The 288358-nt window shown below is 43.2% G+C and overlaps 1 protein-coding gene across 2 annotated transcripts; it reads right to left on the minus strand.

Moving 5' to 3' along the window:
• Window positions 1–72347: 72347 nt before the first annotated feature.
• On the minus strand, window positions 72348–198525 carry TNFSF10 (TNF superfamily member 10). 2 transcript variants are annotated; one of them, XR_013602559.1, is made up of 6 exons: window positions 198263–198525; window positions 149728–149886; window positions 134310–134355; window positions 118815–118934; window positions 74567–75400; window positions 72442–74211 (listed from the first exon to the last, which is right to left on the minus strand). XR_013602559.1 is itself a non-coding variant. In XM_078667463.1 (5 exons), the coding sequence occupies exons 1-5, from the start codon at window positions 198383–198385 to the stop codon at window positions 74964–74966; spliced, it is 885 nt and encodes a 294-aa protein (XP_078523589.1). In that variant the 5' UTR covers window positions 198386–198456; the 3' UTR covers window positions 72348–74963. The 2 variants fall into 2 exon arrangements, 1 of the variants encoding a protein (XP_078523589.1); XM_078667463.1 differs by having other exon boundaries at window positions 72348–75400; window positions 198263–198456.
• Between the last annotated feature and the right edge of the window lie 89833 nt (window positions 198526–288358).

The raw sequence follows: 288358 nt of genomic DNA on the forward strand, positions 1-288358 counted from the left end.
TCTTCAGTCAACTTCACAGCCAATCCTATACCGGGTGGGGTAGCATGGGACAATACTGACTACGAAATTTATGGTCCGGTTGAGATCCTGAAATATCCACACCAAATTAAGATCTTGTTGAGTGACTTTGTAAAAACAAGCTCATTTGCTGATGATTGGGACTTTGAAAGTATAAATAATATGATGTCTGACTTAGTGATGTCTGCTAAATTTACCAAACATGATTATTTGCAGGGTTCGACTAATTATGATAGTATGTACTGTTACAACCACTATGGTAACCATTTTCTACATAAATCTGCACAACCTAGAAATGTTTTAAATTATAATCAATGGGAACATTGTGCAACCCCTCCAAAAGGAAGCTCAAGAACCTTTTACGACAAATATTCATACTTTTCAGGGTTCAACACAAGTAATGCTGAAACATTTTATTTCAAATTGTCAAATAAGACAGGGACAAAGACCATGCTAACAAACACGAAATTGATATATTCAGACTCATTTTTTGAAGAAATGAATACTTTTGGTTTTGATTATTGGGACAAAAATGTTGAAGTTAAAAGTGTTTGGGGTACAAAAGAATGGCAAGTACAAGGTATAGAATCATTGTTTAGAGCCTGCATGACCCCAGAACAAATTATATTTTTAAATTACACTGTTCAACAAACCACCTGTCTTGGCTTAGCCAAAATCAAAGACTTAAATAAACCGTCTATTCCAAAGCCAACAATGGACAGCAATAGCTCTACAGATGAAGAGATAGACGTAAACTATATATTAAACCAAAACAGAACACATCCTGATTGGAAACAGTGGTTGATCTGGCCCACAGATACTAATAACTGTCAAGACAGATTCCTGAACAAAAAACAGGGGTTCAAATTGACCAGGCCAGACCCTAGATATTCCCAAAGACAACACCCAGGGATAATAACCACCTACAGTGTGGGCAAATTATGCCTTCAATGGCTACAAACTTCCACACTGACAGAAATTAAGCAACACCTAACTTTACTTACTGATGGTGCTGACTTGCGTGATTTCATTATTTGACCGCGCAAACAGCGTCAAAAACGCTTCATAGCAGCCTCTATATATGCAGCTTACAATGAGGCCTGGAAGGTAACTCAAATTGAAACAGCAGAAAGTATACGGGAAATTGACCGTATTAATTTGGAAAAATCACTTTCTGTAGTGGACAATGGGTTAATGACTCTGTCCTCCAGAATTTTTTCTTTGGACAGCATTGTGTCTTCAGCAATCGACATAATATCGCAAGACTTACTGTTGTTACAACACGGTCAGTCTCAATTGCGTTCTATTGTACAGCTTGGCTGGACGTTACAAAATCTGCGTTCAGGCTATGTGCCTTGGCGTTTAATCAACACAACGTCACTATTCAATATCTTTAACCTTACTGATAAACAAATCAGTATGGCACAGAAGGGGGCTGATTATACAATCCTGAGCATTGAGAAACTCGAGAGATTACCAGTGACAATGTCAGAACGACCTGTCAGTGAATGGATAATACATGGGATAATTAATATTCCAATATCAACCTTCAGGTTTCAATACTGCCAAAAATATATACAGGCTGGCATGTACGAAAAATTGGGAAAAGGGTACATTAAGACAACATGGAACTTGCCCTATTCACATGCATGTGTCAGTAATAAAGGACAGAAAGTGTTTCTTAGTGGCAATAATTGTGCGATGTCACTAAGCGGTACACTTCTGTGTAATGGAATTAGTTTGCATGGAGCCTGTGAAGGGAACTCAAATAACCTTTCATGTCACCAGCTAGGCGCACCTGCAACAGAGATAGAACCATTCCTTAAAAGACTCTATAACGGGAGTTACATTCTAATTGTGGATCGCAGATGTTGTAGTCTTATGCCCGGGACTCCTTATCTCGTAACTACGACTGCGAAGGTCATGTGCTGTGGACACTCATTGTTCCCCAGCTCCTTTCCAGACAGGGAGGCAAGGGCATGGCCTAACTTGAAAATTACTTCTATTTGAATAGATACTTTAAGCAGAATGAAAACAGTGCTTCTTCAGACGCCGACCAGACTCACGTCATCAAAAGAAACGTATGATCTCCTAGTCGCAAGGACGACTGCAGAGATTCACTCATTGTTATCAACTAATTCCCCCATACATTTCGCAGAAATCCTGAATGAAATCTTAAATATTTCTGATACCAGTGGAGTCTCAAAAGTATTTAAGACAGTATTTTCGATGGCATTAACACCATTCAAAGCCATACTGGGTATTTTTCCAGATTTCGTCCATTCGATTTTTGGCGGACTTCCCCTCATTTTAGGACTAATTGCAGGAATCCTATTCTTGGTCCTGATATTTCGTTATGGCAAACCATGTCACAGACAAAACACCTGCGACAAGGGAAGAAACAATCCGAGCCATTGGATACCGGGACCGGATATCAAAAATCCTGGGACTATCCCGGCTTAGAGACCTGAACATGACTTGGTTTCTTTCATTTCGACCAATGTGGCATCGATGTGTTTTACCTGTATTAAGGTGCCTGCTGTGCGGAGAAGAATGCGTGTTGGACACCTGTCTGACGCTACAATCAGATGCGCCAATGGATGCAGAAACATTGTTGAGTCCAATAAAGGCTCATGCTTTGTGCTGCCCTCAACGGCTGCCAATCCTGATGACGGCATTCGTGGAAACTTCACCACTACGATTAAGGGGTTGTGGAGTTCAAGATGAAAGCAGCATCGATCAGGTACGACCTTCTGTCAGCAATACTAATCAAAACGTCAATGGAGACAATCATGCGCACGAATGCATGGTTACACCTTTTTCCGAGTTAGTGGAACTCTCCCAGGAAGCTGTTGACAGCTTTTTCGACAGTCTAAATGATATGATGTTCTCACCAGAGCAGAAATAGAGACTTTTGAGCAAGCTAGCACACGGCGTTCCAAACACCCTGAATTTGGCCTTCAACTTTAATAGCAAAATTACATGAACAATTTTCCCTCCAGTTCACGGACAGCGATTTTTTCAGCAGCCCCAAAATATTTTTTACGATTTTTCGGGACACTTATCTTCTGCTTAAAGTAAGAACTATTCTTAGAGAACTAAAATTTCTATTTTTAAAAACTTTATAGACATTAGCTGCCCGCTGGTATGTTCATAATTATTTTTATTCTGTGATGAAATGGTCTCGAAACTTTTTCTTCTGTATTAAGAGCCATTTCATGTGTAAATTCTCATATACCAATTAGCAATAATGTATACATATGCGTGATTACTTTAGCATTATTCTACAGCTTGAGTGCATATAGTACATGTGAATATTTTTTTTTCCGTATATTACATTATTCGAAATGCATTATATGTATTTTGGGGTGGTAAGGTATACACGATACTCTACAGTATGTTTTACTATGCCTAGATTCGTAAACATGGCCATAGTTAGCGTGGAGTGGGTGTGATGTATTCCTATAGGTTCTGTATCGATCCCCCTATTCCTGACCCTGTTCTGGTTAACAAGTTAACTAGCAGCCATCCCATGATGCAGAAACCGTTATCTGATTAAGCCACACTACGGCACAGGAACGTGTTATCTGATTAGGTCATAACGCTTGCCATCTAATTAGACAAGCGATATTCCTCCAGCCCCTGATAAGGCATACGGAGTTCTCAAAACAAATCAAACCTATGACAACCTGGGAAAAACCCTGCGGCCATTGTTTTGATTTCATCGAGAACTTCAGCAAAAGAATGTGCTAACGACCAAGTCGTATGACATCCTTATTGACGTATCTATGTCCATCCTTACGTCAATCTCGGCACCTTACAGGTATAAATATTACCGGTATTGCCTTAAGCAAACACACGCGGTGGTGACGAGATCGGAGCAGCCAGACTTGCCGAAGCCCAGAGCAGAGCAGACCCCGCTGGCGCAGCCCCGCCTTCCTGACGCGCTGAGAACGAGACGCTGCTTTCTCCTGCCGAGAAATCCAGCTCCGGCGCTTCCGGGTAGCCCTCGCAGGCAGCCTGGAATATCGAGACCAGAGACGAGAGATACCATCCCTCATTCATCCTAGATTCCAGGTACAGAACTGAATAACCCCTTGCAGAGAATTCTTGAGTCAGTCACTTGGCAAAACAAACTTAACTTAAACTGCTACTTTCTATTCCCGCCCACGTATTAGGCTTAGGTCAGGTACACCGGGGTAGGCGTAGTTAGAAACACCAGTTGAGTACGATTAGTCAAATGTATATGTGTATGTATCTATTTTATCCATTTTAAACCACCTTATGGCTTAGAAACCATATAAATGTTTTTACAGTATTATTTTATACTTCTGCTTTTATTGTATGCACTTTACTTAACCATAAGTATTGTGATAATATCGATCCATTTCTCTTGTATGAGAAAAGAGACTGATCAATAAATAACATCTTTTATTGAACACGCCCGTCTCTTCCTTTTCTCTACAATCTGGTGAGACTAAGAATGCACGTACTGACTGACTGAGTAAAATAAGTTGTCTTTTGTTTTCACACGACTCTAGAGATACACTCTTGATTAGGGGAGAGCAAAGTTGTCATGTTCTATGGTTGTCAGAAACTAAATCCCTTCTTGTCTATCCAGGGAGGTTCAACTCCTCCTTGCCTATTCGAGAAAGTTTCTAGTGAACTCTGAGCTAGCTGGCAAACCCAAAACTTTAAGTCTAATATCGACAATAGAATACCTAGTTAACGTCTGGTCTAGGCCTATACTATTGAAGGTATTATTCCAATGCGCAGAGCCTATTGGGATAATAGGAACTACACTACAATCCTCCTCTGGGGTTGAATGGAAAGCAGCATGAACCTCTGCCCAGGCTCTCAACGCATTTTGCAGCTCCATCTTCCGGGTGGAGCTTTTTGCAGGAAGCTAAATTCCCCTGTAGAAATCCTTGAGCTGCACCGCAGTGTAACTCTCCAGATTGGCCAGCTCAAAGTCCATTTTTGCAGATGCAGTCGCAGATGTAGAATCTCCAGTCAGAGGCATGATTTTAAAAAAAAATCTAAAATGCCAACTAGGGAGATTTGAAAAGAGTTTGAATTGGTATTTGTGATGGATTGGTAGTGTCCACGCAGTTACTGTATGGCACTGCACAAACACAAGTCCTATCCCATTGCTACCACCAATGTTCAAAATTGGTTTTCTGGTTGGAATAGGTATGTAAGTTAGTGTATATGCAACCACCACCGCCGAGATTGTGAAAACCCGTTGTCCCGCCGCCGGAAGTTTGGAGCCCTGTTATATCTTGTTGGACAGGGAGTTATTTTAAAAACTACATCTTTGCCATAACCGAAGTACAATATACAAGTGCAAAGGAAAGTCTCCTCGAAAAAGATCCCCATATCAGGTGGATTTCTATCGTTTTCATGTCTGGTCAAGATATCTCTAGTTGACCTTAATAATCTAAAGGTTCCGGACGGCGGGATTAACCTCATAATCTTTCGTTTTATCAGTATAAACTTTCAAAATAAAGGATATCAACGCTCGCTCTGTTTCAACCCAAGCCATTGGTCTACACATCGCAAAAACTTTATCATAATCATTCGTGGCTGCTCCAGAAGAAGGCGCTGGTCGCCGAAACGCGCGTAGAGTACCAACTTGCCACTTATTCCCCTTCACCTTGTTTTTTTTAACATAAAGAATGTTTTAATATGCAAAATGTCTTCATTATTATGTCAATTCTCCAATTGTAGAATTTTTTAACTTGGAATTTTTTATGTCTTGAAATATGATTTTCTGTTTAATTATCAATAAAATACTGGAACTTTATTATACTGTTGTAGCTTAATTTCCTTGATATTAATATTCCTGACATTGATCGGTTTTTTATGATTGCCTAGATTGTTACATATCAATCATGGAATAGGTATGTACCCTGAACAAGTAGGAACCACAATCCTATCAGGGTAAGTCAGATACACACCCATAATTAACCTGTACTCCCCCTCCTGTAGCTTGGCACAGAGCAGCCAGACTTAACTTAAGAGGCAATATGTAAAGCATTTGTACAACACTTCAAACAGTGAAACAGTGGAAACACTACACAAAAAGATACCACCTGGTTAGACAGATAGTGCTTGATTTAATGAACAAAATCATACCAAAACAACAATAATCCAATATGTAGAACTGGAGTTATGAATTTTTGAAGCACAAACTGAAATGTAATTCTTAAAAGTTCCAACCAGGGCTATGGGGTTGCACTAGACTGGGTCAAATCCAAAAGTTCAGGTCGACCGCCACGGAGCGCAGGTTGGATACAGGGACCAGCCTTGGCCTGCTGAAACTTGGTTCATGGTTGCATCGACATCAAGGATGAGTTGTGAGGAGCACTGGAGGCAATGTGTTTGTCCCGATCCTTGGGATGGAGAAAATGCATCAGCTCTGAGCCACGCAGAGTCAAAGATGTGTTAGCCATGTCACTGATCCTCACAGCAGTGGTGATCATTGCTGTTGAAGGAGATTTGCCAGTTATGAGCAGTGCAACAGTGTTGATGCTTGGATTTCTGCTGGAGTAGCATTGTATATCCACTTCCAAGGGTCCACGACTTGATTGGCACCACTTGCAGGGCAGGACTCACAGATGACAGAGTCCAAGTGCTGTAGCAGGGTGATTGGAAATCTTTAATGTCCCTGAGACTTCAGAACAGGGGACAAGCAGACATGTCCTTTGAGTCACTTTGGTTCTGGGTTAGAGAGATGCATGTCCAGGCCTTCTCATTTCCAGGCAAGAGGGCAAAAGGCAGCAGGTGAGCACAGCCAAGCAGGAGTCCAGCAGAGTGGCAATCCTTGTAACAGCACAACAGTCCTTCTTCCTGGCAGAGTATTCACAGGTTCAGAAGTGTACTGAAATGGTGGTGTCTGAGGTCCAGTACATATACCCAGTTGTGCCTTTGAAGTGAGGGAGACTTCAAGGACAGGACATTGAAGTGCACAGAGTCTCTGCTCTTCTTGCCATGGCTCCAGACTCACTAAAGGGAGGTAAGCAGCCCTTGGTGTGGGGACAGGAGGCAGCCTAATCAGGTTTATGTGTCAGCTCCTTCTTCCCGTCCTGTACAGGAGAGCTCATCAGATTGTGAATGACCTATCAGTCATATCAAAGCTCTCTTTGTGTGTGGCTCTCTAGAGGGAATGCATAAAGCCCAGCTGTTACCTACTCCAGACGTGACAGGCAATGTATATATTAGGAGACAGGCAGAAGGCACCAAATAGTTACATTTTCAGAAATACAATTGAAAATCTAATTCACCATCAGTTGGGATTTTAAAGTGTGATTCTAGAGACATCATTTTCGTGGGCCCAGCTCTTCCCAATTGGAAATTACACATACAAAATGTATTAAGGTAATCTCAATGTGAAATCATAGGAGAGATAGATTTTTGCAGTGATGGAAATGAATGTAAGAGTTTTTAACTACAAGGGCATGCAAAGTACATGTCCTACTTTTTAAATACGCTGCACCCTTCCCTTGGACTCTCCAGGGCCTACCTTAGGAGTAACTTACATGTATTAACAAGCATTTACAATGCAATGGTTTCGCCTTTGGAAAAGTTAGAGCTATTTGCATTGTAAATGACAAAATTTGTATTTATGTGTTGGTTTTGAAAACAGATAAATAAATGGCATTGTCATTTACATTGCCATTAGCTTTTGTACTGTTCGGTGAATATATCGTCGCCACAACATTTATTACATGCTTGAACATAGAGCCCCAATTGTATATGCTGCAGCTGCCAACCGGAAAACAAAGCGCTGTAAAAGCTGAGCAGTGTCCAGTGGCACCTAAACAATCTGAAAAATATACGCTTGTCTCTGTGCCTCAAAAAGGTAAACCTACTGCAGAACAAAGCACTGTGAAAGCGCAGCAGTATTAGATGCGATGCAAGCGCTTTACAAACGTTTATTACAAAGGTGACATATAGAAATGTAAACAAGCAGCAGTACAGAATATAAAGGTGTTGTGCTATCCAGCGCTTTACATATTAGCACAAGAGTTGGCGTGGAAACCACAGTCAGGAAAGGGGTGCAGTGGTGGAGACGTATGGCATTCTGAACTGCATTCATACGGGGAGCTTTAGGGCAGTGCTCTGTGTTGCTTCAAGAAGGGCAATGAAGTTCTGTGCTCACTGCAGGGCAGTACGAGGCTGCCCTGCATTTCTGGTAAAACACGTTCTCTCGGCTCAAAGAAGCAAGGCTTGTTTTGCCGTCTGCAGAGCTCCCTCCCAGTGCTTAATTTGTAAAATATTACGTCCAGTCTGCAGAGCTCCCTCCCAGTGCTTAATTTGTAAAATATTACGTCCAGGTGCTCAAATTTTTGTAGGAGGCCACACCCACTCCTCTGGCTCCGCCCACTTCATCTGCGGGCTCCACCCATTTCTTCCACTGGCTCCACCCACCTATTTCCCTGAATCCAAAGTGGTATTGGCTAACAATTAAAGACTGGTAGAGGAAGCAGTTGCACAAGACACTCCCAGTTGGCAGCTCACACCTTCCAAAACCACTCCCCGACACTCAGTTAAGCACACCAATGGATGCGAGCCTGCTATGAAGGAAGGTGAAACTCCAGTGACGACTGCCTGTGTAGTCTATGTTGCAGCATTATGGTACGGCTAGGTTGCTGGGCTGTTCTGAATAACGGCCAATGGATCCATAAAGCCAGCAGCAGTGGAGGAATAACTGCATCCGTGGGACCACGCTATAAAAAGTAATTTAATATATTGAGCCATTTCTATGCATTGCAGACAAATATAACACTGAACACTAGTACACAGTTGATGGTAAAAAAAACTAGAAAACCAAGTCTACCTGAACGTGCCAGTGTTCAATGTTATATCTGTCTATAAAGCATTCAAAAGGCTTAGTATGCCAAGTAATATTTTATAGTGTGTAGGGCTCACAGCTGCAGTTCTTCCGCCACTGCTACCTGCTTTTCACTTGAAAAAAAAAGATGTCTTTCGCCACAAAAGTTAAAAGCCAGCAACAGTGGAGGAAGAGCTGCAGCCGTGAGCACCACATACTATAAAAGGTTTTTTAGAATAGTCAGCCACTTGAATGCTTTGTAGACAAATATAACACTGAACACTGGCACACAGCTGATTAGAGAAAAACAAGATTACCTGAACATGCCACTCAAGGCAATTTTTTGCCGCCAGTACTCAGGGCTCACACCAACACCGATGCACACCAAGAAGACAGGACCTATAGCGACGGAAATCTCGCTTCAGAGCAGAGTCAAGAGCACTTGCCTAACATCGAGCACCAGCCTGGAAAAGGTAAACTGTTCTCTCAGGTGCTGCTCCTGCAACTCAGGGGTAGAGTTATTTGTTAAAATGGGAGTGTCTTCTCCATTGTATCGTAGAGTGCGTGCTTGGCAGCTTGAGACTTAGGGGCAGATTTATGAGGCCCTTGCGCCACGTTTACGCCGCTGTTGCGTCACACAAGGCGGCGTAAACGTGGCGCATCCCTACGACCGATTTACAACGTGACGCATCTAGGCAGATGCGTCACGTTGTAAAGCCCTGCGCCGCTTGTGGGCGTTTCGGCGCAGGGTGGCCGTTCCGGGGCAGGTGCGCCTCGCAAAAGTGGCTGAGTGAAATCTATAAGATTTCACTCAGTCACTTTCAGGCCAATGCTGCGTCAAAACCCTGCGCCTGCTTGAAGCAGGCGTAGGTCTTGACGCAGCATTGCAAAGATGGGGCACCACCCGAGCCTTGCTGGAGCTGCGTCGCGCTTGCGATGCAACTCCTGCAATGCGCCACCTTAACGGCACAGATGCGTCACGCATCTGTGTCGTTTTTGCCCCATGGTGCGCCGCATTGTAAATGCGGCGCACCATGGGTGGCGGAGCAGCGGCGCAAGATAACTGGCGCATCCCTGGGGATGCGCCAGTTATCATAAATCTGCCCCTTTGTGAGCAGAGCGGCTCCTCTAGATCAGCAATGAGGTGCTTGGTAAGAGCCCGAGGGTTACTGAGAGGCCCTTGGTTAGAAGTCCAGCCCAACTGCATTTTTATTATCATTTTTTTTAACGAATGAAATACTTCCTTTCTGTAGGGACTTTGAAAAAGCTGTGGGGGAGCATCCAGAGCAAGGATCAGGCAGGCAGTGGAGACACAGCACAGACATGGCAGGCATATTACAAGCAGAGTGGGCCTGGACAGGCACCACTGGTATAGCACGGCCAAAGCAGGCACAGCAGCAGCAGTAACACCCGCACAGAGGAGTCCGGACAGTTGTAGTGTAAGTGGGGCAAACTGTGTGAGCAGGCATAGTGCAGGTGTAGGGCAGATCCAGGTGGCAGGCAGGGCACATGGAGGCAACCTGCAAAATCTATTGGTGTGGATTGTTTTTTCCTCCGGTAGTGGTTTGAAAAACAGATGCATTCAATGAGAACAGTGAAATAATCAGTCCTTTAACAGGGAAAGACAAATCCAACGTCCAGAGTTTGCCCAAAAGGTGATAAAAAATCTCCCCAAATTTTACCCTGTAATATAAAGTACTCGTGCTGGTGTTTCTAGGGTATGCAAAGTCACCTCACTTTGAGGGTGGGCTCGTATTTACTAAGGTTTTGCACAGGCAGTCACGGTGCGAAAAGCAATGCAAACTGTGTTGATATACTTATAATTAAAAAGCACGCAAGAGCAGCGCAAAATTGTGCAGCGCTCACAAGTACCAGCGATACCCATAGTAAATATAAGCCTTCTGGTCCTGTGTTTGCGTAAAATATGGCCAGTGGTCCTGAATATTTGACTATAACAAAAACCACAAAATCATTGTGCCCGTGTAACCAAACAAACGCTAATTATACAAATTAAGCACTGGACATAGTGCAGGTGTAGGGCAGATCGAGAGGGCAGGCAGGGCACACGAAGGCAACGTGCAGCTAGGAGATGAAGAGAGCAGACAGGGCATATGCCCAGAGCATGCAGGGCAGGCGCAGGCCTGCCCCCAGAGGCACTGTCTAGACAGAGCAGGCACAACCTTGGCAGAAAAAGTGCAGTGCAGGCAGAACGATATGACACCACAGACAGAGCTGGCACAGCGCCTAGACAGAAGGCAGAGTGCAGGCTAGATAGACACGGGCCGCACAGCACAAAAAGAGTAAGCATGGCTCGGGCACCACTTAATCAGGACAGCACAGGCAGGACAGTGACAGCACAGGCAGGAACAGCGCACAGCTGCTTTAAGGTGAGAGGCAGTTCCGGGCTCACTGTTAACTCCGACCCTCCTCTTGCCCCCAGGCCTGCTGCTCCTCTTCAGAAACCGCTGGCATCACATGGAGGCACCGGATGGGCTGCCTGCCCACGCCAATGTGTCTACAAAGCATTCACATTGCTTATCTTGCAAAATAACATTTTATTGTGTGGGGCCCACCGTTGCTCTTCTTCCGCCACTGCAGCTGGCTTTAACTTAAAAAAAAAAAAGACTTCGCTGCAGAAGTTAAAAGCCAGCAGCAGTGGAGGAAGTGTTGTAGCCACGGGGCCCACACCATAAAACGTGTTTTAGCATAATGATACATTTCAAGATAACATTGCAGTCAAATAGCACGGTGGTAACAGGCATTACTTACTGGCACTGTGGGATGGCCTTTTTCCTTTTAATTAATCTGCGAGGAAGGAGGCCTGCTGCTGATTGCCTCTGACGCCGGATATTGATTAAGTCGGCAGCTGCATGCTGGGCGCCCATGGGTAAAAACACTTCTAATTGGTCCGATTCGGCGCACAAACTTGATGATTCGACAAGGAGGGACAGGGCCAGCCTACTACCATGTTTTGCAATTTTTTATTGGTAGTGCGCTATGCTAGCGCGAGCGGCGCTCTGCAGAGCTGGGCACACCTCTCTGAAGCAGTCGAGCCGTGCCACATGAGGCGACAGTGTGCCAGGCAAACACCGCCCGCATCAGTTCAAGGGGCTGCCTTAATACGAAAGGACGAGCCCATACCCCTGACGGCCCCGGGCGCCTGCTGAACAGAGCCTGGTGGCGATGGCGAAGTGGCCGGCCCAACTTGCTTCCTTGGGAAATGGATCCAAAAACAAAACAAGTGGGGCCGGGGCCGGAGACACGGACAGCGGGAGGGGGGTGGGGCGGGAACGGGCATTAGGACAGCGGGAGGGGGAGCGGGAGGGGGAGCGGGAACGGGAACGGGCACACGGACAGCGGGAGGGGAGCACTCACCAGGTCTTCTTCCGGTGGCTGTCGGCCGCGGAACGAGCAAATGAAACCTCGACGACCCAAAAAACCCCGCCCACCGCCGCACTGACGTCCTAAAAGGGGCTGGATGAGAAAAACATCCCAGGAACGCCCACAAATCGCCTCGGTGAATGACGGACGCCTCTGTCTTCCAATGGCTAGCCTCCATTTATGGAGCTAGCCAATGGAAGACAGAGGCGGGAATAAGCCACATATTATTCTCAAAAGTTTTCGCCTTGCGAAAGTCTGCTACGCAGCTTTCGGCGAGGCGAAACCTAAAAAGGAAGGTTTGGGCCTGGCAAGAGGGTTAACTTGCCAGGTCGACATGGCAGTTTCAAACTGCACACATAGGCTCAGCAATGGCAGGCCTGAGACATGTTTAAAGGGCTGCTGCTGAAGTGGGTGGCACAATCAGTGCTGCAGGCCCACTAGTAGCATGTAATGTACAGGCCCTGGGTGTTTGAAGTGCACTTTACTAGGGACTTCTAAGTAAACTAAATATGACAGCTGTGGATAAGCTAATGTTACCATGTTTAAAGCAGAGAACACATGGACTTTAGCGTTGTTTAGCAGTGGGAAAGGATGAGTCCTAAAAGCAGCAAAAACGAAGTCACCAAAATAGGAAACCACACCAAGGATGCCAGGTCTAACACTAACATGCTGAAATCGGATTTTAAATTACAATATTTAAAATGCCACTTTTAGAGAGTTGCCATTTTCCTGCCCTTTTGTGCTCATAGCCTGTGTTGACTGGGTGTAAATTACAGTTAGACTTTATGAATTCCTCCCAGATAGTCACCCAATAGAGGGATTAGGTGTGCCTTGATGGGACATCTGCTGTCAAAATGGGGGGTGGTACTGACAACAGCCACAATTACAACTGAATAGCCTATGATCTGCCTTCACAGAAGGAGCCATTGACCCTGCATTGTTACTGCAACCAGCGTGGAGCCAGAGCAGAGGATCCGATGCACTTCGAAGCCACTCTCTAGAACGTTCTACCGCCTTCCAGGACCAGAGCACCAGGGTTTAAAAAAATATGGCCTGTACACAAACTCCACATTAGACTTCTGTACCTGTGGATACTCTGCCAGGGAGAAGGAATGCTGTGTTTCTACAAGTACTGTCTCTCTGCTGAACTGCTGCTCCAAAGGAACGTCTGCCCTGCTGTGCTGCCTGCTGCCCTCTTCCCCGGGGAAGAAGAACTGGACCTGCAACTTCATTTTGAACCCAGGGCTCCAGAGGGACTCCAAAGGCTAGTCTGCTGGCCCCCTGAACTGAACCTCAAGGACATGAAAGGCTCCGCAACCAGCTCCTGGACCTAGCTGCAGTGAGTTCCTGACACCAAAGTGGTACCTCTCAGGCCCTGGACCCTTTGTGTTGGTCACGGGCTCTTTACACCAAGTTTTTGGGCTCTTCATGACCACAAAAGAGCCTGTTCGCACCAAGACTACGCTGATGGCACTAAACATTTGCGCGAGCCACCACCATCCTGTCTCTTTGCACAGCAAGCATTAATCGTTGCAAGGGACCAACAATGCAAAGCACTAGTCCGTCTGTCACAATACCTGGCCTGTTCTTTGAGCCATGCTAGCCACCACCCATGATGCTCTCCTTGCTCCACACAGCCCTTTCCAATGCAAACTGGACTCCTGGTACCAAACTTGGGAAGGTAAACCTTCCACAGGATTAACCTAGGAATGTATCCGACCGCGCTCCATAACAGTCGCCCTGAACTTTTGACTTTGAACCTGTCCAGCGCAACTAGATATTCCTAGTTGGAGCTTTATAATCTTTGGTGCTATTTTTTACTTTATTCTTTAAAAATTCATAACTCTGCTTCTACTAATTGGATTTTCATAGTATTGGTCTTGTTTTATATCTAAGAGTTTTTATGAGTTATAAAACTCAGCTCTATTTTTCTAACATGTTGTGACATATTTTGTTTGGTATGTTCACTGTTTTACTAGTTGAAGTGTTGCACAAATACTTTACACATTGCCTCTAAGTTAAGCCTGGCTGCTCACTGCCCAAGTTACCAAAGGGTTAAGAACAGGTTAATATAGGGTTTCTTGTGTCTTATCCTGATAGACTGTGGTTGCTACTTGACCAGGGCTAACACCCCATTCAACCAGTAACCCAATTTCTAACACTGCCCCACCCCATTCTCCATGTACATGCCCCTACTTTCTGCTGGCACAAGGGGAGATAATAGGTATTTATATGGGCCTGTTCTCCTCAATATTTGTGTGAATACAGGAGCAGTCCACCCAGGCCGGACCCTGAAATAAAGAGTAGCTGTAAATAGGGTCTTGAAATTCAAATAATAAGAGGTAAGTAATTATGTTTTTTTTCCCAATATATACATACATATGCTAACATGCACTTATAGTATTAGAGTGAGGGGTCCCTTTTGCCCAGAGGAATGCCCTTGACCAGTTTGGCTTGAAGAGTGGGCAGAAACATATCAGCCCTTTCAAAGGATAATGGGGCCATGGTACCTCAAAACATTCAGTAATTAGTTTAGTCACATAATCATACCTGAGGTGCCACATAATATAGGAAATGCCTGTGGTGTACCTCAAGGTATTTTTAATATAAACTAATCCCTGTACTATCCAGGAAAATATTATATCTTAAGAACTCCCTTTTAATTGGGGTTGTGTCGATCCTTGTAGTACAATCACAGGGTGGGATGAGGTGGCCAATGATGAAGCATGCCACATTACGATAGTGAGACCACCTCAACCACATTTTGTTTGTACCCATTAGGGAGCCTATCATCTGGTGACAAGGAGTTAGGAATAGGAATTACCCGATCTGCTTGTAGAATGACCACACTTGTCGTGATTTATTCAAGGAGGTGCAGACAGCCCAAGAACTGGTGACTTTCTGCAACCTGGCCCAAAATCAGTCATTTTCTTTAGTTCGCCAACCAAACTAATTTTCCCTGTTTTTTTAAATCGTATTTTGCTCAACAGGTGCATTAAAAATAAATTCTTGTGCTCCACAAGTTTCACTTTTCACTGAAACTTTCTACCACCATAAAGGAGTACTTGTGGAAAAACATTTAAGTGATAAAGACCACACTGCTTACTTACACACCTAACAGCCCTGTGTGAAATTTGTATATGTCCTGTAGAGGCATTGTAATGTATACAAGTATACACTATATATATGAAGACATATAACAAATCAAAAGAAAATCTGAAGAAAGAACTCCTCAAGTGGAAAAATGATGGTTTAATTACCACAGAGGAATATACTTTTATGCACAATGTGAACCCTGAGATGCCCTTTATATATCTGCTACCAAAAATACATAAGGGGGTGATGCCGATCCCAGGGCGTCCCATCATATCAGCCATCAACAGTGTGACAGAGAGGGTCGGCAGATACATTGACTTCTACCTTCAAGATCTGGTAAGAACTCTGCCATCATACATAAAGGACACTGGGGACTTTCTCAGATGAATTGATGATTTTAAATGGTGTAACGACTTAACATTAGTGACTCTAGATATCGAGTCGCTATACACAAGCATTAATCATAACTGTGGATTACAAGGGGTGGCACATTTTTTGAATGCGAGATCTGCAGACTATGCAATGCACAATAGAATGTTAATGTCATTGACCGCTTGGTGTTTGGAAAATAAATTTTTCTCCTATGATAAGGACGTGTACAGACAGAAACAAGGCGTGGCCATGGGGGCCTGCTTTTCCCCGAGCTATGTGTGTTTGCACGCGGGGCTTTGGGAGAAGCAGGTCCTCATGGACAAGTACAGGGAGATTTTTGAGCACAGAGTTATTGTTTGGTTACGTTTTATTGATGATGTGTTTATGATTTGGAAAGGTGACAGTATGAGTGCCCTAAATTTTATTGACCAAATCAATGTTAATGAATGTAATTTACATTTCACATCACATTGCAGTCAGACCACCATAGACTTTCTGGACGTGCGTATTCAGATAGTGGATGGGAAGCTAGTTACTAGTGCTTTTAGAAAGCCAACTGCGGGAAATGCATTATTGCATGCTACTAGCGCCCACCCTAGACATCTGATTGCCAGCATTCCCTTTGGTGAACTGCTACGGTTAAAACGTATATGCAACACACAGGAAGAGTATAATAAAAGCAAAGAAGAAACACTAGATCGCTTCAGAAGAAGGGGTTATACTGAGACTATACTGAACAGAGCAGTGCAGAAAGCAAACGATAGATCTAGAGAATCGCTACTCCCTACTAATTTGTCAGATGCAACTGAAGACATCAATGAGAGTGACACACCCAGACTTATAACCACCTACAGTATGCAGGAGCGTAAGATCAAGGCCATTTTAACTAAAAATTGGCCCATATTATTAACAGATGGTGTCTTAAAATATAGATTACCTGAAAGACCTACAGTAACCTTTCGCAGGAGTAAAACCATGGAAGGGCATTTATCTAAACCTATGATGGAAAGGACCTCAACCAAGAATTGGTTACCGGCAAAACAGGGGTTTTTTAAATGTGCAACCTGCCGGGCCTGCAACTTTGGGGTGAATACCTCGAAATACAGCACTCCATTCAGGGAAAATGAAATAGCTATCAGGGGTAACTTCGATTGCCGCACTGAGTATGCTGTGTATGTTCTTACGTGTACTTGTGGGCTCAGATATGTGGGCAGCACTAAGAAACAGGTGCACGTGAGAATACTACAGCATATAAGAGCAATCATCAACTGTGATCCAAATTACCTGGTAGCACGGCATTTTAAATCCGTGCACAACAAGGATATTAACTGCTTAAGGTATTTTGTGATTGATCATGTTCCTATACCTAAAAAAGGAGGGAATAGGGAAACTATGTTAAGACAGTTAGAGACCAAATACATTCTGAATCTCAATTGTAAGTTTCCCCAAGGTCTTAACAACACGGAAGATCTACATACATTTCTTTAGATCTACCTGAATATGTCTATTGCTTCCCTCCCTTTATATATATATCTCTTTACATATTGTTCCATTTTTCCTCTTGTTAGAAACTTTTATAGGAGATGACTAGATGGGAACAACAATCTGTAGAAACAGATGCACAGCAAATCAATGCCCCATAATTTGGATGTATGAACTTTACAATTCTGTGCACATGGAGGACTAATACAGGAAGATGACATTATCCACATTAAGACAAGGGGTACAGAAGAGAGACATATTCCCTGGAAGAGAAAGAATGTAGCTGATCCATATATAAGATTGTCTTATACCGTTTAATTGATAGATCATCATTATCATTTATATAGATAACAACAACTCTGCATTTAGCTTCACTGTAAATATCATCACATGATTTTTTGTATTTGCTCATTTTTTTATATAGCACTTAGCACTTTATTTGTATATAAAATCTGGAGTGAGCTCTTTTGACAACTGGGCTCAGTTGTCATAGGTATAATATGAATTTATTCAGCAAATTTTCTTGCACTTGGAGAAAATAATACCAAATCAATTTTGCATAATAGGTTTAATGGAACTCAAGCATTTATGCTGTTATAATTTGTATTTCAATTTCTAGCAATTTTTTATGTGTATATAGATATTACAAATAATAGATGATGGTTCTCTGTATATATGTATATATATATTTTTTTACATTTATATCAGGTGTAAATAATGATTAAATTACTGTATAATATATGTAATTATGGGAATTGTATATAATGGAAATATACAGGCCCCATCAATTTAATTTTGCGAATTTGCACAAATTCAGTCCATGTTTACCGCATATGCATTTATGCAGTTATATCGTATGCTAACATCTAATGCATCTTTGAATATAAATCTTATTTATCCATATGTGCTGATTAGACAAAAAGGAAAGAGCCACTCGATTTGTATGTTTAAGTATATCTTCACTTTTTATTAATCACGTGGTGTGCTTCGCAAAGATGATGAAAAAAATGAGTACTTAAAGGTCTCTGTAAACAATGTATCGTTATGTGATCAAGGGTAGTCCTTACCCGAAACGCGTCATGCCAGCGGGAGAATCAAGGGGATAATAAACTGACCTGGTGTACCTGATAAGCTGTGTGGCGGTCTTTGTGTCCTGCATGCCGTACCTGGAGAAGCAGGAAGGAGTGAAATATATATATATACATATATATATATATATATATATATATATATATATATATATATATATATATATATATATATATATATATATATATAAATATATATATATATATATATATATATATATATATCTATATCTACTTGATCCTCTCGCTCAACGAAGGGACGACAAGCCACACCAGCCAGGTACGATCAAATTTTCTTTATTGGGCACAAAAACAGACGCGTTTCGAGCTCACGGGCTCTTGGTCACATGACCACCATGGACATTTTACAATTGATATAGATAACAAAGGATAACAAAGGAAGAGAGACTCTGTGTTCAATTTCACACATGGTTCCCAAATGTGCCGTTTCGTTGAAAAATAGAAAATAGTATTTGATTTTAATTGTAAGGCACATTTCCAAGGTGTATGGTGTATTTTAGCAGAAAGGTATATGATGAATCTACATTCTATTTAAAAAAATAATGGGTATAGTACCCGATTTCATATTCAGTTCTGAGAACTCAAGATATGCAAACAGGAGGACAGAATACTATTAAGGAAGAGAGAAAACATAGGTGATAGGCGGCAAAGGTGAAATGAAGGCTCAGGAGAGAAATCTTTGAGAAGGGAAAGGAAAATGAAGAATGAAGGAAAGCAGGTCAATTTAGGTATAGTACCATTGTGAATCAATCTTTTATCCAAACTAATTAACAATTCGTCCCATATCCCTCTATATCCTATGTATTCTCCTCAATCCACCAATTATCTGAGTATATTAATACTAACTCAGAGATTGTAGAGACTAGTAATCAAAAACTATAAGAGATTCGGTGTATAAGAAAATCACATTTCTACGGAAATGCACCCCTTCTACTAATTACTGAAAGTTCCAGAAATAAATAAAATATCTATATAAGTGTCAATATAATACCCGTGCTCTTATCGCTAATGTATACATTTTTGTGGAGTTGTTGTGCTCGTAACCATATCTTCTATCCGTGATGCACATTATCACTCCATGAACAGCACAGTTTCTAGAAAAGGTAAAAGTAAAAGGGTTATGATTAGTTTCATAAATAACCATAGTGGCTGAACATATATAGATAGTACAATCTCATCTCAATATATCAATCTTCAATATTAGTTTAGGTCCTCCAAGTCATCAATTTGCTAACAATACACCGAAAACACCCAATTGATTGTACAGTAAAATAAATGATAAATTTAAAATCAGATTATCATGGAATCTGAGTATCCAGAAGCGGGCAGAGGAAGGTCTCGGTCAGAAAAATTTCCTAAATGTACATACATTTCCTCATCAATATTCATCCCCATAGGAGCGATACTGCCTGCCTGAAGGATGAACTTGGACTCTGCTCTATGTAGTGCTGTCACTCTGTCTCCTCCTCTCACATGTTTGGGAATTGAGTCAAGGGCAAAGAATTTTGCCTTGGTCCAGTCCCCATCATGATGGGTATGGAAGTGCTTGGCTGTGCTGTAGGAAAAAGCCTTGTTGGTAATTGCACGCCAATGTTCCAGGATTCTCTTTTTGACTGAAAATGTTGTTGACCCAATGTACCATTTGCCACAGGGGCATGTTACTACATAGACTACAAAGTCTGTGGTACAAAGGATTTTCTTGTTGATCTTCCATTTCTTGTTCACCCTGCTGAGTACGACCTCCCTTACATTAGTACTGTGTCTGCAAGCCTTGCATTTTCCACATCTGTGGAATCCTCCCTTCGCCTCCAGCCATGACTTTTTCTTTTCCATATGGCTCTGTACTATTAAGTCTTTAATAGATTTGCCCTTCCTGTAGGTTATCGATGGGTGTTGACCTAATCTCTCTTTCAGGGTTTTTTCCAGTAAAAGGATATCCCATCTCTTCCTTACAATCTTGCTGAACTCGGGGGATTGAGTATTGTATGTCGTTATAAGTCTTATGGGGGCATTGGATGTATTTTGCATACTCTTGGGTGTTCTGAATAAAGCATCTTTCCAGTCAATTTGAGAAACACTCACCTCACCCTTCTTGAGCATATTAGGATGATAGCCCCTCACAGTAAACCTCTCATGCATTGCTTTCTTATGCCTTTCAAAGGATTCTTGGGAACTACAGTTCCTCTTGGCGCGTAAGAACTCGCCAAAGGGTATTGCCCATCTAAAGCTGGGGGGGGTGACAGCTTGTCGAGTGGAGTACCGAGTTCCCAGCTGTTTCCTTCCTGAAGATTTCAGTCTCAATCCGATTCTCAACAATCCCTAGTTTTATGTCTAGGAAGTCAATGGTACTCTGACTGTGTTTCATTGTGAACTTTAAATTTAAACAGTTCAAATTAAGTACATTTACAAATGTGAGTAGTTCCTTTTCACTACCCTCCCAAACAAAGAAAATGTCGTCAATAAAACGAAACCAGATGTTCACCTTACTTGTCCACTGTTCTAGGGCGTCGTTCCTGAGCACCTGCTCCTCCCACCAGCCTACCAATAGGTTGGCATAGCTGGGGGCAAAGCAGGTGCCCATCGACGTGCCCTGTATCTGTTTGTACAAAGTACCATCAAATAGAAACACATTCTCTTCAAGACAGAGCTCTATCATTTGTAGCAGCATTCTAGAGGGGGTTCCAAATGTCTACTTCTTGCCTGTAAAAAGTACTCACATGCCTTCAAACCATCCCTGTGTCTTATTGATGTATAAAGACTCTCTACATCTAGGGACACTAACCAGAATTGAGGCTACCAATTAATGTTTTCTACTTTCTGGAGAAAGTCTTTAGTGTCCTCTATGTGAGATGTAAGTTCTTTTACATAGTCTTTAAGAAAATAATCTACATAGTGAGATACATTCTCCAATAGGCTGTTAATAGAGGACACAATGGGCCTTCCTGGGGGTTCTGTTTGGTTCTTGTGTACCTTAGGAAGTAGGTAAAGTGTGGGCGTGGTAGGAATTTCATTAATTAGGAACTTGGTTTTGTCCCAATTTAACAGTTTGTCATTATTTCCCTCACGAATGTGTTGGTGTACTCTATTCTGCGGTTTGGCTAGATAGGTGTGATCAACTTTAACATAACATGCAACATCTGACAATTGTCTCATCGCCTCTTTAACATACATTTTCTTGTCCCATAAAACTACGTTACCGCCCTTGTCTCAGGGCTTAATTATGATTGAGTCATCATTCTTCAAGTTTATTAGGGCTTTTCTCATTTCTAGTGTTATGTTCTGCTTCGCTGGAGGTTTTGTGTAAAAGTTTGAGCATGTCGTTAGCGTCCAGGTCATGGAATAGATCAATGTTGTCCCTTGGCAGTTGCGGCCTATATCTGGACCTAGGTTTGAAAGGGGTCACTATAGTGCTGGATTGGGTCTCAGTTATGGAGGTTAAGGTATTTTCCTGGGTGCTAGGTGTTTGCGTCTGTGTTTGTGTTAGATCTACTACACCCTCTTCATGAAGACTCTCTAGGACATTCTGCAACTCATTCCCTGATTCGGATGACACTTCAACCGTATCCTGTATGTGAGATGTAAGTTCTTTTACATAGTCTTTAAGAAAATAATCTACATAGTGAGATACATTCTCCAATAGGCTGTTAATAGAGGACACAATGGGCCTTCCTGGGGGTTCTGTTTGGTTCTTGTGTACCTTAGGAAGTAGGTAAAGTGTGGGCGTGGTAGGATTTTCATTAATTAGGAACTTGGTTTCGTCCCAATTTAACCGTTTGTCATTATTCCACTCACGAATGTGTTGGTGTACCCTATTCTGCAGTTTGGCTAGATAGGTGTGATCAACTTTAACATAACATGCAACATCTGACAATTGTCTCATCGCCTCTTTAACATACATTTTCTTGTCCCATAAAACTACGTTACCGCCCTTGTCTGAGGGCTTGATTATGATTGAGTCATCATTCTTCAAGTTTGTTAGGGTTTTTCACATTTCTGGTGTTATGTTCTGCTTCGCTGGAGGTTTGTGTAAAAGTTTGAGCATGTCGTTAGCGACCAGGTCATGGAATAGATCAATGTTGTCCCTTGGCAGTTGCAGCCTATATCTGGACCTAGGTTTGAAAGGGGTCACTAGAGTGCTGGATTGGGTCTCAGTTATGGAGGTTAAGGTATTTTCCTGGGTGCTAGGTGTTTGCGTCTGTGTTTGTGTTAGATCTACTACACCCTCTTCATGAAGACTCTCTAGGACATTCTGCAACTCATTCCCTGATTCGGATGACACTTCAACCGTGTCCTGTATCTGGTGAATGGGCTTCCTATTAGAGTGTATTTTATGTAGTTTCAGTTTTCTGACGAACATGTACATGTCTATAAGTGTCTGTGTATAGTCAAACTGTAAGTCTGGGCAAAATGTCAATCCTAGTCGCAAGACTTTTTCTTCATCTACAGATAACTGTCTATTAGATAAATTCATTACCGTTAACTCCTTATTTTGTGCATCCATTACTTGTTCTTCCGCATCTGGTTTTTGTTTCCCACTCCAGAATTGCTTTGTTTTCCATTGCCGCTCTCTTTGCCTTTTGCTTTTCCACTTCCTCCTCGGCCTTGATATCGTGTTCTCCCTCTGATGGATTGCTCGTTGGCCTCTATCATGAGGCGCATTTCGTCGGAAAAAAACGTTATATCCGATCCTAGTTGCACACTCCCATCCAGTGAGCTTGCGTCAGAACTCAAACTAGTTCCTGATTGCCGCCTGTTTTTTTCGGCCATTCCCAATGCCTTATCTCTCAATAGTGAGGAACGTGGTTTATCAAACTTTTTTGCAAAAGTTAAGATCCTTCCTGACATATAGTCGCGCTCGTCACGCTCGAACTTTCGCTGTTTTCTGGCTATTAGGTCCTTTTCAAATCTTTTTATTTTATCATCCACCATAGATAAAGTCTTTGTCACCTCAGTCTGGTCAGTATCTTTTGCCAGGTCGTCAAGAAGCAATTGTATCTCCTTTAATAGTTCATTATGTTCCTCCCATGCATTCTTGACTAGGATCTGCATCATTGTTTTAGAGCAGGCATTGGTGTTCTCGCGCCATGCTTTCAGGACCTCTGGTTTAGGTTTGTTCAACGTTGGGACGAAAAAGATTCTTAAGCCTCTGGGTACGCGATCCATCTCAATGTAGTTTGTCAGATATGTCGCCTCCCACCACCGGCTAAGTTCCTTTTTTCGCAATCTCTCCAGCTGATTTCCTTTTTGTTTCAACGATGTTACACCCGCCGGGGCTGTGTCTCCAGATCCACTCCTGTCAGTTCCATCGGGCGCTTTCTTTTTCTTGAATACGTTTTCCGCCGAGGCCTCCCGCCCCTTCAGGAACTCCATTGCCCAGAATGCAACACGGCCACCTGACCGTACTCGTACCTGGTCGCGCTACCGGCAGCAGTTGCCGTGCGAGCCCTGGCTGCTGATTCCGCCGCTGGCCTCCTCTCACCCCGCCTGTCAGCTCTCAGCGCTGGCGTAGAGTAGCTCGACCCCGGGCCTGATCGCGCTGGGGGAGATCTTCACGGGCAAAGCCTTTCGGCAGCCGGCGGGCGGAGATTTCCTGACTCCACGTCAATTTCAAAACACGGCGCAGCTCTCCATCCTTCCAAGCGGGCCGGGGCTTGTCTCTTGAGCGGGCGCCACCGCTCAGTTAAATCCACTTGATCCTCTCGCTCAACGAAGGGACGACAAGCCACACCAGCCAGGTACAATCAAATTTTCTTTATTGGGCACAAAAACAGACGCGTTTCGAGCTCACGGGCTCTTGGTCACATGACCACCACAGACATTTTACAATGTATATAGATAACAAAGGATAACAAAGGAAGAGAGACTCTGTGTTCAATTTCACAAAGGGTTCCCAAATGTGGCGTTTCATTAAAAATAGAAAAAAGCATTTGATTTTAATTGTAAGGCACATTTCCAAGGTGTATGGTGTATTTTAGCAGAAAGGTATATGATGAATCTACATTCTATTTACAATATATATATATATATATATATATATATATATATATATATATATATATATATATATATATATATATATATATATATGTATTACCTACTGGCAGTCGCCAGTAGGTAGTTATAGTTAGGACCTAGCTACCATAGGAAATCCGCAACATTCTATTGGGAATAACTTTGGCGCCGGTTGAGGAATTTGCGTGTAATTTTCCACAATTTCGGCCAGCTCCGCTCTGCTCCTTCCCTGAAAATTTCGGGGGATTCGTGAAGTCGGGGCTAGAAAAAAGGGGGGTCCCAAAACGTGTTTTCCCCATGTTAATTTCCATAGGACGGTCTAACAAGTCTACAGCCCGAACCGCAGATGTGCCTTTTCTATATTTGGTGAAAATTGCTCCAGTGTTTTTAAAAAAAATTAACTTCAAAAACACATATATATCTATAGGCGCGCTCCGAGCGCTCACCGGTACGCGTACCGGGGAGCGCACCCGGCGCGCTACGGGAGTGCGCGAGTGGAAAGCTGATTGGCTGTCGGGTGTCTGTCAACATTCTAAACAGTCCGGAGAGTCCGCCATCTTGTGTCTCGGTAGAATCGAGACACAAGAGGTGAAAAAAAAGGGGGTAATAATTAAAAGGGGGCAGGGTAGACACCCCTTGACCCCCTAGGTTTTTTGAGGGGGCCTAGAAGGACCCTGAAGGGCAAAAAAACAAATAAAAAAAAAACATTTGCGGGTTAAGCGCTGGGTGCGTTCTCAGGTGCGCTCTCCGGTACGCGCACCCTGAGTGCACCACGGGGAAAAATAGTGCAAGAAAATAGAGTAAAAAAATAATTTAGAGTGCTTACAAGTAGGGTAGCTCTGAAAAGAGCTGTTGTGTTATGTGGGTGTTTTATGTACCTACAAGTAGGTCCCAATGCACTCACTCCCCTTTCTTTACTCCCCTTTCTGCCTTTAGTTTTCGTAATGCATATTCCTTTAGGATCTTACTCACCTTCAGTTTATTCCTCTCTCCTGCTCTTGTTCACTGTCACTGAATGTATCTATGTCATTATCCTTTTAGCAATTTGCTCTCTCTCTATTTCTTTTTAACTCTCTCTGACCTTCACCATTCCTTTGTTTTTCTTTCTGAGTCCTTCACTTCTACTTTATCTCTTACTAACCTTTTATGACTTTTAATCTCCTACTTTGTCTCTTCTATTGTAAAATATATATTATAAATATTCTAACTTTTTTTTGTCTTTCACAGATATAAATTTTAATGAAATTATGAAATTAAGTTTACATTACTTCTAAGGTAAGTTTGATGTACAAAATTTACTTTCCCTATACTCTTTTCCTTAACCTCACTACTCTTCTCTGATGCTCCCACACCTCTGTTCCCTTATTGCGCTTGCCTCACTTATTCTGAATCCCCACGTTTACTCCCCTTTTCCTCACTCCTCTCTTACACTCACCTTCTTTCAGACCTTCTCCTTTACTTTCTTTCCTCTCTCTTCTCTTACTTCATTGCTTTACTCTTTTCCCTTCCCTTACTCTCCTTACTCTGCTTCACTAACTCCTTCTCTTTCTTCCTCTGTCCTCTTAGTTCTACACTCCCCTTCCCTCAATCTCTTTCTGTTAGCCTCATTCTCTCTGTCCCCTTAGTCTCTCACTCCTCTTCTGTCACGCTCACACCCTATAACTCAGCCACACTCCCACACTCACCTTCTTTCATACCTTCTCCTTTATTTTCCTTCCTCTCTCTTCCCTTCCTTCAATCCTTCACTGTTTTCCCTTCCCTTACTCTCCTTACTCCACTTCACTAATTCCTTCTCTTACTCCCTCTGTACTCTTACTTCTACACTCCCGTTCCCTCATTCTCTCTCTGTTACCCTCATTCTCTCCGTCCCTTTAGTCTCTCACTCCTCTTCTGTCACGCTCACTGCCTATAACTCAGCCATACTCCCACATTCACCTTCTTTCAGACCTTCTCCTTTACTTTACTTCCTCTCTCTTTCCTTCCTTCGCTCCTTTACTCTTTTCCCTTCCCTTACTTTCCTTACTCCACTTCACTAACTCATTCTCTTACTCCCTCTGTCCTCTTAGTTCTACACTCCCCTTCTCTCATTCTCTCTCTGTTACCCTCATTCTCTCCGTCCCCTTAGTCTCTCACTCCACTTCTGTCACGCACACTCCCTATAACTCAGCCATACTCCCACACTCACCTTCTTTCAGACCTTCTCCTTTACTTTCCTTACTCTCTCTTCCCATCCTTCGCTCCTTCACTCTTTTCCCTTCCCTTACTCCCCTTACTCCACTTCAGTAACTCCTTCTCTCAATCCCTCTGTCCTCTAACTTACTCACTCCCCTTATCTCACTCTCTCTCTGTTACCCCCATTCTCTCTGTCCTCTTAGTCTCTCACTCCTCTTCTATCATGCTCGCTCCCTATAACTGAGCCATACTCCCACACTCACCTTCTTTCAGACCTTCTCCTTTACTTTCCTTCCTCTCTCTTCCCTTCCTTCACTCCTCCACTGTTTTCCCTTCCCTTACTCTCCTTACTCCACTTCACTAATTCCTTCTCTTACTCCCTCTGTCCTCTTACTTGTACACTCCCCTTCCCTCATTCTCTCTCTGTTAGCCTCATTCTCTCCGTCCCTTTAGTCTCTCACTCCTCTTCTGTCACGCTCACTCCCTATAACTCAGCCATACTCTCACAGTCACCTTCTTTCAAACCTTCTCCTTTACTTCCCTTCCTCTCTCTTCCCTTCCTTCGCTCCTTCACTCTTTTCCCTTCCCTTACTTTCCTTACTCCACTTCACTAACTCATCTCTTACTCCCACTGTCCTCTTAGTTCTACACTCCCCTTCCCTCATTCTCTATCTGTTAGCCTCATTCTCTCCATCCCATAAGTCTCTCACTCCTCTTCTGTCACGCTCACACCCTATAATTCAGCCATACTCCCACACTCACCTTCTTTCAAACCTTCTCCTTACTTTCCATCCTGTCTCTTCCCTTCTTTTGCTCCTTCACTCTTTTCCCTTTCCTTACTCTCCTAACTCCATTTCACTTACTTCTTTTCTTTCTCCCTCTGTCCTCTTAGTTCTACACTCCCCTTCCGTCATTCTCTTTCTGTTAGCCTCATTCTCTCCGTCCCCTTAGTCTCTCACTCCTCTTCTGTCACACTCACTCCCTATAACTCAGCTACACTCCCACACTCACCTTCTTTCAAACCTTCTCCTTTACTTTCCTTCCTGTCTCTTCCCTTCTTTCGCTCCTTCACTCTTTTCCCTTTCCTTACTCTCCTAACTCCATTTCACTAACTTCTTTTCTTTCTCCATCTGTCCTCTTAGTTCTACACTCCCCTTCCCTCATTCTCTCTCTGTTAGTCTCATTCTCTCCGTCCCCTTAGTCTCTCACTTCTCTTCTGTCACGCTCACACCCTATAACTCAGCCATACTCCCACACTCACCTTCTTTCAATACCCCTACTTCACGTCCCTTCCCCTCTCGTCCCTTTTTTTGCTCCCTCACTCATTTTCCTTTCCTTTCTCACTGCACTCCACTTCACTCACTCCTTTTGTATTTGTTTAGAATACAGCTCTTTTTGGAGAATTGGAGGTAGTTCTAAAAAATAACTGTTTTTTTTCTTCTTTTTAGGTGTTCTTAGTGAACAAAAACAGGGAATGTCAAACTGCTCAACAGGAGCAAAAAAAAGAGTCAAAATTAGGGCTGGGGACGACAGCAGTGGTTTTCCCTTGTTCGGACAATGTTCATAATACTTTGTTCACCATAAAAAAGGAGTTCATCACAGTCTTTACATTTTATAATGATGCCACCAAAAACAGGCTGAATATTAGGAATCAGCTGTTCAGGTCTCCCCCTCACCGATGATGCAGTTGGTCCTCCAGTCGAAGTTGAAGCACCATCCCTTGGGGCATTTCGTGCCAGAGCCCTGACATTCTCCCGGGCATAGTTCTGGGGTGCCTCCTCTGAACGTGCCGAATCATGGTCAAATTGCCAAAACTGTATTTCCTTGTAGGGTCACCCCGTGAAAGGACAGTTTGGCAAATTCTGCACTCCACCTTTGGAGCATTCACCTTTTTTTTTACCTGCTGGTATGGTCAAATCAAATCAAATAAGCTTTATTCGATTTTTAAATTAAAATCATGAAAGCATCGACAATACAGAAATAATAACAAAAAAACCATAAACATTTCATTTCATAGACACAGTAAAAAACCATCATTCAACAATTATTGTGCAAGATTCAGTTACCATTAAAAAACTTAAGAGTTTGTCCTATGTAATGTGAGGGGAGCTCGGGTAAAAATCATACAGATCCCAAATGCGAATTGTTCCTTGTCTATCATTGGGGGTACAAACTCGTAAAAAGGGGGCAACATTGGTGTTTTTAAATTTAATTAGTACCAGATCCCCAGCAATGCATTTGGGCAGCGTCCCTAACCATCCCACCCTCCTGACACTCAAGATACCCCCGTCTAACCCCGGCGGCAACGGTCTATTCTTTTTTAGCCAATAGGTGGCCTTATTTAGCAAATCCTGCTGGGTTTCGCGTGTTCCCTGGGTGAGGGCAGGGACCCCAGATAGGACAGACACATACGGGGCGGCCTCAGGGGGCAGGTTGATATGTGGCATTCTTGCCAAGGCGGATCTAGCCACTATATGGGTTTTTGGTGCAGGTTTGACAAATACTTTGGGGCCTATTTGAGTAGGTGTGCGTGATGGCTGTATTTGGGTGGCCCCATTGCCAGATTTATACATTTCGGGGGCGGTGGTAGGGTTAGGACAGACGCATGTGGCCATAATAGTAGCTGGAAGCGGGTGCTTTCTTATTACTGACTCAATATTGGTCAGCCTTTCCCCTAAATCATTCATTTTTGTGACCAAGGGAGAGATGGTAGCAACCAGCAGTTGCTCAATTTTGGCCAATAAAGTCGTATTGAGAGACAAAAGAGGGTCCTCTGGTTTGTCCGCGGCCGGGTCCTCGATAAATGCTATTGGATTAGCAAGTGATGGTATAACATTGGTGCACAGTATTTGTGTACTTGTATTGTTCCCAAAGTTAGTTTCGATGTCATGCTTCCATCTATTGTAGGAACCCAGGGGCGCGGCATTTACTTGGTTATGAGCTTTATCAGCGGGGCCATTTGCTTTAAGACAAAAAGAATCCACAGTTGGGGAGGTTATAGGATCAGGGGCGTACTTTGTACCGCACAGGGCGTTGAGTTCCTCCCATATGGACATCGTGTTTGTAATAGTTTAGAGAAATGCCAAACAAAAAAAATAAATAAAAAATAATATTGAAGCACGATACCTCCCTCTGTGATGGAACAAAGTGGGGTGGCCCGTCCCGGCCTCCTCAGGCCTCGGAGGGCCCGCCCTTTGCCCGTGCTTAGCCCCGGGCGCTGACCCGCGCGCGATCCCGCGACGCGGGGGCTCGCGCTGGCCTTATGCGCACCTCCGGGGGCGGGACATGATGCGCGCCCTCCTTGGCGCAGGTAATGCTGGGGGATGTAGTCCCCGAAAGTCCGCCTCGCCGCGATGGCCGGGAGGCGGCTGGCAAACGGAGGCAGCAGGAAACAAAAGAACCCGGTGAGTGTCAGTGGCCCAAGCAATGGCCTCCCAGACCTCCCAGGTCGGCGATTATGGCAAGTCCCCCCGCTCCCCCGGGGCTCGCGCTGGCCTTATGCGCACCTCCGGGGGCGGGACAGGATGCGCGCCCTCCTTGGCGCAGGTAATGCTGGGGGATGTAGTCCCCGAAAGTCCGCCTCGCCGCGATGGCCGGGAGGCGGCTGGCAAACGGAGGCAGCAGGAAACAAAAGAACCCGGTGATGTCATTTGAGATGTCATCAGTGATGTCATCAGTGATGTCATTTGAGATGTCATCAGTGATGTCATCAGTGATGTCACTGACCATGTCATGAATGATGTAATATGTGACATCATCAGCAGTGGATTGCGGGCACGCGAGTTATAGTGAGTCCAACTAACTATAACGTGGGAATTTCAATGGTTTTGTATGAGTAACATGTTCATCTAACTATAACTGGTGTGAAACCTATGGTTTTTCAGTGAATTTCAAAGGTTTTTTAAATGCTAATTCCTAACTATAACAAATGTGAAACCTATGGTTTTTTCAGTGAATATATATATATATATATATATATATATGCATGTCACGGGTAGTGTTCAAAGTCTCATATTCAAGGCATTAACATTGGAAACCCTTCAGTTTCTGGAAAAACCATCTGAAGCTCCCTGTGGGACTTTGGACTACATGCAGCAGAAATTTCGGGAGCGTAAATAAGAAGTAGGAAGGGGAAGATGACAGGTCTACTCCTAATGCACTTCAAGGACCTAGACTCGCAAACTGACAAGCTGCCTCCATCATTCCCATCCAGAATCTCCCAACAATGAAGAATAACCTCTTCACAGTCCCCTTATCTGTACATCCTTTTCAGATATTTCTAGAATTACCTATGTACCTTGTATGCTATGTTCATTATTGAATACTAACTTGAGCCTACCTACTATAGAGTCCTTCATAGTGCTACCCATCATCAGCCACTTTCATCCCAGGCCTCTTATTATAATCAAATTGTCAATCTTACTTTTACATCTTTTACATGCAAAAACCTCTAAATATTAATTACGATTGTGCAATATTTGCTGAAGCTTGTTTGTAATTCTTAGTTATTTACTCATGTTTTAAGTACACATTATTTATAAATATTATTTATATTAGTAACCCAAGGTGTTCCTACAAGTGAAATACAGAAAAAACCTGTGAGAAATCATTCCATTCCACCAAGTGCCAAGATGTAAGGCTGAAATTCAAAATAATAACTATTCCCATTTGTTGCCATGAGAGAAATAAAAAGAAAATAGAAGCTGATACATTTTGTGTTAAGGTTTCTGTAGACGGATGGCTGAGCCATACCAAGAAACGAGAATAAACATGATATAGTTCCTTTCAGGTTATTTTAGCAGGCTGTGTAGTTTGGGTCATATTCACAAGAGTATGTAAAAAGAGTACTCCTTTGTACTCATAAATGCTTTTTTGAATCAGTCCCTTTATAATTAACACACCGTAAACTGAAGTCACTCTAGGCACTGGATAGAATTTTGTAAGGTAAATTGTTGCAAGAATTTTCGAATATCCAGCTTTAATAAACTTCAAAGCATCTGCAGAAACTAAGAAATATTATACCTACAACTGATATAAGGGGTGTAGTTACTTGAGGTTTCTCATATAGACAACTCAATTCCTGTACTGAAGATATATTGCTTTACCATTGTGTTTTTTCATTCTGTGTCTTGTAGAGCACATACAAGGTACAGAACTCTACATTATTTGGAAAGGCACTGAGGAACTATGGGCAAAGGGAGCACTGGCAGCAGTTAGTTCACTAAGGTGCTGACCACAGTGAATTCTTTATATTAGTGAATTGCAATACTTTTTTTGTTTTATAGAGCGCGAACGTGACCTGAAGGTATCAGAGCCCTTTACACGAGCACTAGTTGCATTACAGACGCACACATTCATTTTAGGCAGGGGGAAATAAGGGATTTGCCCAGAATCACAGGATCATTCTTAAGCCATCCGCCAGACTCGAAAAACCGGTACCCCATCTTCAAAGTCAGTCGCTTCAGCCGTCAAGCCACATCCTCTCCCCTTTATTAGGCCTGGCTTAACAGCAGAGCTGACTGCCACCTATATTACAACCAGTTCTTTCAAATATAACTACAGTGCGCTTTGGCTGTATCCAAAAGAGTATTACCATCTCACCTCATGCTTTTGGCCATTTGGGGTATCCTTTCGCCATCCAGGAAGTGCTTCCTATGGAATGAATGAAGGACCATTTTACATCTCAAAAGTACGGTCAATGCTCAAACAGTTTTTCACATTTTGTTCTTCATCTCTTTTATGCATTCCTTCCATACAGTATCCTTTTTAGAAATGGTTCCCATAGCCGGCAAATCCACTAGGGCAGGAATTTATTGAACAAACAGCATTTGTGCATGCAACTCATGTAAACAACATTTGTTAATGGCTGTGTTTACATGCATTGGCAGATTAAAGCCAGACCCATCGACTTTTGAGAATTCTTACCACTTTTACTTCTGCATCCTTCACGTCAAGATAATAGGCAGTGTGAATCTGCTAAAGAATTGAGTAGCACCTTGCTGAGAGAGCAGAATTCTACATCAGCAGTATCCTGTTGAAGCAGGACCATATCAAACAGGCACTCTTAAAAACTGTCAATCAACTGAGCCTTGGAATAAGGCGCCAAAGGGCTCAGTTTTAATTGGAATCGTGCCTCTTTCCAAGTGTTATCTTTCTATTTGAAATAAGTGTGATTTGTTTATCCCAGCTGGCTTGGGCACTGAGGTACTGACATTTTTACATCAAGTTAGAACTTTATTCAGTAAGCGTGCTTTTTGTTACTTGGTGTGAATCCGGTCAGCTGATTTGTGAAATTCTCTTTTAAGGAGATGCTTAGGGTGTCATGAAGGGTTTAACATTAGGGTATATCTAGACGGTCAAACAGAAGTTACGCGGCTGTAATTTTAAACAAGCATTTGCAATGCAATAGGTGTCGCAGCATTCAAGTTTGAGTTATTGGCATTGTATATGACAATGTGTTGCATGAATTCTTTTCCAAACTCTGTATTGGCTGGTGGTGTTTGTGCCCGGTGAAAGCGTGCACTGACGGATGGTGGTGTTTGTGCCCGGTGAAAGCGTGCACGAACAACTTATGGCGTCTGTGCCTGGTGAAAGTGTGCACTGACGGCTGGTGGTGTTTGTGCCTGGTGAAAGGGTGCACTGGTGGCTGGTGGTGTTTGTGCCCGGTGAAAGCGTGCACTGACGGCTGTTGGTGTTTGTGCCTGGTGAAAGGGTGCACTGGCGGCTGTTGGTGTTTGTGCCCGGTGAAAGCGTGCACTGACGGCTGGTGGTGTTTGTGCCTGGTGAAAGCGTGCACTGATGACTTATGGTGTCTGTGCCTGTTGAAAGTGTGTACTGACGGCCGGTGGTGGGTATGCCTGATGAAACCATGTACTGATGGCTAGTGGTGTGTGTGTGCCTGTTGAAAGTGTGCACTGATGGCTGATGGTGTGTGTGCATGGTGGAAAAGCGTGCACTGACATGTTTAGAAGTAAAGTGCGCCATACTGCGATTGCTACAATAGTTAATTGTGGATGTGCTAACCATTGATGCGTGCACTGATGGCTGGTGGTGTGTGTGTGCTTGTAGAAAATGTGCACTGATGGCTAATGGTGTGTGTGCCTGGTGGAAGTGTGCACTGCCAGCTAGTGGCGTGTGTGCCCGGTGAAAGCGTGCATTGACGGCTGATGGGGTGTGCCTGGTGAAAGTGTGCACTGACGGTTGGTGGTGTGTGTGTGCGCCTGGTGAAAGCGTGCACCGACGTCTGGTTCTGTGTGCGTGTGGTGGAAGCGTGCATTGATCGCTGGTGTTGTTTAAATAGCAACATACTTGGGTCCAGCATAAAGAGCACTCTTTTTAAACAGGCATTAAGAGTGAGACAGCACACAATGATCCAATGGTAATTACTAGTTGAAGGCAAATCGCATATAGAACATTAGGAACACTGCAATTCTTTACATTGATTCAGACGGTCCTTGCTGCATTCAGGACATTATCAAAAATCAGTGTGTTTCGTGAGAAGTAATACCTTACATCCTAAACAGCTGTTTTAACAGAATGTTCCCGACTTTAAAAAGAGAGATGACTAAAACATTGGCAGGGAGGCAGCATCCTGAATTTAGGTTGTATGAATGTTACTTTATTGTTTGACTGAAAGAAAAAAGCTCAACTATAATAAACTCCTAGCCAACGCTGCAACACCATTCTGCCAGCTAAGCAAGCCGAGTAAGAAGGGATGTGCGGACTTCACCCGAAGGTGTCAGAGCGAATTCACAATAGAAACAGAACTGATACATGAGAACATTACTAGTGAACAAAATACAAAGGCAAACGTTACATTACATGAGGCAAAAGTGACAATGATAACAAACCGTGCCTTACACAGTGTGTAAGGCACTTTTTGTTATCTTAGTCTAAGCCCGCCTGATTCTATGAAATGGCGGCGGGACGCGGGACAGGCCTTTATCCTTTTCTTTCACTTTCCGTTCCGCACTTCCGCCGCCGCGTATGCGCGTGCCGCGTGCGTGGGGGGCGTGGGCAGCAGGGCTGGCTGCTGCTGAGTGGTGGTGAGCAATGCCAGGCAGCCCCAGGGCACGCACAACATCATGCGGGCCAATAAGCAGTAAGCCCCTGTGCGTGGCATATGGGGCGCGGCAGGCGGCGCGCATAGCCAAAGAAGAAGACAAGAGAAGAACAACGAAAACTACGAACTTAACTGCCTTCCAAGTCCAAGACAAAGCAGCCAGGCGGCCAGGCCCGCCCACGCTGAGCTGCCCTGTCCGATTTCCGAATCCGAGTCCGAAGACCAAAGTAAGTCACTCAGAGTCTGTCACTCCGTCTCCGTCACCGACCGGCGGGGCAGGGCTGCTGCTGGCTGCCTGCCTCCAGGCCTGCTGCGTGCACTAATTAGTTGCTTTCCTGTCGCGCATTTGCCTGCTTCTTATTTATGTCCCAACTTGTCACTCGTGTTTGTCCCTCCTATAGAACATGCTTTCTCGCTTCTGTACTTCTTTGCTCCCGGGGCCGCACTCAGTGTTGCTCTCTGTTCTTGCCTGTGTGCCGCTTCCCTCCATATTGGGTTCGCCCTTGCACTCAACCAGCCCCCCAACCCCTGTTGCTTCCTCGCCTGCTCCATTTGCCCTCGGCTGCTGCTGAAGCAAGCAAGCAGGCAAGCCTATATTATAATAGTTACAGTGCGCAACGCACGCCAGGGACGGATGGTAACGGGCCCCGGCCTATAAACATTAATTATGGTGCCGTGGTGCGCACGCCCTACCGGCCTGGCCTGAGCCTTTTTAAAATTAATTAAATAGTTGGTAGTGGTACGCACTGGAGCCGGGCCGGGTCTTCATAATTAAAATGGTGCACGGGAGTGGCGGCGCGCAGAGTAGTGCTATTTTTATTTTGTATAGTGGTCATTTTCCTGCAGTTTTGCTCTTTTAGACTACTGTAAATAAAATGCGCTTTTATCAGCCAACGTAACGGTGTTCAATGCATTGGTCTTGTTAAGATGAATAGCTAAAATACTAGATTGTTATTCCATCATGTTTTTAAATGTTCAGCATCACATGCTTACTTTCGTGAGCTTTCTATGTACTTATGACATATGCATCATCGTTATAGTTGCTTCAGTCAAGGAAAAAATGCGTGTCTCTGCATCAGATGTTTGGTGATTAGCAGCTGTCCTAAGCAGGTGTTACAAAAGGAACCTTACATTATTAATCTAGTATGTTTGCACTCCGGAATTTTTCAAGCTAGCTCAGTTGGTTGATGCACCTGTTACAATGATGCAACTGCAACCTAATGGCCACTAGTTTGGAATCAAAGCAAGTTCGGCTCAGCATTTCATCCTTCTCATGCTGAGAAGATGAGCACCATGCCTCGAAATTGTTTGAACACCTTCTGGGGCCTAATCCATTTTTAAAATAAAACGTGTTCTAGCATCACTTCGTAATGGACATACACAGGTGATATTCACGTGGCTCCTTGCTCGTAGTGGGGAGTAGAATCAGGCCAAGCCCCTCTCCTGTGATAACAAAAACAACACTCGCAGGCAACAAAATACACATAAATGAGAGAGCTGGACCAAAAGCAGCAGAGTGCGGATCATCCTTCTCTTGCTCTGTCAGGGTAAGCTGCTGTCTGCTGAGCTACAAATGGGATCACATCTGAAAAGAACCCACCCGAGAGAGGAAGTGTAAACAAACACAGCGCGGTGTAATTTAGATTGATTATTGCAGTGGATTCTCGTGGATCGAAGCGCTCTCTTGTAGTGGGCTCAGGTGCACCAATTATCCCTAGACACCTGCGACTGACCTCTGTCTTTTGGGGTCATGAGACGATGAGAGAGAGGCAATGTGACCTGTCATCACTCAAAGATCTCTAAGCAGTTGCAAGACCTGGCATCCTTGACGTGTTTTCCTCTGTCTTTTTGCTCTACCACCTGTATTTTTGATGTTATGCTGGACTTCTTTTTTGCTGTTTTATGTACTCCGTACACTTTACCACTGCTAATCAGTGCTCAAGTGCAAATGCTACCTCTGTCATTTTTAATTCTGCTGGGTTCTCCATAATTTGCATATTTGATTTACTGGTAAGTCCCTAGTAAAGTGCACTGTGTGTGCCCAAGGCCTGTAAATCAAATGCATCTAGTGCGCCTGCAGCAGTGATTGTGCCAACCATATAAGCACCCCTGTAAACGTGTCTCCAGCCTACCATTGCAGTGCCTTTGAGTACAGTTTTAAACTGCCAAGTCGACCTGGCAAGTGCAGTCTCTTGCCAGGCCCTAAGCCTCCCTTTTACTACATGTTGGACACCCCTAAGGTAGGCCCAAGACACTCCCAGGGGCAGGGTGCAGTGTATGTTAAAGGTGGGACATGTGTAGGTATGTATTACATGTCATGATAGTGAAATACTGCTAATTTCGTTCTTCACTATTGTCAGGACTAGCTCGCCAATAGGATATTATTGGAGCTGCCTTGTATGTTTGCTGACTGGGAACACATTTTAAACCTAGATTGAGGACAGATTCCTCATCCCTTGTCAATACTTTCGTGGATAAATTGACTACTGTCGATGGTGGGATTTCTATTATTTGTAAAAGTTTCTGCGCGCGGGGCGCTGTAGAGTGCGGGGCGCTGTAGAGTGCGGGGCGCTGCGTTGCACTGTAGAGTGCGGGACGCTGCGGTGCGCTGTAGAGTGCGGGGCGCTGTAGAGTGCGGGGCACTGCGGGGCGCTGTAGAGTGCGGGGCGCTGTAGAGTGCAGGGCGCTGTAGAGTGCGCTGTAGAGTGCGGGGCGCTGTAGAGTGCGGGGCGCTGTAGAGTGCGGGGCGCTGTAGAGTGCGTGGCGCTGTAGAGTGCGGGGCGCTGCGGGGCGCTGTAGAGCGCGGGGCGCTGTAGAGTGCATGGCGCTGCGGGGCGCTGAGAGCGTGGTGCGCTGTAGAGTGTGTGCGCTGTAGAGCGCAGGGCGCTGTAGAGTGCGGGGCGCTGTAGAGTATGGGGCGCTGCGGTGCGCTGTAGAGTGCGGTGAGCTGCGGGGCGCTGTAGAGTGCGGGGCGCTGTAGAGTGCGGGGCGCTGTAGAGTGCGGGGCGCTGTAGAGTGCGGGGCGCTGTAGAGTGCAGGGCGCTGCGGGGCGCTGTAGAGTGCAGGGCGCTGCGGGGCGCTGTAGAGTGCAGGGCGCTGCGTGGCGCTGTGGAGTGCGTGGCGCTGTAGAATGCGGGGCGCTGTAGAGTGCGGGCGCTGTAGAGTGCGGGGCGCTGTAGAGTGCGGGGCGCAGTGCGTGGCGCTGTGGAGTGCGTGGCGCTGTAGAGTGCGGGGCGCTGTAGAGTGCGGGGCGCTGTAGAGTGCGTGGCGCTGTAGAGTGCGGGGCGCTGTAGAGTGCGGGCGCTGTAGAGTGCGGGGCGCTGTAGAGTGCGGGGCGCTGTAGAGTGCGGGGCGCTGTAGAGTGCGGGGCGCTGTAGAGTGTGGGGCGCTGTAGAGTGTGGGGCGCTGTAGAGTGCGGGGCGCTGTAGAGTGCGGGGCGCTGTAGAGTGCGGGGCGCTGTAGAGTGCGCTGTAGAGTGCGGTGCGCTGTAGAGTGCGCTGTAGAGTGCGGTGCGCTGTAGAGTGCGGTGCGCTGTAGAGTGCGGGGCGCTGTAGAGTGCGGGCGCTGTGGGGCGCTGTAGAGTGCAGGGCGCTGCAGAGCGTGGGGCGCTGTAGAGTGCGGGGCGCTGTAGAGTGCTGTAGAGTGCATTGCGCTGTAGAGCGCGTTGCGCTGTAGAGCGCGTTGCGCTGTAGAGTGCGGGGCGCTGTAGAGTATGGGGCGCTGCGGTGCGCTGTAGAGTGCGCTGCGGTGCGCTGCGGGCGCTGTAGAGTGCAGTGCGCTGTAGAGCACGGTGTAGAGTGCGGAGCGCTGTAGAGTGTGGAGCGCTGTAGAGTGCGGGGTGCTGTAGAGTGCGGGGCGCTGTAGAGTGCGGGGCGCTGTAGAGTGCGGGGCGCTGTAGAGCGCTGTCGAGTGCGGGGCGCTGTAGAATGCGGGGCGCTGTCGAGTGCGAGGCGCTGTAGAGTGCGGGGCGCTGTAGAGTGCGGGGCGCTGTAGAGTGCGGGGCGCTGTAGAGTGCGGGGCGCTGTAGAGTGCGGGGCGCTGCGGGGCGCTGTAGAGTGCGGGGCGCTGTCGAGCCCGGGGCGCTGTAGAGTGCAGGGCGCTGCGGGGCGCTGTAGAGTGCGGGGCGCTGTAGAGTGCGGGGCGCTGTAGAGTGCGGTGCGCTGTAGAGTGCGGGGCGCTGTAGAGTGCGGGGCGCTGTAGAGTGCGGGGCGCTGTAGAATGCGGGGCGCTGCAGGGCGCTGTAGAGTGCAGGGCGATGTAGAGTGCGGGGCGCTGTAGAGTGCTGTAGAGTGCGTTGCGCTGTAGAGTGTGTTGCGCTGTAGAGCGCGTTGCCCTGTAGAGTGCGGGGCGCTGTAGAGTATGGGGCGCTGTGGTGCGCTGTAGGCTGCGGTGCGGGCGCTGTAGAGTGCAGTGCGCTGTAGAGCGCGGTGTAGAGTGCGGAGCGCTGTAGAGTGCGGGGCGCTGTAGAGTGCGGGGCGCTGTAGAGTGCGGGGCGCTGTAGAGTGCGGGGCGCTGTAGAGCGCTGTCGAGTGCGGGGCGCTGTAGAATGCGGGGCGCTGTAGAATGCGGGGCGCTGTAGAGTGCGGGGCGCTGTAGAGTGCGGGGCGCTGTAGAGTGCGGGGCGCTGTAGAGTGTGGGGCGCTGTAGAGCACGGGGCGTTGTAGAGCGCGGGGCGCTGTCGAGCCCGGGGCGCTGTAGAGTGCAGGGCGCTGCGGGGCGCTGTAGTGCGTGGGGCGCTGTAGAGCGCGGGGCGCTGTAGAGTGCGGGGTGCTGTAGAGTGCTCCACTCTGCACTCTGAAGCTCCACTCTGAAGCTCAGCTCCACTCCGAAGCTCCACTCCGAATCTGCACTCTGAATCTGCACTCTGAATCTGCACTCTGAATCTCCACTCTGAAGCTCCACTCTGAAGCTCCACTCTGAAGCTCCACTCTGAAGCTCCACTCTGAAGCTCCACTCTGAAGCTCCACTCTGAAGCTCCACTCTCCACTCTGAATCTCCACTCTGAATCTCCACTCTCCACTCTGAAGCTCCACTCTGAAGCTCCACTCTGAAGCTCCACTCCACTCTGAAGCTCCACTCCGAATCTGCACTCTGCACTCCGAAGCTCCACTCTGAAGCTCCACTCTGAAGCTCCACTCTGAAGCTCCACTCTGAAGCTCCACTCTGAAGCTCCACTCTGAAGCTCCACTCTGAAGCTCCACTCTGCACTCCGAAGCTCCACTCTGAAGCTCCACTCTGAAGCTCCACTCTGAAGCTCCACTCTGAAGCTCCACTCTGAAGCTCCACTCTGCACTCTGAAGCTCCACTCTGAAGCTCCACTCTGCACTCTGAAGCTCCACTCTGAAGCTCCACTCTGCACTCTGAAGCTCCACTCTGAAGCTCCACTCTGCACTCTGAAGCTCCACTCTGAAGCTCCACTCTGAAGCTCCACTCTGAAGCTCCACTCTGAAGCTCCACTCTGCACTCTGAAGCTCCACTCTGAAGCTCCACTCTGAAGCTCCACTCTGAAGCTCCACTCTGAAGCTCCACTCTGCACTCTGAAGCTCCACTCTGAAGCTCCACTCTGCACTCTGAAGCTCCACTCTGAAGCTCCACTCTGCACTCTGAAGCTCCACTCTGAAGCTCCACTCCACTCTGAAGCTCCACTCCGAAGCTCCACTCCGAAGCTCCACTCTGAAGCTCCACTCTGAATCTGCACTCTGAAGCTCCACTCTGAAGCTCCACTCTGAAGCTCCACTCTGAAGCTCCACTCTGAAGCTCCACTCTGAAGCTCCACTCTGAAGCTCCACTCTGAAGCTCCACTCTGCACTCTGAAGCTCCGCTCTGAAGCTCCACTCTGAAGCTCCACTCTGAAGCTCCACTCTGAAGCTCCACTCTGAAGCTCCACTCTGAAGCTCCACTCTGCACTCTGAAGCTCCACTCTGAAGCTCCACTCTGCACTCTGAAGCTCCACTCTGAAGCTCCACTCTGCACTCTGAAGCTCCACTCTGAAGCTCCACTCTGCACTCTGAAGCTCCACTCTGAAGCTCAGCTCCACTCCGAAGCTCCACTCCGAATCTGCACTCTGAATCTGCACTCTGAATCTGCACTCTGAATCTGCACTCTGAATCTCCACTCTGAAGCTCCACTCTGAAGCTCCACTCTGAAGCTCCACTCTGAAGCTCCACTCTGAAGCTCCACTCTGAAGCTCCACTCTGAAGCTCCACTCTGAAGCTCCACTCTGAAGCTCCACTCTGAAGCTCCACTCTCCACTCTGAATCTCCACTCTGAATCTCCACTCTCCACTCTGAAGCTCCACTCTGAAGCTCCACTCTGAAGCTCCACTCCACTCTGAAGCTCCACTCCGAATCTGCACTCTGCACTCCGAAGCTCCACTCTGAAGCTCCACTCTGAAGCTCCACTCTGAAGCTCCACTCTGAAGCTCCACTCTGAAGCTCCACTCTGCACTCCGAAACTCCACTCTGAAGCTCCACTCTGAAGCTCCACTCTGAAGCTCCACTCTGAAGCTCCACTCTGAAGCTCCACTCTGCACTCTGAAGCTCCACTCTGAAGCTCCACTCTGCACTCTGAAGCTCCACTCTGAAGCTCCACTCTGCACTCTGAAGCTCCACTCTGAAGCTCCACTCTGCACTCTGAAGCTCCACTCTGAAGCTCCACTCTGAAGCTCCACTCTGAAGCTCCACTCTGAAGCTCCACTCTGAAGCTCCACTCTGCACTCTGAAGCTCCACTCTGAAGCTCCACTCTGAAGCTCCACTCTGAAGCTCCACTCTGAAGCTCCACTCTGAAGCTCCACTCTGAAGCTCCACTCTGAAGCTCCACTCTGAAGCTCCACTCTGCACTCTGAAGCTCCACTCTGAAGCTCCACTCTGAAGCTCCACTCTGAAGCTCCACTCTGAAGCTCCACTCTGAAGCTCCACTCTGAAGCTCCACTCTGAAGCTCCACTCTGAAGCTCCACTCTGAAGCTCCACTCTGCACTCTGAAGCTCCACTCTGCACTCTGAAGCTCCACTCTGAAGCTCCACTCTGAAGCTCCACTCTGAAGCTCCACTCTGAAGCTCCACTCTGCACTCTGAAGCTCCACTCTGCACTCTGAAGCTCCACTCTGAAGCTCCACTCTGAAGCTCCACTCTGAAGCTCCACTCTGAAGCTCCACTCTGCACTCTGAAGCTCCACTCTGAAGCTCCACTCTGAAGCTCCACTCTGAAGCTCCACTCTGAAGCTCCACTCTGAAGCTCCACTCTGCACTCTGAAGCTCCACTCTGAAGCTCCACTCTGAAGCTCCACTCTGCACTCTGAAGCTCCACTCTGAAGCTCCACTCTGCACTCTGAAGCTCCACTCTGAAGCTCCACTCTGAAGCTCCACTCGGAAGCTCCACTCGGAAGCTCCACTCGGAAGCTCCACTCGGAAGGGGCAAAGATCGGAGCATCACGGAACTAAAACAAATATAAACAAGGGCTGTGAGTTACTCTGCGCATGCGCGGGGGCAAGCCTGTTCATTCCAAGCCAGCCTCAGCCAGCCTCGGGAAAAACGAAAGTAATAAAAAAGCGAAACTGACACTGCCACTGCAGACAATGCTGCGCGCTCCCGAGGTGAAATCCGGCACTGAAAACGCTCGTAACACTTTGGTGTCCACTCTCCTAAAAACGGATCACATTAGTTGTCGAGCTGACAGCATTCATGCTTCGCATGAATGCTAACGTCAGCTCGACCTAAAAATGGGGCTTTCTGATTGGTCCATGGAACTTTTTCGATTGGCCCATTTTGGTATGGTGGGACCAGGACAGGACCCACAGAAGCAAATGACCTAATTGGCTGCCACAACCCTACGCAGAATGTTGTGGCAGCCATTGCAGTCCTAAATGTTGTTTTCAAACATAACATAATTAGACAAAGTGGGCACTTCCTGACTACCCAGGGCCACGTGGAGGTCACAAAAGGTCGTCAGCCCTTCTGTCGGTTTAAAAAGGCAAACACATTTAGAGGAGGAGAGTACCACAGCTCCAAACAGTGAGTAGCATGGTACCGAGTGCTGTCAGATCTCATTATCTGGCGTGGGTAGTAGGGGGGATTGCCTTTCCCTAAGGTGCAGCAGTACCTAGCCACATGCCTCTCAAAACAATGGACAGATCAATTTTTAAGAAAAACCTCTATAGATGGTGAGTCAGTGAAATTGTCAAAAGATTCCATAAACAATGATTGCATTTATTGGCCTTTAGAGCCCTTTGCTTTGCAGCCTTTTCACATGTTGTGTTTGAGCTATTTGGAATGCCTGAAAAGAAGACCGAAGAGGACATCTGCATTATGCAATTTGAAATTAATCTAGGTTTCCACCATTAAATGATGGTGAACATGATTGACATAGTGAAGCACACTTTCTAGCTGTTGTAGGTAAACCAAAAACTACTGATCCAAGTGACAAAACTCAGTTTGAATTTCCAAACAATTTCCAGACTATGTGCTTTTTCACTAGAAGGTGATACATCCTTACCATTTGGTGGGTGAAGGAATATTTGCAGCAGAATGCAATCACTTGTAAGGGCCAGGTAAGAGGCTCCATGTTTTTGTGCAATTTACTTTTAGTCCTCAATGCCTCATCAACAAGGCCAGCTCTTTCAACCTCTCAGACATTTTGGTGAAGCCATCTATACACCACTGAGGAGCAAATAATTTAGAGTCATCTCCTTGGGAATGAAATTGAACTTTGTGTGCTCTAGGCACATTGAATTAAGATTTAATGAAGAAGTTAAAGACTTTGGGCAGTGGGGAACCTTACGCGACCCCGCACTCAACAACAAAAATCTGGAGGTAAAGAACCCCAATTTAACATATAGCTTTGTGCCAATCAGAATAATAGTAATCAGTATCAGATCAGATTCCACGGTGTTGAGTACTGCCGGCGGATCGCATAACATATGGTGGTATAATTTCCCGTTGTCAGACGTAGCAGGGACTCGGGGCTCGATTCACAAATCTAACTTAAGACAAAATCCCAAACTTACTACCATTTTGGTATTCACAGAAGATACTTACTCATTTTGGTATTCACAGAAGGCACTTACTCATTTTGGTATTCACAGAAGTTAGGAGTCCCAACCTTACTACTCCTAGACTGAGAAAAATCCTAACTTTAAGACTTTCAGTATTCACAGAAGGTATTTAGGAGTCCTAAAGTTACTACTCATAAACTGAGAAAAATCCTAACTTAAAGACTTTCGGTATTCAAAGAAGGCATTTAGGAGTCCTAAAGTTAGGACTCCTAACTTCTGTGAATGCCGAAATGAGTAAGTGCCTTCTGTGAATACCAAAAAGATAGCAAGTTTAGGATTTTGTCTTAAGTTACTTCTGTGAATCGGGCCCCTTGTCTGGCATGGAAACCAGAGTTGCTGTCTCCATTTGGTCTTGGAGCTGAAAACTTGCCCGATATCCACCAAGGAAGCTGTGAAGTTCTACAATGTTCATCAGGGTTTACACCCTGACCGGGGCCAATACATTATCGTTAGCCATACCGGTCCAGAGATTGGATTATGGTTGTTTTAATTTATTGAGATATACGGTTAGCTTCTTGATCATTCAGAGGAGCATTGGACTGTAAACATTTTTGTATCCCTTAATTCTGTCATGGAGGCTTTATCCTTTCAAAAAACAGCTTTAACAACTATACTCTATGTAGACATTATGGCTTTTTAGGATCAAAAATATAAAATGTGGGAGCAAAATCATCATGTAGCTCTCTAGAATGACCTTTTCAGGCACATGCAATTATGTGAAATTGTTCTTGAAAGACCCTTCTCCTCTCCATTCTAATGAAGCTCAATGTTATGCCCCTTGAGACCCTATTTGCTAGCCTGCCATCCACTTTGCTTGTACCGCAACTTCAGTGTGTACCGCAACCGTAAACATTAAGGCACAACGCCATCCCATTTTGAGGTAATGTCCCTGGCTCACCCCTTTCTAAATAAAATTGGCTGCCATTATCTGCATTATTAACAAGGGAAACCAAAAGCTGAGGGTGCTTCATAGCCCCCCTTCAAGGGGCAGAGTAGGTTAGCATTCAGAGCTGGAACATTACAGAAAAGTAATGTAGAGATGTTATTCATTTGCAACATCAGGGATAAAGTGCCTCTTTGATGCACCTGCATTATGTTTGGACAAAAAACTATATTTCAATTACTAAAAAAGAGAAAGTTGCGCTTCAAAATGTGCAAAATGCAAGTACATGACATATTCTTCTCCTTATGTGTTCCATTGTAAGTTATGTGGACATTTCTCCTCTGATTCTACTGTATAAGAAGGTGGATTTCTATTTGGTGTCTTATAATATTTCCATGACAACCCTTTTCATGTCAGGATTCAAGAAGAAAACACACACAGAGAACAGAAACAATGAACTATTTTGGTTTTGCTTCTGTTAAATTAGGGCCATTGAGAGCATCTTTTGTTGTGGTGAGGGAGAGGTAATCAAGCACAGCAGGCATTGTGGATAAACAGGCTCAATTAAAAAAAATCTAGTTTATTTATAATTACTTTTGACACAGATTGTGCTGCTGGTAGGTAAGTCCTGGCAGGATAAAAGCCATTTCTGCTGTCAAAGACCAGAGCATCCTTGCATTTTCCTGAGCAGTGACGGCTCCTCAGCTAAGGCAGAGGAGTGTCGCCCCACTGCTTTTAAGCAGTGTAACAAAGGAAAAATAAAATGAGAAAAAATGAATGTTATTATCATTTTATTTGTTACTGCAGCTGGGGTGGGTGGGGCTGTTCCGTAGACAGCGCAGAGGAGAAGTGGATTGCCCATCCTAAGTGTGCATGACTGTTTGTCCTGTCCTTTCGGCCGGCCAAACAGTCATGGGCACTTTCCCTTTTCTCCACGCAGGCTGCATTACAGCCTGCATGGAGAACATGCCCAGGCTCCCTGTTCCTGGCTGAGCATTGAACTACGATGCTCAGACCAATCACAATGCCGCATTCCAGCGTTGTGATTGGTCTGGGGAGCCTGGGTGTTTCCTGGTTCCCGAGTCCTGACAGAGGAGAAACTCGGCAGGGATAAGGTAAGTTTTTTCCCATATTTTTTAACATCTCCCTGCCCGACCACCGCTGATCCGTGCCGGTCTCCACTGTCCACGAGTCACAAAACCAGCAGAAAACTCTGCAAGAGTAGATTAGTATTGTTTGCTCTTATTCTTGTCTGCTCCTCAACACATAGCTATTTACAGATGTAAGTATCCTTTGTATGAAAATTAAACCAATTGTGATATTCCCAAAAGTTGGTTTTGCACAATGTTTTCTTAAGGATTTTTAGGCAACATGAACTGTGGGGACCCTGTTTATAACAACCTTCAATGTCATTACCCACGTTGTGCTAAATGTAGCCTGCATGATGACAAACAAACGTTTGGAAAAGGGTTTTACACAAAAACAGCTGAAATATGCCTTTTCGAGGACCTATACAATCAGTAAGATGACACTGGGCAAAGAGAGACACACAGGTAGAGGGAGGAAGACAGATGAAGAGAGGTTCAGATATAGAACTGGATAGAGGTGATCTAGAGAGAGATACAATTTGCATTCCCAGGGGGCCTCTTTGGTAGGTGGGGTCCCTGGGAAGTTGCCTATTTTTGACCATGCCTTAAAAGTTGTCTGAGTCACTCATGAACAGATTTAATCACATAAAGGGTGCCATATGAACAGATTTACTCCAAAGGCTGGAGAGCGGATACCACAAATGTACTTCTTTGGTGGTCTGCACAAACTTTTTTTCTGACCCATTCCCACTCTGATTAAAAGTTGGAGGTGTACAGAGATTTAACTCCTCTCAAAACAAGAGTTAATGACTTGCCCATCTAGAAATGGTTTCTAGGAACACACTAAAATTATGGGAAGTATAGTATCAGGAGCTTTTACATAGGAAAATAAAATGTTTGTCAGTGGCGAACAAAAAGGGAAAAAACGTGATTCAGTGCATTCTAATGAGTTTATTTATTTTATTTTGAAGCTTATAAAGCGCACGGCTATCCCCAGCGGGGGTGTCCCGGCGCTGCAGAGAACAAGCAACAAGAGGAATTAAACGCAGCTAGAGATTGGAAAACAGACAAGTTTTCAATTTCCTCCGGAACAGAGGTTCCGATGTAATGAGCCGAAGGTCCAGTGGGAGGCTGTTCCAGAGTTTTGCAGTCACCACAGCAAAAGCTCTACCCCCCATTCTAGAACGGCGAAAGCACGGGATAGAGAGAAGGCGGAGATGATTGGATCTGAGAACTCTGTGAGTTCTTGCATGGATAGTTGTCCCCTATGTACAATTGTGCCTGCTGAAGAGGTTTGCATGAACTCAAGTAGGGATGCAAAAAATGTTCCAGCAGCATTACTGGAACACTTGGGCAACTGCAGGTTTCCAGGAGCAGCTCTTTAAAACCTCTCCGAATTCCTAAAATTCAGAAATCTGCAACAGTGAAAGGTGTAAACCTACAAGTGCAGACTGCATATGTTTTTTAAGAATCACGCTCAATGGGTGCTGGCGTCATAACTGAAAATCTATGTATTGCCGTTAGCCCTAAAGTTACATTCGGCTGGACAATCTGCTGCTTTAGGGCAGGGTTCTCCAAAGTCAGTCCTGGAGGGTAAATGGGGTTATGCAAAAAAATAGGCATGGATCCAGCCCTTCAGGACTGAGTTTGGAACAGCCTGCTTTAGGGGTACAATTTGTTTTTTAAACAGTTGTTTAATACCACAGGGAAAATATTTTTCCGAGTGGAGAAACGCAGGGCCTCCTTTGTGAGGTTTTTCCTTAGGGCAGTGCCACAGGCCTTCCTGCTGCACTACCCTATCGTAAAAGAAATGGGCAGGAATGCGCTTTATCTATCAGATACGGTGCATTCCAGTCCTTTTCCCCTGCGCTGGCGCACAATGGGCTGCTGTGCTGTTGTACATGTCATTTTGAGCCAAAATGACATGGTCATACATCTGGCCCTCAGCCCCTTGATTTCACTGTTGCTGAGTAAATCATACAATTTTCTCTAAAGACAGTTCCTTTGTAGGTTTCGTATGTGGACCAATTGCACAGGTTCGGCCCCGGTGGAGAACTTACCCTCATTGACATTGCATGTGCCTGAACATGCCATAGGCTGCATGTAGGCAAACATATATGTAAGGGTGGGTTGGTGGAGTTTCCATTTTGATGGCTAATGTGCATCATGCATCTACAGTGTTGGCACACATGGCATTGTGGCATGCATGGCATTTCAGACTTACGAATAGAACCCCTGCATGCTTCTCATATTCTCCTCATGTAAGAGCCTTCTTTGATCTCTCATGATCTCTGACTCTATCCCTCCATCTCTAGCAGCCATCTTGTGATACATCCAACCTCTTATGGAATGTTTTGTATGTTGTACTCTGAGCCTTCCACCTGACTTCAGGGCTGCTATGTGCATACCACTGTGGCTTCCAGTTCCAAAGTTAATCATTCTGCATGTAAATTAACACTAAATAGTCGCTAATGCAATGTGTCTATGGTATTACAAAAACAAGACTGTTTAGATTGGCATGGGTTAAAACAAAGTAGCCATTAGATGTAGGACAAATATTAAATCTTCCATGTGTCTATAATTTACCAGCTAGTTTTGACATGCTGCTGTCTTTGTCAGACCACTGTGACGGCACAATTACTCTGTTTATTAAAAAAACAGCATTTTTTGGATAAGCTTTTTCTTCCCATTTTTTTAGGGAGGAGACTTCATACTGGTCTGTTTATTACTCTGTACTTCGAATGACTTTCAGGTTCTCTCCTACTTTACTGAGCAGACCTTATGGTAAATGCTCCTTGATTCTCATTTGCCTAGCTCTAGACCGTGATGGTTTTTGGCCACCGGTTAGGTCAGGGCTCTAATTTTGCTGACAATTATATTCTGCATTTCTCATGATTTGATTTTGAACAAATAACCAGTGCGTTTTACCTTCTGTATTGAAACCTAATGGTTTGTTCTATAAATTCTGTCTTATTTGGATTTTCCTGAGTGGATTCTTTTTTGTCCTTTAGGTAAATATTTGTTAACTGTACGGTTCAGGTCTGAAGTAGATACACATACAGCCCTGATCCATCAATCAATCCTTTTGATGGCCAGCACTTCCAATGCCTATCAGGCATCTTAGTTCTCTCTACGGGTCCTCTCCGCTATGATCCTGGAGCAGTATTTGTTTAGAGAACTATAGGAGGTTAACAATAGCCCTTAAATACCATGTTAAAAATGTGTAATGGAGCAAATCTTGGGTTGTCCAAAGCATCTTCAGATGGAAGTTGAGCAAAGCAAAGCTCAGAGGATTGCCTTTGGCAGGCTGGAAGAAGTATCTGATCCCACAAAGAGAATCTCAAAACCCACAAGACTTGATCATCATAGACAACTGTGACTGCTATCGATGGCCATTGCTGTGCAATCTTCAATACATTCATCAAGAGATAATCAATCACAAGAAGAAATCAACAACACCTGGAAACCCTACATCCTCAACTGGCTGCTGAAAGACTCGTTCTCCCACATGCAGCAAAGATTTCTCTTTTCATAAAGGCTCTTTGTATCTTAGCGGTAGATGTGGAAGCTTGTACAGACAGGATCCACATCCAACTAGAGAGAGTTTTGCCCCATACTGAAGGTTAAATATTTGTAAAGCCCTGTTTAGTAGATCAGTTTGAAGGACTCGCAGTTCCAGCTGAAAGTCCATCATCAAGACATTTCCCCTGTAAGAGCATTGATCCCATTGATATGTGTTTACAAAGTTGTCTCTGATAACTGTTAATAGGAATGCTTTGAGTTAAAGTCTAATGTTTGACATATATTTTGAAAATTGTGGTTGCTGTGTAGTACATGTACACTATTTTAGAAACCATTGATTGGGGCACTTGCATTCTTAATATATTGACTGTAGTGTTTAAAGCGCTGTAGCCTTGCACCCACTCATATCTGTGACCTAATAAAACTTTGTATTCATCCAAAATATCATTTTCTTCTGTCTGGTCCCACTTACTGGACAGTAATCTCTCCCTAATAGGTTGCTATGTGTTTTTTTGTTATGATGTTTGTGTATTTCACATTCTTAGCTTTTAATTCCTCTTTGGTATGTGGACTATCACAGGTTAGGATGGGCAGTGTTTTCTCTAAATGTCTTTATGTAAATTATATGTTACCGTGTATGTTGGAAATAAATCATTTATATATTTAGAGTATATTTAAAATATTTCCAGGGATGTATAATTAAGATACATTTTCTGTATTACGGGTTGTGGGGTTCATTATGGGAGAGGGTAGGTAGGATGTGGGTTTTGGAGGGTTCGTATGTAACTATAGTATTTATAATATTTTTGTGGGCAGTGTTTCATTTATACATTTTCAGTAACTCTTTTGAAACATTATGTTATTTTCCAAGGTGACTTATCCTGGTGGTCACTTCTCAGAATCTACCACCTTCATAGTACCTCAGCTAGACATCAGAGCATCACACCAAGAGAAGCTTGCATAGTTTGTGGAATTTTCCACACTCTGCATTACACGGAGCTTGCGGAGTTCCAAAAAACTCCGCTCCACTTAGCGGAGTGGTTTGTTTTCCTCGGTCACGTTTGTTAATTTCAAGTTGGGCAGCTTGAGTGAGGAAAATCTACCTCCCGGCGAGATATTTCCTCGTTTGCGATCGTTAACATCAAGTCGGTGAGCGCAAGCGTGGAAAATCAGCCTCCTAGAGAGATTTCTCAACGCGGGCGGTCAGATTTTTCTTTGCGAGTGGTCGCAATTGCTCACGACCGTTCGCGTTGAGAAACCATCCATTTGCGTTGAAATAGCTGCAGTTTGAGTAAAAAATGTAATCGGGCGGCAGAAAGGAAAAAGCACCCGCTTACGCTGTGCATGGTGCCATTCGTGATGATTGCACAGTGCGAACAAGCACCTGGTACTGAAAATCATCGAGAACGGCATTTATGTAAAGCACTCCACAGCTTGTGTAGCTCCCCGTAGCGCAGCAGAGTTTTTTTTGCACTCCGCCCAGGCTTACTTATGACAAACAAAGCAAACACTGCTTTTCCAAACAAACAAGATACCAAATGTGCCGAACAGAGCCAGCCTTTCAATATACACAAATACAAAAATGCAATGGCCATGAAGTGAGAACATAAATAATGGGACAATGCTTATAAATGAGGGGTGATGGTGGAAGCAGAGTTTCACAATCCTAGCAGCTGGCGGCCATCTTGATCTCTGAGAAGTGTATGTTTCATCCTTTTGTATGTGATCCAGACAAGATTGAAAAAAGTGTTAGCTTCCGGCAGGTGGATTTTTAAGTCTAACTATCATCAATGTATAGGTAGAAGGAGATACATTGGGGCAGATTTATGATGACTGGCGCATCCCCAGGGATGCGCCAGTCATCCTGCGCCGCTGCTCCGCCACCCATGGTGCGCCGCATTTACAATGCGGCGCACCATGGGGCAAAAACGGCACAGATGCGTGACGCATCTGTGCCGTAAAGGTGGCGCATTGCTGGAGCTGCGTCGCAAGCGCGACGCAGCTCCAGCAAGGCTCGGGGGTGGCCCATCTCCACAATGCTGCGTCAAGACCTACGCCTGCTTCAAGCAGGCGCAGGGTTTTGGCGCAGCATTGTCCTGAATGTGACTGAGTGAAATCTTATAGATTTCACTCAGCCACTTTTAGGAGGCGTTCCTGCGCAGGAACGCCTCCTATGGCGCAGGGCTTTACAACGTGACGCATCTCCTAGATGCGTCACGTTGTAAATAGGGCGCATTGTTTGCGCCGCCGTTGCGTCAAATAAAGTGACGCACCGGCGGCGCAAGGCCGTCATAAATCTGCCCCAAAGTTCTTCCAAAAATTCTCCAATATTTTCAAGATGAAGTTTGAAAAGAATAAGTGCCATATAGAGGAACAAGCAAAAAGGCATAGGTATGAGGACAGGAAAGGGTTCCTCAATTATCATGATTAAGAACAATTGGATTGTCATGAGTTGAACCATTAAGTACAGACCTATCAATATGCTTCCTACTGTGAAAGATGTCACCGCAAGTTGAAATATACACTACTGGAAACTGTAGTAACATCTAGGAAAATAGAGAGGTGTAAGTTTTTATTGTAATTTTATAGGATGTCCTCAGAGGTCATTAGTGAGGTGATTGGCCAATACTGAAACCTCATTGGAGGTTTCAAATAAGGTTGATTTCTGGAATGTGATTCTGAAGCTTGGATACTACGTATTTTTCTATGATTTTGCCTACAGAAGGTAGATCGCAAAATGTAACATCTTTATAACTCAAGCATTTGTAAACATGTTGAATGTTACAACAATGATTTTGATTTATTATTTTCACAAATTTTCCTATTTCTGTTCCATATATATATATATATATATATATATATATATTTTGCTCTGCTTCTTCCGCACATCAACGCCCGTGGTAGTTGGTGTGCAGATGCCGGCGGAGCCCACAGGATTTAGTTCAATTCAATATTCACCAAGTAAGCGCTCACTCAGGGGATCAGTACCGAGCTTTAGATTTTTTTTAAAGTAACACGTTTCGGAGAGCAAAGTCTACATATCAAGGCCGAACGAAATGGACCAGCGCTATTTATTTTCTACCATTGATGGAATTCACAACTAATTTTGTAAATTTATAAATAATGAGTGAGAGATTAATCGGTTCAGATTGGCATTGCCCATCTAGGGCTTAATGTTGGATAATTAATTGAAGGCAGATACTGCAGCAATGATGTGTCTCATTGCAAAGGTTGCTCAATTCTGGCTAATTGATTATTTCAGCTTGTGATTGAGCCATCGAGGGATGAATTCTTGATGTGTAGTTAGCCTATCTAGGGCTTAATTCTATTTTCACCACGCTGTAAGCAATATGAGAGCAATTACGGCAATGCTAATCCAATAAATTGTGGATTGCATCAATGACAGAAAATAGATAATTTATACAAATCATGAATGTTATGTTCTTAGAGAGTGAATTTGAATAATGTGAAAGCCGCAGTAATAATACATTTTGCCGGAAGGTCTCACCACTCCAAGATGGCGTAACCATAACTGCGTGACGTGTAATGAAAAGAGATGATGTATTGTTAATAAATGAGGAGTGAACCCCGCGGCACCCAACACTGAGGAAGGCGAACCACTGATACACTATTGTGATAAGTGCAAATAAATCCGGATGAGGATTTAACCCCCTGATGAGTGCTAGTCCATTTCTTTGGCCCTTGACTTTAAACGCAAGACTGCCCGCGTGTGACTGTGCAGGAATATGGGCAGACTTTGGAGAGAATTTTTTTTTATATATTATTATATATATATATATATATATATATATTCACTGAAAAAACCATAGGTTATACACCATATATAGTTAGGAATTAGCATTTAAAAAACCTTATTTTACTCACACAAAACCATTGAAATTCCATATATAGTTAGTTGCACTAACTATATATCGCGCACCCGCAATCCACTGCTGATCATGTCACATATTACATCATTCATGACATGGTCAGTGACATCACTGATGACATCTCAAATGACATCACTGATGAGATCACTGATGACATCATCCAGTGACTGTGTGTTTCTGTAAAGTTTAAATATGTTTTACATATTGAAGAATGAGTAGATGTATAAGTGTCTGGACGAAGGATTTAGTAGGTGCATGACTGAATGTATGAGTGAGTGATTAAATGTGTCTCACTGAGTGCATGGGTTAGTGACTAAACTGTCTTAATTTGTGCATCATTATGTCTGTTGTTCTGTAAACTGCTGCATGTGTTGATCAGTAGCTATATGATTAACTATATGGGTTATTGATTGATTGTCCAAGTATTTGTATAGGAGACTGAGTGTGTGTGTGGCTGGCTGGGAGGTGTGTGACTCTGTGCAGATCAATGTGTACTTGTATCAATGATTGTATAAGAAAGTAAGTATGTGTTAGTATATGTTTGAAAATGTAAGGTGCTCTATGTTTAACTGTATAGACAAGAAAATGGAAGTGTGATTGATTCTTTACAGGACTGACTAGGTGTGTGAGTAACTCCATGGATGAGTGGCAGAGTGTAAGTGTCTGTATAGGTGTATGAGTGCATATGATAGTGTTGTAAAGATGAGTGATTGTATGTATGAATGATTGTATGGGTGAATGAGTGAATGTGTGTGTAGACGTAGGAATCAGTGAGTACGTATGTAGTAACTAGTATTGGTGTGTCAATGGTTTCAAAAATTATACTCTGTATTTAACACTGGGTGAAACAGAGGTTATATTAAAACGTGAGGAGATGCATTGTATTGTCACATGAATGATATCATCAGTGATGTGGTCATTGATGTCAAATGAGATGTCATCAGTGATCTCATCAGTGATGTCATTTGAGATGTCATCAGTGATGTCACTGACCATGTCATGAATGATGTAATATGTGACATGATCAGCAGTGGATTGCGGGTGCGCGATATATAGTTAGTGCAACTAACTATATATGGAATTTCAATGGTTTTGTGTGAGTAAAATAAGGTTTTTTAAATGCTAATTCCTAACTATATATGGTGTATAACCTATGGTTTTATCAGTGAATTTTCAAGGTTTTGTAAATGCTAATTCCTAACTATACATGGTCTATAACCTATGGTTTTTTCAGTGAATTTCAATGGTTTTTTAATAGCAAATATCATAAGCTGTCGAATGTCAAGTACGTGGTAAGTAAAAACATTTTCGTGTTTATGCACACTGATCTGCTTTGAATGCTGCCCCCCACCCCTCATTTCTATTAGGAGTACTCTCTCTTTGCAGATAGTGAAGGGTAGTTAACGCAGCCCTTTGCCCCCTTTGTAATCCGTCGTGCCTGCTTCTCTCTCCATTTGATTGATTGTTCTCTTTGGTTCATTCTCTATTTACAAACAAGCACAGAGTCGCAATACTCTGTTTAGTCTTTGCAGATAGCGAAAAATCGTGTAAAAAAACAAAAGGAATCGAGCAAAATCAGTAGGCCACTAATGGGATCTCTTTTTGACCTCGCTAAAATAGAAACATTAGGAACAACCTGTTGAAAATAGCAATGCGTATGTACATAAGCGGCGTTCATTTGTGTTCACAGTACCCCTTGTTGATTGTTTGAATCGAGCATTGAATTGTTCGAAGTTAATTCTCTTAAGGATCTTCTCTGCCTGCAAACGAGGAAGAATAGGAATATTCTCTCTCCCTTTGCAGATAGTGAAGGGTAGGTAACGCAAGCCTTTAACACGTCGTACCTATTTCATTCCTCATTGATTGATTGATTGTCCTAACATTGACTGTTTGGGAATTAGTTCTTTTTGGAGGTATTCCCTGTTTGCAAATAAACGTAGGAAAATCTTTGCAAGTAGTGAAAGGGTACGTAATGCGGACCTTTCTCCCCCGTTGTAATCTGTCATGCCTATCTACTCCCCACTGATTGATGCACCTGTTTCACCCGGACCATTTACTAGAGATACGTCATCTGGCCCGACCAGAGAGCACCCCTAGTGAAAAGGACATATGCAATAATAACGAAGTGATCACTGTATCCTGTTAACAGAAACTTTAGCATGAAACAACCTGGAAAGAAAAGAATAGGAAAACGAAAATCAGTAGGCCACTGATAACCATGAACTTTTATTAAACAACGAACAAAGAAACGATAACATAACGTAATGATAAAACCTATTAATGTCCTAGAAACAAGAAAACGTTAAAATATGCCAGTGGTGAGAGACCAGAAAAACAGTAAGAGAAACCAAATCACCCCTCACTGTCCCACCGCCTGCCACGCCAAAAAAATCGATAGACTAGGGAAAATGCAAGTCAGTAGAACATCCGCCCCCACTCTGGAAACTTCCAAGGTGGGGCAGGGTTCCGACTACGCCCAGCCGGGAGCAGCCCATATAAGGCAGGTCCTGCTGCCACGCCTCGGCCAGGAGATCCTAACGTAGGGTGTAGCCGGAGGAGAGGCCGAGGCCAGCGGGACCCGGCCAGGGGATTGCCTTTACAACGCTGAACAGTTGCAGGGGGGGGGAATGTCTCCTCGACCCTCCCCTCTCTCTCCCAGTCCGGCCGCGGTGGCCCTTGAGAGTTGCAGGTAGTCCCGCCACATGCTCTTCCGGTCCGGCCACCAACGGTCGGGGGGCCGAGGCCGACGGGATCCGGCTGCAGCCGATAAACCAAGAAACCCGTTCATGGGGCCAGAGCCAGGGGCGTCCGGCCGACATCTACCGGAAGCCCGGCCCGAAGACGGACGGGACACTTCTTCTTTCTTGAATAATGGCTGCGACAACACTGGGGGGGGATGTCTTGCACATGCCTCCGACCCCCCCCCCCTCGTCCTCATCGCCTGGTCCGGCCATAACAAATCTCAAGCGAGACGCCGTGGGGTGCACTGGGAGGGAGAGACGGTGCGAACAGGCCTCTCCCGCCTCCCCAGGTGGAGGCTTCCCAGCTGCACCCTCAGCGCTCCAGGCGCCCGGAAAAGGGTTCTTCCACTGTGGCCATGCTGCAACGTCTCGCCCAGCAGGGTGGAGCCCGTCCGCTCATGTGACCCCGCGATCGCCGGTAGCTGCCGAACTCTCAAAATGGCGGTCGACCTGGCAAGAGCGGGCCCAGCATAAAGAAATGGCCCGGTCACTGGTTGACTCCACCACCGTAGTCCTCCACGACCTTGAAGATTCTAGAGGAGCCGCGGGAGTCTCCGACCCCCGATGGGGAATGACTGCCATGATCGCCCGTGGAGTGACGAAACTGTATCCGCGGGACGTCGGCGCTCCCATGCTGGCGCCAGCCTCACTTTGAATTACTAGAATCCTGCAGACCTCACTTCCGGTGAAAGCACAGTGTGACCCGGTAGGAAAAATTATTGCACCCCCTCCCCTTTTTGACTGATAGTTAAAACCACCGATCCTTTCCTTTGCCCTTTTAACGGAACTTTGGACTGCCTCCCCCTTTTTCTAGAGAAAACAAAACATTAACCACTACATTAGCATAGCAGTTGACACCAGAACTGTTTTCAAATTGAAAACCAACAACATCTTCAACAGAATCCTTTTTGTTTCTGCTGTGACCCTGCTACAGCACAGGCATTGTCCCCAGCAGTAATTCTGCAATGCCGGTAAGAATAGCTGTGGTGCCTACTGGACTCACTCACCCCTGCGGTGCCCCACGCCGTTATTTGCTGGGCGGCAACTTACTAGACATCACCTTCGTGCCATCTAGATTTCAGCGCGTTCTGCTGCCTTGGAACTATTCGCACAACAGACCGCTACTGACAAGAATATTTCATTATTGGTGCTGTCAATTTCAATAAATCTATTGGATAATTCAAAAGAAATTGCCACGGTCTCTTCGTTGTTTAAATGTTTTTACTGTTTTTGTTTTGTTGTATATATTTATATGTTATTAAAGTTTTATATTCCTACTACTTTGTTGGAGTGCTATATATTTTTAATGTGACACATAATTGTAAAAACTTTGATGTACAAAGAGTCATTCCTGGAATCTTCCGCTTCAGGCTCGGTCCCCTCCCTAATCACAATACAGGATGGTTTTCAGATAGTAGGAACACGTGTGGTGTGACGGATCTCATCGGGTGTGGGCCTTGATCTACTATAACTCCTTTGAAGAGGGGTGATTCTTTACAGCTGGGGCCATAAACTACATCTGCAGGGCTAGCTGATAGCCTGGACAATCGGACACAGAGGAAGAGGAGTGTCAGAGGGTGCGGTAGTGAATAGGGCGAAAGGGAGGTGTCGGGCGGGCACAGAGTGTGATTCTCAGGGAAGAGCAGCGCAGATGGGGGGAGGTTTATTGCCCATGCATAAGACAGAGAGCGGTGGTGACCAGTGCCTGGGGAAGATGCTTGCGTGGGTGAGGAGCCATGCTACGAATCGACAGCGTGCAGAGAGTGGGTCTGGTCAAGACATCTAAAATGGCTGCCGTGCACGACAAAAGTGTGGCATTTCAAAAAAGGCAAGATGGCGCAGACAATGTTTTTCAACACTTCCTCATTTCCTTCGAATCGAACGTTAACAGACGTTGGGGCATATTACCAAAGTTAAGCGATATTTATCGCTAACGATGCTTACCAACGAATTTTTTACCACTAAGCATCGTCAGAAATTATCGAAGATAAACCTTGCTATTATCAAGGTTTATCGCAAATGCGATAATAAACGGCCGCAATGCATGAATATCGCTAAAAACTCAGCGATATTCATGCATTACCGAGCTAATGCTCTTAGCCATGTTATCCACCTCCCATTGGATAACATGGCTAAGAACTGCTCAGGGCAGGTGTTACTTTTTGGCTTAGCGCGAATATCTCCAAAAGTTGGTAATAGGAGATAGATATCTTGCATGTTGTAATGCAAGTTATTGTGGTATATGGAACTCATACCATAATCTCTCAGGAAAGCAGAAACTGATCCTTTTGGGACCGCCTAAAAAGGCCTAGGGGGTGAGGAGTACTCTACTTTGCCCCCTTTTCACGTTCCGAACTATTTTATTTTACTCTCTTCTGTAATTACACAAAATAGCAGCGATAAGATGCATCGGAGACACACAGTGAGAGAAAGTAGGCCGGAGATGAAGAAGAGATGTCAAATACACATTGGAGATAATATAGTGGCAGAAGGGAAGTAAATATGAGTAAACTTACCATGTAACATAAAAATGTTGCACTCTATACTATAAGTCTCATTTTATACTACAATCACTTCGCTACAACCTCATAAATTAAAAATAAAAATGAATAATGTCTCAAACAATTTTTGATTTCTAAATATAAATTTATTCTTCAGAATCTTCTAAATTTGAAAGAACTAGTAACATGTCCTCATCAGCAATGTCCTCATGAAAAGTCTCCAATGATGATTCTTGTAACTCTATGGTCTCCAAACACTCGATAAATTCGCCATCAAGAGATTGATCAAAAAAATCATTCAAGTCATCTCCTCCTTGTGACAATATTTCATTATTGGTGCTGTCAATTTCAATCAATGTAGTGGAATCATTCAAGTCATCTCCTCGTGACAATATTTCATTATTGGTGCTCTCAATTTCAATCAATGTACTGGAATCATTCAAGTCATCTCCTCCTTGTGACAATATTTCATTATTGGTGCTGTCCATTTCAATCAATCTAATGGAATCATACAAGTCATCTCCTCCTTGTGACAATATTTCATTATTGGTGCTCTCAATTTCAATCAATGTAGTGGAATCATTCAAGTCATCTCCTTGTGACAATATTTCATTCTTGGTGCTGTCCATTTCAATCAATCTAATGGAATCATACAAGTCATGTCCTCCTTGTGACAATATTTCATTATTGGTGCTCTCAATTTCAATCAATGTAGTGGACAATTCAAAAGAAATTGCCACGGTCTCTTCATTGTGAGCCATTTTATTTTGAAATTGCTTGCTGTAAATTGCAGAAAAAAATAATCACTTTCATTTATCGTTTTTAGTAATACATAATATAAAACTAACTTTATCAAGTATTTAGTATAACAGAAGGACTGCAAATAAATAACAGAAAACATTTTTCAAATTATCTTCAAGTGTACAACATAGTTCCCCTTACAAATTAACAACTCACCTTTTTAAAAGTAGGAGAAGTGTTAGTACTGTGTAAATCAAACACCAGAAATTCACCACCAAAAATTCCTCACAAATGTACCTCAGACAGTAGTATCACAAAATGGCTGTGGTTTCCTCTCATTTGAAATATATACATAACCAATTAACTTTCATCACACACAAATACAAAACCAAAGTAACATTTTAATTGGTTCTAACTTTCAACACTTTCAAATGTGTTTTCCCCATGCAATTTTCCATAGGACATTTACATACGTCTACAGCCTGAATGGCTGAACGGAATTACACCAAACTTGGCAAAATGGTACATCAAACCTAAGAGGTCAGGAAGGATCTACTATGCCCCCTTATGGTCATTTCCCCCTTCGCTTTGGCCTCCTCTTGTCTCTCAATCCTACCGAGAGACAAGATGGCGGCCGCTACGGACTGTTTGGAATGTTGACAGACGCCGGAGAACCAATCAGCTTCGCAATTCTCCGTAACGCAAAAAGTACGCGAAGCGGAGCGCTGTTACAGATATATATCTTTTTTTGAACGTTAATTTCTCAAAATCCACTGGAGCACATATATTGAGACCTAGCAAAGGCACATCGGGCTACCAGTCCCTAATATTTTGCCAAGTTTCGTGCAAATCCATTCAACCGTTCGATTATTATTATTATTTTTCCCCGCGGGGCCCTTTTAAAACCTCCACATCAAACGTAGGGGGTCAGCGAGGATCTACTATTCCCCCTTATGGTCATTTGCCCCTTCGCTTTGGCCTCCTCTTGTCTCTCGATCCTACCGAGAGACAAGATGGCGGCCGCTACGGACTGTTTGGAATGTTGACAGACGCCGGAGAACCAATCAGCTTCGCTTCACAAAGCTCCGTTGCGCGAAAAGTACGCGTCCTGGAGCGCTGCCCGGTCCGCTGTTACAGATATATATCTTTTTTTAAACGTTAATTTCTCACAATCCACTGGAGCACATATATTGAGACCTACAAAAGGCACATCGGGCTACCAGTCCCTACAATTTTGCCAAGTTTCGTGCAAATCCATTCAGCCGTTCGGGCTAAAAGTGAGGCCAACCGCCCTATGGAAAACTCAATGTTAAAAACACGTTTTGGGACCCCCCTTTTTTCTCAGCCCCCCCTTGACGAACCCCCCCCCCAAATTTTCAAGGGCTGCTCAGAAACAAAATGTGCCATTTTCCTGAAAATTTCAGCCAATTCCGTCCACAAACGCCAAAGTTATTAGACATAGAATTTTCAAAAAACCCATAGAGAAAAAATCCTAACTATATATACCTACTGGCGACCGCCAGTAGGTAATATATATATATATATATATATATATATATATATATATATATATATATATATATATATATATATACATATATATACACATACACTGAAAAAACAAAGGTTACAGGGACGTTATAGTTAAGCTCAGATTTCACTCTACAAAATCATTGAAATTCAGCAGTTACAGTTACATGAGCTAACTAACTTACCCCCTGCAGTGCATTGCTTATGACCTCACATATTACATTACTCATGACATGTTCAATAACATCACTGATGACATCACTGACATCTTAAATTACATCACATCATCCAGTGAGTATGAGTATTTTCAAAAACGTTAGTGTTAAACTCAAATACTAAGCTACTACAAAAGTTTAATTAGTGTTCTAGATGTACTACTAAGGAGTGATACTACTTCTAACATATATTATGTGTGTGGATGTGTGTTTCTGTTTGTAAGTGGGTGTTTAAATGGCTGTACGGGAGTGTGAGTCGGTGTGTGAGTGGCTGTATGGGTGTATAAGTGAGTTTGTGAGTAGCTGTGTGAGTGAGTGGCTGTATTGGTGAGTGAGTGGGTGTCTCAGTGGCTGCATGAGTGAGTGAGTGGCTGTGTGAGTGGCAGTATGGGTGGGTGAGTGAGTTTGTGAGTGACTATATAGGTGAGTGAATGGGTGTCTGAATGGCTACAGGAGTAAGTGGCTGTATGGGGGTATGAGTGGCTGTTTGGTTAAGCGAGTTGCTGTGTGATTGGCTGTATTGGAGAGTAAGTGTCTGTGTGAATGTGTGGGTGAGTGAGCAGATGTGTGAGTGCTTGTATGGATGTGTGAATGTGTATGTAAATGGTTGTATGAATGAGTGAGTGTATGGGTGTGTAGCTGTGTTGAGGGGCTGCATGGGCGAGTGACTAGTTGTATGAGTAGTTGTATGGGTGAGTGAGTGGTTCTGTGAGTGGCTGTATGAGTGAGTGAGTGGGCGTGTGAGTGGCTCAATGAATGAGTGAGTGGTTGTGTAAGTACTTGTATGGGTCTGTGAATGGGTATGTGAGTGGTTGTGTGGTTGAGCAAGTGGGTGTATTAGAGGTTTATCCGTTATGAGTGGGTGTGTGATTGGTTCTGTGGATGATGTAATCAGTGATGTCATTTGAGATATCTTCAATGATGTCATGAGTGATGTCACTGACCATGTCATCAGTGATGTAATATGTGAGATCAAAAGCAGTGTATTTTGAGGGCATAGGTTATAGTTAAATCAGGTAATACATTTCTATGGTTCTGTATGAGTGAAATCTGATCCTAACTATAATGTCTCTGTAACATTTGATTTTTTCAGTGAATTTCTAAGGCTTTTCTAAATCTTTTTCCTAACTATAACGTCCCTGTAACCTCTGTTTTTTCAGTGAATTTCTAAGGTTTTTTAAATTCTAATTCCTAACTATAACATCCTTGTAACCTTAGTTTTTTGCCGTGAATTTCTACGTTTTTTATGTTATTTCCTAACTGTAACCAGTAATCTTTGAGAGTGCATGTATGAGTGAGTGCGTGCTTCAAACACGTTGTAAACACAACGTGATAACTATACAACGCAGTCATTCCAACGACCGCATTGTTACCACGTATGCCATTACAACACCAGTTGTATCAATGACTTGCTGTAGGGGGCGTGCAACACCAGGGAATGTGTTGGATTTTAAATCCAACATCTTCCTTGCCTTTGCGCAAACTGGAGTAGGAATAGTAATTAATACTATTCCTAAGTCCAACGCGCCCCCTACAGCAAGTCGTTGAAATGACTTGCGATGTAATGGCACGTGTGGTAACAACACGGTCATTGTAACGACCGCATTGTAAAGCCACGCATAGTGAATGTATGTGATGTAACATCATACATTCGTGAGTGCATGAGTGTCTCAGTGGGTGTGTGAGTGGGTGTCTGAGTGAGTCTGTGAGTGTGTCTGAGTGGTTGCATAAGTGTCTGAGTGAGTGTGTGTCTGAGTGGGTCTGTGAGTGGGTGTGAGTGTCTGAGTGGGTTTGCAAGTGCCTCCATGAGTGGGTCAGTCAGTCTGTGAGTGAGTGAGTGCAGAAGTGTCTGAATAGTTCTGTGAGTGGGTGTGTGAGTCTCTGGGTAGATCTCTGAGTGGGTGTCAGAGTCTCTGATTGGGTCTGTGCGTAGGAGCATGGGCCTCTGAGTAGGTCTGTGAGTGGGTGAGAGAGAGTATGAGTGATTCTATAAGTGGGTGCATAAGTGTCTGACTGGGTCTGTAAGTGGGTGTGCATGTCTGAGTTCATCTGTGAGTGGGTGCACTGGTATCTGAATGGGTCTGTGAGTGGCTGTGAGAGTGTCTGAGTTGTTCTGTGAGTGGGTGCATGAGTGCCTGAGTGGATTCTGCTCATTCTCTGCTTATTCTCTGCCTTTTGTTCTGCACACATCTGGCCTATATTTTGCCTTTTTCTACACATTGCTGACCTTTGTTGTGCTTCTTTCTGCTTGTTTCTGACCTCTAGTTTGCCTCTTTCTGCTCCTTGCTGGAATTTATTTAGCCTCTTCCTGCAGATCTTTTTTTTGCTTCTTTCTGTTCATTTCTGATCTTTATTTTCCCTCTTTCTGCATTCTGCTAATCTCTAGTTTGCCTCTTTCTGCTCATTTCACACCTTTATTCTGCTTCTTTCTGCTCATTTCACAACTTTATTTTGCCTCCTTCTGCTCATTTCTCACTTTGATTCTGCCTCTTTCTGCTTATTTCTGACCGTTATCTGGCAAATTTCTGCTTGTTTCTGACCTTTATTCTGCCTCTTTCCAATAATTTCTGACCTTTATTTTGAATCTTACTGCTCTTTTACCCTGGGACTGTGGGAGGAGCCTCATGGCCTCCACAGTATCACCCAGCTCTCCGCCTCTTGCGGGAGCCGTTATTGCTCTTGCACAAAGGGAGCTGCTGGCGATGCTGCTCCCTGCATGCAAAAGCAATCCGTTTCATCTTTTGAAAGGAAACCTCTGCTCCCAGAGGGTGGGACCACTTTGACAGCTCCTGCCTACTAGAACTGGAGTGTTTACTTTGGCTTTGCGGGAACTTTTGAAGCCCCCACAACCTCCCATCAAGCAAAAGCAAACAGCAATTTCCCAGGGTGTTGAGCATGCCAGGACATAGCAGTAGATAGTCCTGGGGGATGCCGGACCCCAGGTTTATGTATGGCTCCAAGAGGGGGGTCCCCTCCTTTACTTTTCATGGGCCGGCCCTGGAGAGGTGGTGGTCCCCGGGGCTTTATATTGCTCAGGAGGGGGGTCACGCAGCTCCCCATTACTTTAAAATTTGCCCCGGGGTAGTGGGAGGCCCACGCACCCCTGTCTATTTTTGTCATTACTGTAGCCCCTGGGAGGTAGAGGTCCCCAGGACCCGGGGGGGGGGGGGTCCGCAAGATCCCCCGTTATAATGTTCATAAGTCCCGGGAGGGAGAGGTCCCAGGGTAAATAAGCCCTTGGAGGGAGGGCCCCATGTTCCCACTCCATTTGTTATAAAATCGCCCCATGCCGGTGGGGGCCTGGCCCACCCGGGGACACTTTTCAAAACAAGCACGGGAACTCACAATTTTTTTTGCAGCAAGTTTGTGAATTTTGCAAACTCGCAGCAATTTAAAAGAAAATTACAATTTTGTCCAGCCGGGATCCCTCTGGGACTCCAGGAGCAAGGCTAGGGGGATTAGGGTATTCGAAGCCGAGTCCCACAAGGGCTGCCAACACTTCCTGGTTGAAGCGTTGGCTGCCAATCATAGCTCTGCATTTCCCTGCACAAGCTTGTTGTTGTTCTTTTTTTTGTGAGTTTTATATAGCGCGAACTAGACCCGACGATATCAGGTATCAGAGCGCTCTACATGAACACCAGTTTCGTTACAGATGGACACATTCATTTTTATGAGGCACCAGGAGATTAAGTGATTTGCCCAGAATCACAGGATGTTAAGCATCATTGCCGAGACACGAAACCATTTCCCCAGTTTCAAGGTCGACCGCTCTAGTCGTAAGGCTACATCCTCTCTATTATTTACAAACTATCTGCGATTTCAGATATCCTAATTTGGATTTCCTTAAATTTCTCAACAACTACAGAACTGATTTACACCGGATAGCTGAAAGTGTGATCTGTGAACCAAAATCTACCTTCCTACTAAAATTTGGTGTAATTCCGTCCAGTGGTTCAGGCTGCAGTTGTGACTAAATCTCTTATGGGAATTAACATGGGAAACACTCTTTATATATATATATATATATATATATATATATATATATATATATATATATATATATATATATATATAGATATATATAGAGAGAGAGAGAGAGAGATGTCAAAGATATAGGCAATTCAATAAAAGCCTTTTCTGCGGAAACATGGTCCTAACTATACCTACTGGTGACCACCAGTGGATAATTTTTATATATATAATAATATATAAAACCTCCTTCGTGTGCTATTGATTTGCCACCTTCTTTCCTAGTGAAAGGATTGTTTGGAATTATCATGGATCTTTGCCACCACGGCTGGCAACGGTAGTTAGAGGCAGGCGTACGGCATTGGGCACAACCTTTGGAGATATATATATATATAATATTTATTTATATATATATATATATATATATATATATATATAGAGAGAGAGAGAGAGAGAGAGAGAGAGAGAGAGAGAGAGAGAGAGAGAGAGAGAGAGAGAAAGAGAGAGAGGGAGAGACAAGTAAGTAGCCATTTTCATTGTGAAAGATGCACCTGGTGCTTCAAATAGCCGGTGCACTTTTTACTAATGTGTTGCCCCAGGACAGACACAAATTTGCTGTTGTGCTGTTTTCTGTGCATGGAGACAGATTCACTAAGAAATCAAGCAAAACAGTAAGGCAGCTAGAGTTGCTGCACAGTGTTGTATGAAATGGAGAGAGCAGAATATTGCCACATCTACTAAGATGTGGTGCTGTTCTCTCTGCCTGCTCTGGCTCACTTTCAAAAGCCATGCCCCAACGCAGACACCCTTGTTGCACAGTGCATGGATGTATGGATTCTTTAAAGGATAGGTTTTGTACTGTAAGTGGCCCTTTCCTGTACAAAAACTATACTTCAAGAATTATCCCACTTGGTATGTGTACTGTACAATGCAGCATACATGCAAATATGGGTAAATGAGAAGAAATAAAACATTTATTTGCATTGCGCTAGCCTTGAGAAGGCATAGGACTTTGGTGCAAATCCCTGTCTATGATTCTTTGTATATAGTGAACTGCACCAAAGCCCATGAGTGGTTGCATGAGAACGCCCACACACCATCCATGGAACACCACCTTAATGCTAAGTAATGCAGGGCAACACATTGCTCAACTTTGAATTTCTTTGGAATACTATCCAACACAAATCCATATTTGTGTTGGATAGTAAATCTCACCTTAACACATTGCATTGCGTTTGCCTCGTTGCATTACCTTGAAATAGACCCTTCATTTACACAGTAGACATGATATTTTCATAATCAATTGTCCACAAAACTCAGTTTATACAAGCATACCTGAGGGTATGGAGAGAATAAGTACAAGAGGGAAAATTAGAAAATAAAACACTCAGGAACATATAAAAAGTAGAATATGAAAAGAGAACTTGGATTGTCACTTAATGGCTGGTGAGGTGGTCAAATTGTCGTCCAGTTCATTATTATTGTCAGAAGCCTTAGGTTTTGGTTTCTAAAAACTTCCTGACCATTTGTATGTTGGATTTCCATTCTTATGCAAGCATAATACATTTTAATTTAAAACTTATTCAAACACTCAATCAACTTTATTCAGAAATAAATCCAATAAATTGCACCATATTATGTACAAAGACACAATTGCAAAATACAGTCTTAAAAAACAAAGATTAAATCAGGTAAAAAGCCATAAAAAATATATTTTCAGTATATACATACAATTAATTTTTATGGGGTGAAAAATCAAAGTGCAAAAAGTGTCATACTCTCAATTGAGATTTCTTTGAACATTGGGCCACTGCAAGAAAATAAAGAAACCGGTATGTTTATTTTGATCATGAGGTGCTTAGACCTTTTGTTTCTTCCACAACTTGTGAAACCCCTGCAAACCCTTAAAACATATTAACTGGGGATTGTTGACCCATTAAAAAGGAAACTCCAGTCAGGTGTTCAGGAAACGACTCATGAATATGGAAAAGTTCTATAGACTGAATTTCAAAGTAGTATACTTGCATTTGTTTTGATCTTTCTGAAATCTTAACTGCTATTTACTATTTACTGGGTCGACAAGCGTGACTCTATTTAATTTAACAAGAAACAAGAGAAAACGTCGTGACGATTAGAAATAGGAGTTCTGTAGGGATTTTACTGATCCTACTGCCTGGCAGACCAGTCATGTCTCTGTTTGAAATATATTGCGAAGTTCCCACTCTGTTCCGTGGTAAGGTGGTGGCATATATGTGTTTAGTGCAGTTCTAATGAGAAGCATGTGATGTATGACGTCCAATATGTTGTGCAGGACCCCAGACCACACAAATAGCAGTATGCTGACAATAATAGTCTGGGTGGTCGTCTCGCAAACTGTTAACAGACAAAGAGCAGTACATGGGGAGGTTCGAAGCTGCATTACTCTTACAACACCATGTGTATGTTGGTGATGTCTACATGTTCTTAATGTAATGGATAAGGCATAGAAAGCTGCACAGTATAAGGGTATTGCAAGTCACTGCTGGGTCATATGACCACATAGAAGTGCAAATCTGCAGGCACAGTGCTTTAAAAATGTCAAGGGTGTCTTAGATATAGTAACTAGCCATATGAAGAAATAGAGCGATTTGGTGATTCTATCCTTCATATTAAAACTTGCCTCCCCTCCACAATATATGTTATACAGTGTTCGACACGTATGAGTGTGATCTGGTGTCCTGCTACAAATCTTAAACTCTTTATTCAAATGCAAAGGAATAAAAGGGTAACCAGGCTAGGGGCCCAATGTACAAAGGGTCACAAATTGTGGACTGATGTTTTTCAGCCTTTCTCTGATTTTGGCATGAGACCTATGTACAAATAGGTGGTGTCACAAAATATCCAGAAGCCAGACACAATGGTTGGCAAAATGACCTACTTAATGAATGTTAAGTTTCAGGGAGCTATGTATGACCCTCTGTGATTGGCTACAAGGAAATTCAGACCACAAAGATCTGGGACCTGCTGCATGACTATGCCCTTCACGTACTATTTCTCACGCAAACATGGCTGAGCCCTGCCTTTGGCACCTGACTATGCCACATTCATCCACCCTGGCTACAAGATTGCCAAGCAAGACAGACTTTACAAGCACAGGGGTGGAATCACCATCATCCACAAGAACACCATCAGCTGCACCACATCCATGGACACGTCATCCACCAACAAGGAACACCAGCCATTTAAGCTCAACATCAAAGCGAACTTCACCCTAAGCGGTGCTCTCATTTACAGACCACAGGGACTGTGCAGCAACTTCCTTGACACCACCAAGGAATTTGACATACCATTTGAAACAAAAAAAGCACAGGTTCACCACTCAATACGTAATTCAAATAGGACCAAAACAGTTCAGATCCAATAGTTATCAAGAGCAAAATTCTTCAATTTCATTTCTTTATTCCATTTTCTTGTTACGCAGAAATAAACAGTACAGCCGACGCGTTTCGTCCTAAGATAGGACTTCTTCAGGGCACTGATTAGACTATTCAGAGATCCTCCAAGGGTAAAGGAGGGTGCACGGCAATGATCGCTCAATGTTATGTCTCATCCGATGTCAAATATATGTGAATAACGATTTCAAGACTGTCCAAGTCTAAGGCCCAGCTATTCAGAGAAGGTAGGATACTCGAAGAGAGGAGAACCAAAAGTATCACCGTATATAAGCCGAATGTCATCAAAATTCAATCTTCAGGAGGATTATAGGTAAATGCAGGCCTCGGTTCAGTCATTTATTTGATGGAGCGATCATGGGAAAAGTCAATAAAATTGACGAATCTAATTTCAAGTCAAAACGAAGGGTCCCTCCGGCAGCTGCCGGAGGGAGTCCCGTTGCTGCGACGGTTGCTGAGATCCTACTAATCCTACTGATCGCGTTATCATACTGCGATCTTCCCTTTTACGCCTTATCTGGTTGTTCGTGGTAAAGCCACTTGCTGATTCAAGGGACCCTTCGTTTTGACTTGAAATTAGAGTTGACAATTTTATTGACTTTTCCCATGATCGCTCCATCAAATAAATGACTGAACCGAGGCCAGCATTTACCTATAATCCTCCTGAAGATTGAATTTTGATGGCATTCGGCATATAGACGGTAGTACTTTTGGATCCCCTCTCTTCGAGTATCCTACCTTCTCTGAATAGCTGGGCCTTAGACTTGGACAGTCTTGAAATCGTTATGCACATATATTTGACGTCGGGTGAGACATAACATTGAGAAATCATTGCCATGCACCCTCTTTTACACTTGGAGGATCTCTGAATATTCTAATCAGTGCCCTGAAGAAGTCCTATCTTAGGACAAAACGCGTAGGCTGTACTGTTTATTTCTATGTAACAAGAAAATGGAATAAAGAAATCAAATTGAAGAATTTTGCTCGTTATCTATTGGATCTGAACTTTTTTGGTCCTATTTGAATTACGTGTTGAGTGGTGCACCTGTGCTTTTTTGTTTCAAATTGTTGAGTTCCTGAGGGAATATGCACTGTGACGGTGGGTGCTGTTCGGTGTGCACACTGGCCCCTACAAGGATATAAGGGGCATTACTTTGGGAGCAATAGCAGGTTAGGTGCTGGCGGTGAGAAGGTTTCACTGTCTTCCAAAGGTCTGCTTGAATTTGTCATACCACTCAAACTCAATGCTAGCAATTACAACTGGATGACCACTCTGACACCAACATAAGAGCAATCATTGAAGACATTGGAATCCTGGGCCTCACCCAATGAGAAAAGTGACCTACCCACATTGCTAGACACCTCCTGGACCCTATTTTCACCAACTTTAGCAACATCGGAGTCGGCAAACGCACACCAGTTCCCTGGACAGACCTAGCTCTAGTCAAGTTCAGCATCCCCATCCAAGTTTAAAGTACACACACAATCCCCAGACAGGTCGATAAAACTGGAAAAGCAACACCGCTCTCAACACCCACCGACCGGAACACAGCAACAGCCTCCGAAAAACAATCAAGAATTTTAACAACTGAATTGCCTCCTGCTCCGACTCCCTGACCCTCCTGAAGCACAACAATACAACAAGATCCATATCCCAGGCCAATTGGTACATGGAGGAACTCAGACTGATGAAACACCACTGCAAACAACTGGAGCGTAAATGGAAAAGGAGTTAGGACAAAGCAGACATGAGCATGTTCAAATCTACCTTTGACGGTACCACCAGAATATTCCGGACCACCAAATGTGCTGCTCTTGTGGACCGCATTGATGCCAGCACCAATGGAAGCAAAGAAATATTTGCCTTTGTGAAAGATTTAACCTCAACATCGGCCTCCTCCAACTCGATCACTCCCTACCAATTCTTTTGCAACAATCTCTCTCAATTCTTCAGCAACAAAATCACAACTGTTTACAGCAAACTCAGCGCACAACTAGACCAGAAAGACTGTGCCAAATGCCTCCCAATCTTATCCAAAGAGCCAATGCTAACTACATGGCCTGTTATCACCCCAGAAGAAACCACTGCCACCATGAAGTCCATCCTCTCAGAGTCCCCATCGGACCATTGTCTGCATTACGTCTACTCAGTAGGACTGCAACCCATCAAAGCCATGCTTTCACCCATTCTGAATGCCTCCAACTATTCTGTGACCTTCCCAAATGCTGGATACATGCAACTGTCCTCCCATTGCTGAAGTTACCCTCTGCGGACCTTACAAAGCTAGCAAACTACAGACCGATCTCCCTGCTACCATTCCCGGTCAAAGTCTTAGAGAAAATAATCAAAGGTGCTTATTGAATACCTGCCTAACATTTTGAATTTCTAAGTGTTTGATATCCAGGAGTTGGTATTTGAAGGTCTCCTAAAAACCAAAGCGAGAGCATGATATTTGCAGTTTCAAGCATATATTTACAACACGATTCACAGCTGTTATCTTACATGCACTTTCTGTGACTCTCCAGTATCAGACTGTCTGGTTGCGTTAGCCTTGTTTCAAGTTGTTTTTTGTCATCATTTACAACAAAGAAATTTGAAACAACTAAATGCAAATGGGCACTGAGTGCTTAGTGCAACCCATGGCAAATTCTGTTAAAAGCTATTACCTCCTTGTTCATCGTTCCAGACTCGGTCCTCACCCAGTGAGGGGTTGTACTCTGGCAAAGACATGATTTACCAGAACACAACCAAAACATCCATCCTTCGAACAGTCTCGCCCATGTAACTTCTCCCCTCCTGATCACATGCAAATCCATGCCCTACGGTTCTATATCCTATTTGTTCTTCTGTCTGATGTCGACAATAATTGCTTGTAATCCCAGCCACTGGCAATTACTTGAGGCTGCAAAATAACAATGGAATGGGATGCAGCCAGAGTAGTTACCAGTGGATGAGATCCAATCAAGCATTCCATAGATCACTATTTTGTATATTTTATTGTGTCACCCTAAGCGGTCCTGTGCACATTGTCCCACTGGAGCCAAGCTATACTTGGTGGCTGAGCTCCAATAAGAGTGAAACTGGTACTGGGTTGCTTGTTTTCTGGTCCAGGGAGAACCTGGCCTGGCAGTTCAGGCTGAACTATTCCCATTAGAGCAGGTTTAAGACCGGTTTACAAATTTATACAAAGAGAAATGATGGCGTTGGATTTGAGCAGTAGCCAGCACCTCTGTTGTGTTTGCACATAAGTTTACTCTTGATATTTACAATGTCTCGTGGCGTGCTCAATGCCTTCGCACTGTGCCATCCACAGTGCTCAATACTATATAAAGATGACCTCTATATATGTAGACAATACAATAAATGACAGACCACAGCACAGTGTAGTATGTAACTGACTAATCCCAGTCAGGTCCATAAATTGTAATGCAAAAAACAAATGTAGGAAAGTCACACTTAATCAGCATACAGATCTTCACCACTGTTGCTATGTTGTTACAGCAATGGCACAGCCGACACGTGTTTCGTCGCTATTGCGACTTTTTCAAGGCTTAAATATATGTAATAGTTCGTCTTTAAAATTAAGACCTTACTATTTGTTCCACAGGAGCACAGAATATGGATAAGATTGTTCAGGTACCTGTTAAGACGTCAATTGCAGACCGACCTACAACGCAATGATATTTCCGTCTCAGGTGTATATATGCGGTAGCTCAAACGGACAGACGCCTAGCCGGAGTCTGTCCGTTTGAGCAATTGACGTCTTAACATGGATCTGGACAATCTTATCCATATTCTGTGCTCCTTTGGAACAAATACAAAGGTCTTAATTTTAAAGACGAACTATTACACATATTAAAGCCTTGAAAAAGTCGCAATAGCGACGAAACACGTGTCGGCTGTGCCATTGCTGTAACAACATAGCAACAGTTGTGAAGATCTGTATGCTGATTAAGTGTGACATTCCTACATTTGTTTTTTGCATTAAAATGTATGAACCTGACTGGGATTAGTCAGTTACATACTATACTGTGCTGTGCTCTGTCATTTATTGTAACGGTTTACAAATGGCTGATTCCAAACTGAGGTGGCATGGTGTGCAAAGTAATGATGGACTGGGATATAGCCCCGAGTTATTACCAGTGGCTGAGACTAATTCAAGCATACCATCCATCACTGTTCTCGTATACTTTAAAGTTATGAATTAGGCACACATGTTTTAAGCACAGTGTAAGCCAGCTGAGGTTTTTTGAAAGCGATATCTGTTTTGGCTCTATGGTGTAGATACTTCTGCCACGTTTCATTAATGTTTGTGATAATGAGATGCAACTACCAAATGTTTTATCACAGTAATTATCATTTATATGGATTGATAACCACATAGTTTAACATTATACTATTGGCAAAGAACACATACACTTTAAGCATTAAGAGAATTTTTTTAATATATTTAATACATGTTATGGATCAATATCATTGTAGAAAATAGATTAGCAGATTAATTGAAATTCAGTTGTTTTTTTCCATGGACATGTGCTTCGCCCTATTGATGGCACGGCTGGGACTTTTTCAAAGCTCTAGAGGGAATACACCCCATTTTTTGAGCTACCTTTGAAATGCTTGTATAAAAAATAAGGGATTCATTCCACCAACAGCCTTGAAACCCCAAATCCTGCACGCCGTCACAGGGCTAAACTGAAAAAAACAACAGAACTTCAAATAATTTGCTTATCTATTTTCGACAACGACGTTTATCCATAACATGTAATAAATTTACAACAACTTTCTCTTAATTCTCACAGTGTATGTGTTCTTTCCCAAAAGTATAATGTCAATCTAACTGATGTATCTATACATTTGGTAGATGCATCTCATTATCACAAATATATTAAATCAGTAGACTTAGTAGTAGATGCACCCAAAGGGGCATATTTATTAAAAAATCATGCAGCGCAGCACGCCACCTCGTGCACTGTGTGACAGGGAAAGGGCAGGAATGCACTATATTTAACATAATACAACTAAGTGCTGTCTTTTCCCAGCGTTGGCTTACAATGTGCTGCCTAGCGCCAATGCAGGCACAATTGCACCAGGGTGGGTGCAAGGGTTCCTGCATTATAAGGATTGTTTTTGTGCATGAAGGAGCACAAAAACAACCCCAAGACATTTTTCTCTATGTGTGCTGCAAAATGCAGCACACATAGAAAGTGGAAAAAAAGAGGAGAAATAAAGATATTTTTTCTCATTACACCTCCCCTGGGGATGCATAGCAATGCATGGTTAATCTGGGAATGTTCCAAAATCCATGGGTGTTGCGTGGGAAAACACCCACGATCCTGGGCAGCATAATGCAATCCAGCGGTTTGCGCTGCATTGGGTTGCTCTAGATTTATGAAGCCACTCAAGGCTCTGCAAGGTTGCGTTGCATGGCTTGATAAACCTAACTTAAGAGTTGCTTTGCTCTTGCGCCCCATTGCCTGGCACAAGGGTGACGCAACCATTTGATAAATATGCCCCAAAGTATGATACCAACAATATTAGTACTAGAACAAATACAGCTAATATTTGGTCAAGCAGGGGTTGTAGGCTCTAAACCTATGTACATTTATATTTCGCATTACTAGTCCAGTCGCACTGTTTGGCAAACTATTCTTTGTTGAGTCCCTTTATAGTGAGTTTGAAGTATTCACATGGTTTCTTCAGACACTTGAGTTTGAAAGTTTATTCACACTATTTTGATGGAAGTTGGGCTTGTTTTGATCTTGGTGATTTTATTCCTTGAAGGACATGTGCTTCTTGATCTCTTAGCCTATTCCATCCTTTGTGCTGTTCAGAGCAAGAAAAGTTGCTCTTTAACATGCTAGCTGGCTTGGAAACTCTAGCTTTGATAGGAACTGGACCTTTCAGACACAGAACTGGCAAGTAATTGAAAAACCTGTCCTCAATAAAAAACACTGCCTGAAGTAAGTTATTGCCAGACAGTAACTATGTTATTTTCTTTGGGCCAGATTCACAGAAATACCTTAAAACAAAATCCTAAACTTACTACTTTTGGTATTCACAGAATGCACTTACTACTTTTGGTATTCACAGAATGGATTTACGACTACTAACTTAATGTCCGCACTCGGGCCAAGGTGGAGATTCCGGCCCGTAGGTGGGACTTCCTGCCCGTAGGTGGGACTTCTGGCCCGTAGGTGGGACTTCTGGCCCGTAGGTGGGGATTCAGGCCGGTGGCAGAGATTTAGCCGTGGCCGAAATCTCCACCTCCGGCCGTAATCTCCGCCTCTGGGCCCGAATCTCCGGCCCGAGTGCGGACGTAACGTTAGTAGTCGTAAATCTATTCTGTGAATACCAAAAGTAGTGAGTGCATTCTGTGAATACCAAAAGTAGTAAGTGCATTTTGTGAATACCAAAAGTAGTAAGTTTAGGATTTTGTCTTAAGTTAGTTCTGTGAATCGGGCCCCTAATGTTGAATATTTGTTGTGAATCAACTAGCCTGCTTTAAGGTACTTCTGTGCCACTAGACTCCAGTGCCATTCTTGCGAGTAATTGTAGTTTACAACAGAATATCTGTAAAAAAAAATGTTATAGACCTCCCAAATGGCCCATAGATACAAAGATACATCCATATATGAACCTATCTGCAAAAAAGGGCAAATATCCTTATTTCAGCAGTCCCAAAAGACACTAGTCGAACTGTCTCAGTCCTGTACACACATTTTTGATTTGTTCATGAAACGCCGCCACCAGTGGCCTGCGACATCAGTAGGGTCTTGCACAACACTCTATCCTTCAGGATACATTGAGCAATAGAAGGAATGTGTCACAAGTTCAACAAAAGTTGAGTTTCCAATTTCTTCAGCCAATCAAAAACGCTCCAAAAAAGCTTGCTTCTTTATCCATATCTATGAGGTTTCTATCACTCACAGAAACGAAAATTCTATCCCTCTGTTTTAGTTCGAAAACTCCTCCCTGATGAATGGAATGGAGTCCAAATTCTGCAGTTTTGGACCAGCAAGTTGTTTTTGCACTTTTCATCAGCAGTATTGGCTCTGGATAACTTGTCACTTTGTATATGTACTGGACCATTTGCTTCACCCTTTTGGTTCCAAATGAATGGGCCGATGGTTCTGGTTCTTGGTACCGGAAGTAAGTTTGGGAGTATATATAATAAAACCCCGTTTTCTGAATGATCAGCTCCCCATTTTGGAGGTCAACATTGTTCAAAAATGATTGTCCTCTTTCAGACTCCCAGGTTTGCAATTTATGGCCCAAAGCATTTCTTGGTACAGATTCTGTTGGCAGAGGAAAAAAAAATATGTTATTAAAAGAGTGCATTATAATGATCTCTGGGTCTGTTGTCTAATAGGGTTGACTGGTTAGTAGATCAGCAAAGTCACTGACTGAGACATACCTCTGTGTAAACTGGAAAAACATTAACAGGACACATTTACAATTATTTCATGCAACACAGGGCAGCAAGGGAACTTGCTGTGTTGTGTTTCCTGAAAGATACAGTGCAGAAATGCTCCATATTTATAAAGTTATTGAGCATTTTTGCTCTCTCCCTGCATGTGCACCCGCATTATGGGCAAGATTTTTCTTTTGCAGGAAAACAACACAAAGAGTATTTTTCCTTTTTCTGCATCACATAGAGAAAGAGGAAATAGTGAGGAGAAACCCATATTTTTCTCTTCATTACTCCATCCTCTGGAAGGCATGCAGATTTGACCCAATCCCAGGTTTACAAACCCTTTGTCTTAAATCCATGGGAAGATGCACAAAACGCTCATTTGCCGCCCATGGAACCTCTCCCAGCTTGAAATGTAACATAACAGAGAGCAATCAGCTGCATTGTGTTACAAATATGAATGAAGGAGTTGTGCTGCCTTGTGTCACTATGTGTCACCTTAGACAGCATAATAACTCTGGCCCTACAGGTTTTTTTGACAGGAGAGAACAAATATATAGTGTAGGTTGTTGTAAAATTATATCATAAATTATCAGTGCAGAAGCAATCAAAAACTTATCACTACATAAATGGTAAAATCTATGGGACAGATTTACAAGCCCCCTGAGCCACCAGTATGTCACTTTTCGTGACGTACTTGTGGTGCAGGGGGCTCCTCCATATTTACAAGGAGAGTAAAAGCCACTCTGCGTCACTTTTCCTCTCCTTGTAAATACGGCCCTTTCACACGCAGTACTTTGCATTGAAGGGGCGTTCCATGGGTGTTGCTGTGGGTGTTCACACGCAACACCAATGGAACAAGACACATGTCGAGATTTACGAGAAATCGTAAATCTAGAGATGCGTCTGAATGCTACGCCACCCTAGAGGTGAACTCTCACACAAACAAACACACTTAATGTGCGCAGACATACATTGAACTTATGGAGGCACCCTATAGACCAATGATTCTTAACCTTTTTCCTTCTTTGGACCCCACTTATTCATTACTGGAGCTCAGGGACCCCCACTGAATCATTAGTGGAATCTGGGGACTCCCACTAAGTAATTAGGAACGTCAAGGACCCAGGCCTAAGCATTTTCAATCATTTGAACCGCAAAACAATACATAAAAAATACAGAAACAACCATTTATCAAACAAATATACAAAGAATGAAATATTGCACTACTTTCACAAACAAATAGATAAATAATCTAAATTTTTATTTTAATGGGAAGACTGAGCTTAAATAAATGTATAAAGGCCACTCATCAACCATACTATATTGTGTTTGACGCACTTGCGTTGCTTCCCTGATTCAATCAGCAGATACTAACTTAATTCCTTCACATTTACAAAATGTTTAAACATTTTTAATAGTACATTTTGCTTCTTTATTATATACACTGTACTCATGTGTTCATATTATTTCATTTTCTGAGCTGTTGTGGACCCCCCGAGTAGGCTTTCGAGGACTCGCAGGCAAAGAACCACTGATTTAGACTATAAACATACAATCACTAAGTAGAACAAATGCTACATTTAGTATCATAAGTTAGTTTCCAGTGTACACTTTCTTTTCATCAGTGTGGGAGTGTTAATTTATGAGCTCTTGTATCATCTGCACATGGTGTAAAGCATAGTTATATCACAGTAAAAATGAGCTTTACAATGTGAAACTGCATTTTCCAAGCAAACCCCCTCACATAGTGGCATATACATTCTTTACACAGGCATGCCACAAAAGTGCATAAACCTACCTCACTTTCCAGCTCTTTCTTCTACATTATTATGTTAAATCGCGGGTGCTGCCTATCTGGCTTTCATGACAAGTGGTTAAAAGTACTATTTTGTGCCGGGCATTGAAAAATAAGCAAAACTAAATGACATTTCATACCAACCTGAAAATCAACATTTTGCTAAATTAACATTTTCTTTTTACTGTCAAAATGGTCTTTCAGACTTTCAACGGCTATGCCAAGATACAACTGGGAGAGACGGGCAGCCCGCTGTATCCACCTGTATATAAAGAAATTCACTGTACTAATGTTTTAATGGGGCTTCATGGCAGAAACATTTGGATCAGAAACTATTGCAAGGCTTTTAGGAGAAATGTGAAATGTCAGGTTATCATTCACAAAGGGATTTTCTAAGAAAGGTTAATATGCGGGGAAATTGTATGGACTTTTCCACCAGCATGAGCATCGCTCTTGCCCAGGTTGTGTGACATTTTGTGTTTTATCGAAAATGTCAAGATGTCACAGAACATTAAATGGAGATGGTAACAAATTGCATTAATACCAGTATCCATAAAGATTAAATTAGGCGTGTGGGCCTGTTGCAATAATAACATCACAGATAAATTCACAGGAAACCAACTATACCGTACTTTTTGTATTTAGAACATTACAATAAGTGGGGGCCATTACCCTATCTACACAGGAGGGCTCCTGGACCTTTGCAAAAGGGGGTGTTAGAATGGGAGGAGAGAGACGCATTTGCAGTGTTGATTCTTGAGCCTGAATGTCTGCTGGGGCTGCCTGGAGGGTGGACACAGCATTGCCTTTCAGCTTTGAGACTTTTGAGATGCTTTACAAATAGCGGCGGCTCCTCCACAATGGCGGAGGGGCATCACCCCACTACCCGCAGATGCAAACGAAAAAATAAGATGATCTAAATGGAGATCATTTTATTTTTTGTCCTGTGGCTGAGTCTTGGGGGACGGTTCACAGCATTGCACCAGGGGGAGGAGGAGTGGTGGGCGCTGCTGTCAGTGCGCAAGACGGTTTGACCGGCCTTCTCAGGATGGTAAAACCGTCATGCGCACTGACATCTCTCCAACCCAGCTGTGTTGCTGGGTGGAGAGACCAGCAGGCACAGGCTCACAACTCCTGATGGAGCTCAAACAAGCCTGCTCTGCCCAATCGCGACACTGCTCTCATGGGTATGAGCGCAGCGTCTTGATTGGCCATAAGGGAGGCTGGGAGTCTCAGTCTGTACCCTGAAGAAGCAGAAGACTGGCAAGCAGAGAAGCGAGCAGAAGACCAGCAGGTACTTTTTAAAATGTTGTATTGTTTTGTTTATTGCAGCCCCCGCACTGTCCACCACATTTTCCTGACACCAGCTGCTACTGTATACAGGTGATATGTTCTGAAGTCCGTTTGAAAGAGGAATTATCTGAATAGGTCTATCTTGAATTATTCTCGGAAATGAGAGAGATGCATGATGGATGTAGGGTCTGTTTTCAAGATGGTCCTTTGTACTATTCTCTCTCTCCTCCTCCCTGCAAATTTCATGGCCATTCCCCGCTTTGCACCTATCATTGTCTCTCACCTCCCGACATCACTACCTCTCACCCTGCCCCACCAGGATCTCCTCTCTTCTGTTGCAGATATTCTACCTAGTCTTCATACCTTTCTTCTCCATGTCAACATGTGTGTGGCTAAGAACACAGTAAAAAGAGCAGAACTGATACCACAATTGTCTACCCCTGCTGCCTGTCTTGAAGGCTCTTTGAAGGCTCTTTACCTCGCAGTACAGCGGCCGGGCTTGGCTCCGCCAGAAAACTCACAGAAACCGACCGGCCGGGCTTGGCTCCGCCGGCCGGACTACAGCCCCCAGCATCCCTAGGGGGGAAGCGACGACGCCAGCAACCAGCGCGCCAGGAGGCGCATAAAGCACCGGCAGGGGCCGAGTGCCCCGTCTTTGTTTGTCTACCCCTGCTGCCTGTCTTGAAGGCTCTTTGAAGGCTCTTTACCTCGCAGTACAGCGGCCGGGCTTGGCTCCGCCAGAAAAGTCACAGAAACCGACCGGCCGGGCTTGGCTCCGCTGGCCGGACTACAGCCCCCAGCATCCCTAGGGGGGCAGCGACGATGCCAGCAACCAGCGCGCCAGGAGGCGCATAAAGCACCGGCAGGGGCCGAGTGCCCCGTCTTTGTTTGTCTACCCCTGCTGCCTGTCTTGAAGGCTCTTTGAAGGCTCTTTACCTCGCAGTACAGTGGCCGGGCTTGGCTCCGCCAGAAAACTCACAGAAACCGACCGGCCGGGCTTGGCTCCGCCGGCCGGACTACAGCCCTCAGCATCCCTAGGGGGGCAGCGACGACGCCAGCAACCAGCGCGCCAGGAGGCGCATAAAGCACCGGCAGGTCCCTCGTCCCGCGAGGACGCGCGTGGGACGCGCCGGACGAAGCCCGGACTAAGGGCGGACAGTCTAACACAGTCCAAGACTGGCCACGACTGAACTGGACTAGGAATCTTGCCAATTTCTATCGCGAGGTATTTTTACATTGCTGAAACATTCTTAGACTTTGTTATTGCCTGTTTAGTGTGAAAGCGAGATTGTACTGCAACTGGAAGTGGGTCATTTGTATCGCATATATTTCCCTACTGTATGTAGCTCCTGAACATGTCTAAGCAAAAACCCGTTATTGCTCCCCCTAACACCATGGACAATTATTTAGTCCAGGTGGTGGCTAAAATAAACAACGACCGAAGGTCTTCTTTGGGACTCAGCTCCACACCAATAGCCACCCAAATGGAGACCTCAGCTGTGAATCTATTGGATCTGGATCCAACGAGTGAAGCTGTAGTACTTTCTCAACCCGACACTGATAGGCCTCTGCTAAATGTTTCTACCAACTCAAACCTAGATATAATAGTGGAGGATGACCTAGATGACCTGCACCAAGATCTAGAACTAGTTGAGGAAGATTTCTCCCCACCGGCGCCTGTACTAGCGCCGAGAAAACCCAGAGGGGCCACCAAGTCACAACCAAAAAGGGGAGGACTGCGCTCTAGCAGGAAAAGAACAGCATCTCCTGTGAGTAAAAGCGTCATAGAAGACGCAGGGAGAGAAGATAATGGTAGTATGGTATGGGATGAGGCCAATATCAAAAAACTCATGGGTATGTTGGACTCAAAATTAAGTCGGATTATTAAACCTTTGTTATCTAAGATTGACCACCTCACTGATAAAGTTAACAAACTCGAGAGCCTCCTGAAAAGCACCAATGATAACGTGGGGGATATACCAAATTTGGTTGTAAGCAAGATTGAGCAAAAACAAACTATGAGAAATCCACCAGGGGAGGGAGTAGAGTCATTAGCTTCAATTCATCCCTCCACACCAAAATTAGGACTATGTACAAACACCCCTCTAGTCGATGGTCCCACAGCAAGACCAGTGAGGATTGAAGAATCTGGTCTAGGATTAGAGGCAGGCCCGGTTGAACTAATTGTAGAAGCCTCTCCTCTGATCCTGGTTCTTGCCAATGTTCCACCCCTGAAAATAGGCGAGACTGAATTTCCCCAATCTTTATTAAATAAAGCATTGCTCTGGTTGAGTAACAACATGCACATCTCTCCTAGGGGCAAACAAAAGCTATCAGAGGATCTGTCATCAGCGAGAAGAGTGAAGTGGATAGGGAGTAGCCCCAAGAAATTTGTGGGCGACTGTGTGGTACTGAACCTCAAAGGTCCTGAAGTACTACCTGAAATCCTATCTAACCTATTCCCCCCCCAACGTAGAACAGCAGAACTAATTCCACTCACACTGGACTTCTTCTATAGTAGAAGAGGCCTTGTAGCAAACCCAAGTGTATTAAGGACCAAGTGGTCAGTTGTGGGTAGCAGAAGGGCGAAGAGCGGGCCAACTAGTGACTGGGGGTTGAGTTTGGAAAATAGATATTCTGCTTTATCAAATTTAAATGAGTGTGATTGACTCGTAGGGTCAAAAAATGTGTTAGGTAACATACAGGGGACGTCAACAGACTTAACTGCTGTCAATATAGTGTGCACACAAAGTAACACACAGGTAATAAGATGCTGGGAATCCCTAGTTTTTAATGTAAGGGGGTGGATAATGTCTTACATGATAGAGACAGAAATCATGAACAAGTAAGAAGCGATGGTCGGTTGACTGAACAGGATCTATCAGACCCAACAGATACTTCCGTAGCAACTCTGGAGACTGGAATAACCCCAATAGCCGAGCCTGCAGAAAATGATACAGGGTTGGGCCAGGTAGGGACAAATTTGGGTAAACCCAATCTGACCTTTATGTCATGGAATATCGCGGGTATAGCGAACAAAATCGCAACCCCAGAATGGTGCGATTTTATCGATCTCTATGATATCATTCTTTTACAAGAAACTTGGTCTTTAAGTCCAGTTTTTCGGCAGGGGTATATAAACTTTTATATTCCAGCAACAAAAAATCGAAAAGGTCGCCCTTCAGGAGGCCTGCTGATCTGGTTGCGCCAGTCGTTGAACTGTACAATACGACAAAGATCACTACCAACTAATGATATCCTAGCACTAAATATTAGATGGGAAAACGGCCAAGAGGTTGCTCTTTTTAACATATATGCCAGGGGGTTGGGGGTGGGAAATCCTCAGAAGTAGTATCGGCCCTAGAACAGGAGTTAGAGCTGATACCCCTGGAATTACATATCATCGTAGGGGGTGACATTAATTCTACCTTTGAACCCTTGGGTGAGGAGGATAGGATTCTGTCTGAGGAGGAGGATAGTAAGTGGGGAATACCCCAGCTCAAGGTGCCTGTCATTAAAAAATGGAGTGCTGTGGCCATCCAAGTGAAGAGTCTCTGCCTGGCAAAAGGTTTAAGAGCGGCTAATGGGCGCACGCCCTCTGACCGCAATGGGAACAGCACATTTGATAACGGTCGGGCGTTCAGTAGAATAGACTATTTTTAGTCGATGTGAGGGACTGGAGTAAACTGATAGACATGGCCGTCGAAATAAGAATGGAAAGTGATCACAACCCCTTGTGCATGGCTTTTCATCCATATCAGGGGGTTGTGGGGCATAGTACCAAGGTGGAGCGGGTGACACAGGACGTAGTCTGCTCAAACAACCAGCGTCACCTGAAATGGAGAAGGCTGATAGAAGATGTAGGGAAGTTAGATGACCTCAAGAGAGTAGTGGTAGAGGAAATAAACAATATTAAACTTCATATTGGGAAGCCAAATTTCCAAGACCACATGATAGAGGCCCACACAAAAATTTTCCGCAGACTGCAAGGTTTCTTCCAAAAAACGGTAGACCAAAGCAAGGGTAAAAAATACCCACCAAAACAGGGATGGTACGACAAAAGCTGCAGATTGGCACGACAAAATTTGAGTAGTGAGCTAAAGAGGGACAATCCTCATGCAGTTCGGAAGGCGAGGGATATATACAGACTAACCCAAAAACAAGCCAAGAGAAGGTGGGACGAGGAATGTTGGTGAGAGCTGAAACATGCTTGTGCAGCTAAAGATTCCAAGCTATTTTGGTCCACGGTAAAATGGGATAGGGGAGGAATAGCTGCCAAACCACAAAATCATGTTGCCAAAAGCAAATGGATTGAGTTTTTCAAGCCACAATATGCCCGTAGCCCAACGCAAGTCATTGATATTCCCCCACCAATAGTTCACTTTAAACACAATGTATTTAATGCAAATGATGTAAACATTGCTCTGGACTGTGTAACGGGGGGAAGAGCTCCGGGTATGGACGGCATCCCGGCAGATCTGTTCCTAAGTGACCGGAACCCACGGTGCATGTATTTTTCATGGCTGGCTAATGCAGTGGCTATGGGAGGGGAAGTGCCTCCCTCTTGGAAGGGAGCTGAAATCATTCCTATATTCAAAAAAGGCGATAAATCCCTTCCCAACAACTACAGACCCATCAGCCTCATAGACACAGCACAGTACTGATGGGCCGATTAGTACAGAACAAGCTGCAAACATGGATAGAGGAAAACAACATCTTGTCGCCATACCAAGCGGGGTTCCGCCCCTTGACTAGTTCCATGGACCAGGTCTTCTACTTCATTGCCATTTATTGGAGAAACGTAATATTGAAAAATGGCACCCTCTACGCCGTCTTTGTGGACTTAAAAGCAGCCTTCGACCTAGTCCCAAGAGAAAAGCTGTGGAGGACTTTGGCTGAAGCAGGTATAAGTCCAGATCTCCTCACTCTTCTTGTGCGCCTGCATGAAAACAATTATGCCAAAATCAGGTGGGGGGCGCAGGGAGAAGTGACTGAGCCATTTCCTGTGGAGCGGGGGGTGCGACAAGGGTGCGTCCTGGCTCAACACTAGTCTCCATATATATTAATGGCATTGTGGACTATTTGAAAAAATCTCCAAGTGATGCTCCAATTATAGCAGGCTCACGTGTTCCCGTCCTCATGTTTGCGGATGATACGCTTATACTTTCACGCACACCGAGCGGTCTCCAAAAGGCTGTCAATGCATTTGGCGAATTCTGTGATACCCGGGGCCTTGAGCTGAACACAACTAAGACAAAATGTATGTGTTTGAACCGACAATCCACATTTAAAGGTGTAATTACGTATAAGGGCACTCCCCTTGAGAAAGTAGAGGCTTTTTCCTATTTAGGAATAATTTTGCAGGGCAATATGAAATGGAAATCACATATAAATACGGCAGTATTAAAGTTTAATCAGCTTGCAGGCGCAGTTGCACTTAAACATAGAGCCTCGCTGACTAAACCAATAAACTGCGCCCTTGAAATATATAATATGAAAGTCTTGAGCGCCTGCTTGTACGGTTCTGAACTGTGGGGTTTTTCAAATTTAGCAGATCTGGGTCTAGCGGAAAATAGATTTTTGCGAGGGCTGGAAATGGCCCCGCAAAGCACACCTATAATCCCATTGAAACTGGACCTTGGTAGGAAAAGCATTGAGGATATAGCTCGTCTGCGGCCATTGTTGTATTGGAGGCGCTTGATGGTAACCCCAGAGCTAGCCCATTATGCTGCAGCATTGTCAGATGTTGTTAAGTTTGATTCCTTTCACTGCATTGTATGGCTGAAAGATCTGAGGGGTCTATTGACAAAGTTAAAATTGGACCATCTTTGGGGCAACAGGGATGTGTCTTGCTTCCCGACAAAAGCAAAATTGAAAGAAATATACTGGGAGATGGTGTATTCCACAACCTATTGTGCTGGGCCAATAGCCAATTTGTCAGCCCGCTTTCTGGACATTAAAATGGTTCCATCCTGCGAAGCCTATTGGGACTTAATTGAAAGCCCGCATGACAGGAAGTTATATTTTCAATTTCAAGTCAAGTCAAGTCAAGTCAGAATTTATATAGCGCACTACATACCCAGAGGGTCTCAAGGCGCTTGAGGAAGGGGGGAGGTTTACTTATCGAATATCCAGGTTTTAAGCTGTTTTCTGAAGGCTAGGTGGTTTTGAGTAAGGCGGAGGTGGATGGGAAGGGAATTCCAGGTCTTGGCCGCTAAGTAGGAGAAGGATCTTCCCCCCATGGTGGTTCTGTGGATGCGCGGAACCGCGGCGAGGGCTTGGTTGGACGAACGCAGCTGGCGGGTGGGGGTGTAAAAGGAAAGGCGCGTGTTGAGACAATCAGGTCCAAGTTCGTATAGGGCTTTGTGTGCGTGGGTGAGGAGACGGAACGTTATTCTCTTGTTGACGGGGAGCCAGTGAAGGTCTTTCAGGTGAACGGAAATGTGGTCTGTGCGGGGGATGTCTAGTATGAGTCTGGCTGAAGCATTTTGGATGCGTTGGAGTTGTATCTGCAGTTTTGCGGTGGTACCGGCGTAAAGGGTGTTTCCGTAGTCCAGACGGCTTGTAACCAGTGCGTGGGTGACCGTTTTTCTTGTTTCGGTGGGGATCCAGCGAAATGTTTTTTGAGCATGCGTAGGATGTTGAAGCATGATGATGAGACGGCGTTGATTTGTCTAGTCATCGAGAGTGAGGAGTCCAGGATGATGCCCAGGTTCCGTGCGTGGTTCGTCGGTATGGGGGTTTTTCCTAGGGCCGTTGGCCACCAAGAGTCGTCCCAGGCGGAAGGGGATGAACCTAAGATGAGGACTTCCGTTTTGTCCGAGTTCAGTTTCAGACGGCTGTGCTTCATCCACTCGGCTACTTCTTTCATCCCTTCATGTAGGTTGTTTTGGCGGTGGTTGGGTCTTTGGTGAGTGAGAGGATCAGCTGAGTGTCATCAGCGTAGGAGATGATGTTGAGGTTGTGTTGACGTGCGATGGTTGCGAGGGGGCTCATGTAGACGTTGAAGAGGGTGGGGCTGAGTGATGATCCTTGCGGGACGCCGCAGATGACTTCGGTGGCCTCTGACTTAAAAGGGGGGAGGCAGACTCTCTGAGTTCTTCCAGCGAGGAACGAGATGATCCAGTCCAATGCTTTTCCTTGAATTCCGATGTTTCTGAGGCGTTGTATCAGTGTGCTATGGCAGACTGTGTCGAAGGCTGCGGAGAGGTCAAGGAGGATGAGGGCGACTGTGTCTCCGTTGTCCAGTAATGTTCGAATGTCGTCTGTTGCTGCGATGAGGGCGGTCTCGGTGCTGTGTTTGGCTCCGAAGCCAGACTGTGAGGAGTCGAGTGATTTGTTGGTTTCGAGGAAGGCGGCGAGCTGATTGTTGATGGCTTTCTCAATGACTTTGGCAGGGAATGGGAGGAGCGAGATGGGGCGGTAGTTTTTGAGTTCGGTGGGGTCAGCTGTGGGTTTCTTCAGAAGGGCGCTGAGTTCGGCGTGTTTCCAGCTTTCTGGGAATGTGGTTAGAGTTGAGGGAGCAGTTGATGACGTCTCGGAGATGGGGTGCGATAATGGAGTCTGCTTTGTTGAAGATGTGATGGGGCATGGGTCAGTAGGGGATCCTGAGTGGATGGAGTTCATCAGGTGAATGGTGTCTTCTGTGGTGATTGGGTTCCAGTCGAAAAGGTTATTCGGAGGAGGTACAGGTTCTGAGGTGAGTGGGGTGGACTGGTTTATGGGTTGGTTGTCAAAGCTGTTATGAATGTCGGCGATTTTGTCATGGAAGAATGAGGCGAGGGATTCGCAGAGGACTTGAGAGGGGGTGATGTCGTTAGAGCTGGCGGTGGGGTTGGTGAATTCTTTGATGATGTTGAAAAGTTCCTTGCTGTTGTGGGCGTTGTTGTCTAGTCGGTCTTTGAGTGCTGATTTCTTGGCTGTCCGGATTAGTTGGTGGTGTTTGCGGGTGGCGTTTTTGAAGGCGGCTTGGGTGATAGTGTTTGGGTCTTTTTTCCAAGTTTTCTCAAGGGAACGACAGAGCTTCTTGGATTTCTTAAGGTCATCGTTGAACCAGGGGGCGTGCTTGCTTCCTTGCTTGATTTGATGTTTTTTCAGGGGTGCTAGTTTGTCGGCGGTTTGGGTTAACCATTGTGTGAGGTTGATGGCGGCTTGGTTAGGGTTCGTTGAATAGGCAGGGGGTTTTTGAAGAAGCGATGTGGAGATCTGGTTGATGGTGATTTTGTTCCAATTTCTTCGCAGAGTTGGTTGAGGGTGGTTGTGGATCTTGGTCTTATTGTAAATGAAGTGGATGCAACTGTGGTCCGTCCAGTGGAGGGGTGTGGTGTGAGTGAAGGAGATATGCTTGCTGGAAGTGAAGATAGGGTTGAGTGTGTGTCCTGCATAGTGTGTGGGGGTGTTAACAAGTTGTTTGAGTCCGAGATTGGCGAGATTGTCCAGAAGGGTGGTAGTGTTACTGTTGTTGCTCTTTTCCAGATGGAAATTGAGGTCTCCCAGTAGAATGTATTCTTCCGAGGGGAGGACGTGTGGGGTGATGAAGTCAGTGATGTCTTCGCTGAATTTTGTACGGGGTCCTGGTGGCCTGTAGAGGAGGGTGCCTCTGAGTGTGGTCTTGGGGTCGGTGTGGATCTGGAAGTGAAGGTGTTCGGCGATAGCGAGATTGTCTTCTGAGCTGGTTGAGACGCGGATGGTGTTCTCGTGGACGATGGCGATGCCTCCTCCTGTTTGAATGGTGCGGTCCTTACGGATGATCTTGTAGCCGTCCGGGATGGCTATGGTGATGTCTGGAGCTGAAGAGGCATTCATCTAGGTTTCTGTTAGGAAGGCGAAGTCCGGAGAAATGGTGTCGAGTAGATTCCAAAGGTCGATGGCGTGTTTGTGAACTGAGCGGGTGTTGAGAAGGATGCATTTAAGGTGGTTGGTGTTGGATCTCTGTTTGGTGTTTGTTGGTTTGATGTGGGTCTTGATGCAGGTGAATTTTCAGGAGTGGCAGCTGAAGGGTCCATGGGTGTGTCCTGGTGCTGCTTGGGCGCAGTTAGGGAGTCGGCTGGGGTTAAGTGCTAAGAGGGTGGAGGCGTTGTATGTAATGCGGGAGGGATGGGCGACGCGGGGACTAGGGGGTCTGGCGCTGGTCGCGGTCCAGGCGCGGACGGGCGTAGACGGGCTTACCTTTGGCGCGCCTTCGGCGCGCATGGGGCGCGACCGCTGCGCGTGGACGCTGCGCTTAGATGCATCTGTCATAAATGGAGGGAGGGGGGGCGGAGCGTTGGAGGGGCAGCAGGGAGGCGGTAGCGTGGGGGGAGGGACGGGCTGGAGGCACAACAAAATGGCAGCAACAAAAACAACAACAAACACGACGATATTGGGGTAAATAATGTCAAATACTGCCGTGGGCACAGTCAGGCAGCCTCAGGGGACAATGCAGGCAATGCGAGCGGTGGAGCGCCAGGAGCACACACAGGCACGGACAATTAATACAGTAATGCGAGGCGCAGGTAAGCACAAATTAAATCCAGGCACAGATTAAAGGCACAGGCAGCGCTACGATACCACGAGATGCGAGGACAGGCACAGGCACAGATTCGTTATGGCAGCAGTGAGGGGAGAGCAGCGTTACGATGCCAGAGGAAGCCAGGAGCCAGGGGGGAGCGACCGCTTCTGTCGAGGACAGGCTGGTCACAGTGATGTGCCGGACGGGACGTTCCTGAAAGCCAGTGGTGGGAGGGGCAGCAGGGAGGCGGTAGCGTGGGGGGAGGGACGGGCTGGAGGCACAACAAAATGGCAGCAACAAAAACAACAACAAACACGACGATATTGGGGTAAATAATGTCAAATACTGCCGTGGGCACAGTCAGGCAGCCTCAGGGGACAATGCAGGCAATGCGAGCGGTGGAGCGCCAGGAGCACACACAGGCACGGACAATTAATACAGTAATGCGAGGCGCAGGTAAGCACAAATTAAATCCAGGCACAGATTAAAGGCACAGGCAGCGCTACGATACCACGAGATGCGAGGACAGGCACAGGCACAGATTCGTTATGGCAGCAGTGAGGGGAGAGCAGCGTTACGATGCCAGAGGAAGCCAGGAGCCAGGGGGGAGCGACCGCTTCTGTCGAGGACAGGCTGGTCACATTTCGAGTTGGAACACTCCCAGTAAATGCTTTTAAGAGACATTGGTTCCCACCGAGGGATGAGCACTGTTATCATTGTAAAGAACAAACAGAGCATGTCTCCCATTTGTTATTTTGTTGCCCCTTATATACCAGTCCACGGCGGAAATGGCTACGACCAGTCTGTCTAAATATTGGCACTCGCAGTCAATCGACTGCTCTCAGGATACTAGAATCAGACTGTTCTCCACTGTTCGCGATAGCTGTAGCTAAATTTCTTGGCTGGGCTTGGGTGATCCGCACTCGCACTTTACTGGCTAATGCATCATAAGGAAATACGGTTACCATGGTTATATTGTTTTTTAATAATTTTTTTTAATTAATCATGTATTTTTATCTGTGTAGTGTATTCGACAGTCAACTGTTTAATATGTATTTTAATGTGATTGTTTTAGAGGTAGTATTTATTTGTATAGTGTTAGGGTGGAAATGCTTTTATGACAAATGTCGAATAAAGCTTTAAAATTAAAAGATACCACAATACTGATGATGAGTTTCACCTTTAGATGGGATTTCAATGAGGATGGCAGTAGTTTAGACTGTCTTTAGATAATCTTGCCAGCATTTTCCAACAACCTGTCCTATTTACTATCCAAACATATGCACTCTACATCCTAAGCCCTCAAGAGCTGAGCCAGTGACTAGGCAGGGTAGCCATGAATGAATTCACTCACTGAGCCCAGAAACCTGTTCCATTGGATAAGACCCAATATCTCTAGATCCGTGAGATGCTACCACATGACCAGGCAATAGATGCGGGACGCATCCTATATATCCCTGAAGACCAATCTCAGGATACGGAAGTAGACTCTTGTTTTTATAGGCCTACATTGAGGAATTCTAGAGTTGAACCTTCCCTAATACATATGTGAATCTGCAATGCCCATCTACTCCATGGCAATTTCCTGGCATTTTTTGGGTGTCCCGGTGCCTACTTGGGATACCCACATCTTCAATTTATGTTAAAGCTGTGGAGGGACCCCAGGGCCCCCGCGGCCCCGCTGGCTCCCTGCAAGCAGCCCTATAGGGCTCACATGATCCAGCAACAGGTTTTGAACTTTTTTTTAAATAATTGGGATGGCCCAGAAAGCCTACACAGGGCACCCACAGCATTTTTTATGTTGCTGGCTGAGGGGGATTATCAAGGCCACTGCGGGCCCTGCAAGCACCCCAGGCAGGAGTTGGCCTCTTTAATTTTTGGAGGGTGCCCTAATACCCACCCAGGCCACCTACAATGAGTCCATCATTTGGAGCTGCAGGAGAGCCCTAAGGCCACGTAGCCCCAGCTAGCCCCCAGGTCATCACTATAATGGGTGCTGGCGGGCACACTGCTCCCGCACCAGAGGGCACAAAGCTCTGTTTCCTGCTGTGAGAATGCAGGCTGGGTTTGCAACATATCGGGCCCTCTGAGATGGTGTTCTTAGGACCGATCACCAGGTGTGGAATTGCACGCCCCCTTTCCGTAATATTTATGTTTGACCCCAGAGGATGTGGTCCCCAGGACCTCTTCGAGGCTTGGAGAGGGGGACCGTCCCTTATTCATTATGAAATTACCAGCCCTGGGATGAGGTCCATGGGCCCCATGAAGGCTCAGTGAGGGGGTCGCAATGCCCCTACGCAAAAATAAAAATTGTCCTTCCAACCTGGGCCTCGGCCCACCCTGGTGTGTTTACAAAAAAGGTGGAATACAGACATTTTTTTTGTTTAAGGAGCTCCATTGATCTGCGGTGCCGATTAAAAAGAAACGCAGGTAGGGGTTTCCTCAGAGACTCCATCCACCAGGTCTAGGGGTCAGGGTATTCCTCCCCTACACCCCTATATGTTTTTTTTACTTTTTGTATAACAGCGGATTGAGTGCCTCAGTCCTAAAATGGTGATCCTCATCTTTTCTGAGTGCTGGCAGCCAATCAGTTCTTATTTCAAAACCTGTTGGCTCTGTTTAACCTTAATTTTTCAAAAACTACTGATCGGATTTATGTCACATATTACATCACTCATGACATGGTCAGTGACATCACTGATGAGTTCATCCACATAATCTCTGATGCGCCTACACACCCCAATATAACCTTTCATACACCCTCTCCAAATTTCAGACTACCATTTTTGAAACTATGAATAAAACACAAATACCAGTGCGTACATACCCATTCACTGATTCATAAGTCTACACATCCACTCACTATCCCATACAGCCACTCATACATCCAGTCACTCACCAATACACCCATACAGACACTCACACACTGTCAGACACCCATAAAGCTAGTCATACACCTAGTCACTCACCCAAAGAGTCAATCACACTGCCACTTACTCACCAATACATGTATACACACACCACCTCACTTTTTCCATACAGCTAATAACACATACTTGCTCTCCTATACAGTCACTGACACAAGCACCCACTAAGCCATACAGCCACTCTCACAATCACTCACTCATACATACAGTCACTTATATACTCCAACACTCACATATACTGCCTTTCCCATATGCAGTTACTAACCTATATATCACCGAGACATCCATTCACTCACCGACACAGCCATACCCACACCCACTCACCCATACAGCCCCTCGATGATACACTCATGAACCCATACACCCAGGGATTCACTCACTCACACATCCATGCAGGGAGTCACACACACACCCTTTCCCACCCACACAGATACTCAGGCACCCATACAGTGCAACTAATCAATAACCCTTATACACATTCATGTACCTACTCACCAACCCATGTAACCACTTACTAACTGACAGACTGATACAGACATTCACAGGGATTCGTCACTCACCCATACATTCACTAAGACCTGTATAATCACTCACTTATATAGTAAGTCATGCACACACCCACTAAATCAACCTTACAGACACTCATACACCCGCTGATTCATCAATACACATTGGTATATATATATATATATATATATATATAAATATATATATATATATATATATATACATATATATATATATATATATATCACTCCTAAACTTTAAAAAAATACTCACAGTGATGTCATTTGAGATGTCATCAGTGATGTCATTGACCATGTCATGAGTGATATAATATGTGACGTCATCAGCAGTGCATTGCGGTTGCGCGAGTTATAGTTAGCTATTAAGGCTGAATTTCTCTGGTATTGTATGAGTAAAATCTGACCCTAAATATAACGTCTATGTAACCTTTGTTTTTTTTTGTGAATTTCTAAGGTTTTTTAAATTCTATTTGCTAACTATAACGTCATTGTAACCTCTTATTTTTTTTGTGAATTTCTAAGGTTTTCAAATATATCTGCTAACTATAACGTCATTCTAGCCTTTGTTTTTTAGTGAACTTCCTAGGTTTTTTAATTTGCTATGCTAACTAAAACGTCCCTGTCATCTTAGTTTTTTGTGTGAATTATCCCTCAACTAGTAGTGCAACGGGAGGCACATTTGCAGAGTGGTGGAGAAAGGGGCGTGGCCTTTGACAACTTCTCATCAATGGATGAAGTCCCCTTGCCTCTTGAGGGCCCCCAACTAGCCCTCCTGTTACTTCCAGGAAGCCCCACAGCTGGATTGCTGAGAGGTGGTCAGAGGCCATGCCCTCTTTCTCCACCACTCTGAAAACGCACCTCCTGGTGCACTGCTGCTTGGAGGATGAAGTCCGCTTTAGTCCTGAGGTCCTCAGGACACAAGAAGACCTCATCGCCCCACCAACAGTGCACCTAGTGGCACGTGTACAGAGTGGTGTAAAAAGGGGCATGGCCTGACCACCCTTATTAGAGGTAACAATTGGGCTAGGTTCCCTCAGCATCAAAGGGGACATCACCCCACAACCAAGAGCACGATAGGAGATGCGTTCGCAGAGTAGTGGAGAAAGGGGGCAGGGCCTCCGGCGAGTTGTCGGCTTTGTTTTTTGGAGGGATTTTAGGAAGGGAGGCTGTGTGGCCCCCCCATCTCTTTCACCCGAGGTCCCGAGGACTCCATCCCCTAGGGCTTGACCCATTTATTTTACTTTTATTGAATTAAAAAGGGTGGGGTTCCAAGCGCCCCCCCCTGCCCCCTCCAGAGGCCGATTTCGGCTAAGGGAACTCCATCTCCTGCGGCCCGGACAATTTTTTTTAACAAATTATTTTTTAAAGGTAGGGAGGCCGAGCAGCCCCCCTCGCCCAGCTTGTTTTCAGCCCCGGGGAACCCATACCCTGGGGCTCAGACATTTTTTTTTTATTTCACTTAATTTTAAGGGAGGGGGATTTCAAGATTTTGGCTTACAGTATAAAAAACTAGATAAATCACAGAAAAAACTTGAAGGTTAAAGTGACAATATAGTTAGGTGTTAAACTATTACAAAAAAAATCACTGAAATGCACCATTCATAGTTTAGTGAGTTACCTATGACTTGCGCTGCGCCATGCACTTCTTATGACATCACTCATGATGTTTAGTGACATAATTATGGCATCTCAAATTACGTTGTTGACTCTTACTCACACCCATAATTGTTGCCAGGACAACAAGATCTATTAACATATGGAAGAAGTTTGTTCCATTCACGTGCTGAGGGGAAAACTGGCATCTGGAAGCAGCACACTGTTGGTGTCTTCTTGTGTTCTTTTGTTCCCTCTTTATAACAGCCAGCACCACCTGCTCTCTGGGATCCATAATTTTGAGGGTACTGAATGTGTGATACACAAAGTTATTAGCACTAGTTTGAAAATAGACCATTTATTGCAAACTGAAAAATAGTATTTTTATCCAGCTGTTTATTCAAAATCTGGAAAAATATTCCTATCCAAATTAGGCATTATTGCCTTTTTCTGTGTATTAGAATCCGCACCACTGCTGATATTGTGAACGACTCTTTACTGAACTATCTACAGGCGATGGTTCATAATGAAGAGAAAGGGCAATTATTAGTTCTTAATGCCCGATACCATTTGGGTAATAAGTCTCGAAGCACCCGCCATCTTCAGATCGAATCAAGAACAGATATAGATAAATGCATCCACTTCCACACCTGCTTCTTGTTCCTATTTTACACACGTATTAAATCTAAACTGTGGGCACTCAACAGTAGCTAATGCCCACATCCTAAACATTTTGCTCATTAGAGTTATTCTCATCATTTCCTACATGATGCTCATGCTGAACGTTTGTTCAAGGATGAAGAAGGAAACGCACTAAAATATTGCATCATCTCAGAATATGTCTATCTCTCGACTAGAAATGAAGAAAGGACAGGTACTTCTTTGCTCACATTCTGAAAGGTGCAGTGATGGAGTAGACACTTCAAGAATGGTCCAGCATTTCTGAAGTCCAGCAGGGCTAGGCACAGTGAATTCTGCTAGTCATTCAAAATATTTCACTATTTCTTTACATTATTCTTACTTTCATTGTGTGAAATACCTATTTGCATTAAATCAGATGCTCAGTCTTCCTCAAAATGCAGAAGTTGGCCCCACGTCGGAAAAAGAAACCCAACACTGTATTGCAAAGCCCACCTTTTCTTTGAAAAAGTTATCAGGTTCACGAACAGTGATAGCAAAATACGGCATATTTCATGTAATTAACGTGTATTTCCTCTGGGAGTTTTCCTTCCGACTCTCTCACTATAGATTAAGCATCAGTGTGAAATCTAACGTGAAAGAAAGCTATGTGCCCTTGGCTGGTATCTAATTCAGAATCAATTTCAGTATATTGAAGATTTTTAATGGTTTGTCGTTTGCCAAGGGCGCATGTCAAAATTTGCGAAAAGAATTATTAGAAAAGATACAAAGAGTTTGAAAGTGTGTACAATTTACTAATAACACAAAAGCTTTTAAAGTGACAGGCATAGATATTGAAATTGATTTTTGGCATTTGTATAGCAATATTTTTTATGTTAAACATTAATATTAATTTAGTTTAGATATAGAACAATATGAAAAAGGTACAGCATTAATAACTTTGTTTAAAATTAAACAGGTGTTGGACTTGGCCCTTTTTGCAGGGTCATCCCTAAACTTATTGCCTTCACACTCATGGGTTCTGAACCCGTTTTTGTTGGCTTTTAGGGCCCTGTGCACTTTGCCACTGCTAACTGTTTGTGCTCTCTCCTTAAAACATGGTAATATTGGCTTACTCACAATTGGCACATTTATTTACTTGTAATTCCCTTGCAAATGTAAATGTAAATGTGCTGGACTTGTAAAGCGCACAGCTGCCCGTAAGCGTCCCGGAGCTTGCTTAGGGAACCCGTCCTGGTATTCCCCTGTGAGAAACCCCGGCAGGGTGTCCACAAGGTGAAAGCCAGGCATCCCGCCGCGAGGGGCCGTAGTGGAGATTAAGCAAGCTATTGCCCAGAGTTGCAGAGTGTGACCCCGTGAGTTGAGTAGGCACCAGAGCGAGAATTGTCGAGTCCGTGGAATTTTTGAGCCCGAGACCCGCTGAGGCGGGGAAACGAACCCTGGTCCACGGTCAATCTCAGCTTCCGGGTCTGCCGCCTCTAACCACTGAGCCACGCTTCTCCACTCCACTCCTTCTCCACTGTAAAATGGTACTGATCTTTACACATGGCCTGTAAGTTAAATGCTGCTAGGGGGCCTGCAGCACTGTTTGTGCCACCCACTTAAGTAGCCTCTGAGAACATGTTTCAGGCCTGCTATTGCAGCCTGAGTGTACAGTTTGAAACTGCCATTTGTTGAATAAATATTTTGACAGGCCTAAACCTTCCTTATAAATACATATAAGTCACCTGTAGGTTAGGCCCTGAATGCACAGAGGGCAAAGTGGTGTGGATTTAAAATGTAGGATTTGTAAGTTGCAGCCAGGAGGGTGGAGTGCTTTGTATTTAAAATATTGGACATGTAAGTGTTGCGTGTGCTGGTAGTGAAAGACTCCTTAAGTCATTTTTCACTACTTCAAAGCATACCTCTCCTATAGGATACCATAGGAGTTGCATTATTACATTTAATAAGCTGTAACTTCCAAATAGGAGCAGGCAGACGAGTCAAGTTTGGTGTCTAAAGAATTGAAATAAATAGCCCTCTTTAATTGTGAAATCGGATTTTTAATCACAATTCTGAAAATGCAGCATTTTGAAAGTTGGCGTTTTCTTGTCCGAACCATCTGGTGCCTGCAGCCTGATCCTGGGTAACATGAATAGATATAGCCAACAGTTGATCTTTGTGTATTGCTCCCAGAAAAGGTGAGACAAAGGGACAATAGGTGTTGGCAAGTTTGGCCACTCTGAGTTAACGATGGGGACCAGCTGCCACCTGCCACCTGCCAATGTTTCACATTAAAAAGACTCTTCCTGAGCAATCTCTCAAAGGGTTTGGTGCTGGTCTATTGTGACCTAGAAAAGCTGGGGGCAGGACAGGGAGGAAAGGGATGCCTGAAACCTGAGAGGGGTGGAAACCTCTAAAAGCTTCCTCCACCAGGTATAAATGCTGGACCTCAGACCTCAACTCATCAATACACTTCTGGACCTGTGGACTCTGTAAGGAAGAAGGACTGATGTGCTGCTGCAAGAACTGCCACTCTACTGAACTGCTGTTTGAAGGACTGCAGCCCTGCTGTGCTTAACTTCGACCTGCTGCCCTCCTGCCTGGGTGAGAATGACTAGACCCGCATCTGGACCCCAGAGCGACCCCTAGGGCTAGTTGGCTGACCTCCTGACTAGAGCCTCAGGGACTGAAGGCTCCAACAACCTTGAACACAGCACCTGGACTCTGTCATCTGTGAGTCCTACCCTGCCAAGTGGTGCCACTCCAGTCCTAGTCCCTTGGAAGGGGGCCTGAAGGTGCTCTATCTGCCCATCTGTGGATCCAGCAGAACCGGCGCATCTCCTTTGATGCGCAGTACAACCCCGAGCAGAACAGAGGCATCGCCTCTGCTGTGTGGGCTTTCCCAACACAAGGACTTTGCATCACTTTTGCTCCTTGCAGACCCCTTGGAACCACCACTGCGCAACACATCCCTGAACATAGGCTCTTGCATCGCAAGATTTTCATCGATTGGAGACTCAGCGACGATGCAGAACTCTGCATCGCAACCCCCACAGCTTCTTCAGAACCAGCTGGTGCACTATGCATCCAACAGGACTTCGCATCACAAGCCCCTCGTCGACTGCCTTCTCGACAATGATGCGTGACTTCGCATTACATCTTCATAACTCTTCGGAACTGACGCTGTGCGACACATCTCTGACCCAGACCTGATTTGCTTCGCTGCACCAACATATCCTCTATGCGGGACCCTGCAACTCTTCACAACCAGGATTAAGTCCTTCTGGGTCTCTGTAGCCGCCCCACACTTCATTGTGCTCAGCCTGAACTTGTGACTTTTTCCTGGTCTAGAGCAACCAGATATCCACTGTGGGCACATTTTGCTTTTTGGTGCTATTTTACTCAAATCTTTAAAATTGCATACCTCCAGTGCTGATTAGACTTTTGCCATTGTGGTCTTGTTTTATTCAGTAAAATTACTTTTTTTGGTGTTGTGTTTTTACTTTATTACTGTTTGAAGTGTGGCATAAATATTTTGCACATTGTCTCTAAGTTAAGTCTGACTGCTCTGTGCCAAGCCACCAGAGGGCTGAGCACAGGTTAATTTGGGGTTTGCTTGTGCCTCACTCTCACAATGGTCCCTGCTGCACCTCACCTCAACCAGTAACCCAATTTCTTACAACACCCAATTACTTTTAATATGCAAAATTGAGAACATATATTTTTCTGTAGTTGAAATTAAAACAAATTACCACCTTAAGCAAAAACATGTTTTTTTATTATGTATTAAAATGATTAAAAGTAATGTAAAACATAATGAATATATTTTAACAGTATTTCATATGGGGTTTTATTTTAAGTCCCTACCTCCATTATTGTGTATGGCAGTATTTTGCACTACTGTTGGCCATGTATAGGGCTGGACTTACTCCAACTTTGAGATGGAATACATTTTCTACCGTTTTGGGTACTTTTTTGCAGTAGTCACTATAGACGGGTAGTTTAGAAATGGCAATGGGATTACTATTTTGTGGGTGAGTGCATCTCCCTAATCCTTCTTATACTCCTCTCTACTCCTCCCTTGATCCCTCCTGTTTAGAAGAAAGCATTCCTCATTTTCCAGTCACTTCCCACTGTCACTCCCACATTTAGTACTAAAATGTAAGCATCCAAGTGTTACCCTTGTTCCACTCTGGAAGGGACAATCGGAGCTGCATATAAGCTCCACCAATGAGGGCTGATGTCAGTTTGTTTGGTAAGCTTGTCTGCACCCTCAGACGTGGAGCTCATCAGTGAATTGGAAGAACAACTGAACAGATTTCTAAACATTTTAGGGGGAAGGGAGACCATCCCACAGAACAGGTAAATGGTAAAGTGATGAGGAATCTTTGGTGAGATAGAGTATGCACCAGAGAGAGCATTTCTAAAGGTAAGCAACTAATTCTTCTGTTGGATACTTCTAACCACAGATTCCTCGCCTTGTGAATAGATACCAAGCAGCACTTCCACGATGGTAGGCTTGCAAAATGGATCATACTAAAAGAGTTGCAAGACCTATGGAGGCTGCTTCCTATCCAATGCTATCCATTGTGAGAAGGTCTGCTTCTGTACTGCCTAGCCTTTATTTGACAGAGAACTCCAGAAAGAACTGATTGTTCAGCCGATGTTCTTTGGCACATTCAATGTTAAAGATTAGCACTGTTATGGGGTCCAAAGGATGGAGCCTCTCTTTCTCTTTCGAGGGGTGAGGCAGAGCAAAGAAGGTTGGAAGAGTAATGGCTTATATGACATGAAAAGGCTCACCATCTCCAATAGGAAGATTGCTCGATCCTTAACATCAATTTTGTCAGGAAAAAGATGCTATAAGGGGCTGGACCTAAAGAACCTGAAGCTCGCTCATATGGCATGCTGATGTTATCACAACCACAAAGACAGTTATTAAGGTGAGGAAGCACAATTCACATATGTGAATTGGTGCAAAAGGGGTACACATGAGGAAAGTGAGAACGAAGTTTAAGTTCCACTGTGGCATCACAGAAATTTGTTTGCAATGGCCCGACAAGGCTTAAACCCTGTATTCTTAGGGGTGACATGTTCCCTTACACACTGGAAAGATTTAGAGGAAGAATTCCATTCACAGAGTGAAGAAAAAGAGCAGAGGACATCCTGGTCCACATCTGGAGGTTTGGAAAGAAAGGAACTGACGTCAGCACACTTGTGTCCCTTATATGCCGCTACGATCGTTACTTCCTGAGGGAAAGAAGGTTGCAGTGGAGTCTCACTGTGCCACCTACCAGCGTGCAGAAGAACTGCTTTTTGAGTTTCGGGAGACAGACTGGTGACTGGGGATATTCACTAGGTGAGAAATCTGCTGTTAGATGTGTCCATCAGAAAGTAAACGTTTACCATTATACCTAACGGATGGAGAAAAAGGTGCTGGTGAAAGCTTAATTTTCCTGGGATTGGAAATGAGAATGAAGGCCTTAAGAAAATCACATCACACAAACGTCCTCATGTTCAGAAATACCAGTTTTATGGTAATTATCACACAGTCACTGTGTTTGCCTGGTTGATTCCAACCAGTCAAGCCTCCAGAAATGTATCAGGGAGATGGCATGAAAATAAGGCAAAACATTCCAAATTCTTTCTTTTAAACACCAATTCTGCATGTTGAATCTCATTCTGATGTTTAAAAATCAAAATAGGAGGTATTTACCACTTGTGGTAATCTCAAAACTTGTAATGCTGGCCAAACTTGTAATGCTTCAACTACTCAAACAAAAACACTTCTGGATGAAGCGTTCACTGCTGAGGTGCCACAGAACTGAAAGAACAAAATAAGGGAAAATGCTAGAGCACATGATCCTAAAGCACTAGGAAACATTACTTGTACAAGTACTTGCTACTGGCCCCCTATGACTGAGAAGGCACTCACTGAGGAGGATGGCACTATGTGGCATCCTACTGCACTGAGGAAGCAGTATTAGTGCACTGAAGTGTACTCTAGCTCGGAGAAGGCACTTCTGACAGAGGCGAATACTGCTAGCGCCCTTCAGTTGTGAGAAGGAAACCCTGGAGCTATATTCAAGTAAGGGTTCACTGACCTTGTGGTGCACATTTAACTTTGTGTGTTGGGCGCAAACAAGGGCAGTGTATCCTATTACAAATAATGGCTTACCCTGGGGTCAGCCACAAACTCGCACTACCCTGGGGGTAGCACATGAGTGAAAGCGGCTGATTGAAGCCCAACTGTCACAATGCCGGTGCCACATGGTCTCCACTTTCAAGTGGGACAGAGATACGCCTGAAGATGGGTACAGTCAGTGACTGCCCCCGCTTGAATGGACATATCTGGTGGGGACCTTGGGATCCTTCTTTACGCCCTCCAGAGGATTGCCTTGAGGAGGCGCACTGACTGCGGGCTGCCTCTTTGTGGCACACAGTTAGTGAGCCTCCTGATGGTGCCTTTGCATCTGTGCATGCATCCATAATATGGTGCACAGACAATGGGGGTGATTAGGATTCCAGGCGGACTTAAGTCCGCCCGCCACCCTAGCGGTAACGGGACTGCCCGCCTGCCATGCGGTGGTCATGCTGCCCCGATTATGATGGGACCGGCACCGCGGCGGTTGCATCAGGCATTTTAACATTGTGACGGGTGCTGCTCGCTGCAGCACCCGCCGCAATGGTAAAATGCCTTGTTGTGCATTGTCATGCACAACGTGGCAGTCACTGCACGGTGCATGCGACCTTGTGCATGGCAATGTAGGTGGGGTAGCCTGTGTGGTTCCTGACAATCAAGACTTACTCCTGCCTCGCACTCCTTTCAATTTTCCTTAAGTAATAAATCCATGTTAGTTTGTTTGCTTCATGAAATTTTATTTTCAGGTATTTTCAGTATTTTCAATAGTCATACTTTCTGTATCTTGTATTGTTTTCATACAATTTTGCATGCATGAAAAATTGTATGAAAACAATACAAGATACAGAAAGTATGACTATTGAAAATACTGAAAATACCTGAAAATAAAATTTCATGAAGCAAACAAACTAACGTGGATTTATTACTTAAGGAAAATTGAAAGGAGTGCGAGGCAGGAGTGATTCTTGATTGTCAGGAACCACACAGGCTACACATATCGGACGTACCCTAACAGCTCAGTAGGGTAACCTACCTACGCACCACTGACCTACAAGAAAGTTTTATGTACATTACTGACACCTAATTCAATAAAGAAGTGCGGAATCACGTTCCAATTGGATTCTCAATGTAGGTGGGGTACCATAGGTACCCCCAGGTGCAGCCCCCCCCCCAACCCCCTCTGGGGGCCCACAATGGTCCCTCAAGGCAAATTCTCACCAGTCTTTCTATGGCGGCATTGCCGCCATGGAAAGGCCTTAAATGCCACACATCATAATATGAAAGGCAGTGCCTGCTAGGCACCGCCACCATATATGTGCCCAAGCTCCGCCTAGCCGGCAATAGTAACGATAGCCGACCAGCGGAAAATCGGCGGATAGACTTTCTGTCTGCCGCGTTATCCACTGTTATTGTAATCTGGCGGTGTGTAAATCAGGTTAGATGGCGGGCGGATTGCCACCGCCGGGCCGGCGGTTGCGATCCGCCCGCCATCGTAATCAGCCTCAAAGTGTTTCTCTCATTTGCACGGGAACCACGCATGATGTCAATGAGAGAATGCCCTCTTAAGTTAGCACCAGCACTACATGCACATCAGCGCTATCATTATTACAGAAAGGACTGTACACGCACCTGTGGCCCTTTCTACAGTACAACAGTGCCCTGGGGGTGCAGACATCAGGGGCACATGCCCTTTTTGGCCTTGGGGCACTGTCTGTGATGCTGTAGTGAAAGTATTTCACAGGTTAGAGACCCTCTGACACTGAGAAGCCACTGCTGGAGTAAGCAGACATTATCTGGGTTCTTTAATCACAAAGAAAGCCTTACTGTAGAGTGCAGAACTAAATATGTCCTGTAGCAATGAGGAGACACTGGAGTAACCTAGCTCTGCCCAGTCTACTAGTACTGAGGTGGCACAGATGTGGCAATCTAGTGAGTTTTGTGCAAAGAAGGCTGGGGGAACTTGATACATCTGGAATCACACCAGCTCTGTAGAATTTGTACCTTGCAAAGTAATGCCTCTAGAAATGTATTTTGTAGGGAAAACCTGCCTTCTATGCAGTGAGTCCCGATGTAGTCCCTGTTAGTAGTGCTTAATTTGTAAAACAAAAAGTGCCAGGGCCCTCATCAGGAGACTACCACAGCTCACACTACCCATTGCCCCTGCCAGTGCTGCCAACGACAGTACCAACACCACTACTAACCATCACACTCCCACTAGTGTGACATTTCAGACTATTCCAGACCCCAAAGGTATAAGAATGGCTTGTGCAGCAGTTATTAGTCGTTCCTAATGTATTTTGAATTAATAAGCAACTGTTCTTGTGCTGCTCACTAAGGGCCCGATGTAGGTCCCCAAATACGGGTCGGAAACGGCCGATTTCGGCCGTTACCGACCGGTATTTGAAGTATGAGATGTAGGGGCATGTTAAGATACAGAATCGGTAATTTTACCGATTCTGTAAAATACCGAATCGGTAAAATTACCGATTCTGTATTTTGACATGTAGGTAGCACTGCAATCAGGGCTACAGGGGTCTAAGAATTCGTTATTTACCACCAACTAGAAGTTGGTGGTAAATAATGAAAACCCTCCAAAAAGCATTTTCTTTGTTTTTTAAACAGTGCCATGTTGCAGACATACATGCCCTAAGGGCATGTATGTCTGCAACATGTGCACCCATGCACAATTGAGGGGTGCAACAGGGTGTCAAAGTGACACCCTGCCACCCTTCAATGTTTCCCCCAATTACCGAATCGGTATTTACCGATTTGGTAATTGCCATTCATTCCTATGGGCCAGGCCCATAGGAATGAATGTCAATTACCGAATCGGTAAATACCGATTCGGTAATTACCGAATCCTACTGATTCTGTAATGAATTCGGTAAAATTACCTACATCCCGATTGCCAGTTCTTAAATACCGAATCAGTATGATTCGGTATTTAAGAATCGGTAATCTGGGATTACCTACATCGGGCCCTAAATCAGACAAACAGTGCCACCCTGTGGCAGGCTGCCATAAGTCCCGGTGTTGACAATTGAGTGCTGGTGCCAGGCACCGGAAACCACCGGCATAAATTAAGCACTACTGCGAAGTAGTGGCTCGCAAAGTTTTGAAGTTGAGGTAGCGAGGAGGGGGCACCGAACACCAACCAAGTACAAAATTCTTCGAAATTACATTTAATTTAATAAGCCCTTTTAAATCAAATCTAGAATGAAGTCATAATTTTTCAGACTCTTGCACTTGAACATCCCTATTCCTTCTAGGAGGGCCAGTGAGTTCTTTTGTATCCGTACTGGTGTATTTAAAAGCACAACAAAAACGCTGTTAATCTACAGCGTCGGGCACATTTCTCACAAACACTTGTAGAGACGTCCTTGATCCACATAAAGGACTTATTTGTCCAGCTTATGATTAACTTTGCATGCCATTTCTTGATTTCTGCAGCTATTTCTGTTGAGTTAAACAGCTAGATTTTCTTCTTGTAAACATAGTTATTTTGCCCACACAATAATAATCTAGTTATGTTCTCAGAGGTACTTAAGGAACACAATTGCACACCGAGGAAGGGAGAGACCGAAAGCCTGAATCGTGGAGAGTGAAGTTAGCTGGAAAACAGGAAGCTGTTTTTTAAGTAGGAAATCAGAGGAAATTAATGTTAGGGCAGGAGGCCAACTGAGCTATAAAGTTGAACCATGAAGGAAAAGGATTTCCCGCTGAAGATGATTCCTTGAAGTCTTGCAAGTTTTATTATGAACCCTTCATATTTACCAACAGGGGCTGCACGACTTCTCTTTGCATCAGGAAAAAAAATCACAATGGTACTTTCAACTTCTCAGTGTGGGTAAAATGACCACCTATACAAATTCTTACCTAGAGAATAATCGTTTGGCATTTCCTACCTTTATCCACGTTGTTTTTATGCAGACACATTTACACCATTTACATTAGATCTGCAGAACAGATTTTGCACGCTCATCATGCGACTGAAGGGATCTTTAAACCCAATGCTCTGTAAATCTATTTCTGGGATGTTCTACAGAAGCTTAAAGAAGGCTGCTTGTTTCAATAGTGTTAGGTAATAATGGGGTTAACCCTTACCTCATCGACCTGGGTCAGTACAATGTTATATGCAAAAGGGTGGTCGATTACAAAACTGTTGGACATCTCATTATAAATGCAGAAAGGTACATCAATTGACTAGATTTCATTTATATTGCCTTTAATCAAGCCGTTAACAGTGGTCTACTGCATTTATGCATGTATTATATTACACATTCATACAATACATGAAATTTCAATTAGTTCATTAATTCGTGCTCCGTGATCGTCAGGTAAAGAAAGGGATTCTAAGAGGGGTAGGTTGTGTGTGGAAAAGAATAGGGGACAAAGAAAAAGTAATGTCCTTTGAACACTTCATTCATATTCACCGAAACTTTTCAAATCATGTGGTAAAATACAATTTGATGCCACAATATACACTATACACATTATTTAAACATGGTTCATTTCCCAGATAAGTGTGTATGTGTAGGTCATAATGTCGACGTTTCGACCCCCAAAATCCAGGGTAAGTAGATCCTCAGTTCGGGGTCTTCCTCAGGACAGTTAAAAACAATGACAGTGAGCACATGCACAGGCGATCGAGTGGTGGCCCGTCTGAGTTGGGACTCGTGCCTGGGACGTTATTCGTCAGTTCACCCCCGCAGTGGAAGGCGATACTGGTATCGGTCTGACTGTGGGCGAGGCAAGCGTCCTTCTATCAGCAAGCGGTCCAGTCGGACGTGTAGATTAGTTACACCGTCTGCAGGAGCCGCTGCCGTGTGAACCACAGTGACAGCTCGCACCGCGCGTCTGACTATAGATGTAGCAGACGTATCCAAGGCGCGTCTCTAAGGGGCGTGGCCAAGCACCTCGCGGTGCCGCCGCTGGCTGCTGCTCAGCTTGCAGGAGGGTGAGGCGCGCATGCGCTGACCGCGGGCTGCTATCCCTGACTCAGAGAGATCTGACAGAGTGAATGAGGCTACGTGCATCGGATCGTATTCTTGGATACACGGGGAACAACAGGAGTATTAAGCAGAAAGGGCAAGAGAACGTGGTGGTCTATTGCCTCTAGGTGTGCGCATGTGGTGTATCATGAAGACTAAATTGCACACGGTCTGTAAAGATGCATAACATATCTCGTAGCATAAAAATCCAATCAACATTAGTATGCAAGGGTACCGTTTAAAGAGGGTAACCCTGTACCGGGTGTCACACATATTATTTCATAACATATGCATTGATGCCAGTGTGCAATCCAACTACATATACCCATACCAGATAGTCACCCCACATGATGTAACAGCTTACTGGTCAGGAACCAGTCCCGCCAATTGGGAGTAGGTGGCATCAAGTTCATTCAGGCCATTGTCCACAGTGTCCAGGGTATACATCCATTTGCACTCCCTTGTATTTAGCAGTGAATTAAGGTTCCCTCCCCTGGGACCCACAGAGATTTTCTCTATCACCAACCATTTGAAGGATTCAGGGGTGTGTGATTTGGACATAAAGTGTTCAACCAGAGGGGAACCCGCTGTTTGACACCTAATTCTGCTACTGTGTTGCAGAATGCGTTTCTTCACATGCTGTTTAGTCTGTCCGATGTACACCAAATCACAGGGGCAAATGATGGCGTAAATGACGTCACTTGTATTGCAGTTTGTCATAGTTTTCAAGGTAACTGTTTTGTTGCGATACTGCCAGACCTGTGTTTCCACTGCCTGGGGGCACGCTTTACACTTCGTGCACTTGAAATGGCCGACCACTTGGGGGAGGTTCCACATGCTCTGCAGAGTGGGAGGAGTCGGGGTTCCAAGATAGGATGAGACCACTTTGTCCCTGATGTTTTTGGCTCTCTTGAAAGCATGCATCGGCGGTTGATTCTGATTGATCACATCTGATACCATCGGCCAATGTCTGTTCACCGTCTTCTTGATCTGGTTGCTCTTCGTGCAAAAGGTCGTCACGCAGATAATCCTATCGGAGTCAGTCGCACGTTCTCTAGGTTTCAAAAGTTCCTCCCTCGGGCTGTACCAGGCTCTTTTTCTTGCTCTCGTCACCAGTCGTCTTGGGTAGCCCCTTTCCATTAGTCTCCTGATTAGAAGATCGGATTCTTGAAAATAGTCTTCTTTGAGAGAGCAGTTTCTCCTTATCCGGAGGAACTGCCCGAATGGTAGGTTATCCCGTAGATTTCTGGTATGGTGACTTGTGTACCTTAGTAGACTGTTCCGTTCAGTGGGTTTCCGGAAAAGAGTGGTATGGATGCGGCCATTAAGGGCCTTGATACTGATGTCTAGGAAATCCACTGAGGTCCTGCTCATGTTCATGGTGAACTGGATGTCCTTAGACCGGTTGTTCAGCCAACTGAAGAATCCATTAAGGTCTTCTGCACTCCCATTCCATAGCATCAGCACATCGTCAATGTACCTCCGCCACATCCAGATCTTTGATTCGAATGGATTCGTCCCTGTGAGGATGTGTTCACCTTCCAATTCTGCCATATACAATATGGCTAGGTCCGGCGCAAATGCCGCCCCCATCGCCACTCCCTTGCTCTGGAAAAAGAATTCATCCTGAAAGACGAAGAAATTCTTCTTCATGGCCACCTCCAGGAGTAGAACGATAAAGTCAGTAGGCACCTGGGTGGGTTGGGTTCTCTTGTCCAATGCCCTTCTCATGGCTTCTAGAGCCGGGTCCTGGGGGATGCTCGTATAAAGCGAGACAATGTCTAATGTGACCATTATTTGTCTCTCTGGATCAAAGGCAACTTCATCCACTTGGTTGATGATCTGCATGGTGTCTCTGACATAGGTGGCAGTCCCAGTTGCTAGGGGTTTCAGAAATGTATCTATGTATTTGCATAGAGGTTCAAGAAGAGAACCGCAGCCCGATACAATGGGGCGTCCCGGCGGTTTAGTCATGTCCTTATGTATCTTAGGGAGCGTGTAGATCGTCGGTGTTCTGGGTTGTGCGACGTTCAGATACTCATGTTCTTTCTGAGTTAGGAATCCATCTTCCAGGCCTTTGTCCGTGATCTCTCGGATCAGTCTCCTAATCTCTTTAGTTGGGTCGGCGTTGGTCATCGTGTAGCTCACTCCATCCCGAAGCTGTGTGTAGATCTCTTCTTTGTAATTTTGGACGTCTTGGAGGACTATTGCCCCTCCCTTGTCCGCCGGTTTGATTACCAGTTGTTTGTTGCTGCTAAGATTGTCCAGTGCTTGTCTCTCACCCTGAGTGATGTTATGTTTAGTGTAAGTGCGTGTTGTGCACAAGTCCATCACTTCTCGCATCACCATGTTCTCATACGCAAGAATCCGGTGTGGTGTTTGGTGAGTCCTCGGGGTGAAAGTTGACGGTGGACGTAGTCCAGTTACTGAGTTGGTAGTTGGACTGGGAGAGTGAAGGAAAAAATGCTTCAGCCTGATTTTACGAAAGAAGCGAGTCAGTTCCGATCTTATGTTGAATTGGTTCGGGTGAGATGTTGGTACAAAGGATAGTCCTTTACTCAACACACTTGTTTCTTCCGGAGTGAGAACCAGTATCGCCTTCCACTGCGGGGGTGAACTGACGAATAACGTCCCAGGCACGAGTCCCAACTCAGACGGGCCACCACTCGATCGCCTGTGCATGTGCTCACTGTCATTGTTTTTAACTGTCCTGAGGAAGACCCCGAACTGAGGATCTACTTACCCTGGATTTTGGGGGTCGAAACGTCGACATTATGACCTACACATACACACTTATCTGGGAAATGAACCATGTTTAAATAATGTGTATAGTGTATATTGTGGCATCAAATTGTATTTTACCACATGATTTGAAAAGTTTCGGTGAATATGAATGAAGTGTTCAAAGGACATTACTTTTTCTTTGTCCCCTATTCTTTTCCACACACAACCTACCCCTCTTAGAATCCCTTTCTTTACCTGACGATCACGGAGCACGAATTAATGAACTAATTGAAATTTCATGTATTGTATGAATGTGTAATATAATACATGCATAAATGCAGTAGACCACTGTTAACGGCTTGATTAAAGGCAATATAAATGAAATCTAGTCAATTGATGTACCTTTCTGCATTTATAATGAGATGTCCAACAGTTTTGTAATCGACCACCCGCTTGTTTCAATAGGACACTTGAGACTGAAACATCAACAATATTTCTAATGTACCTATTACTACTTCCACAGTACATGCTACTAGAAAATAGATACAAATATTAAACATTAGGCTTGGGCGAGATTTAAATTAAACCAGCGTAATTCTCCTAATTTGGGGATTTTTGCATTATTCTATTTACATAAAATTTCCTGAAATTATGCCATTTTGTGTAATTAATCGCCATTCGCTGTAGAAAGTTACCACTTAACGCAGGTGGTTGTTTTTTTTTCTACGCTTTGCATAGATGTATCCTCAAGCCACAATTCACACAAGGATACAGTTCACACTAAAATATAGAGCAATACAACAGATTTACATTTCATGTAATTGCATATAAGTGCACATAATTTTGCTGAAATTGCATGTATTTATGCATAAGCAAATTACACAGATTTTGCACCCTTTAAGAAACATATGCCTCATTTACGGTTTGGCGTACTTAGTTGTTGTGATAGGGTGGCTGAGGACATTAACTCTACCTCACTGATGGATTTCTGTCCACCAAATTAAGAAGTGATCGTCGTCCCAGAGGTACGGCTATCACCGTGGTTCCATTCCAAATACAAAGATTTTGGTTGACAGCTGCGGTCAGTTTTGGCAGCCATTCACCAAACTTTTCCAAAGCTTAGATGTTTCAGAAACAAATACTCAAAGAAGGAGTATGTTTCTGAAAAACAAAAACCTAATGATCCTCCACACCCTATGATTTTTCGCAGAGGGTGTTCGGGTCATTATTTGTCTTCTGTCCATTACCACTTGGTTTTGCTCAGCAGTGAAAACAAAAAAAGGACACTATGCAGTCCACCTTAAATAGGGGAGGAGATATAATTCCCTTCCTCTGATGGCCCCATTCCAATTGGGTATTCAGGGGAAGCTTACTGTTGATAGAGCCAATAAGGGGCTTCATTGACAGAAAACTGAGGGCCCATCTACCCTTTCAATGAGGCTATCAAATCAATGGTTTGTCAGACATGGTACCCTGTTGCCTTTGTGATGGAGTACCCTGTCTGCCAAACCTAAATCAGGCAACAATTTAGGGGAACTATATATCCATGTAGCTAAGAAAGGATCCAGTCTTAAACTTAACTGGTAGGGGGATTTTCTAGACTTTAGTGATGTACAAGACGTACAACTATTTATTTCACAGTGGATAGGTCCATAAAAATGACCAAAGGGAGTAATGAGTAGGGGTTAACTTGAAAATTGAGTAAATAGTAGGGCTACATCCACTAAAGAAGTGAGAGGGATGTGGCCAACTACTGGGTAGGCAAGCCCTTAGAGTGTGGGGATAAGGAAGAAAGGGTGAAGAGGGCATCGGATAAAGAGGAAAGGAAGCAAAAGGGGAAAAATAGTCAGATACGTACAGAAATAGTATGTGAAGAGGACCAGTAAAGCGAAGAGGTGTTGGCCTACGGCTAGTGCGATCGACCTCAAATCTGGGGAACTGGGTTAGAGTCTTGGCAATGACGCTGAACATCCTGTAATTCTGGGCAAATTACTTAATCTTCCCGTGCCTAACAAAAAAGAATGTGTCCTCATGTAATGCAACTGGTGCTATGTAAAGCGCTCTGATACCTGATTCGGGTCAAGTTCCCGCTATATAAAACTCTGTAACCCCCCCCAAAAAGAAGCAGTCACTTTTTAGGATAGTGGCCTTAAATGTCAAGGAGCTAGAATTCAGGGCCGAACACTAAAGAATCAAGCAAGAACCAAAAAGTTTAAACCTAATTTAACCTGCTTACAGGAGACAAGAATAGCTAGGAAGATTGATCACTTTATATTGGGAGTGAAGACATTTTTTGATAGCTCCTCAGAGGATGCCATTAAAGGGACAGCGATATTAATGTATAACACCAATTACAAAATTTCCTATAATAAGGCATGCAATGGGTAATATAAGGAGTATCAATAATACTCAGCCTTATATATGATTGCAGTATGTGTGGCCCTAATGAAGATGGTCCAACAATCTATGGATAAATCAAAAAGCTTTTCAAGTCACTAAATGGATATTAGCAGTAGAATTGACTATTTCTTGGTGAGTCCATTTTTAGTGCAGGGCTCTAGTGCTAATTTTCACCACATTTGTGTTTCGAATCATGTACCCCTCTCATTAATTTTAGAAATTGCAGTCATTCTGCCGTGAAATTATAACTAATGTTTCCCAAAAATGTGCTGCAGGGAAAATATTTTATGGCAGGAATTAAGATATTTGTTTAGGAATTCACTAGCAATAACTGTGGTCCAGATAGTATCGGTATAGTGTGTGGCATGCTCAAGGCCACCATAAGAGGATATCAAGTCACTACTAAGGTAGAGATAGATGCTGAATTCCTAAAATATTATAGCCACCCATATGCTTCACCTCTGGGAGTTTATAATCCAGATGAGGGCTGCACTATTGATAGATTTTTAAGACAAAGAACATTTCCCAAAACTTACCCTTGATAAGATAAAGTTCCTCAACCTATCTCATTATAGGACTATATCAATAATATTAAGAAGTCTCCCCTATGGGAAAGTTAGCTGTATGTATTTCCTACCTGGTGAAATATACAAAGGGTCCATCACTGACTTTACACCACCTTTTCTACAATTGATCAGAGAAATCACGGGCCGGGGCTCCTTACCTAAGTCTTGAAAAGATTAATGTTTTACAGCCTTCTGTAAAAATTATAAAACCACATTATGTATAGAATCTTATAGATTCTTATATGTTTTATGAGCAGGTTAGAAAATGTATATAAGAGTGTTAGCACCCAATATCATCCTTGTAATCAATTTTATGATTCCTCCATCACCACATGGATTCATCCCTGGTAGAGACAACACAGAACATCCTAACCTTGGTGCAATAATAATAGTTTGGGCAAGACCAATACAATATCTCCAGTTAATTGCTTTAGCTGCACAGAATACAATTGACCAGGTGGGATGAGTATTGCTTTGAAAGGATATGCAGAAATTTGGGGTTGCTAAGGTAGTCATCAAAATGATTCAGGGCATCTATTGAAACCCAGCTGGGGTGGCAACCATCAACAGTGTTCCCTGCAATAAATTTCCAACCCTAAAGAGGTACAATACAAGAATGTCAATTGTCACCTAGTTTATTGTGTTAAATACCTGTATAATGTGCGAGGTCAGTCAAGGTCCTCTTGGCACACAATAAAGAACACTAGCAACTTATTTTTTGCTTTTTATATAAAAGATAGTTATAGTTGCACAGACAGTTTGTTCCAGAGCTGAGGTGCACAGACTGAGAAAGAAGAGACTCATTTCCAAGCTTCAGGGAATTTGGTAACTGTTTAAAAATGTCCTCTGTAGGACGTAAGGGCCAGATGTAGGTAATCCCCGATTACCGATTCTTAAATACCGAATCATACCGATTCGGTATTTAAGAACTGGCAATCGGGATGTTGGTAGATTTACCGAATTAATTACCCAATCGGTATGATTCGGTAAATAATGAATCGGTATTTACAGATTCTGTAATTGCCATTGATTCCTATGGGCCTTGAGGCCCATAGGAATCAATTGCAATTACCGAATCGGTAAATACCGATTCGGTAATTGGGGGAAACATTGAAGGGTGACAGGGTGTCACTTTGACACCCTGTTGCACCCCTCAATTGTGCATGGGTGCACATATTGCAGACATACATGCCCTTAGGGCATGTATGTCTGCAACATGGCACTATTTAAAAAGCAGAAGAAATGCTTTTTAAATAGTTTTCTTAATTTACCACCAACTACTAGTTGGTGGTAAATTAAGAATTCTTAAACCCTTGTAGCACTGAAAACAGTGCTACCTACATCTGAAATTACAGATTCTGTAATTTTTCCAATTCGGTATTTTACCGAATCGGTAAAATTACTGATTCTGTAATTTTAGATGCCCCTACATCTCAATATCCACATGCCGGTCGGAAACGGCCGAAAATCGGTATTTTCGGCCGTTTCCAACCGGTATTTGCCTACCTACATCGGGCCCTAAATGTCTTGCTGGTAGGCACCTAATAATTTGCTTGGAAATTAAATCTGGGGTAGTTCGGTACAGATCATAATGTATGATGCAAATAACTCTAAATGTAGCAGTTTATTGGAGTGAAAAGTCACTGAAGGTCTTTTTTTGAATAGAAGCAATTTGACTAAACCTTGAAGTACCCAACACCAGTCTAGGAGGATGATTTTCATGATTTTGTATGGACTGCAGACAATGGGGAAGATATGTTTATATGTTACGGTACGGGTTATTGCAATATTCTAATCCTGATCCCTGGATAGTGAACATATCCATCGTTCTTCTGTCGGCTGTAAGATAAAGCAGAATGGAGCAAAGTTGGTAGAGATGGATGGTGCAGGCTGATACTACATGTAGCAGTCAATATGCAAAGCTGCAACACTTTTAACTACCAGACTCTTCACTACTTTAGAAGATGGAGGACAAATGTCCTACATGGCTGGCCAGTAAGTAGGCTGCCATGCCATGTTGTTAGCACCAGACACAGTATCTCGGTTTTGCCCATTTTGCTCATGAGCCAGTCCTGGCTCATCCAGCCATGGGGAGCGGTAAGGCAATTCTGAACATGAAAGCAGTCCTTGGCACTAGAACTAAAGGGTATATTTACAAGGCCCCTGTGCCACCGTATAATCACTTTTTTTGACTCTCTGGTGGCGCACAATGCTGAGCCATATTTACAAGGCCACGCAAAGTCCCCTTGCTTGGCTTTTAATGGCTTTGTAAATATTGCCCCCGTTCATGCATTCAGCAGCACACATAGAAGGAGGAAAAGCCATCAATGATACATTTTATGCAGGAAGGTGTCTCTTACTGCACAAAAACAATCATCCCTGCAATGCAGGCACCCTTGCACAATGGTGCAAGGTTGCATGTGTTAGCGCTAGGCGGCCAATTGTGCGCCAGCGCAGAGGAAAGCAGAGGGACGTGTCATTTTGCTGTAAATATTATACATCTCTACACTTTCCTAATGACACAACTCGGCCCAGCAAGATGGCTTCCAGTGCCATGCCATTTTCTAGTAAATATGTCCCTACGTTTGAATAGAAGTTGAGTATCCAGCTATATAATTATAAAGAATAAGGTGTCAGGACTGGACTATGGAAGCTAGAGGCAGCATGTCGATGTTAAACAGATGCAGTGATATAGTGGAACCCATAGGATAGATGTTTCAAAGATAGGCATTGGTCAGAAAACGCCTGTTGGATTCAGCCTTTGAGAAAAGATGAGAACCAGTGGTGTATGGATCCACCAATACATATTGACTGAAGTTGTTTTATCAGAAAGGCATGGTAGATAGTGTCAAATGCAGTGGAGAGATCTAGAAGGATTAGAACAGTTGGTGTGATCTCATATGCTGCCAGAAGAAGGTCACCGACCATAACTAAAATAGTACGTTCTGTGCTTTGAAAGGGTGAAAACCTACCAGAAATCTATCAAGAATGCTATTAAATTCCAAAAACTGGCTTTATTGTTTAGTTACCTGTGACTCCAATACTTTTGTAGCAGAAGGGAGCAGATTGCCATGGTGAAAGAGGGTGAGTGAGGATCCAGATTTCATCATTTAGAATACTAGAATTACAATGCCTTTTTAAGGCGTCCGTTTCAAAACCAGGTGTTTAGGACTCATTAACAATATCCTGAAGAGTTGTAGGAACAAAAACATCTATAGATACATGTTTCACCAGATTTAGGTGTACAGTGGTTTAATGAGCACAATATGTCCAATGAATTGTAGGCACAAATTCAGTCGATTTAACTTCCTGTGAGATAGAAGTAGTTGATTTCCAAACTTGGATAGTAGACAATGTGGATGTCTCATTGTGAGTAGAGATTGAAGAATTAAGCAAGCCTCTGATTTGTTTTTAATGTTGCAGATAAAACATAAGCTCTTCACCAAATATTCAAGATTAACAGTTGTGAGAGGAGATACTAAATGATTCTTTTAAAATAGAAAAGGACTCCCTTTGGTAGCCAGGGTCTTAGCAATTCCGTTAGAAAAGCAGTCTTTCTTAGCAGCTTTGATTTCATTGTTATAGGTGCTACATTTTTCTTTGCATTGTTTTAAACTAATGGGATCATAAGATTTCCTACAAACTCTCTGACTTTTCTGTAAGGATATCTTCATTGAAGGTAGCTCATTGTGAAACCAAGGCGTAAACATGTTTTAGACCACTTACGGGTAGATTTTAATGGGGTAGATTATCAAGGGCATTACTAATTGCACAGTGGTAAAAGGTATGTTTCTCAAAAGGATTATGTATATTTTCCAACGTTTATGTCAGACATTAGTAAGTAAGCTGAAGATTTGAATGTAGGTGTGACCAACTTCATGTCAGTTGAAACGAATGCAATGGTGGTGTACAAATTGCTATAGTTTCAAATTTTCCTATTAATAGGTAAAGATCTAACTGTGTCTCCAAGATGGTCTGGAAGTTGGCAATACATACTTCAGAGTCAGTCATCAGGTAAACCTATGGCCTGCAATGTCTATAGTTCCTTCAACATGTGGTTGCATTGAGCATAAGGTAAGCAAAAAATTCAGCAGCAGCGGATCAGGGTCACCCAATTCATCCTTATAAAAATTAAAGTAGTCTACATTCTCAGGTTAATAGTGAGCAGTAGTGTATTCATTTAGGTCAGTGAATTTATACGGAAAATCCTACATTGGATCAGGAGTTCAAGAACTACACATCAGTGCTACAGTAGTATTTGATTTAGAATGTAGTTTAATAAAAAAAAATGTAAATCTTGAAGGCAGAGTTAGGAGAAAATAAAGAAAGCCAATTTATTTGAGACACACGTAGCTATCCCAGAACCTCGTATCACCTTCTCTGTCAATATCAACATTACATAATGATGTAAGGGTGGGGTGGCCTCTTTTATTTATGCTTCCAAGTGAGGATCCAGCAGGCATGTGTGCCAAACAGCATGTCTAAACCTTAATCATTAATCAAATGTATGTTTAGGGATGCTATTAATGAGTCCAATATTAGGAGTAGTTAGGTGGGTCTGGCTGGAGTAGCAAAAGAAGAAAATACCTAATAGCCATAAAAAATGCACATGGAATAACTCATACCAGAATTATATTGTAGTGCAATAGACTTTTTTAGTTTAGTTTTTGAGTATTTGATTATATTAGTAGCAAAAGTATTTGTGATCTGATTGATTCTGCAGGTGTCATGTATTTTTCTGAAAACTAATAGATTATAAAATATTTTCATCTGATAAACTCATTTGAGCAGGAGGGGCCTGATTATCTACTGCTCGTGTTAAAGCATTATAGGCCTTAATAATGCCTTTGTTTGGGGAATACATTTAGACAGGGGATTATGCAACAATATGAGGGTGTAAATGATATTGTCATTACTGCAGTTAAGAAAATGGTTTTGGTACTTATTTCATAGAAATAAATTAGTATCCTAGATCAGATTAAGCAGATCTAAATTGAGACCAGAAGCAACTCCGGACATGTACTGGCATGGACGGGCAGGGGCAGGTGCAAACAGACATGCCTTTGACTTTAAAGGCGTCTTCATTTCTGGACATGCTTAGTGGGGTTGATTAGGGCGAAACTGGTCTTGGGTTGCTTCTGTTCCAGTTCAGAGAGGACCTGGCTTGGGGGTTCTGGCTGGACTGTTCCTAATGGAGCAGAATCAAGGATGATTTGCATATGGTTTGACCTAATCTGAAGTGGCATAGTGGCCAAAAAAAGAAGGACTGGGATACATCCTTAAGTAATTACTGGTGGCTGAGATTAAGTCAAGCATCCCACTCATCACTTCTTTATACCTCAGGGGTCAACTAAATGAAAGCTCAGAGTGACAACACCATGCAGCATCCAACTCAATATTATAATGCGGGAAACAGGGATTGAGGTTAAGGCCAAATGTAGCTGTGTTGCCGCTAAAGTGCCAGTGCAAAAGAAAATATGAGTAAAAAGTTCAAATCATGATCATGCAAAAAAGGCACTCTAGTTAAAAGAGAAATTGATAAAAAAGAACCGAAAAATGCCTGATATATTGGACTGTTCCTGAAAATAAAAATTAACTCAATGGTATGATGACCTATGCAGATGATGTGTTCATTATGAAATGAAATGAAACAGACATTTGTATAGCGCATGGCTACCCGAAGGCATCCCAGCGCTAGAAACAGCTAACAAAAGAGATGAAACAGCCAGACTAAAGAAATAGCTCAGGGCCAGATGTAGGAGCCTAAATACCGGTCGGTAACGGCCGATTTCGGCCGTTACCGACCGGTATTTAAGAATTGGCATGTAGGGGCATGTATTTTACAGAATCGGTAAATTTACCGAATCGGTAAATTTACTGATTCTGTAAAATACCGAATCGGTAATTTTACCGATCCGGTAAATCCAAATGTAGGTGGGACTCTTCTGAGTCCCAAAGGCAATACAGATTCGGTATTTTACCACCCAATTCAATTGGGTAGTAAAATACCGAATCCAGGTGTGCATGCACATGTGTGCATGCACACCTATGCCATGTGACAGACAGACATGCCCTTAGGGCATGTCTGTGTGCCACATGGCACACATGCCTGTATTTGGGGTGCTAGAGGGTGTCAAAGTGACACCCCTGCACCCTTGCAGGAATCGTTATTTACCGATTCGGTAATTACCAAATCGGTATTTCCCATTGATTCCTATGGCCTTCACAGCCCATAGGAATCAATAGGAAATACCGATTCGGTATATACCGAATACCGAATCGGTAAATACCGAATTTTAAAGAATCGGTAATTCAATTACCGATTCTTCCTAAATCTCCCTCCTTCATATTTACCGATTCATAAATACCGAATCGGTAAAATTCGGTATTTATGAATCGGTAAATACGTATTTCCTACATCTGGCCCCAAGTCTTTAAGAGTTTACAGAAGGCAAGATGATTGGTTTCCTTACGAAGATACTAAACCTAGCACAGAACTACCCGCAATTGAGGAGGCAGCTGGACAATTTGGAACTGTATCCAGATATAAGTTAAATCAAGATGATAAGTTAGATATTGAATATAAGAACATATAGGACCCAGATCTGCATGCAGTCAGCATTCTCACCTATTTGGGTATTAGACGTACACCTAATTATTGAGCCTTAAGTGATGCAAATTTTCTGAGAATTTTTTGAGAAACCTCCCTGCTACTGAGCAAATGGGAGGGACTGCCCTATATCGATTTTGGGAAAAGATAATTGAATTTAACCCAATTACTTACCCAAATTAATGAGTCATTTAAGGCAGGGCCTATTGATTTCCAGCTCTCCTTCTTCAAGCACATTGATGCTGTGATTTCTTCTTTAAATGGGGACATCAAAACCCCAGATGACCTCTGAGATTGTTACAACTGGCAGTGGCTAAGAGAGGGTCCCGAACATCACTTTATTGTTAGGCTGCATTATGTAAGAGACTCGCAACATTGATTAATGAGCAGGATAATTCCCCAGTGTTTATTGAAACAATGTCGGACAATCCACTCTAGTTAGTTCTTTTACACTACTCTTACCCCAAAGACCGCTTCAATCATATTAAATATAATAGTATCTCTGATCTTAATAATGTATGGATAGATACAGAAATATTTTCGAGTACTTAAATATCATGGCTGTCTTCTCATTTGAGATTATTTCTTTACTAATATTCACATGCTAATATTTAATTATTATACCAGTTATATTCAAAAGGAATATTTACATCATCTCAGCAGATTACAGAAGAGTTTGATGGCCCCAAACCCACTTTTTAAGATATTTGAAGATATGGACCATCTTAATCCAAAGAGGTAATGAAATAGCACCTGAATGGTCACTGGGTATTTGTGTGTGTGTGTGTTTGTGTGTGCCTGTTAGACAAAGACCCCCCCGCCCCCAACAACTTCTGCCCATTACAATATCTTTATGGAGGTAGAAGAGCTGCCTGTACGGGCAGAATGGTTGTCGGGCTGGAAGATATAGGGATAACCCCAAAGATGTTTGCACAATCAATAGAAAAAAACACTCAGTGACCAGAATGCTGAAATATTGTATTCAGAATCACCGAAATGTATTCCATTTTTATTTTTCACTAGCCAAGATCACAAACTTTTCTACTAACAAACTAACCCTCTGGCCCAGATGGTCTGCCTCTGGTCAAGAGGCAGACCAGGTATATGTTTACCACATGCCCGGAAATGTGGCCTCTATGTCATGCGGTGTTTAATAAAATGCCATTTACAGTGGGCTTTTCAATTGGTTTTGATGATGCATTGATTATGAATGGATTCAATAAGGGTATCAAAAGTAACTTCAATTTTCTGGTTATTCTGATTGCACCCTTATATTTAGGTTTGCCATGGAAGACTATTCTGCAACCAGATACTAGTATGTGGGAGGCAGGAGAGTTAGATATCTATACTTTTGAGAAACAGGTAGATGAACCTGAAGTATGAAGTAGAGGCCATAGAAAACCACAGAACGTAAGTAAGTTTATAAATATCAAGTATATTTAGCAAGAGTGTAAAGATTGTAACGAACCACATCTTGTGTTCTATGCTGAATTAGTTATCAGTGACATGTAACCAGCTTTTGAAGAGTGTATTTGTATTTACTAATCAATAGTATAAATTGAGACATGCTTTTTTACGTGCTGTTTCCTACTGTGAAATACTTGTCCATTTCTTACTGTTTTCTGATGAGAAAGCATTCCCATTATTTCCAGTCACGTGTGCAGCTGTTCTGAGCACTGGAAAATTGGAGCCATATTTTTCATCAATTAAACGTGGAAGCCGCTGGGAGATTTCACCTGTGAAGTTTAGTAAGAAGATTAATTTAGGGTACAGAGAGAGAGAAACTAATTTTCCTTTGTTGAATTTTTTTTGGGTCAAACATATTGAAACAATCGTCATATTTCCTATGCAACCAACATTGGATCATGACATTTACATGGGCACCTACAGGTCCCAGAGGATCCCTATGATACGTAGATTCCACATAGGCTCCATCTTGTCCTCCATCATCTTCAACCTTATAAGGAACCCATTTTGCTCACTTACCGATGATCACATTATAATTCACCAATATGCTGATGATACACAACTCTACATTATAGTCTCTTCTGCTCCAGACATTCAACGCCTCATACAATGCCGTCCCTGCATCCCCCAGACATGGATGTTCAGGACATACTAGTAACTCATCCCCACCACACAGTATTCCAGTCAACTAGTCCAAACTTGTCTAAATGACTTCATGTATGAAGGCTTCGAATCCCAACTTTCACTTGGATTTACCCCGGTTACAAATAACACCCACAAGGAAAATGATGTAGACAAAACAAATACAGCCTGGTACCAGCTCTCTTTACTCAATAAAGTGAAACCATTCCTCCCCGAAAGTAACTTCAGAACTGTGGTTTAAGCCCTGCATTTGTATGATAGCAATGAATCTATCTCTTTATCCCGCAGACTTTTTCCCCGCTGGGAATCACAACGTGGTCATTACAACGACCGCATTGTGATTCCGCATATCATTACTCCGCAAGTGGGAACAACGACTTGCGGAGGGGGGCGCTGGATGTTGGAATAGTATAATTTACTATTCCAACTCCAGTCTGTGCAGACACTAGGGAAGGTGTTGGATTTTAAATCCAACACCTCCCCCCCCTGCGCAAGTCGTTGTTCCAACTTGCGGAGTAATGGTATGCGGAATCACAATGCAGTCGTTGTAACGACCGCGTTGGGATTCCCTGCGGGGAAAAAGTTTTATGGTAAACGTTGTTTACCGATAGAAATGCCTTGCTACATGCGGTGCTTAATATGTAAAAAAAAAAAATGTGCCATGGTGATGGAGCGAGATAGAAAACAAAATTTTGTTTAAACTCGCGAAGTCACATTTCCATAACATGAATAATAATATTAATGATTTGTGATATGTCGTGCTAATACAACTTAGATTAAACTTTACACGTGGGGGGACTAACATGTGTGCTCATAAACGTGCATAAATGTTGCATCTTTTTGTTCGTGCAAAATAATAAAATAATTTATTGTTTTCGTTTTTGTCATTACTAACTGCTGCAAACTTAAAATAAGCATGTGCTTGTTTTGCTTTTCCTTGTCTGTGTGATGTCATTTCTACTATTCTAGGTGCATATGGGTCTCATGGAATAACGGAGACTGGTAGATATAAACGCTGCTTTATTTGTTTGCAATGGCTAGGTAACATTTTGATTAATCGGGTGGGTTAATTAATTAGTGAACCAAAGGGTGGATACAGAATCTACATTATTTCATATATTAATACTTTTCTTGTGTTTGTTTTATATTAGAAATCATAAGTTGCCTGCTTTTGGGCCTATTCACTTGAGCCGCAGAAAAGAGCTGACTTATAATTCTGCAGAAAGTCATGAGACGCCCATTCTGAATTAAAGCGTTTGTCAAAAGCTGCGTTCACAAAGCAAAAAACTAATGCTGTCATCATTCTGTCGGACATGGCCAAGGTCGAAAGTGAACATTTTGTCAATCCTTAACTTGGCATCCGCGGAAGTATAATGAAAGTCAATGGACGCTGTGAGAATGACTTAATACATTTGTTGCAATATGAGGAAGCTTCTGGCTTCACGTGGAAGGAACAATGGTCTCTATGAAATATGATTTAGTGGAACTTTTTGAAAACTGGGTGATATGTCACTTGTCACTCTCAGCCAATGGGACGTCGAAGATTTCTGAAAACTTTCCTTTGCTTAGTTCAGTTAGCGTAGAAAGGTATAAAAAGTCATGCCCTTAGGGATGGGCTGGCTGCTGCTTTCTGACTTTCCGATGAGGGTGATGTGCTGTTGGACTTTGTGTGGAGCACGTAAGAATCCTCAAAGAACTTTATTTTAATTTCTATCTATTTAGCTCAGTTAGGGAATTAGATTTTAGAAATGCTAAACTTTATATCTTCACTTTAATTTTGATTCACTTGCTTAAATTGTATTTTTCTCATATTTCTTTACAATCATGCTTGCTTTATTGCAAATAAAATTCATTTATAAAACTATCAACTTATATACCATAATTTAGTAAATAAAATCTTACTTTTGACAAATAAGCTGGTCTTGGTTATTCAGAAGTGTAGGTTACTATTAGCTAGATCACGTCGCCAATGGTGGTCATTTAAATGATATAGTTTTATTATAATGACAATATTCTTTCCGCAGATTTATAAATATGTATATAGTTTGTAGATAATGTGTATATAGATTTAATTTGACCACCTGATTCAGTAGGCCCAAAATATGTCAGGTTTATAAATGGGTCCATATTTAGTATAGAATTTTGTTTATAGGTTATGAAGTTGGGTAGCGTAGTTTATGATATATTTTCTATAGGCCGCTGGATCAATTCTCTGGTAGCAGAAATTGATGGTTGCTAAGGGTAACCAAGGTAATATGTTGGTTGCTAAGGGTTACGTTATGGTATGGAAATAGGATCGATGTTTTAACACATGTTGAGTTCGTTTTTCGTGCTATCTGTAAGCTATACCGGTATAGATTGTGTGGCGAGAAATTAGTCACGCAAGCCATCTGTTCTGTTTGTAGTGATATCGCCGAGTATCACAAGAGGTATCGCCGTGTACCATAGTGTTGTCGCCGAGCAGCACAGTTTTAGGGCTAGGTCTGAATCTTGTATAGTGAGGATTTTCTAAGAAATTAGAGCAGCATGAGAATAGGGACAAAGCGCCTTCCATAAAACTCACTGTGATAAAAGTATTAGTTATATCCGAGCTTGAGTGAAGGGTAAATTAACGTCGGTACATGATTATCTATAAACAGGTTAGAGTCCTGTACGGGTACATGTTTCATATCTATAAACAGGTGAGAGTCCTGTACGGATAACGTCGTTATTTTGCTAACGGTGCATGATTTCTATAAACAGGTGAGAGTCCTGTACGGATTTCATGTGTGCTTGAAATTAGGGAAATTTCAGTGTGAAAGTGCGAGTTTGAATTGTATTTTATGTTCAAGTGGAACTCTTAGAACTTTCACTTCGCGGTGGGTTCAGAGCAAAGCGAGTTCATAATTATACGTGTTAGAAGGGTGGGGTAAGGTTACTCTACTGACAATTGAATATTATCCTTAGTGTGAATAGCGCCGTCTATTCCGAAGTGTGGATACTTGAATGTATGTAAACTATCCTAAATAGTGAAACGAACAGATGTTGTCTTTATAGTCATTGTTAAGAATTAATTTACACTGAAAAGTGTTCTTAAAATGGCGCTGTGAAAAGATTTTGTGAAGGAGGGGTAAGCGCCAGGAGTGAGAAACGAGAAACCGCAGCTGCTGTGTACGTCACAGAGCCGCGCTGGGATTGGGTGACCTACGTCACAAGCTATATTCTGATTGGCTCTTGAGTCTCTGACGGCCAGTGAGCTGATTGGTCCTTCGGAAAATCTCCAAATTTATTGGTTGAGCAGAAAAGTGACGTAGCTCAACTGTCATTGGCTTGTTGGTGTGTTTCGCGCACGGATTGGTTGTTTTGCGGAACATCCCGGAAATATTTTACGAACGATTTTGTGAATTAGATTTAACTCTTAAAAATGAGTTATCATTTTAAACATGTTGAGAAAAAGACAACATTATTTCAGAAATTCAAGAATTTATTTTCACCTGACAAGAAAATCGAAACGCGAGGTGGTAAACTACTTCATAAGTATAAAACACCTGCAGCGTACATGGAAGGTGAATATGGATATCATACTGTCTTATGGTTCGACAGTTGGAAACGTTATACTAAAAATGACGGTGTTTTAACTTGGCCTGATGAAGGTTCATTTAATGTAAGAGTTTTAAGAAATTTACGAGAGAAAATGAATGCTCTTGTTCCAAAACCGAGACCAACTCAATTTGAAGCTTTAGTTGAGTGGGAAGACGAGATGTATCAGTTACAAAGAGAAGCTAGTGGAATTAAAAGACCTTCTAAAAATCCATCTTGGAAAAGAGAAACTCATGAAGATAGATTGAGAATGTGGAGACAGGGAAACATGAGTGAAGGATTGTATTTAATTCATGAAATGGTAATGGGTACTCCTACAGGGAAATCTATGGAAAGTGAATCTGAGGATGCAGTTATGGAAGAAATATATACAACTGCTAGAAAGAATCAGCCTAATCAGCCTTTGAGACCTCCTAGATCATGGTCTACTCCGGTGGTTTCTACTGAAACTTCACCGAGTGCACCTCCAATTAGTGAAGCTCCTAAACTTTATCCAAATAATTGTGAAATCAATGAAACTCCTAGAAGACCAGAATTCGAGAATGCTCGAAATGAAGGTAGACATTTTTCAATGACTCCAAGAGCAAGGGAACCTCCAAAAGATTATTCAAGAGAGGCAAGAAATGTTGAAGATGTTGATTATAATGAATATATAAGATCAAAGGAAGAACTAATAAAAAGAATGACAAAAGGCATGGAAGCTGTGACAGTTCCAGTAACAATTGGTCCTGTTCAGCCTGTATTTGACCAAAGGGAAACAAACAAAACTGGATTAACTATTCCTTTAAATACAGAAATTCAAAAAGCTGCTGAAAAATTTTATTCAGATTTATCTGAAATAAACACTTCTAAATCAAGAATGCCTGATTTAACCTTTAATGAGGATTTATCTCCAAAAACACCAATGGGTGCTATATCAGATATAGGGAGTCCTGAAGTCAGGGTAACCACACCAAAACTAGATGTGGCCAAATTAAAAGCAAATATCGAAGAATTAATAATTGGAACAATTGGTCCAGATAGTTTAAATTACTATCGGGATGATGAACTACTGTTCATTTGCAAAAGCATTCAGTGGAAAACGAAAAATAAATATGATCAACTAGAGGATCTAGCAGCAGAACTTGAAATCGATGTGAGTAAACAAAAGAATTTTGCAAAGCATTACAGATTAGACTTTTCAGAAAGCGACATTGAGAGTTTGAACTCAATGGGAAGAATAGTTCACATTAAAGATTTGATTGTCTATATCAAAAAGCTAGGAGAACTGAATAAATGGAGAGTAAAATGGACGAAAAAGAAGGAAGATGAAAGATTGGATAAATTGTCAAAACAATTTCCAATGAGAGAAGTTGCAGGTGGAGGATATGTTCATATCCCGTGGTCGAGACAGGACATTCTGTTATTTACAAATGACTTTCCAAAATTGAGGGAAAAACCAGTTGAGTGGTACAGGCAAGTTGATAGATTTATCAAAGTGTCAAAAGTTCTGTGGATTGATTTAGATGGATTTTTTGACATTGTTGTTCCATCTGATCTTTGGACAGAATGCAAAATATCGATTAGTTGGCCAAAAGCAGAACCTGAGCGAATTAAAGAAACAGGTGCTCCTAATCCACTTGTAATGGATTTTTATGAGAAAGTAATTGTTTGGATGAAAAACAAAATTCCACCCAAAGAAGTCGATTGGGTTAAAATAGAAAGAACAGAACAGGAAACAAAAGAATCAGTTCATTCTTTTTATGAAAGACTACTATTAATCTTTAAACAATACAGTGGTTATGAAAAATTAGATGAAAAAGACATGAGTCATTTTGTCTATAGATTTGTTTATGGACTAAAACCTGAAATTGGAGAAATGATCAGAACTAGTATTGTCGGATGGCAATCACTATCTGTAGATGATATTCTAAGAAAAGCAAAATATTGTAGCGATGAAATAGAAGTAAAACAGAAAAAGCTGAAGGAGAAAGCCATGTGGGCTCAGGTAAAGGTGGCTGAGCAACAGATTGCCAGCATGGGAAATAAGAACACTAATTTTGTTCAAACTGGAAATACAAACCAGATACAAGGAAAGTTTAAAGGTAATAATTTCCAAAAGAAATTTAGCCCAAAGATTGAGGAGCTGAAGCAAAGATTACCTTGTTTTAATTGTGGCGAAATTGGACATTGGAGGGACGAGTGTCCTCATCCTCCTAAAAACTTAAAGAATCCCTTATTGAATCCACAGATGCAGAATGGTGTTGACCTGCAGCGACAGCTACAGATGCAACAGGGGTTAAACGAATTTAATATTCAACGACAATTACAGCAACAGCAACAACAACAGGTGAATAATCGTCAAGACCAATTGCCACAACCACCTTTTCCGAATTGTGGGGGAGTTCAAAAATATAATCCAAACGTGGGATTTCAGGGAAGTGAACAGGTAATAAAACCACAAAAACAGCAAAAGCAACAAAGGGTTCAAATGCAAAATGCTTCACAACAATTCTTATTAGCAGAAAGTCAAGACAGTGATTCTGATGATTATTGCTGACGGTGCCCGAGAGAGGAGGAAGAGTGTGTTGTTGGAGCCACTCTTGAGGTTGACCAGTCTGGTCCTTTTGTAAACGGGAAAGTTAATGATGTAGACATCACTTTTCTAGTGGACACTGGTGCTACCCGTTCTACTGTTAGATCAGTGGAAATTGAAAACCTACCTCTCTCTGGGGATACCATCCAAGTTGTCGGAGTAAGTAATCAGCAAATTAAAACTGACTTAACTGATCCAGTACCAGTTGAAATTGGAAACTACAAAGATAAACACAGATTTGTGGTTTGTAATAGTAGTCCAGTGAATTTATTAGGTAGAGACATCCTATGTAAAATGAATTGTAGAATATATTGTTCTCCTGATGGAGTTGAGTTACAAACAATGGAGGAAGATGGTTTATACAGAATGACAATGATGATGATAGAAGCAGAAGAAACAAAATTGTTTCATGCATTTGAAGAAAAGGATCTACCTGAAGAACTCAAAGAAACAGTGAAATCTGAAATATGGGATTTTAGTGGAAATGAGATGGGTCTGATGAAAAACGTAGATCCAGTGAAAATTACATTGAAACAGGGAATAGAATTTCCAAATACTCCACAATATAAAATGAAAACAGAAACAATTGAAGGTATTACACCTATAATTGAAAAATTGATCAAACAAGGTGTATTAAAGGAAATGAAGAGTAGCTCTTGTAATTCACCAATCATGGGAGTTAAAAAGTCTAACGGAACATTTAGAATCGTACAAGATTTGAGAAAGGTTAATCAAATTGTTGTTCCATGTTGTCCTGTGGTCCCAAATCCAGCAGTAATTCTATTTCAGATTCCACATGATGCTGAATGGTATACAGTCATCGACCTTTGCAATGCATTCTTTACTGTTCCCTTACATCCAGACAGTTATGAAATATTTGCTTTCAGATTCCAAGGTAAGACCCTCGGATGGTCAAGAATTCCACAGGGCTATACAGAAAGTCCTTCAATCTTTAACGAACTGTTAAAAAGATCATTAGAAGATCTAGACTTACCTGGTAGGTCTACATTAGTGCAGTATATTGATGATTTGTTAATAGCTGCAAAGACAAGAGAAAATTGTGTAACAGACACAATAATTCTGTTAAATCGACTTGCAGAAGAAGGACATAAAGTGTCCCCAGCGAAACTACAGTTTTGCAAACAAGAAGTAAAATATCTTGGTCACAGAATTGCAAAGGGAAAAAGACAAGTAACAATAGAGAGAATAAAAATGATTCAAGCAATGTTACCACCAAGAACACAAAGACAGGTAAGAATGTTCTTGGGAATGGTAGGTTACTGTCGACAATGGATAAGTGGATTTTCAGTAATTGCAAAACCACTACAAAGACTGACAAAGTCAGATGTAAAAGATCCAATTATTCTCAATGATGCTGAGATGGAATCTTTTGAGAACCTGAAAAAGAGTTTATGCCAAGCTCCTGCTTTAGGTATGCCAAATTATGAGAAAGGATTTGAACTGTATTGCAGTGAGAGAGAAGGATGTGCATTATCTGTGTTAATTCAGAGACATGGAAATTTAAAGAAACCAATTGCATACTTCTCTGCAGTTCTTGATCCAATTGCAAAAGCATTACCAGGTTGTTTGAAGGCAGTTGCAGCTACAAGTATCAGCCTTGAACAAAGTGAAGGAATCATTATGGGATTTCCTGTGAAAGTTTTTGTGCCTCATTCAGTTGAAATATTACTGACAAGAGGTAAGACTCAACATTTGACAAGTAGCAGATTGACAAAGTATGAGAAAATCATACTAGGAGCAGATAATGTTTCGATTTCAAGATGTTTGAATCTGAATCCTTCTACATTACTGCCTGATTCTGAAATTGTTGATGACATTGAAACAGAACATGAATGTTTAGATGTCATGGAATTCTGCACAAAACCAAGAAAAGACATCAAAGACAGACCTTTGTCTGAATCGGATTTTGTCTACTTTGTAGATGGCTCATGCTTAAGATCCGAAGGAGGTGTCTTGAAAGCTTCATACTCAGTTTGTACAGTCGTAGATGTTGAAGAAGCATCATGTCTTGAAGGAGTTCGTTCAGCACAAGTGGCTGAATTGATTGCTTTAATTCGTGCATGCGAAATATCAAAGGATATAAGAGTTACCATTATTACTGATAGTCAGTATGGGTATGGAGTTGTGCATGATTATGGACAACTCTGGTCACAGAGAGGATACATGACATCAACAGGATCACCAATTAAAAATGCAGTTTTCATAAGAAGATTAATTGAAGCAATACAATTGCCAAAAGAAATTGCCATTGTTAAATGTGCAGCGCACACTAGAGGAACTGATTATATTTCCAAGGGAAATGCCTTCGCAGACGAAACAGCAAAGTACTGCGCAAGGAAAAATTATTCATACAATCGGGAGAGGAGTAAAGAAACTGATTCAAATTCATTAATGCTAACAACTGTTGTAGAAACATGGCATGAGATTAGAGATTTACAAAACGAAGCAGAAGATGATGAAAAAGACTTGTGGTTAAGATCAGATTGTAGACCACGTGAAGAAGATGGAGTGTGGGTTTACAAAGATGGCAGAGTAGTCTTACCAAATTGTTTGATTGCTGATATGGCCAGATTATATCATGGTCCAGCACATTTAGGAAGAGATTCTATGGTCAGACTTTTCAGAGAAACATGGTTCAATACCAAGTTTAGAACTATTGCTGAATCTTTTTGTCAAAGGTGTTTGTCATGCCAACAAATGAATCCAAACAGAAAATCAGTGGTGGGGACAGGAATAATTGGTCGAGAAGGTGGTCCCTTTACCAGGTTACAAATGGATTTCATTGAAATGCCCTTACACAATTGTTTGAAATATGTACTTGTAATTGTATGCTTATTTTCACGATGGGTAGAGGCTTTTCCTACACGACATTGTGATTCAATTACAGTAGCAAAACTAATGCTCAGAGAAATCATCCCAAGGTACGGTTTTCCAGTCACTATTGAGAGTGATGGAGGAAGCCATTTTGATAACAAATTGATGAAGTTAATTTGCGAAGCTTTGAGCATTGAGCAGAAAATACACTGTGCATACAGACCAGAGGCATCAGGAGTAGTTGAACAAATAAATGGAACAATCAAAAACAGAATTGGAAAAATGTGTCTTGAAACAGGTATTAAGTGGACTGATGCTCTTCCACTTGTTTTGATGTCATTAAGAAGTACACCAGATAAAAAGACAGGTCTGAGTCCTCATGAAATTTTAATGGGAAGAGTTATGAGGCAAGCTTTTGTACCTGTAGGTAAACTGTTGAGCATAAATGACAGTGCAATTTTGGATTACTGTAAAAGGTTATCTGATATGGTAACTTCTGTGTCTAATCAGGTGGGAACTGAAGCTCAATCAAATGAAAAAGTTTTGACTCATGATCTGAGACCTGGCGATTGGGTCAGAACGAAAGTACATCGGAGAAGGAATTGTCTAGCTCCTAGATGGCAGAAACCTAGACAGATAATCTTGATCACTACTAATGCTGTAAAGTGCAGAGGATTGAAACGTTGGATACATCCTAGTCATACTATTCCAGTACCAACTCCTGAGAGTTCTGATATTGAAAGTGATACCACAGATGATTCTGATTCTGAAGCAGAAGACAAAACAGAAGGTGAAGTAATTCCAGATTCTGAAGATCGACAAGAAAGTCGACATCTGGAAACTGTGCCAGTGAATGGAAATCTGACAAGAAAAGACTTGGAAATAATTGAAATAGATTCTGAAGGTGAAGAGAATCTGTTAAAAGGCAAGATAACTGAGGATTCGGTTGTCTCTATTGAAGACAAAGAAGCTGAACCAAAAGAAGTTTCAGACCAGGAGAGTATCGAAAGGCAGAGAACAAACTCTGAAGTAAGGAACAAAAATCCGAAATCTGGGAAGTTGGAGGTAATTGAGGAAGAGGAGGAGAACGAATTACCAAGTACCAGTGATGGAAGACAAAGTGAAGTTCCTGAAAGAGTGAAATTGCCGAATAGAGAAGTTCCTGAGTCAATTGAAATTTCAGACTACGAAACTGAGGAAAGTGACGTGGAAGGTGAAAGTGAAAACGGAAGGAAAAGGACTTGGAAGTCAGAATCAAATAATTCTGAACCAAAGAAGAAGTACGTGAGAAAAGCAGACTACTGGCCAGGTGGAAGATTGAGAGTCAGACTGATCAAAAAGCCAATAGAACAAGTTGAAGAAATCAGTAGTCAAAAGAGTCCTGGAAAAGAAGTTGGAGTTGGAAGGAAAATTGAAGTGATATCGAGAAAAGGGAAGAGAATAATAAGACCAAACCAAAAATACAAGTCTCCTGAGTGGACTTACTTAGTAATTCCACCTGTTATTGACATATATGATAGTAGTGAAGAAGAAAACGAAATCCAAGAAATTAGTGACAATGATTAAAGTACAGAATTATTAAATTGGCAAAAGGCTGAAGAAAAATTGTTAGTTGACACAAGGTCGAAGAAAAACTGTTTAGTTGAAGAAAACTTATGTATGACATAAGGTCGAAGAAATCTTGTTTAGGGTTATAAAAGAAAAATATATTTTAAAAGGGGGGTGTATATAAATTTTAAAATTTATTTTTATTTTTGAGGCTAAAACTAACCAAAAATGCCTTATGTTAAGGAGAGCACTTCAAAGTGTTCTGTTTTTAAAAGATGCTGTAAGATGACTCTGGTGTGTCTGCTCATTTTAGTTCTGCTCTGGTTGGTACTAGCTGTGATTATCCCTTTAGAAATGAATAGAGAATTACACAAAGTTAACATAACAAGCAAAACTCTGGTTAGCCAAACTAAACATAGTGCGTCTGCAAAAGTTATTGATCATCAGCCTAACATTCATCAAGATAAATCTATAGGTGATTTTTCAAGTAATACATTTACAAAACTATTGAGTGAATATGTTAAGGTAATGGATGCAAAAGACTGCTATGTCTGTGTTAAATTACCTGCTTCTGTTTCTGAGGGAGTAACATATAACATGCTTCCTCTCACTTATGCTGTAACATGTAGTGTATTAACTAGTTTATTTTATCAAACTGGACGTTTAGAATATTACTATTCAAATTATGATGAGATTTTTGCTAATATTAAGATTGATAACGCTTTAAATAAGCATAAGAAAGCAAAACAAATGAGAGAATTTTTCATTGTTACTAATGAACTCACATATGAGTATGCTTACAAGAATAATCTAACATGTAAATTAAGTGCTGAAGGAAAGAAATTTTTGAATATGGTTGAGGAGAGAAGAGCAATTTATAAAAGAAATGAATTAGTCAAGCAGACTAAGTCAGCCTTCTGGCAGAAAGAGGACGAGAGATTAAATGGCAAAATGCTTGAAAATATTGCAATTCACATAGACAAACCTGTTAGTGGAAAACTTTGCATTAGAAGAGATAATACACTTTTTGATAATTACTTTGTAGGTGCAAGTAACTGTGAAGATACTTATCAGATTTTGGGAGGTTGGGGATTTAAAGGTGGAAAAGATCCTATCTTTCCTGGGATTTATTTTGTTTGTGGTGACAAAGCCTACTACAACCTTCCAGACCATTGGTATGGAACTTGTTATGTGGGAATTGTTTTTCCTAAAGTGTTTCATGTTGACAGGGATTCAGAAGGATTGTTTAAAATTCATAATTATGTAAATAGAGCTAAAAGAGAAACTTTTACTGAAGTTCTGGGAGATATTTTTCAAGCTGTAATACCTTTTGTTGGTATAACCCTAAATGCAGGGAGAATCAGAAAATTGTCCACTATAGTTGATAGATTATCAACTGACACTGCTGATGGATTTCAATTAGTGAATGTTGAAGTTATTGCAATTAGATCTATGGTAATTCAAGACCGTCTTGCTTTAGACATACTCTTAGCAAAAGAGGGAGGAGTCTGTGGCATTTTACATGTCCAACATTGCTGTACATATATACCTGATGAAAGTAAAAATATTGAAATGTATATTAAGAATATTACACAAATGCATTCAGAGATAATTCCTTTAGAAGAAGAAGATTTTACAGGGAAACTTTCAAAAAGGTTTCAAGCAATTAAAAACTGGTTTCATAATATCGGAAGTTCAATTCTTGGCAAGATTCTGGCACCTTTGATTATAATAGTATTCATTTTTATTTTGACCAAATTAGGTTGTTTGTTACATAAGAGAAAGAAACAGTTGAAAGAAAAGAAAAGAATCTATAAACTCAGAAAAGAAGAAGAAAGGGAGATCGAATTACAGGAGTTACATAGAGAGCGTCATGTTAATTGCAAAGATTATGCAGAAACAGACTTTTAGGTTTACTGATACAAATGAATTTGAATCGATTTCTTATAAATTTAATTTACCAAATTTTTGAGTGCTGGTGTGGTGATTTGTTAATCACCAGATGAGGGAGTTGATGGAGCGAGATAGAAAACAAAATTTTGTTTAAACTCGCGAAGTCACATTTCCATAACATGAATAATAATATTAATGATTTGTGATATGTCGTGCTAATACAACTTAGATTAAACTTTACACGTGGGGGGACTAACATGTGTGCTCATAAACGTGCATAAATGTTGCATCTTTTTGTTCGTGCAAAATAATAAAATAATTTATTGTTTTCGTTTTTGTCATTACTAACTGCTGCAAACTTAAAATAAGCATGTGCTTGTTTTGCTTTTCCTTGTCTGTGTGATGTCATTTCTACTATTCTAGGTGCATATGGGTCTCATGGAATAACGGAGACTGGTAGATATAAACGCTGCTTTATTTGTTTGCAATGGCTAGGTAACATTTTGATTAATCGGGTGGGTTAATTAATTAGTGAACCAAAGGGTGGATACAGAATCTACATTATTTCATATATTAATACTTTTCTTGTGTTTGTTTTATATTAGAAATCATAAGTTGCCTGCTTTTGGGCCTATTCACTTGAGCCGCAGAAAAGAGCTGACTTATAATTCTGCAGAAAGTCACGAGACGCCCATTCTGAATTAAAGCGTTTGTCAAAAGCTGCGTTCACAAAGCAAAAAACTAATGCTGTCATCATTCTGTCGGACATGGCCAAGGTCGAAAGTGAACATTTTGTCAATCCTTAACTTGGCATCCGCGGAAGTATAATGAAAGTCAATGGACGCTGTGAGAATGACTTAATACATTTGTTGCAATATGAGGAAGCTTCTGGCTTCACGTGGAAGGAACAATGGTCTCTATGAAATATGATTTAGTGGAACTTTTTGAAAACTGGGTGATATGTCACTTGTCACTCTCAGCCAATGGGACGTCGAAGATTTCTGAAAACTTTCCTTTGCTTAGTTCAGTTAGCGTAGAAAGGTATAAAAAGTCATGCCCTTAGGGATGGGCTGGCTGCTGCTTTCTGACTTTCCGATGAGGGTGATGTGCTGTTGGACTTTGTGTGGAGCACGTAAGAATCCTCAAAGAACTTTATTTTAATTTCTATCTATTTAGCTCAGTTAGGGAATTAGATTTTAGAAATGCTAAACTTTATATCTTCACTTTAATTTTGATTCACTTGCTTAAATTGTATTTTTCTCATATTTCTTTACAATCATGCTTGCTTTATTGCAAATAAAATTCATTTATAAAACTATCAACTTATATACCATAATTTAGTAAATAAAATCTTACTTTTGACAAATAAGCTGGTCTTGGTTATTCAGAAGTGTAGGTTACTATTAGCTAGATCACGTCGCCAATGGTGGTCATTTAAATGATATAGTTTTATTATAATGACAATATTCTTTCCGCAGATTTATAAATATGTATATAGTTTGTAGATAATGTGTATATAGATTTAATTTGACCACCTGATTCAGTAGGCCCAAAATATGTCAGGTTTATAAATGGGTCCATATTTAGTATAGAATTTTGTTTATAGGTTATGAAGTTGGGTAGCGTAGTTTATGATATATTTTCTATAGGCCGCTGGATCAATGGCTGTTGTCAGGAGGCCACTGCAGCTTGCACCACACATTACCCCTGCCAACACCGCCAATAATAGTAACAACACAACTACTAGCCATAACACTCCGACAAGTGTGACAATTTGCACTATTCCACTCCACAGATATAAGAATGATTTGGACGGCAGGGAATAGTAATTTTTAATGTATATTGAATTAACATTTAAATGTTGTTGTGGTCATCTCTAAATTAGCCAGACCGCCTCACCTTGTGGCAGACTGTCACAAGCGCTGGTGTTGATTATTAAGTGGCGGTGCTGAGGTTCAGAACCACCGGCTCAAATTAAGCACTGGCTATATGCCTCCAAGGTTCTACACTGATTCCCCTGGTGAGCATCATAGACAGCGCTGCATGTTATGGTATATATTTGCTATCAATTTACACACTAGCACCAGGAATTTTAGGTCTAACGTTAACTAAGTCAATTGGGTGTGAAAAACTTTGGAAAATATTTGTCAGTTACCAAAAAGTTATACCTGTGGTCGCATTACCCACATTTTTAAAGGCCTCCCTCGTCTCCATGTCTGGCAATACCATGTTCACAACTTAAATGTATGTTAAAGCGAAAAATCGGGCGGCCTGGTTAATTTTCCCTGGTCATAAGTAAGATGTATGTTACGTTGTTGGAGTTGTGCGTCTACCTTGTCCCAATAAAAGCCTTTCCCGATGAGGCAACAGCAATTCTACTCCAAAAGTTACTCTAAATATTGATACCATGCTAAAATTGTTTCATTTTCAGACTTTAGCAGGTTTCTCTACATTCCTGCAGAGAAACTAAAAAGACAAGGCTTTATATATTCTAATGGCTGTGGATGCTATTTGCATTTTGTGAGATACATTCTGAATATACGCTCAAAGATAATGAAATAGATAACTGTACCTCTCACTGCAGAAGTTATGTCAGTCCGATAGTTCTTCAATAATATCTGTAAACATAACGGAAAGAGTACATCACTACCTGAATGGGAAATGCTATCAGGTATTACAGATATTGTTCAAATTCTGATTACTGCAATTTTCATTCTTGTTCTACAAAGCAATGACATTTTTTCTGGTGCTTTAGAATTGTGATTTCAGCTCACAACATATGTATGTAAATTACTCACGCACTGGTAACTAAAATGAATTTGCCACTTTACCACTTACTGTTGTGGATTCCCAGCCTTTTGCAGTAAACATTACAGATTGTTCAGTACAGCGGAGAAAGCCTTATGCAAGCAAACATAAAGAAAGGATTCAGGGACTTCATTACTGAATTACATGGAAGTGAGCTGACTCACTCACCCATTGCCTGCCTGTGTTCCCACAGATCATGTATTCTTGGCCATACCAATATTATCCAATTTAAATAAGCTCCTCAGTTTAATGTGCCCTTCCAACATTCTGTGAACCGACAATTCACTGGAATAGAAGATTAGAGAAAAGGACACTTCTACCGCATCACCGTCCACCATTATGCAGTAGAAAGTGAAAAGGTAAATTGACTACTTCCCACTCCAGTTCCATGAGATAAAATCATTTGTCAAAACACTTTTTGCTACAGTCGCTTTTCTAAAATACTGTTTACTCAAAAGTTGTTTTTCTTTGAGTCTATTAGTTTGAACAAAACATCTTTTTATAAATGATGACATACCTTCATTTTTTATTTATTTAGTTTTTTCAACATTAGTTTTTGTTATAAATGGGCTCCCTAGTTGTCAAGGGTTTGCACCCTGTCCAAGTAGGGACCCTCACCGTAGGCAAGGTAAGGGAGTCACACAGCTAAGATAACCCCGGCTCACACCCTTGGTAGCTTGGCAGGAGCAGCCAGGCTTATCTTAGAGGCAATGTGTACAGCATTTGTACATACACACACAATAACACAGTGAAGGCACTACAAAATGAGTCTACACCGGTTTAGAAAAATAGTAAATACTTATCTGAATCAAACAAGACCAAAACGACACCCAGCACAGAAGCAGCAAGCAGCAGGCAAGCGCAACAAAGCAACAGGCATATTGGCAGTCCTCCCTACAGCATCCAGCTCTTCTTCCTGGAAGAATGTCCTCAGTCCAGAAGTGTCCTAATTTGAGACTGTCAGAGGTGCAGCACTTATACCCCTTTCTACCCTAGAAGTAGGAAAACTTCAAAGAATGTCCTTGTAGCACACAGAACCCTGCCTTCCCCTGACACGGCTTCAGACACACTACAGGGGGGTCAGCTTTGTGGGAGGATGAGCACAGTCCTATTCAGGTGTCCGTGACAACTCCCTCCACCACTCTAGCTCAGGAAAGTCCATCTTTCTAAAAGTGGCATTTTCAAACACGAAACTTAAAAACCAACTTCACCAAAAGATGTACTTTTAAATTGTGAGTTCAGAAACACCAACACCAAATCTCTATCAGCTCCCAATGGGACATTATACGTAAAAGGTATTTCAAGGCAATCCCCATGGTACTCTTTAGGAGAGATAGTCCTTGCAATAGTGAAAATCGAAATTAGCAGTATTTCACTATCAGGACATGTAAAACATACAAGTGCATGTCCTACCTATTCAATGCATAGCACCGTGCCCATGGGGCAGCCTTGGGCCCAACTTAGGGGTGACATACATGTAGTAAAAGGGAAAATATGGGCCTACCAGGTTACCATGGCAATTTAAAACCTCACACACAGACACTGCAGTCACAGGTCTGAGACATGTTTGCAAGGCTACTCATGTGGGTGGTACAATTAATGCTGCAGGCCCAATAGTAGCGTTTGATTTACAGGCCCTGGGCACCTCTGGTGCACTTTATTAGGGACTTTCTAGTGAATCAAATATACCAATCATGGAGAAACCAATCACCAATACAATTTACACAAGGAGCAATTGCACTTTAGCATTGGTCTGCAGTGGTAAAGTGCCTAGAGTCCTAAAACCAGCAAAAACAGGTCAGAAAAATAGGAGATAGAAGGCCAAATGTTTGGGGTTAACCCTGCAAAAAGGGCCAGGTCCAACAGTTTTAATTAATTTTACTTTATATACACACGCACATTTACAACTACATACACAAACACGAACACACACTCAAAAACACAGATACACACAAAATTACTCACTGACAGTTTATATTTATATATATTAAAAAAAAACAAAGGTTAAAGTGACGTTATAATTAGGTGTTGAAATGGAATTAAAACTAACATTTAAAAAAACACTGAAATTCACCAGTTATAGTTTACTGAGCTAACTATAACTTGCAGTGCTTAAGCAACAAGCAGCAGCAGTCCAGCACAACAAAGCAACAGGCAGATTGGCAGTCCATCCTACAGCATCCAGCTCCTCTTCCTGGCAGAATGTCCTCAGTCCATATGAAATCACTTATGACATAGTGAAAGGTATAACTGATGACATCACTGGTGCCATCTCAAATAGCATCATTGATGACACCCCTGATAACACCATAGTCATATACAGCATAGTGTTACCATCTGTATACATGTGGGTTCATAGCATGGTTTTTATCAAAGATGTAATGTCAAATGTTGCAGTGATGTTATCAATGATGTCAAAGAACATGTCATCAGTGATGTAATACCTGAGGTATTTAGCAATTCATGGCGAGGGTGTGTGTTATACTTACTTTAGAGCATGAGGTAAAATTACTAGAGATAATTATAACTGGTAAATTTCAGTGGTTTTGTTTGTTTAAAATGGCATGTTTTAACTGACATTTTAATCTAAATATAACAACCCTTTATACTTTGCTTTTTTCAGTGAATTTATAAGCTTTTTTTAATGTAAAGTAAAATATTATTAACATTCCTAACTAAACGGGCACCCAACACCCGGTGAGCGTCCAAACCCCTATCGCTCATTTATTGTTACTTATTTTTCTATTTATTGATTTTGTTTTTTGGGTGTTCTGGTCCCACCTGGGACACCCACACCTTATACTTTGGGGCCAAGGAGGGACCAGTGAAAGGCGGCTGTTACTTTACTTTCTGCCCGGATGAGATCCTGTCCTCCTATCGGGATAGAGCACAGTTGCATTCCCTGCCTGGGAGAGTGAGGACAGGGAATAAAGGTTACATTCCCTGTACACACTTTCCTGGTCAGGAAACACAGCAGTTTTCTGGGGCATGCAGTCCTTGGTGCTAATCTACAGCATACACCCCTCTCCTCCAAAAATAAAATGGCCCGGTAGGATGAGGTCCCCAAGGCCTCTATCAGGCATGGGCAGGAGGGCAGCACTCCCCACCTTAATTATTGTTTCAGCCCCACAGCATGGGGGTGCCGGAGCCTTACACAAGCTCGGTGTGGGGGAGTCTATGGCCACCTCCACAAATCGTAATATCGGATGTGAGGGGATGAGCTCAGGGAGGTGAGCAGCAGACCCCCCTCTCCATAAAGTAACTTATTGGCCCGAGGCATGGGGTCACAGGGCCTCCAGGAGGCTAGGAGAGAGGGGCACCACGCCCCTTACCCAATAAGCAAGACCTAGGGGGCAGGGTATTCCTGCTTCTGTATATTGTTTTTACCTTTTTGCAGGAAAGGAGACTGAGTCCCTGATGTAATGGCAACTAACCACATCATATCTTTTGATCTGTTAGATCCATGAGTCCTCCACGGCATGATATATACATACATTTTACACTTAATTTCCTCAAAAACGACTGAACGTATTTACACCAAATCACATATTCTGGACCAAGATCTAGAATTCTGCAAAATTTGGTGTATTTCCGTTCAGCCATTTAGGCTGTAGCTATGTCTAATTTTTCGATGGAAAATTGCATGTGGATAATTAGTTTTGGGACCCTTCCCTTTTTTCTGGCTCCCGCTTGATGGATCACCTCGGAAACTTCATAGAAGCAGCTAAGGTGGATTACATTTTTCTCAGTTGCACAAACCAGTGTCAATTGTGTTCTGGAGAGGCCATCATACATCAGTTGGGAAAAGAGCTGTTTCAGCAATGCAGGGAGTGATTTAGTAGGTGGCTGTTGGGAAATGAATTCTGTAATCTGATGGTCACTTCTTTTTAAGTGTTTTCCAAAAGAATGGATGGGAAAATAATTTTTGGTCTTTGTGCAGGAGAAGAGTAATTTAGCCTAGTTTGAGTCTGTCGGGAAAGATGTTGCCCTGGACAAAGGGCTTACTTATAGATTTTATATTGTTGGAGGGCAGACTGACATACCAGTATGTAGTGGTCTTGAGTTAGATGACGAGAGGTTTGTGAAGGTGAGTGTTCTGAATAAAGTCCACTTAAGTATGTTCGACATGGGACAGTGAATGGTTGAAAGTTGCCATACTAATTGTTTGGTTTTGTTGATTTCAACAATGAAGAACATATTAATGGTTCTGCATTTCTCATTAATTATGATAGCAGGAGGCTATGCGAAACAGTTGAAGCAGTGGTTGGCAGCTTTCAATAGTGTGCTGCTTCTGTTGAAAGCATCTGTTATGTCCGTTTTGTAGTAGGTTGACTTGGCAGTAGAGACACGTTTTCTGCAGCATGAGTGGGGATATTTTAGAGAGGTTAAAATTATCTGGGAGTAGGGAGACTGATGATACCTTGATTGCCAAACTCTTCTGATAAGACATTGATGTAGCCTATAGTGTGCATTGCAGATGCATATTGAGCTCAGCTTCAGATGGCGGGCCAAGTGATCTTTTTTGTTTTCCCCATCCTACTGGAGACTGGTGCTGTGACTGTGTGCCCGTAAGGCCAGACATCAGTTCTGTAGATAGATAGATAGATAGATAGATAGATAGATAGATAGATAGATAGATAGATAGATAGATAGATAGATAGATAGATAGATAGAAGCGGGTAAGGGAGAGAGGAAGGTAGAAGAGTGGGAGAAAAAGAAAGAGTGAGAGAGGCAGGAAGAAAGAAAGGGGAAGGGAGGGATATCAAGAGAGGAAGGAAGGAAGAGTGCTAAGTGGCCTATAAATCCTTCTCTACAGCCCTTAGCCTAACTATAAATATCATGTACGCCAGACTGCGGGGGAGTGAAGCAGGTCTTGGACTCTCTAAGATCTATGTACCACTCGAGTCTTTATCACTATTTGACATGATATGATGTGTATGTAATAACTGGCCTATATCATAGGTGACTCCATATCCAGAGTATATGGTAATATTTGCATAGGGTTTAAAAAGTGTGTAGAAAGGCAAATTATCATCCAAGGCAATCAATATGGATTTTAATAGAACAAAGAAATTGCAAATTATTCCATCAGTCTTATGTTGATTATAGTCAGTCACATTCTAGGTAAACCATATCCAATGTACAAGGTATTTTTTCCATCCCAAAGGTACTTAATACTATTTGGTGGGTCAATATGTGAAAGAACCTGGCATGTATCAGTTAGGCTTTATTATACCAGATAAATTGCCTTTATATTGCAAATGTGGCAAGGATAGCATTTATGGAAAGATGTTTTAAACTGTGGTCAGTCCTACAAAGGCATGTGTGTCAATTTTTTTTTATTTGGTTTTAGTGTAGGTGATTTAAGACATACCTAACTCCAAAGAAAATCAGGATGTATTACAGAGAATTGTCCATTGATGTGCATTTGCTCCTGCATAATTCTGCTTATATGTAAATGCTATAGCTTATTTGATTTGATTCAATTTATAAACCTTTTCATCCAAAACATTAGTCCAAAAAATATAACTACAGAGAAACTGTAGGAAAATCAATTTGAACCTCACATACATGGATACTGCAGCATAAATTAAAGAAAATAGCTCACCATATACATTTATTTAACCAGGAAGGTTAAGACTTTATTTTCATTACAAAGAAAGTGAATGACAAACAACAGAATGCAACTAATTTCTAAGCTTCGTAATGTGCGATGAGTAGTACCTGAAGAAGGATGTATGGGATGACAAGAACAGCTGAAAAGGCTATAACCATTCAAGTGAAGCTCATGTACTGTGTCATGTGGAACAAGTACAGATAATTAGGGACGAGAGGCTTTGTGCATTGAAAATGATGCATAAGTAATTAAATTGAAAATGATTTGAGAAGGGGGAAAGGCATAAACCAAATAGGTAAGGCGTAATATGAGCTAAATGAAGACGAAGTTAATTGTGAAAGGAAGACTAAAGAACAAATTGAAGTGGAAGAAGAGGTTATCGTAGATGATAAGCATAAAAAGATCTGCAATTAATTAATATAATGAAAAAAGAAAATGATACCCACATATGACACCCAGCATATTATTTTCTACTTCAAACAAGTGGTATACTTTTAATGAGTATTCAATTAGGTAGGCGGATGATATAATTTATGAGTGCAATGTTAATTATTAGCTTGTGCAAAGAAATGTAAAATGGTACTCATTGGAAAACAAATCTGAAATGTGATACCAAAAATCTATAAGACATTCTCAAAACGTTTCTAAATTTGGACTTATAATTGTTACCTTTATTTACTAAGATTCTGAATTCAAATATAAATTGGAATTTTGCCTGCATGAAATGTCAAGAAACATATTAAAATGTTAAATCAAGTCAAAATAGATGCAAGTATTGACTTGGCTTTGTGATGTAATCCCTCATTTGAATATGGAGGAACAATTGCAGATATCAATTAAGTGTGAAATGAAATTGAGTCAGACAAAAAAAGGTAATGTTATCATGTTAGAAAAGATTCCGACTCAAACCATGAATCCCCCCAATGGAGGATCTGCCACTGCTGACATCTGTTTGAACCCATGTTGGAAAATGGCCCTCTCTGAAGGGTCACCCCAAATGTTTTGCCTTCCTCCTACTCTTTTTGCTGAATAATGTTTGTTGGCTTTAGGACTCTTAGCACTACATCACTTCTGACTAGTGCTAAAGTACATGGGCTTCTCCCCTAAACATGGTAACATTGGTGTATACCCAATTGACATATGTTGTTTACTTGTAAGTCCCTAGTAAAGTAGCATACCATATACTAAGGACCTGTAAGCTAAATTCTATTAGTGGGCTACCCACACAAGTAGCCTTTCAGACCTGTCTCAGGCCTGCAATTGAAGGGCCTGTGTGTGCAGTTTACTGCCATTTTGACTTGGTATTTAAAACTACTTACCAAGCATTAACTCCCATTTTATTACACATAGTTCACCCCTAAGGTAGGCACTAGGGGGCAGATTTATGATTACTGGCGCATCCCCAGGGATGCGCCAGTTATATTGCGCCGCTGCTCCGCCACCCATGGTGCGCCGCATTTACAATGCGGCGCACCATGGGGCAAAAACGGCACAGATGCATGACGCATCTGTGCCGTAAAGGTGGCGCATTGCTGGAGTTGCGTCGCAAGCGCGACGCAGCTCCAGCAAGGCTCGGGGTGCCCTATCTGACCAATGCTGCGTCAAGACCTACGCCTGCTTCAAGCAGGCGCAGGGTTTTGACACAGCATTGGCCTGAAAGTAACTGAGTGAAATCCTATAGATTTCACTCAGCCACTTTTGCGAGGCGCACCTGCCCCGGAACGCCCACAAGTGGCGCAGGGCTTTACAACGTGATGCATCTGCCTAGATGCGTCACGTTGTAAATGGGTCGTAGGGATGCGCCACGTTTACGCCGCAGTTGCGTGATGCAAACGTGGCTCATTACCAACATAAATCTACCCCTAGGTGTCTCTAAGGTCAGGTTGCTGTGTGCGTAAAAGGTAGAACATGTACTGTTAGGTTTAGCATAATCTGGTAGTGACAAACACCCACATTTGTTTTTCACTACTGTGAGGCCTACTCCTCTCAAAGGCTAGCTTGGGGAATTCCTTAAAACACTTTTAAACTGTAAGTCCTAATCAGAAAGGAGTATCTGCATCATGTTTTATATCTTTGGAATGGTAATGATAAATACTCCTTTCTGGTGAAAGTGGATTTTACATTCATGTTTTAGAAATGCCACTTTTTCGAAAGGGCACATTTCTCTGCACGTACCACTCTGTGTGCCTTACAGCCTGTCCAATACACGTCTGGGGTGGATGACAGCTACATTTTCTGCATTCCCTCTAGACAGCCGCAAACACAGGAAGGCTAGGTGTGTCTGAGTGCTCATCTACATACCTCTGCATTCTGATGGCCCTGCCCAGGCAGGATAGAAGGGCGGGGCTAACACTTAACTGAATAGGTAAAAAAGGGCTGATTTGTCCCCTATAAATAGTCTGGCAGACAGGACTGGATTGAAAAGATACTTGTGCACTTAAAAGAAAACACTTTAAAGTCACCCCCACTTCAAAGGCACTTTTTACTGTAAGTACTGGCTCTGACCCTCTAAAATCAGACACTACTGGACTTGTAACTGAAGCTCTTCCAGAGGAACTAATGTGCTGTTTAAAGGACTCAACTGGACTGTTGACCTGGAAGGCCTGTTTTTCTGTTTGTTGCCCTACTGCCTTTTGCTCTCTGACTTTGCTGAAGGAGAACTGGACTCTGCCTTTTCTTCAAGTGTGATCCAAGGGCGTGTTGGCTTGCCTTTTGTTACTTGATTCTCAGGGATAGCAAAGTATCTACGCCTGCTCCATTACCTGGTTCACTGGAAGTGGACCCAGATACTTGCAACATGGACGTCAACTCATCTCTTTTGTCAGTGTGTAGCAAATCCAGCACATCTACCCAGTTGAGGGAGTAAAATTGGCACTTTGCTGTTGGATCCAATGTAGCCCCTCGAGAGCCTGATGCATCGGAACTGATCATCCCCATTGAAGCAGCTTGGAGAGATCGATGCATCTCTCGACTACATGGAGAAACTCAGCGCATCAATCTACAGAAGCAACACATCTCAGCCCAGCATCTTGCCGTTGGAGCTGACGCAGCACCATCCCTACATTGTGAAGAATCAGCGTGTCCTCGGCCAGCGGGATCAACATCAAAGCATACCCCAAGGCATCTCATATTTGCGACCAGGAAAGGTATTTTGTTCACCAAGCCCTACATGGGTCCTGTAGCCAGCCAGCGCTCCATCACGGTAGGACCGAACTTTGACTCTGCCCCGGTCAAGCGCAACCTCAAGTAACCCCCAAAGCTCTATTTGCTTTAAGTGCTATTTTCCACGTATTCTTTTGAAATTCAATATCTCAACTTCTATGTAGTGGATTTTTGTGACTTTGGTCTGGTCTTGTTCAGGATAATCTATTTTTCTAAGCCTGCGTTGAGTCTTTTTATGGTGTATTCATTGTGTCACTGTGTGTGTGTGTGTGTGTGTGTGTTGTACAAATACTTTACACACTGCCTCTTTCGATAAGCCATACTGCTCTGTGCCAAGCTACCAGAGGGTGATCACAGGCTATCTTTTACCTTACCCATACTTAAGTGGTAGGTCCTGCCTGGCCTGGGTGCATACCTCAGTCAACTAGGAATCTTAGTTCTAACAGCCCAGTTAACAACCTACAGTTAACACTATAATTAAACTTACAAACCAGAGGTGAGAACTAGGGGACCCTTTTACAGGCCACCACTATAATTGTCCCTGTTAAGGCTCAGTTATCTCGATGGCATATGATGAATCAATGCACCCATGCACACCCTAAGCTTCATTGTACCCATGAAGGTTCCTCTGCTGCTGCATCATAAACAATTAAGTCTTCCTGTGCCTAAAAATCAAAAACACATTCTACCGGATTTTTTTTTATTAGTGTTCGATATGATCATATAATGTGTAGTTAACTTGACATACTATTGCCACTTTAGGAAACTAAACAAAACTCATGCATCTGCCTTTCATGTTGACATTTGTGTATGTAGATTAACGTTTCAGTCTGTCTTCTGCATCTGTGTTATTTGCAGCACTTATATGTCTAAAGATCATGCATAATTGGTTGAAAATATGTCTGAGCCACGGTTTCAATAATGCTTACGATACCTCTACTAATGACATCGGAATTTTCTCATGGAGTGTGGAAGATTTGACATCAATTATTGCTGAATTTTTACAAGACAAGAGACTCTGTTGTGTAGTCTCTTTTCTTTGTGTTTATTTAAATAGTATATTCAAAGCCCATACTCCTGCTTCCATGGGCAGGAAGCAAACAACATAGACAAAGAACTCCATATAGAATAAGTAGGTGTAGTCTTTTTTTCTTTTTTCTACATGAGTTAAGTATGTGTTTGGAATGTAAGCGTGTTTTTGATATGTGATGCATATTTAAGGGTAAGTGCTGTAGGCACCTTGCTGACCATTTTCATTGTAGTGAAGCCAGGCTGTCCTGGCAGGTTTTTTGCTCCTGAGGAGTGTTTGCAATCAATCACTATCAAGGGCTGTGTGGGAGCAAGCCAAACAGTTTTTTATTATTGATCTCTTTCTTCCTTCCCTGAAAGCGTTCCCTTAAACACTTTCAAGCAGGGGGCAGGGAGTGTGTTTACTTTGTTAACTACTCAATGCCTGGTTGTCCTGATTGAGGTTAAGCTTCACTGTTCACCTCAATTTATGTTTTTGGATTGGACTAGTGTTACACTGAATTGTAGTGCTGTAAGAAGTGCTTGGTTCATATTGCATTAGCTACTCTGATTGTTTATTTGAAGATCTTTTTAAAGCTGTGCACTTAAAGGACTGTTATAGATTTGTTGAAAAGATAATCTGAAATTCTCAGATTGTCTGTGGATTCAATTTACTAAATTATATTTATAAATGCTATCGTGCACTATGGATCAACTGGTTGAGATTTCTTGAGGGCCAATGATGCGCCATAAATTATTTGCTTCCAAAACAATAATTTAGATTTCAGATGCCAGATGTTTATGAGGGTGACCACGTATGCCAGTGCCAATTGAAGTGCTTCATTCTTAAAAGCTGAAGTGCAGCTCCCGAATTCTTTTCTTAGGAGGCTGCCGCATATCTAGCAAGCTCTTCCTCCCCTCCTCTGAAACCCCTCTAAGGCTCAGGTGTGTGCTGTGAGGACATTTACAAGACGTAAAGCCTCTCTGCTCTTTGCCACAGCTACTAGGGGGTTGAGCTCAGGTTAATTTAATGACTTTGGAGTTCACCCTGGAACGCTGGTGTTATAATTCCTTGAGGTGGATGGATTTGTTCATTGAGTCTTTTACTCATTCCAGGCACGTTGCAGTGGCAAAATATGTCAGCAGAAACCCCCCCAATGGCTTGTTATTACCCATTGTCTTGTAATACTGAATCAGGAAAACCTAGATACCTGTGAGGAAGGCATTGGTATTTTACGTGCATCCTAAAGGTCATAAATTGGTGATTTTAATTTCCCATAAAAGGGTGCCATATGTAATCACATTATAGGGTGTGGGTTTGGATGAAACAATGGCTGATGCGACATGAACATGCATAATCTATGGTTTATGAGTTGCTGCAAAAAGGACCTCCTTCGAAGTTCACTATTTGTATGTAACTAGAAGGCTAGTAATTATTACTGATCTTTTTCGTGGCTTCTTGCACAACACTAAGCAGCACTTCACGAAGCAAACAAAACCGCTTGAAATGTAGGGTCAATCCGCTTTTGGGCACTCGTATTTCTTAGTATCAGAATTTGCCACAAGTGAGGTATAAAGAATGCTTTGCACCGCTGAGTGCCAACAACCTGTTAATATATTACTAGGGAGTGTAACAGTGAAAGTAACAGAGCAAAAAGCCCTACATTTTGATACCAAGCAAAATATAATAAACTGGCATGGCCCAGCATGGTCTTAAATGAAACAAGTGCTAACAAGAGCAAGCAGAATATTGTGGGATATTACCCAGCGTAACCTATAATTTCCACAAAATCAAACACTTTGAGAATCTTATCCTTGGGCACTTGTCCTCCTGCTGAAATTTGTACTGTAGGGGTATCTTCAGTCGAAGTCTCATGCTAGTCACCGCTTGTGGCACTTGTGGCCTAGCACACTGCTGAGCCTCGCATCAAAAATACTTTTTGCAAAACCCATAACATCATTGGTATGTTACTCTAAGGGGCAGGCCTATCAACACCACAAAGTTGGGCAAATTGTTGCAAAGTGGGGCAAAGTGTTGATAACATAATTACTTTCCAACGCAAAACTTTTTTGTGCAAGACACACAAAAGTAAAACAAATAGTGCTTTGCACTACTTTGAACCATAGGTAACACATGGGTGTTCTTATGCTTCCACCAATTATTTTATGACACAAAGCCGCATCTACAAAAATTGTTTGCAAAGACTGTGCGCTAAAAAATGTCTTTCTCCTTGAGGCAGGTGCGAAGGAGTAGACATTGTTTAATTTCTCCAAAACATTAACACATTGCATGTTGCTGCAGTGTACAGCACACATGTAATCTGAGAAAAATGTCAAGGTCTGTCTAGGTTTAATATTTTGCACTGTAAGTGTATCCTTCCAATACAAAGTCTATGCTAGATATCATGCCCACACACTGGTGTAAAGGTGTGTGTGTGTGTGGTGCTAGGCAGCATATTTGTGCAGCAGCACTGCGGAAGAGAGCAGCAGTGCAATATATTAATATCTCCACCAAGCGCAGCACAGCAGCTTTGGTTGCTATGCTGTGTTGCACTACCGCTCCTCATCAGCAAGACTGGTGAAGGTACCGAGGTTTAGGAAAGTCAGGTCAGGTGGTAGATCTTATGGTGTGGCAGCGGCCAAACTTTGGAACGAACTCCCGTGGGAAATCAGACAAATTAGGAAGCTCCTCCCGTTTAGAAGGAGTTTGAAAACCTGGTTGTTCCCCAAGGCTTAGTTTCACCTGCCTATGCTTCCGACACACTCTTTTTCCTGTACTCTGAGTTGCTTAGCGCCAGAACGCCTGCAAGGTGATAGCGCGCCCTATAAGTTAAATAAATAAATAAATAAAATAAGTAAACATACCCCATAGTATTTCTGGCACTATGCAATTTTTTTAATATTCACTCAAAACAGGGCTACAAAATTTGGATCCAGGTGCAGTGGCATAACACATTTTGAGTGGGCCCGCTACAAAGTCTATGGACCCCCCCCCATCCCCCCCCCGCCACTCTCTGGACCCAATCATGAGCTCTCTGGCCAGGGACCTGCCTCCTGTGCACAGTGCTGCAGTAGGCTCCCTGGATCTAGCTCCCCTCTCCCGCCCCCACACTGCGGGGGCTGCAGGGACTAATGTTGCGTCACTGTCCAGGTGTGTCAAGGGTACTTTGTAGTTCAATGCTCTTTAACTTTGACAATCAATAGGTTACATACATTGCTCCATTTGTGGTACCTTTGTGAAGTACATAATTGCTTGTTCTAATCGAAGCACGTTGAACTGTTTTTAAGAAGCTTTCAAAGTGCACCACTATAGGTGAACTAATTATGGATTTCAGATCAGGCATAAATGTAAACAAATACAACACTTTTTAAATCATGACATAATAGATTTGCGCATTACGAAAAGATTACTTGGCGGTGCCGCTGTGATATTTTACCACACTCTCCCGCCCATCCCTGCAACCCTTCACTTCCGGTGGTGATAAGTTTGATTGGGTGTCTCTGACACTGTATGACATTGAAAATATGGACTGTCAGTGCTTTATTCCATACTCCACCAAGGTGTCTTTGCTGTCCCAGTAAGGGCACGTCTGCCCTGCGTAGTAAGGCTCTCACCGACACCGGAAGTACAAACCCACTTGTTGACATACTGTTCATAAGCCAAAGGAATTTCGTTCAGCTAGTGCCGTTTTTCAGCCAACACAACAAACAAGCTTAATGTTGTTGGGTAAAAAAAGACAACATTGCCTGCAGGTCATGCTCATAATATTGGATTGGACAAGCTGACAGCTATGATTTCGTAGAACAATTAAACACTCGGGGCATATTTTCAAGCCCCTATCAACACAGGAATGTCACTTTTCACAATGTTGTGGTGGCGATAGGGGCTTCGCCTTATTTACAAGGCAGCGTTAAGCCACTTAGAGTGACTTAACGAGCCTTGCAAAGAAGGTAGCCTTCCATAGGCGTGTGCAGTGGGTGTTGTGGTGGGCGTTCCACCGCATCACCCATTGATTTGGACGCGGCACCATATTTACAAGGGTAGCATGAATATGGGGCAGCTCCAAAATTAAGACCAGGGGAAACCTGGTCTTATCCTGTTGCAACGAAGATAAATGTATAATTTCTCCTAGTTTTTGCTGTTTTATGTGTGATGTGTTGTGAAGTACACATGGAAACAGCAAAAAGCCATTGATTGTTTAAGTGAGGGAAGGTGTCCTTTCCTGCACCTATATATATATTTTTTTTAAATACGTTTTGCAACTTCTATGTGTGCTGCATTCAGTAGCACACACAGAAGTTTTAAAACACTATTTAAAGATTATTTATGTGCAGTAAGGGACAACTTCCTGCAATAAACAATCTTCCCCTGCAACGCAGACACCCTTGCGCTATGGTGCAAGGGTGCCTGCGTTGGCGCCAGGCAGATAAGTTTAGTGCCAGTGCAGGGAGAAATGCAGGGCTGCACCATATTGTTGTAAATATGGTGCAGCCCTATGTTTCAGAAGTGGCGGAGTGCGGCGTTAAGCCAAGGAGACTAACACCACGCTCCGCTACTTCTATTGTAAATATCCCCCTATATTTTGTTTTTTGATAGGAGATCCAGTTTTGGGGGTAAGTGCCTCCATCAGGTGAACACGTTTGCATATGGCAGCTGATTAGAAGGAATTTAAACGTTTGAGACTCCGTAGACATAGAGAGGGGATTGGACAGCAGGGAATATGATCCTTATTGCTTCCGACTGGCCATATGTAAGACTTCAAGCCACTCATTTATTTTGGGCAGCATTGTGGTACTTGTAGCTTTATTTTTAATATTACAGCTCAGCATCAAAAACCCCAACCCGTCAACGTTTTACAGGTCACCTGGTGACTTTCTGCTGCAGTCGAGGTTTTTTCTTTGAATTCTGGGACTTGTCGACGTGTTTATTCCATTTTAGAACATTGGAATGTTGAGCGCTCCACTGAAGACAATGAAGGGTTCCAGGCTTCTAATTGCTAAAACGGGCCTTTAATGGCCCGTAGAGCCCACTACGTCGGGCTCTAAGGTTATAATAAAACCAGGAGACTCCACATTCCTCAATTCAGAGACAACATCTGGACTGGAGATGTTTACCGTGGATGGACTTGGGAATCTTGGCAGCTTTGCAGTAGTGTCGCTTTCTGAAAAGCCAGGATTAGCTTATGGTGTCACATATGGGGCACCGCCTGACAGCTATAGATCTATTTCAATGCCATTTCAGGAACACATCTGCACGTGAAAGACGATTAATTTATTGAGGCAACATAGCGCATAGAACCAGCTAGCACTTCTTCTAAAGGCATTAGTTATTTCACAAAAATAAATCTTGTTTCACGTTAAGATACAAAAATCGTTTGCAATCAGCTACAGATACCTTCTTGATTAATATAGGCAAGTGATGCTTGATTTGCCAGCAGGGGTCATGACCATCAGCCCTCTCTTTATCGTCCCTTGATTCAAGAGTTCTTGGAAACCCTCCGAGGTCCTCTCCCATCAGGCACGCCAAGTGGCTTTTCGAATATGCCTCTCGCAGCTGTGGGGAAAAATATGACGTCAAAGAAGCTCTTTTCATTTATGGTAATTTCTCTAGAATGGACAACATAACTCCGACTTTTTTTTCAAGGAAACATCATACGAGATATTCCAGGAAACCGGAAATAGTTATGATAATATATACTAGTAATGCATTATATTTTACAGATAAATTTTAACCAAATCACTTACAATGCAAATATGTAAATTTGTCGTTTAATAAAACATCTTGGTTTTAACATCAATAACATCAGTAGAGTTGTTTTTCACTTGGTTGGCAATAAACTAGCCACATGTGTCACTGTCTTCTCAGTATCAGTAGCTAATTTCTAAAAAATGCTCTTTCAGGGAATTTACAGTTTTATTTATTCCTCTGGCATTTTTCCAGGTTTTTTTTGTTTTATTTTTAGGACACATGTTTTACTGCAGGCTTATGAGCCGTCTCCTTCAGGGTTAGACAGTGTTTAATTTGTGCCGGTGATCCGCTGGTAGTCATTTTTGGTGATCAGACTTTGACCCAGAGCAAGACAGAGAAAACAACAAGGGGGAAAGAAGAAGGAAGAGAAAGATGGAAAACGGGTGACAAAAGGGGAAAGGAAGGACGAAAAAGAACCTGCAAGAGTGAGATAAAGGAGAGAAGTATTTAGAGGATGATGGAAGAGGTTTATGGTTAAATCCTGACTAGGTAGCCCTGGTACTTGGCGACTACGACATTTGAGACTGGCTGCGGGCTTCCGAGCAAACGTCTGGGCCTTGGCACTTATTCTTTCACAATTTAAGCACTGGGATTAGATACATTTTATTTTTTTTGCTCTTACACCTACTAAAAAGCTGTGATCTTTGCTTCCATGTGGTCACGTGCCATATGTAGGAACTTCAGCTGTCCTAGCTTTTTAGCAAAAAAGCAACTTGCATGCCGGGACTTTCAAGCCTATGATAACAATATTGAAAGGTAAACTACAAGTCCCAGAATGCAAAATGCTACTGAATAAAAAACAAGGATTATATGATAGTGTCACAAGCAGAAGATATGTATAGCTTTATCCTGGAGGTAGCCATCAATGAGTACCATGTTGTACTCACATTTTTCGTCATGTTCTGTGTCCCTACGTGTCATCCATCATATGTTATGTGTGCATGATTAAATATGCATATGCATTCCCTATGTTCAATTAATGACGCAATTACAGTTGTGTCCACCTCTAGTATGGCAGTTTCCAGTTCTCGTGAATACTACGAATATCAGGCCCATGTAAAGCTACGTTGCCACGTTTCTCAGTGTGCACGTTATTTCATTGTAAAGTCCCCGTTTCTAGGCCTCAAAAGGGCCCGGACACCAGATTCAGCTCTTGTCTCCTGTCTCCTGAAGCCTCGCTGAGGAGCGATACAGCCCCCACCTGTATCCTCGACCCTTCACTTACTTCCTGCCTCGCAGTGCCCGGTTCAGCCTGGCTCTGCCTCTGAGTCTGCCAAGAGTATGTTATGATTCCAGATTATCAGTTCAGTCCTCCTTCTCTGCATTCCTAAAGCTACTGAATCGCATCAATAGTTTCCGTCATTGTCTAGCCTTTACGTCTCCATGTAAGAGAAATACTGCATTTAATGGTCATTTAATATTCTTCATCACGCACTACATGTAGACTAATGCATGGTCCAGTCTTAGAGTCCGTTAGCCTCCCCCCTCCTGACTCTTAGTTCATATCAACATGTTCCCTAAACATCAGATACTAGATACTGCTTAGGTACATGTCGCCCTGACTCTCCAGACTTCAGTCTCTGCTCCTAGCACAGAGTTCATAGCCCCCAGTTTCTCCTAGTAACACGTCATTGCCAGTTTGCGCGCACCACCAGGTTAGAGGTCCCGGCTCCTCAGGTAGCCCCCTCCATGGTTTCCGCCCCATTCATGACATATTCTGTTACGTTTGCATCACATGTCTATGTATACGCCCTGTTACACCCATTTTCACCCTTATCTTTCGCGACTGCTACGCATCACGCCTATTGCTCCACCCACTGCTACGCCTATTGCAATGTAATGCTATGTGTTTGCGTTATGTATATATGATCGTGCACTGTTATTAAAGGGTCACCCCTCCTTGTCCCGATTCTGCCCCCGGCAGCGCTGCCATCCTATTCCTGTGCAGGTGGTCCTGTTCCTGTCCTTTATGCTGTAATAAACCTGCAAACTCCTACTACCTCGAATCTTGACTCTTATTTATTGAGCTATCTGTTATTCATTTATGCATTCAAAAATAGGGTATTATTTATTTATTTACCACATAATGGCGCCCGAATAGGGACTTGCCCTTTCCCCACGCGTCGGTGAAGCCACGCCGGCCCCCTGACCCTCTGCAGTCGTGACGGAACTCTTCTGCGCACCGGCAGATATTTCTGCTTCAAGTATCCCTCAGGCCCACGGAGGAGACGGAGGAGGCGGTCCAGCATCCAGACGAGACGGTGGAGGAACGCGGCGAGTCCCGACCAGAGCCCAAGCCGAGAGTCCAAGGTCCGAGGTATCCGGAGGTCCACCCGTAACTGAAGTCCGAAGTTCGTCGTCCGTCGTCGTAGCAGTCCAGTCCGATCCGAGGCCTTCCGTTCTTGCTGCCCGGTGAGTACCGTCGCTGGGGTAGTATCTAGACAGGATCAATCTAAATTGACTCTGGTCTGTGGGTTGGTGGTACACAGACCCACAAACGAAGTGTTCACCTAGGTGGATACGGGTCTTGATGCGTCCCTTTATGGGACCGGTATGTTCCGTACTGTTTCAGCAGTGCATCCAGTAACTCTAGTCTGTTCCGTTCTCGAGAAATTTTTGTGTTTCTGTTCTCAGTATTCCAGGTAATATTCTGTCCGAACTGTTATGTTATGATGTTGTTCAATGTATTTCCAATGTCGTGGTATGCCTGAATTGTTCTCCCAATTGTTATTGTTCCTCGTCTATTGTATTGTGTTCCGATTCAAGTTTACAATGTCTCTCTTTTCGAGATTACGTCAGTTAAAAACTAGAAAGGGTTTGTTAGAAGAAGCAGTTCCAGTTCCGCCTAGGGACAGTCCAGGTCATTTTATGTATCAGAAGCATGGCATAAGTGCCATATTATATCTAGATTTATGGGTAGATTATACCAAACAGTTAGAAGAAAAGTATAGATGGCCCGTATCGGGTACATGGGATGCCGAGTGTATCATGGGAGTAGAAGAAGCATTATGGAAAAAGAAAGCCAGACAGTCACAGAAAGATGCCATCGAGTTATGGCGCAAAGAAGCTCATAAAAGAACCGAAAAAGAAATCAGAAAGTCAGAATTAAGTAGAGAATCCTCAGAACGAGCACAAGAAAAAGAACTAATCGAGATAGGTGAACAAGTTAGAACTGAACAAATCGAGAGACAGAGGAATGCCCTTATTAAGGGTATGTATCCTCTCCTTGCCGAGGGCTTGCCAAAAGCGACCCCAGAGGCATCCAGTAATTTTCCGGTACCACTAGTTCCGACCAAGCTACGTCACAAACCGACCGCAGCTGATATTTTTATTTCGTCCTATTTGGACGACACAGTCCCAGAATATGCAAATCCTGTTCGCGCTCCGCCAGCCCCTATAAATCAGGCACTTCCCGTTCCTCCAGGCACCGGGGCACCCCTTGCAGTACCTGTTACGGTCCCCCCGGTCCAGCCCGCCATACCAGTTCAGCCTGCATCTCAATTTCCTGCCACACTAGTACGAAGAGGATCAGTAGACGACTCTAGTTTAGGGGCCGCAGGAGGAGGTCCTCCTCAAACCCCGCCGCCACACAAGCGTTTAACGACAGCCGAATTACATATGCAAGCTTCACAGCGTACGCCCAGGTATCAGTCTGTTGCAGAAATAAGAAAAGCCCTTAACGAATGTGGCTATGATCCAGTCCCAGGCGAGGATAGTATGGTTTTATATTCATTACGCGTAAGAAAGGTGACCGAGTATCTAGTCACCCTACCGAATATGAAAGAAGACCTAGACAGAATATATCGTTTCATCCGTACAGGGGATGATCCAGAAAGCATTGGCGAGGCCATGTCTCAAAGGAAAGCTGAGACCCAGCTCATGATATTAAAGTTTCTGATTAATTGTCTAATACGAGAACAAGATTACCCGTCCAAAGATCAAGCCGAAATGAGAACCCTGACAAAGTGGAGTGATAATATAGCCGAGGGTAAGCACAAGACTATCGGTGCTATAGAGAGTATGTATAAGAAGATTCGTAAAGAAATAATAAGGATACACGAACAACGTAAAACAGCACAAGTAAGCGAGAAAGAAAGTAACTCTGATACTGAAGAGGTAGACGACGAGAATCCCGACAGAATAGCGTATGTAGGAAAATCTAGATTTCCAGATCGCCATTTACGCCTAGAACACAAGTCTATTTTTCATCATCCAGCACCAGAACAAGGTTCTCTAGAACAAGTATTCCAAGCTACCGATCACATTCTGAAATCACGAATCGGTTAAAGCGAGTTAAGTACCATGCATGAACAAGAACTAGTCCGATCAGCAGTCCGATGGATTACTGATTCTACCACTTTTCCAGATGAAATAGTGGCACAAATGTTTCTGAAAATGCCCCCAGCCGAGCAACGACTGGCGGGTATGTATATGATCCAGCACCTCATTACATTGTATGAGGGTCAACATTCTGATCCAGGTCCGTTACACGATGTCCTGAACGAGTTACTCCAGTATAGATGGAAAGGTTTAGGTACCGATTTAATTAGTGTCATTCTAGAACAGCGTCACAAATATAGAACGTTTCTGAACCCGCATTTTGTTCATGTCTCACCCCCAGAAAGTAAACCATTTTACATGGAGAGACAGAATCCGTTACGAGAAGTCCACCCAGTTAGAGGAACGGGTGGCGAACTAGAACGAGTGTTTGTTTACACTCCGATTACAAAGATGGAACTCCTAGAGATGAAGAAATTAATTCCCTGTCATGATAAAGATCCAGCAGGGTTCCATAGAGAATTAAAGGACATGCTCCGTATGGGAGAATACACGTATCCAGATATAATTAAAATGTTAAAGGTTCTGCTGCCCGCAGGGGTGTATGAAAAGCTCAAGGAAAAAGAATGGGAGGTGGGAGAGAAAAAGATCGATTGGGCAGTTCTAGAAGCTGAAGATAAGGCACGAGTACCAGGTACCGGTCTTGGAGCGAAATGTAAAGAATTACCAGAATTATTAATACAAGTTTTACCCAGGTTGTTGACAACTAGAAAAGAAGACTGGGATGCAATCTCAGCCTGTAAACAGAAACAAGACGAAGACATTAGTGATTTTTATTCTAGATTTGAGAAATGTTTTAGCATCAACAGTGGTCTCAAGACAAGTAGTGAGTCATACCCTCATCTTTTTGTTACTAAATTAGTCGAGAATTCAAGTCCACAAATTAAAAATCGAGTTCTGAAAGTCGAAAGTACCTGGCAAGCTAATACCCCGTCCCAGATGTTACAGATGCTCCAATACCACCAGAATAGAATCAGAGAAGAGCAAGAACACGAGAGGAAGCGTATGAAAGACACGAAAATGAAAGTACTAGTTGCACAATCTGTTCCTCAAGACAGTCAGAAGAGGGGTCCGAATCAAGCCAGTCATCCTGCAGCTCCCGTTAAAGGGAACTGCAATTATTGTAAACAGCCAGGTCATTTTATAAATGAGTGTGCAGTTCTGAAACATAACATAGCTACCGGTAAGACTAAAGAAAGACCACGTCCGCCTAGACAAGAACAAGTTTCACAGACTCCTCAGCCACAGAATGCACCACAGACAGTTACAGCACCGCAGCCTATCGCTGCAACACAGCATGTTACACAGCAGATGTACCAGTATGCACAGTCTGAGTATCCAGAGTATCAGCCATATTCATGAAACAGCCTAGAGAGGGAGGTAGGCTTGCCTCTCATCGAGATACCTGTAGATCAAGAAGGTCCCTATGTTCACAGTCAAGTATTAGGGAAAGACAGAAAGTTTTTGATCGATACAGGGGCAAGTAGGACCACAATTAGCCACGCCGAAGTTCCAGGGGCTCCGCTCTCAGGCTCAAGAAATGTTTCCCTTGGATTTTCAGGAAAACCTATCGTAAATGAGATATCAAAGCCAGTTACTCTAGAAGTAGGTCCATTGTCCCGTACTACTGACCTGTTACTTACTAAGTCATGTCCAGAAAATCTGTTAGGCATTAAAACACTGAAAGAATTAGGTGCAGTTATATGCTGTTCCCCAGAGGGAATACGATTGTTCCTACGTGACTTCAAGGGTCACTATGTATTACGAGATTTTGATCCCAGATTGTCTAATGTTCCGCAGCATCTATGGGCGCAAGGTCCAACTGATGTAGGTTACATGCAAATCACACCCCATCGTGTGACTCTCAAGTCAGGTGTAGTGTTACCACGAATCAGACAGTACAGATTGCCACCTGAGGCTGTAGCAGCCTTATCCAAAATTGTTGACGAGCTCATCGCTCAAGGAGTAGTTGTAGAAACTGACTCCAATGTATGCAATTCTCCGATCATTCCAGTCATGAAACGTACTGATCCGAATGCACCTCCAGTATATCGATTAGTGATTGACCTACGAGAACTTAATAAATGTATTATTCCTCAGTATCCAGTTGTCCCAGATATCTCTTCCCTATTGACAGCCATTGATTCCGAAGCCATGTTCTTTACTGTAATCGACCTCAAGAACGCGTTTTTCAGTGTTCCCATTCATCCAGACAGCCAGTTCCTTTTCGGATTCTGTTTAAATGGAAGGAGCTATATGTTCACACGAGCTCCTCAAGGTTTCACAGAAAGTCCCAGTATTTACAGTCAAGCACTCAAGAGACAACTAGACAACATTCACATGCCAACTGACACTGCCCTGCTCCAGTATGTCGATGATCTACTGATCACAGCCCGTTCTGAATGTGCTTGCGAGCGAGCATCCCTTACAGTCTTGTATTTCCTAGCCGAGATGGGGCACAAGGTGTCCCCTTCTAAGCTTCAATTCTGTGTCCAGCACGTGGTCTACTTAGGACACTTACTGTCCAAGAGGGGTAGGCAGTTGACACCAGACCGTATCCAGTTAATAGCGAGTCTTCCTCAGCCCAAGACCCAGAAGGAGGTACGTGCCTTTATCGGCCTCACTTCTTACTGCAGACAATGGATTCCTCAGTATGCATTTCTAGCTAAGCCACTGATACAGTTAACGACACAGGAGGCAGCCGTATCGACTGTCCTCCCTTGGACATCTGAACATACACTCAGTTTCAATGAGTTAAAGAAAGCCCTATGTCAAGCTCCAGTTCTAGCTACACCAAACTACAGTAAGCCTTTTACACTTTTTGTCACAGAACGTGATAGTACTGCATTATCTGTTCTCACACAAGATCAAGCAGGACAATACAAGCCTTGTGCTTATTTTTCGAGCACATTAGATCCTGTAGCCCAGGCTCTGCCTGCGTGCCTCAAGTCAGTTGCAGCCACAGCACTAGCTATCAGACAAAGTGATTCCATAGTCCTAGGACACTCCCTGACAGTACAAGTTCCACACTCCGTGGAAGTTCTTTTAAACCGAACACAGACTCAGCACTTGACAATTGCACGTTTAACAGGTTATGAATTGACACTGTTCCAGCCACACATAGAAATCAGACGCTGCAACGTTTTAAATCCTGCTACATTGTTACCATCAGTTACTTCGAATTCTGCCACACATGACTGTGTGGAAGTAGTTAACATTACGACCAAGCCAAGACAAGATCTGACAGATATTCCGTTACCAGACCCCGACCTGACACTTTATGTGGATGGTTCATGTATGAGAACAAGTGCAGGAGAACTAGTCGCCGCGTATGCAGTGACTACTGACACTGAAGTTATTGAAACACACCGTATTGACACCCTGTCCGCTCAAGCAGCAGAGCTAGTTGCTCTGACACAAGCCTGCATACACGCCAAGAACTTGAAAGTTAACATTTACACAGATTCACGTTACGCATTTGGAGTTGTACACGACTTCGGAGTGCTCTGGCAAGAGAGAGGTTTCATGACTTCTCATGGAACCAAGATTCAGCATGGTCTCCTTATTCAAGCTCTGTTAGATGCAATACATTTACCGACATCCATTGCTATCATGAAATGCAAAGCACATACGAAAGTTACTGACATTATTTCCCAGGGTAATGATCTAGAAGATCGCACAGCCAAGCTTACAGCACAGACTCCAGACATTCCAGTTAATCCGACACAGACACACACTCCAGATCCGACTACATGTTTGACAGTTAAGGACCCTACACAAGATGTCATAGACATACAGTTACATGCTACTCCTGAAGAAATCAAGAAATGGTCCGAACAAGGAGGGGTCCAGACAGATCAAGGATGGTTAACGAAGGGTAGAGCCACATGGTTTCTCCCCGACTCTATGGTTCAAGTCATTATTAATACCGCACATAGTCCAGCACATTTAGGAGAAAAAGCTATGTTAGACAGTATCCAGAACATTTGGTTCAACAAGCATTTACGAGCTGCAGCCAAGCAGAAAGTCCGTACCTGTATGATATGTTGTCAGTTTAATCCAGGTAAAAGTGTCCCGGTGGAGCAAGGTGGATTCCAACCTCCTGACCACCCTTTTGAAGTCCTCCAGATGGATTATATTCAGATGGAGCGATGTCGAGGTTTCAAGTATGTCCTTGTAGTTGTATGCGCTTTGTCCAGGTGGACAGAAGCATATCCAGTCCCAGATTACACAGCCGCGACCACTGCCAAGCAGTTGGTTCGTGAGTTCTTCCCCCGTTATGGACTCCCTAGAGTCGTATATTCTGATAACGGCCAGCCATTCTCCTCAGAGTTAATGAAGCATGTTTCCCTTTTGTTAGGGTACCAGTGGAAGTTCCATTGTGTACGCCATCCTGAAGCAGCCGGTCTCGTAGAGAGACATAACCAGACTTTGAAAATCCGTATTGCAAAAGTATGTAAAGAGAAAGGTGTAGACTGGCTAGTAGCTCTGCCAGTCGCTTTGTTCTATATGCGCATGGTCGCACATTCCAGATCAGGTCTGTCCCCGTATGAGGTCGTATTCGGCCGCCCCCCTAACATGTGGGGTACTCCTAGACCCCGAAGTATTACCGATGTTTCAAGTAATATGCTGACAGATTACCTAGCTTCCTTGATGTCTGCCCTCAACTCTTGTCGTTCACAGGTTGCCGCCGCATTTCCAGACAATACCGAGGTGGCACCGCATGAAATCGTTCCAGGATCCATGGTTCTTGTCCGCAATTTTGACCGCTCAAGTCCGTTGGAGCCACGCTGGAAGGAGCCCCGACAGGTCCTCCTCGCCACCCGTACAGCCGTGAAGTTGGAGGGTCGCAAAGGCTGGGTGCACCTTTCACATATAAAGAAGTTTTATGGACTGAAACCAGTCTCAAAGAACATTTCCCAGGATTTGAAGGATTGCCAAAGTACTATTCTCAAGGACTGTCCCGCAAAGAACAATGATACTGCACCCTCCCCGTTAGAGAAAACTCTGCAACAGGAGTATAAGTTGAAACTCCGGTCTAGTAAAATAAGTCAGCCAGTTTGATTGTCTAAGTCCTCCCCTAGGTGAAACGGTTAGGCTGTTTCTGACATAAAATAGACCCCCATAGTGAGAGAGTTAGTCAAAACTCAATCCGATGTATCGTTTTCCTATGTTTCATATTATTTCTCAGTATTATGATTTCCTGCACCAGTTATGCATTTTACCTGTATTTTCCAGTTTCTCATGTAAATAAGTCTTCCAATGCTACGGTAGAGCACACGTTTAGTGATCTACCTCCTCATGAACTCTCTTACCGCCTCGCTATGCGAAATAATTCTTTCATCCGCATGTTACATTATTCACACCAGACCAGCAATGCCACTAATTGTTGGGTATGTGGTCGACTCCCCCCTTTCCAGACACCGAAGGGAGTTCTGCCACTCTTTCCTTATCCCTTTTCACATAATGGTTCGTGTGGAGCATGGTCCACGTTAACGTCATCCTCAACAGATATGTCTTTTCTTAACAGTACATGTTTTCCAGACAAGCAAGGTCTCCCCCACAGAACCGGGTTAGATCTAGAAAATGAAGTGTATAATTTAGGTAATTATTCTTCGAATTTCATGGTCCTGAATGTTCAATCTGATACTACTCCAGACTTACCTGCTATTTCAGTACTGCCAGTCAAAGGCGAATTATGTGTTAGAAATAATGGTTCCGTACATGTAGGATATAGCGATTGTACTACTATTGTCAAGTATAGTGACAGTGGGAAATCTATTTTCAAAGCTTCACGCCATTCTTATTTTATTTGTGGTCAAACTGCATATGTTCGTCTGCCCCTCGATTGGGAGGGAACCTGTTACATTGCCTTCCTACTGCCACCAGTTTTCCTGGCCCCATCTGATTATCATAGAAATACACATCTAGTACACATTAGACATAGAAGGGAGTCCCCCATTGTCGATTATACTGAAACTGCCCTAGAACAGTATACAGATTTCAACAGAGGTTTCTTTTTCTTTATAGGACCTATCCAGAATAGTAAGCTAATCCGTAGGTTAACCAGAACCCTTGAAGCTGTAGTCAATGAGACTGCCTCTGCTCTAGGTAACTTAACCGAAGAGCAATCTGCTATGAGATTTGTCGTTTTACAGAATCGTCTCGTCCTTGACGTCATACTGGCCGATAGGGGCGGGGCCTGTAGAGTCATCGGATCTAGTTGCTGCATTTTCATTCCAAATAACGCGCCGTCTGTTTATTCAGCTATAACCAGACTCCATAAAATTGACCATCTGTTACACCAAGATCCAGGCACCTGGACATGGTCTGGTTGGTTCTGGAATATAATTTCCGCCTGGGGATGGAAAGTCTTGTCCTTTCTAGGTATTGCAGTAGCGATCATATTCAGCTTCTGCCTCTGTATACAATGTGGCCCTGCGATTTGCGGCATTTGTGCTACATCATGTATTCCTAGTCCCAAGCCCCGTTCTAAATCCCGTTCCAGGATAATTCGAGACGAGCAAATGATACTGTATGAAATGATAGATGGTATCATGAATATTGATGTTTCCTGATGGAAACGTAGTGACAAGGAGGGAATGTGGAAAAGTAAATTTCGTCATGTTCTGTGTCCCTACGTGTCATCCATCATATGTTATGTGTGCATGATTAAATATGCATATGCATTCCCTATGTTCAATTAATGACGCAATTACAGTTGTGTCCACCTCTAGTATGGCAGTTTCCAGTTCTCGTGAATACTACGAATATCAGGCCCATGTAAAGCTACGTTGCCACGTTTCTCAGTGTGCACGTTATTTCATTGTAAAGTCCCCGTTTCTAGGCCTCAAAAGGGCCCGGACACCAGATTCAGCTCTTGTCTCCTGTCTCCTGAAGCCTCGCTGAGGAGCGATACAGCCCCCACCTGTATCCTCGACCCTTCACTTACTTCCTGCCTCGCAGTGCCCGGTTCAGCCTGGCTCTGCCTCTGAGTCTGCCAAGAGTATGTTATGATTCCAGATTATCAGTTCAGTCCTCCTTCTCTGCATTCCTAAAGCTACTGAATCGCATCAATAGTTTCCGTCATTGTCTAGCCTTTACGTCTCCATGTAAGAGAAATACTGCATTTAATGGTCATTTAATATTCTTCATCACGCACTACATGTAGACTAATGCATGGTCCAGTCTTAGAGTCCGTTAGCCTCCCCCCTCCTGACTCTTAGTTCATATCAACATGTTCCCTAAACATCAGATACTAGATACTGCTTAGGTACATGTCGCCCTGACTCTCCAGACTTCAGTCTCTGCTCCTAGCACAGAGTTCATAGCCCCCAGTTTCTCCTAGTAACACGTCATTGCCAGTTTGCGCGCACCACCAGGTTAGAGGTCCCGGCTCCTCAGGTAGCCCCCTCCATGGTTTCCGCCCCATTCATGACATATTCTGTTACGTTTGCATCACATGTCTATGTATACGCCCTGTTACACCCATTTTCACCCTTATCTTTCGCGACTGCTACGCATCACGCCTATTGCTCCACCCACTGCTACGCCTATTGCAATGTAATGCTATGTGTTTGCGTTATGTATATATGATCGTGCACTGTTATTAAAGGGTCACCCCTCCTTGTCCCGATTCTGCCCCCGGCAGCGCTGCCATCCTATTCCTGTGCAGGTGGTCCTGTTCCTGTCCTTTATGCTGTAATAAACCTGCAAACTCCTACTACCTCGAATCTTGACTCTTATTTATTGAGCTATCTGTTATTCATTTATGCATTCAAAAATAGGGTATTATTTATTTATTTACCACACTCTTAGGGAGTGAGGGTGGATTGAGTGATAGGAAAAGTAGGTTTGTAATTTCATAATATGGCTGGCTGGGAGCAGTTAGCAGTGTTTGATCCTTGGAATAGACTAAGGTTGGTGAATGAAACATTATACAAATCATAAAACTCAATATGTACATTTAATTGACAACTTCTTTATGGTTTGTTGTAAATTGTGAATGTAAATAGATAATATAATAAATTCAATATCATAGCTGTAGTGCATAATACAATCAGGCAGCTAATGCCTATACATTGATACAAAAATATACTTCATTCAGTATGGTTTTCAAACACTTCTTTATTCAAGATTATAAGAAGGAACACATAAATTAACCTTATTGTAAAATGAATAGGTCCCCAGGGTAATTGGTGATCTCAAAGTGAGGAAAGAAAGAGAAAATATATCACTTGCATATAATATTGTTTATTTCAAAGAGATGGCGCCCAAGAAAGTATTTGACATTGGGTTGTGAGAACAAGTTTGAAAATAAAACCTAAACTAGTTATAAAATCTCTAGAGTAAGTCACCAGAGTCGTCAATGGCATTTCGGCCCTTTTATAAATGTTGGGTCATCATCAGGACAAAGACAGGAGCACCACATTCAAGGACTCAATCTCGGGATGCGAAAAACAGACAACACATTAGCAATCAGGAATGATTGGGAAGCAGGATTTTTATTTTTATGAAATAGACCTGGACTGGAGTAGCTCATCATGCATGGACCTGGGAAACGTGGCAGCGATGAATGCCCAAGATCCATCTAGAAGTATGAATGACTTGAATGATTACTGAGAAGCACACTTCATGTACTAATTTCTGCTTGGTCTATTTACTTTTAGGGCCTCAATACCTGCTGGCCTCCATGTAGCATGGCATGAGTACATGCCCGTCAAGATCTGCAGTGGCCTGGGTGCTTGTAGATATATCCCTAAGCATCTCTTAGGGGTCCCCGCCTTGCTGAGCAAAGGCACAGCACCTGGTTGGTGTTCATGCTTGCCAGATATAGAAGCTGGACTGCACGCTAGCCATATCCAGAAGCTGGATTGAACGCTAGCCAGATCCAGAAGCTGGATTGCAAGCTAGCCAGATCCAGAAAGCTGGATTGCATGCTAGCCAGATCCAGAAGCTAGATTGCACTCTAGCCAGAAGCTGGATTGCACTCTGTTCAGATATAGAAGCTAGATTGCACTCTAGGCACATCTAGAAACCGGATTGCACGCTAGCCGATAGCATGATAGCCAGATCTAAAAACTTGATTGGACGCTAGCCAGATCGAGAAGCTGGATTGCACGCTAGCCAGCTCCAGAAAGTGAACTGCCTGCTAGCCAGATGCAAAAGCTGGATTGCATGCTAGGCAGATCCAGAAGCTGGACTGCACGATAGCCAGATCCCGAAGCTGTATTGCATGCCAGCCAGATCCAGAAGCTGGATTGCACGCTAGCCAGATCCAGAAGCTGGACTGAACGCTTGCCAGATCCAATAGCTGAATTACATATTAGCCAGATCCAGAAGCTGGATTGTATGCTAGCAAGATGCAGAAGCTGGATTGAACGCTAGCCAGATCTAGAAACTGTGTTGCACGCTAGTCAGATTCAGAAGCTGGGTTGCACGCTAGCCAGATCCAGAAGCTGGATTGAATGCTAGCGAGATCCAGAAGCTAGATTGCACGCTAGCCAGATCCAGAAGCTGGATTGCACGCTAGCCAGATCCAGAAGCTAGATTGCACTCTAGCCAGAAGCTGTATTGCACTTTGTTCAGATATAGAAGCTAGATTGCACTCTAGGCACATCTAGTAGCCGGATTGCACGCTAGTCGATAGCATGCTAGCCAGATCTAAAAACTTGATTGGACGCTAGCCAGATCGAGAAGCTGGATTGCACACTAGCCAGCTCCAGAAAGTTAATTGCTTGCTAGCCAGATGCAAAAGCTGGATTGCATGCTAGGCAGATCCAGAAGCTGGACTGCACGCTAGCCAGATCCCAAAGCTGGATTGCATGCCAGCCAGATCCAGAAGTTGGATTGTATGCTAGCAAGATGCAGAAGCTGGATTGAAGGGTAGCCAGATCCAGAAGCTGGGTTGCACGCTAGCCAGATCCAGAAGCTGAATTGCGTGCTAGCCAGATCCAGAAGCTGGATTGCACGCTAGCCAGATCTAGAAGCTGTGTTGCACGCTAGCCAGATTCAGAAGCTGGGTTGCACGCTAGCCAGATCCAGAAGCTGGATTGAACGCTAGCCAGATCCAGAAGCTGGATTGCATGCTAGCCAGATCCAGAAGCTGGATTGCACGCTAGCCAGATCCAGAAGCTAGATTGCACGCTAGCCAGAAGCTGGATTGCACTCTGTTCAGATATAGAAGCTAGATTGAACTCTAGGCACACCTAGAAGCCAGATTGCACGCTAGCCACTAGCATGCCAGCCAGTTCTAATAACTTGATTGGACGCTAGCCAGATCGAGAAGCTTGATTGCACACTAGCCAGCTACAGAAAGTGAATTGCCTGCTAGCTAGATGCAAAAGCTGGGTTGCATGCTAGGCAGATCCAGAAGCTGGACTGCACGCTAGCCAGATCCCAAAGCTGGATTACACGCCAGCCAGATCCAGAAGTTGGCTTGCACGCTAGCCAGATCCAGAAGCTGGACTGCACGCTTGCCAGATCCAATAGCTGAATTACATATTAGCCAGATCCAGAAGCTGGATTGTATGCTAGCAAGATGCAGAAGCTGGATTGCAAGGTAGCCAGATCCAGAAGCTGGGTTGCACGCTAGCCAGATGTAGAAGCTGTGTTGCACGCTAGCCAGATTCAGAAGCTGGGTTGCACGCTAGCCAGATCCAGAAGCTGGATTGAACGCTAGCCAGATCCAGAAGCTGGATTGCACGCTAGCTAGATCCAGAAGCTGGATTGAATGCTAGCCAGATCCAGAAGCTGAATTGCATGCTAGCCAGATCCAGAAGCTGGATTACACGCTAGCCAGATCCAGAAGCTAGATTGCACTCTAGCCAGAAGAAGGATTGCACTCTGTTCAGATATAGAAGCTAGATTGCACTCTAGGCACATCTAGAAGCCGGATTGCTTGCTAGCCGATAGCATGCTAGCCAGATCTAAAAACTTGATTGGACGCTAGCCAGATCGAGAAGCTGGATTGCACGCTAGCCAGTTCCAGAAAGTGAATTGCCTGCTAGCCAGATGCAAAAGCTGGATTGCATGCTAGGCAGATCCAGAAGCTGGACTGCACGCTAGCCAGATCCCGAAGCTGGATTGCACGCCAGCCAGATCCAGAAGCTGGATTGCACGCTAGCCAGATCCAGAAGCTGGACTGCACGCTTGCCAGATCCAGAAGCTGAATTACATATTAGCCAGATCCAGAAGCTGGATGGTATGCTAGCAAGACGCAGAAGCTGGATTGCAGGGTAGCCAGATCCAGAAGCTGGGTTGCACGCTAGCCAGATCCAGAAGCTGAATTGTGTGCTAGCCAGATCCAGAAGCTGGATTGCATGCTAGCCAGATCTAGAAGCTGTGTTGCACGCTCGCCAGATTCAGAAGCTGGGTTACAAGCTATCCAGATCCAGAAGCTGTGTTGCACGCTAGCCAGATCTAGAAGCTGTGTTGCACACTAGCCAGATTCAGAAGCTGGATTGCACACTAGCCAGGTCCAGAAGCTGGACTGCACGCTAGGCAGATCTATAAGCTGGATTGCATGCTAGCTAGATAAAGAAGCTGGAAAATCTATGCTTGGTCTTTGATCTGTCTCCCTGGAAATTGCACCATTGAACTAGGGTTACTAGCACTTCCTGTTCATGAGCTATTCAAGTACCAAACTAGCAATTAACAATATCCCTAAACCAGGAGATAAAAACTTTTTCTCCACCAATAACATTTCAAGGCAAACACTGAGATGCTGGATTTTACCCTGAGCGGGATCTTGTTTTCGTTCAAGTTGATAATTTGTCACTGTGGCTTTGCTGTAATTTTCCTAGTTGCATATTAGAAAGCATTGTTTGTGGGTAGCGCCATCATCCATGATCCAGAAATAGTTGTAAGCAGCACAGTGTTTGTGAACACTTATTGATCACAAACACCCTGCATTGTGTGTAGAATGGATGTGGACTGTCAACGGTCTTTCTTTTGTGAGATTGCGTTGTTTTCGGGATTGCATAATTTCCATTGTTTTGTCAGCTTATTTGTGCGGTCTTAATAAATATATGTTCTTTTTGTACAAAGCAGCAAGCCTAGTTGGACAGTCTATCTTTATTACACCTGCGATACCTAGTATATTGTACCTATTCCCAGCCTTCAACATCACCAATTTTAAGCTCAGCCTTGACTCCACCGAACTGCGACGGCTGGTACAAGAAGCTTGGCAGAGCTATTTTACATCACCGTGTACACAGTGTCCTGTTGTCTCTTCACTGGCAATTTAGAGTATACGATTTTTCAAAAATATCTGAGATTTACACAAGATGACAGCATTAAACGCTGAATTATTATGCTAAATTTAGGGGTCTTGCCACTAAAAGCTTACACTAAACACTGGAGGGACACAAGTGACGAAGCCAGGATCTTGTGAATTATGTAGGGGAGGCACTTCAGACATTGTACATGTTTTATATGTCGGCCCCAGTTAAGTCTTGCTAGAAGCTCAGAACTGCTTTATAAAACCCATATGTTTTAGATATGATTTAGTCAGAATTAATGATCGGATCAATTTAATTAGATCACTAACTGATGCATTTGTGTGATATAACTTGCATACATATTTTAATACTTCACCATTGTTTTAAACCTTGAACGCTATGGGGATTTTTCTCCTGTGCTGGAACTTCATGAACACCATTATTCATGACGAGCTGGGCTCGTCATCAGCGTAGCCGGAGGCTACTGCATGACGAGCCCAGCTCGTCATGAGCGTGGAAGGGGTTAATAGACACTTTGTATTAAGTCTGTTAAATGTTCAATTTTGCACTGGCTGAATATTTTATATTGTTGATCTCTGATGAGGTTTAAATCAACAAAAACTGATTATATTTGTGATCGGCGTCCTGTTGCTCGAGGCAAAAATAGACATTTCATAAGGAAAAAAGAGAGTGTTTTTATTTTCCATCTATCTACCTGTATTTGTATGTGCCAAGTGGTGCAAATCTTGTGTGAAACCGTCCCCGGTTCTGACTTTAAAGTCGAAGAATATTGTATTCTGAAACGTATACCATTAAACCATTACCATGACATTAGCACTGCCATGGACCTTTCCATTACCATTTTACCAATTACCATATGTGTGCCACTTAAGTTTAAGCATGCCACTTTCTTCCTCCCAAAAACTCAGGATTAACTGCCCCATGTCACACATGACATGGGGATCTTGCATATAGGCAGCTGTGCGTTTGTGTATGTATACTGGTTGTACATATATGTATTGGTGCCCCGTTTAATAACTAACAGTTTCAATATACATTGGTGCCTTCCAAAAAGAGGTTGTTTTGCTCTCGCTATACACAGCCTCAGCTGTCTTCAGCAAGGCCTCATGTTACTGATACTTTACAAAAAGTATATTTAAACAGTAGTCTGGAGAGAGAGGGCTTGTGGGCCTGATGGAGCAAGGATTCAAGGAAAAGAAACTTGCTTGGATCAACCTCTCATTAACAGATACTAACAAACAGAAATGGTAGATAAAAGAAAATAACATACACACGACATCCATACATGGGCAAAAGGGCTTTATGCGTGCTTAAATAACAAAGAATAATTTGCTACGTTACTGAAATCCCGCTTGAAACCGAAAATCGTCTTGCGCATGTGCGAACCAGTATCGCGCAAATAACCATGTGATTAACCCATGTGAGGGGGAAACTCTCACTTATGCGCAAGGAGTCACTAACCGTAGGTCTTGAGTCACCGTGTCTGGCATATGCTTGACTGGATTTAAAAAGAGCTGTCGCTGCTAATGCTTTTGCTTAACAAAGAAGAAAATAACATGGGCTAGAGAAGAAGCAGGTTGTGAACCGTGATAATAACATATTTGAGAAAATAATATCTGTTTATGATTCCTTTATTAATAGTGTACCTTTGGGCCTGCCGTGCTAAGCCAAGGGAAAAGATGGTGGTTGAAACGTAAAACAAGTTGAGTCTACGCACTGGAGTTTTGGAGTGACCTGATGACCGGAGCATTGACAGGCTGCCAAGAAACAAGGACAGATGCCTGGGAACGCTCTTCAACTGTGGAATTATATAACATTTGTATCTAATTTGTTTTGTGAATGGGTGTGAAAGGAAGTGGTATTAAAGAAATGAATAAATTAAATGGGAAGTGTTTACCAAACAAAGAATTAGTTAAGAATTGAAGAAACTCCCTTGCCCATGCCCAATCACAGTCCATGAATCACAAATACTTGCACCTTTTGAGGGTGGTACATGCAGAATTAAAGAGTATAACTTGAGTTACTATAAAATTGAGATTATTGACGTCGATACCGAGTGAGGTGTGGGCGAGAGCTGCTGCTGGAGAAGAACAGACTGGGAAGATTTAATACTGAAAAACAGCCTGATTAGATTGAAGAATTACGGAAGAATATCGAGGAGGGAGAGAGTGTAAGAGAGGGATGTGCCCCAGTGCATCGGGTTCTAGAGGAGTGTAGTAAGTATAATCCTATCCTGCACCTGTCCTATAGTCTTTGTCTCATGTCTCGTTATCAGGTGACCTCCACCAATTCTTTTGGCCAGGGGTTGGGTTTCCTCATTTCACTACTCAGTAAATATAGTTCTGTCTTGAATTTGCATATCTTTTGCAAAGTATGAGTTACTGTGTCTAGACCCTATGGGTATGTAGCGCGCTATATAAATCACTTGACTTGACTTGACTTGACTTGTCTCTCCATCTTTCACTTCTAATGCATTTGATTTGTAGAATGTGTCTGTAATTTGAAGGTAATTTGATAAATTAATGTTTCTCTCCCATGAAAGTTGATGGACTTTGCACTGTGAATCTGTACAAAAAGTGTTCATTTTCAATGAATTATTAGATAAAAATGTATTGAATCTTACTTGGAGTCTGTGATGATTTTATTGAAAGTTATACGATAGATCAGTGAATTTGTTAATATCACCATCAACTATTCGACTAAAGGTCCATTGACCAAAGGAAGAGTGTTGATCTGTGAAGGTTAGTAAGACATTGACTAATTCAGATCAAAGTGAAATAAAACTTGACCCCAAGCGAAACAGTCAGTAAACTTGAATATATATATGGGCCCATTTTTGAGTAATTGTTGATTTGTGAAATGTTTATCCTGGCCTTTCGCTGGATCAGTCCCACCCTCCTATTCATTGGTAGTTGTCTGATTTTGATGCGTTGGTATTGGAAGGATGAAGTGTCTGTCGACCACTGGACACACAAGCAGTCCAGTGCTTGAGCTATGACGACAGCTACGCCATAGGCCTTCTCCCAGAGACACTACTACACAAGAGCTGTGATGGTGAGCACCACCACCGGCACTCATGCTTTCAGGGGCACCAAAGCACTTTGTGTTGAGAGGTGCTACACAGTATACCCCTCTGTTCCTTTGGTTAGGCATATCCATTTCCTTTTCATCCTTTCCGAAGTCCCACTGGAGAGGTGCTGAAGTCGTTTTTTCATTTTTTTATTGTTCTGCCGCTGCACACTTGCTTGACCCTTTCATGTGTTCTGGATGTTATCAAGTAAGGGCACTCACAGCTTCCAAGTGGCCCATATCACATATGACACATCCAGACAGCAGAGCAAATTTACAAGTCCCAGAATGCAACTCGTGTTAACCAAAATGCCTGGAATGACTGGAGGTGAAATTATTCACCAGAAATCTACAAAACTGAGATAAAAAGCCTGCCTTTCCCCCTTCACCTCCAAACCCAAGCAATACACCTTCAAAAGTGTTATTTTTCATAATCTACTGAAAACAATATCAGCTTCTTAAGAAATTCTATTCAGATGTACCCGAAAATACAAATTTCCATTTTTTGTATACAAATAAAAATGTAATTATTGTAAAGACAATCGCTGCGTGGCAGATTTTTTTCTTGTGTGAGGCTCCAGAACTGTAAGTTTTGCAACTGAGGGCAAGATTTGCCATCCCCTAGTGCAATGTCCGTTTGCTAGGAGGACGTCCACTGAAGTTTCTTTAAATACGGTCGTTCAGGGAGGAGCCACGCTAGCAACCATGATGGCCGCGTAGGCTCCCGGCAGAATATCCTGTCATTTATCCTGTTCTTGCGCCCAGCCACCGTGTGTATGAACCTGCCGTGAGATTAATGGTGCTATCCCGAGATATCTACCTGTTCGGCTGCCGAAGATATGCTAAGTGGAAGTCTGTGGCCTAGATCTGCCCAGAAGCCGGGGTCTCGAGTACTGGCCCATCTGGGTTTCAGTTCAACAACATCGGCTGTGGTAGTGTGATTGGGTCCGGTCTACCGGAGTGGGGGAAAAAAAAATGTTCTTCGATTTCTCAGATTGAGGTGGACGACGTTTGGCTGCCTGGGTGAAAGTCGGAGGAGGGGTGACAGCCCAACAGTAGCAGCTGTGGGCGGGGGTCCTGCCCGGTGACCCGGTAAAGGGCCCGCTGGTGTTCGCTGGGTCGGGGTCTCCGCCTGCGGTGGCGGACCTAGGATATCATCGGACCAACTGATAAGTCTCGCTCTGCAGTCGACCGTTCCCGACTCACCCATCCCCCTCTGAGAGATCGACTCGATGGGGGAGGCAATCATGACTGTCACCGATCAAAGAGTAGTGGAATGGACCGGAAGTGACCCGTCGCTACGAACTGTCTTGGCAACCATTGAGTCAATTCATGTGTACGTTGAAGGCCGCATTCAGACGATGGTGGCGCGCTTGTCTGAGATGGTACAAATTGGACCGGACCCTACTCCACTAAAAGAAACGGTGAAGACCGAGACACCCAAGATGGCCACTCTGATGGACGAAGTAGACCCCGTAATGTGTGAGGTGTCGGAGCCTTTGACCAGTGTTGTGGATGATGAGAACAAACTTGATGCCACCAATGGATTGTTAAGCCTACGATCGTTGCCGACTATGGAAGGACTAATTGATGTTCCCACTCCAGAGACTTTTGATGAGAATTGTTATCGGAATGAAACTGCGTCACTCCCCTATACATCGGAGCCACTAAGATGGCGGACGACTCAACGCTGGGAGCTCATACCGGGGAAGGGAGTCTCTGGACCTGACGGTGTTCACAGCACTTTCGTTCTTCTGCTTTGTCCTGCATTGAGTTCTATTACAGTACCCCAAGGATCCTCACTCAGCCCCACCCTCTTCAACACTTAAATGACACCTCTGGCCAGCATCGCCAAAACCGACACGCTCAACATCATATCCTATGCCAACAACAAACAACTCATCCTCTCCCTCTCTGAAGACAACTTCCACAACTGCATAACAGACTTTGCCAACTGGATGAAGGACAACTGCCTGAAGCTCAACACAGACAAGACAGAAGTACTGATTTTTGGAAACAAAAGCTCCCCATGGGATGCACTCTGGTGGCCCTCAGAACTTGAACCTACTCCTACCCCCACTGATCAACCATCATCTGAACAACAAGCTAACCATGATGACTCAAGTCAACTTTGTCTCCTTCTCCTGCCGCTTGCTTCGTAAGATATTCAAATGGCTACTCCAAAGCTCAAGGTGCACTATCACCCAGGCCCTCATCTCCAGCTGACTGGACTATGACAGTGCTCTCTAAGCAGGGATCACGGCTCACCTCCTCCTCCAACGACACAGAACACCACAGCCAGACACTTCCTGATCTCCCTAGATGAACCCTCATCCCTCCCTACCTCAGAGAACTCCACTGGCTCCCTGTGCAGAAAAGATGTCAGTTTAAGCTTCTGACCCATGGATACAAGGCCCTGCACAACCGCGGACCCGCCTACTTGAACCACCGCCGGAACTTCCATCAGTCCACCAGACACCTCCATTCTGCATTCATTTCTCTAACCCTAACCCTCTGGATCCAACGTAGCAGATTTGGAGGTGGCTCCGTCTCCTACCTAGCAGCAAAGACATGGAATGGACTACCCTTTTATCTATGGACCCTTCATCTCTTCCAGAGTCCTGAAAGTCCCTGAAGACCTGGCAATTTGACTAATCAGCTGGACCCTGCAGTGCTCTACAAATCTACTGATTGATTGATTGATCGATTGAACTGGATAAGCTAGTAACATCTGACATGGAACAACTTTAGCTCTCCCTCACAGCATCTTGTGCACACCTATTCCACAATCCACAAGAAAGTGTCTCTTATTGTTCGTCACACTCTGCACGATAATGCGAACAGCCCATGAACTACTGCACCAAGAGCAAAATACCCATTAGCGCATCTCCTAGGGCACACCTGAAGTGCCTCCCTTGAAGTCCATCACACAAATCTCCCCTGATGTGCATCAACTAGTGCTCCACTGCAGTGCATCACCCGGTGCTCGCCTGAAGTGCATCAAGCTCAACTCTCAATAGATGAATCACCACTTTCTCCCCTAGGACACATCACCCAGTACACCCCTCAAACACAAAATACAGTAATCCTCTGAGGAGCAAAACACTTCACTTTTTTGCAGTGCTTCACCCATTGTTCATCTATCGTTTGTCACTCCGAGCTCCCCTGTGGTGCAATACACAGAGCTCCCATGAAGTGCCTCACCCAGTGCTCCCCACAAGCACACCACCAAGTGAATATCTGAGGCGCAACACTCCAAACTACTATCCCTCATGCTACTCTAGTGCGCATCCCTGTGTAATCCTCTGTTTTACACCTCCTTCTGCCCTCCGAAGCACATCAGCCAATGCCTCCTTCTGCTAAAGTAATCTATCACTGCATGCAGTGAGGATTTATGGTTTATTGTTCAGTGTGCGTGGGTGGCTCTATGTCTTTCTGACCGAGTGTAAATGCGTGTCTGAAGGAGCGTGACCTATATGCACATTCTAAATGTGCATGAATGTCTGCTTATGGGCTTGCACAATATAACTGCCAGATTGATTGGTTTTGTCAATGCCTGTTTTAGGTAACTGCATTATGGTGTTTGTTACTTTTATTATGATGTAAAATGTACACTGGAGCTGCCTTTAGTCCAAATACCACACAGCAGCCCCCAAAGTAGTTAATAATGACAACTTGTTTTCCATTGCCCTACTTCATGGTGCAGTAGGCAATGTGATGCTACTATCGAACAAATGGTTTACTGTTTCTCGACCTTGGAAGGTAAAAGGACTAATGGCCAGATTTAGATCTTGGCGGAGAGAGAAGATCTCTCCCTGCCAAGACTATGATCCACTCATCCGATTTAAATGCAGACAGACATAGTTTGATGATGGCAGAGACTACTCTGTCTTCTTCATGATCAAACTACTCTAACGGCCCAACAGAGAAAGGCGCTGTCAGAGATTTGGCTATATGTTTACCCACCTAATTTATATGGGCAGACATATAGCCGTTTTCCAATGCCCGTCAACACCAAGAAAAACCTGGCAGATTTAGGCTTAATTTGTAAAATATTAAGTGCCAGGGCTCTGACCAGGAGGCCACTGCAGCTTGCACCGCCCATCGCCCCTGTCATCGCTGCCAAAACAACTACTAACCATCTCGCTTGCATGTAAATGCAACTGTTCATATTATTCCAGGTCCCCACAGCTAAAGGAATGGCTAAGGAGGCAGGTATTGGTAATTTTTTAATGTATATTGTTTTCCTAAACAACTGTTATACTGCTAATCTCTAAATTACATGAGCAGCCCCAACTTGTGGCAGACTGCCCTAAATGTGGCGTTGACAATTAGGTGCCGGTGCCGAGCACTGGAAACCAATTAAGTGCCAGTGTTCAGCACCGGAAAACTCTGGCTCAAATTAAGCGTTAGGGGCACTAAAGTCTAATAGAGCTCAATGTCTCTCTCGCTAGGGGAGGAAACTCTCATGGCAAGGAGGATATTGATTTTTTTATTTAACACAAAAAAAATCCTGATTTTGGATTTTCTTTTTGAAAATAAAAAGAAATGTAACTTTGAAGTATAGCTCCGTCATATTCGATGGAGCCATCCAGCAAAATTACAAATAAGGCTCCCTGTTTTCCGTTTTTACTGATTGTTACACAGATAAATACAGACAGAAAACATTTATTTTCTTGTCTGTATTTATTTTTAAATGTGGATAAAAACGGAAATTGGGTTGATTTTCGAGTAATTCTAAATACTGTGTGCCATGACTGCCAGGCCAATAGTTGTGGGAATTGATAGGTCAGGGGGTTAAAAAAGAAAGGAATTTTAGTATAGAGGCTTTAACACCAGTAGATATGCACAAGGTTGATACTGAAATGTGCATATTTTCATATAAGTGCATTGAATTATCTTCTGTGGGTGTTCATATCACTGAAATCTGGCAGGCATTCAAGCATGAGTGCATATTTATTGGTTAAATAAACATGGAAATATACTAACTTCATCTTCATTTTTCCACAAAAACCAAAATAAATATGGATAAATACAGATACAATTAGCAAAACAATTAATATGGATAAATACAGACCGAAATGTCAAAAAAATATATACCATAAAACCGGGAGCCCTATTTACAATGCATTGGCAGGAATCACCTAGATGGCTGTTTCTATCAATGCTTGAAATGTCCGGCCGGGCCAGCGAACATTCCAAAATGTGACGGTCTGCACCTCTGCCAAGGCAACTGGGTTATTTATTCCATAGCCCTGGCGGAGGACGGGACAACTGCCATAATATAAATGATGCCCTAAGTCGGCCAATGCATGATTCAATTCTGCAGCCTGTGACTCAAATACTCAAAAGCACATGTCAACAAAAATCACTTAGCTCACTGAGCTAACTAAGCCCACTGAGTTGGTATACTATGTCTTAGTGCCAAAGAGCAGAGGACCTGGCCCTCTGCCTTTTTTCTGCAGGCAATCAAGGATTAAACTTCCCAGTGGGGGAGAGCGAGAGGCCAGAGATAACCTATCAGACATATGAGAGCATATCACTGCTAATGGACAAATATTAACACCTCATTGGAAAACCAGCATTATTTACTAGAACAATGTGAACAGCAGTGGCTAAACATGTCTAGAGACACAGAGAAAGGAGAAATAATGCCCTGTCACCCCTCTTACGGTGCATGTCCCTGGCCAAGAAGCTGGTGCAATTTAGGTGGAGGTCTTAAAACCCCAATGTAATCCACCCTCATCAAGAAGTGCAGCACCTTTGTGGAGCCATCTTCCTGGAGTGGCCTGTGGTCAGTATGTCCATTATTCTGCATCAGTTCACATTCTGCTGACACAGCAATTATTATTGATGGATCTAACATCCACAAGGAGCCACCCTGAGCTCAGAGTAATCTTAAGGATCTTTGGGGCTCTAGGCAACACATATTTTGTCACTCCCTTTTCTTTTTTTTTTTTTGCAGATTTATATAGAGCAAACTCGACCCAAAGGTATTTCAGCGCTTTACATAAGCACTGGTCATGTCACACAAAGACACATTCATTTTTTTGGTAGGCACGGGGAGATTACGTGGTTTGCTCAGAATCACAGGATGTGGACGCGACGCCGAGGCTCGAATCTTGGTTTCCCAGCTCCTAAGTCGGCAGTCTAGCCGTCAGACCACATCCTAACAGCTTTGACGTGTATTTAGGGGCGTAGTTTGGTCAGTAAGACTGAGGGGGGAGGTTGGTTCAGATGTTATGACAATAAGGCTGGCACATCATGTTTCAATACATTGTACAACAAGCAGGGTGCATGAGAAGAGCTTAAGGGGAAGTGGAAAGGGAGAGGAATGTGGATTGATAAGAGAACTAAGAGAGAGAAAACACAATATTTCGTAAAATACCCAATATTTTGAGGGCTTTCAAAATAGAATGTGTGCATTTTTGTCTGTGTGTATTTAAACTTTCCTGGTGAAATCTGACTGACCTCTCTCAATACCCAACTGAAAGAATGTATACCCAGCTATTTATCAGAAAATACAATTACTAGGGGGGTGTAACTCCCAAGCCCCCACCCCTAAGCTATACCCATGAGTCTATTACACATTGCCTGCTAATTCAAGCCTTCGCAATGCTAGACAATACTCAACTTTCAGAAAGGGGGTCACACAGCTGAGATATGTCTTGCTCAGTGTCTCACAGTCCTTGAGAAGACACTGGGTACAGAGGGAAAGAGTGAGAGGTGAGATTGGTTCAGATAAAGAAATAGACAAAGGTAAAATAAAGAGAAATGTCACTTTTCCCCGGGCCCCCTCCGCAGCTGAGGGCCCTGGGTAATTGCCCAATTTGCCCATGCTTTTTAATGTATCTTATACATTGTTTGATTAGGCCTAATCCAACACTTTAGAAACAGAAAGAACTCTTGAAAAGAAAATTATAATTTGGAGTAAGAAAGCCACCTTTAGAACCATAGTTCAGTGCTTAATTTGAGCAGGTGGTTTCCTGTGTTAGACACTGGGACCTAATTGGCAACACTGGCTCTAGTGGCAGTCTACCACAAGGTGGCACTGACTGGCGTTGAGAACAACAACCGGAAATTATTAATTCAATATCCTAAAAAAATACTATTACCTGCCACCCACGCCATTCTTACATCTTTGGGTGTCTCAAATAGTCAGAATTGCACACTTGTAGGAGTCTGATGGTCAGTAGTTGTGTTTTTGCTGTCATTAGCAGCGTGGCAGGGGTAATGGTGGTGCAAGCTGCAGTGGCCTCCTGACGAGAGCCCTGGCACTTATATTTTTTTACAAATTAAGCACTGATATGTTCGATGCAAGTGCTATATTTGCAATATGGTTTTATATTTTTCTGCTCGTATGCTACAGAAGCCACTTTCAAGTGCCTAATTTGAGTGCAATCAGATTTAACAGAATACATATTAAGTGTAGCTATATAGTGCCTTCTGTCACAGTGTTCCCGTTTCTAAGCGTTGTAATTAACAAGTTTGACTGTAAGCCAATTTTATTCTCAGTTTTCGATCTGCGAAGGATAAAATACTGAGCCGTCCTTGCCTACATTAGGACTCGTGACCGGCAGATCACTACACAGCACTGCAGTTAGCAGGTAGATGTACTCATATATGTGACTAGGCGAAATATTCTATTTTAGGAAAATGATCTTGTGGACGTGAGTTTCGTGTTCGGATTATGTGTTTGATGTTTGTTTGGAATAATGTATCTTTGTTCTGATTGGCTCTGACACTCGGTTGCCTTAGAGCGAAGCGATGACGCGTAGTATTACAGAAGACAGTATAAAATTAAAAAAAATGGCCCGACAGCCTTGCATTATCTTATATTCTATGTCTCTGAAACTGACCTTCCTTCCTGGAGTGTCCTGTCCTGGGTACACGTGCCAAGCCGCCACCTAGGTAGCCAAACTCCAGTTTAATCTATGTATTATTACAGCAGACACTGGAGTGCCCTTGAATCGAAGGGCAAATACTTCAACTCATCCTTGGACTGCCCTTGTTTGGAAGAGAGAGTCGGAACAGTTGTGATAGGATGCCCTTATTTACAAAAGATAAACGACTCTGAAATATTAGAGATGTTATGTCTTTAATAAAACAGTGAAAATGAAATTGGAGAATTGCAATGTGTAGGAAATTGCACTTTTTAATGGGAAGATTTATAGAATTCAGATAAAGTTCGCATGGTTTATTTATTTACACCATTTATAAAGGCAAATTAGTCCCACATTAAACTAAGACAAACAAATACGCAGCCGAGAATGTTTTTCCGTTTTTTTAATCACATTTGTCTGTTCCAAGGCGTAATAAACCTAATGTGATGACTGGTTCCTATTGTGAAACACTGGCTGTGATTAGAAACATGAATCAGCTTTAACATAAAAATGTGACTATTGTCCTTGGTTGACTCCTGCCCTCTGCTTCCCTTTCATTACCTTACGTTTATCCCTGCTTAAATGTTTACATAGGTATGATGACTCGTCATGGGACATGTTAATTACGGAAGTCTATTTGAAGCTTAATATTTATTGCAATTGGGCTTCTTTTGCACAATGCATGATGTTCCATGCTAACAGAATCCCAGAATGCATTGCGCAAAAGTGCAAAGATAGTTAGTCACACAGATTTCTTTCGGTCAACGCCAGTAAGAGAACATGTTCAATTTATTTATTTATTTTAGTGTTTTATATATGCCAAAATGTAGGCCAAAGAGTGACCCAAACCCTATTAGGGAAAAAAAGGAAAATTATACACGGTTATGGGGCTGCTGCATCATGTGTTGACACTGGTATTGGGGCACTACTCACAGAACTTCCCCTTTATTTCAGGGGGTTTTGATTCCAGCAATAAAGTCCTTATCACTGATGGACTAGGCTCAGCCACAATGCTTTGCACTTCTCCTAACATGAAACAACTACTAACTCATTATTAGGGCATAGTATTTTATGGAGCTCCCCATCATGGACGTATTTATTTATTTATTTTATTTTTGCGATTTTTATAGCGCGCAAATACCCCAGGGGTGTCTCGGCGCTTGCAGTACAGAACCGTCGCTGTGGCAGAAAATTATACTGAGAAAAACCAGGTTTTTAGTTTTTTCCTGAAACTGATGAGCGTGGGGGCGGTTTTGATGTAGAGGGGTAATGTGTTCCAAAGTTTGGCTGTGGAGATCGTGAAACATCTATCACCCCAATTGTCCCTTCTTGTACGTGGGACTTTGAGCAGATGGGCTGAAGACGAACGTAGAGTTCTTGAGTGTTCAAGCGGGCAGAAAGCATTTTTAAGAAACTGTGGGCCCAAGTTATTAATGGCTTTGTATGCAATGCATAGTGCCTTAAATTTTGTCCGGCTCCTCACTGGGAGCCAGTGCAGCTGTCGAATGTAAGGGGAGATTGATGTGAACTTAGGAATGCCTAGTAGGATTCTGGCCGAAGCATTTTGGACCAGCTGCAATCTGTTAAGGACTTTTTCTTGGGAATTCAGAAGAAGGGCATTGCAGTAATCTGTTCTAGAAAAGACCAAAGTACTGATTAAAGTTTTGCCAGCTGAAGGGGGTAAGTATGGAATCAATTTTTTTTATCCTTTTCAGGATATAAAAGGATGAGGAGACCACAGAGTTGGCATGTTGATGGAACGACATTTTATTGTCGAATATGACTCCAAGGTTACGAACCTTGGTAACAGGTTGAGGTGGAGCTCCCATCTCGGGTGGCCACCATTGGGGGGACCAGATTGGTTCCAGTTTCCCGAATGTCATCACCTCTGTTTTGTCAGAATTTAATTTAAGACAGTTTGATGACATCCAGGAACTGATTGCCCGCATTCCCTCTTGAAAATTTGCTGCAACTGATGTACCCTCGTTATGTACAGATAGCACCAGTTGAGTGTCATCCGCGTAGGTTGTAAGGGAGATTCCATAGGATTTTATTACCCTCGCTAAGTCCGAAACATAAATGTTAAAGAGTGTCGGACTTAGCGAGGAGCCCTGTGGTACTCCGCAGGGGAGAGTAAAGGTATGGGAGGTGAAATGACCCATTTTCACTGTCTGTCGACGGTCAGCCAGAAATGAGGCGAGAAGTTCTTTGGCTTTGTTCTTAATTCCTATTGCTGAGACACGGTCGATCAAGATGACATGATCGACCGTGTCGAAGGCTGCAGAGAGATCCAAAAGTATTAGTACTGCCGCTCCTCCTTTGTCCAGTGTCATCCTTATTTCGTCTGCTGCTTTTAATAACGCAGTCTCCGTTCCATGACCCTGTCTGAACCCAAATTGGGTGTCACCAGTAAGTTGTTTTTGTCTATAAATTTCGATAGTTGTATGTTCATAGTTTTCTCGAAAATTTTAGCTGGAAAAGGGAGACAAGCAATGGGTCAGTAACTGGCGGGAAGGAGGGGATCTAAAGTAGTTTTTTTTTAAAGTGGCTTGATGATAGCCTCCTTCCAAACCGAGGGGTATATGCCAGTTGAAAACATAGCATTGCAGATGGTGGTCAACGCGGGGGAGATAGCTTCAGGGATGAGGTTAAGGATGGCGGGAGGGCAAGGGTCCAGAGGTGATCCTGATTTGGTGCGAGAGACAAGTTGTCGGATTTGTTCCTCTGTGGCAACTTCGAAGATAGAGAAGTTAGGCACATTATTGGGAGGGGATAACATGGGGGTGGTAGAAGAGGAAGAGTGGGTGAAGGCTGAGAAAATAGCACTAACTTTGTCTTCGAAGAATTTGGCAAGAGAATTGCAAAGGGTCTGTGATCCATCAGAACGAGGGGGAGGCGGGTTAGAAAGATGTGTGACCACCTGAAACAGTTCTCTTGCAGAATTTTTCGCCTGATTGATTTGGGAAGTGTAGTAGAGTGTTTTTTCCGAGGTAATAAGTTGTTTATATTTAGAAAGGGCGTTCTTGTAGGCGATTTTGTCAGTAGTAAAGTAGTGACGGCGCCAGTGCCTTTCCAGATTCCTACAATGTTGTCTCTGCAGTCGTAAGGATTCCGTAAACCATGGGGCCGAGGGGAGCTTTCTGCTGCGGTAGGAGGTTTTGATGGGAGCTAAGTTGTTGCAAGCCATATTTAGGCTGTTCAGATAGTTAGTGGAAGCTATTGTAGGATCCTGTACATCATAGCCGCAAGATGAGAGGGATTGATATTTTTCCAGTCTCTAAAGGAGATGGGAGAAGATGATATAGAGGGAAGAGGAAGGGGGTTAAGTTTTATAGAGAAACAGACGGCTGCATGATCAGTCCAAGTAAGAGGGATTACCTTAGAGACAAAAATGTGTGGATTGCTGGTAAATAACCCATCTAGGGTATGTCCCGCTTTATGGGTAGGTTGTTCGACAATTTGCTGAAGACCGGCTGCTGCTAGGTCGTTAATTAACACCGAGGTATCAGGGTCGTATCTCGCTTCAAGATGAAAGTTGAAGTCTCCCAGTATGGTAAAATGTGTCGATCCTACTGAGACCTCGATTAAATTGCTAAGATTCATGAGAAATTTCAATCTGGACCGGGGGGGGCGATAGATTAACATGCCTGTAAGTGATTGTTTACCAGAGAGGCCGATGGTAAAAGAGAAAGCCTCACACTCACTATATTTGGAGTCCGTAATTGTGACTTTAAGGTGGTCTTTATAAATGATGGCTATCCCTCCACCCTTTCTTTTATGTCTATCTAATCTGCAAACGCAGTAGTTTGTCGGGGTGGCGGCTTTGAAATCTGGACCGGAGGAGTCATCACCCCATGTCTCGGTAATGAATAGTAGATCTAGGGTATGTGAATCAATGAATTCTGAGATTTCAATTTAGTGTTTGGGGAGAGAGCGCACATTGATAAGTGCTGCTAAGACCTGATGGGGGGAGATAGTGGGGGGGGGTAGGAATAGTGCAAGTAGGACATTTGTGAGGACCTATGATAGAGTTGGTATAAATCAGGTGTGGCAAGGCATGTGGCAACTCCGCTGAGGCCTTAAGGTTTAGGAGTTGATCGGAAGTATATTTGAGTGAGCTCGTATTAAGCGAAGTGTGAGGCATAGGCGAGTCAGGGGGGGTGGCCCTAGGCCCGGCCTCGATGCGGACGAGCGCAGACGAGCTTGCCTTAAGCGCGCCTTCGGCGCGCAATAGTCGCGCCCGCTGCGCTCGTCTGCTGCGCGTCCGATGGATGAGCATAATTTATGGAGGAGGAAATGGTGAGGAGAGGGGGCGTGGCCAGCATGAGTGGGCGTGTCCGCTGGGCCAGGAATGGCGTCAAGATTGAACCAACACTCGTCCGCGACAGCGTTCAATCAGCTGTACGTAATTGATTAAAAAAATATAACCCTGATCCTCAATCACATGTTTCTTTAAAGGAGTTGAGAGGCAATTACTTTTACCAATGGCTGTCATCTCTTACAACCCTGCTGGCTTCCTAGCAAGAAAGATTGTGCTTCCATGTTGCTGGAAGCCCCACAGCTGACCTCATAGAACTTTCCATGCTGACCATGCAGTGCGTCACACGATCCTAATCAATATGCTGGTTGGAGGCCTCCTTAAGAGACATAAACATCCAATTGGAAAGAGTAACCACCTCTGGAGGTGAACAATTTATGTTTCAATGTTTCAAAAATATTGTGGGACACAAATATTGTGTCAAAATATTGTGGTGTCAAACATATCATGGGACAGAATAGAGAAGGTGAGAATATAATTGTTTTAAGTCTTATTTAATTTTGTTAAACATAGTAGTACATACTGTTGCTGTTTAGTTATTTGAGTTTTATTTGTTCAATTGTTTTAATGTTTTTTTTGTATTTTAATGTTAGGAATGTTTAATTACTTTTTAGAGTGGCCTTGTTGTTTTGATTTGGTAATGTGTTTTAGGATTTTTTTTATTTTTTGTCAATTTTTTGTTGGGTTTGTAGAGGAATACGGTGGGAAGCTTTTTACATTTTTTAAATAGATTATACATTTTGTATATACATTTTAATTTGTTAAATTGATAAGTATTTTTTTGCTATTTAATAGATACTAATGTGGTAGTTTTGTTCAATAGCTAGCTGGATAATCAAATGTGTTAGTGATTTCATGGTTTTTAATATTTTGGATATTAATTATTTATATTATTTGTAAGGAATTTTTATCTTATAAATATTTTATAATAATATTCTTTTTGCTAAAAATTCATTTGTATTTTTTATTTTTCATTGATTTTTGTTTTGTAGTTTGGAGTATTTTAGAGTAATGGGGTGGGAAGATTTTTTAAAATCATTTTTTAACATTTATTTGATATACTTGTATGTATAATGTTCTATGTTAATTTTGTGTTTTTAGTATTGAATCATTTATATGTATTATATAATGTTACAAATATTTTAATATGTTTATGGAAATATACTACTATGTTGATTTATTTCCTATAAATTTAATTTATTTGCATTGCTCTAGAAAAGTGAAAATGTAATCTAAATCTTCAAGTTCAACATTTTCCCTACTGTTGCTTACACTAGAGCGGTAATATTAGTTCTGACCCTTTCAAAATCCAACACTTACCCCACTGTTGCGTATGCTTGAGCGGGATTAGCCAATCTGACTCCCCCTCCCTATTCCCCACCCTCTAAAGTCCAACACATTCCCTAATGGTCCATCACATTAAAGCTGGAATAGTAAATCTGACGTCTCCGATGTCCAACACTTTCCCTACTGTTCCTAATGTTGGAGTGGAAATAATAAAAGACTCCTCCAAAGTCCTGCACGTCCTACATTGAAGTAGTGGTGATAGTAAATCTCTACACTATCCCCACTGTTGCTTATAGTGAAGTGGGATTGATAAATCTAAGTCGTCCAAACGTCACCAATTTCCCCACTTTTGCTTATGTAAGAGTGAGAATAGTAAATCAGACCTCTCCAAGTCTCATTTTTGTATCTGCTTTTTAAAAATTGTTGTAATATATTTTGTGGCATAATTTAAAAATTACTTTAATGTGTTTTTATTTTTTGTAGCAATATTTTTAAAGTATTTTGATTTTAATGTTGTTAGTGTATTCATTTTTCAATAAGATTATTAGTATATTTTATTCTTTATGACTAAATAATATTGTTTTAAATATTATGTTTATTCTCTTTTTACAGTTATTCTAAAATATATATTTTTATTTTATGTTAGGTAATGTAGAGTGCTGCTTGTCACCCAAGGGGGTATCCAGGCACTGAGTGGGTAAGTGTAGACGTGTGTTGAGGCTGGTCCTGAATATAGGCAGTTTCAATTGAAGTAAAAGAAGACTAATTAAGTAGCCAGGTGTTCAGCTTTTTGTGGAATTCAAGAAGTGAGGAAGAGGCCCTGATGTATTGGGGAGGTCGTTTCAAGATGTGGCAGTAGGTAGGAGAATGATTGTCTTCCCATTCTGCTTCTATGGATGCAGGGTGTGTGTGCGTGAGTGAGAGTGATGCTGAGTAAAGTTGCCAGGTGAGTTGGTGGAAATGAAGCCTGTGATTGAGGTATGCGGGCTGTATATTGACTTGAATGCGTGTGTGAGAAGTTTGAACTGGCACCACTTCTGGGTGGAGAGTCAGCATAGCTCTGAGGAGTGGTGTGGTTTGGATTCATCACGGGAGGTCAGGATTTGTAAGATATACATTTTTAAATATATTTGTTTAAATGCAGAAAAAACATCCACAACAATAGAAGAAGGTAATTTCATGATAAAATAGGTAAGTATATCACATTTGAACTATGGTACACTATATCAACTTAAATTGTTTTTGATTCACACTCATGCTCTGATGCACCAGACACTTAAAAACTATTGAAAAAGCCAATAATGTGGCAATCACCTTAAATGTATTTAGTACTTAGTATCCCTGATGACTTGTTGAATCGCTTTATGGTGGATAAGCTAAGCTAGTGGGCAATCCAGTGGTTGTTAGGAATTGTTGATTACTGTTGGTTATTAGAATAAGTTTTGCGCTCCCATGAAACTATTACATGCATTCGCCCCAATCTCTTTTTGCGTAGATGAAGGTAATAGGAGTTAGTGTGATCTTTAAGAGAATTAAAATGAAAAATAAAAGGAAAGTGGGTTTAGGAGACAGGGTAGAGGAGGGTAAATACTGTTCGATAGGATGGAACGGTTACACAGAAGCATAGTTTGTAATTTGTGAGAAGTATGGGAAGTTTGCAGTAATACAGTGGAGAGTAAGGCAGACAGTCATGCAACAGAAGAGGCAATACCCCAGGGACAGTAAGTCATATGATAGGAAGGAAGAGGAGAGGAAGGAATTGTCCGGATTTGTTCCAGGGCTGGGCTGGGAACACAAACCAGCACTGGCAATAGAGTCGGACCATCCCCGCGTGGCAGGGGGCAGCGTTTGCGTGAGGAAAACACTGCAATTGCTTTTGTTACAGGGTGCAATACAACCAGCCCCCGGTAAAAAAAACAGCCCTCCCCCAGGATTCCAAACCTGGCGTCCAACCTGCAGGCCCACCAGCAAAAACTCCCAGTGCCCGCTACGGCCAGTCTGGCCCTGGTTCCCAATGATCTTAGAGAGTCATCTTAGAGGGTCCACAGGGGCATCTGCCAGTAGACAAAGAGCCCAGAATTAGATAAGTCCTTGTTTTTGTGAACAAGGTCATCTAGAGTCTCTGATAGATCACATTGGGAACAACCAGGTCTTAACCACTGTTTTGTACTCTCAGTGATTCTCAGTGGCTCTAATCTTAAAGTAGGGACTTCCATCGTGTGGCGTCTTGAACGGAGAAAGCAGTGCCACCAACATTTTCAGTCCCATAACCAGAGATTCTTAAATTTGGTGATTTTGATTAAAGTAATTTTGTGTGTACCTCAACATTAGAAATTGAAAGTAAATAAGTTGTCATTTCTGTTCCTTATACCCATCTTGTAACTGTTCTAGCTGTTATAATTCACCAACCCTCACCTGCATTGTTGACATTGAGATAAACAGAGAAAAGTCCTTGTACCTGTTGACATTGGAGTTTCAGAACATGCCTGTGATAAGTAAAAGCATATAATGCTATTTTTGTGTTAATGACTGCCTCAGTGATTAGAAGTAGCTTGTAATAAGAACATGTTGTGCAGGATTTCTCTATTGGAGCCGTATGCAGCAATTATCAAGTACAGTGCTTCAAAGTTGACAAAATGTGCCAATTACCAGTCTTTAAAAGTAGTTTCTAGCCTGTCTTCGAAAATTGCCTGTGAAAAAGTTGGGAAACTCTGTATCATTTCTTCCCCTTAGCGATATGCCAGAGATTGCAGACTTTTACGAGGTTCTTTAGCGATATGCCAGAGATTGCAGACTTTTACGAGCTTCTCAAAGCGTCTTCAGCTGCCAACATTGCCATCTATGCAAATCATTGATTGTCCACAAGATGCAAAGTGCATTTTTTAAATTATTTTTTCTCCACTTCCGTAATAATACCCATGTGTCGAAATCTTTTCCACCACAAACTGAGAAAATATGTTGGTGCTAAGGAAATATTTCTGTGCCTTTTTGGAAATTCTGATGCAAAAATTATGCAAAACAAAACATTGCAGATGGTTATTTTTTCCATTTTTTAAAATGATCTTTATTAAGTTTTATAAACTCCCCCAACCCAAGCAGACAATTCATGTTACAATTAATTCAGATCCAGCAGAGCGTAAAATTATCAAATTCCAAAGGTTACAAAAATACAATAGTTCACATAAGAGAGACAGTACACAGTAGACAATTCATCAATTAGAAGTCCAAATAATTTAAGCCAGCCTATTCCCAAGTTTTTCCCCGCCCTATGCCTCCAACAGCATTGAGATCCAATCATTAAAGAGTGCACACACCCTTATCCTTTTTTCTAGCTAATTTCCCTTTCTGTGCATACGCTGCCATTTTGATCTGATGCATGGCTAAGAAAGGGGGTAAGTGATCCAACCAGGTTGTTGCGAAACGCAATCTTTAAACTGTCATCGCAAAAAACATAAATGCCTGTGCATGGCTTGGAACTACTTCATTATGAACCCCTAGTAATATGAGCTGGGGAGTCTTCACAATGTTTGGGCCCAGCTTTTTCTCCAGTAAATCAGTTATTTCCGCTTTCAACCCCCCCCCCCCCACCCCCCCCACAACGGGGCATCCTGCAAACATATGTATAAAATCGGCACCATGGAGTAGACATCGAGGGTAGTGCGAAACCGTAGACCCGCCCCACTTTGTGATTCTTCCTGGGGTATAGTATAGCTTAAAACTTGCTTTAAAATGCTGGGCTTGCAAGCTTGCCAAGACTTATGTAGACTGGGCAAGATCCAGAGATTCAGAGAACACGTCCTTTCCTAGCTGCAACTTCGCTTGCCACCATCTATCATGCTGTCAATATTTTTCGACATTAAGCTGTTCAATACCTGATATAATCACTCAATAGAAGTCTTCATTCCCGTCATCATTTCCATAAGCTCTACCCCACCCCCCTTTCTTCCATAGGAAATCCCAGACCTGCAAATACTTAAAAAATTAAATATGCTCCACATTAAAATTAAGCCGAAGAGTCTCAAACGTAATTAATTCATTCTCCTGGAAAAAATCTCCCAGCCTAAAAGGACCATGCTCTAGCCAACGTCTCACATGAGAATCCCAGAATATATCTGGTGAGGTAGAATTTTTTTGTAAAGGGGTATAAAAATTAAACCGACCAATCATTAATTTTTTTCAGGACCGCTGACCAAAATTTTATATAGACATCGGAGTCTCTTAAATCTCACTCATTTAAAATACCCATATTCTAGCTGCAGTAAAAGAAAACCCCATGCTTCTTCCCGAATCAACAACTCATAAAGGGGAAGAGAGTGATTAACATTAACCCCCCACCTCCTCTTAAAAAAAATAGCCATCTGTTGAAGTGCGGTAGTCCAATAACAGAGTATAACATTAGGGACTGCCCACCACCTCGGCCTCTCGGATGGGTCAGATATTTCATTGGCCTTCTGGGCGTAGCATATGCACATAAAAACTTGAGATCATCCCATCAATTGCCTAGAACCGTTGATTCCCTACCTCAATGGGGATGGCCATAAAAAAATTATTTTCATTACATTGCTTCTACCTATCAGGGAAAGCAATAGATTATTCATTCTTCTGAAATCCATTTTTGTTTTCCTGATCAGAGGATCTAAGTTAGTTTCCACAATTCTCTCTACCTCTGCTAAAATGCTAACTCAAAGATAAGTCACCCCCTCAACCTCCCGCCTATCCTCAAATTGCACATTACCATTATTAATAACCTGAGTTTTATCTTGATTGAACAAGTTTCCAGAAAAACTGCCAAACCTGGGTAACGACTGCTAAATCATCGGCATATGCCAATATTTTCGTTTCCCATCCCTGAGACCTTAATAGTAAAATGAATTTATTAATCACTATCCTCCTTATCAATGGATCAATGTAGAGGGTGAATAATAATGGGGAGCATGGGCATCTCTGTCTTGTGCCCGTTGTATCATTACAGACTCCAACTGCCCCCATCAATGAGATATTAGCTCTCGGGTTCAGATACAGATCTTTTATAGCCAAAACAAACCCTATCCCTATACCCATTTTTCGATTACCACCTAAAGATACGGCCAGAAGACCCTATTGAATGCCTTTCCTGCATCCAAGAATATTAAAGTCATAGTGTCTCCGGTTACTGCAGCCACATCAGAAAGGCTAATGGCTCACCGGATGTGGTCCCATGTTCCCCACCTTGGAATAAATCCATGCTGCTTGGAGGACACAATCTTACTATTCATTAAAGTGATAGGCCTAGTTCTTGCAGGGCTTTCCCTTTCTTAAGAAAAACTACTATATTCTCACAGGCCCACAACTCAGGTGGGTCTGCAACCCCCTGTACTTTCTGGAAGACATCCATCACGTAGACTTTGAGAGTAAAAAAAAAAATCTTTCAAAACTCCCAGAGGATTAAATCTGTTCCAGCTGCTTTTCCTGGTGAAATACTAGAGATAGTTGTTGTGAATTCCTCCAATGAAAAAGGTTGATCTAGATACTCCTGGTCTTCCTCATCTAATTTTTTATGTAAGACCAACTCCAAATACCCTGACATATCCCCAGACAGCATTCCCGCTTCCTCAGTGTATAGCTGCTGATAAAATCTTTGAAAGGCGGCCCACATTCCTGCTGCATCAGACACTAATAGAATATGAGGATCCAGGATTTCCCTAACCTGCCCCTTGACTACATGCTGCTTAGTACGTTTAGCCAGGAGATGCACCATCTTCTCACCATATTCGTAAAGGTTATGCTTCTGCGCCATATATTTATCTGCTTGATTCCAGTCCAGGGAGGACATGGCTTGGCAGTTCAGGCTGGACTGTTCCCATGAGGCACAGGGTCAAGACTGATTTGCATATGGCCATTCCTGAACTGGTGTGGCTTGGTGAGCAAAATAACAATGGATTAAACCCAGATCTGTGCCTGGTGGTGAATGTTTTGCCATTGTGCAACATTCCGTCCATCATCTTGTGTGTTTTGCTGTTCACCCTATGTGGGAAGGGTATGCCCAGACGTGGGTCCTGTGCTCAGTAAGCCACTGGAGTCAAGCTATCCTGGCTGAAGACGGCAGATAGCCAGAAACCGGTCCTAGGATGCTTGATTCCGGTCCAGGGAAGACATGGCTTGGCAGTTCGGGCTGGACTGTTCCCATGAGGCACAGGGTCAAGACTGATTTGGCTATGGCCATGTCTGACCTGGGGTGGCTTGGTGAGCAAGATAACGATGGATTAAACCCAGATCTGTGCCTGGTGGTGAATGTGTTGCCATTGTGCAACATTCCGTCCATCATCTTGTGTATTTTGCTGTTCACCATATGTGGGAAGGGTATGCCCAGACGTGGGTCCCGTGCTCACTAAGCCAATGGAGTCAAGCTATCCTGGCTGAAGACGTCTGATAGCCAGAAACCGGTCCTAGGATGTTTGATTCCGGTCCAGGGAAGACATGGATTGGCAGTTCAGGCTGGACTGTTCCCATGAGGCACAGGGTCAAGACTGATTTGCATATGGCCATGTCTGAACTGGGGTGGCTTGGTGAGCAAAATAACGATGGATTAAACCCAGATCTGTGCCTGGTGGTGAATGTTTTGCCATTGTGCGACATTTCGTCCATCATCTTGTGTGTTTTGCTGTTCATCCTATGTGGGAAGGGTATGCCCAGACGTGGGTCCCGTGCTTACTAAGTCACTGGAGTCAAGCTATCCTGGTTGAAGACGGCTGATAGCCAGAAACCGGTCCTAGGATGCTTGATTCCGGTCCCGGGTAGACATGGCTTGGCAGTTCGGGCTGGACTGTTCCCATGAGGCACAGGGTCAGGACTGATTTGCATATGGCCATGTCTGAACTGGGGTGGCTTGGTGAGCAAAATAACGATGGATTAAACCCAGATCTGTGCCTGGTGGTGAATGTTTTGCCATTGTGCAACATTCCGTCCATCATCTTGTGTGTTTTGCTGTTCACCCTATGTAGGAAGGGTATACCCAGATGTCGGTCCCGTGCTCACTAAGCCACTGGAGTCAAGCTATCCTGGCTGAAGATGGCTGATAGCAGGAAACCGGTCCTAGGATGCTTGATTCTGGTCCAGGGAAGACATGGCTTGGCAGTTTCGGGGTGGACTGTTCCCATGAGGCACAGGGTCAAGACTGATTTGCATATGGCCATGTCTGAACTGGGGTGGCTTCGTGAGCAAAATAACGTTGGATTAAACCCAGATTTGTGCCTGGTGGTGAATATTTTGCCATTGTGCAACATTCCGTCCATCATCTTGTGTGTTTTGATATATTTATGTGCAGCTTTTTTGTTGAGATATTTACTATTGCTGCTTTGGCGACCCCCACTTTAAGTTGCTCCATCTAAATCTCCATACTCCTACCAGAGCCTGATCTTCCTACCCCCATCAAGCACAAAAACCTTTCTGTCCACTTGAGTTGCCCACTCCACCCATCACCCAACCTACCCTTACCCGCCCAGACCTCCCCCTATCACCCCTAGCCCCCACCAACCCTCCCCACCACCAACGAGCAAACAGGTAAAATCTTACCCTAATTATGCCACCCACTAACACACCGCCCTTGCCCCCACAGCTCCCACCTACCTTAAGAAAAAGGAAACTGGTTCAGGATAGATCACAGCACACAGATGCATAGCAGGATAGATAAGGTGGGCTGATTTATGCGCTGGGTGAGGCCGAAAATTGCATCCTATTATATCTACCCTGCTGCGCTTTTGTGTGCTGTGATCTACCCTGCACCACAACTGCGTTCTGTGATCAAATCGAGTGAGGCACATCCGAGTGTGCTCCATGGCCAGCTTGTGGTGATCAGATCTCTGCCAAAGGTTGACTCCAAGGTGAATGTATCCTCTTATCACCATGGGGCTCCCGGAAGGGTCTCCATGTGAGTAAATATTCCTTATATTCACTGGATCGGAATGCATGTCCCAATTCATCTCTCACACCCTTTTCTCATATAGTTCAGGTATCCCTTACCAATTGGACCTGATAAACCCCCACATTTTTAAGGGGTCGTTTATGTGATACTGGAAACCCTTTGTGTTTTTTTTACTTTATTTATTCACTTTATTGTCACCTCTGTGTTCTGTTGGTTCTGTTCATGTGGGACAACTTGCACTGTCTGCATTTATATGTTTGAATACAGGCAATACATTTGTTTGCTAATATTGTGTTTTGTCTTTTTTAGCTGGCTGTCTTTATCAGTGTCCTACTACAGACATACTATGCCATTGTGCCTGTAATCTGTAAATTATACATATATCTGTCAATAAAAGCCAGTATTTTTTTGATAAAGTTGAATGCCCTGGCTCTTATTTGATTAGGGGTGCCTTTGTTGTTGGATAGAGTCAATTGAAAGCTCGCACTTATTAAATGTAATAAAGTAACCCAATGTTATGCTATTGGACAGGCAGGCCTTGCAGTAGTGAATCGCGTATTTAAGAGTTTTTCACTACCTGGGCTTGTAAAAGTTAAAAGTACATATCCAAACTTTAAATACATGGCACCTAGCCCTATGGGCTGCATAGGGCCTACATAGGGGTGACATATATGTATTACTAGGGAAGGTTTAGGCCTCGCAAAAGGTTTATTTTGTCAGGTTGTCATTTCAGTTTAAAACTGCATACACCGGCTCTGCAATGGCAGGCCTGTGACAAGTTTAAAGGAGACTTAACCGGGGGCACAATCAGTGCTGCAAGCCCATTTATGTTACAAAGAAAGGGTAAACCCAAAGGAAGTCACTGGGACCTGGGTATGTATTGATACAGAAGGAAGGGGTCCCAGAACAATGTGAATGCACAATAAAGTTAGCTTAGTGTCAAGATAAACAACAGATATAATCAACTTGAACGTACATCGTTATTTAATCACAAAGTACTAACACACAAATTTTTTGCACACAGCATGTGTTCACATAGTTACAAATTATTGTGCCCAACAGGTAGTGGGGAGGGAAGTGAACGTGGTAGGAAGTAGTGCAGGGTAAGGTACGTGAAACAATAGGTCAAGCGTACTTAGTCAAAAAACTTTCTTTAAAACTGGCTTCAGACAGGAGCCAGAAACGATACAATAAATGATCATACATTTAGGGTAACCATGCTTCTAGAGTAAGCAGTACAATTCAAGCTAGGGATAGAAGTTGGCCAGTGGATCAGTTGTCGATGTTTCGACCCCACAGACAGGTAGGGACAATTGGGCCCTTAGAGGAGGGTCTTCCTCAGGACGGGGGATTGGGTGTCGGCAAGCTTCTGTGGATGGCGTAGTCTCACACGGAGGTATAGGCATTAATCACGACCAGGCATATATAGAGGAAAAGTGGTCCCCATTGGCATCCTCAAGGGAAAAATAGAAAACAGGAGCCGCCAGGATGCGGTCAGCTTCCCGCGGTATCTGCGTTTGGAATTTAATCCGGCATCACCGAAAGCTGCGTCATCAGCAAAGCGACCTGCATAGGGCCTATATAGGGGTGACTTATATGTATTACAAGGGAAGGCTTAGGCCTGACAAAAGGTTTATTTTGTCAGGTTGTCATGGGAGTTTAAAACTGCATACACCGGCTCTGCAATGGCAGGTCTGTAACATGTTTAAAGGGGACTTAACCGGGGGCACAATCAGTGCTGCAAGCCCATTTATAGCATTTAATTTACAGGTACTGGGTACATATACTATCATTTTTCTAACCACTTACAAGTACATTAAATATGCTAAGTGGGTTTTAAGCCAAAACTACTATGTTTAAGAGAGAGATCACTTTAACATTAATTAGCAGTAGTAAAGTGCACAGAGTCCTAGAAAGCCAACAAAAACAGGTTAGGAAAACAGGAGGGTGAAGGCAACAATTGTGGGAATGACCCTGCAGAAAGGGCCAAGTCCAACATCTTCCAATAAAAAATACGATATTTCAACTTAGTTTAAAATATTTCCCAATTTGTTTGTGTGCTGTACAGCACAGCACATATGTAAACTTAGGAATGTTTGGAAAAACTAAAACTTTTCTCCTTCTTTGTGCGGGCCTCAAGGGGGTGTATTTTTTTTATCGTAAGCCCTTAAAGATCTGCATCAAAAAACCATCAGTGATTGAATGGGAACATCTATGCTCCACCCATCGACACCCCATTGGCACAAAGTACAGCAAAGCAGAAATGCTTTGCATTACTTTTAGACACATTTGTAGTTTGCAAAACATTTTGCTCTGGTAAGTAAATCCCAGATCAACACTGTGCACAGGTTTGCATCACCTTTTGCAAGCCTGGCATGCCCAGCCTTAACCCTCACACTCTCAGGTAATTGTGGCAATCAAATTAAAAATCTTTCTGTGACATTCCCCTCTCCTTACTGTAGCTTGCCTATTCTACATTAATCATCATTCTTAAAGTATCTATATCTCTGGGTAACCTCATTCCCTCTCCCTCTAGCCCAGCTCTCTCTGTCTCCCATTTGTCTACCTCACTTCTCATCAATATACCCAATATACCTCACTCCACTTCATCTCTCTCACATAACCTTGCCTATTCCTCTTTCATTCTCTTTGCCTACCTTTTTATCTATGACTCTTAACCCTCTCTCCACCTCAACTCTCACTCTAACTCATCCCTCACTCTGTATCTCACTGCTTTATTTCCATCTCAACTCCCTGTATTTATTCTCTACCTATTCCATTTCTCACACAGCCTCATTTCTATCTTTTCTTCACATCTGTGTGTTTTTCCATGTCTTTGCTACCTTACCTCGCTCATCCCGTTTTCTTCCACCACTCCTCATCTATCATATTTTCCTTTATATCCCTCACATCTCCCTCACAACCCCACTTCTCCATGTACCACCCCTCAATCTCTCATTACCTACCTCTCAAATACCTGACCATTGGTCCACTACACAATGTCACCATGTTTTCTTTCTCACTGTTCTTTATCTTGCACCTTTCTGGCTACTGCAAGTTCTCTACCCTTACCTCTTTTTTTCTCTAGCTACTCCTCTCTATATATCTCTCTCTTTCACATAAACACCTCTCTCTCTCTCTCTGGGCCTCTTTCTCCATATCAGCTCATACCCTCCACCTCAACTTTCTCTCTCAATCTCTTTCATTACAGATCTCACTGCCTATTCCACTTTCTTTATCACACAACTCTCTATAACTTTGATCAAAATTAATTTCTCTTTCTGTATTTCATGTGCATCTCTTTAGTTCGCCTTTTTGCTCACACCACATTTCTCTTTCTATCCTCCACTCCGCTCTCTACGTTTCCCTCTTCTCCACTATTCTCTTTATCTGACCTGTTATCTACACCTATTCTCATTTTGTTCTCTCTCTTTCTTGCATCTCTTTCTTTTTCTTCAAATCTCATCATCCAGCTCTCCCTCTCCCCACATTTACCTCTCTTTAATACCACTCGTTTTCTACATTGCCTCTCTTTCGACCTCAACTCAAGGCTCCTCGCTCAGCCCAACCCTCTTCAACGTCTACATGAGTCCCCTCGCAGCCATCGCACGACAGCACAACCTCAACATCATCTCCTATGCCGACGACACCCAGCTGATCCTCTCCCTCACCAACGACCCCGCCACCGCCAGAGCCAACCTACACGAAGGGATGAAGGAGGTAGCCGAATGGATGAAGAACAGCCGCCTGAAACTGAACTCGGACAAGACGGAAGTCCTCATCCTGGGATCCTCACCCTCCGCCTGGGACGACTCCTGGTGGCCCCCCGCCCTGGGCAGCGCACCCAAACCAACAGACCACGCACGCAACCTGGGCTTCATCCTGGACTCATCCCTCTCCATGACCAGACAAGTCAACGCCGTCTCCTCGTCATGCTTCAACATCCTACGCATGCTACGCAAGATCTTCCGGTGGATCCCCACCGAGACCAGGAAGACGGTCACCCAGGCCCTCGTCACCAGCCGACTGGACTACGGCAACGCCCTCTACGCCGGAACCACCGCCAAACTCCAGAAGAGACTCCAGCGGATCCAGAACGCCTCAGCAAGGCTCATCCTGGACATCCCCCGTCGCAACCACATCTCCGGACACCTGCGAGACCTGCACTGGCTCCCGGTCAACAAGAGAATCACCTTCCGTCTCCTCACCCACGCACACAAAGCCCTGCACAACCAAGGACCAGGATACCTCAACAGCCGCCTCAATTTCTACGCTCCCAAACGCCAGCTCCGATCGACCGGCCACGCTCTCGCCGCCGTCCCCCGCATCCGAAGAGTCACCACAGGGGGAAGGTCCTTCTCCTACCTCGCCGCCAAGACCTGGAACTCCCTCCCGACCTACCTCCGCCTGACCCAGGACCACCTCGCCTTCAGGAAGCAGCTCAAGACCTGGCTGTTCGAGCAGTAGCGGAACCCCCTCCCCAAGCGCCTTGAGACCCTCCGGGTGAGTAGCGCGCTATACAAATGCTTTGATTGATTGATTGATTGAACTCTTAAGTAATGAACTCATCTACTTCACTCTACATTTTGTTCTATTTATTTCTAACTCTCTCTGCCCCTCTACAGCACTCTAAAAACCTTCATATTCCTCTACCTCTATTTCTCAACCTACATTATCCTCTTTATACCTCTCCATATCTTTGCTTCTGCCAGCTGCACCTTTCCTTACTTACTTTACATGAGACATTTTAAGATTTTAGGGCCCCGGGCCAAATGTATTAGGGAGGCCCATGTTCAGAACAGCTCTTTCATTCCCTCTTTGGCCAGATCACTGACACTGTACAGGCACACTGATCCAAATTCTAAACATGCTTCTATCTAATATTCAGGGATAGTGATGTGTATTTTCAAAATTGTAAAATAGCATCAGCTCACAATTATCTCTGCGACCCACTGCCATTTCTCATATCTGAGGGTCTGTTTTGATTAGGGATTGACGGAACTTGCGGAGTTTCACTTAACAGGTAAGTAAACCAAAAAATAAATAAAACGAATTGTGTTGTGCTCACTGCATCACCAAATGCGATGCAGTGCGCGCAACGAAATTCGTTTTTATTTATTTTTATGTTTACGTACCTGTTAAGGTCCGGATTCCATACATTACTAACCCCCTCCCTGGCCCTCCCCCTCCCCACGTCACCACCCGGCCGGTACTCCCACCACCGGCCGCAGCTGTAATCTACCCTACTATCAAAGCTCGTGTGGTTAGAATAGTAATTACACCCTTTATTACGGTCAAAGGCCAGGCCTCATAATAATAGGTATGTTATGTTGTGTGTGTGTGCATGCATGCGTGCGCTTATTTGTGATCTTTCAGTGATTCTACCTGCGCTGCATGTGTCCTGTGTGTGTATGAGACAAAGGAGTGTTGCTCTGCAGGGCCCAATTGGTGCATGATTTCTTATTGGAAGGGAGCACGCATGGTTATTGTCTGGCTGTACCTGTAATGTGTGTGTGTAAAGGAAGCGGGCATGCCGTTGCATCCTTCGGTATGCATCTTGCGTTGTCCTGGACACTTTGGACCATGCCTAGGGTCACTGGAATTATGTGGCAGGGGAAGAACACACTGTGCGGCATGGTTGACTAAATTAAGTGGCAAGAAAAGACAAATTATGCAGGTAACTTAGTACATTTTTTGACAGTTTTACTTCATTATTTTGTTATTTTAACACATGCTAACGCAGTTAGCGCTAAGGTTTCACCCCACTAGTACCAGTTTAACACCAAAATACAGCAATAAGCAACTGAAAAGTGACCATTCAAACTTTGCAAAGGGCTTTCCACCACTCAGCAACTTATGTTGCTGCATTCTTTTTTAACCTTTGCTCCGTTTGAGTTAGAAACATGTTTGTTTTGTTCAAATCTGTGGATTATGCAGCAGATGATGGATTATGTGGCAAATTCATAGTTATGCAGAAAACACCGCAACCACAGGATCAGATCATTCCAGAACCGATGACCATACCCTATACCAGGCTTCATCAACACACAATTACACTTTAAATTAACAAGGACACTTTGCACAGAAATCTGACATAATAAAGTTTATTACCAAAAACATACATAGCACTTTTCAGGGATTGAGCTAAAACTCTCACATAACAATGCTTACATATTTTAATGAGTTGAGCTTCCCATTTTTGCTCAACATATATGTATATCTGCTGCCCTTTCTCTATGTTGCATTAAAGATTATCAATAAAAACACTTATAATATGATGTTCTTTCATTAAAAAAAAAATGTGTGTCTGTCTGTTTTCAACTTCTCCAGTAATGCCATTGTATACAATTGAAAAGCCAGGCTTATTGGCTTTGTCAATGCTTACTTATACATATACCCTGAAGCAGATGATCAATTATCGCTACTGGACATGTTCTAGGGAATGTTCTAAATGTTGATAGACAAGTCTCTAACCATTAGCTTAAGCTTTAGGTTTCCAGGAAAATGAGGTGCGGATTTGAAAAGCGTGAAGCAAATACAAAGACTTGCTCACTTTTTTGGAGTCTCTAGTGAAAACTCCGCGCCTTTCGCTCACAAAGAGGTCCCGCAGGTAAAAGGGTGATTTTCACACGTTATGTCACAATTTTTCATATTCGTTGTTTTTTAAAAAAAAAAATCGGTATGGTATTTCACTTTGTAATTTTAAACAAATATTTAAATAAATAAACTAAACCCATTGTGTTAGCTTGGTATTCTACTGCACCACAGTGGAGTGAATGCCACAGTTTATATATATATATATATATATATATATATATATATATATATATATATATATATATATATATATATATATATATATATATATATATATATATATATATATTTTATTTTTTATTTTTTTGTTTTTATGGTTATGTGCCTTGCCTTGCCATTTGTGTTACAGGAAACTATTGGATGTGATAGTCTGGCTTCAAAAGGAGCAGAAAGAACTCTAAAAACTACAAGAAAGGGGCTCCCGAGACAACGGCTGGATGGAAGCCAAACAAAGCCACAAACAGCAACAGGTTGCCTCACCTACACTGTCAGTCGTCAAACTCGTTTCGACACCAGCCCACTACAGAAACACAGGTAAAACACTCACCTTTTCGAACTCATTTGTGAAGTACAGGAATGTAACCGCTACACAGATTGTCTGCAGCAGCACAGCTGTGATGAGCACAAGTCCACACGTCTGGCTCGCGCTGGACGCTACCAAGGTGGTCATTGTTTCCAAGGGTGGCCGCGGTCGGAGCGCGCGCGCAGGTCTCTGCTGGGGTTGTGTGAATCCAAACTGTGCGCGAGGTGAAGCTGCTTCCTGGCTCGGGCAGACGCCGACCTGCCCTCTCGCAGAATTTCCCTTGGCTGGAGTCCAAGAAGGCTGAAAAAGAGCTCTGATAAACCAGGAAGTCCAACAAACGTCAACAAAACAGAACTCAGATGTTGTTAAAAATTAACAAGGTTTGTTTTGTTTGTGGCATTCGCTCACAACTCCTTTGAAACTCCACATACTAAAAAGTTGAGTCCAAATATATTCCAAGTGTACTCTAAATTTGGACAATTTTCGAACAATTATTCCTAAACTATGATTATTATTGAGAGATGGACTTGGTGGCTCGTTGGGCAAATGAATCCAGTTCATAGATTTGTGCTTCATCTCGGGGACAGTGGTTCAAATTCCAGCGGGTCCACTTAGCCTTTCATCCTTCCGAGGTAGATACAATGTTTGCCATTGAGTGTAGTGACCAAAATCTTTCATTTAGCACCAAAATGTCCCAAGGGATGAATACAGGTTTCTAAAAGTGTGGGTCACACTGTTTGCATCAGAGTGGGCCTTAGAAAGTCTTGGAAAAAAATAATGAGGCTACTGGCTATAAAAATTGCTTGCACTTGTTCGCCATATGGTTGAAACCGTTAGGTACTTCAAGACATGTTTTTATTGTGTGTACACGGGATCTCTGTTACAACATGAACTTCAAACTAAACTTGAATTTTTTTTTAAATAACACAATATGGGCTTAAAACTATTTACTCAAGCTATTTTAGCACATCAACTGTTACACTGGCACTTAACAGAATTGAGCACACAAAGGTAATGAATTACATCAATATTGCAATATGAAGAGTGTACCTGCAGGCATGTTGTTCAAGGGTAGGGGTTAGAGGGTTCAAAGTAAAGGATAAGGATTGTAGCCAACATTCCGGACAACGCCTACACGACATTCCCGCCCAAAAACATTTTTATTCTAAATGAAGAGAGTCTGGAATGGGAGCCAGTTTATAATAGCAACCAGAGGTTTCTTTCATCCTCTACAGGCTACACCCCATGATTAGAGGGAGCACACACATTGATTGACTAGAGCAGGGATCTCCAACCTTTTCTGTTATGAGAACTACTTAGGATCAATAAAAATTATCCAGAGCTACTGTGGTTAGTGTTGTATGCCGTTACATGGGTACTAAATAAAAGTTGTAGATTAAATGCACCAGGGTATTAATATTAATAATAAACATCCTCAATGCCAAATAGTTTTTCACTCAAATATCAGCCTTAATATATTTTGGAAATTCAACCATCAGCTTATCAGTTCGGAAAATAGACACAGTTTCGTTTCAAATGCACATTTTTCAATTGTGGTATACATAAAAAAAATCAGTCAAAAAAAGCTTCTAATTTAGTAGTCCGGGCTGCACACAGGAAAGCTTTTTCTAGATAGCTGAGAGCTACCAGAAGCTCACAAGCTACTCGTTGGAGAAGCCTGGAGACCAAAGCCACAATTTAGTACCATCTTTGGAACTCAATTTACCAAAATGGCAGGAGTAGCAGAAGTGACATCACACACTGTTTGATCATTCAATGGCATCAGAGAGGTGATGCATTGCTCTGGCCTTAGTCCTATAACAGCCTCCTATTTGCTGCTGTCGCTTTCGAGGATGAGCTACAGAGAGTAAATCAGCTTTTAGAGCCCTGTTTACTTTATGTCCCTGCTGCTACCTTCATATATCCTGAGACCACGAGCAGTAAGGGCGGTGCACTGTGTAGCAAAGGACAATTGAGGGATAGCAGCTGCTATCTTCGTCTGTAAACATATAGTTGTGCCACAATTTTTAAGTGCAATCTGCCATTGCCATTTTTGTTGGACTGTTTGTCGGGAGTTCTCAAAGTTTGGCAGGGTTCATAAATTGGAACATGAAGCATAAACGTTGAATATTGCTGTGTTTATAAAAGGCTCATTTCTGTGTAGATACATGTGAAGGCCACTTCATCAGTTTCTCTCTTTCACAAAATGTCATCTTCCTACTAGAAATATGATACCGACAGCCATATTTAAGATCCTCTCTAGTTGGGTTCCTTTCTTGTCTAAATAAGCTCACCCGGGGAGATTGGAGCCGAGTTTTTGTGTGATCACTGTTTTATCATAAATATATTTTTCAGACTCATCCCCAGGGTAGAGTACTGAAGGGTTCTTTGAGATTGCTCTCTCTAATTGGCATCCATCAAGAGGAGAAACCCAAATTTCCACATCCAGAGGGACTGTGCTTGGTCTATTCTATGGGTAAGGTTATTGACACAGATTTCTTTAAGGCAAAAGGTACTTTGCAACCTGTCAGAAACAGGAAGGTAGACAGACCCTGCGCTCCTGTTCGCTCAATACACCCTGATATGTATTGAACAGCCCATCATCAAACAGAAGCAGCATTCTTGCATTGCCGCTGTGCTTGTTTGCATATGAACCAGCATGCTGGATGGAATATTGTGCCTGAGTGGCCCATCAGGGGGATCATCCTTCACAACAAAACTTTAACAACGCAGTACCATTACAACGCAGGTTTTACAACGAAAGTCGTTACAACGACTTTCGCTGGAGGGCGCTGTAGGATAGGGAATAGTTTAATTTACTATCCAACACCTTCCCTACTATCCACGGGGAATGGAGTTGGAATAGTAAATTAAACTATTCACTATCCAGCGCCCCCCAACGCAAGTCGTTGTAACGACTTGCGTCGTAAAACCTGCATTGGAACGGTACGCGTGGTAATACCACTTATTGTACCGTCATACATCCCCCATCAGAGGACTTAGAATGCAGGCATCAAAGATTTGTCTGAAATTGTTAATTTAAACAATCTGAAGCCATCACCTTAGCGATTACCATCTGTAGATCATGTTAAATTCTGGAACTATCATAATTCACACTGTCCACCCTGGATCACTGGCAGTCTTACTTCTGAATTTAATTCGAAATGAGGCCTCAATACAATTTTCTTCCACGCCATGATGAGTCACATCGAACTTCCATTTAAAATACCACTCCTCCTACAATGTCACAAGCAGTGCTGCCAAGGTACGTAGGGAGTTATTGAGAGTATGCCGTATGTGGGACAGCAACCAGAAATTAGAAATACACACACTCTCTATAAGCCGTATCAGACGTCCAACAATTTTTTTACCGCTCTGCCGCATCCATCAAACTCTAAAATTTGCAGGTGTTCTCTGCAACTTCTTTAGAGTGTACACATCTGTATCTTCCCAAGCTCTAAGAAACCTCCTTAATCTGCCCTATAATACACAAACATTTGGGATCAGGAAATAATCCAATATGAAGAGCACATGACTCAGCGTGGAAAAGGAATTAAATGTATGTGTACCTGCGTTGACTTATCTCTAAGGACCTATGACACCAAGGGGCATATTAGCAAGAACCTCGTTAAAATTATCTCCGTTTTAGCGGCAGGAAACTGCAGCTAAAACGGAGATAATGGGCTTGCTAATATGCGTTATAGTATTCCAATAGAAGCCCAGGTTAGATGTCCTGCACATCTAACTTGGGCTTCTATTGGAATTCTAGAACGCATATTAGCAAGCCCATTATCGCAGTTTTAGCGTCAGTTTCCTGCCGCTAAAATGGCAATCATTTTAACGAGGTTCTTGCTAATATGCCCCCAAATTCTTTATTCGTGTAGGATAGTGGTTTCTGATCCCATTTTCCATGGATAAGTTTAGATTTGGGGTTTTCATCATAGTCCTTGGGGGATCAAATCCATGACACATTTTCAGATTTTCCACATAATCTACATTTATATTCAATAAATCTAGGTAGAACGGATTGACTTAGTAAGTGATTACATCAAAAATGTAACATGAATATGTATCCATATCATATGGAAAAAAACATGTTTGCATTACCATAATCCAAACATGGATTTGTATCATATGATTTGGAAACATATTTAGTTTGGAAATTGCCATTTAAAAATGTTCTGTTACCTTTGCTTGTGGTTATCAACAAACAGAACATGTATTATATTTCTGATTTATTTACACTGGGATACATGTGTCTTGCTTGTGATGCCTGTCTCTTACTGTGATCACAGCAAATTGAAATCAATTTTTTAAGGACTCCATAAAATTAACAAGTCCTCATTTCATATGTGAGTTCCCTGATGGCACAGATGATCATTGCAGATGGTTGGAACCTACTCTTAGGTCATATTGGGCCAGCCAGCCATTCAAATGCATAATTAGACATGACTATTTAGGTTGCAGAAGTTAATTGCATTTGCAGGGTGTGGACCTGCCATGAGACAATTGGTTGCACAAGGTATGATGCTGAAAGGATTCACTCAACCCTTTCTCTGGGTGAATGAGGATGAGAGTAAACCGGAAACTCTAGTTGTCGCGTGCGCCAGAGAATGCTTTTAGGTTCATTATTAAAATGAGTCAGTCAATGAAGGTACCAAGAGGTGGGTTCTAGCAATGAATCCTAGTCATTTTGCACATTAGTCAGAAAATCATTGAGCAATATTAGTAGGTGTTGCAACTTGAAAACTTGAAAAGAGAGTTACTGTATTTTGACATTAATTTCGTAATTTTTGAAGAAGAGAAACATAATGAATAATTAAATTTATGAGTGAAAGTAAGGATATAAATGTAGGTATGCATGAGGATGTATGATCTTAAGGGATGTCCTTTATCCCTTCATTATATATTGAGGAATAGTGAGCTGTATGCACTAATTCATTGGTGAAATGTTGCAACTTCTATTGTAGATCATTGACCTGTACTCTATTAGAATGTTTGGGTAAGTTCTCTGCACACAGTCTCAGTAGCGGCCGGTGTCAGAGGAGTGGAGAGAGGCAGGGGAGGCCGGGGAAGATGACGAAAAACAAAAAAACAAAAAAAGTTTTTTTTTTTTTTAAATACCTCCCCCTGCATCCAACCGCATCGCTGTCTTCTGTTACTCGCTTGGCTCCACTGCAGGCACAGGGTCCCAGAATACCCTGTGGCCAATACTCAAGCTGCTCTCACGCATGAGAGCAGCTTCAGTATTGGCCTGAACGCCGATGATTTGCGCTCCCAGGGAGACAGGGAGCCTGTGCTTTGCTGTCTCCAATCCAGCAATGGTGCTGGGTTGGAGAGAGCATTAATGCGCATGAATGTTTGGCTGGCCTGAGACGGCTGGCCAAACCACCATGCACATTGATGACAGTGCATATCACACCCCGTGGGTGCTTGTGATCCCCCCTCGCCCCGCCCAAAAGACTCCTATAAACAAAAAAACTATAATAAATGTGGGATCATTATCATTTTTTTTCTCACTGCTGGCAGTGGGGAGACCCTCTCCGCCATAGCGGATTCATCTTAATACTTATGCTCTTAATGAACTGTATCTTCACGTGTTCGTATAATTTTTATAATTCATTTTCGAAAATGGCTGAACGAACAACAATATCCAGTGGATTTGGTTATAGAAGCATCTTTGGAGTGGTTGTGCTGTCACTCAGTAGTTGCTCCCATTGGACAAGAAGTGGATGGTTACTCTGGTTGTGATATGCGTCAATTGACTGGTGTGTTGGAATTCGCGGAAGTCACAATCTGTGTTTTTGATTGGTGTTTTGTGTGTTAAACTGTTTAATTGTGTGGAGTGCCTGATCTTGTTCTAGCTTGGGTTTGCAATTTGTCACTCTGGAAGAGATACAGGTGAGAGGAGGCCTTGTTGAGGCTTGCCTCAGACCTGACTCACGGCCAATGACATAAAATATGCACGCTAAGCATTTACCCACTAAAGAGACAGAGAAAACTGGAATCTAACCAACATGTGATGTGGCCCTTTTATAGGAAACAAATGTTGTATAAGTGTGAAGCTGCTGTGTGAAAGAGATGAGGGTTTTTTTTTCACAGGGATGGTCAAGACCAATGATGCCGTTATTAGTTTAATAGTCAAGAATGCTGGCCTAGCCATGTGATATCTGACAGACAAAGATTTTTTTTTTTGCCTTTTACTTATTTTGCTGAAAAAGTTACACTATGTGACATGCCAGACAGCACTTATTGATGAGGAAAATATGACATACTTTAAACACAGATCTATAAAAAAAAACTCAGGATTCAGTTTCATACCATAAAAACCAGTTATGTTATGTTATACTATACTATGTTATGTTAAGTTCTGTTATGTTCTGTTACAGCGCACGTACACTGAGTTTCTGTAGAGGATAAAACAACATTGTTTGAGAGAAGTAAAATGCAGAAGCTTATTTAAATCCATATTCCAATTTACTGACTCATCTAAAAGCCATACAAGAATCACAAAATGCTTTGATATACTTCTATTACAAAAGGACAAAAGGAACAAAAACGTTTTATCTCAAAACATAATGGACTAATAATCCTTAAAAGGCTTACCAGGAGTCCTGTTGGTGAGTCATTCATAGATTTTCTCAAGTTTGCCATTTAAATTACGTATAAGAGCGACCAGGAGGTAAATACAGTGGGAATAGTACTTATATTTGTGAGGCTGCTGTTGATGCGCAAAGAGCTAAAAGTGAGTGTCACTATCCCCCTTCTCACAAGGGAATAGACCAGAGGTTGCTTTTTTAATTGACCTCTTTGTGGCCCAACACTGCAATGATCAAAACTCCAAGCCTTACTTCCAGGTGCGTAAATCTGCGTATTTCAGACTTGATCATGATGCGGTCGGCGTCAACGCCAATATGGGATTTTACCATTAGGTAATTTCACAATGATGTCACCCCTCTCCCCTCATCACTGCTGAGCAGGAGCTTCATTTTTATATGCCAGTACTTTGTCTTAATTGCTAATACACTTGTTACATTCAGTTCAATGGGATGTCCCCAGAAGGGTTGTATGTCGTTACAACGCATACTTTTACAACGCATGCCATTACAATGCATTTTTTACAACATAACATCCATTACAATGCATTCCATTACAACGCATGCCATTACAACAAATTTCCATAAACTACCATTACAACGCATTCCATTACAACGCATACTACCTTTACAACGCATACCATTACAACGCATACCATTACAACGCATAATTGGTAAGTATTGGATAGTATAGGGGTAAAAATTACTATTCTAACTCCAGGGGGGTGCAACAGTAGGGTAGGTGTTGGATAGTGTAGGGGTAAAAATTACTATTCTAACTCCAGGGGGTGCAACAGTAGGGTAGGTGTTGGATAGTGCAGGGGTAAAAATTACTATTCTAACTCCAGGGGGTGCAACAGTAGGGTAAGTGTTGGATAGCGTAGGGGTAAAAATTACTATTCTAACTCCAGGGGGTGCAACAGTAGGGTAGGTGTTGGATAGTGCAGGGGTAAAAATTACTATTCTAACTCCAGGGGGTGCAACAGTAGGGTAAGTGTTGGATAGTGTAGGGGTACTATGCGTTGTAATGGTATGCGTTGTAATGGTATGCGTTGTAATGGTATGCGTTGTAGTGTCATGCGTTGTAATGGTTGTGTTGTAATGACATGCATTGTAATGGATGTTGCGTTGTAAAAGTTTTGTTGTAATGGAAGTGCGTTGTAAAAATTGCGTTGTAAACGTTGTTCCACCCAGAAGTCACGGCAGCCAATTCCTTTGAAGGGTTTTTCAACATGTCTTACCCAAGGAATTGTTCAAATCCAATTGTGCACTGAGCATCGTGATAGGGTTTTCAGATATGACTCCAGACATTTAGTATAATGGGGTGACCCAGTGCCCCTCAGAACCTGGGTGTTCAAGAATGTGGGAAATGTTGGTTCAGTCAGGCACAGAATGGATTATTGGTTTAATGAATAATAACCAATAAAAACAATCAGTAGTGATCAGATCTTTTCAGTAATAATCAATGAAAAGGGGAGAAAAATAGAAAACAAAAGGAATGAATCAAAAAACACGCCACACTTAAATCAATCAAAGTCTGAATTTAAGGAAAGATCCATATATTCTTTAAAATTTGGTAGTGTCGGGGTGATATTGGAAGGCTGTCAAAGTTCATGAACATACAATTAGTACCAACGGCGCAGGTGATATTGTGAAAAAGGTGCGAAAAAAGTGCTGAAGGTGAACTAGATATATACAGTGATATACAAATTGTTGAAATTGTTCATCCAAAGGACATCCATCCCTTGATACATAAAGCTCCGCACTGCTTGGGATTTAAAATTTCCATTTCACGTGGGGCGGAGAAAATAGGGTCAGGATTATCACAGGTGCGTAGACGTTTTGACCCAATTAGGGGGTCCATTAGGATGGCGGACGGACATCTGTCGGGGGTAGGAACCGTGCCCCCAATTAGGATGCACCCGCCACAGTGGCGGGTGCATCCCGCATTTTTAACATTCCGGCGGATGGTGCTTAAAGCACCAGCCGCCGCAATGTGAATAATGCTTGTTGTGCGTTTCACAGCACAACATGACAGGCACCACGCGGTGCCTACCATGTTGTGCTGTGAAACGCAAGGGGGTACCATAGGTACCCCCCATGTGCAACCCCCACCCCCCCTTCACCATGGGGGCCCGCAACGGGCCCCCAAAGCAGGAACCCTATGCCTTTTCTTGGCGGCGGGGAAAAAGACTGCGGAACAAAGAGATATATTCTCTCAAAACAACTTGTTTGTCATAGATTCAATATCATGACAGAAGGGAGGATCATTACATTATGGTAATAAATGATAAGTGTCTCCAGGCAGCCTGCAACAAATAGATAATGACGACAATCCTCCAAAGCAACATTTAAAGTAAAACATCTCTTGTCTGTAATTGTAGGATGGCCCTCAGAATAGCCCCCATGATATTTCAAACAGACACTGCTAGCCTACTTTTACCCAGTCAAAAGGCATTAGCTAGAGAGCTAATTCAGTCAAATGAGGAGGAACTAGAAAAGGACTGTGACAAACAGATTATTTTATTGGAGCAAATACACAGTTATGGAGATTCCCAGAAAAGGTAACACAAAGAAACTAATAGGGTTGATGATTCCCATCTTTGTGTGTATTGCTATGCAGTGAACCAGGGCACGCTACTGATGTGTTTTCTGCTGAAGGCACAGTAACAATATGTTCCTATATATAATGCATAACTGTGAACGAAAAAAATAGCAGAAAGCATATATCCTATTTTTTGCTTTAATCACACCTACATAATATAAATAAAAAATGTGCTTACCATTCATAGGGGTAATAAAATAGAAGTACAGCTATCATAAAAATTTTACTATTCAGGTCCCCTCCTCACACAAAATGTAACACAGTTTGATACTAAATAATATCACATAATCTTTCATTTTACACTCTATCATGATTTTAACAAACATTAACTAACATACTAGCGGCAAAGTTAATGCACACAACATAACACCCACTTAAAACTGTTTAACCTAAAACCAATGAAGACTATTGACTACTTCTCTTTATTAACTCACACTGTTTTAGACTTAGAATGCAGAGGATATTTCTGATGGGGTACCTTCATAATTCTGATACCATTTCAGCACTTTTCGGGACCTCCAGGTTAATCCATTTCATAAAAATAATTTTTTTTTTTTTGCTCGTGTTAGTACCTGATGACATGGTATCTTTTCTGGCTTTCTACTGCAAATCTTTCCAATGACCTTTCACACAAATATATTTGCTACAAAAGTCCAAATATAATATTTATTATTTTATTATACCTCACTTACATGATTCCAGGGACTCACCTGGTACTTAAGATTGTTGATCTCTCAAACACCTCAGAAAGAAATCAAAACCCATTGCTAGTAAATAAATGTAGGAGCTTTGGGTTACAATGGATGTGTTTATAATCAATGGATCATGTTTGCATTAAACAATTCAGATACATTTGCTTGTTTTGACACATCTATTTTCTTAATTGTTAAGTGATCCCAATAACTTTGTTATTATTCCTAAGTATTCAATTTTCATAACACGGTTCTGCAGAACTTCAGATTTTTCTAGTGAGAATGCTGACCCTACCAGAGATGCTAATGGAAGAGTGAAAACGTGTGCCAGCAGTGTGAAACCCTTCCAGATATGTCTGTCCAACTTTATAAATAGTGAGACACAATTAGTTCTAATCTTAGTTTTGGACAATTATAAAGTATATTTAGTCACACAAACACCGCTGCCTCCAATACCAACTTATTACACTACTGCTCAAATTTAGTTAGAGTCTAAGATATCGAAGGCCTTGTCAAATATAATAACAGGCTCTCCATGATTAAGAGATATTCTATCAAATATCAACTTGGCTGTTCAGGTTGTATTCATATTGAGTATTGATATACCTTTAAAAACATGTCTGTGATATGTTCTAAATCATCCTTAGTACTAATAATCCTAGCAGGAAAGATTTTGACATAAATCTTAGTGTACCATTTATTCAGTGAGATTGGTGTGTGCTCCACAGAAACCCAGCATTGCTCCCCTGTCATCTTGATCAAAGTATTGTTTGACTCTATGGCCTAAAAAACTAATATCACCACCTTCATTGTCTCTCTATAAATCTAATATAGCGTTGCCATAAGTTTAGCAATCAGCCAAAAGTCGATCTGGCCAATGATCCTTTGATGAATTAAGTAAGCTTACTGCAGATACAACTTCTCCCACTGTTATACATAATTCTGTTGCCACTGTATTAATCAGAGTTACATTTTTTATTTAATCTGTATGGTGCCTATTTTCTTCTGGATAAAACCCCATTCCTATTTTTATATACCTTAGAAATGTATTCCTCAAATATATTATATATTTTTTGGGGGGTTTGAAGTCTCACTTCCTGTCATTAGTTTGATGATCGAAATCATTGATCAAGTTGTTATGCTGGTATCATACCCATATTGGCATCCATTCCACTTTTTTAAAGATTTGTCTGAATTTGTAGAATCAATCAGTTTGAGGTCATCACCTTAGCTATTACCATCTGTAGATCATGTTAAATTCTGGAAGTGTCATTATTCATACTTTCCAACCTGGATCGCTGGAAGTCTTACTTCTGGACTTAATTCAGAATGAGTCCTGAATGCTTTTTTCTTTCATGTCCACGTGGGGAAGTGTGGCTCAATGGTTAGAGCGGCAGACCCTGATGCAGAAGTCTGACCCAGGACCAGGGTTTAATTCCCGCCTCGGCGGGTTCCTTGGGCTCAATTTCCTTTGACCTGATAATTCTCGCCTCAGTGCCTATTCTAATCCTGAGTCCCACTCTGCCACTCTGGGCAATAGCTTGCTTAATCTCCACAACGGCACCAACAACGCTAAGGATGCCTGGCTTCACCTTGGGGGTGCCCAGGAGTGGGCACATCACAGGGAAAGGCCAGGAAGGGTTCCTTAGCGGTATTCGTACAAGTGCCGAGTTGCCTCCAGGTAGTCGTGCGCTATACAAGTGCGTAATTATCCTTTATTATCCTTTTGATGAGTCATATCCAACTTCCGTTTGAAGTTTTAAAAGCCTCTCACATTATAGCTTGTGTTGTATCCTTGTCACACTAATCATAAAATACCTTCTCACCATTTACATATATAGGGGCCTATTACAATGGAGGTCAGAAAGCCGAAGTCAGTTTTAATTCCGACCGGCTGATTATGTTTCAGCCAGTCGGAAATTAGACCGGCCATATTTGAAAGAAGTCCGTCGGCCATTCGTAACCAGCTCGTAATCCCAAAAGGAGGGCCTTTCCGCCCTTGGAATTACAATGCACAGTTTCCAGCATGGTTTCCATGCCGGCCTTTCAGACACGGCCTTTCTGACACGGAAACCATGTCAGAAAGAGTGTTTGGGGGTCCCCAGCAGGGCCCCATTGTGTTTGCAGCCTCGAGTTGGGGGTCGAAAGGGCACCTATGGTGCCCCCTGTTGATCCCCGCACCCTGTGGCAGGCACCCTAAAGTGTGTGCCACGGGGTACAGGGATGAACAACACCTCCCATTTCCCTATGGAAACATGTATTACGGCCAGTTTACGGCCGTAGTGCATGCTCCCATATGGAAATGTTGGAATGCGACAGCACAGTGTTAAATCCTATTCTAATGAGGCAGGTGGGACCGCCGGCTGACGGATGGTCGGTCCCGTTTACAAGATGGTGTCGGGTGGACACAATTCCGCCCCGCATCGTAATCGGCCCCATAATGTTTTCTTTAGTTCTCCCTAAAATATTGTACAGGGGTTTGTCATATGTTCATTCATTATTCTGTTTTAAAATACTACTCATCCTACAATGTCTGCAGCAGTGCAGCCAAGGTGTTTAGGGAGTTATTTTGAGTTTGGCGTATGTGGGCCAACAACTAAAAATTTGAACTACACTCACTCTCTATAAGGCGTATCTAACATCCAACAATTTTTGACAGCTCTGCTGCATCCATCAAACTCTAAAATTGGCAGGTGTTCTCTCCAACTTCTTTTGAGTGTACACATCTGTATTTTCCCAAGCTCTAAGTAACCCCCTTAATCTGCCCTATAATACAAAGACAAACATTAGGATGAGGAAATCATCCAATATGAAGAGCACATGACTCAGAGTGGAAAAGGAATTAAATGTATGTGCACTTGCGTTGACCTATCTCTAAGGACCTATGACACCAAATTCTTTTTTGTGTATGATAGGGTTTTCTGATCCCATTTTCCATTGATAGGTTTAGATTTGGGGTTTTCATCAGAGTCCTTGGGAGGACAAATCCATGACAAATGTTTAGACTTTCCATTTGATCTAGATTTATATTCATTACATCTAGGTAGAACACATTCACTTAGTAAGTGATGACATAAAAATCTAGCATTAATTCTGCTTTATTATATTGATCGGCATGGCAATGCAAACATGGAATTTTTTCATTTGATATGGCTACATATTCAGGTTGGAAATTACCATTTAAAAATCTTCTTTCAACTTTGCTTGAGGTTATCATCAAACTGAGTATTTATTATATTTCTCATTTATTTACACTGGGATACATGTTTCTTGCTTGTGATGCCTGTCTCTTACTGTGGTCACAGCAAATTGAAATCCCATTTTAAGGAATCCAGAAAATGAACAAGTCTATATTTCATATGAGTGTTCCCTGATGGCAAATATTTTCATTGTAGATGGCTGGAATCTACTCCTAGGTCATATTGGGTCAGCCATTCAAATGCAGAATTAGACTTGACTAGAGTTAATTGCATTTGCAGGGTGTGGAGCTGCCATGAGACTGTTGGTTGCACAAGGTATGATACTGGAAGGATTCGCTCAACCTTTCTCTGGGTGAATGAGGATGAGAATAAACCGGAAGCTCTAGTTGTCGCGTGCACCAGAGAATGTTTTTGGGTTTATTAGTAAGATGAATCAGTCAATGTAGGTACCAAGAGGTGGGTTCTAACAATGAATCATAGTCATTTTGCACAATAGACAGCAAATAATTGAGTAATATTAGTAGGTGTTGCAACTTTAACACTTGAAAAGAGAATTATAGTATTTGTGCATTCATTTCTAAATTCTTGAATAAGAGAAACATAATAAATAATTAAATGTTTGAGTGAAAGCAAGGATAGGACTGTATGTATGCATGAGGTTTTATGATCTCAAGGAATGCTTTTATCTCTTCATTATATATTGAAGAATAGTGAACTGTATCGACTTATTCCGGGTAAATGTTGCCAGTATTATTGTAGATCATTGACCTATAAGCTCTTAGAATGTTTGGGTTAGTTCTCTGGAGAGTCTTCTTAATACTGCACTTTTAATGAAACTCTATTGTGACGATTTTGTATAACTTTTTGTAATTCATTTTCGATAATGGCTGAATGAACAATCTTATCCAGTTGGTCTTGGTTGTGGCAGCATGTTTTGAGTGGCTGTGCGGTCATTGTGTAGTTGCTTCCACTGGACAAGTGGTGGATGGTTCCACTAGGGGGGATATTTAAAAAAAAAATGTTGGAGTGCAGTGTTACTCCAAAATTGGTAACCCTGAGCTCCAACATCCTTTAAACGCAGGGATGCGCCATGTTTGCAAAAATATGCCGCACCCCAGCGTTTCCCTTAGCGCTGGCACTAAAAAAGCTTTCTAGCGCTAGCACAGGCACCCTGCCGCCATGTTGCAAGGGTTCCTGTGCTGCAGGGGTGATTGTTTATTTGCAGGAATAGACACTTACCTGTACATAAGCAATCTTTACTGGCGATTTGCTGTTTCTATGTGTGCTGCACAATGCAACACACAAAAAAGAGAAAAATACGAGGAGAAATAAAACATTTCTCCTTGGATCACCTGTTTAAGACTAGGTATTTCCTAGTGTTATTTTTGGTGCTGCCCCATACATGGTAAATATGGGGCAGTGTAAAAAAGCAATGGGTGTTACAGTGGAACGCCTACAGCAACACCCGTTACTCACCCCTTTGCCAGAGCGGACTGCTACGGTAAGGGCCATATTTACAAGGTGGCATTAAGCCACATTAAGTGGCTTACGCTACCTTGTAAATATTGACTTCAGAGCAACACTACCGGAACATCAGAAAAAGTAACGCTGCGGTGGCATTAGGGGCATGTAAAATATGCCCCTGGTTGTGATATGCATCCGTTAACGGGAGGGTTTGGAATTCGTGGAAGTTACTATATGTGTTAATGGTTTGTGTTTTGTGTGTTAAACTGTTTAATTTTGTGGAGCTCCTGATCTTGTTCTATCTTGGGTTTGCAATTTGTCACTCTGAAAGAGACACAGAGGAGAGGAGGACTTGTTGAGGCAAGCCCCAGACCTGGCTCACTGCCAATGACATGAAATCTGAACACTAAGCATTAACCCACTAAGGATACAGAAAAAATTGGAATGTTTCCAACATGTGACGTGGTCCTTTTATAGGTAAAAAATGTTGCATGAATGTGCACAGTAAAAGGGCTGAGGATTTTTTTTCCACAGGGATGGTCTCTAGACCAATGGTGTCGTTATTAGTTTGATAGTCAAGAAAGCTGGCCTAGCAACGTTATATCTGACAGACAAAGCAAAAAAGAAATGTGCATTTTACTTATTTTGCTGAAAACGTTACACTACGTGGCATATCAGGCAGCACCTATAGATGAGGAAAATATCACACACATTAAACATAGCTCTGTAGGAAAAAGTCATGATTCAGTTTCACGCCATAAAAAAACTGTTATGTTATACTATGTTATGTTATGGTATACTATACTATGTTATGTTATGCAATACTATGTTATGTTATACTATAATATACTATGTTATGTTATATCATACTATTCTATGTTATGTTATACTAAACTATGTTATGTTAAGCTACACTATGTTATGTTATGTTAAATTATGTTATACTATACTATGTTATGTTATACTATGTTATGATATGGTATACTACACTATATTATGGGCTGTTATGTTATACTATGTTATGTTATACTATACCAGGTTACATTAAGTTATACTATACTATACTATGTTATGTTATGTTGTTATGTTATGTTATACTATACTATGTTATGTTATGTTACTGTGGACGTACAGCAAGTTTCTCAGTTCTCTAGATAATTCAACATCAAGAAGTAAAATAAACCTGTTAATTTAAATTCATATTCCAATTTACTGACTCATCTAAAACCAATAGAAGAATCACAAAAGGCTTTGATATACCTAGATTACAAAAGTACATAAGATACAAAAGTGTTTTATCTCAAAACATAAATGACTAATAATCCTTAAGAGACTTACCAGGAGTCCTGTTGGTGAGTCATTAGTAGGTTTTCTCAAATTTGCCATTAAAATTACGTATAAGCAGCGACTAGGAGGTTAATACAGCAGGAATAGTTCTTATCTTTGTACAGGTGCTGTTGATGTGCAAAGAGCTAAAAGTGAGTGTCTCTATCCCCCAACTCACCAGTGCATAGACTGAAGGCTGCTTTTTAAGTTGACCTCCTTGAGGCTCAGCACTGCAATGAGCAAAACTCCAAGCCAAACCCCAAGCCTTACTTTCAGGTATGTAGATCTGTGTATTTCAGACTTTATCATGATGCGGTCGGTGTCCATTGTTAATGCACTCGTCACATTCAGTTCACAGAGCTGTTCCCAGAAGTCGCAGCAGCCAATTTCTTAAAAGGATTTTTTTCCACATGTCTTACGGAAGGAAATGTTCAAATCCAATTGTGCTCCGAGCATCGTGATAGGGATGTCAGATACGACATTATGTGTTGGTTCGTATAGTTTGACCCACAATGAAACTGGGGGCAATTGGATCACATATTCCATAGGGTGGTGCACTAGTTCCGATCTTAGTGGTTTTAACAGGGTACCTGGGCCCAATAAAAAGAGTTTCCTCAGAAGTTATTTGCTATTTTCTGTATTTTATGAGTATTACATTTGCCCATAGTTCTGCTCTGTACCCTGCGGTCGCAACAATGTTCATCATCTGTATCTCAAGAATTGATTTGATTGGATCTCCTTCGATGTTGCACCTGCAATGGATGACTTTCCCCAGATTCTACACCATTGTGTGTGCCATTTTGTCTCTTTGCAGTGCCCATATTTCTTTGTTGCCAAACCTGATGCTTAAGTAGACAACATTTGCAAACTGATTTCCAGTTGCATCCCTTGGCTGTATATGCTTGCCTTAGAAGTGTCTTTTGGTTCATAATGTGAACATGGTTTTGGTTGGGTTGATAGGCAATTACTTTGTCAATATGTTTCTAAACAATTCAGTACACAATGCATTTGTATCTCAGGACGGGAACGGAGGACCGCGTCATTAGCGAAAAGCAAGCCACAACCTTTTTTTCCCTAGCTGGAGAGTGTCCAACGTCACGTCTAAGAAATAATCAGTGACCTATATATATATACAAGTTGACCAAGGACACATCCTTGCTGGACAGTAATGTTTAGTGCAATTTCATTTGTGCATTACCCTTCCTTACCCTATAAAGCCATAGCTGGGGGGTATTTGTGTATCCTTATCATGGCATTGAGAACATGATTTAATATACCCATTTGTTTCAATGCTGTCCATATGATTTTCATGCCTACCAAATCATATATTAGATATAACATATTGGTGTAAATTTCTGTTTATTATTTTCATGTTACTTAACAACATTACAGGTCTTCATTACAGTACAATATCATTTGGTTCCATTAATACAGTGCGGTCATCACATTCATTAGTCCTTACATGTCCAGTTTGGGCCAACATCATGAGGATAACATCATAATTATGCGAGTGATGGTCTATCAGAGCACAGCAATCACAGTTCGCTATACACCTTACTATATTCCCTTGGAGGCATCATATTGTCTTTTCATCTACATCATTACATAAATATAACACACCTTGACCATAGACAGTGTCCCCTGCCCCTTCGAGTGTCACATTTCCTACAGATTTCAGGTTTTCATCCCGCTCCAGCTTTCACAAGCTCACCCCCGTTCCATCCTCTGCATGTTATATTATGCCTTAGTCAGCTTATTCCCTCTGGTGAGAGATCAAGTAACATGTTAACGGTGCCCATATATCAGTGTGCCTGGATGACACTGGTAACAGTTCCGCATAGGTAGCAAGTTGCTCCTGGCATTTAATGAAGTCCTCCAGCCATGACTTGAATTTTGCGCCAGCCCCCTGCCCCATCTGCAGACAACCCTTCTTTTAGCCATTAGAAGCACTATAGTGATACATTTACGATGTTCTGCCCTGAGGGGTTTAACATACTCAAGTATAGCCTTCAAGGGATCCGGCCTCACTGGGGTATCAATCATTACCTGCAGTGCACCGATCACTTGGGTCCAGTAGTCCTTGACCGTCGGGCAATCCCAGACTAAATGTAGAAAATCAGCACCCTCAGTTTGGCATCTATCGCATCTATCATTTGCCCTAAGCTTATATCTGTACATCTTAGCCGGGGTATAGTATAGTCTGTGTAAAAACTTGTAATGAATTATCCAGAGCATGCTACTCGCTGAAACTCGTTCCGTCTGCGAGCAGCAGAACTCCCGTTGGTCGTCTGTCAGGGCCGTTTCCAACTCCTCCCCCCATCGCCTATGTGAATGTGTATCTGTGTACTCCTTCTGAGCGTGGACTGATGTATAGATCTGTGACACTAGTTTCTTGGTTGTGGTCTTGCCCAGCACAAGCTGAAGGGGGGCCAACACCTGCGGCTCCTTTGGGAATTCCTGTGTTAATGAAAGTACACCTTGCCTTAATCTAATGTACAAGAAAATGTCTAGGGGCGTTGTCTGAGTTTCTGGGAACATATGTTCGATAGAACGAAATTTCTGCTCATGGTACATATCTCCCCATATACTGATGTTTGTCTTGAGCTTAAAGGCATGAAATATTTCCTCCTGCAAGAGAGGCATACTAGGGTGATAAGTCAGGGGAAGTAACAGCGAATATAACATGGGCACCCCTAGCATTTGGCACAGGCGTTGCCATGTTGTGATCGTGCACATAAGCGAGTTTGGCTGTCTCTCACTGGCACCCACTTTTAGGTACATTGATCCATCCAGACGAACAGGGTGTGCCAGCCAATGTTCTGCCGCCACTTGTGGCATATATTTCGGTTGTTTGACCCAGTACCACGCAAAGTGGGCCTGCGCTGCAGCGAAATAGAGCTCAAAGTCCGGTATTCCAAACCCACCCTCTGAGTAGGGTCGCGTCATTACTTCCCACTGCAGTCTCGGCTGCTTACCCCCCCAGACTAACCGTATTACCTCTGTCCTGAGTGTTTTAAAAAATGTGTTAGAGCATTAGAGGCGGCCAGAGAGTCTGGCCGACTCCCGAGGGACTGGCGGCACGCTGAAATTGTGGTCTTCTGCAAACCAGGAAGGCCTCCAGACCAACCCGAGTCCTACAGGCCAATCTCATTATTGAATACGGAATCAATAATTTTGGCGAAGGCGCTAGCCAATCGCCTTCTCCCGTACATCACTGATCTCGTCCACCCAGACCAGGCCGGGTTTATGCCCCGTAGGGCAACACAACACAATATTAGGCGCGCGCAGGTGGCGGTAGAGGCGGCCCGAGCGGCGGGGATCCCTGCGGTCCTTCTACTGGCCGATATAGATAGGGCCTTTGACTCGGTAAGCTGGGTCTACCTTCGTGCGCTTCTGTCCCGTCTGAACTTAGGGCCCCACTTCTTATCCTACCTACAACTATTATACACTGATCTCACGGCGTCGGTGAGGGTGGCTGGGGCAGTGTCGGATTGCTTTCCCATAGGTAGAGGCACCAGACAGGGATGCCCCCTATCACGATATCTATTCGCCTTGGCCATGGAACCACTGGCGGCGTGGGTCCGGATAGACGCACAGATGCGGGACATCGAGTGGAGTGCGGGACCCTCCGACAGAATTGCACTCTATGCGGACGATGTCCTATTTTTCCTTACAGACTTGAATAGATCTGGGCCGCGGGTCCTTGACATTATGCGGATTTTCGGGGAGGTGTCGGGCCTTCACCTGAACCTGTGCAAATCAGTGCTGTGGGTGCTGGGAGAGCGTCGGGACTTGGGGTCCTGGGCGGGGGCGTTACAGGAAGCGACGGGAGGTATTAAGTACTTGGGGATATTTCTGGCGGACTTGCGCGGGGTCTCCTGGATGCGCAATGTCGTGCCCGTATGGGAGCGTATCCGCTCGGACATGACCACGTGGTCGCGTATGCCTCTGAATGTATATGGCCGCTCGGCCATCTTTAAAATGGTTGCCCTCCCGCGTCTCATATACCAATTACAAAATCACCCGTACCCTATATCACCGCAGTTGTTCAGGCAGGCAGATTCGGCGCTTAGTAATTTCCTCTGGGCTGGGAGAGTGGCAAGAGTGGCGCTCCGCACGTGCTTTCTCTCCACGTACTGTGGCGGCCTGGCAACGTCGGACATCCTGTCCTATTATCAGGCTTCCCATCTGTTGATACTGAATGAATGGTGGTATGGGGATCAAAGCGATCCTGCCTACGCCCTGGAGCGATTCATGATGGACCCTGACACACTGCACACTTTACTGTATTCGGCTGCTAAGAAGAAGAGGCTTCCAGTGGTCACACAAATAGTATTTCAGATATGGCGCGGTGCACTTTGTCAAATGGGATGGTGGAATAGGCTGACGAAGGAGACCCCATTGTGGCAGAATGGGCAGCTGCCGGGATTGCTGTCCCTGCAGGGCTTCCGTGGCTGGGACGCGATCGGCATCTCGGCCGTTGAACACGTGGTCAAGGGCACGACCCTTAAATCGTTCCAAGAGCTACGCGAGGAGTATGACATGCCCCAGACCCAGTTTTTCAGATACCTGCAGCTCCGCCACGCCATTGCTCCTGCCCTGAGAAACCTCGACTCGTTGCCCGAGTTTAGCCCCCTGGAGGCTAAGGTATTCATGGGGGAATTGGAAAGCAAAAAGATCTCAGCTATCTACCAAACACTAGTCACACATTGCTCAACTTCCCTGGATACACTGAGGGCTAAGTGGGAAAACGAACTGGGTGCATTTGAGGAGGAGGACTGGAGAGAGGCGCTTGAGGCTCCCAGAGCGGCAGCCATTGCGGTACGACTGCGATTCATTCAGTTCAAGTATCTACACAGGGCCTACTATACCAGGGAACGACTGTGGAAGGCAGGCTTGATTGCGTCCCCTGATTGTCTGAGGTGTGGCAGAGAGATGGGCACGTTCCTACATACAGTTTGGGCGTGTGATGGTCTACGGAGGTTCTGGACGGGAGTGTGGGACTGTTTGTCGGAAGTGCTGGGCTGGGACTTACCCTGCACACCGCAACTAGGCCTCCTCCATATCCTAGAACAGGTGGGAGGAAATCTTTATAAACGCCACTTGTTGTTGTTGGGTCTCATGGTGGCCAAGAGAGACGTGGCCCGTGCCTGGAAAGACCCCAGAGCCCCCTTATTGGGTGTGTGGAAAAGGGGACTTGACTTTTATATGGGACTGGAACGCCCGATCTTTGAGGCCAGGGGCTGCCCCCGGAAGCACTATAAAATCTGGAAGAGGTGGGCAGAGTACAGGGGGCTATGGCTGGAGCCGCCAGCACATGGTGGACCTGGTGAAAGACATTTGGACATTGAGCCCGTGTGATGAGGAATACACACTCATTGTATTTTGCTATGCTTTTACGTATGGACTGTTTAGGCGCTGTGCAGAGGGTGGGATGGGGGGGTTTTGGGTGAGGGAAGTGGGGGGGTGAGGGGAGGGGGGACTTAGGGTTAGTTCTTACATTTAAATGACTGTTTGAATTGCTTGCAATGTGATTATTGCTTTCATGCTCGCAGCCTTTCCGGGTTTTCGGAACGCTGTATGTCTTATGTCATTTTTCAAAAGCTCAATAAAAATTTGTTCTGAAAAAAAAAATGTGTTCCCGGGTAGTAGGGTATATTCAAAAACAGGTACAAAAACTGTGGAAGTATCACCATTTTTATTAAAGACACACGGCCAGCCATGGACAAAGGCAGAGCTAGCCATCTCGAAACGCTCTCTGCTACTCGAGTCATAGTTGTCCCATAGTTCAGCCTCCACAGTTCTCCCCTGTCCCCAGTAACTACAATACCTAGGTATTTTAAGTCTTCCGCGCACCACTCTAGGGGATAATCCGTCGAAAATTTCTCCATCGCAGCTGTGAGCGGGAAAATGCTAGATTTCGCCCAGTTGATCTGGATCCCAGATAGTCTCCCAAAGACTATGAATTTGCACAGTATCGGGTTCAGGTTATTTCGTAGATCACGGACATATAGGGTGATGTCGTCAGCATAGAGGGACACAAGTATTTGATGCTGATAGCATTGTAGGGCCTTTTTACGATGGCACTGGCGTAACTTCGCCACCAAAGGCTCCACAGCAATGGAAAATAGTAGAGGGGACAGCGGGCACCCCTGCCTTGTCCCCCTCGTTATATCAAACGCTCGAGATACATGACCATTAACAAGAATCCTAGCTACCGGCATGGTATACAGTAGTTTAATCCAGGATAAAAACAGAGGGGGAACCCCATCCGTCTCATAACCACAAAAATATAACCCCACTCCACAGAGTCAAATGCCTTAGTGGCATCTAAAAAATTTCGCTGCCAGAGGAAGCTCCAGGGAAATAGTATTTATAATAGCAATTAGTGTTCTTAAATTATGGGACGTGGATCTTCCTGGCACAAAACCCAACTGGTCCGGCAGTATCAGGTTTTCCATCAGCAGGCTCAACCTTGTTGCAATGAGTTTAGCCAGGATTTCGCATCGCAATTAAGGAGCGATAAAGGCCTATATGAGTCACAGAGTTCTGGGGTCTTACTCGGCTTCAGCAATGTCAATATGAGGGCTTCCCGCATAGTGGGAGGGAGGTGACCCACTTCCAGTGCATCCTCGTACACTTCTCTAAGCACAGGAGCCATAATATCAATGTACGTTTTATAAAATTAGATCGGAATCCCATCTGTACCCGTGACTTTGCCAGATTGCATACTCATTATGGCGTCTCTCACCTCATCCAATTCAAATGGTACACATAAAGAAGCTCTCTGTCCATCACTTAGCCATCCCAACGCAACGTCCCCCAGAAAGCCATCTAGATCAATATCACCCAGCCCTGTAGTGGTATAGAGTGTGCTGTAATGCTCCAGAAATGTATTGAGTATAGTGGCTGTATCTCGACAGGGCACCCCAGCCGAATCCTTTACCTCTGTGATGTATGGTGAGCAGTGTGGGCGCTTCACTTTCTGCGCTAACATCTTTCCAGGTCTATCCCCCTCACCATACCTCCTGGCTATCCAGTATTTGCCTATAAATCTTGCTTCCCTTTGCGCCTCTTCCATGTATAGAGGGAGTTTTTCTCGAAAGGTCGCTTGCGTGGCTCCCTCAGGGTTCACGGCAAGCGCAGTCTCCAGATTTTTTAGGTCCCTTTCCAATGCTCTCAGCGTAGCCTGTATATCTTTAAGTACTCCGGCACCCTTTACCATACAGAACCCACTCATTGTTACTTTAAATGCTTCCCATATTATTTCTACACTCTGGACCGAGTCCCTGTTCCTCCGGAAAAAATCACTGATCTCCTCCCACAGTTCCTCCTGGAATACCGTGTCAAGTAATGCAGAGGCATAAAGTGTCCAGGGTCTGCGCGGTATGTTAAAGTCAGTAGTTGAAAGTGCCAGTAGCACCGGTGCATGATCAGAATATGTCCTTGCAAGGTGTTTGGCAGCAGCTATCCCAGGGGCCAATCTTCTAGTCACAAAGAAATAATCCAATCTAGCCCACGAGTGTGCCTGCGCCGTGAAATGAGTACCCTCTCGTATATGTGGATGGGTGTGCCTCCAAGCGTCCGTTAACTGATAGGTCGTAATATTCTCTTTTTGTACAGTCTGAGCTTTTGTATAATGATGCGGCGCAGGATGAGACCTATCCATGTTGGGACAGTATGTGACATTGAAATCCCCCCCAAATTACATGTGCAGAATCTAATTCAAAAATCCTTGCCCAAAGTGCGTTGAAGAACCCAGGGGCATCCGTATTTGGTCCATAACAACAGGCCAGAGTAACTGATTGGGACCCCATCCTCCCCCAAGCTATGCAGTACCTGCCTTCTGAGTCCCACGATGCTCCCACCAGTTGAAATGGAGCATGTTTCTTAATCAATATCGCAGTGCCTCTGGCGTAAGTGGAATAAGAAGAAAAGATTCTATCCCCAGCCCATCTACTAGCAAACAGGTTTGGAGTATGTTGCGGACAGTGCGTCTCCTGTAACATTGCAATATGTACTTTATGCCTATCTAAATACGAAAGGATTTGCCTCTTCTTTCTGGGATCCCCCAGGCCTCGGATATTCCATGAGATGATGTTCAAAGGACATACTGCTGCCTCAGCCATATTCTCCTATTATGTGCTCTACTTGTAGTTGTAATCTGAGGCCACATTGCTGTAATGTTGACCTATCCTTTTCTTCGTACATGCCATGTTATACTGATGCCTCACGCTATTCTTCAACAGAACCCAAGTATGTTCATTAGAATACATCATAATCGCACCCCAACTCAAACATCTACCCGCCCACCCTACTACCCCCCTCCCCACCACCCACTGAAGCAACCCAATCTTGCCAGTATCCAACGCCCTCCCCCTCGCGCTCCCCAACAAAACCAAACAAGTCTCAAATTCTCCAGCATCTTGCATGCTGTGTACTGTCATGGGGGTACTCCCACTGGGGGACATCTCCAGAGGGCCACACCGTGACTTCTCCCCACTTTGTCCCTGCCCTGGCGTTACAACAGGGACCACTCACAGGAGGAAAAGAGCCTGAATCACAACTTCATTAAACAAGTGGTACAGCCTGCAGTGTTCCTCACGTGAGTCTCTGCCACATGAGCACATACTTCGTTTTCCTGTCATAGTCAACGCTACGTGTCTCTGCTACAATCACTGTCTCCCCATGTCAGCTCTCTCAGGGGATGACTGCGGAGACGTATCAGGGCTGCCGCCCTCGCTTCACAGACCTGAGGAACTCTTCCACTTGATGAGGGTTAGTAAAGAAACGCTGTTTCCCTTGGTGCGTTATCCTTAATTTGGCTGGGTAGAGCAGTGCATAGTCTATTTGTGCTTCCCGTAATCAAGAAATGTACGTCTTTCCTCTTGCACCATTGGTGTAAAGTCTGGATAGATTGAAAACGCATTGCCATCATAGTTCATGGTTTGTTTGTGCTGGGCCGCACAAAGGGCCACATCCCGGGGAGGTGCCCGGCGCCGGCCTTGGTCCGAGGGATCTGTTGGCACGTTTGACTATAAATTGTGACGAAAACGCCTCTGCTCCGATTGTCGTTACCAGTAACTTTTCCACATACTCCTCCATTTTGCCAGTGTTGGTGGATTCCGGAATTCCTATCACCTGTATGTTGTTCCAGCGGCTGCGGGCTTCCAAATCCTCATTCTTGGCCGCTATTGTTCTAAGGATTGTATTCATGCGTGCAAGTTGTGCGGAGTGCCCTGCCATAGTGTCATCGTTATCAGAGATCCTCCTCTCCATTTCCTTAATACGCTCCTCATGGGCATCTAACTTGTGCGCTATGGCATCCATTCTAGAGGGCATGCGATCCACCTTATCAACCACTGTCGCAAATCCTTGTCTCATTTCTTGCAGGATATTGTGCATATCTGAATTCTGTGGCGCTGTGCCCCCATTACTTCTGCCCTCCTCTTCCATCTCTTGTTCATCTTGCTTGGAACGGGCCGCTTTCTTGGCTGTTTCGAAAGTGATTTTTGGTTGCCTGGTGTCGGGTTTGCCCATAACGACTCCAGCCCCACGCATATATAAGGTATATCAAAACTACTGCTCTCCAGGTCAATCTGTCTAAGTACAGTAGTCCACCCTCAGGCCCGGGGGCTCCGCTGCGCAGTCTTTTGGCGCGCCTAATCGAATGCCTGCCGTGTTCCCGTGCTCAGTTGCCAGACTTTTCCTCAGTGCAGTGCTAATTACAACACACTAGATCACCCGGATTTCCAAACTCTATAATTGTGCCACTGAACATTAGGCACCGGTAAACATCAATGCAGTGTTTCAGTCTTGAGTACTTGGCGTCAGCAGTCTTTGTAGCCTCACAATAGTGCCAATCAGGGTGCTATTTCTCTTTGCCGCTTCCACGCTGTGGCCAATGCTACTTGTGTTGCCTCCTGCAGCTACAAAAGGGGGTGGTGATGGACGGAGCATCTGAATCAATCAAACACTCACATCCAGTCAAAAACGAAGGTCGTATCCAGTCTGTGGTTATAACAGAACACCACCAAGCTAAATACGATAGTTTGGAAGCATCTTTCCAGTTTTTAGTTATCTGCTGAAAAGCTGCAGCTAATAATAGGTCAATAATTTGCGTTTGTGTTTTTGTTTTTGTTTTAGTCCAGCTAGTTGAGAGGCTACATAAAAAAGATATTTTCAAATGAAAGGGGAGTGTTAGTACCAAAAATAGTGTTATTTGTGCCCAAACTGATTTCCAAACACAGCGTGCTCCTCTTAGAATGTGGACTTCGGCAAAACCTCTGCCAACCACCACATGGTGGAGTTTACCGGCAACCCTGCTAATTTTTAGTTACTTACTAAACAAGCATTTACAATGCAACGGTTTCGCCTTTGGAAATGTTAAAGCTATTTGCAATGTAAATGACAATGCCATTTATTTATCTGTTTTCAAAACCAACACATAAATACAAATGTTGCCATTTACAATGCCAATAGCTCAAACTTTTCCAAAGGCGAAACCGTTGCATTGTAAATGCTTGTTTAAATAGGTGTTGGCTTTGAAAATATATAAATTAATAGCATTGTTATTCACAAAGCCAATAGCTTACACTTTCCTAATGCGAGTCCTATTGGCTATGGCAATGCTTGTTGGTAGCAAGCAAGGACAGTGCTGTTGTGGTGCTGAGTGATGATGTGGTTGGGCTGAGTGATGTGGTGGTGTATTAGAGTGATGTGGTGGTGTATTAAGAGTGATGTGGTGGTGTATTAAGAGTGATGTGGTGGTGTATTAAGAGTGATGTGGTGGTGTTCCTGAGTGGTGTGGTGGTGTCCCAGAGTGATGTGGTGGTGTCCCAGAGTGATGTGGTGGTGTCCCAGAGTGATGTGGTGGTGTCCCAGAGTGATGTGGTGGTGTCCCAGAGTGATGTGGTGGTGCCCCTGAGTGATGTGGTGGTGCCCCTGAGTGATGTGGTGGTGCCCCTGAGTGATGTGGTGGTGCCCCTGAGTGACGTGGTGGTGTCCCTGAGTGATGTGGTGTGTGAGGGTGTGTGTGGAGGCAGATGAAATTGTAGCAAACTGTGCCTGGCATTGCAAACTTTCAAGCTCAAATCAGATGTTTCGAATGACGAGGCAACAGAAGGCGCAGAAAAACAGCAGTATTTCATAGACATATTGAAGAGTGCCTGTCTGGTGGCTTAGTGGATTAATGCGTCCACTGTTGTGGTCTGTGTTTGACCTAATGGTCACAGGTTCAAATCTTTCAACTTGTTTTTAGCCACATAATTGATATGAGGGATTTCTGGCTGAAAACACAGTTTTGGGGCATGCCTCCTGAGCACACCCCTTCTCCTCTTCTTCTCGTGTCAGTAAGTGGTTCCTCATCAGAAATGGGAAGTCACCAGACTGTCTTTGGGCAGGATCTGCAGGGCATAAAATGCTTAATTCACAGGGACATCGACTGCGGTGCCTAAACGTGCCTCTGCAACATAAAGTTCAGAAGATACGAAGAAGGGACATTCCACTCTCTTCTGAGACCGTCGTAGAAGTAGATGACTCTAAGCTCCCGAGAGACCAACACCACAAACATCCAAACTCGCAACAACGACAGCCGGATTCTCTGCTGATTTTTTTCTACCCTATCATACCAGCTTTTTGTAGCAAGAGCTACAACGAGACAAACAGAAGTGCTGCATAAACGGAAAAGGTCAGTGCACAATTCGCAGCCAGTTTAGCTCGCTGAGGAACACAGGCACACATGTGTACAGTATCAGGCAATGCTGGCCTGTGAGAGTGCCAAGGTGTCGGAGACCCTGGTATACATTATGAAAGCCTGCTTCGGAGCAGTGGACAGCCAGTGCCACCTGGAGATCACAGAACTGCTGCAGCCCCCGCGCAAATTGATTTCATGCTGCATCCATCATTTTTGCTGAAAGGTTTCCTTTCCCTTTAATTTTGTCACAGATATTACAAGAATAATGTAATGTATACATTTATTTCCCTTTCCCTCGTGTAATTGAAACAGGTTTCCCCTATTGCTTTTAAGGTAGCACCTGTAAATTAAGTTTACACAAAGCGAGACGGTAATGAGAAAATTGAAAAATCAATGCACAAGACTCGAAAACCACCTTACGGTGTGCAGCACGCAGAGAAATTAGTTTCCGCTTTGTGTTTTTTTGTTGTCGTTTTATTTTGTTTTTAGAAATTAACAACAAAAATGCTTCAGGAAACATGCAAAAAATGTTCTACTTGCATTACAAATAGTAGAACTAACTATTTTACATACATGTTATGTCGTGGGGATGTGTCACAGCTTGCGCACACTGACGCATTTGTGTCAAGGATTCAGTCATAGGGCAGAGTTCGAGATCTGGTTGTTTGAGTAGGATCACATGTAGTTTGGAGAGTGGGTAATATGCATGTGCGTAAATATTTCAGTGCACGCGTGTTAAAATGAGCATTAGACCAGTGAAATATTGGGCGCTTCTCTGAAAACAATGGGTGGCAGAGGGCCAAAGCGCCATCTGCATCGACATACTGTGCTCGTGTTTCTGTTTCTCCTCTTTAGTTTAGTTCCTTCTAGCCTCAGTGGATTGAATGTTCCAATAACATTACAGTCCTTCTGCCTCAGGAAGGAAGAACAATACCAACAGGAAAATACCCTGGCACAATCTCCTCCACATAAGGGGTAGTACGGTGAAGGAAATACCAATAATGGAGGATGGTCTTTCAGTCTGAGCACTTCCTTCAGATAGCAGAGCTTTTTCTGTTGCCACTCAACTCAGATCCTGAGTGTATGGGGAGTCGGTATTGTTGAGAACATACAAGCTAGAAGGCCCTGGAAAGGTTGTATGAAGGCATCACGCATGCCATTACAATGCATGCCATAACAACACGGCATGAGTTTCTACCATGCATGCCTTTACCATGCAAACCTTTACAAAGAATATGCCTTTACCACGAAAATGTATTTATTTCACAGGTAACTATAAAGTCTTTTCATATATATATGTTAAAAAAAAACACACCAGGCACTCACTAAGTTTTCGTTTCAACCAGCATATATTGCACCATTCAGATGCACTTTGGGTAATGCCTTCCGCAGTGTTTGCAACATAAACGAAGCGGGCTGAACTTAAATGCTTTCACTTGTCCTCATTCCGGGAACTACGTCAGTCATCAAAGTAGGACTGCGCCATTCAAAAATGCAATTCGGTCTTTTAGCCCGCCATGTCAGAGCGATGGTATATGTATCACAAGTTCCACATCCTATATTTTACTAATCACAGTCTCAGCCTTGGACCGGCAATTTAGATCACTTTTGCCACAGGCAGAGAACAATGTGGAAAAAAACTAAGCGGCTGCAAGCTCAGATATGGCACGGTGCAATCAGTCCTCCAAAGTCAATCACACCCCAGTTGGGCTTCTCTTGTTTGCCCCCCAAATCCAAGCAATTCAAGTTGGCAAAATTGCTCTTCATTAAACCAAATATCCTGACAAAATCACCCCTTGTTGTAACCATATTGTAACAATACGGGCACCAACCAGTCAGAATTGCCCAATGATTGACTTTGGAGGACTGCTTGCATTAGATTGGTCCAGGATCTCATTTGACAAACCCACATCACCCCCAACCTTAGCAAACTCCACTGACTCCGGGTACAGCAAAGATACCACTTCAAGCTACTGAGCCACGCATACAAAGCCCTGCACAACTGCGGCCCAGCCTACTTGAACCACCGCCTTAACCAGACACCACCACTCCGCATCCCTTTTTCTAACCCTCACCCTCGCATCTGACATAGCAGAAGCAGCGGTCACTCCTCCTACCTACCACCAAACACATGGAATGAGCCATCCTATCATCTCTGGACCTCCTCATCACTTCTAGAGTTCAGACAATCCCTGAAGATCGGTCTATTTAACTAATTAACTGGATCCTGCCAGCACCTGGATGGATTCCCTCACGGGTGACAAGAAGCGCTATACAAATCTACTGGTTGACTCATTCACCATAGGGCGTCTTTAAAGCAATTAGGAAGAAGTCCACACTTCTCACTGCAGGTAGCAAACAACTATTCACTGTAAGCTCATGTGTGCATCATAATTGCTACACAGTAACAAGGCAGCCGTAGGACGGTGTACTCCTTTTAACAGCTCTTTTTATTATTCCTTAGAGGAATCCATTTATTTGAAGTAACAATTATTCCTGGTCAGCCAGTGCTTTCAATGGGCAGGTACAGTAAGGTGTTTAGTACCAGCACTTCTTTCATTTGAAAGAAAAAGTACATGCACTTCTCAGCAGGGGTCTAATAATGTTAATGGGAGGGTAACACTTCTCAGCAGGGGTCTAATAATGTTAATGGGAGGGTAACACTTCTCAGCAGGGGTCTATTATTTTTAATGGGAGAGTGACAATTCTCAGTAGCGGGCCAACATTTTTTAACGGGAGAGTACTGGCACTTCTCAGCGTGGGTCCAATATTTTTTTACGGGAGATTACTGGTGTTTCTCAGCAGGGATTCAATATTTTTGATTGGAGTATACATGCATTCTCAGCAAGAGACCAATAATTTCAGTGGAGATATCAGCACTTTTCAGCAGGTACAAAACCTTTGATGGCAGAGTACCGGCACTCCTCAGCAGGGATGTAATATTTTAGTGGCACTTCTCAGTAGCACGCAGGCGCTCTGCGATGATGAGAACCAGCACTTCTATATTTCCATGTCAGGCACGGTTGTCAGCTGTGCTCTTCAGACTAGCATCTCAATGGGTGATACAATTATTTTAATGTCCCTCTTCCCATAAGCCCCAAGGTCTCTCCCGTCCGCCCCTTGCAGCATGGAGAACGCAAGGGGCGGCATTCTGCAGCGGCCCACTTTTCTAAAGACTCCAGGGTGAGAAGAACAAGAAGATATTCCAATCAGAGGGGGCAATTCTCTTTTTGGGAGGTTTAATAAGGATAAATATTACTCATATTTAAGGAGAGGGTATTAATTTGGGCAGGAGCGGACTCAGGAGTCCATTTTTTAGACCAAAACTCATTTCTCACCATCAGACTTTGTTCTAGACCAAGAAAGAGAAAGTCAGAAAAAGTAGAAGGGGAGGAAAAGAATGACCAGGAGGAAAGAAGGAAGTAAAGAGCCTGCGAGAGTTAGATAAAGAAACAGGAGGTGTTGGAAGCAAGAAGCAAGAGGCATGAGGAGAGATCAAGACCAGGTAAGCTTAAAATTCACAAACCAGGACATTCAACAGCACCTAAGCACAATATAGCGCCTGCAGTTATTTCTATTTTTTTTATTTTTAGCAAAGCAAGCACTGAATTTTACAAAGCCTAGTAGTCTTGATGGAAATAACATGCATTGTGGGATGTGCGCGGTGCAAAAAGACCAATAAAAGGCAATGAACCCTGCCAAAGAAAACATATTGTGGAAAAAATATCCCTGTGCACTTCTGATAACTCCAGAGAAATGGTTGGCTGGGGTGGGAGGTCAAGGTGAAGAAACCATTAATGGACTCAGGGTGGGGCAGCAGCAAAGTAAAAACCGGCAACTAAACCTTCACTTCAGTGAAATGGAAACGGAGGTCGACTGAGGGAGGGCATCCTGGCGCACTTAGGCCTGCCCTCTCTTTTAGTGCTTGAAGGCCCATTCTGACACACCCAGGGAGCCCCCGAGCCCTGAACATTCCATTGGAGGCCCCGCAGCTGACGCTCTTTCTGCACTGCAGAATCAGCCGCCGCTGCACGGCTCTCCCTTTCACCCACAGCAAGCTGCGTCCTCCCCCGCTGCCTGGTCTCTGCTGAAACCTCCCAGTGATAGAAAAACAGTTTAAAAAAATGCAAATGCATGTAACTGAGTAATCAACAGATCTAAAGGCTGCCTGAATCTGAATTTACGGTGACAATCATTTTTCTTTAATCTTTTTCAAAGGTACAGTGAGCTGGTAACAGATGAGTAACAGATGATCAGGGCGGGCTCGCGACTTCCCTGGAAGCGGCTGCAGGTCTCACCTGTATATGGGCTCGACAAATTTCCCAGGGGCGAAGGGGGCGCCGCCCCGTGCGGGCAACTATCAAAAGGGGTCAGGGGCTGGTCTGGGCTGTCTCCCACGGTGGGGGGAGTGGAGGTGACACATGCCTTTCAAGTGTCAGTGCTGGGATGAGCTGCGCCACTGAAAGGCACGATAGCAGCATCTTACCTGTGCGTGTCTCGGCCGCTGCTGCTTAGGGAACCCGAAGGTGGAGCAGTGTCACCAGGGCGCATAGCGTTCCCCTCCAAGCCATGTGCTGCGGGAGAGGCTTGCCCACCTTGCCTGTGTGCCCTGGGCGCTTCACCGCCACCAGTCACATGGCGGCCTGGGTCTCGCTGCTGTCGGGAGAGAAGTGCAGATCTGAACAAATTGCTCTCAGCAGGCAGCCGCCGCTCTTTCGCTTTCGGGGTCTTGTTGAGTGTCACTTAAGGATATTTGACTTTGAATGGGTGGGAAGAGGCATATTATTTTCGCGGTCGTTATGGCTAGGTAGAAAACTATTAATACTTTTTTTTATTTTTAATCTTACAGCTTCTTGTTCTTAAAACGGAAAACGTACCCCAAGTTTTCAAAAACTGCGTGCATAGTGACTGCGGCCGTGTTTGCCTTTCTCCGCTGGCTTTCTTGCTGGCTTTCTCCGACGTGGAGCTTGACGAGCCTTAAATGGGCGAACTTTTGTGCTGTCGGCCTTCCACCCTTGGTCCGCCCTCACACGCAGCAGGAATGAAATAATCAACAAGCGCCCCACACCCAGGCACTTAAGGAGGCAGTGTGAGGTGCTGGCTTTCTCCGACGTGGAGCATGGCAGGAATGAAATAATCAAGCGCCCCACACCAGAGCACTTAAGGAGGCAGTGTGAGGAGCTGGCTTTCTTATGAAAGGAAAACCGACTTCACATGTCTAATAGTCGGTAGTGATATAGCGCGTTTGCATATGAGTGGCATCAATTGACAATGCATAACAACAGTAATGCACGGTTTATATCAGAATCAGTTGCTGAAATATCGTACAGGAGAAAAAAGGAAGGGGTTGCAGTAGAGCAAGGCAACAACATTTATAACAAGTCAGGTCCCGGGCCGGCCAGCCAATCACAGCGCGGCCCGGGAATGACGTCACGGGGGTGTCCCGGGCCGGCAGCCAATCGCAGCGCGGCCCGGGACAAAGGGGCGGGGCTTAAAAAAAGCACCAGAAACGCCCCCGAATCGCGTTTTCGTGAGAAAGCGCGATTGACAGCCTCTGCCTCCCAATGGCTAGCCTCCATTTATGGAGCTAGCCAATTGGAAACAGAGGCTGTCCTAACCTCACTATTAAAAACAACAGATTTCGATCTGGGAGTGGCTTCGCCCCTCGCCAGGTTACGAAACCTAAAAATCTCCGTCCATCGCATCTAGGCTAGCATGTGTATCTTTATTTATTGCAATAAAAGATGTTATCATAATGCATTGTGTGGTATTCCATCCTTGCGTCGCTCCATGACAGAGGTAAGAAGATCTATGTCTAGTGATCCAGCCGCACTGCACAGACCAAGCCTGTGTAGCTTACATCCAGGTAAAAGGAGATGGGTGTCATTCACCTCCACTGGAGCTCAATGTTAGAAAAAGAATCAGTGTTTGTGTGTGGTGCAAACATTGGCCACACTGGTGCAGCATGCAGGACTGTGAAATCTAGGTATAGGAAGCATTGTATCCGCAGCAGTGCGCTTCAAAGCCTGAGCTCTGAATTCAAGGAGAAAGGAGCAGCATCCAGCCCCTGGAATCTGTGTGTGCTTGGAGCTGTGGAACAGAAGCCACCAAAATCAAGGAGGAAGGGGCAGAGTCTGGGACTGGTGCACAGCACACCCCTTACATCACCATTCACCCTTCCTTAGCAGGGATTGGAGTACCCTTCTCCCTAGCATCACCGGAGGTGACTCCATATGAAGAGATACCAAAGGGGATGATAGACGGAGCGTTTGAGCAAATCAAACACTCACCCCCAGTCAACTGATCTGGGTTTAATCCATCACCGTTCTTTAGCCCACTCTGCCACCCCAGTTCTGACATGGCTATATGCAAATCAGTCTGACCCTGTGCCTCATGGGAACAGTCCAGCCCGAACTGCCAAGTCATGTCTTCCCTGGACCGGAAACAAGCTTCCGAGGACCGGTTTCTAGCATTGCAGCCGTCTGCAGCCCAGCTTGCTTGAATCCAGTGGCAAAGTGAGCAAGAGACTCACGTCTGAGCATACCCAGCCACACTTATGGTGGCCAAAAGCGGTACAAAAGGGGGTGGTGATGGACGGAGCATCTGAATCAATCAAACACTCACACCCAGTCAAAAGATCTGGGTTTAATCCATCACCGTTCTTTAGCCCACTCTGCCACCCCAGTTCTGACATGGCTATATGCAAATCAGTCTGACCCTGTGCCTCATGGGAACAGTCCAGCCCGAACTGCCAAGCCATGTCTTCCCTGGACCGGAAACAAGCTTCCGAGGACCGGTTTCTGGCATTCCAGCCGTCTTCAGCCCGGCTTGCTTGAATCCAGTGGCAAAGTGAGCAAGGGACTCACGTCTGAGCATACCCTGCCACACTTATGGCGGCCAAAAGCGGTACAAAAGGGGGTGAATCCAGTGGCAAAGTGAGCAAGCTGGGCTGAAAACGGCTGGAATGCAAGAAACCGGTCCTCGGAAGCTTGTTTCCGGTCCAGGGAAGACATGGCTTGGCAGTTTGGGCTGGACTGTTCCCATGAGGCACAGGGTCAGACTGATTTGCATATAGCCATGTCTGAACTGGGGTGGCGGAGTGGGCTAAAGAACGGTGATGGATTAGACCCAGATCTTTTGACTGGGTGTGAGTGTTTGATTGATTCAGATGCTCCGTCCATCACCACCCCCTTTTGTACCGCCTCCTGCAGCTAGTCAGGGCTCCCGGAGGGGTGAGGAGGGGGAGTGTGCCGCCAGTTTCTGCCACTATCGCACCAAGCCACTCTGTGGTCACTCCCAGTGAACTGTCCCACACATCTGAGGTGCATGCACCGGGCTGCCGGACATACGCCCGCTTAGAAGACAGGATAATGCCTGGTTCCCTTCGCGTCTGGGGGGGCCTTTCAAGCTAAACACTGACTCCAGGCAGAGCCCTCTCTGGGCATTCAATCGCCTTCCAGCGTACTTTCCTCCCGGTTCCTGCCGTATCGCAGCGGCAAACTCCCGATTCTCCCGCCTGCCGTGGACCGCTATTAGGCAACTCCCCCTGGCTGGCCGATAAGAGGGCCCGCACCGTCTCCGCTTCACAGTCCTGTCTGACACTTCTCACTGCCGATTCAGTTGTCCGAACGGCCTCCCACCAATCCAGCAGCTTCACAGCTCCGCCGCAGTTCGCGCCTCTGCCGCCTCCTACTGCGCACCCTGCGGCCTGCGCGCTGTTAATCCAGCCCTGGCTTCGCGTATAATCGCTCTCCGGTCCCAGCATCCACAAGTCTGCAGGGCTTTCGCAGGTCCAATCTTCAAGTGCGCAGAATATCTCGAGGCAGTAACCGATCGGGCTCAAACTTTCACCGAGTGTGCCTCATGACAGGTATTTAAAGTCGCTGTAGTCACAGGCAGCCTCCACACCAGTTTTCAGGATAAATACCAGGATTAATAGTTCAGGCAGCAGGAGCCTCACATGTGCGCGGCCATACTGCTCGTGCGCCCTCTAGCGCCCCCCTAGATATAACATATTGGCCTGATAAATAGTCCTGTGGCTTTTTGTAAAACCCACCTGGGTTCCATACAGTACACTTTCGATCTACACCCATATATTTATTTGGTTCAATAGAAGCTTCACATAACGTTTTCCTACACCGTTCAGGAGTGAGATTGGTGGAAGTTTTCCAGAGGAAACTTATTGCCCTTCTGGTATATGAAGACAACTATTGCTGATCTTCAGGCTTTGTGGAAATCAGCAGGAACTCAATCAAATTCAGTGACTTTGTTTGATTTAAGACTGTGAATGACTTCTCTCACCTTAATACCACTAAACTCGGTCTCCTAGAAGACTGGCTCATCTCCTTAAAGTTCTCTCTCACATGGTAGTGATCAAGCTAGCCCCTTTAAACCCCTTGACTCAATGATGGACTACACTTTAAATAATCCCTGGGCTTCCTATTTATCATTGATTTCATACACAGCTTCAAAGTAACTCTGCCACTAATTGGCCCCAACTGCTGTCCCCAGTTCTGTGGGGGCATATTTGCAGACCCTGGAGACCAGCTCCCAAAATTATCTAGTTTCTTCTTCAAAGAGAGCTTTTTTTAAAGTCCCCCTAGGCCTTGTATTGGATGTGCATCCTTTTATGGTTAATCAGTTCTTAGCGTTCCTTAATGGAGATTTTAAGAACGTGTTCCCTGGCTTGGGCCACATGGCACCGTCTTAGTAATCTTGTTAGTTCCTTATTTTTCTATTGGCCTTCCCTGTCAAATCAGCTTGATTTGCGTATCATTGTGTAAATTGAATATTATTATTATTAATATTATTATTATTAACACTTTATTGCATGATTAATTAAAACCTTTGCAAAGAAATAAAACATAAATTAGAAGAAACAAAACGACTTCATTAGTAATGCTAAAATTGCTAATGCACAGTAGTTCCATAAAATAGCAAAGGAATAAAAACTAGTGTACAGGACAGCCAATAAGGGGGTCCGATGGCGCAAAGTATAACATTTGTCGGAGAGCTAATTGGAGGGGGCGCCTGTGTAGTCCACATTCCTTTGAAATTAATAATGAAAACTTAGATCTTGAATAAGTTTTGGAGTATAGCGGGCGGCAAAGAGCTTATAATTGATGGAACAATGTTTAGTTCGTCCTGTCGCTTGGTCTCCTGGGTCGTTGAGCCCCGTAGTAAAAATGTGTGTAGAAGTTTGTGTCGCTGTGCTGGCTGTCAGCCCGAAGTGGCTGCAAGAGGACGTAAGAACCATAGTAATAGACAGAGTTGCTGGTGGAGATCGTGGTGGACAATGTTGCTGTACTTCTCTCAGGGACCAATGGGCCTGGGCTGAAGACCAGATTGTTGGAGTGCTTCCTGGCTTAACTTTGCATTAGCTGCACTCATAAACTGGACAAGGCTACAGGCCAGCCGGATGTTGCTGCCCTCAAAACAGGCCTTTATCACCTCCCTGCATGATCATAACTGGTTTGTGATCAGGTGCGGCTTTAATAGCTGTCTTCGTTCCAGTCCCAAGCTGTTGCAGATGCATAGTAGATGTAGTACATCCTCGTTGAGTTCTCCACATAGTCTACAACGGTTTGAAGTATCTGTGCATTTCCACGGTGGAAGGTGACGCTTTGCGGGTAGAATTCCCAGCCTCAAAACCAAGAACCTTTCTTTTGTGAGTCTTGAAAAACCAGTACCGAGGTATGGTTGGGGCTTTGCCGACGAGTAACTCTGAATTACCAACCAGCCATGGGCCCTCCTGCTCATAGAATAGATTTCCTTGTTTTTGTGAAGTATGCTGAAGTCACCGCTACGATTTCTTCAATAAGTGGTACAGTACTTCCCAATTTGATACCCATGTACTTCGATTCCTTAAGCTGGTTTGCCTTCAGGAGATCAATGAATGGGGTTATGGTGTTGTAGTTTTCATGGTGGCTCTTAACTGTTTTTTGGTTTGTTCTAAAAGGTAGCTAAGTCTTTAGAGGCCACCAAATATTCAGTTTGCATTGTGGATTTCTAAAGCCTGGACAGGAGAAAATTGCAAGTGGCTGACGATCATTTTCGACCCAAGAAAAGTAATTTATTTATAGATTTTGATTTGTACTTCTGCATTCCTTTGATATAGCATTTTTCCTCTTATTATAATCAAAACTGCCTCCAATGTCTTCTGTCTCAAGGCCACTTTCTTACAGGTGATACCAGCTACCTAGAAACGTTTGGAAAACATTCTGTAGGGTCCACAGTTGCCACAATGCAAACTAACAGTACTTAACATGGGCAAGACTTTCGACCCTCTTGTAAAGTACCATAAGCCATGCTTTGATATTAATAAGGGACGGGTCAATGATGCTACTTCTGGGCCATCTAGTGAAAGTGTTCATAGCCGGATGATCTGACCTTCTGTGGCCATTTAGTGTTCGGAGGGCCCCTGCCGTCACGTGCATTGCAAGTTGACCTCCTCTTTTTGTTCTTTTGTTCCATTTTATGTCTAGTTCTAGGAGGCCTCACACGTTTTCTTCTTTTAGTAGGTGCTGGTCAACTACACCAGCATCAGGCATGAGTCCAAAATAGTTCCCTCAATCCAGGTCCTCCTCCTTGTGATTCCCTGGTGGATAGTAGACATTATAACTGTCAGTTGAAAATTCACCACTTTCAATTATTATTTGCTGGTGTTTACTTTCTAAGGCCAGAGTTATAGAAGCATGCACCACCAGCAGGAGGTAAGGTTGAATTGCTAATGAAGCTGGGGCACTACTCCTTTCTTCATCATTCACCTCGGTGCCCACATCAGTGAGGGCACCATCTTGTATAATGGGGTTTGTATGCATGTGGTCATTGTTTGATCCTTCAGTCACCCTTGAGTTTTGGATCTAGTGATTCTCCTGTTTGCGACTATTCATGTATTGCTTTACTATTTTACTTGTTTCTGGCACTTTGGTTTGTAAATTCTGTACAATTTTTACCATCTATAAGGATGTTACAGTCTTTACTGAGTTGGTCAGTTGCACTATTTAGTAAGGTGTCACAGGCTCTATTTACTTTTTTCTTACGAGGGTTAGCTCACAATGGAGCACTATCAATAAACATAAGTAAATTATCCCAAAATCTGTGAGGTCTTCCATGTTAGAAATGAAGAACAATGCTGGAAAACTAAGCATCTAGCATATTAAAATTTAAGGGCAAGGTAAAAAAAAAGGTAGAATGTCTTGGTGCAGAAAGATGCTCTGAAAGCTCTACAAAAATGGGCACAAATGGCAAGAGCTAAACTTCAGAAGCAGACACCTTCTATCGTACTACTAGGAACAGGAATCTACTGTAGCAAGTGTGTCACTAAACCTGCTGTGGAGCAGGCAAACACCCAGAGGACAACTTGGCAATTGACTTATGCTGTAACAGAACCATTGAAAGAAATTTGGAGAAAAGCTACTTTTTAACAATCTGTCTAAGATGATGAACATGAGTCAGAATTCTCCAATTGTTGACTGAACTGAACATGCAGTAGAAGAGATTGCCTATGTATCTCCACCCACACTCCACCACCATTGGAGGCCATGATAAGAAGTTAATTGAGTTAATTGAATCACAGAGATTTCAAAAGTAAGTTATTCAAAATTTAATGAAAAACCATAAAAGAAGGAGGCAAGCAAAGGTCAAAAGGAACTGTATTCCTTTCTCATGACATGGAAAAGGATAAAGCAAGCATGTCTCGAGAGCCTTGTGGAAGCACCTGGCCTTATGTGAACTTGTAGACGTGTACAATGTTCTCTTCAGATTCCTTAGAAAGCAATCTTGTCTCTGGAAGCCTTAAAGAGTGCCAGAGAGAATCTTCTCATATAAATAAATGAAAAAATAGCATCAACAGTAATTTCCGCATCTATTTATGTGCAACATAATTAAACTAACAAAGACATTTGGTAATAGGTACCCCTGGCGAAGACACAGTGGAAGTGAAGTGAAATGAAGTGAAATGATGAAAAAATATGAAAGATGTTAGAAAGTTATATAGAATTGACACTGGTCACATTGACAAGATTAATCAAAAGCCCAGACACATATAGGGTCAGGGTTACAGTGTCCAACAGTCAATGGTTGATCAAGTTGATACTCAATATTTTAATCCACAATGTTATTTGAATGGGTGTTTTCAGGACAAGCAGACATGTAGCAACCCATACATCTGTTTACTGAGAGTAAAAGGGGCCACTGCTTTGCTCTTACAGTCAACAGACATGTCAGTGAGCCTAAAGGGGTATATGACAAACCTTTGACACAGGTCTTCAAAGGACTACTGACGGTCAATTTTTAGCCAATCTACAACACACAGATTGTTGCTGATCAAGCAGGTTAGGTTGCTCCCTGTCTACCAAAGTGATGATTCGCCATTCCTTACTGCTGTTTTAATATTAGGATCATACTTCACCTGTGGTGACCACGTAGATACCCTATAGACTTTCCTTTGTTTTCACTACTAACTCTACCAGAGTGATATTTGATGAAATTTTATATTTGACGTAATATGTTTTTTAACCATGGCATGTTGGTAACTACACATATGTCTTTGCAAGAATTATACTGGTGGAATAGGTACTGATGTGTTTTTTCATACCTTATACTTGACTGTGACTTATACTGTGATATTTGATCGGTATAAATTAAATTTACTTAAAGAATGTTGTAAAATGAAAATATGTCACTGTGATACCTGATGGAATTAAATGTAATTAATGGAAAGAACATTCTTAAAAGAACGTGTGTGGTTTTTTTCACTAGGTATATTTTTATCTGAATGCCTTATATTTGGTTCGATAGGAGAGATATTTATCTTTTTCAACTATGTGTTTCATCTTTTTCACAGTCTTGTTGAAGCTCTCTTGTGTTGTATATGTTGCACAGTATTAGTTTTAGATGGGTGCTATGGAGTAATATTGATATATTGTTGAGGAAGTGAGAACTGCTGTGGTTTCTTTTATATGAATTTATTGGATTTTGTAAATGTTTGATTGGTGATACATTTTCTCATTTTAGTTTTTAGGGATTCACTGCACTACTGGAAATGTTAAATAGGCCATGAGAAACCAATTTTTATTGTGAAACCTGTGTTGGCCAATTTGTGCTTGGCCAAAAAATGTATTAAGAATCTATTTTTCTTTTTGCCCTTCGCAATTCTTTCTGTATATGAAATTTCTTTCAAGCTAATTACATACGAATTGGATTACCTGTAAAAGTAGCAATGTTATATTACCCATAGTATAGCCACACAGAGTGCACTTTGTGCATTGTGGCCAATGGTGACAGAAATGGTGCAGGGAAACATCGTTTAAAATGCATGTGATATATTGCATGCCATCACAACACTGTCATTACAACGACCGCGGTGCTACATCGCAAACCATTACAGTGCACGTCATTACACGAGTTGCTGTAGGGGGAAGAAGGTGTTGGATTTAAAATCCAACACCTTCCATACTGTTGAACAGACCGGAATAGGAATGGTAAATTATACTATTCCAAAATCCAGCGCGCCTCCTACAGCAAGTCGTTGTAACGACTTGCGTTGTAATGGTATGCAATGTAACAAAGCAGTCATTGTAATGACCATGTTGTAATGGCATGCGATGTATCGCATGTGTTGTAACATGGCCTATTCATGGTGCACTACGATATTGAGAGACTGGCAAGCCCACATTGCTTAAGCAATTGATTTCTGTGATTTCATCACTTCTTCTTTTTTGTCTTTTAGAACTATTGTGCTATTTTAAGCAACAGGGTGGTTATTTGGGGAAGTTACATTTGCCTCTTTTCCTTCCTTGTTCTGTTCTCCTCTAAGATTCTCTTCTGGAGGGCTCCTTCATACTCTATAAAATCTGTATAGTTACATAAATAGCACAAACAACTGCAAAGTAATTCTTAATATCAAATATACTTGCTTATTTTAGGTAATCTAAGAGCATACAACTTTAGGGTTTGATAGTATTGTGAATCACAGGTCCAAATCTTTTATATTTCTGTAGATCAAAAGAGTTCCTTGCATTGGTGAGAGTACCACACCATAAGTCGGAATTGCTGTTTCATACTGGTGTGTTTTTTTCTGAGTCTACTGACTTTAATAATTCTGTATTGCTCATCAGTTCGGTTTAGCCAAAGAATAATTGTGTTTTATGAAAGTGTTAGCAGGTACTCCAACTGTAGAGCATAAGTTTGAAAAATACAACTTTGAAAAACATTTTTACGTGAAAAACTACTTTTGTAGATAAACTATGGAAAACGCAGCAACCGATATACCAGGAACACAGGCTCAAAATAAAACATTTGAGATAAATAAATACATTCAATGAATAACCCTAAACATACCCCAAACTCTATTCCTAATGCTGACCTTTATACTAAATTCATCACTAACTCTAACACAACCCTGACAGTAACCTTAAGGCTAACTAACCCTAAACCTAAACCTTACCCAAACCCTAATTCGCTGATCCAAACTACTAACCCTAAACATGAACCTACCCCATACTTAACCCTAACCATTACTCTTACATTAACCTTCATTATACAGTTAGGGCCAGATTTGTTCTTAGAGTCAACAGACATGAGAGTGAGCCTAAAGGGGTTTATGACAAACCTTTGACACAGGTCTTCAAAGGACTACTGACGGGCAATCTTAAAACAATCTACAATACATACATTGTCGCTGATCAAGCAGGTTAGGTTGCACCCTGTCAACCAAAGTGAAAATTCAACATACCTTACTATTGTTTTAATCATTAGGGCCATACTTCTCCTGTGGTGCCCATGTAGGTACCCTAAAGTATTTCCTTTGTTTTCACTATTAACTCTGCCAGCAAACATTTTGAGTGTGCAGATTGTTATGTTTGACGTAATATGTTTTTTTAACCATGGCATGTTTGTAACTACACATATGTCTTTGCAAGAAGTATTCTGGTGGAATAGGCACCTTATATTTGATTGTGACTTATACTGTGATATGCGAGCGATATAAATCATGGATACTCACAATCATTTGCTCAGAGACAACAAAGTCCTGCCTGTATTGTGACCGAGGGCTGTACTGATGCCAGCAGGGTGGCGGTAGGGGGTCTGGGTGAGTCAGAGATTGTGTAAGGAGGTCTAAAAAATGTTAATTAAATGGGCAAGCATTTATTTGCTGCTTAATAAGTGCTTGCCCATTTATTTAACATTTTGTTCTAGATATTCGGGCTTAGCAACTAAACAGCAGCTCGTGCTGCTGTTCACCAGGGAGTAAAGGTCAAGAAGGCAGCAAGTGGCACGCAGGCCCTACTTTGAGTATCACTGATATAAATTAAATTTACTTAAAGAATGTTGTAAAATGAAAATCTTTTACTGTCATACCTGATGGAACTAAATGTAATTAACCACATGCGCGCGGCGGGTTTTCCTGCTGCGCACTGAAGTTTTTAAAACCCCGCGGTTGATGACGAGCTCAGCTCGTCATGAGCGCACGGCAGGTAAAACTCATGACGAGCTGAGCTCGTCATCAGCGCAGAAGGGGTTAAACATTCTTAAAAGAAAAATGTGCATTGTTTGCTAGGTATATTTTTATCTGAATGCCATCTATTTGGTGGTGAGATTGGAGAGATATTTTTGTTTTTCAACTATGTGTTTCGTCTTTTTCGCAGTCTTGTTGAAGCTTTATTGTGCTGTATATGTTAGACAGTTTTAGTTTTAGATGGGTGTTTTGGGGTAATTTTGATATATTGTTGAGGAAGTGAGAACTGCTTTGGCCTCATTTATTTGAATTTATTGGATTTAGTAAATGTTTGATTGGTGATACATTTTTTTCAATTTGGTTGTTAGCGATTTACTTGACTACTAGAAATGTTAAATAGGCCCTCAGGAAGCCATTTTTATTGTGAAACATGTGTTGGTTGATTTCTGCTTGGACAATAAATCTATTAAAAATCTATTTTTATTTATTTATTTATAAAGTTTTATATAGCAATTCTTTCTGTGTATGAAATTTCCTTTAGGCTAATTACATATGAATTGGATTACCTGTAAAAGTAGCAATATGATGTTACCCATATCATAGTCACACAGAGTCCACTTTGTCCATTGTGGCTAACAGTGATAGAAATGGTGCACTACGATATTTATACACTGGTAATCCCACATTTCTGAAGCAAATTCTTTCTGTGATTTCATCACTTCTTCTTTTTTTTTCTTTTAGAACTATTATGCTATTTTAAGCAACAGTGTGGTTATTTGGGGAAGTTTCATTTGTCTCTTTTCCTTCCTTGTTCTGTTCTCCCCAAAGATTCTCTTCTGAAGAGCTCCTTCACAGTGTATACAATCTGTATAATTACATAAATAGCACAAACAACTGCAAAGTAATTCTTAATATCAAAAATACTTGCTTACTTTAGGTAATCTAAGAGCACACAACTTTAGGGCTTGATAGCATTGTGAATCCCGAGTCCAAATCTATTATATTTCTCTAAGGTAAAAGACTTCCTTGCTTTGGTGGGAGTGACCATAAGTGTGAATTGCTGCTTCATACAAGTGTTATTTTTTCTAATATACTGATTTTAATAATCCTGCATTGCTCATCAGTTCGATTCAACCTAAGAATAATTGCGTTATATGGAAATGCGTTGCAGGTACTTCAACTGTAGAGCATAAGTTTGAAAAAATAACGACTTTTGTAGATAAAATATGGAAAACACAGCAACCCATATACTAAGAACACACTAGACACAGACTCAAAAGAAAACATTTGAAATAAATAAATACATTCAATTATTAACTCTAACCGTAGCGCAAACCCTATTCCTAATGCTGACCTTTATACTAAATTCATCACTAACCTTAACACAACATTAACCTTAAGGCTAACTTTAACCCTAAACCTGAACCTTACCCTAATCCTAACTCTTAGCCCTAACTCGCTGATCCAAACTACTAAGCTTAAACATGACACTACCCCAAAATTAACCCTAACCCTTACACTAACTTCGATTATACACCCAGGGCCTGATATATCAACATTTGGCACAACACAGCATGACAACTTATGTGCTGCATCAAATGGAAAGACAAGGAGTGTGACATAATTACTAACCTACGGTCTCTCTGTGCCTTGGCACACTGGGTGCTGCCTAGCGCCAATGCATGTATCCTTGTGCCACGGTGCAAGGGCGCCTGCGTTACAGGCAGGTTTGTTTTGTGCAGGATCGATTTTTGTGCCTTCTTGCACAAAAACATTCTTCAGAGGCATTTTCCTCTTTCTATGTGTGCTGCAGAATGCACTTAAAAAATGGAAAGAGCAATGCGAAATAAAGATATATCTTCTCATTATGCCTCACCTGGGAAGATATAGCATTTTGATACATCCCCAGGTTTTAGTAAATTTGTAAATGCGCACAAACCCTGGGTGGATGAGTGAGAACACCCGCTCTCCACTCATAGAACGCCTTCCCAATGCAGAGTCGCTCCAGATTTACTATGCCGCTCAGAGCCACACAAGAAATGAGAAACATCTGGGTGATCAGTAATTTCAAATCTGATCATTCTTAATTTTCTTCCAGACTAACACTCCGAGGTTTCAGCTCCCTCTAGCCGCTGAAAACAGTCTCATAATGCCAATGAACCAATAACTGTTGTTAACAGCGGAATGCGGAAATCAAGGGAATCTTTGAATGTACACCTAAGATCAGGTAATCACTTTTTAAGACTGGGATAGAGCTAGCTTTGAATGCCTCCCAGATGTTTGGAAACCATCACAAAATGAACAAAAATATCCAAATACACAATATGCTCAATGAGGGGTTTTCTTCAGTCCCTACATGCTTGGTAGTAAATTAAATCTTTAAGTTTTAACTCAGTTTGAGCCATTTGATGGTGAATATATCAGTCACAGGCAAATGTAGATTTGCTGTTTATGGCAGCTGCGGCTGTCCAGCACATTGATGAGTTCACCTGGAGAAGATCCGGACAATATCATGTCAAGATGGCCTTCCGGTTTAGAAGCAGTGGTAGTGCAGGATGTGACAAACTGTGAATGAAATGAGTTGCCATTGGTAGAACTGTCCAGCAGCACTGAAGAGCACAGCCTCTGGAACTGAGAGGTGCTCTAAAATACAGTTAAAAAAAGAAAGAAATGAAAAGAGGACTATAAAGAGAGAAAATGAATATAGTGACCCATCAGCCTGGCCCTGGCACTGAAGAACACTTTTTTTGTCAGGCAGATTTGAACGTGATAAGGCCTGGTGCTTTCACTCTCAGGGCAATTGAGCAAATGGCTGAAGTGGGCTGAGAGATTGCCCCATTCCTTTTGTTGTCATGAGCAGAATCAGAAGTCATAAAGAATAGGATTAACATATGGGTGGAGCCTAAGCCCTTCTCTCAATACTAAATCTTACAGCTCTTTTTATAGTGAGAACCTCAGGACTGGCAACAGCTGCCTTACCGGCTGTGATCTAAAAAAGAGAAAAACTGCTTGCGGGCTGCTCTGGGCTCGGCACATATCAGTACTGATGGATACGCACATGGTAATGTGGCAGGGCTCTAGTTGTGTTGGGTTTGCCAGCACTACACCTGTCAGGTTGTATTGTACAGCCAGGATGACAGGCTGTTGAATCCCACAGATGGCTGTCAACATCATCTGAACCTAGCCAGACCCAGCCTTCTCATCTATAGCAAGCTAATTTAACTTAAGGCAACATCACATATTTTTATCAGGAAATTCTGGAACATTGGCTCGCCCCAACTACCCACCCTCTCCTTGTTACTGCTTATGTGAGAAGGCAAAACCCACTCCTGGCTTTCAGTGTGCTTTTGTGGGTTTGGGGCCCTATGGTATTTTACCTAAAATTGCCAGTTGTACTTTCAAACACACTAGACAACTACATTGGAAAAAACAATGCTGATTTAGTGGTGTTCAAAAAGGCCTTTTCAAGAAATCTACTCATCATCATCCTACGTCGGAAGAGGTCCCCAAACCACCATGACTTGTTAATATTGATATACTGTTGTTTTATAATTAGAAATTATATATTTTCTCTTTTTTCGTTCATTTTAAATTGCTATCATACTCTGTTTTACAGCAATTTCTTCCTTATATTGCTCAATACCTTTTAAAAATCTATTAAGCTTTTTAACCTTAATATGTATTTATTTAATTACAGTATTAGTGTTTCCTTTACCCTTGCTTCTCCTTTCCTCCCTCCCTTCCCTCTCCTGTCTTCTCTTTTCTTTCAAACGTTTTATAACAAAAAGTTCTATATGCAACTATTTTCGATTCATTATTTCCTGTTTTCATATCGCGTAAATCTCAATTCACTTAATGTTCTTACTTATCACTTGATAGCTATTTGATTGCTTGTACATGGTTGCTTTTTCTCACAAATAAAATCTATGTTCAAACTGTAAAAATGTCTCTTCAAACTTTCTTTAAATATGCAGGCCTCCAGAAACGTTCTTCTCGTGAGTCAGCAATGGCGGTTTTGTGCTCATTAGGCATATGCATGAACCAATTCGAGGGTTTAGCTTCCCCAAAAAATGTTGTCCTCTACAATAAAGGCCTCAGACCGACTGACGTCCACTATATGACACACACACAGAATTCAGCATCCTGATATGTTTGAAACTACGAGTCCCAGAATGCAAGTTGTTGACTTCCAAAGCCATTAATACACGTTAAACACACCCTCACAGTTTGCCCCTGATAGATTTTGGCAGGCCAAACCTACCACAATTTATGAGGGGGAAAAAGGTCCATCAAAAGGCCTAAGTAGCGCGCACTGCATCGCATTTTGCGATGCAAGGCGCACTACCAAATTCGTTTTATTAATTAAATTGTTTACTTACCTGCAATTATCCATATGCCCGTTTTTAGCACCCTCCACCCCGCCCCTCCCTCTCCCCGCCTCCCTGCCCCACCGTAACTCCCTCCACGGGCCGTGGCTGGAAGAGAGTAAAGTAAATTACATATGTCACAGGTTATGCTGTTGCAGTCCCTTTAAGACAGAGTCAAACAGGCTACCTTGGGTACTCCAGAGTACATTTTAGGTCTAGTCTTGATACTGTGGGCCTGATTCACAAAGGTAAACTAAGACGAAAGTCTAAATTTACAACTTTCAGTATTCACAAAAGGCATTTACAAGCAGTAAAGTTAGTTTTTTGTCTCAGTTAAACTTAAGTTTGGGTCTTAAGTTTAACTGAGACCAAAGGTCTAAGGAATTTTTGTCTCAGTTAAGCTTAAGACCAAAACTAACATTTAACTGAGACAAAAGTATAACTTTACTACTCAGAAATGCCCTTAGTGAATAACGTGTGCCCTTGATATTCCATATTACAATCATCTAAACCCAATGGGCTGTCAGTTGGCTGGACAAGAGGGATGGATTGATATTCTGGATGGACCAAATGTAAGGGCAGACCTAAGCTAGTCTGGTGTGTTCCATCGCAATAGCTCCATCATCAGTGCTATTCTGTACCATCTACTTGTGTTCTAATGCCAAAACATGTCACGACTGTAAAGAGGGGGCGCTATAGGTTGTCAAGGACCTGATGAGAGAGGAAAGAATAAAATATTTTTGGATCTCCTGCAGCAAGGCTCTTCATGCTGCCACCAACATTCCAATTACAAACAATTGGGTCATAGGGAAAGAGTAGGTATAACTACCCATTGATTAGTTAGGACTAGAACATTGGTCTAGACTGTTCTGGACCAGCTCTGATTCCTAACCCACTGAAAGATTTTTTTGTCCCTGCCACCAAGCCTACTGTCAGGCATGGCTGGTTCTAAGGCAAAACAGAGCTCATACTTATTTCATTACTGTTTCACCGCAGTAATGAGTATAACATTCCAACATATTTGAGAAAAAATACATATTGAAAAAGGAATGCAGATGTCTGTTCTAATCACAATTTTCATTCTTTTATATGTTATAAAACTATTTATGGTAGTAAATCAAAGCTAATTTAAAATAAATTAAAATTGGTTAATTAGTTGGTGGGATCCTAGTTTTTGTTTAGCACACTCTCGCCATATACGTTTGTAAACTGCAAAGAGGAGTGAAATATTTTCCATACATGCTCAAATATAAGAGAATTTCCTGTGTTCCATTAGTGATGATTGCCTAAAATTGGTTTCAGCCACTTTAGGTTAGGTTTTATGAAACTAGTAAAAAATGTACTATTATTTCTATGGACAGTTTAGCTTAGCCTTATATGAAAAACTCTTTGCTTCATATTTATTTCAAGAGTCCCTAATTGAAACTGAGTAAGCTGTATTTTTATGCTTGAATGGAAAAGGAAATGGCAAGTAATATTAAAATCTAACATTTTCATTCATACAACATGGAAAGGGCATTATTCTTTTTCTTACTTTATTCCTATCTTTACAAAGACATGCACAAGAGCAAGAACTTTGATCAAAAATCCAGAAAGTCAATGATATAGAACAGGGCTTTAATTCAGCTGGAATATGGTGCTTTCACTGTACCATTGGGTATATAATTTCACTTACTGTTTTCCTCTATGCATTTTCCCTCCTTTTTGGACCAGAGAAAAAATCTGAAACAGCAAAGAGTCATAAAATATGGGGAAAAAAAATAACAAGCCAATCTCAGACCACAAAGGAATTAAAGGAGTACTCCATACGGGGGAACATCCTTTACGACGCGGATGTTACCCCGTGCTACCATTACAACGCATCTCTTACAACGCAAGTCGCAACCACGACTTGCGCTGGAGGGCGCTCAAGGACAAGGAATAGTTAATTTACTATTCCAACACCTTCCCTACTATCCACGGGGACTGGTGTTGGAATAGTAAATTAAACTATTCCTAAGTCCGCACCCTACAGCGCAAGTCGTGGTAACGACTTGCGTTGTAAAACACGCGTTGTAACGGTACGCGTGGTAATAGCCCGCGTTGTACCGTCATACATCCACTCCAGACTACACCACTCAATTGCCACAATAAAGAAGGTTCTACCTTAACCAACATGTTTATTTTGTAGTCCATTTAAAATAAATATATTAACTTAATTTACATTGATATTTATTGTAAATATATTTTAAATATTTTTTGAAGTTTAATAAACATTTTACATTTTCTCACTACTTTAACATGCAGACATCTCCAGCCCAACCGTCGAGTCTCCCTGTAGTAAACACATAGGGATAGTTTAAAACCTTTATTAAACCCAAAAACATATGAAAATTATTAACTTGATTATTCATAAAATCTTGAATTAGTTGTGAATATAATAAATAAAATGTAAACAAATTCAGAGGTTTAAATTAAAAAATCAATTCCTAACTGAGGGAAATAATTTTTCCCACACTTTACTGTGTGGAGCTCTCCAATCCAACTGAGGAGTTGCCAATGGTAAAGCATAGGGACAATGTTAAATGTTTATTAAAATCAAAAGAAAATATCTTGCAAATAGTAACTTGATTTTAAATTAAATCTGTAATTAAAGTAAATGTAATACATTTATATTTTCTAAACTTATTTATAGTTTTAACTTTTAAATAATTTAATTAAATATAACATTATTTCCTATGGTTTTTTTTATAAGTTCCTGACTCTGTATGGGAGGGGTCTGTGTGGTGCTAGACTTACTCCAGCTCTGAGCTTGAGTACTTTCCTACTGTTTTGGATGCCTTTTTGGTTGTAGTATCTATAGACATGCAATTTTTAAATAGCAATGGGCATATTTATTTGAGAGTGGATTGGCATCCCACTCTAAACCCCTCCCTGCTTCTCCTTGACCCCTCCCCAAACACTTACCTCTCTCAACCACCCCCACATTATTAGTAGGTATTTCCTATTTTCCTGCCCATCCAGGTCCCTCCTATCTATATAAATAAAAATGTAACTGTTCGTTTGTTCAAAATCTCAAATCTCAAAAAGTTCTTCACCGATTGCTTTGAAATTTTGACACAACGTTGCATTCGAATACGCAAGTGTTTTTATATACACAACGTTGGATTCAAATACGTGCGTGTTTTTAATCGAAAGCACAAACAGACCTAAAAATGTCAATGTGTGTTTGATAAAAAATATTAAATCTGCGAAAGTTCTTCACCGATTGCTTTGAAATTTTGACACAACGTTGCATTCGAATTCGCGCATGTTTTTATATACACAACGTTGGAATAGAATACGCGTGTGGTGAATACGCGTGTGTTTTTAATCGAAAGCACAAAGAGACACATAAAAATGTCAATGTGCGTTTGATAAAAATCTTAAATCCACGAAAGTTCTTCACCGATTGATTTGAAATTTTGACACAACGTTGAATTCGAATAAGCGCGTGCTTATATATACACAACGTTGGATTCAAATACGCGCGTGTTTTTAATCTAAAGGACCAACAGACCCTAACGAACGGGTTGCTGCGCAACAACTACAAAAGACGCATAGAGACAATAGTCTACATATATTAGGATGGATAGTTGGTGTCAGGATGGCAGACCGGGAAGTGGGTGGAGGGAGGGGGAGGAGTTGGCTCACTTGGCAACATTAAGAAAGGACGCATGGAGACAATAGTCTACATATATTAGGATGGACAGTTGGTGTCAGGATGGCAGACCTGGAAGTGGGTGGAGGGAGAGGGGAGGAGTTGGTTCACTTTGCAACATTAGCGTGTGGTTATATATACACAACCTTGGTTTCGAATACGTGCGTGTCCAATACGCGCGTGTTTTTAATCGAAAGGACGAACAGAACCTATCGATTTGGTTGCTGCACAACAAATACAAGGGACGCATATAGTCAATAGTCTACATATATTAGGATGGACAGTTGGAGTCAGGATGGCAGACCGGGAAGTGGGTGGAGGGAGGGGGGAGGAGTTGGTTCAATTTGCAACCCGAACAGACCCTATCGATTTGGTTGCTGCGCAACAAATACAAGGGACGCATATAGACAATAGTCTACATATATTAGGATGGACAGTTGGTGTCAGGATGGCAGACTGGAAAGTGGATGGAGGGAGGTGGGAGGAGTTGGTTCACTTTGCAACAATCGCGTGTCAGACCGGGAAGTGGGTGGAGGTAGGGGGGAGGAGTTGGTTCACTTGGCAATATTAAGAAAGGACGCATAGAGACAATAGTCTACATATATTAGGATGGACAGTTGGTGTCAGGATTGCAGACCGGGAAGTGGGTGGAGCGAGGGGGGAGGAGTTGGTTCACTTTGCCACATTAGCGCGTGTTTATATATACACAACGTTGGATTTGAATTCGCGCGTGTTTTTAATCGAAAGGCCGAACAGACCCTATCGGTTTGGTTGCTGCGCAACAAATACATGGGACCCATATAGACAATAGTCTACATATATTGGGATGGATAGTTGGTGTCAGGATGGCAGACCGGGAAGTGGGTGGAGGGAGGGGGGAAGAGTTGGTTCACTTTGCAACCCGAACAGACACTATCGATTTGGTTGCTGCGCAACAAATACAAGGGACGCATATAGACAATAGTCTACATATATTAGGATGGACAAAAGCATATTGTATACCGACAAGCATTGTGAAATTAAACATATTAGAAACTTGCGCTTACTCTTTTCTTTCTCTTCCATTTAACCAGACTGAGCCACAGCAATGCATGGCCTGGTACAACTAGTTTTACTAATAAAAATGTATACCTACATGTGCGGGGACTTAGCAGTAAAGGGTGAACATATCTGCACCTATAGATATAGGAGAGGTTAAGGTGTAAACTCCACGCCTGAATTTGTGAATAGCATTTTGTGGTATATTTTGTAGTGCTACTGAACATGGTAAAGCATCCAGCTTGTGAAAAGACCCCAATATGTTCATGAGTGGAATGGGTGGAACCAGATTGTCAATGGACTGGTAGAGAGACAGCGTTTTAGACTGCCTTGGTCTTATCTGCTTCACTTCAGATTACTGACAATTTTAACCCATCCACTTCCATCCCCACTAACAGGCAACTAGGGCTGGGGAGACAGGAGACTGGTTTTGAATGTCAGTTAAGTGAAAGGGAGAAGTTTTCACCATTTTGTGGATCTGAGGGACTCAGCACATCTTTGTTTACCCTGCCTCATGAAACATTGGCACCTTCTCCTCAATACTATCTCACTGACATTAAACTTCCTCAGGCAGTATATATCAATGAAAAATAAATCAAGAAAAACAATCCCATTTCCAAATACAATCAATCTATATAAATAAAAATGTAAATGTCCGTTTGTTCAAAATCGTAAATCTCCGAAAGTTCTTCACCGATTGCTTTGAAATTTTGACACAACGTTAGATTCGAATACGTACGTGTCGAATACGCACGTGTTTTTGATCGAGCCACAGTAACATGTGAGGGAGACTGATAGAGTGAGATAGATGGCGGGAGACAGACAGAGGGAGGAAGAATGAGGTGGAGGGAGGGAGGGAGACAGAGAGAGAGGGAAACATGGAGACAGAGAGAGAGGGAGACAGAGGGAGGGAGTCCGTGGGAGACAGAGGGAGGGAGAGGGAGACAGAGAGAGGGAGACAGACAGAGGGAGACAGAAGGAGACAGACAGAGGTAGACAGAGGGAGGGAGACAGAGAGAGGGAAACAGAGAGAGAGGGAGACAGAGACGGGGGAGACAAACAGAGGGAGACAGAGGGGGAGAGAGAGAGGGAGAGAGAGGGAGACAGAGGGAGGGAGACATAGGGACGGAGACAGAGGGAAACAGAGAGAGGGGGACAGAGGGAGACAGATAGAGGGAGGGAGACAGACAGAGGGAGACAGACAGATGGGGAGGGCGAAAGAGGGAGGGAGACAGAGGGAGGGAGACAGACAGAGGGATACAGACAGAGGGAGACAGTGGGAGGGAGACAGAGCAAGAGAGAGGGAGGGAGACAGAGCTAGGAAGACAGAGAGAGAGAGGGAGAGACAGGGAGATAGACAGACAGAGGTAGACAGAGGGAGGGATACAGAGGGAGGGAGACAGAGAGAGGGAGACAGAGACAGAGGGAGACACAGACATAGGGAGAGGGGGGACAACGTTGGATTCGAATACACGTGTGTCGAATACGCACGTGTTTTTGATCGAGCCACAGCAACACGTGGCCGGGCAGCTAGTGTTTTTAATAAAAATGCAAGAGACTGCATAAACTATATACTTAGGATTTGTGACATCAATAAGGTCTAATTATTTAACAGCAATGCAAAGTGAAGTCGTCTTCTATAAATGGTTTTGCACAAGCTATGTAGAATGACATGTACAATGGCATGTGAGCAGGTTTATCGAACTGTTGTAAGCAATGAAAATACCATTCTAAAGGGGAAATTCCTGATGGTTACATGGCATTTTGCGGATCTGTACATTTTTTATCCACTTGTTGACAGAAGTAGTGGTTGGAAAATAGTAGTTTTGTTTTCATTTATTGGGTAATTGTTTAATGAAATATTATTTTTCTATATTTTATTGCACCTTCCTTCACTGGGTCACATTTTCCATCTGCAGGCACCTAGTAGACCGGCCATGGTGCCCCTCACCCACGCCTATTGCCTATTGCCTTCATCAATGTTTGAAGTCTGTCCCCACCTTCCAGGGATCCTCTTACCTCTGCCTGTTCCATGCTTAAGAGAATCATTCACTGCTCTTTTTCCAATCTGCCCTTTACCTATTGTTGTGCGTTTGTGAATCTTTATAAACCATGTGTTCACTGTACATAAGTCAAACAATTGGAATTGCCAACGTGTGTCATTTCATTTTTTCAAAAATGAACAATGAATGTAAATTAATCAACAAATGCAACAACACATTATTTCCCTGTAAATTCCCATCTCCTTCATTTTTAACCTTTGACAGGGACCCCTTGAATAAGCAGTTTTAAGGGATTTCCATTTAATTGTATTATTGTTCAATTTGACCAATCTACATGGCTAGTCACTACTGGGCGTTCGGGGGGATTCTCAGTCCCACACGGCACATTCATGAAAAGATCTCTGGCAAAAAGCCTTATTTCAGGGTACAGTTGGGCATTGCAGTGTGGGCCCAACAAGGAGCTAGCCAAGTGATGAAGCATGCCACCACCTGGGGTGGGTATGGGCTCTTGCTCCTAAGCCCGCGCAGGTCCGAGATTTACAATCTCTCATCTGAAGGATGTTTTTAAGTTGACTGAGACACTAACGGAGCAGTAATAAAATATTTCAATATTCATGTAGCCCATATGGCCACACAACATTGACAGAATTGGTGATTGAAGTTAAGGAATTGTATTTCCAGTTCATAGTCAGTGCAACATATATGCATGTCAGGAGAATATTACAAAGATACAAGATTACAGCTGCCAAGTTGACATATCACAATTAATATCTCAGTAGGACAAGCTACAAGCTACACATTAATCACAGCCACAGCAATACAAAAACGAAGAATTAGAAACAGTTCACTCTCCTAAACAAGGAATAAATTCTTAAGCCATCTAATCAAGATTTTAAGTTTAGAATAAGGATGGTTTATAGAGTGGGTTCTTAAGGGAATTTGGAAAGGGGAGAAGGTGTCAGCATAGTGAAGACTCCGGTAGAAGTCTTACAAAATTGGAATAAGTGTTTATCATGAAATTTCACACTTGCAAGAAAAAGAGTAGCAGAGAGGTCTGTATCGCTCAAAGTCTAAGAAAATCTGCTCTCTCCTAACAGTGTGAACATTAATTAAAACAATAGATTTAGCAACAGTTGTATTTCTTCCCATATCACCAGGGACCAATCATTTCACTTATCGTGGTGTGTATTTGGAACATCATCTGAGTTTCCCATCCCACGGAACTTGGACAGTACTGTAAACTTGAGCAGGCCTCCGTTCCTGATGTGCGATGAACAGGAGGCTTTATCTGCTCATTATTTCTACATACTTCTTGACAAGATTTCTCTTCTCAGACCTTACTATCAAGAAACCAATACAAACAACAATACTCCTTACTCAAGCTAAAGAAACATTGAGAACGCACCTGCAGAATAAGGAACACGCTGACCAAGCCAAGTAAATTTCAAAATCAAGGCCTTTGGTCATGCTACCTTAAAATAAAACATTTTGGGCCCCTTTACGATGAGACTCGGAAAGCCTCTGACCGCAGGTCGGAGGCTTTCCGAGTCACACCGTGTGTTTCACTTTCGACCACCGCATTACGATGCAGGTGGTCAAAAGATAATCCTGCCGGTCATTCCGGCTGGATTCCGACGGGCTCAAGGAGCCCATTTACAGTCGGAGCCCTGACTGTAATCCCATCGGGTTTACAGTGTGGTTTCTGAAAGGCTTTCCATGTCGGTCTTTCCTACATGGAAAGACTGTCAAAAAGCAACTTTGGGGGCCCATAACAGGGCCCCCTTCTCTTTTCGACCTCCGGTTGCAGGCTGAAAGGGCAACTAAGATGCCCCCCTGTTGATCCCTGCATCTTGTCGCAGGCACCTTGAGGTGCCTACCATGTGGTGCAGGGATGAACAGATACTCCCATTTCTCTATGGGAGATTGTGCTACGGCTGGTTTACGGACGCAGCACAAGCTCCCATAGAGAAATGGGAGTATGCCACTGTACCATGTGCGGTTGCATTGTAATGCTGCGGTCGGCCCAGATTCTGCAATGGTGTCAGGCGGACGTGAGTCAGTCTGACATCGTAATAAGGCCCCTAATGTGCATTTCACAAATATATGATTATGCGTGCACACATATGACTTTCAGAATAAATGCAAATGTGAAATAAAGAATGCAAGTTTACTTATGCAAATATAACTTGAAATATAAACGTGAATAACGAATACATGTCTGCATTTTAAATGAACATTAGTGCACACATTTATAAAGCTTCCGTTTCTCAATAGCTACATGTCATTAATGGATTTAAATGTTTAAACATGTTAATATTATTAAGGCACACAGTAGATATAATGTCAAAACATAAATGCAAATTTTGCAATGATAACATGTAAGGGATGGAGTTTAAATTGCACTGCTCCAATCAAATATGTTCTATATCCTACCCAGCATAAGGTAGGTTAGGTTACACAATTGGTGTCAACCCTAACTCTGCTTAGGAACAATATAAACTTTTGTAATCATTATATATTTGCAGGGGTGGCTTTTCCATTTGAGCAGAGGAGCAGCGCCCCACTAGCTCCAGATCCAGAGCTGAAAACTAAAACGGTAATAAAGTTTATGTACCGATTTTATTTTTCAGCATCACATCCTGAACTACGTGTGAGGATGGGGCGGGGCCAGGGCTGCCGAGTGAAAGCAGCAGAGAGTTGTGTGCTTTAAAATGTGCATGTCTCTTTAGCTGGCCATTTTGGGATGGCCAGGAAGACAAGCGCAATTTAAATTTCTCTAACCTAGCTGTCTTAGACGGCTGGGTTAGAGAGAGCGTACACCTCCAGTGCTCTTAGGAGCGCTGTGAGAGCCTGCTCTATCCAATCCTGGCACTCCTTTCATGCTGTGAAAGCAGCACCAGGGATAGGTAGTGTTGTTTCCTGCATCTGGAGCTTCCTGGAAGACACCCGAGGTAGGAGGACGTCACGCTAGGAAAGTAAGGAATATCCTTTTATTATTTGTGTTTTTGCCCCGCCTCACCACCCTCAGTGCAAGCCAGCCGCCACTGTATATTTGGGAATGTATGTGCTGTACCTAGATTACGCCCAGTACCTCTGTTTCTCTATATTTATTTACTTTCAATGAAATGGCTATACATCTAAACCTTCTAGAGTTACTTTAACAACGAGTTTGAAGTTCATACTCCACTGTTTCTTTTCACAAAAACCTTGTAGAGAAATCTACAGGTAAGTCTGTTTCATGTAAGTCATGCATATAAAAATGTTCTTCCTTGTTCCTGGTATTTTCCCATGAGCTTCTGCCTTTCACTCTCAGTTTGTGCTGATTGCATTATTTCCCTTGGAGGCCTTAATCATTGTGTGTAGATTTCTATCTATTGTTCTGAGATCACTTTTCTTCTTGAGCCGGTTTAAATAATGCTGGTTTGCAGCAGGTTTTCAATTCAAGCATTCGAAAATAAGCTCTCCATGCGAATGGAATATTTTTTTAGGACAGGAGCCAATAATAGGCAATCTGTCGAGCAAGCAGAACACTACACTTTGGAGTTCAAAGACGACCATTAAGTTCTTTCGAGTGTTGGCAAAGGAAGCAGGGCAGGGTAAAGTACCAGTCTCCCTACCACCTGTTCGCATGGCATGTGGGAAACTTTTCACTTAATCAGAACAACATTAGGCCTGGACGAAATTTTTATTACACCTGTATAATATGGTGTAATTCCTGGAATTTTGCATTACACTTGTTCCGTAAAATTATGCCATTATGACACATTGTGTAATTTAAAGTTCGATCGGACAAAATACTATTCGAGGACAATGCCAGTTAGCAACAATGCCAACAAACAGAATGCTGTTTGCAGCACTTGTATTTTTTGCGCAGTTTTTTTGTGAAAAATTAGTCCTCGCTTCTAAAATGAGTGGCTGGATGCATTGATAAATTAGAGTGCTAAATGTCAGATTTGTATTTCGCATACTTTTCCAAATTTCGTACAATTACGCAAAAAAGTGATTTCTCACACGCTTACAAAGATAAATGGGGAACACAGAAAAAATAAAATAAACCATGAGGATAAATTAGAAAAGTGTAAATGGATAAACATTATCACACATTTTCATTGGGAAGGAGAAAGAAAAAGACAAATAAAAGATATGCCTTAACGTTGTCTAGGCTACATCATTACTGGCAAGAATTTAGGTCGCAGATTTAAATTGGATTGGGTCAAAGCATATATCAGCAAATATTCCACTTACAGAGAAAAAAAAGATCGTGAATAGGTAATCACCATGATGTAAGAATAATAAGGTGCCAGGGTTTGGGCAACATCTGTAGAAAGATTAATTAAAAATGTTAGCTTAGCTAGGGCATAGCAAAGAAGCCCCACTACATTTCAGCATTCAAGGTGTAATTGTCAACCCTTTGCTACATCTGAAGTGACCACCAAGTGATTGTCCCTGTGCTGAATGATGATGCAATTATTTGATGACCCCCCCAATGCAGGATTTCAATCTGACCTTTTCAAGTCCCTTGTCCTAATTGTCTTATGTCCAGTCTCTCAGCCAAGTCAAGGTTCATGCTTGTTCATCTTGGGGACATAAGCGAGGATAGTGGTATGCTTGATCGTTATAATTTCTGCTAACTTCCTATCTCTGGGCCTCATTTATGAGCCCTTGCGTCACTTTTACACCGCCGGTGCGTCACTTTTTGTGACGCACCAGTGGCGTAACAAATCCGCCTTGTTGCGCCATATTTACAAAGTGACGCATCTAGGTAGATGCGTCACTTTGTAAACCCCTGCGCCACATTATACCTGCGCCAGGTATAATGTATGCAAGGGGAGCGTATTGACGCAAGAAAGGGTCGTAGAAGTGACGCAGTGAAATCTATGAGATTTCATTGCGTCACTTCTAGGACACCGTTGCGTCAAAATCTTGCGCCTGCCTCACAGCAGGCGTAAGACTAACGCAGGCCCTTTCAAGGACGCATTGCTGGAGTTGCGTCACTTTTGTGACACAATCCAGCAATGCGTCACTTTTGCGCTTACAGATACGTCAGAAATACTGACTGTAACTCCTTGCGCAATGATGCGTCATAATGTAAATATGACGCATCATTGGTGTCGCTAGGAGGGCGCAATGAAAAGTGACGCATCGCTGTTTTCACGCAACGATGCGTCACTTTTCACTCTCTGGGCCTCATTTATGAGAAATGACACCTTGCTGCGTGAAAGCAGCAATGCGTCACTTCTCAGTGCGCACTCCTTGCGACATACCTGATGCGTCATATTTAATGTATGACGCATCATGTCGTAAGGAGTTACAGATACGTCAGTATTTCTGACGTATCTGTAAGCGCAAAAGTGACGCATTGCTGGAGTGTGTCACAAAAGTGACGCAACTCCAGCAATGCGTCCTTTCACATGGGGCAAGCCCCATGTGAAAGGGCCTGCGTCAAACTTACGCCTGCTGTGAGGCAGGCGTAAGATTTTGACGCAACGTAGTCCTAGAAGTGACGCAGTGAAATCTCATAGATTTCACTGCGTCACTTCTACGAAGCTTTTTGTGGGGGAACGCCCCCCCCCTGCATACATTTTACCTGACGCAGGTATAATGTAGCGCAGGGGTTTACAAAGTGATGCATCTTCTTAGATGTGTCACTTTGTAAATAGTGCGCAACAGGAGGCATGTTTTACGCCGCCAATGGCCAATGACGCATCGGAAGTGCAAAACTGACGCAAGGCCTCATAAATGAGGCCCTCTGTCTTTTGGCATGTCCTGTTGAAACATCAGAATTTTGACTGTAGAAGCTAGTTGGTTTGGGAGGAATGCCAATGCCAAACATTCAAAGGGATGGCATTTAGTCGGTTTTTAATGTGCTGTGACTTTCACTCGAGATTTTAATAGGATACACTGACTTGCTAGTAGACACACCAGTTAAGTTTAAACATTTCCTAATGGGGATGCCTCAATGGATCTCTTTTGAGGCACTTCTATTTGTTAAGCTAAATTGCTTGTGTCAACAGTGTATTTGTTAGCAATGATTTCTCCAGAAAAGGGATACCTGGAAGTTTACTTCACGGTTTGCAGACCCCTCAAAGCTAATTTTTGGGCTTTAACGTCTTGGCTCGCTCTTCAGTTTCTAAGGTCAGCAGATTCTGATTGGTTTTCGTAGTTTCACCAATTTCATCATGCAACAATTCTGATGTATTTACTCTTAATATTATGGGTGGGCAGAACTGTTGTAGTTCTACTCTGTGGATTTCTGCGGAGTTACATAAACATTCTGCTAGATTCCGTGTAGTTCCGCCTACCCCTATTAATCCTTTTGACTTCACCTCAGGACCGCCAGCTAGCAGGCGGCACAAATAATTATCCACCCATAAGCATGGAGTGTTTACCGCCAAAGAATTGCAGTGCACTCTATAGGAGGTGACGTACCACAGCAACGGAAGTACTAAAACATCCTGCCAACTAGGCCGGCCAAAGACAAGCCCATGTTATCTCTAACATTTAAATCATGCTTTTGCTACCCAATTGACAACCCCAGCCGTCCCCTCCCAACCCCTTCACATTGGCATGTAATAACTATACGGCATGCGCCTAAAGTTCTCTTAGGACACCAAGGACAAAATGGGAGTCCTTGGTGTTTCAGTTTACATGTTTTTTTCAGGTGCTTTCATTCAAGTTGCACAACTTAAATTAACCTGGACTACATCTGCTTGTCAAAATAAAAGCACTGGAGTGCAGCGCTGCCTCATCGGTGATGAACTCATGCGGCACCCTTAGTTCCAATAAACTAATTATTGGAGGAAGACCCTGGCAAGCATGATCTGTAAGGTTCCCCAATGACTGAAATGCCCTCTTCATATGGAGCGATACCAAAGGGGATGATGGACGGAGCGTTTGAGCAAATCAAACACTCACCCCCAGTCAACTGATCTGGGTTTAATCCATCATCATTCTTTAGCTCGCTCCGTCCATCATCCCCTTTGGTATCGCTTTATTCGCCCAGAGTTGGCAGGGTATGCCCAGACGTGGGTCCCTTGCTCACTCTGCCACTGGATTCAAGATAGCCTGGCTGATGAGGATTATGAATCCGAAACCGGTCCCAGGATGCTTGTTTCCGGTCGAGGGAAGACATGCCTTAGCAGTTCGGGCTGGACTGTTCACATGAGGCACAGGGTCAGACTGATTTGCATATGGCCATGTCTGAACTGGGGTGGTGGAGTGAGCTAAAGAATGATGATGGATTAAACCCAGATCAGTTGACTGGGGGTGAGTGTTTGATTTGCTCAAACGCTCCGTTCATCATCCCCTTTGGTATCTCTTCATATGGAGTCACCTCTGGTGATGCTAGGGAGAAGGGTCCTCCAATCCCTGCTAAGGAAGGGTGAATGGTAATGTAAGGGGTGTGCTGTGCACCAGTCCCAGACACTGCTCCTTCCTCCTTGATTTTGGTGGCTTCTGTTCCACAGCTCCAAGCACACATAGATTCCGGGGGCTGGGTGCAGCTCCTTTCTCCTTGAATTCAGAGCCCAGGCTTTGAAGCGCACTGCTGCTGATACAACGCTTCCTATACCTAGATTTCACAGTCCTGCATGATGCACCAGCATGGCCAATGTTTGCACCACACACAGACACTGCTTCTTTTTCTAACATTGAGCGCCAGTGGAGGCGAGTGACACGCAGCTCCTTTCACCTGTATGTCAGCTACACAGGCTTGGTCTGTGCAGTGCGGCTGGAGCACGAGACACAGTTCTTCTTCTTACCTCTGTCATGGAGCGACACTAGGATGAATGCCACACAATGCATTAAGGGAACATCTTTTATTGCAATAAGTAAAGATACACATGCTAGCCGAGATGGGATGGACGGAGATTTTTTAGTAAGTAACTAAAAATTAGAGGTGGTCGCTGGTAATCTCCGCCACCAAAGTCCACATTCTAAGAGGAGCACGCTGTGTTTGGAAATCAGTCTGGGCACAAATTAACACTATTTTTGGTACTAACACTCCCCTTTCATTTGAAATGATCTTTTTAGGTAGCCTCTCAACTCGCTGGACTAAAACAAAAACACAAACGCAAATCATTGACCTATTATTGGCTGCAGCTTTTCAGCAGATAACTAAAAACTGGAAAGATGCTTCCAAACTATTATTTAGCTTGGTGGTATTCTGTATGTTATAACCACAGACTGGATACGACCTTCGTATTTCCCATGTCTCTTAAGCAAAAAAAGGCAATTTTTATGGTCTCCTGTTTCACATTTTTTGGATAATAGTGCTAAAATATCTGTTGCTCCAGTACCATGAACAAAACCCCGTGAATCGCCTGTTTTTGGGATAAGTCTAATATTTATTTGATTCCATTTAATTTGGTTATAGCGTATATTTAATCATTTAAGATTCTGTTTTCACCCTTTTATTTTTCGCCATGAACTTTCTCTTATTGTATGATTGCCTGCCTCTTTGCTATTAATGTTATCTTTCGTAATGCATTTTGATGCTTTGTTACTCGTCCCTTTGATGTTATTTTTTGATATACATTTAATAAACTTATTTTGTGAAACTTAAAAAGAGGAGCACGCTGTGGCAAAACTCTGTGAACTCCACCCGCGGAGCGGAGTTTACTGCCTACCCCTAGGTGTATCCTATTAGGTTGTTTAGTTTGGACAACCGCTTGGTGTGCAACAAGCACATGCGCTACTTTGCCCATGCTTTGGTAATCAGCATTCCACACTGCCTGAAAGAAAAAAACACCCTACAGCTTAAACAGATAGGGTTTAAAATTAACCATCATCTCTTGGCAATTCCTTTGTTTTAACAAGTCTTTGCTCTTTCATTGCTGATGGGAGGATCGCTTTTTTAATGTAAATGTAAATGTAATTTGTACTTGTAAAGCGCACTAATACCTATGGGTGTCCTGGCCCTGTAACGCATACCGCTGTGGAACCCTTCCTGATTTTTCCCTGTGAAATGTCCACTCCTGGGCACCCCCAAGGTGAAGCCAGGCATCCCAGTGCTGTTGGGGCCGTTGTGGAGATTAAGCAAGCTATTGCCCAGAGTCACAGAGTGGGACCCATGATTGGAATAGGCACTGAGGCGAGAATGATCAGGTCCGAGGAAATTGAGCCCAAGACCCGCCGAGGCGGGAATTGAACCCTGGTCCCGGGCCAGACCTCTGCATCAGGGTCTGCCGCTCTAACCATTGAGCCACACTTCTCTTAATGCGGCTTCATAAAGCTTGAAGCTGCTTTTGGTACTATCAACCACATCCTACTTTGGCATAAATTGCATGAATTGTGGATTCATCCCGAAATTATGAGTATTCAATGCATGTAAATAGGAGCAAAGAGGACTCACAAAGCTGCTTGTGGGCTCATTTGCTATTTAATTTATTCATATCTGATTTACAAGAATATTATGGCAGGTAAAAAGGCTCTCTCCGAAAGTTAGTACTCACCATTGATGAGGTTTAGAAGGTGACTTGCTGCGCTGTCCTGCACCACAAGACTCATAAATACACTGGCGTGACATTAGCCCCCAAAGCCCCCGCAGTGCGGGGCTCCAGAGGGCCCCCTCAGCACAGTACACTGACTGCCGGTCAGACCCTATAGCTTTTACCGAATAACTAATTAGGCGCAAGACCACCTAAGGCCTGCAATGCCCTCAATTCAACTTTATCTGCCCCAATAAGAGAAACAGTATTCTTTGGTGTTTGTTTTATTTTCTTGAAAATGCTGCTTTTCTTTTGGCTCTATGCATTTTCAAGAAGAAGAAAAAATCAGATGCGAGTAAAGAAGTAAAACCCGCCACCGAGGAGAATGTCTACATCTTTTCTCAAGGGAGTGTGTCTGTGGTATTAAAATAACATTGCTGACATTGAGCAGGGTTCTCCTGGAGAATCCTGTGGGTGACCTGGCCCCAGCCCCTCAGTGCCCCTCCTCACATAGTGGGCAGAGTGCTAGGTCAGGCCTCAGCTCAGTGCTGTCTAAATGCATGGGCACACTAAGCAGTTTGCCAGGGGAACCGCGAGCACAGGGGCCCCATGCAGACTAGAATTTAACACTAATTTTCCATTAAACATTTGTATTCCTGTGAATGGTTGTGTAGGCAGGGCCCAGTGCACTGCTTTGCCCGGGGGCCAATAATGCTGGTAAGACGGCCCTGCTTCAGCTCCTCTGGGCACCGTCTGGCAGGAAGCCAGTTTCTTGGGATATGACAAGCCAAGGCCTAAGGCTCTGGGCTGGGCCAGACTGGGAGCCAAAAGCGGCCCTGGCAATGTGCTTGGTTGGCCCCTAGGGGGTTGTGGGTGCAGCCGAGCTATTTGTCAGGGACGGTTTCGGCCAATTTTGTCACAAGGGGCGATATTGCAGCTATGCTACAATAACGGCCCTGTGACAAAAACGGCCCCACTGGGGCCCAAAAACAGCCCCCAACATGGCGGCCTACCGGGGTAATGCCCGGTGCCCACTACGGCCAGTCCGGCCCTGGCTCTGGGTCTGACAGCAAAAGGTGTGGCTCAGACTCTCCCGGGCCGGTCAAGGAGGAATTCTGTCACTGTTGATGTGGAGAGGTCTTCAAAGTCTGCCAGAGCAGGCGGTCACTGCAGTTTTTTTCTGACTGTCAAACACTTATTACCATATTATGTTATCAGCAACCTCGTCGTCTCATATACCAACCACTACATCTGATATGGTGTTCACCACTTTGCAGAGGTGGGGGAGTCTACAAATGAAGGGTCTGGCTTGGATCATAGATCCTGTGCAAGAGGTAGCCCTGAAAATGTTTGGTATGTAGATTATACAACAATCATCACTTAAAATATTATAAAGTCTCATCAAAATTCAATAATGTGTATTTCTTTAGCATGCAGAAGCTTTGAGATTAATTCACATTATAGCACTGCTCTGAGAGGTAATTATTAAAGGTGATGTTTTAAACCTGAACCATTTGTGAACTAAGAGGAAGACAGTTGTCATTTACACCATGTGCATGGCCCAAATTATTATTAAGCAACAATAGTCGATTAAATCAAACACAATAGGCTTTTGTACAACTGGTGTTCTGAACTCACATATTTGGAAGTACTTTCATATGTGATAATGGAAAAGGAGTTTTTGTGAAATAAGATATAATCCTAAAATCACACAATTTAAGTGAGAAAGACACAATTGATCCAGGTTTTCTGGTTTGACTTCGTACAAATCAGCCACTAAATTGTTCCAATTTGTCTTTAGTTTAATTAAGGCTTTGTATTTACCTCTTTGTAAATCTTAGTGCAGTTTTTATATAGCACTGACTCAGCCCAACTGTATTGGAGCTCTTTACATGGGCACCAGTTATATTACACAAGGGCAGGATTATTTTTATTGGCAGTGGGAATATTAAGTCATTTGCTCAGAATCACAGGATGTTATGCCGACTCCAAGACTCGAGCCTGGTTCCCCAGTTCCAAAGGAAGCAGCTGTGCCCTAAGGCCACATCCTGGGTAGGGGGATGTGACAGGCAGAAGCTGGGAACCAAAACCGGCCCTGGCAAAGTGCTTGGCTGGCCCCCTGGGGGGGTTGGGGTGTGGCGCTGGTTCAATAAATGCTTATTGAAAACGGCCCTGTAACAAAATCGGCCCCTAGGAGCCCAAAACTGGCCCCCAACCCTAGCGGCCCACCGGGGAAATGCCCGGTGCCCACTACGGCCAGTCCGGCCCTGTACATGACAGCTCAGCTCGTTATGGGCTCGAGGTTTCAACAGGACCTCGAGCTGAGCCAGAGCCAGGCTTCAGGCTCAAGCCTGGCTCGAGCTTTCCTGTGGCTCACCCACCTCTACCCATCAGCTCAAACCAGAATCCAGAGCACAACACCCTGGTGAAGTGACCTCTGGACTCCACTCCTTTTCTGCCATTACATTCATACCACCATTTTCAGTGCACTCCTTTAATTTCCTCCTGCATTCACCCTACTCCTTCCACTGTTACATTAACTGTTTATGGCTCACTTGATTTTAATAAATGTTCTCTAACGTGAAGGGCACATTTGCCCACGGGCACAGCAGTTGCGAAAAAATGCAAAAGGCTGCAGCAAAATTTCCATTTTGGTGACCCTAAGGGGCTTATTAACAAGCCCCTTGCGCCACTTTTGTGTCACTTTCCCATGTTAAAAGTGACGCAAAAGTGGCGCAAGGGGCTTGTAAATCTGCCCCTAAGTTTTAAATCCAAACCGCAATATCCTGGGGGATCTGACTTACTGGGTCTGGGACTGGTTAGTTCGATACGTGCATGCACGGTCGGGCTGGAAACAGCACCAGCCCTGGCAGATCGAGCTCGACCGGCCCGAAACCGGGGGGGGGGAGTGCTAGTTAGAAGACCCCCTCCCGCTTTTGTTTCAGGGAGCCTGTAACAAACCCAGCCCCCATCAGGGCCGGACTGGGAACCAAAACTGGCCCTGGCAAAGTGCTCGGCTGCACCCCGGCGGCACCTCGGTTGGGGGTGCCGCCGAGCTCTTTGCCAGCGCCGGTTTTCGGCCGCCACCCGTGCGGCGCAGCGGGGGATTGCCCGGTGCCAGCTACGGCCAGTCCAGCCCTGGCCCCCACAGGTACAAACCCAGCCCCCACCGCTCCGGCCCACCAGGGAGACGCCCGGTGCCCGCTATGGCCAGTCCGGCAGGCACACATAGAGCACTGGCCGCAGGTATGAGAACTCCTAACTGTGGCCGGAGGCGGGGGCCCCCCTCCATTCACTTTGCAGGGGGACCTCTCAAGTTTCGTTACGCCAATGCATAAATACGCCCCAAAGTGTTTAAATTATTGTCCTTTGGATTGTATTTTACAAGGGCAGACAGAGCACCCCCCCCCCCACACACACCTCCCCCATTAAGTTTGCCACTACAGGGAAGGGCATTCTTGGTGGCTGGCAGACGGTTACAAGTTAGCTGTGAATTTGGTACATGAGAATACAACTTGTCTGTTCTCTTATCAGTCAGTGGGCGCCAGTGGCAACCTTGAATTATGGCTCCGCAGCTCATATGCCACATTGTTTACATTTTTTAGATGAGAAACTTTGAGTAAATATCAACCGCAGCCCGGGGAAGGGGGCATCTCTTCTTCACACAACTGACTCCCATCGAATGCCAGGCATATTTTTACAACTGCACTCTTTTCCTCATAAAGAACATCTTGCATTACCGTCTGAAAATACAACCAGACTTTTTCTCAGCCTGCATTTGTGGGTCGTAAATACTGTCGCAGGGTAATCGATATGCTGTCAAAGTGGAGAATTATGGCAGAAGCTGCTCATTCCTCCATGACACTCAGCCTTAGAAAGCAGCTGCCCTGAAAGGAATTGATTTCCAATATGACACATGCATTTGTAATAATTATTTCATGGGGTGCAATAGATTTTCCATGGAACATTGGGCCAGATAAACGAAGCCTTTTTAGGGTGACAAAACCTGTAATGTCTAAAATCATAGGGTTTGCAAATGCAAAAAGGGAATTTATATTGCACGAAAACTATTTTATAGAACCAGGAAACCACTGCCTGCTACTTCTAAAGTGTTCCCAAGCAGGAAACGTGTATTTATTAAAGGCAGTGCAGGATCCTTTAAGGAACCAGGGCTGCTTTAAAAAGAAAAGTTCCTATTTGGGAATGCAATCAAAGAGATAGGGTCAACCATCCCTGTGTTGGCAGAGAATCACAGGGGTTCACATATTGTGAACCCCTGTGAATAGTGGTTTTCGAACCGACCTAGCAATAGATAGGTAGGTTCACAAAATTCCCAAAGTTGGTGCAAAACTGGTCCAAAGTTGGTGCAAAATTTGTGACACTTCTAGTGAATGGAATCTTTGTATATGTGGCCCACAATGAGGTACTGGGAGAAAACAAAAATATGAAAATACCTCACATTACATTTTTGACTGGGCTTAAAAAAACGAATTTTGTAAATAAAAAATAAGCTACAAAAAAGATAAATGAGGCTTAGTCAACATTTGCAAAGCTTTATGGATATTGTTGTTTGCTTTCAATTTCCTGTACCTGCTTGTGAGCCTGCCTGACACATGCAGGTCTACATTCATTGATTACTTGGGTGCATTTGGCTGCTATGGGTCAACTGGTATGTATAAGTGTATGAGTGCATGCTTGTATGTATGTGTGCCTGTGTTTTGGATTGGAGGCCTTATCACGGTGTTCCAAGTTTCTGTTCCAATATATTTTTTTCCAAGTTTAGAGGATTTAGCATTAAGGGGCCGATTAGGATGGCGGTTTTTCCGCATCCTCCGGGCCGGCGGAAGTGTCCGCCGGCCTGGAGGATGCGGAAAAACCGCGGCGGAGACTCCAAAGACCCACCGCCAAATTAGGATGGCTGGTGGGTCTGGAATTCCGTCCGCCGCTTTTCCGCCGCGGTCGGCTTCCGACCGCGGCGGAAAAGCTATAACATGGCAGGCGGTGTCTATGAGACACCGTCCGCCATATTATGATGTTTGTGTAAATATGCTTTTCCACGGCAGCTTTTCCGCCATGGAAAAGCATACGGACATTCACTTTGGGGGCCCGTTGCGGGCCCCCTGGGTGAATGGGGGGTGCACATGGGGGGTACCTATGGTACCCCCCTGCATTTGCGTACACAAAGCAGCAGCCACCGTGCGGTGCCTGCCGCTTTGTGCATGTAAATGCAACACATGCATTTTTAACATTGCGGCGGGTGCAGCTTGAAGCTGCACCCGCCGCAATGTAAAAAATCGAGGATGTGACCGCCACCCTGGCGGTCACATCATAATTGCCATGGAGGGACCGCCGCTGCCCATGCGGACTGTCCCTCCTACTCAGGGGTGGCGGACGGACGCAAGTCCGTCCGCCATCCTAATCGGCCCCTAAGTGTCCTGTAGGCTAGTGTATTGATGAGCTGTGTTAGAGTGTTGTGAGATGCTCATTGGACTTTGAGTTTTGATTGGTAAGACTGCTTCAACTATTTGTTATTTTAAAAGAGGACTGTTCAAAATTGGGTTACTGGTTGAGGGGCTGAAACCATACTCAAGCAGAAACTACAATCTGTCTCCAAGTGAGACACAAGCAAAGCCCAAATTAATCTGAGCTTAACCCTCTGGTTGCTACTTGACAAAGCAATAAGGCTTAATTTAGAGACAAACTGTAAAGTATTTATGCAGCACTTCAAACAATAATAAAGTGAAAACACAACACAAGAAAAATCCCACACTAATTTAGGAAAATAGAGTAAACGTACTAAAATTATTTGAGACCAAGACGGCACAAATCCAATCAGTATTTATTTATTTACTTTTAACATTTATAGAGCGCACTGCAACACTGCGGATCTCCTGGCGCTGAGACATAAGGAGAGAGCCAGTGAGAGAAGCAGCTGATATGAGTGGAAGGGAGCTAATGTGGAGAATCATGTAACTAAATCAGGGATCAAACTTTAGGGAAGAGCCATGTCTTAACTCTCTTACGGAACAGCATTAGGTTCTGTGTGCTCCAAATTTCCAGGGGAAGACGGTTCCAGAGGCGGCCAGCTGCCACGCTGAAAGCTCTTCCCCCCAGGGTTGCTTTCTTTATCCTGGGAATCCTGGCAAGGCTGGGCAGAGGATGAGCGAAGGTTACGTATGGGATTGTACCATTGGTATCTGTTTTGGAGCAGCTTGGGTCCTTGTCCATGAAGTGCTTTGAACACTATACATAAGGATTTAAACAGAATCCTTTGAGTCACTGGGAGCCAGTGCAGCTCCACCAGTGCTTGTGTTGTCGAGGAGCGGCATGCTCGAGTCAGAGGAAGCTTAGCTGCTACTGCCTGGATACACTGGAGTCTGGAAATCAGATATCCCGGGGACTCTAAGAGCAGGGCATTACAGTAATCAAGGTGGCTCAGTATAATGCTCCTGATTACCGTGGTTCTTGCCTGGACTGGCAGCAATGGGAGCACTTTCCAAAATCCTCAGATGACAGTATAACAACCTCCCACCAGTTTGTTGACATGGGACTCCAGATTCAGCTTTTCATTAAAATTGACTCCCAGATTGCGTACTGTGCTCACTGGTTTCAACGGGCCATCTGTGATTATTGGCCAGAAATCAGTTGGAAATCCTCGAGAGGTCCCCCCCACCTCACAGTGTAGAATCTCTGTTTTCTCGCTATTCAACTGAAGCGAGTTGCCCTTCAGCCATTTCACCATTTCAAGCATACAGGCATGAAAGCTTTCCAGGGAATATGCCTGGTCGCCGTCCAGGGACATCATAAGCTGGGTGTCATCGACGTAGTTGATCAGGCTGATGTTATGCATTTTTATAATCTCCAGCAATGGTCGCATATATGCACTGAACAGAATAGGGCTGATTGAGGACCCCTGAGGTACCCCATGTTCATTTTTTACAAACTCCGATTGATACAGAGGGAGCGCTACTGCTTGCCATCTATCAGATAGGTAGGAGCGCATCCATCTCAATGCCACACCTGTCACTCCTAGGATTTCCAGCCTCGAGAGAAGTATATCGTGGTTGACCGTGTCGAATGCGGCAGACTGGTCTAGCAACATTAAGGTTGCTGATTGACCCCTGTCCGCCCACATTTGAAGGTTATCTAAACTGCTCACCCAGGCTGTCTCCGTTCCATGACCAGGTCTGAACCCAAATTGCTCCTCTTCCAATTTGTTGTTTGTCTCCAGAAAGAGGGACAACGTGCTACTAACCAGACGTTCCACGATCTTAACCGGGTAAGGTAAGAGGGAGATGGCAGCCTGGGTCCAGAGTGGGTTTTTTCAGGAGCGGCTTAATAATAGCCTGCTTCCATCTGGGCGGAACCACTCCATGATTGAGGGATTGGCAGAACAGCTGACGTAGGATAGGGAAAATCTCTACTCCGAGTTCTTTCATTATCTTGTGGGGGATAGGATCCAAGGGTGAGCCTGAGGAGATTCCTAGGGCCACTCGGGTGAACTCCTCTTCCGAAGGTATCGTGAAATCATCCATGATACCTTAGGGACAGCCGAGTTAAAGTCGCTGTCCCAGATAGAGTCATTCTCACATATCTTCCCCTTTTCCTGGCCTGAAGGACCGGATGGGGTCACATCTTTCAGGCCTTCCACGACCTTATTAATTTTTTTCTTGGAAGAAGAGAGCCAGCCCATCACACAACTCCTGAGTGGGTTTGATTTTACTGTTAGTACAGTCAGGGTGGGTCATGTTTCTCACTATCCTGAAGATGTCCCTAGATTTATTAGAAGATTTGAGGATGCTGTAAGCTAAGTATTCTGCTTTAGCAGTGGCTATTTCTCTTTTGTATTTTATTAGAGTAAGCCTCAAGCTAGCTTTATCCTTTTTCACGTAGTTCTTCCTACACTGCCTTTCTGCCATTTTGCAGGCCAATTTAGGATTCCTTAAGTTCTCCATGTACCATGGAGCTGAGGGACTCCCTCTTTTCCTGATATCTTTTAACGGAGCAAGTTGGTCGATCTTCCTAATTAAGTGCTCGCAGAGAGCTGTATAGTTCTCTGTTACCTGTTTCTCAGGATTAAACAGGGTTCCTATATGAAATAGAGTTCCTATTTTTGCCTTTCTTAATAGTCCTTTCCAGTCCCTACCACGGAAGGTCCTTTCTTGCCTATTCGAGGGCCTCATCTTGCTTATAATTGGCACGCTAAAGTTGACCAGATAGTAGTCCAACCACCCCAGAGTTTTCCGCATAGTGATAAGGCCTCCCTCAGCAAATATCATGTCTAAGATGTGGCCTTCTATGTACGTCGGTTCTATCACCCATTGTCTCAGGCTCAGGTTTGCACAGGACTGAATGAGGTTGTTAAATGCTGTGTCCATTCTTCCATTAACCCACAGATTAAAGTCTCCAAGAACTAAGAGCCTGGTGTGGGTAAGGGCCATGTTATTGATTGCGTCAATCAGTTCTTGCTGTTGTGCGTTGATTACCCCCGGTGGACTGTAACAGATTATACCCGTGAGGGAGTGTCCTGTCTGATCCTTAACAGAAAAGACCAATATTTCCGCGCAGTTGACTTCATCTATATCTAGCGGGGAGATATTCAATGCTTCTTTAAAAATAATTCCAATCCCACCTCCCCGACCCCTGGATCTAGGTTTGTGAAAGGCCTTATATCCCGCTGGGCAGGCCGGTTCCAACTCTAGCTCCAGCACTGCTGTGGTCCATGTCTCTGTCATAAACAGAGCATCTTGGTTATATATCTCTATCAGTAGCTGTATCTCTGTAGAGTGCTTGGAAGTGATCTTACATTAAGCAGACCGCAGTTTAAACCATCATTTCTCAGTGGGCCAGGCACCATCCATGTTGCGTTATCTAACGGCAGTTTGCTTAACATGCAATCATTTTGCCTGTAATTGCTTCTAATCAAAAAGGGCGGCAATTTGCCGGGGAGAGACATAATCAGTGGGAGAGGTGACAAGCAGTTTATGCAAGGAGCAGCTTGACCTTTAGTGTAGCTGTTAGGCAAACATCTAAGGCAATTCGCCCCCCCTCAAAGGGTCAAGGTTCAGAAGAGTATCTCTAGAGTAACATATCCTCCCTGGGGCAGAAGAGCTAGAGGGCTGGCCCTGAGCCCCGAGCGAGCATGGACGAACGTGGACGGGCGCAGACGGACTTGCCTTAGACGCGCCCGCCTCACGCGTCCACTGCGCGTACGGCTCATAGGTGTTTTTAAGTACATTCCAGCCTACCTGCCGTCAGCGTCTGACATGCCAGGAGGGTGTTGCGCCGTGTGTGTCCGCCCTCCACTCAAACAGCGTTAGCTTCGGTGGACCGGGGTCAGAGCACACGAGCGCGGTATGGAAAGTGCCTAGTGCAATGACCAAATAACAACTGAACAAGGTGAGCGGTGAAAGCAAAGTTACAATAAGTTTAAAAAAACAGACTCCCAATTGAGCGCCAGCAGAACTCACCGAAGTCCGGAGATATGCAACCTTTAAAATTTCAGGCAAGTAAACCGCCTAAAAGCAACTGTGACTAATTTGGTTATGCCGGACCACGACAAAGTCACAAGATCGGACAGACCGCTTTTGAGTGCAGGTTGGCTGCAGGATTACGTTAGGCCCGCTGATCAAAAGTACCTTAAATTTTGGCTGTGGAGTGATGCGAAGTCCCGTGTCAAGGACGCATCGCATAGCAGAGGCGATGAAAAGTCCTTGTGTTGAGCAGCAGTATTTCGAGGGAGCTGTGGTGGAGATGTGAGGTCTTTGTGTGTGTGGAGATGTATTGGGAATTGGTGGTTCTGAGGAGCTGCAGTAGTGATGCGATGTCCTGCGTAGAGATGCACTGTTCAGTGGAGGTTCTGAGGGCTGTGATGCGAAATCCTTCCTCTGGGATGCGTTGTGCAGCGGTTCCAATGCAGAGTCTTGCAAGGCGATGTATCACGCTGCGTCAGTTCTTCTGGGACAACAAATGTGCTGTCAGGCCACATCCAGGCCCTTTTCCAAGGGTCCAGAACTGGGGTGGCACCACTTGGAGTGTGAGGGGCAGGACTCACAGCTGGCAGAATCCAGGTGCTGTGTTCAAGGTTGTTGGAGCCTGTTCTGTAACTGAGACTCTGATCACAAAGCCATCCAACTGGCCCTTGGAATCATTCTGGTGGTCCTGGGTTCGCAATGCAGGTCCAGTCCTTCACTCAGGCAGCAGAGCAACTGAGTAGCAGTCCTTCTTGCAGAGCAGCTCAGCAGTCTTTCTTTTTCTTCCACAGGTCCAGAGATGTACTGAAGAGTTATATATATGTGTATATATCTGGTGCCCTACTTTGAAGTAGGAGAAGGTTCTAAAGAATTCCCTTTAAAGTCCTTGAAGTTCCCTGCATCCTCTGAGCTGGATCCGAGTTGGCTACATGAACAATGCAGTGGTGACAGCCCTTTGTGTGAAGGCAGGACACAGTCTTTTCAGGGCACTGTGAGGCTGTGCCTAGCTCTGTCCCCCAATCTTGCAAGGTAAGGGCCCACCAAGGCACATCTCATCCCTCTAGTGTGTAGCTCTGTGGAAGAAATAAAGAAAGTCGTAACTTTACCATTAAAGAGGATTTTTAATTATCATTTTCCAGGTACCAAACATGACTTTCCTGTCTGATCCCAATTGAATGTTATCACTTATTAAATGTAACAATTAAACCCAATGTTATCCTATAACTGTCACGATTCCCTGGGATCCCCTGAGTTCCCACACACGTAAGCGTGAAGGGGCTCATAGTCCCGACCCTAGTCCCGACCCTTCCCCCTGTAAGTAAACCCCCCTCCCTGTCCCATGCAACCAGCACTACCAGTCTCATATGGTGTATTGGGAAATGGATAATTCATAAATGTTATATATGGGTGTGAATTACATATTGCGTTCATGCTTATAGAATGCAGCGGATTGATGCCTCACCATTGGATATGTTGTTCGAGCTGTCATCTTTGTCACAGCATTAGATATGAGATATGCTGTTTGGGCTTTTGTGCTACAGAAAGCAACAGACTATCTGCATGTGACCGTGCATACACATATTCTCCTTAGCCGTGTGTAAACGCCATCAATACCTTGCAGGTCCCGACGATGTCTGGTGGCCATGTTGGGCGTGGCCTCAGTACTTAAAGCCACGCCCGACTTCTGGATCACGCTTTGCCTCTCTGAAACCTGCTTAGTAGCGCCTTATTCCCATGTGCATCTAACATGGTCCTTGTGACTCTAACAGGGAAATAACGCTTAATTACCACAGAAGATAACACTAAACCTAGCCTGGTGCCTTTATCCTGGTGTGCTGAAGATATTATAAGTAGGCTGCTGTGCCTACTAGTATTAACAGTGAACAAGCATTGATTGTGTTTGTGAATATTGGTCTAATGTCCATTGATGGGGATGGTTCATTCTGAGATAGAAAAGAAAACATACTGAGTTACATGGCTATCATGTGAGGTAAATCTTTCTCCTGCACTTTGTGATCAATGGCAAATGCCAATATGTAATTTTTTTTAGCCCTTTCAGGAGATTGGAGGGGTCGGGCTGGGCGCTCCATTCGCCCCTGGCATGCATGTGTGATGAGCAGCTTTCTGCTTTTCCGAAATGTTTTTTTTTTCCTGCTACACCTTCCTCTGTGCACTTTCTATAATCCATCCCCTCCCTCCATCTTCTCATTCAAAATGAGAAAACGTTATTTCCCTTTTTTTACACACTGCACACCTATCACTCTTGGCCTTGACAAAGCATGTGCCAGCAAGCAGGGAAATGTTGTAGCTGCTTATCTAAAACAAGGTTGCTTTTAGTCAAATAAAATAAATGGAAGAACTTATAGAGGCTGCTCAAGAATAGGTCTTGCATTTGATAAAAGGTACAGCTGTTCACAATGAAAATGACAATGGTTTTTAATTTAGCTTTTTTTTATAACAATGGCAATAACGCTATGCAAATATAATTACTCCACTGCATAAAAAAATTATATATATATATATATATATATATATATATATATATATATTACCTACTGGCGGTCGCCAGTAGGTATATATAGTTAGGATTTTTTCTCTATGGGTTTTTTGAAAATTCTATGTCTAATAACTTTGGCGTTTGTGGACGGAATCGGCTGAAATTTTCAGGAAAATGGCACATTTTGTTTCTGAGCAGCCCTTGAAAATTTGGGGGGGGTTCGTCCAGTGGGGGCCGAGAAAAAAGGGGGGTCCCAAAACGTGTTTTTAACATTGAGTTTTCCATAGGGCGGTTGGCCTCACTTTTAGCCCGAACGGCTGAATGGATTTGCACGAAACTTGGCAAAATTGTAGGGACTGGTAGCCCGATGTGCCTTTTGTAGGTCTCAATATATGTGCTCCAGTGGATTTTGAGAAATTAACGTTTAAAAAAAGATATATATCTGTAACAGCGGACCGGTTAGCGCTCTGGTTCGCGGACTTTTCGCGCAACGGAGCTTTGTGAAGCGAAGCTGATTGGTTCTCCGGCGTCTGTCAACATTCCAAACAGTCCGTAGCGGCCGCCATCTTGTCTCTCGGTAGGATCGAGAGACAAGAGGAGGTCAAAACAAAGGGGGAAATAACTATAAGGGGGCATAGTAGATCCTCGCTGACCCCCTAGGTTTGATGTGGAGGTTTTAAAAGGGCCCCGCGGGGCAAAAAAAAAACAAAATAATAATAATCGAACGGCTGAATGGATTTGCACGAAACTTGGCAAAATATTAGGGACTGGTAGCCCGATGTGCCTTTGCTAGGTCTCAATATATGTGCTCCAGTGGATTTTGAGAAATTAACGTTGAAAAAAAGATATATATCTGTAACAGCGCTCCGCTTCGCGTACTTTTCGCGTTACGGAGCTTTGCGAAGCTGATTGGTTCTCCGGCGTCTGTCAACATTCCAAACAGTCCGTAGCGGCCGCCATCTTGTCCCTCGGTAGGATTGAGAGACAAGAGGAGGCCAAAGCGAAGGGGGAAATGACCATAAGGGGGCATAGTAGATCCTTCCTGACCTCTTAGGTTTGATGTACCATTTTGCCAAGTTTGGTGTAATTCCGTTCAGCCATTCAGGCTGTAGACGTATGTAAATGTCCTATGGAAAATTGCATGGGGAAAACACATTTGAAAGTGTTGAAATTTAGAACCAATTAAAATGTTACTTTGGTTTTGTATTTGTGTGTGATGAAAGTTAATTGGTTATGTATATATGTCAAATGAGAGGAAACCACAGCCATTTTGTGATACTACTGTCTGAGGTACATTTGTGAGGAATTTTTGGTGGTGAATTTCTGGTGTTTGATTTACACAGTACTAACACTTCTGCTACTTTTAAAAAGGTGAGTTGTTAATTTGTAAGGGGAACTATGTTGTACACTTGAAGATAATTTGAAAAATGTTTTCTGTTATTTATTTGCAGTCCTTCTGTTATACTAAATACTTGATGAAGTTAGTTTTATATTATGTATTACTAAAAACGATAAATGAAAGTGATTATTTTTTTCTGCAATTTACAGCAAGCAATTTCAAAATAAAATGGCTCACAATGAAGAGACCGTGGCAATTTCTTTTGAATTGTCCACTACATTGATTGAAATTGAGAGCACCAATAATGAAATATTGTCACAAGGAGGACATGACTTGTATGATTCCATTAGATTGATTGAAATGGACAGCACCAAGAATGAAATATTGTCACAAGGAGATGACTTGAATGATTCCACTACATTGATTGAAATTGAGAGCACCAATAATGAAATATTGTCACAAGGAGGAGATGGCTTGTATGATTCCATTAGATTGATTGAAATGGACAGCACCAATAATGAAATATTGTCACAAGGAGGAGATGACTTGAATGATTCCACTACATTGATTGAAATTGAGAGCACCAATAATGAAATATTGTCACGAGGAGATGACTTGAATGATTCCACTACATTGATTGAAATGGACAGCACCAATAATGAAATATTGTCAGAAGGAGGAGATGACTTGAATGATTTTTTTGATCAATCTCTTGATGGCGAATTTATCGAGTGTTTGGAGACCATAGAGTTACAAGAATCATCATTGCAGACTTTTAATGAGGAGATTCCAGATGAGATGATTGAAGAGGAAATTACTGATGAGGACATGTTACTAGTTGTTTCAAATTTAGAAAATTCTGAAGAATAAATTTATATTTAGAAATCAAAAATTGTTTGAGACATTATTCATTTTTATTTTTAATTTATGAGGTTGTAGCGAAGTGATTGTAGTATAAAATGAGACTTATAGTATAGAGTGCAACATTTTTATGTTACATGGTAAGTTTACTCATATTTACTTCCCTTCTGCCACTATATTATCTCCAATGTGTATTTGACATGTCTTCTTCATCTCCGGCCTCCTTTCTCTCACTGTGTGTCTCCGATGCATCTTATCGCTGGTATTTTGTGTAATTACAGAAGAGAGTAAAATAAAATAGTTCGGAACGTGAAAAGGGGGCAAAGTAGAGTACTCCTCACCCCCTAGGCCTTTTTAGGCGGTCCCAAAAGGATCAGTTTCTGCTTTCCTGAGAGATTATGGTATGAGTTCCATATACCACAATAACTTGCATTACAACATGCAAGATATCTATCTCCTATTACCAACTTTTGGAGATATTCGCGCTAAGCGCGAATATCTCCAAAAAGTAACACCTGCCCTGAGCAGTTCTTAGCCATGTTATCCAATGGGAGGTGGATAACATGGCTAAGAGCATTAGCTCGGTAATGCATGAATATCGCTGAGTTTTTAGCGATATTCATGCATTGCGGCCGTTTATTATCGCATTTGCGATAAACCTTGATAATAGTAAGGTTTATCTTCGATAATTTCTGACGATGCTTAGTGGTAAAAAATTGGTTGGTAAGCATCGTTAGCGATAAATATCGCTTAACTTTGGTAATATGCCCCAACGTCTGTTAACGTTCGATTCGAAGGAAATGAGGAAGTGTTGAAAAACATTGTCTGCGCCATCTTGCCTTTTTTGAAATGTCACACTTTTGTCGTGCACGGCAGCCATTTTAGGTGTCTTGACCAGACCCACTCTCTGCACGCTGTCGATTCGTAGCATGGCTCCTCACCCACGCAAGCATCTTCCCTAGGCACTGGTCACCACCGCTCTCTGTCTTATGCATGGGCAATAAACCTCCCCCCATCTGCGCTGCTCTTCCCTGAGAATCACACTCTGTGCCCGCCCGACACCTCCCTTTCGCCCTATTCACTACCGCACCCTCTGACACTCCTCTTTCTCTGTGTCCGATTGTCCAGGCTATCAGCTAGCCCTGCAGATGTAGTTTATGGCCACAGCTGTAAAGAATCACCCCTCTTCAAAGGAGTTATAGTAGATCAAGGCCCACACTCGATGAGATCCGTCACAGCACACGCGTTCCTACTATCTGAAAACCATCCTGTATTGTGATTGGGGAGGGGACCGAGCCTGAAGCGGAAGATTCCAGGAATGACTCTTTGTACATCAAAGTTTTTACAATTATGTGTCACATTAAAAATATATAGCACTCCAACAAAGTAGTAGGAATATAAAACTTTAATAACATATAAATATATACAACAAAACAAAAACAGTAAAAACATTTAAACAACGAAGAGACCGTGGCAATTTCTTTTTAATTATCCAATAGATTTATTGAAATTGACAGCACCAATAATGAAATATTCTTGTCAGTAGCGGTCTGTTGTGCGAATAGTTCCAAGGTAGCAGAACGCGCTGAAATCTAGATGGCACGAAAGTGATGTCTAGTAAGTTGCCGCCCAGCAAAAAACGGCGTGGGGCGCCGCGGGGGTGAGTGAGTCCAGTAGGCACCACAGCTATTCTTACCGGCATTGCAGAATTACTGCTGGGGACAATGCCTGTGCTGTAGCAGGGTCACAGCAGAAACAAAAAGGATTCTGTTGAAGATGTTGTTGGTTTCAATTTGAAAACAGTTCTGGTGTCAACTGCTATGCTAATGTAGTGGTTAATGTTTTGTTTTCTCTACAAAATGTAAAAGAGGGGGAGGCAGTCCAAAGTTCCGTTAAAAGGGCAAAGGAAAGGATCGGTGGTTTGAACTATCAGTCAAAAAGGGGAGGGGGTGCAATAATTTTTCCTACCGGGTCACACTGTGCTTTCACCGGAAGTGAGGTCTGCAGGATTGTAGTAATTCAAAGTGAGGCTGGCGCCAGCATGGGAGCGCCGACGTCCCGCGGATACAGTTTCGTCACTCCACGGGCGATCATGGCAGTCATTCCCCATCGGGGGTCGGAGACTCCCGCGGCTCCTCTAGAATCTTCAAGGTCGTGGAGGACTACGGTGGTGGAGTCAACCAGTGACCGGGCCATTTCTTTATGTTGGGCCCGCTCTTGCCAGGTCGACAGCCATTTTGAGAGTTCGGCAGCTACCGGCGATCGCGGGGTCACATGAGCGGACGGGCTCCACCCTGCCGGGCGAGACGTTGCAGCATGGCCACAGTGGAAGAACCGTTATCTAGGTCGTTCCGAAACTGTGCAGCACTGTAGTTGTTAGGATGCCACCGCCTGGAGCGCTGAGGGTGCAGCTGGGAAGCCTCCACCTGGGGAGGCGGGAGAGGCCTGTTCGCACCGTCTCTCCCTCCCAGTGCACCCCACGGCGTCTCGCTTGAGATTTGTTATGGCCGGACCAGGCGATGAGGACGAGGGGGGGGTCGGAGGCATGTGCAAGACATCCCCCTCCAGTGTTGTCGCAGCCATTATAAAAGAAAGAAGTGTCCCGTCCGTCTTCGGGCCGGGCTTCCGGTGGATGTCGGCCGGACGCCCCTGGCTCTGGCCCCATGAACGGGTTTCTTGGTTTATCGGCTGCAGCCGGATCCCGTCGGCCTCGGCCCCCCGACCGTTGGTGGTCGGACCGGAAGAGCATGTGGCGGGACTACCTGCAACTCTCAAGGGCCACCGCGGCCGGACTGGGAGAGAGAGGGGAGGGTCGAGGAGACATTCCCCCCCCCTGCAACTGTTCAGCGTTGTAAAGGCAATCCCCTGGCCGGGTCCCGCTGGTCTCGGCCTCTCCTCCGGCTACACCCTACGTTAGGATCTCCTGGCCGAGGCGTGGCAGCAGGACCTGCCTTATATGGGCTGCTCCCGGCTGGGCGTAGCCGGAACCCTGCCCCACCTTGGAAGTTTCCAGAGTGGGGGTGGATGTTCTACTGACTTGCATTTTCCCTAGTCTATCGATTTTTTTGGCGTGGCAGGCGGTGGGACAGCGAGGGGTGATTTGGTTTCTCTTACTGTTTTTCTGGTCTCTCACCACTGGCATATTTTAACGTTTTCTTGTTTCTAGGACATTAATAGGTTTTATCATTACGTTATGTTATCGTTTCTTTGATCGTTGTTTAATAAAAGTTCATGTTCATCAGTGGCCTACTGATTTTCGTTTTCCTATTTTTTTCTTTCCAGGTTGTTTCATGGTAAAGTTTCTGTTAACAGGATACAGTGATCACTTCGTTATTATTGCATATGTCCTTTTCACTAGGGGTGCTCTCTGGTCGGGCCAGATGACGTATCTCTAGTAAATGGTCCGGGTGAAAAAGGTGCATCAATCAGTGGGGAGTAGATAGGCATGACAGATTACAACGGGGGAGAACGGTCCGCATTACGTACCCTTTCACTACTTGCAAAGATTTTCCTACGTTTATTTGCAAACAGGGAATACCTCCAAAAAGAACTAATTCCCAAACAGTCAATGTTCGGACAATCAATCAATCAATGAGGAATGAAATAGGTACGACGTGTTAAAGGCTTGCGTTACCTACCCTTCACTATCTGCAAAGGGAGATAGAATATTCCTATTCTTCCTCGTTTGCAGGTAGAGAAGATCGTTAAGAGAATTAACTTCGAACAATTCAATGCTCGATTGAAACAATCAACAAGGGGTACTGTGAACACAAATGAACGCCGCTTATATACATACGCATTGCTATTTTCAACAGGTTGTTCCTAATGTTTCTATTTTAGCGAGGTCAAAAGAGATCCCATTAGTGGCCTACTGATTTTGCTCGATTCCTTTTGTTTTTTTACACGATTTTTCGCTATCTGCAAAGACTAAACAGAGTATTGCGACTCTGTGCTTGTTTGTAAATAGAGAATGAACCAAAGAGAACAATCAATCAAATGGAGAGAGAAGCAGGCACGACGGATTACAAAGGGGGAAAGGGCTGCGTTAACTACCCTTCACTATCTGCAAAGAGAGAGTACTCCTAATAGAAATGAGGGGTGGGGGCAGCAATCAAAGCAGATCAGTGTGCATAAACACGAAAAAAAAAATTCTTACCACGTACTTGACATTCGACAGCTTATGATATTTGCTATTAAAAAACCATTGAAATTCACTGAAAAAACCATAGGTTATAGACCATATATAGTTAGGAATTAGCATTTACAAAACCTTGAAAATTCACTGAAAAAACCATAGGTTATAGACCATATATAGTTAGGAATTAGCATTTAAAAAACCTTATTTTACTCACACAAAACCATTGAAATTCCATATATAGTTAGTTGCACTAACTATATATTGCGCACCCGCAATCCACTGCTGATGATGTCACATATTACATCATTCATGACATGGTCAGTGACATCACTGATGACAACATCCAGTGACTATGTTTCTGTAAAGTTAAAATATGTCTTACATATTGAAGAATGAGTGGATGTATAAGTGTCTGGACGAAGGATTTAGTAGGTGCATGACTGAATGTATGAGTGAGTGATTAAATGTGTCTCACTGAGTGCATGGGTTAGTGACTAAACTGTCTTAATTTGTGCATCATTATGTCTGTTGTTCTGTAAACTGCTGCATGTGTTGATCAGTAGCTATATGAGTAACTATATGGGTTATTGATTGATTGCCCAAGTATTTGCATGGGAGACTGAGTGTGTGTGTGGCTGGATGGGAGGTGTGTGACTCTGTACAGATCAATGTGTACTTGTATCAATGATTGTATAAGAGAGTAAGTATGTGTTAGTATATGGTTGAAAACGTAAGGTGCTCTATGTTTAACTGTATAGAGTAGAAAATGGAAGTGTGATTGATTCTTTACAGGACTGACTAGGTGTGTGAGTAACTCCATGGATGAGTGGCAGAGTGTGAGTGTCTGTATAGGTGTATGAGTGCATATGATTGTGTTGTAAACATGAGTGATTGTATGTATGAATGATTGTATGGGTGAATGAGTGAATGTGTGTGTAGACGTAGGAATCAGTGAGTACGTATGTAGTAACTAGTATTGGTGTGTCAATGGTTTCAAAAATTATACTCTGTTTTTAACACTGGGTGAAACAGAGGTTATATTAAAATGTGAGGAGATGCATTGTATTGTCACATGAATGATATCATCAGTGATGTGGTCATTGATGTCAAATGAGATGTCATCAGTGATGTCATTTGAGATGTCATCAGTGATGTCATCAGTGATGTCACTGACCATGTCATGAATGATGTAATATGTGACATCATCAGCAGTGGATTGCGGGTGCGCAATATATAGTTAGTGCAACTAACTATATATGGAATTTCAATGGTTTTGTGTGAGTAAAATAAGGTTTTTTAAATGCTAATTCCTAACTATATATGGTCTATAACCTATGGTTTTTTCAGTGAATTTTCAAGGTTTTGTAAATGCTAATTCCTAACTATATATGGTCTATAACCTATGGTTTTTTCAGTGAATATATATATATATATGAGGTGAGCAGATCTAGAGTGTCGCTGGTGTTGAGAGTGCTTTAACAGGAGCTGCTTTCCACCTAAACTGAGAACTACCCAGAGTTCTCTCCTTCTTTTTTGCATATATATAAATAAAATAGTTGATTTTAACGCTTTGTTTAATTTCTTAGGTTGTGGCACATGTTTGTGGTGTGGGCGGTCGTTGTCATTGGATGATTATACCTGCAACAGGACCATTTGGGAATATTTCAACAATTGTTATTTAGGCATAATCTGTCATTAGCCCACTTGGGCAGAGCTGTATGATCAAGCCTGACAGAAGGTGGTGTTAGCCCACTTGGGCGTAATTGTACATGGTTTAATTGACGTTGTTATTGAGTGAAGGAGGCAGCTTTAATCAGAAAGTCTGCAACTCACGCATGAACCACTAGTGGCCGCTGACCAATCATGCACTTGCCTGTGATCTACATCGCGTGTCCACCTTAATAAAGTTTTGGGCTTTTGAATACGTCGTGTACTAAGAGCGATATTACAGCTCATGGCACTTTAGCTTTCATGATGTAATTTGTACTTTGGCATTCCGCTGCTGACTAGTATGTTATTATCATTAGTGTGTAAGGCGCATGAATTTTGTGATAATATCAATTCATACGATATTTGGTTGGTTACTCTGCCATTTCACTCTGAATTTGTATTTAATGCATTTTTTGTATTACATAAGCTTTCTTTACTGAATATTTTATAACAATGTTATCCATGTTAAAATGGACGCGCCGTTCGACACTTCTGGTTTTTTTAATTTTATGTTTCACGGTGTATTGGTAGTCCTTCTATTATGTTTAGTAAGGATGTGCATAAGGATGTGCAAACTGATTTGCTTTTCAGCATGATCAAGACGAAAGTCGAAACGCGTTGCTGTGCAGTCTTTGTATTAAAATTTCCTGCAAACCCATTCAAGGCGTCCGTGAGATTTTTCCAAAGTGGAAATTGCTGTTGGTGATATATATATATATAGTCATTTTCAATGCCAACAGCTCTAACTTTAACACATACGACCTATTGCATTGCAAATGCTTGTTTACATGTGTGGGATCACAATGGTCTGAAACAAAAAAACACCAAATTCACAGAATTATAGGAGTCCACTATATACATGCAAAAATGGGGCACAGAATTATGACGTAAACTACATTTTATTCTGTTATTTTAGTCACTGCCATGCTATGTTATAACCTGTTCTTGACACGTGTACATCCAGGCAATGTCAACTCATCCTTTTATCCTCACAACGTCAATAAAACTGGTTATTATTGAATTAAGTAAAATTAACACCGAGTATTCCCAGCACTGGGAAATGCCAAAAACTATGCCACATTCGCAATCTGAAATATATTTAGGGTCATGTTACGATGTGTAGTATTAATAAAGTACACCGTCTGTCAATGCCTTGGCCTCTAGGCGCTTCTCTACTTCGTGTAGCCGTCATTACTGTAATATCCACTGCATAAAAATGCAAAACATTCTTTTCAGCAACCACTGGACGCGATCTGGGGCCAGATGTAGGTCGGTCGGTAACGGCCGAAAATCGGTATTTTCGGCCGTTACCGACCGGTATTTCAGAAATGGTATGTAGGGCACTCAATTTTACAGAATCGGTAAATTTACCGATCGGTAAATTTACCGATTCTGTAAAATTCCGAATCGGTATTTTTACCGATTCGGTAAATTTGATATGTAGGTGGGACTCTTCTGAGTCCCACAAGCTTTACCGAATCGGTATTTTACCATCAAATCCAATTTGATGGTAAAATACCGATTCCGGTGTGCATGCACATGTGTGCATGCACACCTATGCCATATGACAGGCAGACCTGCCCAATAGGGGCTGTATTGAGCTGCATGTGGAAAGCGCCGGGACTCTCTTTTAGAGTAGCCGTGCGCTATATAAACCTAGTTTAACATAACATAACATAACGTATGCCTGCCACATGGCACCCAAGCCTCTTTTGGGGGGGCCAGAGGGTGTCAAAGTGACACCCCCTGCACCCTTGTGAAATTCGGTATTTACCGATTCGGTAAATACCGAATCGGTAATGCCCATTCATTCCTATGGGCTTCAAAGCCCATAGGAATGAATGGGCATTACCGATCGGTATTTACCGAATCGGTAAATACCGATTTTCTCCGATTCGGTATTCCAGCACATCTGGAATACCTACATACCCACCCCTCTGATTTACCGATTCATAATTACCGAATCGGTAAAATTCGGTAATTATGAATCGGTAAATCAATCCTACCTACATCTGGCCCTAAGTCTTACTCAAATTTATTTTATTTTATTTAAGACGTTTTATATTGCTCTGGCTTGACCCCAGGGTATCGGAGCGCTTTATAACAGATACATTGCAGACAATCTAAAACAACAAAAAAACATTAATAGTGCAGGTACCATGCAACACACGTAATCAAAGTAGTTTACACAGATGAAATAAAAAGTATTTTTGCACAGAACATTTAAGAAACAAAGGGCCAGATGTAGGTAGCCAAATACCGGTCGGTAACGGCCAATACCGGCCGTTACCGACCGGTATTTGGCTTTTGAGATGTAGGTGGGTCGTTATTCATAGAATCGGTATATTTACCGATTCGGTAAATTTACCACTTCGGTATTTTACCGAATCGGTAAATATACCGATTCTGTAAATCCATATGTAGCTGACACTCCTAAGAGTGCCACAGGCCCTTAAGAGTCTGTATTTTACCACCCAATTCTATTGGGTGGTAAAATACCGAATTCAGGTGTGCATGTACCTCTGTGCATGCACACCTGTGCAATGTGACACACAGACATGCCCTTAGGGCATGTATGTGTGCAACATGTCACACAAAGCCTGGACTTGGGGTGCTAGAGGGTGGCACAGTGACACCCCCTGCACACTTGCAAGGTTCGGTATTTACCGATTCTGTAAATACCGAATCTGTATTTCCCATTGATTCCTATGGGCTTCAAGGCCCATAGGAATCAATGTGAAATACCGATTCGGTATTTACAGAATCGGTAAATACCGAATCTTACCGATTCGGTAATTAGGAAATAAGGATTACCTACATATGCCTCCTTCCTAATTACCTACTCTTAAATACCGAATCGGTATGATTCGGTATTTAGGTGTCGGTAAATAGGAATTACCTACATCTGGCCCAAAATGTCCAAATTGTGGGTTTGCTTACAGTGCTTTACTTCTGTTGTATGGTTTAAAAAAATGCCAGCATGCCTCCCTGATCGCTTACTGTTTTCACATCTGAAAAGTCTCTAACTCTTGGTTTTGTTTCAGGTGTCAGAGCAGCATGGGTGTGTCTCCCTAGGGCTGGAACAATCGAACACAGGCTGGAAGAGAAACTTGGCAACGAATGTTCAAAACAAATGCCACGCATTTCTCAGTAAATGAAACTTGGCCTTCACTGAGAGTTGTATAGTTCGTGAAGGAAACGAAACAAGAAAGCTAAACTCCATATCAGCTAATTAAAAAAACACAAAAGTAATGAGAACAAGTATACACAGACCCCACACGTCACTCATTGGGCGTGAGTCTCACGCAGGGGATGTCTGATTCTTGACAAATCAGGATAGTCCCACTACTACTGGTTCCCTGAGGTTCTCGGGGTGTGAATGCCAGTATGAAAGGGGTTCAACGTGCTGGAGGCATGCCGCTATTCATTATGCACTGCAATCACATGTATGAAGAATTTGCAATCAGTAGCATCCTGGGAAACCTTGCCTGCTTGCAACATTCTCAACGTGGAAGTGATCATTTGGATTTTGGTGGTGCAGCCATCAAACTAGTAAGGGGCCTAGAAGCAGTGAGCATGTTCATCTAAATGCACAATTTTAGGAATCATGGAAAGGAGTGCATGGGTTTTCAGCAATGTTCTGCGATTTTCTTTATTTCAAAGAATACACACTGAAATCCAACAAGAGGATGGTCATGTTGTAAAGCAGAATGCGTGCCTCTAAATACCCTTATCTCTACTTAACTGTTAGCATGATACCTTCACTCTAAACTGTTAGAATAATATCATTACACCAAAGCTTATACCATTGATCACAGAAAGATATTAACCTAAAGACGTATTTGTCTTACCCCCTAGACAGAATTTTGTGTTTCTAATGTCAAATTGGAGAGAGAAAATTACACATAAAACTAAACAAATAGTTGAAGAATACTCCGTGGAACTTGTAATATGGTAGATGGGATATCACGGCCCGTGGAGGGAGTTCCTGGGGCAGGAAGGCAGAGAGGGAGAGGGGCAGGGTGGGGGTAACTAAACACCGGAATATGGATAATTGGAGGTAAGTAAACAATTTAATAAATATAACAAATGTTCGTAGCGCACCCTGCATCGCAGGCCCCTGCGCAACTCTGCCCCTCCCCCGCCCCGCCTTCCTGCCCCACGGAACTCCCTCCACGGGCCGCGGCTGTGGGATATTTGTCGCGTTTGTGATGGAATAACCCATCTGCTGAACTCAAAACCAGGCCCAGAGTGTGCACAATCATCATAGAGAAAAGTAAATATGTATAGTCCTTAGGCCGCCCCCCCCCCCCAGATCCACCGATCCAACAGCGGAGGACGCTCCTTCTCGCACCTGGCGGCCGAAATCTGGAACGACCTTCCCCTGCACCTCAGGAACGCCACTCGCTCTGGGAATTCAGAAAAGGACTCAAGACATGGCTGTTTGAATGAACAGAGCACCCCGAAGCAGCTAGCAACTCCAGCGTCTTGAGACCTCATGGGTGATTTGCAGCCCTTTATAAATCCTGATTTATTGATTGACTGATTAATTGATTCCAAGAACTGCAAAACTCAAGGATCTGATTGTATTCACCCAACACAGTAAATGCCATTATGCCAAGGTGAAGCATTTACTACTTGTGATACATACCTCGTAATCCAAGTTGTGGAGATGAAAATTGAGAAATTCCATGCTGAATCAATGTTTGCAGCACCAATTTCCACATAGCACATTTCTGCCACATATTTTCCCCAATAGATGATGCCAAATTGTATCTGTTATAACCTGCAAGGTAAAACAACAGGAGCACAATTACTGTCAATTGACTTATGTTTCTCTAAGAATCCGAATTTGAGCACTTCTCAGAATTGAGGCCATATTAAGCATTATAATTAATTTTTTTATAAAGTGTTTCATATTCATCCATGTTTCCTTTGGTTCCATGTTTTTAAAATGATAAACCTTTGTGTCTTGGGAAGATCAATAAATCTGCATTTTGTAGAGCACTGCTAATCACCCGTAAGGGTATCCAGGTGCTGGGGTCCTGCTACGATCAGTCAAAGAGTCAGGTTTTGCGTCATTTGCTGAATTCTGTGAGAGAGGATGCTGTTCGGAGGTGGAGGGGAAGGTTGTTCCAGGCTGTGGCGACAAGGTAAGAGAAAGGAAGTTACTCTGCTGTGTCTTTGATTGATACAGGTAGTAAGGGCAAGGGAGGAGGAGCTCAGGTGTCTGGCGGGTTGGTGGTAGTTCAGGTGGTGGTTGATGCATGCAGGTCCTTGGTTGTGTTGGGCCCTATAGGCATGTATCAGCATCTTGAATTGACATTTTTTCTGGACGGGGAGCCAGTGGAGGTCCTTTAAGTGGGGGATAATGTAGGTCCATTTGGGGAGTTTGAGTATGAGTCTGGCGACTGAGTTCTGTATAGTATGTAGTCTCTTCATGAGTTGATTGGTTTTTACTGCATAGAGAGTGTTACCCTAGTCGAGTCGGCTGGTGACCAGTGCTTGGGTGAAAGTTTTCTTGGTGTTTATGGGGAGCCATCGGAAGCCCATTCGGAACATGCGCAAGGTTTGGAAGCAAGTGGAGGCGACTGTGTTGATCTTGCATTTCGTGGTGATATTGATGTCCAGGATGATGCAAAGGTTGCTGGCGTGGTCTGTCACAGTGGGTTTGAGTATGAGTTCAAAGTTCGGAGGGTCACCAGTTGTCGTTCCACAGGGAGGTATTGTTTCCAAAAATATTCACTTTGGAGTTGTCTGTGTTGAGCTTTAGGCAGTTGGTCTTCATCCATTCGGTGACGCTAGTCATGCAGTTGTGGAGGTTGGTCCTGGTGGTGGCGGTGTTTTCTGAGAGCCAGAGGATAAGCTGGGTGTCATCTCCATAGGAAATGATGTTGAGAGCGTGGGTTCTGACGATGGTGGCCAGGGGTGTCATATAGGTGTTGAACAGGGTAGGACTGAGGGATGAACCTTGCGATAAGCCAAAGATGATGCTCTTGGGGGTTCTGACGTGAAGGATGGCAGGTGTATTCTTTGGGTTTATCCTGTGAGGAAGAATGTGAACCATTCTTCTTGATAAGGGTGTGGTGGAATATGGTGTCAAACACTGCTGTGAGGTCGAGGAGGATCAGGGCCACTGTGTCTCACCGGTAGGGGAGGGTTCTGATGTCATTGGTGGTAGCGATCAGGGTGGTCTCGGTGCTGTGGTTGGTGTGGAAGCCGGTCTGGGAGGTGTGCAGCAAGTTGGTGTTCTCCAGGTATTTGGAAAGTTGGCGGTTGATAGCACTCTCTAGGACTTTGGCGGGGAAGGGGAACAGAGAGATAGGGCGGTAATTCTTGAGATCGCTGGGGGCCGGTGGAGGGTTTCTTGTGGAGGGGTATGCCCTCTGCATGTTTTTATTGAACAGGTAAGGTGGCCGTGGTGATGGAGGTGAGTTTGACGCTGATTTCTTTGCTCCCGAGGTTGAAGAAGTGGTGGGGGCAGGGGTCTAAGGGTGCTCTGAAGTGGATAAAGTTCATGATGGCTGTGGTGCTCTGTGTGGTGAGTTG

The sequence above is a fragment of the Lissotriton helveticus genome, chromosome 11, assembly GCF_964261635.1.
Source record: "Lissotriton helveticus chromosome 11, aLisHel1.1, whole genome shotgun sequence".
Lineage (NCBI taxonomy): Eukaryota > Metazoa > Chordata > Amphibia > Caudata > Salamandridae > Lissotriton > Lissotriton helveticus.

Excerpts from the sequence above, each read along its gene's own strand:
- TNFSF10 (XM_078667463.1), bottom strand. The coding sequence starts at position 198,385 with ATGACCACCTTGGTAGCGTCCAGCGCGAGCCAGACGTGTGGACTTGTG. Across the intron at positions 118,935-134,309 it reads CATAACTTCTGCAGTGAGAG|GTGAAATCTCCCAGCGGCTT; the intron begins GTACAGTTATCT and ends TAAACTTCACAG. Across the intron at positions 75,401-118,814 it reads TGCTTTCTCATCAGAAAACA|AATCTGTACCAAGAAATGCT; the intron begins GTAAGAAATGGA and ends CTCTGCCAACAG.